At 34.2% G+C, this 288,358-nt stretch overlaps 8 protein-coding genes and 3 pseudogenes across 8 annotated transcripts; 2 read left to right on the top strand and 9 right to left on the bottom strand.

Annotated features, from left to right (window-relative positions):
• The first annotated feature begins 21,035 nt into the window (after positions 1 to 21,035).
• LOC139899170 (wound-induced basic protein-like) lies at positions 21,036 to 22,496 on the top strand. The gene is made up of 2 exons (XM_071881992.1): positions 21,036 to 21,179; positions 22,184 to 22,496. The coding sequence occupies exons 1-2, from the start codon at positions 21,109 to 21,111 to the stop codon at positions 22,254 to 22,256; spliced, it is 144 nt and encodes a 47-aa protein (XP_071738093.1). The 5' UTR covers positions 21,036 to 21,108; the 3' UTR covers positions 22,257 to 22,496.
• Positions 22,497 to 23,262: 766 nt separating this feature from the next.
• LOC139902459 (probable disease resistance protein At4g27220) lies at positions 23,263 to 31,410 on the bottom strand. The gene is made up of 3 exons (XM_071885082.1): positions 29,348 to 31,410; positions 28,622 to 29,258; positions 23,263 to 23,794 (listed from the first exon to the last, which is right to left on the bottom strand). Exons 1-3 carry the CDS (start codon positions 31,408 to 31,410, stop codon positions 23,768 to 23,770), a joined length of 2,727 nt encoding a protein of 908 aa, XP_071741183.1. The 3' UTR covers positions 23,263 to 23,767.
• A 654-nt stretch (positions 31,411 to 32,064) lies between these two features.
• Positions 32,065 to 32,742, bottom strand: LOC139902458 (uncharacterized). Its single transcript, XM_071885081.1, has one exon. It carries the CDS (start codon positions 32,740 to 32,742, stop codon positions 32,065 to 32,067), a length of 678 nt encoding a protein of 225 aa, XP_071741182.1.
• A 29,511-nt stretch (positions 32,743 to 62,253) lies between these two features.
• LOC139902457 (uncharacterized) lies at positions 62,254 to 248,869 on the bottom strand (annotated as a pseudogene).
• LOC139896404 (U4/U6 small nuclear ribonucleoprotein Prp31 homolog) lies at positions 81,323 to 84,006 on the bottom strand (annotated as a pseudogene).
• On the bottom strand, positions 231,988 to 233,284 carry LOC139896402 (probable disease resistance protein At4g27220). The gene is made up of 2 exons (XM_071879036.1): positions 232,144 to 233,284; positions 231,988 to 232,034 (listed from the first exon to the last, which is right to left on the bottom strand). The coding sequence occupies exons 1-2, from the start codon at positions 233,282 to 233,284 to the stop codon at positions 231,988 to 231,990; spliced, it is 1,188 nt and encodes a 395-aa protein (XP_071735137.1).
• A 2,547-nt stretch (positions 248,870 to 251,416) lies between the features above and the next one.
• LOC139903674 (small nucleolar RNA U3) lies at positions 251,417 to 251,611 on the top strand (annotated as a pseudogene).
• Positions 251,612 to 257,760: 6,149 nt separating this feature from the next.
• On the bottom strand, positions 257,761 to 262,113 carry LOC139902456 (uncharacterized). Its single transcript, XM_071885080.1, has 3 exons — positions 260,764 to 262,113; positions 257,985 to 258,569; positions 257,761 to 257,862 (listed from the first exon to the last, which is right to left on the bottom strand). The coding sequence occupies exons 1-3, from the start codon at positions 262,111 to 262,113 to the stop codon at positions 257,761 to 257,763; spliced, it is 2,037 nt and encodes a 678-aa protein (XP_071741181.1).
• A 45-nt stretch (positions 262,114 to 262,158) lies between these two features.
• Positions 262,159 to 262,914, bottom strand: LOC139902455 (disease resistance protein UNI-like). Its single transcript, XM_071885079.1, has one exon. It carries the CDS (start codon positions 262,912 to 262,914, stop codon positions 262,159 to 262,161), a length of 756 nt encoding a protein of 251 aa, XP_071741180.1.
• Positions 262,691 to 264,645, bottom strand: LOC139899169 (disease resistance protein SUMM2-like). The gene is made up of 2 exons (XM_071881991.1): positions 264,513 to 264,645; positions 262,691 to 263,622 (listed from the first exon to the last, which is right to left on the bottom strand). Exon 2 carries the CDS (start codon positions 263,611 to 263,613, stop codon positions 262,945 to 262,947), a length of 669 nt encoding a protein of 222 aa, XP_071738092.1. The 5' UTR covers positions 263,614 to 263,622; positions 264,513 to 264,645; the 3' UTR covers positions 262,691 to 262,944.
• A 262-nt stretch (positions 264,646 to 264,907) lies between these two features.
• On the bottom strand, positions 264,908 to 265,786 carry LOC139902454 (uncharacterized). Its single transcript, XM_071885078.1, has 3 exons — positions 265,406 to 265,786; positions 265,045 to 265,344; positions 264,908 to 264,937 (listed from the first exon to the last, which is right to left on the bottom strand). The coding sequence occupies exons 1-3, from the start codon at positions 265,784 to 265,786 to the stop codon at positions 264,908 to 264,910; spliced, it is 711 nt and encodes a 236-aa protein (XP_071741179.1).
• Between the last annotated feature and the right edge of the window lie 22,572 nt (positions 265,787 to 288,358).

Genomic DNA, 288,358 nt, shown 5'->3' with positions numbered 1-288,358 from the left:
TGAACCACTTGGATTGTATCTTGTACATTTGAGCTTTTTGGTCATTTGCGTCTTCAAATCGTCGTTTTCGCCTTTTGTCTTCGCACTTATTTAATATAAACGATTACAACTTAAAATAGGACAATTACAACTAAATAATTTACATGTTGGGAGGATATTGCTACTAAATATATGTTCATTTGGAGCACTATCAAATATCCCCACACTTGAACGTTACTTGTCCTCAAGCAATACAGAACTTGAAATATAATACATCACACGAATCACTTCTTTATTCTTCACACTTTATACATTAGTGATTTTGAGATGGCGGTATGAACAATGGTAGTAACGATGTGGTTTACAGTCCCACATGACTATAAAAATTTAGATCCTTTAGGAAATTAGATCTTTATGAAAACATTTGATCTTTTGAAAATTCATTCTAGCTTTTATCCTAGATAAGTTTTTCGGAATAACCCTTCACCGGTGTTGCAAAATATTTTTGTGGGTTTTGTGGGTTTCAGATTTGAAAATTTTAGCTCAAAACTTATGGTTTTGTGTCACCCACTTGCTAACCTTGTATTAGGAAAGCAACACGTCCAGTATACTTGCTCCGTATATTACCTTTCGGTAAACTACCGTCCGGTTGTAAAGGAAAGCGTTGAACAAGCAACTGTTAAGGCAATGTCCCCTGACATGCTTTTAATTATGGTCTATAACGTGTCGGACGCAATTACTATCCTTTGTAGGAGCAATAGTAAAGCTCACCCTTATAATTTTTTGGTCTGGCACAAGGTCCTGTCTTCGACCATGCTATGCAACCACCGTTCTTACGGTTGACACCCGATTTGGTTGAGGTGACCTAATGAATTCCAGGTGAATTCCTAGGATTTTACGTTCAATGGTAATGAACGCATTGAAAATGGGTTTTTAGAAAACAAATCGGTTTATAATTTTGATCAAAATATGTTCTCGTTCAAGCTCGAGTTTAGATATCATTGAATTCCATGAGTTTGAATTCTCAATCTTTAAGGTCAATCTCAAGGATTGAGTAATATCAGTCTTAAAAGCTGATTTTTAATCTTTAAGGAGATTATCCTTTATGGGGATCTGATTCATTAGTCTTATTAAGCTAATTTGCATGGTGTCCCCCCCATTGTACGAGATAAATCCTTCTCATGGTTAGGATAAATCTGACCACTTGGCGACCCTGTTTGATGCTGAGGTCCGTGGATTTCCTGCTGATTTTAGTGATGACTTTTCTAGATTTTTTGTCAACCTACAGCTGGTCTGGACGACAACTTCCTGACCTAAATCAAGAAGCGCGTGTCTTTTTCGGAAGACTTTACTTCCTTTTAATGATGGAATTGATTCATCGTGTAGATCCATCTTTTCTTTCAAATATATTACAGTAAATCGGGTAAAACTGATTAAAATCATCCAAAACAAAAGTACCTGCAATAACTTTACAGAAACATGTGATAGATAGTTTTTAATTGAATAACTTGGTACATTCTTCCCACACTTAGTTTCTTTCTTTGCCTTTTTATTCTCATTTATTCCATTTTAAATGAATTCAATCGTTTTAGGGTGTTTCTCACTTTATGTCCTTTCCGAGGTAACGATAATTTCGGTATTAACACCTAGTTTTCATCGTTCATAAATATGTATAAACATGATTTTGACTTCATTTAGTTGAAAATTTTTCAAATTTTCACAAAATTTGGCAAATAAACTAAGTGCAAACCCGTGAGAATTTATAACCCTTCCCCACACTTGAGATCATGCAATGCCCTCATTTGCATGAAATCAAACTATAATTATAAATTCATGAGGGTGATTAGTGTAGAAAAGTAATTAAAAATACCCAGTTTGTAATTACAAAGCTCGTCGAATGATAGATGGCGCGCCTCATCGTTCATTCCTTCTTGTTTTATCACACATATTTTTCTTCAAAAACGGTTGCTTTTCTGAACTGTTTGCTAATCTTTGAATATACGTATTTTACCCTAAATTATCATGCATTTTTATTAACGAGTTATGCACTAACCCGAACCTCGAATTTAACGTTAAGTGGGGTTAGACTTCCCCACACTTAGCTGACGACATGTGAAGTCGGTAGAATGAGTTCCACGAATTAGAGTAGTGAGCCAGTTATTTACATCTCGGGTAGTGTATAATATATCAATGGGTTTAAAGTTTAGACTCACCCGATTGTCACTACTTAATTCTTTTTTAAGTGTAGCTTTTAGTAAATGGATATGTCTCTTTTCTGGTTTTTGGTCAAATGGATCGATATACACCGACATACTTATTTCTATAGGGTGGACAATTCCTAATATTTCCTTCCTTTTATTCTCAGGATCAAAGTTTTCACCTCTATTACCCAATTGGGTGAAATTCGAGGTGCCATTATCTATTACAGCTCGTAGTTCATTTCCGGTGGATGACTCGTCTATTGAGAATATTGGGTTGGAAGGTTGTGGAATGGTGAAGTTCGGTTTGGCCTCGGGGGTAAAATTTTCAACGTTATCGTATTCCCAAGAGTACCAATTTGTCACCCTTACTTCTTCTTCATCCATAGATGGATCGATGATTTCGTTGGTTGAGGCTAATGTGTCGTTATGTTGTGAAATTGGTAAGACTGAATAAAAAGTATCATCGGGATAGTTGGTGATTCTCGAATTCATCAAAATTCGATGATCTGAGATTTTCTTGCACACGACTCCTCAGATCAACAGGTGTGTAATCTGATAGAGTTTCAGCTTGCCGATTTACAAACTCTCTCATTTGTTCATTTTGAGCATCAAGTTCTTCGAGTTTGATTTTCATATAATCTAAAGAATTTTCAGGCACATAATTTTCCTCATCTTCTGGTTGTTGAGTTTGGATATATTCTTGGAAATAATCCCAATTAGAATTTTATTCCTCATAATCGTTCCATTCAGGTTCCATGGGTGCATAATTTTCCATAGGAACGTAATAATAACATTCCCATGTTGAGTGATAATCTCCACATATTTCACAACCAGTTATTGTTTCGTCATTCGTGATCCAAGATTGACCGAACGAATTGTCATCAACACCCGTTTGAGAGTATTGATTAAATTGATTTCGGATGTCATAAAGAGTTTCCAAGGCCTTGTTTTCAAAATTTTCTATTTTATTGCGATGGCCAAATTTTAGCTACAATGTGGTGCATTTACTAATTATCCTATTAGTTATAAAAATAGAAAAACTTATATAAGTTGTCCAATTAATAGACTTTTCTGCTTTTGCCCACGTTTCGAATAGCCAAAAGATGCAGCAGGGAGCCAGAACCCTTTAAATCGGAAGCTCACAACTCAGCCACTAACAAATCCAACTATTACTACGAAGCAGAAAATTGTCAACGTCCATTAATTTAACCACTTAAATAATTTTTCTTTCCGTTTGAGATATTAGATAAGAAATAGAGAAAATTTCTAAGTCCTAAAAACTAAAGCGTCGAGAAATAAGAAAGAAAAGAATGCGCGTCGAAAAAACGTCGAAAAATAAAAATAAGAAAATAGCGAGTCGAAACTTAAAAGTCTAAAAATTAAATCTAAAAAGTTGCGCCTAAAGGTATTAAAGCTTAAAGGAATTCTATATCCAAAACGGCAATAACTTAATTAGGCACTAAAATCTAAAAACTGCGTCGCAAAATTCTAAAGCACATAAATCTTAGTCTAAAGAAAAAACACTTAAGGGATTTTACGGCAAAGCCTAAAAATCTAAAAATAAAAATAAGCTACGGCAAAATACTAGAACTTAAAACTAGCTACGAACAATAAAGATACAAATATTACACTAAAAAATATTATTTTTTATACAAATAAAAATAAACTTAAAGTTGTAAAAAGTACAATTTTTATAAAAATATTATTTTTATATTTTTATATTTGATAAAAGTATTAATTTTTTATATATTAAAACTAAATATAATTAATTATAACTAATTAATTAAAACTTAAAACTAAATTATATTAATAATAAACTAATTAGGTTTAAATAATAATAAATAATAATCCGTAATTAATGCGATTTTAGGGTTTCTGTCAGCGCGTCAGGGCGGCTCCGCGAGTCGTGGAGTTTTAAGCCTGCAAACTCCGCGAGTCGTGGAGTTTGAAAGACGTTTTTTTTTTTAATTTTATATTGTTTTTCTAAAATGATATATAAATATATTTATACAAAAATAAATTAAAAATCTAGCGTTTTGCCAAGTTCCCCGGCAGCGGCGCCAAAAACTTGATGTGGTAGCGTGGGGGTACGTGATAGTACTATATTTTACTACGAAATACGTTACAAATTACACAAGTTTTAATTATTTATTTACAAATGGAATATACCTAAACCTTGCTACAACACTATAGGCAGTGTACCTAATCGTAGAGTAGTATAATTTTTAGTAAGTCCGATTCATTCCACAGGAAGCTGGCTTATTTCACACTATATTTTAAACAACTATATTCGTACAAAATATATTATATTAATAATATATAAAAGGGGGTTTTACCGTTTAATGACCGGTTTGTCGATTTTATATTTTAAGCGAAGCGTAAAGTAAATGATGATATTTAACTAACAATATAAAATAAATAACAATAATTAAAATGACAATAAATAAAAGTACGAGGAAAAATGAAATAAAATATATTATGCTTATTTAAATTTCCGTAATCATGATGTTTGACGTGTTGATTTTAGTTTTATGCCCATGGGTTAATTGTCCTTTGTCCTGAATTATTTAATATGTCCGTCTGGTTTTTGTCCATAACAGTCCATCAGTCATAAATATAAAGTGCGAGTGTCCTCGTCAAATTATCCTTATACCCGAAGTCAAATATTCCAACTAATTGGGGACTTAAACTGTAACAAGGTTTTAATACTTTGTTTAATAATTACACCAGGTTATCGACTGCGTGTAACCCAAGGTTTTAATACTTTGTTTTCAATTATGCCAAGTGTCCTTGTACACAATTTCACCCCTGTTTTAATAATTCCATAGACTATTAATCCATTCCCGTATCCGGTTAAATGAACGATTATTCGTACATATAAATATCCCGCCCATCGTGTCCGATCGAGTGTATGTGGTTATTTATAGGTACGTCCAATTGTAAATCTTTATATTAAAATTAACAAACTATCATTTAGTTAAACAAATATAAAGCCCATTAATAGCCCATAGTCTAATTTCCACAAGTGTCGTTCTTTTGTCCAAACCCCAATTATGGTACAAAGCCCAATTACTCCATCTTTAATATTTAGTCGAACATCATGATTACTTTGGCTCAAATAAGCATAATAATAACTTAAGTACGAGACATTAATTTAAAAAGGAGAACATAACTTACATTGAGTATTTATCGCGTAGTGTTACACGGACATAATTTCGACTTCAAAAACCCGTAAAAATAACTTTTACATAACCCGAACTAATCTAATATAAAACTACCCTATACTATATATATATATATTATATATATATATATATATATATATATATATATATATATATATATATATATATATATATATATTACAGAGTATTATTATTATTATTTATTATTGTTTTTACTCGGCAGAATGCATGGCCTTTTATAGGGATTTCTGATTTTTCAAACTCCGCGAGTCGTGGAGTTTTTGGCCTTCAAACTCCGCGAGTCATGGAGTTTGATTTTTCAGCTCACAATTTTTTGGATCTTAGCTTGTCGACATAATTTATATATAAATATAAAATATAAATAATTAATATAATTATTTATATATTATATTATATTCTTGTGCATAGTAGACTTGTAATTTTTAGTCCGTTGCGTCGGGCGTTGATAGTTGACGCATGTCCCGGTTCCGGATTTTCGAACGTCCTTTCGTATAATTTAATATCTTGTACTTTGCGTTCCGCAACTTGTACTTTTGTCATTTTTAGACGTTTCTTATCAATAAATTGAACCACTTGGATTGTATCTTGTACATTTGAGCTTTTTGGTCATTTGCGTCTTCAAATCGTCGTTTTCGCCTTTTGTCTTCGCACTTATTTAATATAAACGATTACAACTTAAAATAGGACAATTACAACTAAATAATTTACATGTTGGGAGGATATTGCTACTAAATATATGTTCATTTGGAGCACTATCAGCCACTTTGATGCCTAATGGCGTTATGAGCGGATTTATGTGTTAAGCAAGTTATTAATGTGATTAGCATTGTGATTAGGAGCTAATCAAGGGAAGGAAAGCGGCCAAGTGTGCAAAAGAGGCCAAGGTGAGGACATAGGTAAATTTATATTCAATTAACGATTTAATTATGTATTCGATATTATGATGTGTTTTTCGTTGTATCATGAATATTATGATCGGGTAGAACAAGTATTTTGTTTACGGTAAGTTATCAAGTTAAAGATTTTGATGAAGTCAAATTTATTAGTTTATGTTACGGTTGTTAATGGGTACTTAATGATGAATGCGGTAGATGATATTATGATGTGTTAAATTTGCTAATACAATTTTAAGATGTTAAAGAAGTCTTTCAAGAATTTTTAATAGCAAAGGAATTCGAGTAGAGTGACGAGATATGAGTCTATGATAAACCAATGAAGAAGGAATTACACCTGGACAAGCCGATCATGAGGGCCACGACAGATAAGTGGGGATACACTTGTACATACACGGGTGCGCAAGGTAAGTATTATGTGATTGATGATTTATGATTATTGTTGAGTTCTTTTATGAATGTAATATGTTGTAGATATGTATTGTTATGATGTATTAGTGATGAAGTGTATGATGTGTTCGTGAAGTAAGGACATACAAACTCTCCTAAAAGAGAATAGTTACCAAGAAGACGGGTTACGAAGGATAATTATTGTTATTTATAGTGTGCCAAGTTTATGAACACTTATTCTTAATTCTGTATGTTACTCACTAAGCATTGAGCTTACCCATATTCATTGTTGTCATGTATGTAGGTTCTTGAAAAACGGTGAGAGATCATAAAGTAGACTTTCACGAATGTATTGGGACAAGTGAAGGAAACGGATCTTGCAAGTTCCTAAAGGGTATATAGCAAGCGTCGAAGAAGTAGCGGTTTTGCAAGAAATTTAAGTAAGAAGTTAGCTCAAGTAAGTAAAAGTAACTTTCTAAATCTTGCTTCTATTATTATGATGATCTATGTTATTGAATGCAGATGATCATGTGTTCAAACGTTCGCAATTAAAGGTTGTTTTGCTTTAGAGTTTTTAAGTATGATCAAATTGGTTTTGCAAGTGCAATTGTGAGTCTCGAAATTGGATCATGCTTTAGGTAATTACATGTGTTGATGTTTTTAGTTATGTCCGTTAAACGTTTTGGAATAAACAAGTAGTCAAAGATTTTGTAATAAGGTTAATGAAAGGCTTAAGTATGTTCAAATGAAGCGTGATAGATAATGGAATGAGTCGAAATGGATCAAGTTTGACATATAAGACGATATGGGTCAAAACGATATTTTGATTGGTGTAATGGGCCGTGCGCGACCGAGTGACTTTAGTGTCTCGTTATGATGTTAGAAAAGTTAAATTCATGTAGATAAAAGATAGATGATGTATCATGTTTGGAAAGTGTGATTTTAAAGCAAGTTAAGTTTAGTACCAGCGACAGCATAGGGCCGCGCCGCGACCCCATTCGCCGCGCCGCGCCCTTAGGCGTATTTTGAAAACAGGAAAAATGTATAACTGGTCTGAGATTCTTTGTCTGGCCACGCCGCGGCATTTCCCTGGGATGGGTGGTCACTCTGATTTAAAAAAAAAAAAATATCGTTCTAGGGCGTTAAACTGTTGCGATGGCTTTATTAACTTTTTTTCATCACGTTGGTGGTTAGGTTTTGTTTAGTTATTTTTGTTTTTATTTTAACGTATGTTACGGCTGTTAATAATGCTAGACGTTGTTTCTTTTTGTATCGATATGTACTATGTTTATCTTCAAATTTGTTTGTATACTGCATAAATATAACTAGAGGGTGGGTCGGAGCGCGCTTCGCTGCGCGATTTTTTTTGTTTAATATGTTTACACAACATCCCTTTAAGTTTCAACTTTAGTATCTTCTCTGTCTCCGTCAGGATTAATAACCATCACTCTCGCAAGCAAAGAAACAATCAGATTCAAATCATATAAAAATACACAAACCAATGACGTAAAAGCAATAATAAGTACTACCTCCGTCTCATTCCAATAGTCCACAGACAAAAAACACGCAGTTTTAGGAAATCCCACTATCTTCATTTCTCCACCAATGAAATATCTTCTCTCTCCAAATCCACCAATGAAATATCATCTTTCCTTTCTATTTATGGAAATTGACTATCAGAATGAGACAACCCAAAATGGAATACTAGCCTATTGGAATGAGACGGAGGTAGTATATAAATATATGTTTAAAGTGTCGTTAATGTATTTCCTAAATGAAGACCATGATGAATTTTGTTTGGAAAAAATATGGGATTGATAAGATCATGATGAATTCTAAGGGATTCTTTTTCTTTAAATTTGCGACGGAAAGTGGTATGTTGGAAGTGTTGGAGTCGGGGCCATGGATGATTCGTACAATTCCTATCATATTGAATAAATGGTCCCCAAATGTATCTTTGACAAAGGAAGATCATACTAAGGTTCCGGTTTGGATCAAGATGCATGATATCCCGTTGGTGGGTTACACTGAAGTAGGGTTGAGTGTGATAGCTTCTAAATTGGGAAAACCCATGATGCTTGACTCTTTTACGAGTACGATGTGTGTCGAATCATGGGGACGTCCTAGTTTTGCCCGGGCTCTTATAGAGGTGTCGGCCGAGAATGAGTTGAAAGAAACTTTAAAAGTTGCGACTCCTAGTGTCGAGGAGGGTAAGGGTAGTAAAACAGTGGACGAGGTTCGAATCGAATATGAATGGAATCCTTCAAGATGTTCGGGTTGCAAAGTGTTTGGTCACAACGACTCTCAATGTCCTAAGAATGTAAGTGTTACTGAAACTGAAGACATTGTGTTGGAAGATGATTTTAAGCTTGTACAACGTAAAAAAGTGAAGGGCTTTGTTATTGGGAAACAACGACAAGCTCTGAATAATGTTACTCATGCTAGTAAAGCTAAATCGCAGTGGGTGTATAGACCAAAACAGAAGAATAAGAATGTTGAACATCCAAGGAATGAAGTGGCTGATCATGTTGGAACGAGTAAGGGTAAACAAGTAAAGGTCAAAAATTCTTTTGGAGCGCTTAATAATGATTACAATCTTGTTGATGAGCTTAGTGATGTTGAACCTGATGAAGAAGAAACTGCCAAGTTTATGACCGCGAAAAATATGTCTAAAACGACCGCTCCATTTGGTATGAAATCGGGCTGGTTGTAAGTTTTTATAGTTTCTTATAAGGTTCTAGGTCTGTCTTTGATTTGTTGGTTTGTGCTAGTCCTTTGTTTGGTATGCAGGATCTAGCTTGTTTTTGTGGTTGTTTTTGAGAGGCTGTAAGGTGCGCTTGCGGTCGTTGGTCATATTTGTATTTTTTATTATTTTTTGAAATAATATTCACCGGGTGAAACCCTTTACCCAAAAAAAAAAAAAAAAAAAAAAAGACCCAAAGCCAACAGTGGATTTCAGATAATCAGGTTAAACAATCTTGATAAAAAGAATTGTAAAGTCAATAACAACCATTTGAACAAAAAGAACGATAGAAACACCAAAATTTACAATGTAAAACAATGAATAATTTACAATGCATAACAGCAAAATTTTATGACTGCCAGCAATAGATAAGGTTGTTCACAATTTATAGCAAACATAACATGACCAAGTTTAGAAGCAATATATACACAAATATATGTTTAAAGTGTCAGTGGCAATTGTCGGTAACAAAAAACAAAATGCCAATAACAGATTTCAAGTGCTCCATTTTAACAAACTAAAGAAAAAAGAAATACAAAAACAGTAACAATCACCTCAACAAAAAGAAGACTACAAAATGTAACATCAAATTTCAGAGTATGACTCGTTTTTACTAACGTAGACAATATCCATTATCATCTAATTATGAGTATTATCAATAGTTGACACGACAATTTACAGTAAACATACTATAATCAAATTGAGAACCTTATATCTTCATAACTTACAATTCCCATATAAAGTAAATAAATGTGTCTATATAAAAGTGTCAATAATAGAATTAACTAATCATTATCATACTGGAGAACTTCGGGTATCACCTCAACCTAAATCAATAAACAACAACTAAAAGCAATACACAATTCATATAAGAGATATAAAGATAATATAGGGACCAATAATAAAGGTTTGAAATATATAGCTTGTATCTTTTCAGTGAGTACTTACACCAAATATCGAAGTTGTAGCACCCATCAAACTTGGGATATATCGAGTAGGCAGCTGATACAACACACAAAAATGTCAAAATCTACATTAATAACATCATCTAAATTTATCCTATAATGATAAAACGATGAATGAATTGTACCAGAGGTGGCATATGCAACATTAAACATCAGTATATTGGCAACATGGAGCGTATCCACCAATACTGAGTGTTACAAAACTGAAGTGCACATAAAATCATATACCCTCAGTTTGTTCTTTAAAAAAAAAATTACAATATTATTCAAAAAAGGATGGCAAACGCTGAAAAAAAAATTAAAAATAATCTAGAGAAAAACATCATTAGATGCAAGTCATTAAATAATTCGTCATGGCTGCAAAACATTGATTGCCCTACCAACATACGAATCCATTTTTCTTAACCTCAAATAAGTCACAAATTATTCAACATCATTGCCACTATTTTTAATAGTTGAGAATTGCAAACTCAGGTGAATATCATAATGTTTACAATATACTAAAAAAGCCAACGCAAATCATGTACATTTAACCAACTAATTTTCTCAAGATTCGGCTTATTATTGCTAACATCAGCAAGATTAGTACTTCATATTTACTACATAATTGCCAATTCATGTATGGCTAGCATAGGTACAGTAGTACATAAATTGTCTAAGACATTAAATAGGCTCAGGCCTTACATTTGAGGTTTAAGTATAAAAGAATATCCAAAATCCATGATGGCTGCAAACATATGCAGTTGCACAAATTATGTACCATCCGGTTGTTGCCTTGCCAAGGTGCAGAACGGATTTTTAAAAATTCTCCAATCATTTACTCAAATATTATTACCGATCATCACACCCTTTGTTGGTTAGAACCCATTAACCGTCAGATAAAACAAAATGAAAAAACAAAAACGACATACCATCGTTTGACTGTTATTTATTTATATCAGTAGTTATTAGCACTTGACAATGACATTCATAGTAGTGTTATAGAAATATTAGCATTTCATGTTCACTACATAAGTGTGAAATCATGTATGGACAGCATATATACAACATCATATTAACTGTAAAAGCAAATTAAATAGGCTCAGATTGAAATTTTGAAGATATTTCGTATGCCCGAGAGACATATTAAATTAATGTGGCTAATGTGTTATGATCCAAGTCGGGTCATACCCAATAACAAGCTTACCGACACCTTAATCGTATTTTGATCTTAGCGAATGGATCGTTGATTAAATACGCAACACTTGAACTTTAAGAAAAATGGTTTTCTTAAATATTACTTGATGTGTGTATATATATATAAATTATGGAATAATTTATATAATATGAATTTAATTATTTATAGGTTAAATAATTAATAAAGTTATGTCACATTTTATAAAATTGGTTTTATAAAATAAACATAATATGGAATTCATAAAATGAGTTTTATGAGTAGGTATGCATAATTTATAAAATACAAGTTTATAAATATGTTTTATAAAATCCTATTTTATAAAAAACATGTTTATAAAATGAGAATGTTTATAAAATATGCCTAGCTTTATAAAACCATTTATTATTATGTGAGTGGCATGGGGAGTGAAGTGGGCATGCTTTGACTAGCCTTTTGAATGGTTGATTCCATATTCAAGGTGGTTAAGTACCAATGCACTCTTGGAGACCATGGCACACATGCATAACACATCAAAACAATACAAAAAAACTGCATTTTGCTCTCCCTTTTTCTGCATTCAGGCCGTGGGGTTTAGGCAAGCAAAAGGGGTTCAAATTTTCTTTGCAAGTTGATTCAAGTGTTACAATAAAATCCTAACCAAAGTACAAGGTGTTGGTTACAAGTTTGGGGTATAATCTCTTGAGGTTTCATCCATTTGAAGCTCCATTCAACATCATCATCTTCATCACTTTCAACTAGCTTGGAATAGGTATAACATCTTATTCTTGCTTGTAGTTTGTAAGCTTATTTCACAACTTGATCCTAATTGGGATTTAACTTTAATTGGTTAAAGATTAACATGTTCTAAAATGGTAATTACATGCTTCCGCTTTTAATTGATTCTTAAATGGTTTTAAGTATAATGGAACTTGTTAAATACCAACAATGATATCTAGAGCCGAAGTTGTTGAAATACGCTTCGAGATGGTTATTAAACTCACTATATATTTTGCATTTTATGTACATGCATGAAAGTAAAATGCAAAAATTATAAATTTTGGGTGGGTTTATGGTTAGGCCGAATTCTTGGACACCCAAAATGGGTTTTGGGTTGTTCCATTTTGGTCATATTTGTTGTATGTTAAAGTTCACAATCAAGCCTTGACCTTGTGTTTGAATGGTTGCATGTTTGGTTGAATTAATCTATTCATTTGGTATGTAATATTAATTCATTCATGTGGTTGTAATATTCACGTAATTTGGTATGTAATAATTGTTCTTTTGGTTATGTAATTTATCTTATATTTGGTATGTAAAATAGATTAGGTTGTATTTTCATTTTCTAGACAAAATGTATTAGGATATATTTTGTAAAATGATGAAGATTATGAAGACTTGAAGAACACAAGAAGAAGCATTTGGATGCAAGATTAAGTGGGAGGTTAAAACCTCCTACTTTGTGTTATTACCCTTAACCGGTGGCATTTGTTTTTGGCTAAACAAATGTCTACCAAAAATGGCTTGATTGTGAACATATGATTTTGCATGCATGGTTGTTTTGTATGATTATGTGGATTGTATGTTTGTATGCTACAAGTTAATCACACAAGTTAACAACACACTAAAATGGCAATTTAAATTGGTTAAAATTGACATTATTAACGACATGCAAAACGTCAATTTAAATGGTTAAATTAAAAACGGCTAAAAGGACATTAATAATCGGTTATTAAGAACATGATAAGGATCATACATATAAAATGGTTTATATCAAAGTAATAAAATTGGCTTTATTACATAACATGAAAATGGATTTCAAATAAACCATACACTAAATGCATGTTGGTGTATGGTGCAAGTTTTCTCAAACTAGAATTAACGAAAACTCAAAATCCCTAATTAACAAGGTAAACAAGTTTAACGCCATCCTATTTGTGTGACACTTAGGAATATTAGGGAACTCATGATGGGATAAAGGTCACCTAACCATTATGAGCAAACTAATATGATTAAGGTAAATTTCGCATGCTTGTGGGATAAAGGTCACCTAACCACATGTATGTTAAATTTACAAGTCTATACAAGTAGGACGACTTGATTTGGGAATCATGAACTTAGGGTCACCGAAGCATGAGGAACAAATAGGCGTTGATGGGATAAATATGCCATGCAAAAGGATTGCATGATCCCATACTCTAGAAGTTGCAAATGGATTGCAATTGTCATTTATTGACTACCTAGCTAAATCAAATTGCGGGATGAAGGTCACCTAACCGAAATTTGGTTTACCGTTGGATTCTAGAATTTAATAATTCAATTTGATTTAAAGGGTATTGAATGTTAAATTAAAATCGATACTTAAACGAACTTTGTTAATTTTGTAGATGGCCGCCAATAACAACAACAACATTCCAAACGCACCACTTAACCTAAACCACCTATCATTAAGGTCTCTCTTAGAGAAAGACAAACTCAACCATACCAACTTTATGGATTGGTTCCGCAATCTTCGGATTGTCCTCAAACAAGAGGATAAAGCGTATGTACTTGAGGACCCCATTCCCGATCAACCGGATGAGAATGATGTGGAGGCAATGGCCTCTTACGATAAGTATTGCCACGACTCCCTTCAAGTCTCATGCCTAATGCTTGGGACTATGATTCCAGAACTCCAAAAGGATTTCGAGCATCATAGTGCATACGACATGATAACGCAATTGAAGGAGATGTTCCTTCAACAAGCGCGTGTCGAGCGCTTCGAAACGGTTCGGGCGCTACATGCTTGTCGTATGGACGATACCCAATCGGTTTCATCTTATGTACTTAAGATGAAAAGCCTTATCGATCGTGCTAACCGTCTTAACCTAAACATATCTAATGAGTTAGCCACCGATCTTATCCTTAACTCCCTATCAAAAAGGTTTGATCAATTTGTAATTAATTACAATATGAATGGGATGGATAAGAGCATATGTGAGCTTCACGGTATGCTTAGAACAGCCGAAACTAGCATGGGTAAAAGGGCTTTACCCGTGTTAGCAATCGATCAAGGTGGATCCAAAGGTAACGCCTCTAAGCCAAAGGTGGCTAAGAGGAAAGGACCCGCCCATCAAGGCAAAGGGAAGGGGAATATGGTTACCCCAACCAAGAACAAGGCTAAGAAGCAAAAGGTAGCCGAGAAGGCAAACCCCAAGGAAGACCCATGTTTCGGTTGCGGTGAGATGGGTCATTGGAAACGAAACTGTCCGGTATACCTTAAGGAGTTGAAGGAGAAGAGGGATGCAGGGCAAACCTCAGGTAATATATATATGGTATATATAGAGCTTAGTATTACTTCTTCTAATACATGGGTATTAGACACTGGATGTGGAACTCACATTTGCAATTCATTGCAGGGGTTCAAAAGAAGTAGCAAGCAAACGGGAACATCGAGTCTCTACATGGGTAATGGAGCCAAAGTGCAAGTGAAGGCTCAAGGAGACTTTGTGTTAAAGCTTCCAAGTGGTTTGGAACTTATTTTGAAAGATGTTTTGTATGCACCCGATTTATGTCGAAACATTATTTCCATTTCCCGTTTGAAACAATGTGGGTTTTACCTTAATTTTGTTAATGATGATATCCATATTTATTTAGATAATGTATTCTATTTCAAGGCTTCACCTTCAAATGGAATTTATGAATTGGTTCATGATGACACATCATCTAGTAGCTCAATGTACCATACAAGCACCAAGAAACTCAAAAGGGATTTGAGTGATTCCTACTTATGGCATTGTCGCCTTGGTCACATAAACAAGAACCGAATACATACACTTCAAAAGAATGGACTTTTGAAATCAAATGAAATGGATTCGTTTGAAGTATGTGAGTCTTGTTTACAAGGCAAGATGACTAAAGCACCTTTCAAAGGGACCTATGAAAGGGCTAAAGATTTATTGGGATTAATACATTCGGATGTATGTGGACCCTTTAAACCCATGACTAGGAATGGTGAAAGATACTTTGTTACTTTCATTGATGACTTTAGTCGTTTCGGATATGTCTACTTATTAAGACACAAGGACGAAACGTTTGAAGCATTCAAAGAATATCAAAACGAAGTACAAAATCAACTCAATAGGACAATTAAGGTACTTCGTACCGATAGAGGAGGTGAATACCTAAGCGATGCCTTCCAAGATCATCTTAGGAGTTGTGGGATTATCTCACAACTTACTCCACCCGGAACACCCCAGCTTAATGGAGTTTCCGAAAGGAGGAACCGAACCCTAATGGATATGGTTCGATCTATGATGGCAAGAAGCTCGTTGCCTCTATCATTTTGGGGTTATTGTCTAAGCTCCGCGGCCCGTATTTTAAATATGGCCCCAACCAAGAAAGTGGAACGAACTCCTCACGAGATGTGGTTTGGTAAACCTCCATCTCTATCATACTTAAAGGTATGGGGATGTGAAGCTTATCCTAAGCGTTACGTCCCTAATAAGTTGAATGCTCGATCCACGAAGTGTATCTTCATAGGATATCCCAAGGATGATATGGGATACTATTTCTATGATCCATCCGAGCAGAATGTATTTGTTGCTCGGAAGGCGGAATTCCTTGAAACTAAGTTCCTAATGGAAGGAAATAGTGAAAGGAAGATAGATCTTGAAGAGGTTCAAGATCAAGTAGATGATACACAATTGGTTGACACTAGCACTCAACATGAAAATGTTGATAGTGATCAAATGGATGATCAAAATACACAAGACGTTCGAAGATCTAGTAGGATTAGTAATCCTCCCGAGAGATATGGGTTTCTCGTAGATGGTTGCTATACGGTTGATTTGGATGAACCGACAAACTACGAAGATGCTTTATCAAGGATTGATAAAGATAAATGGCAGGAAGCCATGAACGCCGAGATGCAATCCATGTATGAAAACCAAGTGTGGGAACTTGTTGAGCAACCTCCTAGCTCTAAGCTAGTTGATTGCAAATGGCTTTTCAAGAAGAAAACCGACATACATGGAAACTTGGATACATATAAAGCTAGACTTGTAGCAAAAGGTTTCACTCAAACTCAAGGGGTTGATTATGATGAAACTTTCTCGCCAGTGGCAATGCTAAAGTCTATTAGGATATTATTTGCCATTGCTGCTCACTACGACTATGATATATGGCAAATGGATGTCAAAACCGCTTTCCTAAATGGATATCTTATGGAAGATGTCTATATGGTCCAGCCTGAAGGTTTTGTTGATCCAAAATATCCTAAAAAGGTATGCAAGTTAAAGAAGTCAATCTACGGGTTGAAACAAGCATCTAGAATGTGGAATCATCGTTTTAATGAGGAAGCCGAGAAATTTGGCTTCATTAAAAATGGTGATGAAGCTTGTGTATATAAGAAAGCTAGTGGGAGCACTATCATGTTCCTTGTACTATATGTGGATGATATATTATTATTTGGGAATGATATTACCACAATGCAAGGAGTCAAAACTTGGCTAAAGAGTTGCTTCTCCATTAAGGATCTTGGAGATGCACAATACATATTGGGGATAGGGATCTATAGGAATAGATCCAAGAGATTGATAGGTTTAAGTCAAAGTACATACATTGATAAAATCTTGAAAAGGTTCAAGATGGAAAACTCTAAGAGAGGTTTGGTACCTATTCAAAAAGGAACCGTTCTCAGTTCATCTCAGTGTCCTACCACGGAAAATGAACAAGAGAGAATGAAGAAAGTCCCATACGCATCTGCTATTGGGTCTATCATGTATGCAATGATATGTACTAGACCGGATGTGTCATGCGCTCTAAGCTTGACAAGTAGATACCAGAACAACCCAGGAAACAGTCATTGGATTGCTGTTAAAAGTATATTGAAATACCTTAGGAGAACTAAGGATATGTTTCTAATATATGGGTCTGGTGAGGAGGAACTCGCCGTAAAAGGTTACGTGGACGCGAGTTTCCAAACTGATCGAGATGACTCTCGATCACAATCCGGTTATGTCTTCATGTTAAATGGTGGTGCGGTCTCTTGGAAGAGTTCGAAACAGGAGGTTGTTGCGTTATCCACTACAGAGTCGGAGTACATTGCCGCCTCATTGGCAGCACAGGAAGCTGCATGGATGAAGAAATTCATCGACGACTTAGGAGTGGTCCCTTCCATTCAGGACCCTCTTGAGATCTTTTGTGACAACGAGGGTGCGATTGCTCAAATCAAGGAACCTCGTGCTCATCAAAAGACTCGTCACATTGAGCGGAGATTCAACTACATCAGGGATGAGGTTGAAAAGGGAAAGATATGTATTCACAAAGTTCACACAGATCAAAATGTTGCGGATCCACTCACGAAGCTTTTACATGGGCCAAAGCATGAGGGACATGTTTGTGCATTAGGGCTTCGATATTCTAGTGATTGGAATTGATCTATTTTATGTATTGTACCGGAACGAAATTATTCAAACTCATTAATATAACTATGGTGTTAATTTATTTGAGTTATGTTCCTATTTTGCATATTTCATCCATGAATAAGCAATTATTCTAAATTTCCGTAGTCGATCACATTTGTGGGAACAAGTGTGAGGTTTAGACTATTATGAACTCGGATTGGTATACATTCGTAGGTTGAATGTGGGGCAAGGTTGCAACCAAGGTTCATAGATATTTGTGGGAAACAAATATTGGAAGACCCGCTCTCAAGAATTACTGTATAGAGCCTTTGTGGTTGATCACATGTAATCTTGAGTAAAGGCGAATATCATTGTATCCTCTGACCTGAGATACATATTGGGTTCGGATATTCACCAAGTATTGTGCCTTGATTCTTCCCTTCGCTATTCTGAAACATGGTAGTACATAAGGAAGAACTCAGGTATATTACAAAGTATATATCTAGGGCGTATGTAGTCAAGATGGAATTTGTCCCTCTTATTCGTTGAGAGTCAGATGTCTAAGGCCTGAAAAGTTAAATCTATAAGAGAGTGATCACTCTGTATCTCCTGGATTTGACATGACATCTAGGATGAAAGGATATAATGAAAGATTCACCTACATATATCAGTTCGAGTAGGGAGCTCGAAAGGGATGATGTTATTGAATGGCACAAAGTCATAACATATTAGGGGTGATGGACGGTGTGTTAGGCTGTATCCATCACTTGCATTAATTTCTTATGTTTCTCGTGCAAGTGGGAGATTGAAGGTATTTCGTATGCCCGAGAGACATATTAAATTAATGTGGCTAATGTGTTATGATCCAAGTCGGGTCATACCCAATAACAAGCTTACCGACACCTTAATCGTATTTTGATCTTAGCGAATGGATCGTTGATTAAATACGCAACACTTGAACTTTAAGAAAAATGGTTTTCTTAAATATTACTTGATGTGTGTATATATATATAAATTATGGAATAATTTATATAATATGAATTTAATTATTTATAGGTTAAATAATTAATAAAGTTATGTCACATTTTATAAAATTGGTTTTATAAAATAAACATAATATGGAATTCATAAAATGAGTTTTATGAGTAGGTATGCATAATTTATAAAATACAAGTTTATAAATATGTTTTATAAAATCCTATTTTATAAAAAACATGTTTATAAAATGAGAATGTTTATAAAATATGCCTAGCTTTATAAAACCATTTATTATTATGTGAGTGGCATGGGGAGTAAAGTGGGCATGCTTTGACTAGCCTTTTGAATGGTTGATTCCATATTCAAGGTGGTTAAGTACCAATGCACTCTTGGAGACCATGGCACACATGCATAACACATCAAAACAATACAAAAAAACTGCATTTTGCTCTCCCTTTTTCTGCATTCAGGCCGTGGGGTTTAGGCAAGCAAAAGGGGTTCAAATTTTCTTTGCAAGTTGATTCAAGTGTTACAATAAAATCCTAACCAAAGTACAAGGTGTTGGTTACAAGTTTGGGGTATAATCTCTTGAGGTTTCATCCATTTGAAGCTCCATTCAACATCATCATCTTCATCACTTTCAACTAGCTTGGAATAGGTATAACATCTTATTCTTGCTTGTAGTTTGTAAGCTTATTTCACAACTTGATCCTAATTGGGATTTAACTTTAATTGGTTAAAGATTAACATGTTCTAAAATGGTAATTACATGCTTCCGCTTTTAATTGATTCTTAAATGGTTTTAAGTATAATGGAACTTGTTAAATCCCAACAAATTTGAGATTTCCAGAGAGAAGAAGATCTGGAAACCAAGGGCTGCAAACACACACAGTTGCACAGTTTATGTGCCATCCGGTTGTTGCCATGCCATGTTGCGGATCGGAACTTCAATATTCTATAATCAATTATTCAGATGTTATTGCCGATCATCAAAGCCTGTGTTTACCATATACCAATACTATCGATTTGTAAAGTAGAGCTGTCCAGGGCTAATTTATAAATGGGAGCAACATCTTCACGAATATGCAAATAGCGTTTTACATGCGACTCATTCACCAAACTGCAAATAATGTTTAAAACATGCACCTACTAAAAATATAATTAAAATAGGATATCTCAAATTCCCCATAAACCTAGTTGCTATTAAAGTTCCATCTTTTTAGTCTAATTGTATACGAATCTGTTAAATCCAGGTACATAAACGCATCATAAAACAATGGTCACATATTTCATATCAAAACCACCTACGCTAGCATTAGGGTTAACACAATTAACAACACCCTCAACCAGAAAATAAAATAATTTATCTACTAATTATAAACATACAAGAAGTTACAAAAGAAATACCAGAGAGAAATTGTGACGACAGAAGCGACCGGAATGGCGGTAGTAACATTTCCGCAAAATTTTCAAACGATTATATAACTCCCAGAGGAAGATATACTCGTTTAACACGATTAACATATTGAATGAGGGAAACAATCGTTCAAGCAAAACGGAAATAGCTGAAACCCATGCATATGGAAAAACCCTAATTTTATCTCGCAATCAAATAAACCGTACCAGCAATTGTTCGTGGAAGCTGCGGTAGAGATGAAATCCACCGCCAAAGGGCGTCGCTCGATGAAACCATTAAAAAAAAAGATTTAGACAAATCTTGAAATCGTCTGTGAAAGCGAAAACGTCGCAAAAATTAAGATATAGGGATGAAATACATAAAAAAACCATCAGCTCCATGAAATCAACCACCGCAAAACCCTAAATTTGATCGTCGTGGTAGTTGCGTTTGAATTGAATGGTGATGAAAGATCAGAGGTAGAGAAACACTAATAAATAATGGAGACAAAATGGTGGAAACCAGTATAAATAGATAAGAGGTAAAATGACTAAAATACTCAAATTACTGTTCCTTGAGTTAGGCTGATATACTTATTAGGAATAGGAATAGGAATAAGAATTAGGAATAGGAATGTATTTTCAGAAAAAATAAATAATTAGATGCATTAGATGGGCTAAGGCCCAATTCAAACTAAAAGTCCAACTCATATAACCATCAAACATCAACATACGGAGCAGTATTTCCCAAAACTAGGGTTTTGTGTGTCATCGGGAAAAAATACTACGGAGTAATTTCAATCGTTCGTCACCAACAAAATGATCTACGACGTGAACTCTCCATTGTTCCGATCCTTCCTCGGCCAGAAGGGAGGCTCATCTGATAAAAGGTACCTTTCGCTTCTCTCAATTCGATCCCAGGGTTCGTACTTTGCCTGTATTTGTCGTTTGCTTGTAATTGTTGTTGAATCGTCTAATAATTTAATAGCGTATCGTTATTTAGATGTAGACGTACGCATATGAAATTATGGCATGATGTGCTTGTTTTATTTACTCAAATATAGGGAAGATAATTAGAGAAGCACCGAGTCTAAAAGATTGTGTAATTTCTAGTTAATTAATCAAATTAAAATAGTATTATTGTCTCTGTGAAACTGTAGTAAGCCTATAAGCCTATTAAATAATAGTGTGTGTGGGTAAGCATTCAAACAGTTTAAGTTGCTGTAATACTCCATACGCATAAGCTGGAACTTATTACTGTATTTTGTAAGCTGTTAAGATTAGCTTATTGTTTTTTCTGAGTTGTAATAAGCCAGTGAATCTTAAAAGCAAGCTTAGGCCAACGCCCTAATAGAATGAGCTAACAACATTTTTTTTTTCCACTACTTTTGTTATGTATTCTCAGGGAATGTGTATCGTATACATATAGACCTATAGTGGCACATCATCTTCTTCAATTGGTACATTTACATTAACTCGTGAGAAAATATCACTTCAAACTGTTGCATATGTTTTTTATTTGTGCTAACATCATGCAGAGGACGACTAGGTAGTTTGTTGTTACAGTTTATGGTTATAAACATAAAAACAGCTCTAATATTAGATAAGTAGTTGAAAATTGGGAGTGGTATTTACTTTCTGAAGAAAATAACAGCAGATCGTTTATTTGGTGTGGGCTATAACTTATAAGGGAGTAAAACTTTTTTGGATTTCTAGTGAGTCATATAAATTGTGAATTTGTTGCTCTGGTAGCTAGTGGTGAATTCATTCTATCATTTTATTGTTAGTGGTGAATTTATTTAAATATGTTGGTATGCGTATGTTAACAGTAAACTTATTACATTTATGTTTCTTATTGTATTGCTGATGTCTAATTTTCTGTTGAATTTTATAGGAAAAGTGAGGAGCGGAGGCCAAGGGACAACAAGCCTAAAGCTAATGAAAACAAACCTGTCATGAATGAGTAATCGACTTGTCAACTAAAGACATGTAAGGCGGTCTTATTTTTTTTGTATTTTGTTCATAGAGTATGATAACCATTACTAGCCAATGAAGTCGTTATCTTTCTATTATTAGGTAACTTTTATATAAGTATCCTGTAATTTGATACGAAGATGTATGCAACTTAACTCAGATTTTATTGTGTTTCTACATCACATGTTATGGAGTTGTGCTTTTTATCATGCCTGCATTTTCTATTATATTCAGCATGAATGATTTGGTTATGAATGTTCTTGTATATATAATAAAACCTTTTCGAGTATGGTCATGAACTCTACTGTTAAGCAGAATTAGGTCTGAGAAGCTATGTAAAGTGGCTCCTCTGTATCAAACATGGTTTTATGAAATCGTAAACTTAACATATATCCAGATTGAATCTCAAACACTTCTGAATTCAAAATTCAAATACTGCCCACAAATTACAACGAGAGTTATTCAGCATTCAATATTATAAACACTCAGATGAAAATAACGAATTACAATAAGAATTAAAATGTTACAGAAAACTCTGACTAATTGAACCCATGTATACGACACACAATACACAAATGACAAAAGATATGGTGACCCTGAATACACCCAATATTTCAGTATCTCCATCGTTGACCAAGTCTTGCACACCATGAATGAAATGATTTCTCTATGCGCTTTTAAACGTCACTTGTGTACTTTTCAACAACAACATCATTCAATGGAATAAGGTTCATCATGTAGTAAATCATTCACAAAGTTGAGCTTCCGTGTTTCATAGGTTCTGGGGCCTCGTATCTCCACCAGCTTGAAACAAAAAAGCACTTCTCATGACTGCGGCATGTTGTCTAAGTTTTCCTATCTGAAAAAGAGTTGGAGCATAACATATCATATACGCAGTGTTGCAAATCTCCTTATTTATCCCTGAGATCTCGTTTTTAGAAGGCAACCGAGATGAGATGTCCATCTCCCGAGATTTCCCGGTCAACATGGTCAAACTTGGTCAAAACCACGATTTCTCGAATTTTCTTGCTCATTTCTCGGGTTTTCTTGCTCATTTCCCGAATTTTCTTGTAGAATCTCGTAATTTCTCGGATTTTCCCACTTATTTCTTGGATTTATTTTGTAATATCTTGTAATAATATATATAAATATACATATATTTATTTATATATATAAATTTGTACTAAAAATACTAAAAAGTCAATGTAAGTTAACGTCCGAGATCTCTCCGAGATTTTTCCGAGATGCCGAGATCTCCCAAAAAATGTTCAAACGAGATCTCTCCGAGATCCGAGTTCTCCAACCTTGCATATACGTTGACCAAATAAATTCAAATCAACTGCGCTAAATTTATTACTGCAAATTTATTTCATTTCCAGTATAATATTTCTACATTCCTTTTTCTTTTTGGCAAAAATACATATATATTATATGTATAAAAGGAAAAGATCTGATGATCTACCGTGTTACATGTGGTACAGATTTCTCCATTCCTTGACAGATTTCACAACAGCATCATTAATGGAATAATGTTAGATTTAGTGTAGGTTTAGATTTTTTAGAAGTGGTAGATTAGTATGAAGTATTATAGTGTTTATAATGTTGAGGGGGTGTTTTAGAAATTAGAATGGAAAAGAGTTTTTAGAAAGTTGTTTTATTACTTCAATTTGTTTGTGTTTTGTTGTGTTGAGTACAATTTTGCAAGACCACTAGCCTATTTATAGGCTCCAAAATAGTGGCTAGATGTTTCTAGCATTCTTTGATATCTTTGACTAGTTAACTATCTAGTAATTTCTAGTCAATACCACTTAAATATCTACTACTAAATATCTAGTACCACTAGTTAATTCTAGATTACTAGTAGTTAATTCTAGATTACTCTAGAAAAACATTATTATTTTAACACTCCTCCTTAATGTTTTTCGGCATTACTCCGAGCATATTGCGTAAGAACTCGAACTTTGATCTTGGGAGTGCTTTAGTGAATATGTCTGCAATTTGTTCTTCGGTCTTGCAGTATTTTAATTCAATATCTTTCTTGGCGGAGACTTCTCGTAGAAAATGATACTTGATGTCAATATGTTTTGTTCTGCCATGGAACACAGGATTCTTTGCCATCGCGATCGCGGACTTGTTGTCGCAGAATATTTTTGTAGCTTCATCTTGTTTCTCGCCCATATCTTCTAGAATTCTCCTTAGCCATATAGCTTGATTAGCTGAGTTTGCGGCTGCGATGTACTCGGCTTCGGCTGACGATTGTGCCACCGTTTCTTGTTTCTTTGATGTCCATGAGAATACACCAGATCCAAGTGTGAATGCGTATCCGGAAGTACTTCTCATGTCATCCACAGATCCGGCCCAATCACTATCAGTGTATCCATGAAGCTTCGAGTCTATAGTAGGCTTGTACCATATTCCATAGTCCATGGTACCTTGCAAGTATCTTAAAATTCTTTTAGAAGCTCCGTCGTATTTGAGTAGGGTTTTTCATGTACCTGGATAATAGACTCGTTGCGTACATAATATCTGGTCTTGTTGCTGTCAGATAAAGTAGACTTCCGATGAGACTTCTGAATCTTGAAGCGTCTGCTTTCTCCGATCCATCTTCTTATCTCATCTTCTCATTGGCAACTAGTGGCGTCGCGACGGTTTTACAACCGTATAGCTTAAACTTTTTCAGGAGATTTTATGTATATTTCTTTTGACAAATGAAGATGCCTTCATTTTCTTGACTGATTTCGATGCCAAGAAAATAGCGCATCAATCCAAGGTCGCTCATCTCGAACGTTTTCATCATGTCTTCCTTAAACTCTTGTATCATTCTCTCATTGTTTCCCGTATATATAAGATCATCAACATACAAGGAAATAATGAGAGTGTCAGAGTTACCTTGGGTTTTGATATAGAGTGTGGGCTCACTTTGACTCCTCCTGAATCCTGTACTTGTGAAGTAGCTGTCAATGCGGCTATACCAAGCACGTGGTGCTTGTTTAAGTCCATATAGAGCTTTCTTTAGCTTCAGGACTTGGTCTTCTTTTCCTTTCTGAATGAACCCTTGTGGTTGCTCGACGTATATTTCTTCTTCGAGAAATCCATTTAGAAAGGCTGATTTTACATCTAGTTGGTGAATCTTCCACCTTCGTTGAGCTGCTAATGCCACAAGTGCTCTTATAGTGTCTAGTCAAGCTACTGGTGCAAAAGTTTCGTTGTAGTCGACTCCTTGTTGTTGTGAGTAGCCTTTAGCTACTAGCCTTGCTTTGTGTTTTTGTATAGAACCGTCTGGGTTGAGCTTTGTTTTGTAAACTCACTTTACTCCAATGATTTCTTTATTTTCTGGAGGATCAACTAACTCCCATGTGTTGTTTTTCTCGATCATTCTGATTTCTTCATTCATAGCAGCCACCCACTTTTCATCTTTTGCTGCAACTTCATAGCTTTCAGGTTCTATAGTTGTGAAGTTGCAAGTCTCATATACCTCTGTTAACTTTTTGACTCTTCCAGGTGTTGACTCTGGACTTGAATCGTCTTGCGCTAATGGTATTGTTACCGACGAAGAAGTTGGCGTAGCAGGGCTCGTTTCTCCGGTACTTTCATCTTGTTCAGACTGCTCCATTTGTACTGGTTGTTGAGCTGGAGTTTCTATAGATATCCGCGGCAGATATGTTTGCTTTTCAACTTTGTCTTCCTCCCAGTTCCAAGAAGCGTCTTCGTCAAACTCCACGTATCGGCTAATCACGATGTTATTGGTCTTCAGGTTATAGACTCGGTAGCCTTTTGATTGTGTGCTATAGCCCAAGAATATTCCTTTTTCTGATTTTTCTTGGAGTTTGTGACGTTTCTCCTTTGGAATATGAATGTAGCAGATAGATCCAAATACTCGTAAATGTTTTGCCGACGGTTTCCTTCCACTCCATGCCTCAATTGGAGTCTTGTTTTCAACTGCTTTCGTTGGACAACAGTTTAATATATATACAGCCGTGTATACAGCTTCAGCCCAAAAACTGTTTAGAAGGCCTTTTTCATGTATCATTGTTTTGGCCATTTCCATTACAGTTCTATTTTTGCGTTCAGAGACGCCATTTTGCTCAGGGGCATAACCAACAGTGAGTTGGCGTTTAACACCTTCATCTTCACAAAATTTATTGAACTGTGTAGAGGTGTATTCTTTCCCTCTATCACTCCTTAGTGTTTTTATATAATGGCCACTACTCTTTTCGATGAAGTTCTTGAACTTCTTGAATATTGTAAATACTTCTGATTTTTCACGCATGAAATAAACCCACGTCATTCTAGAATAATCATCGATGAAGAGAATAAAGTACCTGTTTTGATTAAGAGACGGGGTCTTCATTGGTCCACAAACGTCGGTGTGCACTAGCTCTAGTATACCTTTCACTCTCCAGGCTTTGTCACAAGGGAAAGGTTTTCGATGTTGCTTGCCCATCATACAGCTTTCACACGTGTCGGTGATTTCTTCTATGTTAGGCAAGTCTCTCATCATATTCTTCTGTTGAAGGATTTTTAGTGCGTGAAAGTTAAAGTGGCCAAATCTTCGATGCCATAGCCATGATTCTTCGACTTGAACTTTCATGGCCGTGTCTCTGATCCAACGAAGCAGAAAATTGCGATTCTCCATTGGCACCTCGGCTATTAATTTATAGTTGTTTTTCTTGTCACGTATAACACATGTTTTATCTTCGAAGAGTAAAGAGTAGCCATGCTCCATCATTTGGCCAACACTTAGCAAGTTACTTGCTAAGCTTGGTACTAGAAGAACGTCATTAACAGATCGAGTGCAGTTATTAGTTTGGACTATTATAGTACCTTTTCCTTTAGTATCCACGAGTGCTCCATTCCCTAACTTGACGCGGGACTTTACAGACGTGTTGATACTATCAAATAACTTTTCATCTCCTGTCATGTGGTTGCTGCACCCACTGTCGATCAACCAAGTATCGTCCCTCTGTTTATTTGCGACATGACAGGCATAGAATAGCTGATTTTTGTTCTCCGGTATATCTTCACTTTCTTCCGTGAAGTTAGCTCGATGATTTTGTTTTAAACGGCAATCTTTTTCTAGATGCCCAAATCTTTTGCAGTTATAGCATTGTGGTTTCCCTTTGTGGAAACAATCTTTCTCCAAGTGGTTTGTCTTTTTGCAGATACCACATGGAGGATAGTTTTTTCTTCTCTGATCAAACCCGGTTCTAGGTTTTTCTCCTCCTCTCGACTTTTCTTCGAGATTTCTTTTCCCCTCATTATTAGATTTCTGAGACCTTATTTTGAGTTTAGACTGAAAGGCACTTTCTAGTGTGTTTTCACTACGCCGACTCAATCTAGCCTCATATGCTTCAAGAGAGCCAATTAATTCTGGTACCGACAGAGTCTCGATGTCTTTTGACTCTCCGATAGCAGTAATGACATGATCGTATTTTTCGGTCATACTGATAAGTATCTTTTCTACGATCCTTTTGTCAGTTATATTATCTCCATAGGCTCTCATTTGATTTACTATTTCTTTGATTCTAGAATAGTAATCTTTAACGGTCTCAGTCTCTTTCATATTTAAATTTTCAAAATCTCGTCTAAGAGTTAGTAGCTTTACAGATCTCACCTTGGCATTTCCTTGAAATTCTTCTTGAAGGATCTTCCACGCCTCTTTGGCTGTCGTAGCTCCCATGATTCGTGGAAAGATAGACGGTGTCAAGGCTTGTTGAATGTAGCCTAGAGCAGCAGCATTTCTTACAACATTTTTGTTGTATTTTTCTTGTTCTTCTGCGGACAGAGTTTCGACGTCTTTTGGAGTTGTAAACCCGACTTCGACAATATCCCACAAGCTTTGTGCTTGAAAATATGTCTTCATTCGGATACTCCAAAAATCATAGTTATCACCATCAAAGATGGGGACGGGAATATTGTACGCACCGACGGTAGTCATGGTGTATTCGAACAACGCCCAACACGGCTCTTGATACCACTTGTTAGATTTAGTGTAGGTTTAGATTTTTTAGAAGTGGTAGATTAGTATGAAGTATTATAGTGTTTATAATGTTGAGGGGTGTTTTAGAAATTAGAATGGAAAAGAGTTTTTAGAAAGTTGTTTTATTACTTCAATTTGTTTGTGTTTTGTTGTGTTGAGTACAATTTTGCAAGACCACTAGCCTATTTATAGGCTCCAAAATAGTGGCTAGATGTTTCTAGCATTCTTTGATATTTTTGACTAGTTAACTATCTAGTAATTTCTAGTTAATACCACTTAAATATCTACTACTAAATATCTAGTACCACTAGTTAATTCTAGATTACTATAGTTAATTCTAGATTACTCTAGAAAAACATTATTATTTTAACAAATAAGGTCCATCAAGTGGTACATCTTCACAAACTTGAGCTTCGGTGTTTCATGTTTTCCCAAGCCCCACATCTTCATTTTTAAACATCTTTCGACTCTTACTTCCACCAATGATGGATATTTGATGGTACAACTGCCCGAGTAGAAGCTTCCGAGATCATTTAAAGAAAGTAACTTAATAGTGTTAAGGCAAGGGAAGACAATAGTGTTTGCAACCGTTTCAGATTCACCCCAAATCACTTCCTCTAAATCATCACAATCATCAATTTGTATCTCCTTCAACGAGACAAGCCCTTTTGCAACACTTATTGGTAATAGTCTTACTATCGTATCACAACCATAAACCTCAAGGGTGACTAGTTTAGTAAAACTTATAAATAGATCCGGGCAATTCCATAGAACCTCTAGATTATCTAGACTAGACAAAGTCAAGTTTTTTAGTTCCGTAAAAAACTTTTCATTTGTATTCCTTTTCCAATCACAAGTATCCACTAGGCAAGTAATATTGGGACATTTTCTTAGAGTAATATACTCTAATTTATCGAAACCTTCTTGATAAAGGTCGGGTACAATGTTATTCAAGTTTTTTACTCCCTTTAGAGTTGTATTCGGTCGACTTACCTCAAACATCTTTTTCATCCACCTTAAGGATGGAGTCTCAAGATAATCTAAATTTAAAGTTAGACGAGAATTTGAAGTCCAAGATTGTGAGCAGTATAATACAGAGAATACTTTCCAATTTGAAAATCAATTCCTTTGAGTTTATCAAAATTTAAACCTTCAGGAATGTCATGAACACTTGGTGCTTTTAATTTCAAACATGTGAGCTTCGACAAACATGTTACCTCAACAAGACACTCATGAATCCCATTGCTGTTGATCTCGAAGTTAATGCTTAACTCTTCCAACCTAAAGAGTCTTAAAATGACACCCGGTGTTGTATAAGATAGCTCCTTACACTTTCTAACTTCAAGCTTCCTTAAGTTTACCAACTGACCAATACATTCAGGAACTTCTTTGATTCCAGTGTTATTGAGATTTAAAATCTCAAGGCCTTTCAACTCCCCGTGTATGGAAATTTCACATAGAGATTTATTTTCTGAAAGATTTAGCATGCGAAGTTGTGAGAGTCCCCTTAATGATCTTGGGAGGGATGAGATCTTATTATCGGCCAAGTCTAAAACTCTAGCGTTTTTTATTCCTTCAATAAATTCTTCAGAAATCGATAACAATCTATTATGTCGCAAATAGACTGCTTCAAGATGTGGGAAACTAATATGATATTCAGGAAGCTTACTTATTCTATTTTGCATCAGTGAGATCCCCGTGTAATTATGTCGGATGTTGTTTCTTGGCAACCATTCTGTCAAACCTTTCCCAGCCATCACAAGAAAATTGTGTGTACCTCCGGTTGCAATAAACAATGCCACATCACGCACAACATCATGCATTTTGATGTAGTTGTAACCCAACAATAAACTAGAAGACTTGAGGATATGTACTGCATTTTGAACTCTGCTTCTTGCATCCTCCATGCTTTCGAGCTCTTTAAACTTTTCAAGACCTACCATATATTGTACCAAGTCTTCCAACAAGATTCGAGACTCTTCTGGGAACTTACTACATTGTAAGAAGCACCATTGTGCTTCTTCATTTTCAAGATATTTATAGCTTAGCTCCAAACTATTAAATGCCTTCTTTATTGATGGATCAATACCCACAGGTGTATTTTTTTGTAGCTGAGTAAGAGCCGCCTTCCATAAATTGACATCTCTATTTCTTAAAGTATTTCCAATCACGTCAATGACAAGTGGCAATCCACCGCATTCTTCAACAATTTCCGTTGCAACTGAATTATAACTGATGTCGCTCTCCACTTTATCACCAACTATACGTTTAAAAAGGATCCATGCTTCTTCTCGCGGCAAAGAGTTGACACATATTTTTCTTTGTGCATTCATTCTTTCACACACATCTTTGTTTCGAGAGGTCAACAAAATTTTACAATTCATGTGATTAATCCCACACGGAATGCACAATTCTTCCAAATCCAATTGCTCCCACACATCATCTAATATGATTAGAACGTTCTCATCTTTCATAATGCACTTCGTTGCCTTTTTTATATCCGTTTTAATCTTATCGGCATCTACCGTGTGGGAGATAGTAGTAAATGCAACAACAGCAAACAAATTCTTTACTCTTGCAGCAACTTCCTTGGCTAGTGTCGTTTTTCCTACACCATAGATTCCAATTATCTGTATGCTTTCATCTTTAATAGCTTCAATGATATCCCCCAAAGCTGAATTGTGAGAAATAATACCATCAAGATTCTTGTTTTGGTAGCAATCTAGTTGTCCCGGTGCAGGAGTATCTATCGCGATTTCAGTACTATCATAAGCCATGCCACGTTCTTGGAGCTCCGTAAGAGGAGCAGTCTGGGTTGCCTTCTTACCGTAATGATGAAGAGTGTTCCAATTACCACAAAATCCTATTCCAAAGCATGTCTTCTTTGCATTACCTTCTTCCGTAATAAATTGTTCGGCTTTCGATATTTCTAATTCAGCAGTGTTGACCCAGTCTTCCACACCATACACCAAATTATCTCCTATATTTTTAGCTAATTCTATTTTTTGTTGAATCCTCCCTTTCATATCTTTGAGCTTTTGAACTTCACTTTTGTATTTCTCAACATTTTGTTTGCAATTCCACATGTAACCAATCTCCTTCTTGGCGACAACAAATATTGAGTTGACTACTTTGTCAGCAACTGAAGTAACGACCCCCTCTGCCATTTCAATTTTCTTTCTTTCTTTTTTTCTGGCAAAGCAGAGGAAATTTATAAGAAAATTACAACGAACCAATAATAATTGAGCGGATTGTGAGATTAATATTGAATACTACACCTCTTAAAATAGTTGATGGTTTAGAAAGATTAAGAAATTTATGAAATTGAAAAGGTAATTTAGACTTCAACTATATCGTAAAATTTTATAATTACTTCATAAGACAAAGATGGAGTTTTGTTTAAATGTAGTTAAGATATTAAAGCTCATTCTCAATTAATTCCCTTCACGTGCACCTTGTCACCATAAAAAAAAAACATTTGTACAATCATAAAAAGGCAAGAACAATGAACTTCGAAACAGAGTATAAAATTGGACCATAAAACTGAATCATAGCTGTACTTACACAAAGGTAACTAACTAATAATGGAACTATCAAAAAACATATAGGCAAAGAGATAATAATGTGATCCGTGGAAAATATGAACAATTATATAATTAAAAAACATGACATGTTACCATTAAAACCCAAAACACTTAAATTTTTTTATGGCAAACAAGACCAATTATATTAATTTTCAAGCATACAAAAGGGCCGGATATACCCAAGCCCAAACGAAATACAACACCACAAACAAGCCCAAACAAACTAGAATGCAAAACCTACTCAATACAAAATCGACTATTCTGAAGCTTTAACTTCCAAATTTTAGCAGCACATTTAACTGCTTTAGACTGTTTGACTCGAAAAGTCAACATCTTGATCTGCACAAATTTGACAATTTCATCACTTAAAATCCCTTCAGACCTTTGAGCTTTCTTGAAAATCCTATAATTTCTCTCCTGCCATATGTAGTAGACACAGGCTGCAAGAACAATTCGATTGAGGATACACCATATATTACTTGTATAAGGGTACTGAGCAAGGGATTGAATGATCTCTATCAGACAATTTGATAACCCTTTAAACAACAAGTAATGCTTTAAAGAACTCCACACTTTGAGACTGTATTCACAGCTGAAGAAGAGGTGATTGACAGAATCGTTGACCTTATCACATAGAACACACTTAAAAGATTGATTTGGCATCCATTTTTGAATTCTATCTTGAGTGTTAAGCCTATTGAGCTTAGCAAGCCATATGATGAATGCCTGTTTTGGATCAAATTGCTTAAACCATATAACATGCCACCAATTCACCTTAGGATTGTTTCTTCTAAACACCTTCCATACTTGACTAGTGGAAAATTCCATCCTGTTACCATCATTATCAATCCATTTGTAATATATATTACCATTAACATTCTGCATATCAATGTGCTCTTTTACTTTATCCCTCATTTTGAGAAGATTCTTCCAGCCCCAACTATCATAGTATTGAGCTTCAATATCCCAAAAACTCCTTCCTTTGAGTTTTATAAGATTGACCCATTTACCCCACAAAGTGTCAGGTTGGGTAATGATTCTCCAAAACACTTAAATTATATGTATAACACGAGTAAAAAATGGTAGAAATACCTGATTAAATCGACCGTCCAGTGACGTTCAAGAACCTCCAAAGTGATGGCTTGAAAGAGAACAAGATGGAAATTTGGTAAAGTTAAAAATTGAATGATCGGACAGAGAGAAACATGAAACATACATAATGAATTAATGATTAAAGAATACTCCACTAATGGAAATATTATTATTACTAGATTTAAGAGCTCGTGCGTTGCACGGCAGTTCTATAATATGGTATTTAAAAACGTTAATATTAGTACCGATTAGCTATATGATACAATTACAATGATCAAGTAGGTACGTAATAAACCCGTTACTACTGTTAAGAAGCATCTCCGTTCGTAAAATGCTCCATGACACTAAAAGAATGATTATATTATAATTAAAACAACTACATGTGAATGAGAAAGAAAAAAACATTCTGTCATCTATACAATACGGTCTTCAAAGGTCACTGCTACTCCATTATTTTTTATGGAGTTTAGTCCTTTTTCATCTTGGATGTCGTTGCCTTGGTAGGTACCTAATGAACACGTTACTTCTGTTAAAAAGCATTTCCATTCGTAAAGTGCTTTCAATAGACTGATTAAATTATTATGAAGTTTCCTCTGTTTGACACATTTGGGTGTCTTCTTCTGGTTCTACTTATACCATATTACATACCTCATATTTGTATAGCTTATCCACACCTTCAACTCTTCAAATGATTTGTGCAATCCAAAAGTCTCTCATATAACAATTCAGCCTTGACAAACATTCAAACTCCCTTTACGCTATCTCAAAGTCAATGGAAGCTTGCAAAAATAAAAGTAGTTATTATTCATGACAGCGATAAAATTAATTCATATTGTATTACACTTTATACTTTAAATGCAAACGAAAGTTTTAAGGAGAAGTAATTACTTTCCACAACAATGTAGGCATGTCAAGTGTAGTTTGTGCAATTGCAAATTCAAAGATGGCTTTGGCTCGCTCAGCTCTCCAACTCACCATACTTGCTTGAGGTGTAGCAATTTTCACAAGATCAGTAAAGATATTTTTCATATAGCTTCCGACAATGATCTATGTCACCAAGTTGCAACTCAATGTTAATATACCGTTGAAAGATCTGTAAAATCAAGTACAGCGGAATAATAAGCCATAAACATATTAAAAAGGTGAATAAAAAGCTCATACTCATAGCCTTGAACTATTCCTTATCTTCAGGAGCGACTGTAATAGGTTTTCCAAGAGATGCTCGTGAACCCGAGAAATACAAGAAAGTTATGAACAATGACATCTACAACTCAACTTTATGACGATTTTTTTACCTAAAAAATTAATAGACATATAAGAAGTTGACAAAAACAAAATTAAGAATATAGCTAACATACATATACTACAACAGTTACATACATAAACAACATGCTTGTAAAAAGAAAGAATATAAATAGCAACAAAATCATAACAATTTTATCTTGAACCTCTTTCTAAACACGGATCGAGTTTGCAATTTACATACAACCTACAGCATATGTACCACCACTAACAGTAGCCAACAAAAGGCGACAGTATGTAATTATTTATAAGAACAACATTGCATGAACACACTTCAATGAGGAGAACAAATTAATTTGGCTCATTACATGAACACGCTTCAATGATGAGAAAGATTAATTTGGCTCATATTGCATCACTAACATTCAAAACAAATTAATTAAAAGTAGTCAGACATTAATTGGTTCAATGAAATTTAAAGTAACCAATAACCTCCTAACTGAACAACACAAAAAACTTAGATCACTGTTGGAGTAATAACTATGACAATCATCATAAATATATCAGAGTAATATTTATAGCATTCTAACAAACAATAAAAAGGTATTGAAGCCAAACGACCAAAATATTTTGTTACCAATTTGAACGACTTTATGTTAAAGATCTTAGTCCAAACATCTATTTATGCATAAAAATGCAAATTAATAGGTTATATCTGTTAACATACGAACTACAAAGTGCAATGCTTGTAGCTAAGATTTGAAAGAACTATAACAATTTTTCTCATTGTATTGAAGGTTTAATCATATCCTTATTTTGAATTAAGGTTCCAATTGAATCATTTACTTTGATAAATTTACATAGTATACATTTGTAATCATATCTACAACAATAGTTGTTCAAGTTGACCTGTATATAAAACTTCTCATCTTCATGGGACCCAAATTATTAACCAGAACCCGCTCAGGCAGCCCAAATTGCCACTATGAAATAACATATTGAAATGAAGTATAATAAAAATCAACTCATTCATAAGTTAGCCGATCGACAATTTAACCTCTCAACAACCGTCAAGAATGAGCATTAAATAAGGATCTTACGTCCTCTTTGTCAATGTCATCCTGATCTTCAAGCACTTGTGGAGGGTCAAAGAAAGTAAAGAAACATTCAGACTTTTCTGTTTTTGTGTGAGGGTTAACATTAACTGATCCCAAACTTGACTTCTTTTTTCAGTGTCTTTTGCGTTAACCATTCAATGTTATTCCTGCAATGTACCAACGCAAAAATGCAGTTAAGAGGACTGTACAGTATTACAGTAATAATATTGTGATATGAAATATGGTGGGTTACCCTAGAGCCTACCATAGAATGGGCTCATCCACATCAATCATAAGGTATACTTTGGTAAAGATTGAAGAACCTTAAATTGGTAATCTTGTTAAACTTGATACCATTTAGCTAAATCTGAATAGTGAAAATATTAAATTCGGTGTAGTCTCTAAACGAACACCCAAAATATGAACATTATTTCAATAAAAGTGAAAGTTTATTAGCAATCGTATAACTCCACAACCAATATTTCTGTATTTTAGAACATAAGTATTTAGGCATACATGGTAGTGTACAGAACATATTATAACCTATATCTCAAAGCAACAACATTTAAGCTTGACAACAATTTTTAAGTGGCAATCATGATTCATGAGTTTTAAGAATTTGTATTTCATGAATAATAAAGGAATGTGAAGAAGTATAACAATTAGAATACGACACCTGTCATAGCCATACTTCTGAAGCCTCAGGTTGGTTAAGGATTGGTGTCCAAAATTATGCTCAATTTACTAAATGATCATGTTAAAATAAATGATGTCTACACGTATCCAAATTTCATATTGACGAATATCAAACTCAAAAAGAATCAACATGGATTCTGCTCGACATATTACCCACTCTAAAATAACGACATCCGCATTCAACCACGGGCTCGACCCTTTTATCACGAGCATTCTATTCAGATTAATGCAATTTTTAATGGTTGGTTATTCAATAAGCATGTAACTAAGATGGTTAAATGATCAAACAGGTACTGAAATCTATCTATCCAGTGATTTATATAGGCAAACAATGTATTTTAATAAATACCAAAAAGGGAAAGTCGAGCCATTTTTACATGTACAATACTTGTAAAGATGTATTATAAAACCAACCTCTCGGCTGACAATTTACCCAATTCACCAACCCGCCCAAAATTACACCAAAATTTATCTCTCAGTTTGTGAAAGGCCCATCGCCTTTAGATAACACGATGGTTAACTATATCAAAACCTTAACTTACATAATCTCCATCATAAAAGTGTGGACAACTGAAAAATAAGATAAAACTATAAATTTTCCATACATAAATACAAATTTCATTGTGACTAAAAAAACGAAATAAGTGACCAAATAAGTAACAGCAAATGACACGATACAAATGAAAAGTAATGAAAAAGTTGTTTGATAAAACACATGGGAACTATCTGAACCCACTGTCCATTTGAGTTGTCCATCTTAGTCCGAATAACGTCCTGCGCTTTGAAAAAGAATATAACTAATCGTATATCAAAAAGTAATATACAATGATTTAGATACAAAATACGGTCAATGTACAATTAGGACTCTTTTACAATTCCTCAATCCAAATTGTTTGTCATTAACCATTGTCTAGAGCCAACAAACTAACAATTATATAAATGAAAATACAAATAAAGAGTTGGAAAAGTATAATATGTATAACGTATAACAATCAATCCAACGACAAATATAGAGCTAATAAATTGAAGTTGTTCTAAGACAATTGACAGTAGGGAAACCCAAACAATGAATCAAGGGTTTACATGTCAAAGATTGAAAATTTCAATTATGATGCTTACATGGACTTTCAGATCTCTTATTTTGTGTTCTAACAGGTTGAAAATCATCTTATTCCGAATTGGTGCCTTAAACGAACAAAAAACGAAACCCTAACGTACCAATATTAGATAATCGGTGACTTAATCGATGATAAAAAAATTAAAAACCAACATTGTAAACTGATACAAAAACGAAGATGAACATACCTGTTGATGAATTTGAATTTTAAATGTTGCAGATAGTTCATCCGCAAATACTTCTGGTAGCGTCTTTTGCACTTGTTTCAATTAGACGAACTTGTATTAGCTACTGTCTTGCCAACATATCACCCACGTTTATCGATTTCATCCACATCGATCGATCAGACGAAGATTATCGCATACGTTTGAAACCTTAATTGGCATGATAAAACCTAATTTGAAACCCTAATGATAGATGAATTTATTTTCTGCGTGAATTTTCCTTCGGCAAATGGCGTGGCCACGTGGATTTGGAGGTGATTAATTAGAGTTAATTGTGATTAATTAGTTAAATTACACATCAGTAATTTTCATTAGAAGGTAATTAGAGAGTGACACATCAGACTAATGTTCACGATTTATAGTATGTTATAGATAGATTATAGATTCTTTTGTAAAGTAAGAATGTGACCTTGGATCAAATTTTGATGCTTAAGTAACGAGTTTAAGTATGAATGTATTTATAAGTTTTGGGGAATATTCAAGGGACATTTTGTATCATGTTTCATGTGTAAATTTCCTGCAAGGGGGCTGCCCCCTTGCTGGGTCCAAGGGGTAACGCCCCGAAACTTCAACCGAAAAGGCACTATTGTTCAAAACCAAAAAGGTGCTTCCAACCGTTTTTTCCGCCAACTGTTAATTTACAGTTATTCCCTCCAAAATTGAAGGGTTGCACCCTTTCAATTTAACTGTCAATATCAACAGAATATCTTGAACCTCCTTCGGTGAGACAAGCCCTTGTACGACACTCAATGGAAATAGTCTTACTAAGTTATGACAGTATCCAATATAAAGGTTGACTAGGTTAGTAAGACATATAAATTCATCTGGGCATTTCCATAGAACCTCTAACTTATCTAGTCCAAACAAACTCAAGTCTTTTACTTCCCTTAAAAACTTTTCATTTGCATTCCCTTCCGAATCACATGTATCCACTACACATGTAACATTCTTACAGCTCCTTAAATTAATCTATTCTATATTACTAAAACCTTCTTGATCTAGGTCCGGTATGATGTTATTCAAGTTTTCTATTTCACTTAGACTTATTCTAGGATGACTTATCTCAATTAGCTTTTTCATCCATTTAAAAAAATGGAAGCACAAGATACTCCATGTTCAAAGCTAGATGACGTTCTTCGTAGTCAAAACCAAACGAATTATCATCCCTTCCGATTTTAATTGCAAATCCTGTTAAGGCTATACCTGCCTTTGATCAGAGTAGCAATCACAAACAAGCAACCGAATAATAAACACAGAATAAAAGAACACGAGAATTATAGTGGTTCAGTTTCGATGTGAAACCTACATCCACTTTGGAACTAGAGAGTATATTATTAATTTGGAGGTGATACAAAGCATGTACATATGAGAGAGTATTTATAGACAAGGATTAAGACAAACCCTAGTCTAATTAACCTAAGCCCAGCCCATTTAAATTAGGGTTGGCCAAACCCTAACTTAACCACCAAGTAAGCCTCTGCCGAAGCCTACATACATTAACAATCTCCCACTCGGAGGCTTCGAATATCGTCGATATGCACTCTTGTACTTCTACTCTACAAGACTTTGCTCGTCTCTACTCTCTCTAGTTCCTGCCTTCTCTTCAATGTTCCTGAAGGCCAGTTGAAGCTATGCACAGCTTCAACTTATCCAGCGTTACTGGTTTGGTGAACATATATGCTGGATTCTTTGAACCTGGAATGCTTTCCAGATTAAATGTTCCATTGCTTATCCGTTTTCTGATAAAGTGATACTTCATGCCAATGTGCTTCGTCTTAGCATGATAGACTGGATTCTTAACTAATTTGACTGCGCTCTCATTATCACAATATAAGACATATTCTGTCTGTTTGCTACCCAGTTCTTTCATGAATGTCTTCAACCATACTAGTTCTTTACTGGCTTCAGTCAAGGCCATGTATTCTGCTTCAGTAGTAGATAGAGCCACGCTCTTTTGAAGCCTGGACAACCAACTCACTGCCGTTCCTCCTATAGTGAATACATACCCGGTGGTGCTCTTGAAGGTATTATTGCATCTACCCAGATCTGCATCAGAATAACCCATGAGAGTAGTATCCCTGCCCTTGAAACATAACCCAACTTTGGAAGTACCCTTTAAATACCGCAATATCCACTTCACTGCTTCCCAATGTTCTTTCCCCGGAGCTGACATAAAGCGACTAACCATTCCGACTGCATGTGCTATACCAGGTCTTGTACACACCATAGCGTACATTAGACTACCCACAGCGGATGCATAAGGAACTTTAGCCATTTCTGCTTTTTCTACTTCAGTTTTAGGAGACTGATGTTTAGAAAGCTTTAGATGACTTCCAACGATGTGTTTCTTGGCTTTGTAGACTCACCATTCATTCTGAACTTTTCAAGAACCTTGCGAATATACTTCTCTTGAGATAAAGAAACTGACCCATCTTTATTCCTGCATATACTCATACCGAGAATCTGCTTAGCTGGCCCGAGATCCTTCATTTCAAATTCTCTAGATAATTGCTTCTTCAAATTGCGTATTACAACCACATCAGAACCTGCAATTAACATATCATCGACATAAAGAAGCAATATAATATAGGAGCTCTTGAACTTCTTCAAATAACAACAGTAATCTGTAGAACTTCTCACGAATCCCGTCTTCTCCATGAAATTATCAAATTTCAAGTACCACTTTCTGGGAGCTTGTTTCAAACCATACAAGCTTCTCTTTAGATTACACACAATATTCTCCTTTCCTTTGACACAAAACCCCTCTGGTTGAGACATGTAAATGTCTTCTTCAATGTCGCCATGCAGAAAGGCTGTTTTAACATCCAACTGTTCTAAGTGTAACTTCTCGGTTGCCACCATACTTAGAACTAATCTGATAGTCGTCATCTTCACTACTGGAGAAAAGATTTCAGCATAGTCGACTCCTTTCTTTTGTTGAAATCCTTTGATAACTAATCTTGCTTTGTATCATTTAGAACCATCCCCTTCATCTTTGACTCTGAAAACCCATTTATTCTGTAAGACCCTTTTTCCTGGTGGTAACTTGGTCAACTTCCAAATTTGATTTTTCAATAAAGATTCCATCTCGCTTTTCATAGCCTGCTCTCACTGGAACGAATCGTTCACCTTCATTGCCTCATAATAACTTTCTGGTTCCCCATTTTATGTCAAAAGAAGATAGTTAACTATTGGACTAAACCTATTTGGCTGTCTTGTGACTCGTGTAGATCTCCTGGCCTAATTGGACTGGTCAGGTTGTGGTGGGGGCTGTGGGGCCTGCTCATCATCAGAATCTAAGCTCCCACTATCAGAAATCTGCTCGCGATCAGAATCCGAGCTTTCACTGTTAGGAACTCCCACTGGAACTTCAGTTTCATACTTTGGAGTTTTCCTTTCATCCTCTCTTGTTGTCTCTGTGTCAACCTCAAATTCAACTGGTTCTTTTTCTTTTGGTGTTGAGTTGAAGTCCTTGTACAATTCTGCTTCATTGAAGGTGGCATGTTTACTTCTGATAACATGTTTTCCCTTGTTATCCCATAACCTGTAACCCACGTCATCTCCCCCATAACCAATGAACACGTACTTCTTTGATTTTGCATCGAGTTTGTCACCATCTTTATTAATATCATATGCACTGCACTCAAAGATTTTTAGATGCTCATAACTAATTGTTTTACTTCTCCATTCTTCTTCGGGTATTTTGAAATCAAGCGGAGTTGATGGAGAACGGTTGATCAAATAAGCGGCAGTGCTTACTGCATCAGCCCATAGAGTCTTTGGTATCCCACAATTAAGTCTCATGCTACGTGCTCTCTCATTTAAAGTATGATTCATCCTTTGTGCAACTCCGTTTTGTTGTGGAGTACCTGGAACAGTCTTGATCATCCGAATGCCATGATCAGCACAATAGTTAACGAATTTGGTGCTGATGTATTCTCCTCCATTATCCGATTTCAAGCACTTTACCTTCAAATCAGAAGATAATTCAACAGCAGATTTCCATTTCTTAAAAGCTTCAAATACGTCAGATTTATTATTAAGAAAGTAAACCCATACCTTGCGTGTTGAATCATAGATGAAAGTAACATAATAGCGTGCTCCTCCCAACGAAGAAATAGGAGTAGGTCCGAATACATCCGTGTGTACTAGCTCCAACTTCTGAGCTTTTAAAGTTCTGCTTGCTTTTGCAAAGGTGACCTTCTTCTTCTTTCCTAGAATACATGACTCACAAAAGTCTGATTCAACTCTCTTTAGACCAGGAATTTTACCATTAGACACTAGCATTTTCATTCCTTTGTCACTCATGTGACCTAAACGTTGGTGCCACTGACTGGTTAAGCTTCGATAATTGGAAACTGCATTTACTTCATTAGTTGGAACTTCTGCCATAAAAAGAGTGCCTCTCTTCTTACCCTTGGCTATTGCTTAGTTCCCCTTTATTACTTTCCACTGACCTTTATCAAATAGCACACTATATCCTTGATCATCAAGATGTCCAACAGAGATTAGTTTCTTCTTTAGGCCAGGAATAACTCGGACATTTTCCAAGGTCCAATTAGTGCCCAAAGAGGTCTTCAGCTCTAAATCTTCAATCCATGTAATATCAAGACAATGATCATTAGCCAAACGAACTTTACCAAGATTACCTGTTCGTAGATTCTTCATCAAGTGTGGACTTGGAGTATCATGAAACAATGCTCCTGAATCCATAACCTAAGCATCAATTGTATTCTCAATGCAGCAAACAAGGACGTTATCATAATCATCTGTTGCAGCTGCAACATTAACTTCCTTTGGCTTTAATGATGTTACTTGCTTAGTGCACTGGTTTCGGAAATGCCCAGTCTCCTGACAATTCCAACATTTAATATCATTCCTTGTTCTCGACACACTCCTTCTTCTTGACTTTGACCTGCCCCTGGTGGTGTTACTTCTGCCTTTTCTCCTACCCCTCTCTTCTATGCTAAGCAAGTTTCCTGATGGTTCTCCTGAGCTCTTTCTTCTTATATCTTCTCCAAGAATGAAATCATGAATGCCCTCAAACTTGAGCTTTGAGGACTCTGTGGATCCACTGATAGCTGTGACTGAACCTGACTAGCTTTCAGGTAACGAAGATAATAATAGAAGAGCTTTAACTTCATCATCGAACTTGATATCAACTGACAGTAACCGAGAGATAATATTGTTGAAGTTATTAACATGGTTTGTTACTGAAGCACCTTCTTTCAACCTGGTGTTTACCAACTGTCGGATCAAAAACATCTTGTTAGAGGCAGATGGCTTCTCATACATATTTGCTAAGGTCTTCATCAAACCATGTGTTGTGGTTTCATTCACAATATTAAAGGCAACACTTTTTGTCAGTGTGAGCCTGACAACAACTAGGGCTTTCCTGTCAGGCGTCTTCCATTCATCCTCTGTCAATTTTTCGGGTTTATTCTCATTCAAGGCATCTATCAGATCCATTCTGACATAACAAGTCTTCAACCTGCATCTTCCACCACCCAAAATCTTGCCCATCAAACTTGTCGATTTTGATTCTTCCTTCTTCAGCCATTGAAAAAAGGTTATATCAGAACTAAAAAATAGCAGCAAAAAACACACAACACACATGTGATTTTGGGCTGTAATTGATGGCAGCAGAGGTTACTGATGTGGCGGTAGCAACTTGTGACAGCAGCAGTTGTGATGGTCAGAAAAAAAGGCGGCTGCACTTTAATTAACACAAAAGCAGGTCTGCGATCAGCTGCACAGGCTGCTGTGTTTGACGGCTAGGGTTTGAACCTGTGATCTAATGTTTGACGGCTAGGGTTTCTGTAACAGCAGCTGCTGTTAACCCCTATAACCTGTAGCAGCTTGTGAACGGCTAGGATTAAACCTAAGCTCTAGATACCAATTGTTATGCTTGAACCTGCCTGATCAGCCTAATCACAAGCACACAATAATAGTAGCCGAGATAATAAAACATAGAAAATAAAAGAACAATCGACACAAGAATTATAGTGGTTCAGTTTCGATGTGAAACCTACATCCACTTTGGAACTAGAGAGTATATTATTAATTTGGAGGTGATACAAAGTAATGATACGCATAATGATCCGTCTCAAAATAGACTAGCATCTCGGCAAAATCATACCCGGCACTACGCGTCCCGGATTGTCAACTCCTGTTCTCGTCATCCGTCTGGCGTCTTCCTGGATATTCTACCATGATGGGCAAATGGCAAGATTAAGAGCCCGGATGACATACACGCAACCGGCACCTTGCAACCGGTCATGATAATCATAACTGGGCACCATAGAGCCAATCATCATAGTCATGACCGTGAAGAAACACTTGGAACAAGTGTTTGACGAGACCTACCTGGCTAGACTGAGAGCACCGTGATGCCTTAGCCAGAACCAACCCACCGACGCTATCGTCTCGGCATTCTAAACTAACATGAAGACACTCCCGGAATAAGCACGATGTCCCGGGAGAGAATGCATTGCCCCGGAACAGTCACTCCGTCCCGGAATGACCACTTGATAACGGAACAAGCATGCAAGCAAGTTGCATGCCACGTCAGCCCGTAAATCTAGGGAAGTTCGTTAGGATCTGTTATTCTCCATGAAAGGGACAGGTGCCACGTCACCTCTCGGGATTGACAACGTTCGTTACAACCATGAAAGGGACATGTGCCACATCGTCATTCCCCCCATAACATCTATAAATACGTAAGTGAAATCCTTCATTTGGATAACACTGGATGCATAAACGTTACTCTGCCAAAATCAATTACGGCAAACGTCACTCCAGTCGTTAACTTAATTTCGATCGGTGCTCCGATCACCATCTGAGTTAATCCACACTAAGATATTAACTTATTCGATTACGATCGAATAAGGTTAATTCACTTGGTTGTTTTACGCCCTTGGAATCCAGATTCCAAATCGAGGTTTGCACAATTATTGGAGTTAAAACAATCAACCTACTCTTTTTCCCAAATTTAGCACTCAAACCCGAAATCTAATCACACTTAACGATTTTGGTTTGATCAAATGGCGCCACCTAAAGGTACGAACAACACACTGAAACCAAGTAGCGAAACGACAAACAAGATTGGTACGAACGACGACGTTCAGCCACCTTTGAACAAGGGAAGCTCACCACCGGTGGAACCACCTCAACCTCAAAAGCAGTCAATCGCTCACATTCACTCTGGTGATACGTCGAGAGATGAGATGAATGTCCCCGATGACAATGAGGATACACATGAGGGATCACCGCTTCGTGGAGACAGGTTGAAGCTCGGCACCCTTGGTCTCAAAACTGGTAGATCAAGCGGCATCGGATCGTCCCAGAACGACACCGACATGATCACCAAAATGATCTCAGTCGACGTTGGGAAGCAAGTAATTGAAAAGCTGAAGTCCATGCTGAATGATAACGGTCTACCAGAAAGGCAACAATATCAAACTCTAGACGTCCTGAAAAATGGTCTGATGCTAAGCGTCGGTACAAGAAGTGGGGGTGTCAACAAGTGTCATAACCCGACCTTAACCACAAGGACGAATACAATAACATATGATTTCATCGCGAGGTATTGACCTCTATATGCGACGTTTTTCAAAAACTGCATTCGTTTTTACAATACAAACCATAACTTTTATTACAAATACAAGGTTTAAACAACATAATAATGATTATCGTTTAGCGATAATCTTAGCCTTACAAACTTTACATGTGATGATAACAACACGATTTCCAACGTATTTTACATTACAACTTCTCCGATATGCAGTTTTATTTTTGACACAAATATGCATACTCAAGATCTTGCTTAAATTCAACATGTTGCATCGGAAGCTTTTAGTTATCACCTGAGAATAAACATGCTTAAAACGTCAACATAAAGTTGGTGAGATATAGGTTTAATGCTGGCAGCGTTATAAATATAGACCACAAGATTTCATATATAAACGTTTTAATAAAAATATTCTAAGTTGTTGAGCACTTGATATGAAATGTCCCGTTCTTATTGATTAAAAACGTTCCATATTAATTGATTTCGTTGCGAGGTTTTGACCTCTATATGAGACGTTTTTCAAAGACTGCATTCATTTTTAAAACAAACCATAACCTTTATTTCATAAATAAAGGTTTAAAAAGCTTTACGTAGATTATCAAATAATGATAATCTAAAATATCCTGTGTACACACGACCATTACATAATGGTTTACAATACAAATATGTTACATCAAAATCAGTTTCTTGAATGCAGTTTTTACACAATATCATACAAACATGGACTCTAAATCTTATCCTTATTTTAGTATGCAATAGCGGAAGCTCTTAGTATTCACCTGAGAATAAACATGCTTTAAACGTCAACAAAAATGTTGGTGAGTTATAGGTTTAACCTATATATATCAAATCGTAACAATAGACCACAAGATTTCATATTTCAATACACATCCCATACATAGAGATAAAAATCATTCATATGGTGAACACATGGTAACCGACATTAACAAGATGCATATATAAGAATATCCCCATCATTCTGGGACACCCTTCGGATATGATATAAATTTCGAAGTACTAAAGCATCCGGTACTTTGGATGGGGTTTGTTAGGCCCAATAGATCTATCTTTAGGATTCGCGTCAATTAGGGTGTCTGTTCCCTAATTCTTAGATTACCAGACTTAATAAAAAGGGGCATATTCGATTTCGATAATTCAACCAAATAATGTAGTTTCACGTACTTGTGTCTATTTTGTAAATCATTTATAAAACCTGCATGTATTCTCATCCCAAAAATATTAGATTTTAAAAGTGGGACTATAACTCACTTTCACAGATTTTTACTTCGTCGGGAAGTAAGACTTGGCCACTGGTTGATTCACGAACCTATAACAATATATACATATATATCAAAGTATGTTCAAAATATATTTACAACACTTTTAATATATTTTGATGTTTTAAGTTTATTAAGTCAGCTGTCCTCGTTAGTAACCTACAACTAGTTGTCCATAGTTAGATGTACAGAAATAAATCGATAAATATTATCTTGAATCAATCCACGACCCAGTGTATACGTATCTCAGTATTGATCACAAGTCAAACTATATATATTTTGGAATCAACCTCAACCCTGTATAGCTAACTCCAACATTCACATATAGAGTGTCTATGGTTGTTCCGAAATATATATAGATGTGTCGACATGATAGGTCGAAACATTGTATACGTGTCTATGGTATCTCAAGATTACATAATATACAATACAAGTTGATTAAGTTATGGTTGGAATAGATTTGTTACCAATTTTCACGTAGCTAAAATGAGAAAAATTATCCAATCTTGTTTTACCCATAACTTCTTAATTTTAAATCCGTTTTGAGTGAATCAAATTGCTATGGTTTCATATTGAACTCTATTTTATGAATCTAAACAGAAAAAGTATAGGTTTATAGTCGGAAAAATAAGTTACAAGTCATTTTTGTAAAGGTAGTCATTTCAGTCGAAAGAACGACGTCTAGATGACCATTTTAGAAAACATACTTCCACTTTGAGTTTAACCATAATTTTTGGATATAGTTTCATGTTCATAATAAAAATCATTTTCACAGAATAACAACTTTTAAATCAAAGTTTATCATAGTTTTTAATTAACTAACCCAAAACAGCCCGCGGTGTTACTACGACGGCGTAAATCCGGTTTTACGGTGTTTTTCGTGTTTCCAGGTTTTAAATCATTAAGTTAGCATATAATATAGATATAGAACATGTGTTTAGTTGATTTTAAAATTCAAGTTAGAAGGATTAACTTTTATTTGCGAACAATTTTAGAATTAACTAAACTATGTTCTAGTGATTACAAGTTTAAACCTTCGAATACGATAGCTTTATATGTATGAATCGAATGATGTTATGAACATCATTACTACCTCAAGTTCCTTGGATAAACTTACTGGAAATGAGAAAAATAGATCTAGCTTCAAAGGATCCTTGGATGGCTTGAAAGTTCTTGAAGCAGAATCATGACACGAAAACAATTTCAAGTAAGATTTCCACTCGAAATAAGATTGTTATAGTTATAGAAATTGAATTAAAGTTTGAATATAATTATTACCTTGTATTAGAAAGATAACCTACTGTAAGTAACAAAAGTTTCTTGATCTTGGATGATTAATTGGAATGGATTTAGAAAACTTGGAAGTAAACTTGCAATCTTGGAAGTATTCTTGATTTTATGAAACTAGAACTTTTGGAATTTATGAAGAACACTTAGAACTTGAAGATAGAACTTGAGAGAGATCAATTAGATGAAGAAAATTGAAGAATGAAAGTGTTTGTAGGTGTTTTTGGTCGTTGGTGTATGGATTAGATATAAAGGATATGTAATTTTGTTTTCATGTAAATAAGTCATGAATGATTACTCATATTTTTGTAATTTTATGAGATATTTCATGCTAGTTGCCAAATGATGATTCCCACATGTGTTAGGTGACTCACATGGGCTTCTTAGAGCTAATAATTGGATTGTATATACCAATAGTACATACATCTAAAAGCTGTGTATTGTACGAGTACGAATACGGGTGCATACGAGTAGAATTGTTGATGAAACTGAACGAGTATGTAATTGTAATCATTTTTGTTAAGTAGAAGTATTTTGATAAGTGTATGGAAGTCTTTCAAAAGTGTATAAATACATATTAAAACACTACATGTATATACATTTTAACTGAGTCGTTAAGTCATCGTTAGTCGTTACATGTAAGTGTTGTTTTGAAACCTTTAGGTTAACGATCTTGTTAAATGTTGTTAACCCAATATTTATAATATCAAATGAGATTTTAAATTATTATATTATCATGATATTATCATGTATTAATATCTCTTAGTATGATATATATACATTAAATGTCTTTACAACGATAATCGTTACATATAAGTCTCGTTTAAAAATCATTAAGTTAGTAGTCTTGTTTTTACATATGTAGTTCATTGTTAATATACTTAATGATATGTTTACTAACCATAATATCATGTTAACTATATATATATATCCATATATATGTCATCATATAGTTTTTTACAAGTTTTAACGTTCATGAATCACCGGTCAACTTGGGTGGTCAATTGTCTATATGAAACCTATTTCAATTAATCAAGTCTTAACAAGTTTGATTGCTTAACATGTTGGAAACTTTTAATCATGTAAATATCAATCTCAATTAATATATATAACCATGGAAAAGTTCGGGTCACTACATGATAACCATACTTAACATTTAATCAACGTCGCATATTCCCTTTATTATGAAATCTTACTACACCGTACCAAGTGTAGTCACCGAAACGAAGTACTGTGCAACCGTTGATTACTGGTCGTCCAGTCCGGTTGGGGTTGTCAGGCCCGATAGATCTATCAACAGGATTCGCGTTTACAATACATCATGTAAATAGTAGTTACCAAGTTACAGGAAAGTATGCCAGTGGTACAACTCAACGTAGAATATATATTTTTAATCACTTGTGTCCATAACGTAAATCATAAAATGCATGTATTCTCATCCCGAAATATTTAGAGTTTAAAAGTGGGACTATATACTCACTTTTGCCTTGAAGGTATTTAACTCGACTTGGTCTCCGATAGATATCACGAACCTAACCATATATATAATATATCAACATATTTTCTTTTCAAGTAATCGTTACACACACACACACACACACACACACACACATATATATATATATATATATATATATATATATATATATATATATATATATATATATATATACATGTACTTATAATACTTTTAATGTTTTCTTAGTCCGTAGTTAGCAGTCCGATGTTAGTGGTCCACAATTAGTTGCTCAATAAAATAAATAAAGACTCCATCGTATTCGTATTGATCAGAATTAATCTCGACCCATGGTACCATGTTGTCAAATGACGTGTTGCGTACATAAAGTACCGTGTTGTCAAATGACGTGTTGCGTACAATCATGAAGTCTTATGATTAATCTTCTCGTGTTGTTTACGGGTGGTCCTGAAATATATAAAATCAAATCATAAGTAATTATATATAAAATATCATATTAATTAGAAAAGATATGATTAATTTACTTTTTCTCCAAATATTTTCGTAGCTAAACTAGCTTCGGATACTCAATCTTGTTTTAGTCGTAGTTTCTTCATTACAACTCCGTTTTTGTTGGTTCAACTTGCCACTTCCTTGGATCGAGTCAAATTTTAAGAATATGAACTGAAAATTCCTTAGTTTGTATTCGAAATCACAGGTTATAGGTCAAACTTTGGTGAAACTTATGAAAGTGATCATTTTTCATCATAAAAACAACATTTAATGATCATTTTTCTAAAAATACTTACACTTTGAGTTAAACCATGAAATTTTTATGTGTTAACATATTCATAAGAAATATCATTTTTCCAGAACATGAACTTCCAATTCAGAGTTCAAGATGGTTTTTAATTATCCAACCCAAAACAGCCCCCCGGTTGCACTCCGACGACGTAGATTCAGTTTTAAGGTGTTCTTTGTAAAAACAAGTTGTATCTTGTTAAGTTAGCATATCATTATGATATATTATAGGTCTTGAAGTGTTTTAAAAGTTAAGTTAGAAGGATTTATTTAGTTTGCGAACAAGTTTGAAATCATTCAAACTAGGTTCTTGTTGTTAAAATTTTACAACACAAAATAAGATAGCTATACAAATATGAATCGAATAAGGTTATGAATAAGGTTACTACCTCAAGTTACTTGGACAAAGTTACTATAAGAGATAATAGAAATCCTAGAACCAAAAGAGTGATGGAGTTGGATTGAAGATTGGAAGCAACTTAGGACATAAACTTGAAATGAAAGTAGTATCTTGTAGTGTTTTTGTTTGATCTTGATATGGTGGTTATTAAGGTGATTCTTGAGAGGATTTTTGCTGGATTTCTTAGGGATGCATGAGGCTTATAAGTGTGTGTTCCTAGCTAGAGAATTGATGTAGTAAAAATTGAAAATGGAAGAGGTATATAAAGCCATAAAAAACGTGATTATGGGGGAGACATGGACAAATTTCCTAACTTGTAATCTTGTGAAATTGTCATACTATCTTACAAAATTAGTTACCTATCCTTTAGGGCAGTAACATGGTTGATTAAAATGTTGATTTGATGTGTATATACTGATAGTAAATACGTATAGAAGCTGGGTATGATACGGGTACATATACCCTAGATGTACGTATAAAAATCTTGAGAAAACGGAACGAGAATTCAAATATAGCTATCTTTTATGAATATACTTTTATTGTTTTATGTATATAAACCTTTAAAAGTGATTAAATACATATCTATACGATACTTGTATAAGTATTATAAGTTTTAAGTATTTATGTCAAAGAACGTTACGTATAGTTATCGTTTTGAAAACTTAAGTTAGTAGTTTCAAAATATACTTATAACTCATTGTTATTAGTACCCAATGAGATGTTAAACCATCCTTAGATCATGTTAAATATATATAAATATGCATATATACCTAAACGTATAATTATCGTATGTTATATAGTTCGTGATATCATCGGTCAAATTGGACGGTCAAACGTTGTGTAAAATTCTTTTTAAAAACATAAGTCTCAACAATTTAGATTGATTATCATGTTGGTAAGGTTTAATTTACGTAATTATTAATCTCATAAGTATAAAACGATCAGAAAAATCCGGGTCGTTACAGTACCTACCCGTTAAATAAATTTCGTCCCGAAATTTTAAAATTGTACCTATTTTGCGTTCTCGGGAAACAAATGTGGGTACTTTTGTTTCATCTGATCCTCTCGTTCCCAAGTAAACTCGGGACCCCTTCGAGCATTCTAACGAACCTTAACGATTGGTATGTTGCTCTGCTTGAGTTTTTAACTTCACGGTCCATGATTTCGAATGGTTCTTCTATGAATTGTAGTTTCTCGTAGACTTGGATTTCTTCAAGAGGAATGGTGAGGTCTTCTTTTGCAAGACACTTCTTAAGATTTGAGATGTGAAATGTATTATGTACTCCGGCGAGTTGTTGTGGTAATTCGAGTCGATAAGCTACCGGTCCAATGCGTTCGATGATCTTGAACGGGCCTACATACCTTGGGTTCAGTTTACCTCTTTTTCCAAAAAGAATTACACCTTTCCAAGGTGACACCTTTAGTATAACCATGTCACCGATCTGAAACTCTAATGGTTTCCTTCGGACATCGGCGTAGCTCTTTTGGCGACTACGGGCCGTCCTCAATCTCTCCTTGATTTGTACTATCTTCTCAGTCGTTTCGTGTATGATCTCGGGACCAGTTAATTGCCGATCTCCTACTTCATTCCAACAGATAGGGGATCTACACTTCCTTCCATACAGTGCTTCAAATGGTGCAGCTTTAATACTCGCATGATAACTATTATTATACGAGAATTCTGCTAATGGTAGATATTTATCCCATCCGTTTCCAAAATCGATCACACATGCCCTGAGCATGTCTTCAAGAGTCTGAATTGTTCTTTCACTCTGCCCGTCAGTTTTCGGATGATATGCGGTGCTCATATCCGAACGAGTTCCCAGTGCCTCCTGTAGTGATTGCCAGAACTTTGATGTAAATCTACTATCACGATCGGATATAATGAAAATAGGTATTCCATGCCTTGAAACAATTTCCTTTATGTACAGTCGTAATAGTTTCTCCATTCTATCCGTTTCCTTTATAGGCAAGAAATGCTCAGATTTGGTAAGACGATAAACTATTACCCAAATGGTGTCATAACCCCAGGCAGTCTTAGGTAACTTCGTGATGAAATCCATTGTAATACCGCCCCATTTCCATTCTGGGATTTCTGGTTGTTGAAGTAACCCTGATGGCTTCTGGTGTTCTGCTTTGACTTTGGAACAAGTTAAACATTCACCAACATATGTTGCAACATCTGTCTTTAAATTAGGCCACCAATAATGCATCTTAAGATCTTGATACATTTTTCCAACTCCAGGATGTATCGAGTATCTTGTCTTATGTGCCTCATTCAATATCAACTTCCTTAATCCACCCAACTTTGGTACCCAAATACGGTTTGCAAAATATCGAATTCCGTCTTCCCGTATAACGAGTTGCTTCTCATACTTCTTCATTATTTCATTTCCTATGTTTTCTTTAGTAAGAGCTTCTCGTTGAGCCTCTTTGATTTGTGAGTTGAGATTCATGCGAATTTTTATGTTAATTGCTCGTACTTGAATTGGCTCTCATTCCTTTCTGCTTAGAGCGTCGGCCACTACATTCGCTTTCTCGGGATGATAGCGAATTTCACAATCATAGTCATTTATCAGCTCGACCCACCTACGTTGCCTCATGTTCAGCTGTTTCTGATCAAAAATATGTTGAAGGCTTTTATGATCAGTAAACACAGTGCATTTAACCCCATATAAATAGTGTCTCCATATCTTCAATGCAAACACTACTGCTCCCAATTCTAAATCATGCGTCGTATAATTCTGCTCGTGAATCTTCAATTGTCGGGATGCGTATGCTATAACTTTCTTCCGTTGCATAAGGACGCAACCAAAACCTTGTCGCGAAGCGTCACAATATATCTCAAAATCATCGTTCCCTTCAGGTAACGATAAAATAGGTGCTGTAGTCAACTTCTTCTTCAGTAATTGAAATGCACTCTCCTGCTCAGAAGTCCATTCGTACTTCTTCCCTTTTTGCGTTAACGCTGTTAATGGTTTAGCTATTCGAGAAAAATCTTGAATAAACCTTCTATAATAACCGGCTAAACCTAAAAATTGGCGTATCTGCATTGGTGTCTTAGGAGTCTCCCATTTTTCAATGGCCTCAATTTTAGCTGGATCAACCTGAATTCCTTTGCTACTAACAACGTGACCAAGAAATTGCACTTCTTTCAACCAAAATGCACACTTAGAAAATTTGGCGTATAACTATTCTTTTCTTAACAATTCTAATACCAACCTTAAATGCTGCTCATGCTCTTGCTCACTCTTGGAATAGATAAGAATATCGTCAATGAAAACGATAACAAACTTATCTAAATATGGACTACAAACTCGATTCATGAGGTCCATGAATACAGCTGGCGCATTTGTCAACCCAAACGGCATGACCAAAAATTCGTAATGACCATAACGTGTCCGGAAAGTAGTTTTCGGAATGTCTTCTTCTTTGACACGTAGTTGATGATAGCCCGATCTTAAGTCGATTTTCAAGTACACACATGATCCTTGCAGTTGATCAAATAAGTCGTCAATTCTCGATAGTGGATACCGATTCTTGATAGTTAACTTATTTAATTCACGATAATCTATACACATCCTAAAAGATCCATCCTTCTTTTTAACAAATAAAATTGGAGCTCCCCACGGTGAAGTACTTGGTCGTATGAATCCTCGGTCCAGTAATTCTTTTAACTGACTCTGAAGTTCTTTTAACTTGGACGGTGCAAGTCTATATGGAGCACGAGCAACCTGTGCAGCTCCTGGTACAAGATCTATTTGAAATTCTACAGACCTGAAAGGAGGTAGTCCCGGTAATTCTTCCAGAAATACATCGGGAAAGTCTCTTACTACATTTACATCGTTAATATTCTTCTCCTTTTCTTCAACTTTCTTTACATGTGCTAGGATGGTATAACATCCCTTTTCTAAACACTTTCGAGCTTTCAAACAGCTAATGAGATTTAGGTTTAGGTTACCTTTATCTCCGTAAATCATTATCATTGATTTATCCTTTCGAGGAATACGAATTGCCTTTTCAGCACACACCACTTCGACTCCTACTTTGGACATCCAGTCCATGCCGATAATTACATCAAAACTTCCTAATTCTATGGGTATCAAATCAATCTTAAATGTTTCTCCGGCTAAATTTATTTTACAATCACGGTAAATTTTATCGGCTTTAATTAGTTTACCATTAGCTAACTCAATCATGTACTTAGCATCTAGAGGTAATGATGAACAATTCAATTTAGCGTTAAAGTCTCTACATACGTAACTTCTATCGGCACCAATATCAAATATAATAGATGCTGATAAGTTATTAATGATAAACGTACCCGTAACCAGCTCCGGGTCTTCATACGCCTCTATAGCATTAATAATAAATGCTCTTCCACGTGCAGATATGTTATTCTTCTCTGGATTCGGGCACTGGCTCTTATAATGACCCTGTTTCCCACACCCATAACAAGTAACAGTGGCCAAGGCAGTTCTATTTGCATTGGTGGCAGGAGTCTTGGTGCCATTGGTATTTGTAACAGGAATCCTACAATCTTCAGCAAGATGACCCCTTCGATTACAATTATTGCATACCACATTACAATAACCAGAGTGATATTTGTGGCATCTGTTACATAAAGCATTTCGTCCTTTGTAACCAGAGCTTGAACCACTACCCGCACCTTGCGTGGTTTCTTGTTTCTTGTTGGATTGTTGATTACCTTCCCACTTTCTTTTGTTTTCTGATGTCTTGACATCGGTGTTCTTATCCAGAATAATCTGGTCCATCAACTCGTTTGCCATGGTGATGGCTTTGTGAATAGTCTTGGGTTTCGATGCTGTAACATTTGCTTTGACATTTTTAGGCAAACCATCTTTGTACAGGTCTATCTTCCGTTCTTCGGTTGGTACCAATTCGGGACATAGCAAAGCTAATTCCATGAATCACTGATTGTAGTTGGTGAGTTCAGTACCAACAACTTTCAGGCTTCGTAATTCAGCTTCCAACTTCCTAACCTCGTTCCTTGGACAATACTCATTGATTAGCATTGTTTTGAATTCTTCCCAGGGAGTATCATAAGCTACATCTCCTCCTACGGCCTTCACATAGTTTTTCCACCACGTGAGTGCACTATCTTGTAAGGTGCACGATGCATACTTGGTCATGTCCTTCTCAATACAACCACTGATTTTAAACACAGACTCAATCTTTTCGATCCACCGGGTTAAACCGACCGGTCCTTCTGTTCCACTGAATGATGAGGGCTTGCAACCTTGAAAAGTTTTGTAAGTACATCCCACACGAGGATTTGGGTTAACTGCAGCACCTCTCGCAGCCTCGACCCATAACATTCTGTCGTCCACTCGCTGATTGATGAGTTCCTCGATTTCTTGTTCCGTCATTCGGTTCAATCGCGCCATAATCTTCAATAAGAATGAGAAAAATAATTATTCACATGGAATATTATAGATGTAGTTTGTATTTACAGTACATCGTAGCTTATTAATAATATGAACCAATTATTATTATAAAAGCCTTTTCTTCTTATTAGCGTTTTATAATTATATCTAGGGTAGTACCTACCCGTTAAAGTTCATACTTAATAGCTCAGTACAGAAATTAATTACTACCATCCAAATAATACTCAACCATGGAAAATTATTGCATTTCACACTTCACTATTTTACATATACTTATCTTACATCAAACATTAAGCAAACCACACTAGTAATATTATACAAAACGGTATATGATCCCATGGTTTAAAACAACAGCGCATCATTTAACCCAAAACGTTTGTGTTCAAAGAAATCGCTTAAAGGTTATCTTGACTGTCTCCCTGCGTTTTGGCTGAGGGGCTGGAGAACTGGATGCCGGGATAGAACTAATAGGAATAGCGGGAATAGGGGTGGAAGTGTCTGGTGGAGTTGGTGCCACACCATCCTCACTAAACTTGGGATTTGGATTTTCCAATTCAGTAGCCTTTCGTTTCTTTCCTCTTTCAAACTTGTCTTTCGTAATTTCCTGTATTTCTTCCTCCTCAGGATCACTTTCCGGTTCCTCTTCAATTGATTCATCCGAAAATTGTGAGTCTTCCCCAAAGGTGTCGTTTTCATCATCGGATAGGTTAATGACTGGAACACCATCTGAAGATTCTGGTTCGGAGTCGCTGAATGTGATAACAAGTTCTAAGCCAGACATCTATCACATAACAACTAGCAAATTAGTACCACATAATATTTACATATTAATTTTTAACCAACAAGGATAAGCAATAGTTTTCGAAATTAAACACGGTCAAAGTCCAGACTCACTAATGCATCCTAACAAACTCGATAAGACACACTAATGCAAATTTTCTGGTTCTCTAAGACCAACGCTCTGATACCACATGTCATAACCCGGCCTTAACCACAAGGACGAATACAATAACATATGATTTCATCGTGAGTTATTGACCTCTATATGCGACGTTTTTCAAAAACTGCATTCGTTTTTACAATACAAACCATAACTTTTATTACAAATACAAGGTTTAAACAACATAATAATGATTATCGTTTAGCAATAATCTTAGCCTTACAAACTTTACATGTGATGATAAAAACACGATTTCCAACGTATTTTACATTACAACTTCTCCGATATGCAGTTTTATTTTTGACACAAATATGCATACTCAAGATCTTGCTTAAATTCAACATGTTGCAGCGGAAGCTTTTAGTTATCACCTGAGAATAAACATGCTTAAAACGTCAACATAAAGTTGGTGAGATATAGGTTTAATGCCGGCAGCGTTATAAATATAGACCACAAGATTTCATATATAAACGTTTTAATGAAAATATTCTAAGTTGTTGAGCACTTGATAACCATACTTAACATTTAATCAACGTCGCATATTCCCTTTATTATGAAATCTTACTACACCGTAGCAAGTGTAGTCACCGAAACGAAGTACTGCAACCGTTGATTACTGGTCGTCCATTTCGGTTGGGGTTGTCAGGCCCGATAGATCTATCAACAGGATTCGCGTTTACAATACATCATGTAAATAGTAGTTACCAAGTTACAGGGAAGTATGCCAGTGGTACATCTCAACGTAGAATATATATTTTTAATCACTTGTGTCCATAACGTAAATCATAAAATGCATGTATTCTCATCCCGAAATATTTAGAGTTTAAAAGTGGGACTATATACTCACTTTTGCCTTGAAGGTATTTAACTCGACTTGGTCTCCGATAGATATCACGAACCTAACCATATATATAATATATCAACATATTTTCTTTTCAAGTAATCGTTATATATATATATATATATATATATATATATATATATATATATATATATATATATATATATACATATAATACTTTTAATGTTCTTAGTCCGTAGTTAGCAGTCCGATGTTAGTGGTCCACAATTAGTTGCTCAATAAAATAAATAAAGACCCCATCGTATTCGTATTGATCAGAATTAATCTCGACCCATGGTACCATGTTGTCAAATGACGTGTTGCGTACATAAAGTACCGTGTTGTCAAATGACGTGTTGCGTACAATCATGAAGTCTTATGATTAATCTTCTCGTGTTGTTTACGGGTGGTCCTGAAATATATAAAATCAAATCATAAGTAATTATATATAAAATATCATATTAATTAGAAAAGATATGATTAATTTACTTTTTCTCCAAATATTTTCGTAGCTAAACTAGCTTCGGATACCCAATCTTGTTTTAGTCGTAGTTTCTTCATTACAACTCCGTTTTTGTTGGTTCAACTTGCCACTTCCTTGGATCGAGTCAAATTTTAAGAATATGAACTGAAAATTCCTTAGTTTGTATTCGAAATCACAGGTTATAGGTCAAACTTTGGTGAAACTTATGAAAGTGATCATTTTCCATCATAAAAACAACATTTAATGATCATTTTTCTAAAAATACTTACACTTTGAGTTAAACCATGAAATTTTTATGTGTTAACATATTCATAAGAAATATCATTTTTCCAGAACATGAACTTCCAATTCAGAGTTCAAGATGGTTTTTAATTATCCAACCCAAAACAGCCCACGGTTGCACTCCGACGACGTAGATTCAGTTTTAAGGTGTTCTTTGTAAAAACAAGTTGTATCTTATTAAGTTAGTATATCATTATGATATATTACAGGTCTTGAAGTGTTTTAAAAGTTAAGTTAGAAGGATTTATTTAGTTTGCGAACAAGTTTGAAATCATTCAAACTAGGTTCTTGTTGTTAAAATTTTACAACACAAAATAAGATAGCTATATAAATATGAATCGAATAAGGTTATGAATAAGGTTACTACCTCAAGTTACTTGGACAAAGTTACTGTAAGAGATAAGAAAAATCCTAGAACCAAAAGAGTGATGGAGTTGGATTGAAGATTGGAAGCAACTTAGGACATAAACTTGAAATGAAAGTAGTATCTTGTAGTGTTTTTGTTTGATCTTGATATGGTGGTTATTAAGGTGATTCTTGAGAGGATTTTTGCTGGATTTCTTAGGGATGCATGAGGCTTATAAGTGTGTGTTCCTAGCTAGAGAAATGATGTAGTAAAAATTGAAAATGGAAGAGGTATATAAAGCCATAAAAAACGTGATTATGGGGGAGACATGGACAAATTTCCTAACTTGTAATCTTGTGAAATTGTCATACTATCTTACAAAAGTAGTTACCTCTCCTTTAGGGCAGTAACATGGTTAATTAAAATGTTGATTTGATGTGTATATACTAATAGTAAATACGTATAGAAGCTGGGTATGATACGGGTACATATACCCTAGATGTACGTATAAAAATCTTGAGAAAACGGAACGAGAATTCAAATATAGCTATCTTTTGTGAATATACTTTTATTGTTTTATGTATATAAACCTTTAAAAGTGATTAAATACATATCTATACTATACTTGTATAAGTATTATAAGTTTTAAGTATTTATGTCAAAGAACGTTACGTATAGTTATCATTTTGAAAACTTAAGTTAGTAGTTTCAAAATATACTTATAACTCATTGTTATTAGTACACAATGAGATGTTAAACCATCCTTAGATCATGTTAAATATATATAAATATGTATATATACCTAAACGTATAATTATCGTATGTTATATAGTTCGTGATATCATCGGTCAAATTGGACGGTCAAACATTTTGTAAAATTCTTTTCAAAAACATAAGTCTCAACAACTTAGATTTCTTATCATGTTAGTAAGGTTTAATTTACGTAATTATTAATCTCATAAGTATAAAACGATCGGAAAAATCCGGGTCGTTACAACAAGGATACTGCAAATGCATGGTTGACCGAGCTCCTCGTACAAGCTGCGCCGCCGGCATACAAACACTCCCTGTCACAACCCGCCGTCCAGGGGACAACACTCGAAAATCTCTTTGCATTAATCACCGGTAACAAAGCAAAGCGACCGGTCGAAACATCAGCTACTAGCCAGAAGTTGTGCGAACGAATTGCTAGCTGCACTCTCCCCGCTAACATCGTCATACCGGTCACTTTGGGGGTGTATAACGGCGCCACCAACCCAGACGATTTCCTGCAAATCTTTGAGGGTGCCATGAAAACTCATCACTGGAGTGACGAGGTGGCGTGTCATCTCTTCCCGACGGTACTACAGTCGGCCGCCAGGGAGTGGTTTGAAAAGTTACCACCTAACGGTATCACTTGCTTCGCGGACTTGCGAGAAAAGTTTCTCATGCAATATCAGAACCTCCGCCGACACACGTATACGCATCTGTATGCTCATGAAATCCCGATGTACCGGGGAGAGAAAATCAAGAGCTTCATCACGAGGTATATGCTGGAATGTCAGAAAATCCCAGGGCTCCCAGAAACACAACAGATTTCCGGATTTATCACATGCCTGGACAAAGACGCACACCCGTCACTTCTCTCGAAACTCCGTTGGAACATCTCGGGTACATTTGTAGATGCCGTAATGGTAGCCAGGCAATACCAACACTCGGGAAGGGAGAGACATGCCGGGTATCATTGAGAAGAGAGGAAAAGAGAAGAAGAGAGAAGAAGCGATAGCAGACACCGCCATGATAGCAGTAGGTGCAGCGAAAGCCACAGCAAGCATCACAACAGTCACGACAAGAGTCATAACAGCCATAGGCATGACAAAGGTAGCTGGAAGCCGTATGACAAAGGGTCTCTAATTGACAGTCTCTCCAAAACTCCAAGGGAGATACTATTGACAGAACCCGTGAAGGCAAAGTTTACTCCGCCGTCACCACTGGAGAAACGTGACGGTCAAAAGTCAGACAAGTATTGCGAGTTCCATGAAGACAATGGCCATGACACCGATGAGTGTAAGGCGCTAATACATGAAATCATCGCTAAGATTAAAGCAGGTGAACTCAACCACTTGTTGTTCGGAAGGAAATTCAAAAAGGCTGACCCCAACAAAACATTCAGTTGGCAGAAGGAAGACGGGAAGAAGCGAGAGAAAGTGAAGGATAAAGTCGTTATCAACATGATCAATGTTCAGAAGGACGAGTTTGCCCCACAGAATTCCTGGAAAGACGCTGCCAACACTTTCCCGGGAATACCAACATGGTACTCGTGGGATGAACCGGTAGTCATTACCAGGCTGATAGTTGGATTCCCGGTGAACGAAATGTACACCGATACGGGAAGCGAAGTTGAAGTGTTATACGCTCATTGCCTTTCCCGGCTACCCAAGTGTGTCGGGAGGAAAATGAGACAATCTAGTGCCATCATCTCTGGATTCTCTGGTCACGCTGAAGAAACAATTGGAAGGCTCAAGGCAACGGTCACGGTGGGCACTCGACCCTATCTTCGCAGCGAAGTAATTGAGTTCTATGTCGTCAAATCCGTGACCACAACGAACGTAATACTGGGGAGGAAATTCTTCAAAAAGTTCGGTGCCATAGCGTCTACCGCTCATGGCATACTCAAGCTCCCAATCCGGCAAGGCGTGGTAACGGTTCACTCCACCCGACACCCTTTTCCTGGTAACGAAGCCATTCAAGACATGCAAGATAACGAGTCATGGAGTACACCCCATGTCATGGAGGAAGAACGTGTTTCTGTTCTTAAAAGGCTAACCTTTTTCTCCCCGACGGCACATCCCGACAACAGAAGTTCAGACATGCTTCATAAAGCAGAAAAGGCGATTGCCGGCCAATGTCGCCGGTCAGAGTGGGAGAAATCTTTTAATGGCATGTGCGGAAAGACTAAACCCCTTAGTCCGACACTCAAATGTTCAAGGACTGAAAGTCGAGAAAGTTTCAACCGAGACAAGATAGCGGTTAAGGAAAATGAAAGTGGCTGAAATAGTAACTGAGGTTTCGATAGGTACCGTGATTGAACTTGATCACCTCAATGCACGGTTATCTTGATCTTTTATCTTTTTCCTGTAATAAAAGAACTGATGTATGTTTTTCCTTTTCAAGGAATTAACAAAAAGCTTTTTATCATTTGCAATAAATTTGTCATTACGTTATTCACAATATTTACACAACTATAAATGGCTAGCAGCAAAACGGATTTCGACATCCACATAAGTCCCATGCACGTTTCGTACCCCCTTAAGAGGTGATTGCCTAGCCCTCGCCGGTACAAGTTTATACTGATAAACGGCCAATGAGTAGATGGCAAAAACACGCGTGACTGCACGGTGTACAAGCCAAAACTAACACAAATGTATTTCTAGGCATACATATGAAGATATGAACTAGTTCAACTCAAGAAAAACCAACAAAATACTGGAAAGTAACATTTCATTAACAACTGTACGTGATTCATTACAAGCTTAACCCAAAAAAATGCACAACTGTGCAGTACAAATTTTCAGAAATTAAAATCTAAAAGCTGCTGGGCGGTTGTATCATCATTGGCGCAAACGTCTTCAAAACTACCAAAACGAATCTCCTTTAAAGCCTTTGCAGAAGCTTGAACCGACTCCAAGGCAGTTGGTTTCAACTTCTCAGCAATTTCAGGATGAAAGGAGGTAACCCCACTAGCATGATGCTTCTGCATCAACCTAACGGCATGGGTAAAGTTGTCCGACGCGACACTATCCAAGTAGTCCTGAAAGGGCATCTTCACAGTGGGGGAATTGATAGCTTTCTTCAAAATAGCAGGTAGATTGCAAACGTTTACACTCCTATCGGGCAGCAACAACCTCCCTCTCCCTCTGGTTGAGCTCTTCCTTAGCCACCCTCGGTTGAGTTTCCAAACTTTTAACGACTTCCCGGGCAAGGGGAGCCTGGGACAACTCATTACGGGCAGCTAAAAGTTGACGCTCCAGATCTGCCGACCGCCTCTCCCGGTTAAACCCATCCTGAATAAGTGTATTTATCGCCATCAGCGCCCGAGTTCGAATAACCAAAGAGTCCTCACAAGAAAGGGCAGATGCCGATTGGCGAAGGGAGGAAGAAGCGTCCTTTTCCAGAAAACTTGCGCAACTAGGATAGTCAATATCCAACTGAGAAAAAGCACGAACAAGATCATCACCAATAGACACCTGGAAATGCATTTCACCAATGCTCTCTAGGTCGAACTGTTCAGCATCACCTATATTCAAAGGCTCCGTCTTGGTCACAGATGGCTCAGCAACGGCTGCAGAACAAAAAGCAGTCAAAGATAAGCACAAGACAAATCAAAATGTTTACCCTCTAAAAAATAATGAGAGGAGAGATTTTTGTTTCACTAAAATAAGAATCACCTTTAGCTTTCTTCCAAAGATGAGGAAGCTCATGGATTTTCCTCTTCACCACGGAATACTCACCCGGTACGTCAGGACCAGGAAGAACCAAATCAGTCCCGTCACCAACATTGTGCTCCAAGTCCTGCGGCACAACATCCGGCTGCTCTCCAGGATTAACCGGGACACTCTCCACCCAGATGTCTGTAAGATCACCAAAGCCCAATGCGGTAGCAAACTCCATCACTGTTGTATAAACATCAAACAAAAACAAGGTTAGTACACGATAAATTAACCTAGCGATGTAACAGTTGGCTGGGATCAGTCTTCACCTGCTCCATTAAAACGAAGAACAGGCTTGGTATTCGGGTCTGGCCATTGGTGGCTGACTCCGCCCAACACGAGCATAGCCTCTGGGTATGGACGCTGTGGAAACCTAAACCCCCGAATAGCCCCTATACACGCCTTCTCGGCAGCATTTAGAGTCGGGACTTTGTTGGCTCTTTTCTTTACGTCAGTTGCCCATTCGCAAAGCCTAACAAATCATGGTGGCAGTCCTTTCCTATCAACAAAAAAGAAAGACTCCCGCCACTCTTTCAATGACATGTCCATATCCCCAGTAAAATTGATTTCTGCTCTCCGTTTGATGGTGAACCATCCAATTTCAGACCTCGAGACGGTAAAACAGAATCGGAACATACGGACGGTAGGAAGAATGTGATAGTGGTTGAGGTACATCTCCCACATCACCAATTTTTTGTACGCATGGGGATGTACCTGCACAGGTGCTATGCCATAATGATCAAAAAACTGATACATAAATTCAGAATAGTTTCCCACACTAATGGTATGTACATAAAAGGTAACCATGCCTGGAGGAGGCTTATGGGCCCTATGGATGGCATCGGGCACCCTCAACGAGTAACGAGATAAAAACGGGTACTTTTGTACCATCTCGTCAAGATATTCATCGCATACTAGACTCCTAATTTCATTAACATTTACAAAAGATCTACCAGAAGTTCCAGGAACACCTACGCTAGTAGATGAAATGTCCCGTTCTTATTGATTAAAAATGTTCCATATTAATTGATTTCGTTGCGAGGTTTTGACCTCTGTATGAGACGTTTTTCAAAGACTGCATTCATTTTAAAACAAACCATAACCTTTATTTCATCAATAAAGGTTTAAAAAGCTTTACGCAGATTATCAAATAATGATAATCTAAAATATCCTGTTTACACACGACCATTACATAATGGTTTACAATACAAATATGTTACAACAAAATAAGTTTCTTGAATGCAGTTTTTACACAATATCATACAAGCATGGACTCCAAATCTCGTCCTTATTTAAGTATACGACAGCGGAAGCTCTTAATAATCACCTGAGAATAAACATGCTTAAAACGTCAACAAAAATGTTGGTGAGTTATAGGTTTAACATATATATATCAAATCGTAACAATAGACCACAAGATTTCATATTTCAATACACATCCCATACATAGAGATAAAAATCATTCATATGGTGAACACCTGGTAACCGACATTAACAAGATGCATATATAAGAATATCCCCATCATTCCGGGACACCCTTCGGATATGATATAAATTTCGAAGTACTAAAGCATCCGGTACTTTGGATGGGGCTTGTTGGGCCCGATAGATCTATCTTTAGGATTCGCGTCAATTAGGGTGTCTGTTCCCTAATTCTTAGATTACCAGACTTAATAAAAAGGGGCATATTCGATTTCGATAATTCAACCATAGAATGTAGTTTCACGTACTTGTGTCTATTTTGTAAATCATTTATAAAACCTGCATGTATTCTCATCCCAAAATATTAGATTTTAAAAGTGGGACTATAACTCACTTTCACAGATTTTTACTTCGTCGAGAAGTAAGACTTGGCCACTGTTGATTCACGAACCTATAACAATATATACATGTATATTAAAGTATGTTCAAAATATATTTACAACACTTTTAATATATTTTGATGTTTTAAGTTTATTAAGTCAGCTGTCCTCGTTAGTAACCTACAACTAGTTGTCCACAGTTAGATGTACAGAAATAAATCGATAAATATTATCTTGAATCAATCCACGACCCAGTGTATACGTATCTCAGTATTGATCACAACTCAAACTATATATATTTTAGAATCAACCTCAACCCTGTATAGCTAACTCCAACATTCACATATAGAGTGTCTATGGTTGTTCCGAAATATATATAGATGTGTCGACATGATAGGTCGAAACATTGTATACGTGTCTATGGTATCTCAAGATTACATAATATACAATACAAGTTGATTAAGTTATGGTTGGAATAGATTTGTTACCAATTTTCACGTAGCTAAAATGAGAAAAATTATCCAATCTTGTTTTACCCATAACTTCTTCATTTTAAATCCGTTTTGAGTGAATCAAATTGCTATGGTTTCATATTGAACTCTATTTTATGAATCTAAACAGAAAAAGTATAGGTTTATAGTCAGAAAAATAAGTTACAAGTCGTTTTTGTAAAGGTAGTCATTTCAGTCGAAAGAACGACGTCTAGATGACCATTTTAGAAAACATACTTCCACTTTGAGTTTAACCATAATTTTTGGATATAGTTTCATGTTCATAATAAAAATCATTTTCTCAGAATAACAACTTTTAAATCAAAGTTTATCATAGTTTTTAATTAACTAACCCAAAACAGCCCGCGGTGTTACTACGACTGCGTAAATCCGGTTTTACGGTGTTTTTCGTGTTTCCAGGTTTTAAATCATTAAGTTAGCATATCATATAGATATAGAACATGTGTTTAGTTTATTTTAAAAGTCAATTTAGAAGGATTAACTTTTGTTTGCGAACAAGTTTAGAATTAACTAAACTATGTTCTAGTGATTACAAGTTTAAACCTTCGAATAAGATAGCTTTATATGTATGAATAGAATGATGTTATGAACATCATTACTACCTTAAGTTCCTTGGATAAACCTACTGGAAAATAGAAAAATGGATCTAGCTTCAACGGATCCTTGGATGGCTCGAAGTTCTTGAAGCAGAATCATGACACGAAAACAAGTTCAAGTAAGATCATCACTTGAAATAAGATTGTTATAGTTATAGAAATTTAACCAAAGTTTGAATATGATTATTACCTTGTATTAGAATGATAACCTACTGTAAGAAACAAAGATTTCTTGAGGTTGGATGATCACCTTACAAGATTGGAAGTGAGCTAGCAAACTTGAAAGTATTCTTGATTTTATGTAACTAGAACTTGTAGAATATATGAAGAACACTTAGAACTTGAACATAGAACTTCAGAGAGATCAATTAGATGAAGAAAATTGAAGAATTAAAGTGTTTGTAGGTGTTTTTGGTCGTTGGTGTATGGATTAGATATAAAGGATATGTAATTTTGTTTTCATGTAAATAAGTCATGAATGATTACTCATATTTTTGTAATTTTATGAGATATTTCATGCTAGTTGCCAAATGATGGTTCCCACATGTGTTAGGTGACTCACATGGGCTGCTAAGAGCTGATCATTGGAGTGTATATACCAATAGTACATACATCTAAAAGCTGTGTATTGTACGAGTACGAATACGGGTGCATACGTGTAGAATTGTTGATGAAACTGAACGAGGATGTAATTGTAAGCATTTTTGTTAAGTAGAAGTATTTTGATAAGTGTATTTAAGTCTTTAAAAAGTGTATAAATACATATTAAAACACTACATGTATATACATTTTAACTGAGTCGTTAAGTCATCGTTAGTCGTTACATGTAAGTGTTGTTTTGAAACCTTTAGGTTAACGATCTTGTTAAATGTTGTTAACCCAATGTTTATAATATCAAATGAGATTTTAAATTATTATATTATCATGATATTATCATGTATGAATATCTCTTAATATGATATATATATATTAAATGTCTTTACAACGATAATCGTTACATATATGTCTCGTTTAAAAATCATTAAGTTAGTAGCCTTGTTTTTACATATGTAGTTCATTGTTAATATACTTAATGATATGTTTACTTATCATAGTATCATGTTAACTATATATATATATATCCATATATATGTCATCATATAGTTTTCACAAGTTTTAACGTTCGTGAATCACCGGTCAACTTGGGTGGTCAATTGTCTATATGAAACATATTTCAATTAATCAAGTATTAACAAGTTTGATTGCTTAACATGTTGGAAACATTTAATCATGTAAATATCAATCTCAATTAATATATATAAACATGGAAAAGTTCGGGTCACTACAGTACCTACCCGTTAAATAAATTTCGTCCCGAAATTTTAAGCTGTTGAAGGTGTTGACGAATCTTCTGGAAATAGATGCGGGTATTTCTTCTTCATCTGATCTTCACGCTCCCAGGTGAACTCGGGTCCTCTACGAGCATTCCATCGAACCTTAACAATTGGTATCTTGTTTTGCTTAAGTCTTTTAACCTCACGATCCATTATTTCGACGGGTTCTTCGATGAATTGAAGTTTTTCGTTGATTTGGATTTCATCTAACGGAATAGTGAGATCTTCTTTAGCAAAACATTTCTTCAAATTCGAGACGTGGAAAGTGTTATGTACAGCCGCGAGTTGTTGAGGTAACTCAAGTCGGTAAGCTACTGGTCCGACACGATCAATAATCTTGAATGGTCCAATATACCTTGGATTTAATTTCCCTCGTTTACCAAATCGAACAACGCCTTTCCAAGGTGCAACTTTAAGCATGACCATCTCTCCAATTTCAAATTCTATATCTTTTCTTTTAATGTCAGCGTAGCTCTTTTGTCGACTTTGGGCGGTTTTCAACCGTTGTTGAATTTGGATGATCTTCTCGGTAGTTTCTTGTATAATCTCTGGACCCGTAATCTGTCTATCCCCCACTTCACTCCAACAAATCGGAGACCTGCACTTTCTACCATAAAGTGCATTCAAACGGCGCCATCTCAATGCTTGAATGGAAGCTGTTGTTGTAGGAAAATTCTGCTAACGGTAGATGTCGATCCCAGCTGTTTCCGAAATCAATAACACATGCTCGTAGCATGTCTTCAAGCATTTGTATCGTCCTTTCGCTCTGCCCATCAGTTTGTGGATGATAGGCAGTACTCATGTCTAGACGAGTTCCTAATGCTTGCTGTAATGTCTACCAGAATCTTGAAATAAATCTGCCATCCCTATCAGAGATAATAGAGATTGGTATTCCATGTCTGGAGACGACTTCCTTCAAATACAGTCGTGCTAACTTCTCCATCTTGTCATCTTCTCTTATTGGCAGGAAGTGTGCTGATTTGGTGAGACGATCAACTATTACCCAAATAGTATCAAAACCACTTGCAGTCCTTGGCAATTTAGTGATGAAATCCATGGTAATGTTTTCCCATTTCCATTCTGGGATTTTGGGTTGTTGAAGTAGACCTGATGGTTTTTGATGCTCAGCTTTGACCTTAGAACACGTCAAACATTCTCCTACATATTTAGCAACATCGGCTTTCATACCCGGCCACCAAAAATGTTTCTTGAGATCCTTGTACATCTTCCCCGTTCCAGGATGTATTGAGTATCTGGTTTTATGAGCTTCTCTAAGTACCATTTCTCTCATATCTCCAAATTTTGGTACCCAAATCCTTTCAGCCCTATACCGGGTTCCGTCTTCCCGAATATTAAGATGCTTCTCCGATCCCTTGGGTATTTCATCCTTTAAATTTCCCTCTTTTAAAACTCCTTGTTGCGCCTCCTTTATTTGAGTAGTAAGGTTATTATGAATCATTATATTCATAGATTTTACTCGAATGGGTTCTCTGTCCTTCCTGCTCAAGGCATCGGCTACCACATTTGCCTTTCCCGGGTGGTAACGAATCTCAAAGTCGTAATCATTCAACAATTCAATCCACCTACGCTGCCTCATATTCAGTTGTTTCTGATTAAATATGTGTTGAAGACTTTTGTGGTCGGTATATATAATACTTTTGACCCCATATAAGTAGTGCCTCCAAGTCTTTAATGCAAAAACAACCGCGCCTAATTCCAAATCATGCGTCGTATAATTTTGTTCGTGAATCTTCAATTGTCTAGACGCATAAGCAATCACCTTCGTTCGTTGCATTAATACACAACCGAGACCTTGCTTTGATGCGTCACAATAAATCACAAAATCATCATTCCCTTCAGGCAATGACAATATAGGTGCCGTAGTTAGCTTTTTCTTCAATAACTGAAACGCTTTCTCTTGTTCATCATTCCATTCAAATTTCTTCCCTTTATGCGTTAATGCAGTCAAGGGTTTTGCTATTCTGGAAAAGTCTTGGATGAACCTTCTGTAGTAACCAGCTAGTCCTAAAAACTGGCGTATGTGTTTCGGAGTTTTCGGGGTTTCCCACTTTTCAACAGTTTCTATCTTTGCCGGATCCACCTTAATACCTTCTTTGTTCACTATGTGACCGAGGAATTGAACTTCTTCCAACCAAAATGCACACTTTGAAAACTTAGCGTACAATTCTTCCTTCCTCAATACTTCTAACACCTTTCTCAAATGTTCACCGTGTTCTTGGTCATTCTTTGAGTAAATAAGTATGTCATCAATAAAAACAATGACAAACTTGTCAAGGTATGGTCCACACACTCGGTTCATAAGGTCCATGAACACAGCTGGTGCATTAGTTAAACCAAACGGCATGACCATAAACTCGTAATGACCGTAACGTGTTCTGAAAGCAGTCTTTGGAATATCATCTTCTTTCACCCGCATTTGATGATACCCGGAACGTAAGTCAATCTTTAAATAAACAGACGAGCCTTGTAGTTGATCAAATAAGTCGTCGATTCTCGGTAGTGGGTAGCGGTTCTTGATGGTAAGTTTGTTCAACTCTCGGTAGTCGATACACAACCTGAATGTACCATCTTTCTTCTTGACAAACAAAACAGGAGCTCCCCACAGTGATGTGCTTGGTCGAATGAAACCACGTTCTAATAGTTCTTGCAGTTGGCTTTGCAGTTCTTTCATCTCGCTGGGTGCGAATCTATAAGGAGCACGAGCTATTGGTGCAGCTCCTGGTACAAGATCTATTTGAGATTCAACAGATCGATGTGGAGGTAGTCCCGGTAATTCTTTCGGAAATACATCGGGAAATTCTTTTGCGACGGGAACATCATTGATGCTCTTTTCTTCAGTTTGTACTTTCTCGACGTGTGCTAGAACAGCATAGCAATCTTTTCTTATTAGTTTTTGTGCCTTCAAATTACTAATAAGATGTAGCTTCGTGTTGCCCTTTTCTCCGTACACCATTAAGGGTTTTCCTTTTTCTCGTATAATGCGAATTGCATTTTTGTAACAAACGATCTCTGCTTTCACTTCTTTCAACCAGTCCATACCGATTATCACATCAAAACTCCCTAACTCTACTGGTATCAAATCAATCTTAAATGTTTCAGTAACCAGTTTAATTTCTCGATTTCGACATATATTATCTGCTGAAATTAATTTACCATTTGCTAATTCGAGTAAAAATTTACTATCCAAAGGCGTCAATGGACAACTTAATTTAGCACAAAAATCTCTACTCATATAGCTTCTATCCGCACCCGAATCAAATAAAACGTAAGCAGATTTATTGTCAATAAGAAACGTACCCGTAACAAGCTCCGGGTCTTCCTGTGCCTCTTCCGCATTAATATTGAAAACTCTTCCGCGGCCTTGTCCATTCGTGTTCTCCTGGTTCGGGCAATTTCTAATAATGTGGCCCGGTTTTCCACATTTATAACAAACTACATTGGCATAACTTGCTCCGACGCTACTTGCTCCGCCATTACTCGTTCCGACACCATTTGTTCCTTTCGTTCTATTAACCCCTGGTCCGTAGACCTCACACTTCGCCGCGCTATGACCATTTCTTTTACACTTGTTGCAAAATTTGGTGCAGAACCCCGAGTGATACTTTTCACACCTTTGGCATAGCTGCTTCTGATTGTTGTTGTTGTTGCGGTTATTATTGTTGTTGGGATGATTGTTGTAGTTGCTGTTGTTGTTGTTGTTGTTGTTGGGTCGTTTGTTGTAGTTGCGATTGATGTTGCGATTGTTAGGATAATTGTTGCGATTATTGTTGTAATTGCTGTTGTTGTTGTATTGGTGATTCTTATCACCGTTTTCCTCCCACTTTCTTTTGACTTGCTTCACATTGGCCTCTTCAGCAGTCTGTTCTTTAATTCTTTCTTCAATCTGCTTCACTAGTTTGTGAGCCATTCTACATGCCTGTTGTATGGAGGCGGCTCGTGTGAACTTATATCTTCTTGGATTCTTTCCGGTAATCCTTTCACAAACGCGTCGATCTTCTCTTCCTCATCTTCGAATGCTCCCGGACACAATAGGCACAATTCTGTGAATCGTCTTTCGTACGTGATAATATCAAATCCTTGGGTTCATAACCCTCTAAGTTCTGTCTTGAGCTTATTGACCTCGGTTCTGGGACGGTACTTCTCGTTCATCAAGTGCTTGAATGCTGACCACGGTAGTGCGTACGCATCGTCTTGTCCCACTTGCTCTAGATAGGTATTCCACCATGTTAACGCAGAACCTGTGAAGGTATGCGTAGCATACTTCACTTTGTCCTCTTCAGTACACTTACTTATGGCAAACACCGATTCGACCTTCTCGGTCCACCGTTTCAATCCGATCGGTCCTTCGGTTCCATCAAATTCCAAAGGTTTGCAGGCAGTGAATTCTTTGTAGGTGCATCCTACACGATTTCCTGTACTGCTAGATCCAAGGTTATTGTTGGTATGTAGCGCAGCCTGTACTGCGGCTATGTTTGAAGCTAGAAAAGTACGGAATTCCTCTTCATTCATATTCACGGTGTGTCGAGTAGTCGGTGCCATTTCCTTCAAAATAATCAAATGGAACAGGTTAATCATACAGAATATTAAGAGTAGTTAATAGTATTTCGTAGCATAATATGAACTCATTTATAAAAGCTTTTTCTTCATATTAGCGTTTTATAAGTTTAAATTCGGGTAGTACCTACCCGTTAAGTTCATACTTAGTAGCTAATATACAATTCAACTACTACAATTCTATATAAAAAACTGATTATAATAATATTTCGTGTTCAAACTTTTACACAATATTTTACAAACTTACAATACCGCTTATTTTACATATAGCATGAAATATAGCACACAATAAATTTGATACAAGATGGTTGTGAAGATAATTCTAGCTAGTACACAAGTCGTTCAGCAAAGGCAATAAAGACACGTAATTCATACGTCCAGAAACAAGTCATGCATTCTGGTTTTACTAGGATTACTTCCCATCCTTGGTCTTGTGGAACATAACCGTTATGGCCATTGATAAGACAGCGTGTTGTAACGTCGTCAAAGGGACGAGGGTTACGTAATGTCCAACAGTCCCGTAACAATCTAAAAACCTCATTTCTTACCCCAATTACCGACTCCGTCACTTGTGGAAACGTTTTGTTTAATAGTTGTAGGCCGATGTTCTTGTTCTCACTTTGGTGAGAAGCGAACATTACTAATCCGTAAGCATAACATGCTTCTTTATGTTGCATGTTAGCCGCTTTTTCTAAATCACGAAGTCCAATATTCGGATATATTGAGTCAAAATAATTTCTTAACCCATTGCGTAAAATAGCATTTGGGTTCCCCGCAATATATGCGTCAAAGTAAACACATCGTAACTTATGGATTTCCCAATGTGATATCCCCTATCTTTCGAACGAAAGCCTTTTATAAACCAAGGCATTCTTGGAACGTTCTTCGAATGTCTTACAAACTGATCTTTCCTTAAATAGTTGTGCCGAAGAATTCTGACCGACTCTAGACAAGATTTCATCAATCATGTCTCCGGGTAGGTCTCTTAAAATATTGGGTTGTCTATCCATTTTGTGTTTTTATACTGTAAAATAGACAAGAGTTAGATTCATAAAAAAAATACTTATTAATACAAGCAATTTTTACATATATCATAAAGCATAAGCACACTATATTACATATATTACACCACATGAATACAACTATCTTATTCCGACTCGCTTGTTTCTTCTTCTTCAGTTTTGGTTCGTTTTGCCAAGTTTCTAGGGATATATGATGTTCCCCTAATACGAGCCGTCGTTATCCACATTGGTTTAGAAAAACCTGGTGGTTTTGAGGTTCCCGGGTCATTGTTACAACTTAAGGACTTCGGGGGTTGACGATACATATAAAGTTCATCGGGGTTGGAGTTAGATTTCTCTATTTTTATGCCCTTTCCCTTATTATTTTCTTTTGCCTTTTTAAATTCAGTTGGGGTAATTTCTATAACATCATCGGAATTCTCGTCGGAATCTGATTCATCGGAGAATTGGTAATCCTCCGAATATTTTGCTTCCTTGGCGGAAACACCATTGACCATAATTAACCTTGGTCGGTTGGTTGAGGATTTTCTTTTACTTAACCGTTTTATTATTTCCCCCACCAGTTCTATTTCTTCATCCGGTTCCGATTCTTCTTCCGGTTCCGATTCTTCTTCCGGTTCCGACTCTTCTTCCGGTTCTTCTTCGGGAACTTGTGAATCAGTCCACGAATCATTCCAATTTACATTTGACTCTTCATTATTATTAGGTGAGTCAATGGGACTTGTTCTAGAGGTAGACATCTATCACATAATATCAAACGCGTTAAGAGATTAATATATCACATAATATTCACATGTTAAAAATATATAGTTTCCAACAAAATTTGTTAAGCAATCATTTTTCAAGTAAACACGGTCGAAGTCCAGACTCACTAATGCATCCTAACAAACTCGATAAGACACACTAATGCAAAATTCTGGTTCTCTAAGACCAACGCTCGGATACCAACTGAAATGTCCCGTTCTTATTGATTAAAAACGTTCCATATTAATTGATTTCGTTGCGAGGTTTTGACCTCTATATGAGACGTTTTTCAAAGACTGCATTCATTTTAAAACAAACCATAACCTTTATTTAATCAATAAAGGTTTAAAAAGCTTTACGTAGATTATCAAATAATGATAATCTAAAATATCCTGTTTACACACGACCATTACATAATGGTTTACAATACAAATATGTTACAACAAAATAAGTTTCTTGAATGCAGTTTTTACACAATATCATACAAGCATGGACTCCAAATCTCGTCCTTATTTAAGTATGCGACAGCGGAAGCTCTTAATAATCACCTGAGAATAAACATGCTTAAAACGTCAACAAAAATGTTGGTGAGTTATAGGTTTAACCTATATATATCAAATCGTAACAATAGACCATAAGATTTCATATTTCAATACACATCCCATACATAGAGATAAAAATCATTCATATGGTGAACACTTGGTAACCGACATTAACAAGATGCATATATAAGAATATCCCCATCATTCCGGGACACCCTTCGGATATGATATAAATTTCGAAGTACTAAAGCATCCGGTACTTTGGATGGGGCTTGTTGGGCCTGATAGATCTATCTTTAGGATTCGCGTCAATTAGGGTGTCTGTTCCCTAATTCTTAGATTACCAGACTTAATAAAAAGGGGCATATTCGATTTCGATAATTCAACCATAGAATGTAGTTTCACGTACTTGTGTCTATTTTGTAAATCATTTATAAAACCTGCATGTATTCTCATCCCAAAATATTAGATTTTAAAAGTGGAACTATAACTCACTTTCACAGATTTTTACTTCGTCGAGAAGTAAGACTTGGCCACTGTTGATTCACGAACCTATAACAATATATACATGTATATTAAAGTATGTTCAAAATATATTTACAACACTTTTAATATATTTTGATGTTTTAAGTTTATTAAGTCAGCTGTCCTCGTTAGTAACCTACAACTAATTGTCCACAGTTAGATGTACAGAAATAAATCGATAAATATTATCTTGAATCAATCCACGACCCATTGTATACGTATCTCAGTATTGATCAAAACTCAAACTATATATATTTTGGAATCAACCTCAACCCTGTATAGCTAACTACAACATTCACATATAGAGTGTCTATGGTTGTTCCGAAATATATATAGATGTGTCGACATGATAGGTCGAAACATTGTATACGTGTCTATGGTATCTCAAGATTACATAATATACAATACAAGTTGATTAAGTTATGGTTGGAATAGATTTGTTACCAATTTTCACGTAGCTAAAATGAGAAAAATTATCCAATCTTGTTTTACCCATAACTTCTTCATTTTAAATCTGTTTTGAGTGAATCAAATTGCTATGGTTTCATATTGAACTCTATTTTATGAATCTAAACAGAAAAAGTATAGGTTTATAGTCATAAAAATAAGTTACAAGTCGTTTTTGTAAAGGTAGTCATTTCAGTCGAAAGAACGACGTATAGATGACCATTTTAGAAAACATACTTCCACTTTGAGTTTAACCATAATTTTTGGATATAGTTTCATGTTCATAATAAAAATCATTTTCTCAGAATAACAACTTTTAAATCAAAGTTTATCATAGTTTTTAATTAACTAACCCAAAACAGCCCGCGGTGTTACTACGACGGCGTAAATCCGGTTTTACGGTGTTTTTCGTGTTTCCAGGTTTTAAATCATTAAGTTAGCATATCATATAGATATAGAACATGTGTTTAGTTGATTTTAAAAGTCAAGTTAGAAGGATTAACTTTTGTTTGCGAACAAGTTTAGAATTAACTAAACTATGTTCTAGTGATTACAAGTTTAAACCTTCGAATAAGATAGCTTTATATGTATGAATCGAATGATGTTATGAACATCATTACTACCTTAAGTTCCTTGGATAAACCTACTGGAAAAGAGAAAAATGGATCTAGCTTCAACGGATCCTTGGATGGCTCGAAATTCTTGAAGCAGAATCATGACACGAAAACAAGTTCAAGTAAGATCATCACTTGAAATAAGATTGTTATAGTTATAGAAATTGAACCAAAGTTTGAATATGATTATTACCTTGTATTAGAATGATAACCTACTGTAAGAAACAAAGATTTCTTGAGGTTGGATGATCACCTTACAAGATTGGAAGTGAGCTAGCAAACTTGAAAGTATTATTGATTTTATGTAACTAGAACTTGTAGAATATATGAAGAACACTTAGAACTTGAAGATAGAACTTCAGAGAGATCAATTAGATGAAGAAAATTGAAGAATGAAAGTGTCTGTAGGTGTTTTTGGTCGTTGGTGTATGGATTAGATATAAAGGATATGTAATTTTGTTTTCATGTAAATAAGTCATGAATGATTACTCATATTTTTGTAATTTTATGAGATATTTCATGCTAGTTGCCAAATGATGGTTCCCACATGTGTTAGGTGACTCACATGGGCTGCTAAGAGCTGATCATTGGAGTGTATATACCAATAGTACATACATCTAAAAGCTGTGTATTGTACGAGTACGAATACGGGTGCATACGAGTAGAATTGTTTATGAAACTGAACGAGGATGTAATTGTAAGCATTTTTGTTAAGTAGAAGTATTTTGATAAGTGTATTTAAGTCTTTCAAAAGTGTATAAATACATATTAAAACACTACATGTATATACATTTTAACTGAGTCGTTAAGTCATCGTTAGTCGTTACATGTAAGTGTTGTTTTGAAACCTTTAGGTTAACGATCTTGTTAAATGTTGTTAACCCAATGTTTATAATATCAAATGAGATTTTAAATTATTATATTATCATGATATTATCATGTATGAATATCTCTTAATATGATATATATATATATATATATATATATATATATATATATATATATATATATATATTAAATGTCTTTACAACGATAATCGTTACATATATGTCTCGTTTAAAAATCATTAAGTTAGTAGCCTTGTTTTTACATATGTAGTTCATTGTTAATATACTTAATGATATGTTTACTTATCATAGTATCATGTTAACTATATATATATCCATATATATGTCATCATATAGTTTTCACAAGTTTTAACGTTCGTGAATCACCGGTCAACTTGGGTGGTCAATTGTCTATATGAAACATATTTCAATTAATCAAGTCTTAACAAGTTTGATTGCTTAACATGTTGGAAACATTTAATCATGTAAATATCAATCTCAATTAATATATATAAACATAGAAAAGTTCGGGTCACTACAGTAGAAGTGGAAGACTGATCCGCCATATGAACGAAAACACAAAAAGAAAAATAAGTGAAAGAAGAAAGAAGTAGAAAAGGTACCTTTTTTCGTAAGAAAACTGTTGGTTTTTGAAGAAGAAGCGTTTAGGGCACAAAGGCTGTAAAAAGTAGAAATATTGGAAAATGGAAGCTATTTATAGGTTTTAAGAAAACTGATCCAACGGTTCAGATCGAAATATGGATCGACAAAAGTAATGATTAAAAGGGCAAAAGAAAATCTCTTGAACGCCGTTCTAAAAGTTGAAAAACGGAAAGAACACGAAAAGGGAGGCGAATTTGCAGAAATTGTCTTTTCACGCTGACGAGCATTAAATGCACATCCAATAAGAAAGCGTGGCCTTGTCTCGGAAGTTTGACAACGGTACCCGTTCCGGCTACCCTCCTCAAACTGGGGGGACTTAATGATACGCATAATGATCCATCTCAAAATAGACCAGCATCTCGGCAAAATCATACCCGGCACTACGCGTACCGGATTGCCAACTCCTGTTCTCGTCATCTGTCTGGCGTCTTCCCGGATATTCTACCATGACGGGCAAATGGCAAGATTAAGAGCCTGGATGACATACACGCAACCGGCACCTTACAACCGGTCATGATAATCATAACTGGGCACCATAGAGCCAATCATCATAGTCATGACCGTGAAGAAACACTTGGAACAAGTGTTTGACGAGACCTACCCGGCTAGACTGAGAGCATCGTGATGCCTTAGCCAGAACCAACCCACCGACGCTACCGTCCCGGCATACTAAACCGACATGAAGACACTCCCGGAACAAGCACGATGTCCCGGGAGAGAATGCATTGCCCCGGAACAGTCATTCTGTCCCGGAATGACCACTTGATAACGGAACAAGCATGCAAGCAAGTTGCATGCAACGTCAGCTCGCAAATCTAGGGAAGTTCGGTAGGATCTGTTATTCCCCATGAAAGGGACAGGTGCCACGTCACCTCTCGGGATTGACAAAGTTCGTTACAAACATGAAAGGGACATGTGCCACGTCGTCATTCCCCCCATAACATCTATAAATACGCAAGTGAAATCCTTCATTTGTATAACACTGGATGCATAAACGTTACTCTGCCAAAATCAATTACGGCAAACGTCACTCCAGTCGTTAACTTAATTCCGATCGGTGCTCCGATCACCATCTGAGTTAATCCACACTAAGATATTAACTTATTCGATTCCGATCGAATAAGGTTAATTCACTTGGTTGTTTTACGCCCTTGGAATCCAGATTCCAAATCAGGGTTTGCACAATTATTGGAGTTAAAACAATCAACCTACTCTTTTTTCCAAATTTAGCACTCAAACCCGAAATCTAATCACACTTAACGATTTTGGTTTGATCACAAAGCATGTACATATGAGAGAGTATTTATAGACAAGGATTAAGACAAACCCTAGTCTAATTAACCTAAGCCCGGCCCATTTAAATTAGAGTTGGCCAAACCCTAACTTAACCACCAAGTAAGCCTCTACCGAAGCCTACATACATTAACAAATCCTTTAAGTGTATTAAAATTAAAACCTTGGGGAATGGCATGAAGACTTAGAACTAATAATTCCAAACATGTGAGCTTCGACAAACAGTTCCCTGCAGCAAGACACTTGTGAACATCTTTGCAATGGACCGTGAAGTGAATGCGTAATTCTTCCAACTACACTTTAAGAAGCACCATTGGGCTTCACTTTCAAGAAAATCATAGCTTAGCTTCAAACGGTTATATACCGTCTTTATTGTTGCATCGACATCTTTGTTTTTCAAAGCATTTTTCTGTAACTGAGTTAAAGTTGCCTTCCATGAACTGATGCCTTTGTTTTACAAGGTTTTTCCAATCACGTTAATGACCAGTGGCAAGTTGCAACTGAAGTCAAATCGGTGTCGGTCTCCAGTTTGTTACCAACAACGTGTTTGAAAAGAATCCATGCTTCTTCTAATGGCAAAGAGTTCACACAGATTACACTCTGAGCATTCATATTCTCACACACATGTTTGCTTCTAGATGTCAATAGTTCATGTGTTGAATACCACACAGAATGCACAATTCATCTAAATTCAATTCCTCCCACACCTCATCTAATATTATTAGAATCTTATCACCATTTATAATTCTCTTTCTTGCATTTTCAGTATCCTTTTGGATCTTTTCAACGTCAAACTTTTTAGAGATAGTTGTAAATGTAACATTAGCAAACATATTCTTTACTGTTAAAGCAACTTCCTTGGCCAATGTAGTTTTTCCTATACCTCCTACACCATAGATTCCAATAACTTGTTTGCTATTATCATTAATAGCTTTAATGATATTATCCAAAGCTGAATTGTGGGTCAAAATATCAATAAGATTCTTGTTTTGTAGAAGTCAAGTATTCCAGGTGCAAGAGTATCCACAGATACACAACTTTCATAAGGTTTGCCATGTTCTTGGAGCTCCGTAAGAGGTGCAGTATGTGTTGCCTTTTTTACCGTAATGATGAAGAGTGCTCCAGTTACCACACAATCCCTTTAAAAAACAAGCCTATTTTACATTAGCTTCTTCTGTAGTAAATTCTTCAGTTTTTAATATTTCTGCAGCAGCTGCATCGATCCACTCTTCCACACCAGGGGCGGATCTTTGTGTATCCCAAAGGTGGCGCCCGCCCACCCTGGATTTTACGGAACAAAAATTTTTACACTAAAAAAAAAATTACTAAAAAATAAGGTTTTTCTTAGTGTTCGTCCCTGCTGGGCATGAAAGATTTAAAATTTTTTTACCCCCGCCCCACCTGTGTCCGAGTTCAAGTTCCGCCACTGTTCCACACCATGCACCAGATTATCTCCTTTATCTTTAGCTAATTCTATTTTTTGTTGAATCCTTCCTTTCATATCTTTGAGCTTTTGAACTTCACTTTTGAACTTTTCAACATGTTGTTTGCAATTCCACATGTAACCAATCGATCTCCTTCTTGGCGACAACAAACATCGAGTCCACTACTTTTTCAGCAACTGAAGTAACAATGACCCCCTCTGCCATTTCAATAATCTTTTTTTTTTCCTAGCAAGCTGAGGAAATTCATAAGAAAATTACAATGAACCAATAAAAAGTGAGCGGATTGTGAGATTTATTATTGTATACTACACCTCTTAAAATAATTGATGGTTTGGAAAGGTTTGAAAAGGTAATTTAGACTAAAACTATCGTTGGAATTTAGATGTAGTTATTAAGATATTTAAAAGCTCATTCTCAATTAATTCCCTTCACGTGCACCTTGTCACCATAAAAGAAATAAAAAAAAAAAACATTTGTACAATCATGAAAAGGCAAAAAGAATGAACTGTGAAACAACAGATCATAAAATTGTACCATAAAACTGAATCATCGTTGTACTTACACAAAGGTAACTAACTAAAAGCGGAACCATCAAAAAATAGATAGGCAAAGAGATAATAAGTGTAATCCTTAGAAAATATGAACAAATACATGATAAAAAAACATCATATGTTACCATTAAAACACAAATTAATAAAATTATATGTAAAAAAATTCAATATTGATGTCAATACGTTCTGGTAAAATGATAGGATGTCTTCTGAATGGACCACCAGTAGATTTCTACTTCTTCTTATTGGATAGTTCATCATCCATATTCACATTCACTACCGGTGCATTTCCATACTTAGCAGCTTTTATAAATAGATCTTCGGAATCAACATTTTCTTAAGCTCACTTTAATGTAGTGCTGCAACATTTCGATCCATTCAGAGAAACCAAATAATCTTAGGTCTGTCAGATCTACCTTACTTGCTCATGAACTCTATTGTCTTTGTTGATACTGAAAGTTCTCCCAGATCCTCTGTGACACTTAATGATTTTACCAGCATTTCCTCTTCGTGTCATAACATCAGCATATTTGCATCTAAGAGTTCTTTCAGTCAAGGCATGTGTACTGGCAACCGCTTTTGGGTCAACCTTGGGTGCCTTTTCAACAGCTTCAATTTGGTCCAAGACCTTGTCCTGTGCTCTAGCAATGGCTTTTGCTAATTTAAGTGATTTTTCAGCTTGAAGCTTATCAGCAGCCATTCTTTCCTCCTGTTCCCTAAGCCTCAATCTTTCAGCATACTCAGCATCATTCCTAGCTTGTTGTTCGAGCTGAACACTCAAGATGTATTCTTTCATGGTAATGTCTAAGGAACGTGTTGTGTTGATAAGCTGCCTACCATCAACAGTACTCATCAGAATGTAGTACTGCTCAAGATCCATATCCAGTTGTACAACTTCATAAAATAATACTTTCTCCTTATTAGTATGGAATCTTCTAACTGGCTTTCATATACTGATCAACATCTATGCCTAAGTTCAGAGCATCAATATAGAATTGATGATCAAGTGGATGATACAACATTCTGATTTGTCGTCTGCATTTAGCTTTTCTGGCTTCTTCTCTGCTTAGCCATTCATCAACACTAATTTGTAGCCTATGAACAAATCAGACTAAAAAAATTCAACTTTGACCGACTAAATCTGACTTTTGATCGGTTGAACGACTTTAACTGCGATTGACCTGTGTTGATCGGAAAATTTGACCGACTTGGGCCTATTCAGGTCCGACTAGTCCCCAAATCCGACTAATTGGCAACTTTTACTACTATGTTGAATGTAGCCAGCCTTGTTGATTGCCATTGCTAACCCAAAACCTGACAGTTTAGGGCCAGAATTCCATTCAAAATAATGTTTCTAAGTTTCGCGTCACTGTGTACGATAGCATGACTGTGAAGGTAAACTAGTGCACTAGCAACACCTAGTAATATTATGTACCATTTACATTCATTCCAGTCCAAAAGACTACACCTTGTATCTACAAACACATACCGTGAGACAAATTTCACTACATTTGTATGAATTATATATAAACTAAGTTTAAGAACACCATCTACTTGCTCCGATCCACTGTCACAAGCTCATAAGAGTTTCAATATGCTTAATTTCAAAATGATTTTAACTTCGTCCCAAATATTAACAGATTGGCATACAGTTTAAACCTGACTTTTGCATATTGGATGGAAAAACAAATATGGGCAACTTTTTCCAAATATTGTCATGCAACATGTCCTGCATTAGAAACTCCATAAACAAGTTATTTCGGTCTATATTGGAATCTTTATCTTTAATACATGTCAAAGTAAATTCAAAATTCAACAATATTTTATCAAGTTGCAGTAGCTAATTAAGCTAATGAGAACATGATCCTAGCTTGACAAAAACAGAGAAAACATCAATAACAACTTTGGTTAAGTATTCGATTTCAGCACTTGGTTAACTATACTGCTTACGTTTGAACTTTTTATGCGAGCTTGTTCCGAGCAGCTGATACACGCAACTTTCCAAAAAGCATACCGTATCCTTGTCCTAGTCCATCACCCAATGAGCTTTCTTTAGGTACTCCAAACGGCATTCTGTTCACCAGTTTACGCATCTCCGTCATACCATATCTCTCCTTCATCTTCCTAAGCCGACGACCACCTCTTTTCTTCTTAGGTTCGGATTTTGGAACGGGAAGTGGTTTGGGTTGCTTTGCAGGATGTGGCTCTTGCCACTTTTCAAGCTTGTTACAAATTTCTTCACGATATTTTCTTCCTGTGCTTCCCGATGGATCACCTCTTTCTAAATCTACACGTGCTGCAAGACTTGATTTTACCACCAAAACCCGACATGCACGCTTCTTTAGACTAGGAGGCGTAGACTGAATATCCTCCGTTTGCTCAAGATAACCAACACGAAACTGATGTTGGAGCTAATCGATCCATTGTGTCCCACATCAGAAAGTGAAAGAAACAAATGTGCATATATAAGCTTATGGGAATCTCCCTCTACCACCAATTGGTTTTAGAGTAATGTGGAACTCATGAGCTTTTATATGTTTTACATGGTGGTGGACCTTAAACGATTCTACAAATGGTATCCGAGCATAGTTATAGCCCAGATGTGTGGACGGTGCAGAATGGTAGCGGAGGTTCAAACCGAGATGACTATGGACGTGACCGAGGAGGAAGTCGGGTGTCCGGGAAGAGTCGAGATGGTATTGAACGTGTATGTGGAAGTAGCGTGGAATGAATCGATTAAGGGGGTGATTGTTGGAGCTAATCGATCCATTGTGTCCCACATCAGAAAGTGAAAGAAACAAATGTGCATATATAAGCTTATGGGAACCTCCCTCTATCACCAATTGGTTTTAGAGTAATGTGGAACTCATGAGCTTATATGTTGTACATGGTGGTGGACCTTAAACGATCCTACAACAGAGACATGTTTACTAAAGATGATAAACTACCGGCTGTCATCATCAGTTTTGCAGCAACTGCACACCCAACAATGGCGGAAAGATTTGGTGCAATGTACCCCATTCTACTTTCAAAAAAATTAGAAACTTTCTTCTTTGATTCATCGAGCGTAAGATTTCGATCACATCCTTCAATGGTCTTTTCAAGAACATGTTCAGGAAGTGGTTTGCCACTCGTAGTTGATGCAATAACCAATATAACCATAATAGTAGCTGATGGTAACAGCCCTTCAAAATCTACAAGGGTTAAGTCGACTTCATTACCGATCTTCTTCACCACACGTGCATAATCAATTGGGTGGCGCACAAGAGAATCAAGCTCAGGAAACTTGAGGAGGTACTTATCACGAATGAAATTATGGATATTAACAATTAACAATCTCATTTTCAATTAAAACCGAAAATTTATTACATTCGGCAATCAGCTGGTGCTCTGTATCTGATCCATTATTAAGAGCATTCTCAATTTTATTCATGATATCGATATATCTCTGTGTATTTTGTAACTTTGAGACACTATCGAGATCATCGTAATTGATCATAGCTTCTATATCACCCAAATCTCCACTAACATCATCATCTTCCATGGCGTCCAAGTTTTCGTTATCATTGTCGGAAAGATTCTCAAGATCTGCTAGAAGCGAATCTACTAGATTTGCCATATACTATAGCCGAATTCGAAGGGTATAATTATAGTAGGAGTAAACCCAAAATAATATATGTATTCTATTCTTTGTCGAAAGAAAAAACCAAATTCGTTGGTTTACGTTTGTTTCCGTATGCGGCAGGAAAAAAGAAAGTTAGGGTTTTTAATTTTTTTGCGCGTATCACAAAACAAGAATTAGGCAAACATATATACGAGTAAGGAGTATTATGTTAACCGAGTTCAAAGTCGGTGGGTTATAGGCACAAGATATACGGAATACAATTTATTTACAACTCAATTCCTTGTGATGTGCATGAGGCAATTATATTTTGGGTAATTGTTCAAAATACACTTTTTTTTTTACTTCAAACATAATACACTTTTTTTTAAAAAAATTGTCTTTTTACACCATTCGGTAGACGGGATTTCCGTCTACCACCTTTATCTGTCGTCTACTACCATTTTTACAAAGTAGTCGACGGTGAGATAAAGGTGGTAGACAGAATTTACAAAGTAGTCGATCGTCTACTGCCTTGTTGTTGCTGTCTACTGCCTTGTTGTTGCTGTCTACTGCCTTGTAGACACTAACAAAGGAGTAGACAACAACAACAACAAGGCAGTAGACAGCAACAACAAGGCAGTAGACGGTCGACTACTTTGTAAATGTCTGTCTACTGCTTTGTTCTCGCTGTCTACTAACCCTGCCAGTAGACGGGAATTCGTCTACTACCTTTATCTCACCGTCGACTACTTTGTAAAAATGGTAGTAGACGACAGATAAAGGTGGTAGACGGAAATGCCTTGTAGACACTAACAAGGGAGTAGACAGCAACAACAAGGCAGTAGACAGAAACAACAAGGCAGTAGACGGTCGACAACTTTGTAAATGTCTGTCTACTGCTTTGTTCTCGCTGTCTACTAACCCTGCCAGTAGACGGGAATTCGTCTACTACCTTTATCTCACCATCGACTACTTTGTAAAAATGGTAGTAGACGACAGATAAAGGTGGTAGACGGAAATTCCGTCTACCGAATGGTGTAAAAAGACAATTTTTTAAAAAAAGTGTATTTTGTTTGAAGTCAAAAAAAAAAAAAAAGTGTATTTTCAACAATTTCCCTTATATTTTGTAATATACTTATCTAAAACAAACCCATCTAATTTGATTGAATTATAATTCAATTATAATTTGTAAAAATACATACATGAATTAATTAATATACTAATTAATTAAGATGTGTTTCTATGTGTCATTGATAGAGATCAACCAGTTAACCTCTTCATCTAGCCCAAGAAGGATTAACCCAAGCCCATTACATGGAAGCCTACCAAGAAGGAATTAGGCTCAGATCAATTAGTTAGTTATTCGGCTTGTGAGGGAATACTCCGTAATATATAGTCACTATGACAGAGAGATTTAGGTGTGTGTTTTGTAGTCGGTTAGACTTAGGGGCAAGAAGCTTATCTCCTCAAGTGATTTTGTAAGCTTTATTTATATATATTTTTTTTTTTTGGAATGGCAAATTTTATTAAAAAAGGTGAGACCCCCTAGCAACGCACTAGAGTGATCAAACACCAAACAATACAACAAAAGATTACAATAGCTTTTTCAGCCAGTGGTTCCAATTGAGATTACATTTTGCTCTATTATTCATCCAATTAAACGAGTAACTACGGATCGAGTCAAACACCAAGTTCTTCTTAGCCTCCGACGGGTTGAAAATGACATTATTACGCAACCTTCATTTCTTTATAATTCCATTGTTCTTCATTATTATTTAATCATTGTTATATACGAATCTGATGTGCTATTTTGTTTCCTATCAGTCATTTGTTCTTTCGTTTCTATTTTTCTTGTCATATTCATTTGATTATTTATATAATCTATAAAACAAGGATCAGCAACTTTATTTATTGTATTATGAATACTTAGTCAACTTCAAGTACATTACTTTGTAACAAATATGAGTGCGACAAAAATCACAAAAATATAGTGAAAATAACACATTGTTCTACATTCACATTCAGATAGGCTACAAACTTTGTTTTTACTTGTGTCCTGGCAAGTACTCTACTGACACGCTCACACGTATACGACTTGCCTTACGAAATTAATGAAAAAACAAGAGAAAAAGCCATAGGTTAATTCCACAACGAGCCTAAGATATCATATCTAATATAAGTAGTGAAAAAATTAGGTACAAGTAGTTCAAATAGTCTATAAGTCATTGTTTGATTTTAGAATGACCAAAAAAGACAACAGTTATAGTTACCAGCTGGCCTCTATGAGACAAAAAAAACTTCATCAAATGAACTTTAAACCAATATCTATCAAGATACATTTTTATCCAATAATCAATAAATCTAAGAACACAAAAAACTATAAGACTGATATCCTTCAATTTTTGTAAGCTTTACACTTTGAAAGCGATAGAACAATAATGGGAGCTTCAACAATAGAGAAAGGTGTGCTTAAATTGGTGCATCCAGGTAAGCACGTCGAGTATGACCGAAGATCAATAACAGCAGCTGAAATCATGAAGAAGAATCCTAGACATTGTATCACTCGTCCTGAATCTGTTATGGTTCCCGGAAAAGTTTTTTACATCGTCCGAAACAAGACCGTACATTACTTGATGAAAAACAAAAGTCAAAAAGTTGACCAACCCTCTCCAAAACAAACCGAGTCTCCAAACACTGGTGAACACTACAAACATATTTCGAAAGAAATTTCTCCTTGTAAATTATGGGCAGGAACGACACCATTGTACAGTTTCGGGTCGAGCTCTTGTGAATGTACTGACTCGTCACCTCAGGTTGAAGAAAGGCATCAAGGATCTGTTTTAGATAACGTGGCGGATGATAGTTTGACTTCGAATTTTCTAGCTAGAAACTATTATCTAAATAGTAACAGGTCAACAGTATGGTCAATGCCTACAGATTATGTTCAAGAACCAGGGAGTGCTAAACACGTTAAGAATTTTAAATCCTGCATGAAAAAACAGGGTGGTGTTCGGGTTTTACCCAACGTGAGAGTGACTTTTGACGTTACTACATTGATCGAGTATTAAAAATGAACTTGCATTGTTAATATTCATTACTCCATTTCTATAAAATACAGCAGGAAATTATAGATCTCTAAGTTCTGTAAGATTACATTTTTTTTTTTTTTTGGTAAAGGGTGATACCCGGTGAATAGTATTAACTTGCATTGTTAATATTCATTACTCCATTTTTTTTTTTTGTTAAGATTACATATTTGCATTAGTAAAACAAAACAATCAACAGTTCTTTGCATTCTAAGATTTGAAATTTCAAGATTTTAATGTTAAAGGTCAATTAGTCTTTATTAGGTATGGTAGTTGGGTAATAGGTCAAAGTAGAGTCGCAACAATTTGGGTCATGCCGTCATGGCGAGCCACAAACACTAACTTATCTATCATTTCGTTAGTATAATTAGTTGGTGTTTTACAAACTAATCATATGATTACAATTTACATGTACCCTAGTCATATAGAGAACCATTTAACTACGTTTTTAATAAAGTGACTCAAGAGGTTTTATTCATCGGTATATACTTCAGGGTGACTTTTGAGTTTTGATCCGTTTTATATTTTCGACCCGCTTCCTTTTTAGGTAAACCTTCTAACTTAACTTATCTGATCTGCTACGAATGTAACAAAATCAGTCCATTTATGTGTAAATGAGTAAAAACTGCCACCTTTACCAACTACTAACAAAGCCGCTAAAAATCATGTAAATAACTATGTTTAAGTAACAACTTTGGGATGTTACTTTCACTAATGATGGATATTTGATGCTACAACAACTGCCCGAGTAGAAGCTTTTGAGTTTATAACATCCACGTAACCCAATAGTGGTAAGGCAAGGGAAGACAATTACTTCATCCGTTTCAGTTTCACCCCAAATCACCTCCTCTAGATTTCTACAACATTTAATTTGAACCTCCTTCAGTGAGACAAACCCTTTTGCGACACTCATAGGAAATAGTCTTACTAACTTATCACAATCACAAATGTAAAGGTTGACTAGGTTAGTAAGACTTATAAATTCATCTGGACATTTCCATAGACCCTCTAACTTATCTAGTCCTTTCAAACTCAAACGTTTAACTTCCCTTAAAAACTTTTCATTTGCATTCCATTCCCAAACACATTTATCCACTAGGCATGTAACATTCTTACACCTTCCCAACTTAATATATTCCATATTATTGAAACTTTCTTGATGTAGGTCCGGTATGACGTTATTCAAGTTTTCTATTTCTCTTACACTTATTCTATTAGGACGACTTACCTCAATTAGCTTTTGCATCCGTAAGATTGGAAACACAAGATACTCCATGTTCAAAACTAGACGACGTTCTGAAGTCCAAACGTAGTCAAAACCAAACCGACTATCATCCCTTCCGATTTTAATTGCAAATACTTTGAGTTTATCAAAATAAAAACCTTCAGGAATGGCATAAAGACTTGGCACTATTAATTCCAAACATGTGAGCTTCGACAAATAGTTCACCGCAGCAAGACACTTGTGAACTTCTTTGAAATGGACCAGGAAGTGAATGCGTAACTCTTCCAACCTCCTGAGCTTTGAAATGACATATGGTGGTATACGAGATAGCTTGAAACAACCTACAACTTCAAGCCGCCTTAAGTTGACCAACTGACCAATACATTCAGGAACTTCTTCGATTCCAGTAGAATTGAGAATTAGAATCTCAAGGCCTTTCAACTCACCTATTATACTAATTTCACATAGAAAACTTTTTCCCTCAAGATTGAGCATGTGAAGTTGTGAGAGCCTAGCTAATGACAGTGGGAGGGATGAGATGTCATTATAGGCCAAATCTAAAACACTAGCGTTTTTTATTCCTTCAATAAATTCTTCAGAAATCAATGACAATCTATTATGTTGCAAATAGGCTGCTTCAAGATGTGGGAAGCTAATATGATCTTCAGGAAGCTTAAGTATTCTATTGTGCATCAACGAGATCCCCGTGTAACTTTGTTGGATGCTGTTTCTTGGCAACCATTCAGTCAAACCTTCCTTAGCCATCACCAGAAAATAATTTGTACCTCCATTTGCAATTAACAACGCCATATCACACACAACATCATGCATTCTGATGCAGCAGTTTAATAATCATCTCCCATATCTACATCCAACAACAAACCATAAGACTTGACTATATTCACTGCACTTTGAACAGTGCTTCTCACATCCTCTATGCTTTCTGTAATTGAATAGAAACCCGCGAGGTGTATTGTATTATTACATCACTATTTATAGATTACAAAGGAACCCTGATATCTAAACAAGCCCTAATGGACCAACCCACTAATCGGGCTGGACCAAACCTAATATATCTTAACATATTCTAATACTCCCCTGCAGTTTGAGTGGGAGTAAATTACAAACGTTTAAACTGGAACAAATACATAAATATATGATATAAAAATAAACATTATGGACATAATAAAACTAAAAATACAATCGTCTTCATGGAGCTTGTAGTCTTGACTAAGAGGCATTGCTTGATCTTTTTTTTTTTTTTTTTTTTTTTTTAAAAGAGAGCGAATAAACTTTTAGAGGAAAGAAAATAAGATTAAAGAATAGTTTGGAAAAAATAAATAGTAGATACTCCGTATGTTTTTTTTTTTCCCTTAAGAAACAATCAACTAAGAAAGTAAAGAAAGATTTGAAGAGATTTAGAAATAACGAAAGGAAATATAAAATTAAAGATTTGAAGAGTTTAAGAAGTAAATCATTATTATAAGGAAAGACAATATAATAAAAGAAATAAGAATAGGAAACAAATATGAAAGTGAATAAGTGATATTAAGTTTTTTTTTTTTTTTTTTTTTTTTTTTTTTTTAGAAGAAGGAAAAAAAAACAGGGAATAGATTGAAGAAGTAGAAGAGAAAAGATTAGGAAAGGGTTGAAGAAAAAGTGACAGGTAACCAAAGATATGGTAGATCATAAATTGAGATTTCCGTTCTTCTTGATAAAGCAGATGCGCATGGAGATGACTAATCATTTAAAAGAAATAGAAGAAATATGTGTGTAGCGATTATTAGTTAGATAGTTCTCGACGGCATCAATCAAAAATAAGAAAATAAGGAAAATATTAAGAATAATTTTTTTTAATGAGAATAAGGAGAGAAGAAATAGAAAATATAAAAATTTGCTTGATCACCATAAGAAATTGCAGAACCATCCTAGTTGTGAAACGATTATGCGACCGACTTTCTTCTTATTACTATTTCACCAAACGGTACGCCGCCGCCACCGAACTGGTTTGCCGCTGCTTTTCTTACTTTCTTTTCGCGCTCCCGTCCGCGAATCTACAATTCTCACTTTTTCTTCGATCTTTTCTTAATCTTTTCTTTGCCCCCTATAGTATGTTTCTTAATCTACAATTCCTTCTCAATCTACGGCAAATACAATTCTTTAATCTTAATCAACTTTGTTGTTGGTGCATATTTAGTCCCGGAGTTCATTATGATCAAGTTAAAGTGGTTTATTGTTTAACTTTCTCTGCTGATATGCAACCGCACGGTTGCAGGAATGCAACCGCACGGTTGCAGGAATGCAACCGTACGGTTAGACAGGCAACCGCACGTTTGCAAGGTGCAACCGCACGGTTGTAACGTGCTGTGTATATTTAATGGGTATTTCGGGTTCATTGTTAGGGTTACGAATCCTAACCTATTCTACACGTACAATTCGATACCCTGGTGTTCTAACATTAAATATAGTTGATCTTTAACATATCTAAGTCGATTTTATCATTAAGATCAAAGGTTTTCATTGAGTTTTGAATATAAAACCCAATAACGAGATTTTCCGCACTCGTTATTGAATTTAAGATTGTTTAATCCTGTTTACACGATCCTACAAGTGGTATCAGAGCCTGTGTGATTGATTGAACGATTGGTTTTTGTCAAATCTTGTTGAAAAATTGTGTTTTTTGTGTTTTCTTATCAAAAACCCATGTGAATCATGATTTTTCAGTGTTAATTCGTGTTTTTGTTAAGCTAACGTGTTATTCTGGTCAATAAATTTATTTTGGACTTCAAACAATTATTGATTTTATTCCAGGTTGAGTGCTAGATCGACCAAAACCTTGAACCCTAGTTTCTGTGAAGATTTCTGCCCAGATTCGACCAAGCATTCAACCGCACGGTTACACACTGTAACCGCACGGGTATATCATCCGGATACCACAATCGTACGGATACTTCTTGCATCCGTGTAATATCCACCCGTTTAAACCACAACCGTATAACATCACAACCGTACGGATACATACTGCATCCGTCCTGTTAAACCCTGCACTCGTGTTAATCTATCCGGTTACACTTTGTAACCGTGTAATCTACTGCAACCGTATAGTGCAACCGTACGGTTACAATGTCAGACGTGTTTAAATCCTCTGAAATGTAATCAACTCTTGTCGGTGCTTCGTCGTTAGGTCTTCATCACTTGTTGAAGACAGAAAATGAGATTGGTAGTTCTTATAGGGTACCTAGGCTGGAGTCTTTGGATGATTTTGCAGAATGGAATCCTAGGTTCTTGATTTCGTTAAACGGCATAGACTCTAGGTTATATAATTTCTTAAAGGTTGAATATGTTTTTCCGACTAAGGATCGTGGGGAAACCAAGACACCCATGGAATTGACTGCAACTAAGCGTGAGGTTTTTAATCTTGAGTGTAAAGCATATAGCCACCTTACTCAAGCATTGTCTAAAGAGATATTCCATTAGTTTGAAACGCATTTGACAACCTATGCTTTATGGAATGCTCTAGAGAGTGGTAATGAAGGGACAGCTGAGTATAGAAAAACAAAAGGCAAGGTTCTGAAGAAAGAGTGGAAGAATTTTATTGTTCAGCCCAATGAATCTTTAAAAGATGTTGTTGCTAGATATCGTCACTTGTTAACTGAACTCAACCGTGTTGATATTATCTTTCCTACCAAAAAGCTTGTACAATGCTTTGGTGAGGGTCTACCGATTAAGTGGGATCCAATGATTGTTGAGATTTAGAAGTCCTTGGCTATCATGGATAATTCGTTGAGGGCGTTTGTTACTAAGCTTCAGGCAAAGGAGCTAGAATTTCAAGAGAGATTGAAGAGGTTAGAGACTGTTCAGAATCCTGTGAAGTATATGGCTCCAGAAATTGGTTCATCTGAAATGAAACACGCCCAGCCACAAACAGCTTTTACTTCAAATACTGAGAAGATAACGTCAAGTTATGTCACTCCTGCACCTCAAAGTGTTTTGTATCAGAAAACTTTGAACTAGGGGGAAGTACTGAGGTTTTGAGAACAGAGAATATTCGCTTGCGTACAATTAAAGGAATTGAGGAGGATATGGCGTTAGTTTCTATGGTGGTGAATTCGTACAACGACTTGTTACATGGGAGAATAGGTAACAGGCATCTGGAACAGGAAGACTACGATCAGATAGATGAGAACGAGATGGAGAAAATGAATATTCTATGGGCTATGGGAAGTGTGATTCGCAGGGCAAAAAGATACATTGAAAATACTAGGGAGAAAAACTTGGGTGTGAGTAAGAATACCAAGTTTGGCTTTGACATGAACAAAGTGAGGTGTCACAACTGTCAAGAGTTGGGTCATTTCAAGTGAAACTGCACTAAACCAAAGCAGCAAGGATTCCATATCCCATTTCATAATCAGAAGCGTGAATCAAAGAATATTGTAAATGTTCCGATTATGGATGAGTTGTGATGACCCTGAAATTTCCGATAAATTTAAACTTCAATCTTTATATGTTCCCGACACGATAAGCAAAATCTGTAATGTTGAGTCTCGAAAGTTTTGAAATCTATATTCATGTAATCGATTACCCTTTGACCATGCCTGACGATTCACGAACAATTATGTGTAAATAGATATGTATGAATATATACATATGTGTGATTGTTAATCTAAGAAATATTAACAAAACATTAAATGGTTTGATTGACATGTAAACACATTAGGAAATCTATTTTATGACTTGTAAACGTTAGCAGAATATTAAACGTATAACTATATATTTATTCGTTGTAGATAAACATCTACGTAATAAAACGTGTTATGTGATACGTGTATAGGAAAGGTATATTGAACTTATATATAACGATTTCGAATATAATTAATAGATACAGTAACATTCGATGGTTATTAAACGAGTTAATACCAAACTTATAAGGATCTAACATAAATCCTAATAATAGATTATATGATTTGAATATAATTAGTTCTAGAAAACTAAACTATATAATATCTATTTGATTTAATTTCAAATGTATGAAAACGTTTTCAGTTTAAACAGAACTTGTTACTACAACGTTTTTATAATGTAATTTGAATATGTATATAAAACATAATTAAGTTTTATAAATCACAATTGCATATAATTATTGTTTTAAAGATATAAGACGTACTAAGATAAAGAATTGTACATCTTACAACATGTCAAGAAGTAGATTTTTAAAGTTATTATCATTATCTTTTATTGTTATAAATCTTTGGAATTATATATAACTAATAGAGTGTCGCGTCTTCTTTAAAAACGAATATAACTTTATAAATATCTAGAACCACTTTTGACAAATCATTACTAAGCCATTATAATAAAGATAAAGGTTTTAACGTATTCCTGAATTTCAAAATCTTTCTAGAAACCTTTGACAAATTATCCATAACAATGGTCTGTGATTCAATAAGATATAGATAGATATAACGAGAAATAAAAACGTGTTTTAAATCTAGAAAGATATTAAAAAAAAAAATAAACGTTGGCACATAAATGAATTATATGAAATTAAGTTTTAAAGTGTAAACGTTACGTGTTATAAGATTTTCTAAACAGATTTAAAATAAACTTTGAATTATTATTATTAGTTTTGAAAAACTAAATATTATATAAGTACATTAATATTTCCATTATATACGATATATACAAGTTCATATTTTTTAAAGAAAATATATTTATACTTTACAAAGTGATAAATAATAATATCAAATTAGTCATAAAACGTTTTGATTTAAACTAATATTATTAAATATACTTTGATAAATAACGAGACTTTGATTTAAGAAAGTAAATGACCACAATACTCAATTGAATAAGTTGCACTTTGAATGGGTTAGTCTTTCATTAATTTAAGTCTAATTATTAATAAAGGTACACGTCGCGTAACGTAAAAGGCTAGTTTTCTAAATGTACGAAAGTGCGTTCGAAAAACCGAAAGTGATACATGAGTCGAGAGACAACGTACGAGTCATTTTTGTAAAAATTATATTTTTACCATAAACGTAAATATAATATAATATATAAATAATTATATTAATTAAATATATATATATATATTAATATATATTAAAAACTGTAGGCAGCACATCGCATTTTGAATTTAAGCTGGAATGGTGGGCTCCACGATCGCGGCCCTAACCACCCTAATACCTCCGCGATTGCGGAGTGGTCGGGTCCAACTTTGGGGCTATAAAACCTCGAACTCTTTCTGCGATTCAATTCACAAAGAAAAATATATTACTCCGTATGTTATTTATTTATTTAAATTATTATTATTATTATTATTATTATTATTATTATTATTATTATTATTATTATTATTATTATTATTATTATTATTATTATTATTATTATTATTATTATTATTATTATTATTATTATTATTAATAATATTATTATTAGTATTTTTATACATAAAATATTACGACGAGGTTATGAGCGAACTATTTCAAAAACTGGTTTATGAGCGGGATAGAGCTAAGGAAATTATGGGTTATAGCTATGGAGGCTATGGATAATGATCGGGGGTATACTTGTGAGGTTAATCTAGTGTTTATCATCTCCGTTGCGTTTACGTACCTTTCCTGCAATATTGAATCTCAATATTGATACGTGAGTACTCATAATTTAATTTTTACATACTAATAGTGTATCCCTGACTAGTGCTCGAGTATATAGGATTATGCATGCTTGTACTTTTGATATTGCCCTTAGATAGGTTATGTTGAATTCTGATTTAGTTACATATGCGGTTAAAATAAGGTATAAGATATGCATGTCGTTGGAAAGCTGGCGAAAAACTATAAACTTTTCATTTAGATATCGAATGGATTCGATGAACCGATTAGAAGTTATTATCAATTGAATTTTTGTATTATTATTAAAAATGATTATTATTATCGTCGTTCTAATTTTTATCTAATTATTATTATTATTATTATTATTATTATTATTATTATTATTATTATTATTATTATTATTATTATTATTATTATTAGTATTATTATTATTATTACTATTATTATTATCTTTATAAATAAAAAGTGTTATTATTAAAAATTGTTATTATTATTATTACTATCGTTATTATCGTTAAGGTTATAATTAGTAATATTATTATTATTATTATCATTAATCATTAAAATAGTTATTAGATTTATCATTATCATAATATTTATTATTATTAGTATTATAATAATTAAAACTAATATTAGTAACACTTAGTTATTATGATTACTATTATTATCATTAAATTGAACGCAATATAAAAGACGATTTAAAAACTATTAACAAATTGATTAGGAAATAATGAGTAGGAGTATCATGATGAAATTTAAATATTGTAAGATAATGACTTAGATAAAATTATCGTTCTTATTATTTTTATCATTACTATTATTATTAAAAGTATCGTTAGTATGAAAACTATCATTTTAACAAAAATTATCATTTGTCATCGTTATTATAAAATATCATTATGATTATCATTTTAAATAAAATTATTATTTTAAAGTTAATATTAAGAAGTATCGTAAATAATAAAGTATCATTATCATTTTATCATATTATCATTCTTAGTAAATTTAAATATTAATATTTTATTAATAGGATAATAATAATAATTATTATTACAAAATAATACAACTTTTACTTACTATTATTATAGATATTATTTTATCAAATAAATATGTGATACAAACATATTTTACTACGTGTAATAAAATTACATTAATAATACCTATTATATTATCTTTATGATATCAAATAAACTTTAAAAATTTTATTACTTAATATATATAAATGTTAATATAAAATTTTACTTATTAATACATGAATTATATTATTTACTCTAATAAATCTTTTAAAAATATAAAAAAATATACAACGATGATATTTAAACTCTATATAAATTTTGGAAATCATTTTGAGTCAAATTGACTTCTGTTGACTTTTGCATATTAGTCTCGAGCATTAGGATTGTGGTACACTATGATATAACCTAAATTGTTAGACAAATATTGACCAACATGCAAATAAATATAATTAATATAGGTTCGTGAATCCGAGGCCAACCTTACAATTGTTCAATGATGTTATATGTATTTTTACTACGAAATACAGTATGGTGAGTTTCACTTGCCTTTTTACCCTTTATATTTTTGGGCTGAGAATACATGCGCAACTTTTATAACTGCTTTACAAAATAGACACAAGTAATCGAAACTACATTCTATGTTAAATTATCGAACCGAATATGCCCCTTTTTAGCTTGGTAGCCTAAGAATTGGTGTTTTGACACCAATTGACGCGAATCCTAAAGATAGATCTACTTGGCCCAACGAGCTTCACTCGATACTGGGTGCTTTAGTACTTCGAATTATCATTCCGATGAGAGTTCCGGAAATGATGGGGATATTCTTTATGCATGTTGTTAAGGTCGGTTACCAGGTGTTCACCATATGAATGATTTTTATCTCTAAGTAAGATACGAAATGCCTGCTATGAGATGGTTGTTATGAAAAATAAAAATCTTGTGGTCTATTAAAATGATGAAAATAATGATTACTATAAACTAATGAACTTACCAACCTTTTAGTTGACACTTGAAAGCATGTTTATTCTCAGGTTTGAAAGAAATCTTCCACTGTGCATTTGCTCATTTTAAAGATATTACTTGGAGTCATTCATGACATAATTCAAAAGACGTTGCATTTGAGTCATTGAAGTTCATTAGAGATTGTTATTAAGTAAATGACAGATTAGGTCATTTATAGTTGGATATTATGAAATGGTATGCATACCTGTCAACTTTTGATGTAATGAAAGGTTGTCTTTTAAAAACAAATGCAACGTTTGTAAAATGTATCATTTAGAGGTCAAGTACCTCACGATGTAATCAACCATTGTGAATCATTTATAATCGATATGGACTTCATCCGGATCGATTAGGACGGGGCACGTCAGTTGGTATCAGTTCGGTGGTCTTAGCGAACCAGGTCTTGCATTAGTGTGTCTAACTGATAGTTGTTAAGATACATTAGTGAGTCTGGACTTCGATCGTGTCTGCATGTCAAAAGTTTTGCTTATCATTTCTAGTCGGAAATCATCTACTTATCATCCTTAGGAAATTACCTATTTATCATTCTTAAGTCTAGACACGTTTTTCCTGCATTGATTGCATAATAGTGTATAAACGAATTAATATCTTAGCGTATCTGTTACTGTGAACTTTGACCAACATCTCTCAAAGATTCCTCCGTAATTTATGGGATTTTGATATTATATATACATATGTAAATTATGTATTGAATAATATCAAATCTTACTCCTATAATTTATTCCATACCAAAAATTCTTTCCCTGATCATACGAGATGGATCCCTCAACCAGTTCGAATTCCTCAGATTCCGACAGCTATTCCGATATGGATATCTACCTGAGCTCCGAAAGCAGTGTCACCGGAATGGATCAATCAATTTCCCATCATCTATTCTGGATGAATTGGGGATGGGTTCGTAATATATTAAATCACTGGAGACAAGAAGAAGGCGATCCCTTTCATCCACCACAATCACCTCTTGGCGATGAACTTGAAGCACTTACCGGCGAACCTATTCGAAACACCATTTTCTCTCTCATTTCTAGAGTATCTCATCACGATTATATACTATCCCATATTACGAATCTTATCCATACGCTCTCTCCAACCGCCAATCATCCCGGTGTACTAGCAGAAGTTAACGAACTTCGCGCTCGAGTAGTGGCTTTGGAACACATGGTGCAAGGATTACAAACACCATCAGCAGCACCAGCAGCATAATCAGTACCGCTAGTAACAACAATATCGCAAGCTAAGCACCAGTAGCATCACCGGCATCAATGGTATCACCATCATCAATACCAACAGTATCATTACCACCACCAACAATCACATCTGCATCACAAGCCTCAACATCACAATCTGTACCTCGGATATCAACATCACACGCACCATAGATACCAAGGAGTACCAACAACAACAAACGATAAAGTATTGATTCATAACTTCATCGGAGAAACATTTTGCGGTGATTATGTAATCTTTAAAGTCTTAGTGATTATCTATTTCAGCCTTAACCATAAATCAGATAAGTGGACAGAGATGATAGAGAGAAGAATCGAAACCCTGACAAGAATGGTGCGCGATTTACAAGCTAGACTTGTTATACAAGCATCACCAGCAGTTACTGGCAATATCACCAACACCAACAATATCGTCAGCATCACCAGCACCGTCAGTGTTGTCCGTATCATCAGCACTAGCAGCACCTATAGCATCACGAGCTCCGCCAGTTCAAGAATCGCCGTGGACATCATCACTAATCAACAACGAATATATTGTATCAATGAGTTATGAAGTACTAACTCATTCTTTATGAAGAATTTATATATATATTTTATATATATGAATTCTGAAACTATAATAAATCTTTTCGTACTAAGCTATTAAGTATGAATTGAAAAAGAGTAGATACTACTCGTTTAAATTCATATTACTAATATTCTATGATGTACATCCTTCGTTAACAACCTAATCATCGTTAACTACAATCTCAGTTTCAATTAAATGAATTCGGTTTCATAATAAACCAAGTGTATCATTCAATAACATGTTTGATTTTACACTTTCATCTTCGATGTACTCGAAACTTACTGGAAAACAACATTCGTATCTTGCAAAATTAGCAAGAGTTCTATGAGCATCAGCATGATTCACTAAGGAAATATCTATAAGAATAAATATTGAAGTATTTATTACATTAGCGAAATACTCCGCGAAGATTATGTAATCTCTAATGTTTTAGAAGATTATTCTTTACTAATTCAAGCCGAAAATCAAATGAGCTTAATATGATATTAACTCATTAAATCGGTGTTACATCAGAAGAAAATATACATACATATATTTTCATAAAGACTGTAATGAAAAATTCTTGTTCAAAATATTATTTGTGAATTTTTTTTAACGGGTAGGTAATACCCGAGAGATATAAATTCACAATTAATATATTACATTCTTCGATTTTAATTCAGTAAATCATCAACTATACTCCCTATTTTCACAACAGTATACATTCTTTTATAAGAAATCAAAACAACCATACTCATTCAAATTCAAGTACATATTATGATTTTGAAATCACAGAATGCAATTCGAGATATAACTGAAATCATCACTCTTAGATTCCTACATCTTTCAAAGCTATACTTTGACTTCAAAAACTGTGCTAGAACATCATATATATATTAACGAATACAATCTGTGTTCAAACCCTTCGAAAATTCCTGAAGACACTCGAGATGATGATCCAACCACACGTTACCCGCAGTCTTGTACCTGAAAAGCTTTCGAAACTAAAGTCATAGTTTAACACGTACCGTGTTAGATCCTTTAGCATTTATTAGCAAAAACAACCTTACGATTACTTTTCAAAGTAGCTAATTTTGTCACAGCTCCAGCAAGTCAACTTTGACTTTTCAGTCGGAGTAGTCTTATTATAACCTCGATAGATACGTTGCCCTTTCGCCATCGTTACTGAGGAACCTTTCATATCCCGCCACATTAGCAGTAAACTTATCAACAACTTCATTAACCTTCGAATTAAGCCTCTCCGAAAAGTCACTATACTTATTCATTGAAACCCCATCATGTACTCACCTACATTCTGTAACAATAATTGTCATACCAGTTACTGGAAATCAGCAACCAGTATTTTGAAATCTCGCGGCATGACTATGCCGACAATTATATGTGTACATATAACATCTATCTCCAAAACTTATATACTTCGAATGTGAAGTTTCTGAAAAACATCCCAAACTATGAACTAGTTCTCGAAATACTAATGAAGCAGCAAAAACTGTAAACGATTTTAACAGTCAAAAGTTTAATGATAAAGAATAATATGTTGGTAAAGCCCAGAAAAAGAGAAGAGTTGGTACTGAACAACGGATTGAGCAGACCGTGAAGGAGACCAAGGACAAACACAAGGACCAAAGTCTGTATTTAAAGAATCTTGATGATTCTGTTTCTGACGAAGTCATTAACGAATACCTTGCTCCTGACTCTAAACCTTTGCGGACCTTATTCTTCATCATCATCTTATCTTAAATATTATAAGATATCTTCGCATCTCTCATTATACATATTCTCCGTATTTCTGGAGATATTTTCACAACTATTCTTATCTGAGATCATTTACCTCTCCGTAATATCTGCAACATAAAAGAAACTGTGTTAGTTTCTAAATTCTGAAAAATTCAAATATGAATGTTTTGAAGTAGTGTTGGGAACTGAAGCATGAGTTAGTATAATATAATGACACTTGATCAACGTGATTATATTATAGTAATTCATGCTGAGTTTCTAATGGAACGTGATGATTCACAGAACATATCATCATCATGTGCCATTTACACGACTCTTACATTCTACCCAATCTCTAAACATATTAAGAACATATCTTATTGATAGTTCTATCTTTTCGGATATTCTGGTAATTTGCCAAATCAAGATCGTGCCATTACGATTTTCTTCTCAGAACATTAACTATGTTCATTTCAAAATCCATACGAATTCTGGATCATTATTCGCTTGACTGGAAGTAGGGAAGAGGAGACAAAAGTATGGAACCCTTGAATATAAAAGAAAATATAAAGCTCGACAACAACATATAAATTACAAATCGTGTATATCAATGCGTATAGCAATATAAAGACACGGGAGAATGAAAAACACTATAACCCCAAGGTAATGGTAGAAGAAACTAACTTCCTCCGGTGGTAGATGAAAAAGAAGAATGACAGATATGAAAGTTAAGAAGATATTAAGGATCAGAATGGGATAGAGCATATTAATGAATGTTTTAAAGTATGAGTTGAGGAGAAAGAATAAAAGGTGTGAGTTATGGAAAATAAAGAAACGAATATGGTGGATTTATAGTGAAATATCCGATAGAGAAATCGAAACAGATTATTGCATTTAATCAAAGGAGATCCTGATTTCCTAAATCACCGAAAACACCAAATCTTATTACGAAGATTTTTAAATCCCATGAATTCCGAAAACCAATCATAATTACGTCATTGGTTAAAACGAATATACGTTACTCATTTCACTCTATTATGATAGCTTCATTTATACTCTTCGCGTAATCAAATTGTTTATTCTATATTACTCAATGATGATAAAACTCTATTTATCAACTCATATTCGTCATGAAAACATTCTTATAGTTAGCCATGACAACCTCGATCAAATTTCGTGACGAAATTTCTTTTAAGGGGTAGGTACTGTGATGACCCGGAAATTTCCGATCAAATTTAAACTTCAATCTTTATATGTTCCCGACACGATAAGCAAAATCTGTAATGTTGAGTCTCGAAAGTTTTGAAATCTATATTCATGTAATCGATTACCCTTTGACCATGCCTGACGATTCACGAACAATTATGTGTAAATAGATATGTATGAATATATACATATGCGTGATTGTTAATCTAAGAAATATTAACAAAACATTAAATGGTTTGATTGACATGTAAACACATTAGGAAATCTATTTTATGACTTGTAAACGTTAGCAGAATATTAAACGTATAACTATATATTTATTCGTTGTAGATAAACATCTACGTAATAAAACGTGTTATGTGATACGTGTATAGGAAAGGTATATTGAACTTATATATAACGATTTCGAATATAATTAATAGATACAGTAACATTCGATGGTTATTAAACGAGTTAATACCAAACTTATAAGGATCTAACATAGATCCTAATAATAGATTATATGATTTGAATATAATTAGTTCTAGAAAACTAAACTATATGATATCTATTTGATTTAATTTCAAATGTATGAAAACGTTTTCAGTTTAAACAGAACTTGTTACTACAACATTTTTATAATGTAATTTGAATATGTATATAAAACCTAATTAAGTTTTATAAATCACAATTACATATAATTATTGTTTTAAAGATATAAGACGTACTAAGATAAAGAATTGTACATCTTACAACATGTCAAGAAGTAGATTTTTAAAGTTATTATCATTATCTTTTGTTGTTATAAATCTTAGGAATTATATATAACTAATAGAGTGTCGCGTCTTCTTTAAAAACGAATATAACTTTATAAATATCTAGAACCACTTTTGACAAATCATTACTAAGCCATTATAATAAAGATAAAGGTTTTAACGTATTCCTGAATTTCAGAATCTTTCTAGAAACCTTTGACAAATTATCCATAACAATGGTCCGTGATTCAATAAGATATAGATAGATATAACGAGAAATAAAAACGTGTTTTAAATCTAGAAAGATATTAAAAAAAATAAACGTTGGCACATAAATGAATTATATGAAATTAAGTTTTAAAGTGTAAACGTTACGTGTTATAAGATTTTCTAAACAGATTTAAAATAAACTTTGAATTATTATTATTAGTTTTGAAAAACTAAATATTATATAAGTACATTAATATTTCCATTATATACGATATATACAAGTTTATATTTTTTAAATAAAATATATTTATACTTTACAAAGTGATAAATAATAATATCAAATTAGTCATAAAACGTTTTGATTTAAACTAATATTATTAAATATGCTTTGATAAATAACGAGACTTTGATTTAAGAAAGTAAATGACCACAATACTCAATTGAATAAGTTACAATTTGAATGGGTTAGTCTTTCATTAATTTAAGTCTAATTATTAATAAAGGTACATGTCGCGTAACGTAAAAGGCTAGTTTTCTAAATGTACGAAAGTGCGTTCGAAAAACCGAAAGTGATACATGAGTCGAGAGACAACGTACGAGTCATTTTTGTAAAAATTATATCTTTACCATAAACGTAAATATAATATAATATATAAATAATTATATTAATTAAATATATATATATATTAATATATATTAAAAACTGTCGGCAGCACATGCGCATTTCGAATTTGAGCTGGAATGGTGGGCTCCGCGATCGCGGCCCTAACCACCCTAATACCTCCGCGATCACGGAGTGGTCGGGTCCAGCTTTGGGGCTATAAAACCTCAAACTCTTTCTGCGATTCAATTCACACAGAAAAATATATTACTCCGTATGTTATTTATTTATTTAAATTATTATTATTATTATTATTATTATTATTAATAATATTATTATTATTATTAAGATTAATAATATTATTATTAGTATTTTTATACATAAAATATTACGACGAGGTTATGAGCGAACTATTTCAAAAACTGGTTTATGAGCGGGATAGAGCTAAGGAAATTATGGGTTATAGCTATGGAGGTTATGGATAATGATCGGGGGTATGCTTGTGAGGTCAATCTAGTATTTATCATCTCCGTTGCATTTACGTACCTTTCCTGCAATATTGAATCTCAATATTGATACGTGAGTACTCATAATTTAATTTTTACATACTAATAGTGTATCCATGACTAGTGCTCGAGTATATAGGATTATGCATGCTTGTACTTTTGATATTGCCCTTAGATAGGTTATGTTGAATCCTGAATTAGTTACATATGCGGTTTAAATAAGGTATAAGATATGCATGTCGTTGGAAAGCTGGCGAAAAACTATAAACTTTTCATTTAGATATCGAATGGATTTGATGAACGGATTAGAAGTTATTGTCAATTGAATTTTTGTATGATTATTAAAAATGATTATTATTATCATCGTTATTATCATCGTTCTAATTTTTATCTAATTATTATTATTATTATTATTATTATTAGTATTATTATTATTATTACTATTATTATTATCTTTATAAATAAAAAGTGTTATTATTATTATTACTATCGTTATTATAGTTAAGGTTATAATTAGTAATATTATTATTATTATTATCATTAATCATTAAAATAGTTATTATATTTATCATTATCATAATATTTATTATTATTAGTATTATAATAATTAAAACTAATATTAGTAACCCTTAATTATTATGATTACTATTATTATCATTAAATTGAACGCGATATAAAAGATGATTTAAAAACTATTAATAAATTGATTAGGAAATAATGAGTAGGAGTATCATGATGAAATTTAAATATTGTAAGATAATTACTTAGATAAAATTATCGTTCTTATTATTTTTATCATTACTATTATTATTAAAAGTATCGTTAGTATGAAAACTATCATTTTAACAAAAATTATCATTTGTCATCGTTATTAAAAAATATCATTATGATTATCATTTTAAATAAAATTATTATTTTAAAGTTAATATTAAGAAGTATCGTAAATAATAAAGTATCATTATCATTTTATCATATTATCATTCTTAGTAAATTTAAATATTAATATTTTATTAATAGGATAATAATAATAATTATTATTACAAAATAATACAACTTTTACTTACTATTATTATAGATATTATTTTATCAAATAAATATGTGATACAAACATATTTTACTACGTGTAATAAAATTACATTAATAATACCTATTATATTATCTTTATGATATCAAATAAACTTTAAAAATTTTATTACTTAATATATATAAAATTATATTTTATTATATAAATGTTAATATAAAATTTTACTTATTAATACATGAATTATATTATTTACTCTAATAAATCTTTTAAAAATATAAAAAAATATACAACTACGATATTTAAACTATATATAAATTTTGGAAATCATTTTGAGTCAAATTGACTTCTGTTGACTTTTGCATATTAGTCTCGAGCATTAGGATTGTGGTACACTATGATATAACCTAAATTGTTAGACAAATATTGACCAACATGTAAATAAATATAATTAATATAGGTTCGTGAATCCGAGGCCAACCTTACAATTGTTCAATGATGTTATATGTATTTTTACTACGAAATACAGTATGGTGAGTTTCATTTGCCTTTTTACCCTTTATATTTTTGGGCTGAGAATACATGTGCAACTTTTATAACTGCTTTACAAAATAGACACAAGTAATCGAAACTACATTCTATGTTGAATTATCGAACCGAATATGCCCCTTTTTAGCTTGGTAGCCTAAGAATTGGTGTTTTGACACCAATTGACGCGAATCCTAAAGATAGATCTATTTAGCCCAACGAGCCTCACTCGATACTGGGTGCTTTAGTACTTCGAATTATCATTCCGATGAGAGTTCCGGAAATGATGGGGATATTCTTTATGCATGTTGTTAAGGTCGGTTACCAGGTGTTCAACATATGAATGATTTTTATCTCTAAGTAATATGCGAAATGCCTGCTATGAGATGGTTGTTATGAAAAATGAAAATCTTGTGGTCTATTAAAATGATGAAAATGAAATGATTACTATAAACTAATGAACTCACCAACCTTTTAGTTGACACTTCAAAGCATGTTTATTCTCAGGTTTGAAAGAAATCTTCCGCTGTGCATTTGCTCATTTTAAAGATATTACTTGGAGTCATTCATGACATAATTCAAAAGTCGTTGCATTTGAGTCGTTGAAGTTCATTAGAGATTGTTATTAAGTAAAGGACAGATTAGGTCATTTATAGTTAGATATTATGAAATGGTATGCATACCTGTCAACTTTTGATGTAATGAAAGGTTGTCTTTTAAAAACAAATGCAACGTTTATAAAATGTATCATTTAGAGGTCAAGTACCTCGCGATGTAATCAACCATTGTGAATCGTTTATAATCGATATGGACTTCATCCGGGTGGATTAGGACGGGGCACTGAAATGTCCCGTTCTTATTGATTAAAAACGTTCCATATTAATTGATTTCGTTGCGAGGTATTGACCTCTATATGAGACGTTTTTCAAAGACTGCATTCATTTTTAAAATAAACCATAACCTTTATTTCATCAATAAAGGTTTAAAAAGCTTTACGTAGATTATCAATGATAATCTAAAATATCCTGTTTACACATGACCATTACATAATGGTTTACAATACAAATATATTACATCGACATAGGTTTCTTGAATGCAGTTTTTATACAATATCATACAAGCATGGACTCCAAATCTTGTCCTTATTTTAGTATGCGATAGCGGAAGCTCTTAATAATCACCTGAGAATAAACATGCTTTAAACGTCAACAAAAATGTTGGTGAGTTATAGGTTTAATTTCTACATTTATCAAATCATAATAATAATAATAGACCACAAGATTTCATTTTTCATAACAACTATCTCAAATCAGGCATTCACAAACTGCAGAGATAAAAATCATTCATACGTCGAACACCTGGTAACCGACATTAACTAGATGCATAAAAGAATATCCCCATCATTTCCGTAACTCTCATCAGAATGATAAATCGAAGTACTAAAGCACCCCGTATCGAGTGAGGCTCGTTGGGCCAAATAGATCTATCTTTAGGATTCGCGTCAATTGGTGTCAGAACACCAATTCATAGGTTACCAAGCTAAAAATGGGAATATTCGGTTCGATAAATTCAACATAGAATGTAGTTTCGATTACTTGTGTCTATTTAGAAAAACATTTATAAAACTGCATGTATTCTCATCCCAAAATATTAGATTTTTAAAAGTGGGACTATAACTCACTTTCACCAATTATCACTTCGTCGAGAAATTTGACTTGGCCATGGGTTGATTCACGAACCTATAACAATATATACATATATCAAAATATGATCGAAATATATTCACAATATTTTCTTTATTACGTGTTGATGATTTTTAGTTGTCCAGTTAGCGGTCCGATGTTAGAAGTTCCATAATTTTTCGTACATGAATAACTTAATATATATCTTGAATCAATCCACGACCCAGTGTATACATATCTCAGTATTGATCACAACTCAAACTATATATATTTTGGAATCAACCTTAACCCTGTATAGCTAACTCCAACATTCACATATAGAGTGTCTATGGTTGTTCCGAAATATATATAGATGTATCGACATGATAGGTAGTCATTTTCGTCGGAAATACAAGTTACAAGCCATTTTTGAAAGAGGTAGTCATTTTCGTCGAAAGAACGACATCTTGATGACTGTTTTGAAAAACATACTTTCACTTTGAGTTTAACCATGATTTTTGGATATGGTTTCATGTTCATAAGAAAAATCATTTCCCCAAAAGTATAGCTTTTAAATCAAAGTTTTGCATAGTTTTTAATTATCCAAACCAAAACAGCCCCCGGTTGTAACTACGACGGCGTATATCCAGTTTTATGGTGTTTATCGTGTTTCCAAGTTTCAAATCATTAAGTTAGCATATCATATAGATATAGAACATGTGTTTAGTTGATTTTAAAAGTTGAGTTAGAAGGATTAACTTTATTTGCGAACAAGTTTAGAATTAACTAAACTATGTTCTAGTGATTACAAGTTTATAACGTTGAATAAGACAGCTTTTTATGTATGAATCGAATGATGTTATGAACATCATTACTACCTTAAGTTCCTTGGATAAACCTACTGGAAAAGATAAAAATGGATCTAGCTTCAATGGATCCTTGGATGGCTCGAAGTTCTTGAAGCAGAATCATGACACGAAAACAAGTTCAAGTAAGATCATCACTTGAAATAAGATTGTTATAGTTATAGAAATTGAACCAAAGTTTGAATATGATTATTACCTTGAATTAGAAAGATAACCTACTATAAGAAACAAAGGTTTCTTGATCTTGGATGATTACTTAGAATGGATTTACAAGATTGGAAGTAAGCTAGCAAACTTGAAAGTGTTGTTGGTGTGTTCTTGAGTTGTTGTTTTGTATGTTGATCTAGTTTAGGATTTATGAGCTAGATTGAGCTAGATTATGAAGAAAAAGATGAAGAACACTTAGAACAAATGAAGAACACTTGAGAGAGAGTAATTTGATTCATAAAAATTGCAAAGTGAATGTGTTTGTGTTAGGTGTAAAAAACGTGGCCATGCATGAATCATATAGGCTCCATTAGTTTGATTTTTAGTGTAATAATTCTAGCTAGTTGCCAAATGATGGTTCCCACAAGGTTAGGTAGCTCACATGGGCTGCTAAGAGCAGATTTTTATGTGTATATACTAATAGTAAATACATCTAGAAGCTACGTATTCTACGAGTACATGTACGGGTACATACGTGTAGAATTGTTGATGAAAATGAATGAGAATGTAATTGTAAGTATTTTTGTTAACTGGAAGTACTTTGATATGTGTCTTGAAGTCTTTCAAAAGTATTCAAATACATTTAAATACATTACATGTATATACATTTTAACTGAGTCGTTAAGTCATCGTTAGTCGTTACATGTATGATTTGTTTTGAAGCCTTTAAGTTAACGATCTCATTTAATGTTGTTAATCCATTGTTTATTATATCAAATGCGATGTTAAATTATTGTATTATCATGTTAACATGATATATGAATATATCTTAATAATATATATATATATATATATATATATATATATATATATATATATATATATATATATATATATATATATATATATATATATATATATATATATATATATACATACATTAAAATCTCATTACAACGATAATCGTTACGTATGTCTCGTTTCGAAATCCTTAAGTTAATAGTCTTGTTTTTACTTATGTAATTCATTGTTAACACCCTTAATGATATATTTACTTATCATTTTATCATGTTAGATATGGTGTACCATAGTGTAACAATATCTTAATATGATTCACGTATACTTAATAAGGCGTTGTTATAACGATAATCGTTATATATATCAATTCGAGTTTCTTACGTCAATAGTCTCATTTTTATGTATATAACCCATTGTTACTCTATTTAATGAGATACTTGATTATCATTGTATCATGTTAAACATATATCTTTATCCATATATGTATCATCATGTCATATACAACTTATAACGTTCGTGAATCATCGGTCAAACTAGGTGATCAAACATTTACAAAATTTCCGTTTCAATTAACCAAGTCTTAACAAGTTTGATTGCTTAACATGTTGGAAACATTTAATCATGCAAATATAGTTTTCATTTAATATATAATCATAGAAAAGTTCGTAAAAGTTCGGGTCCCTACAGTACCTACCCGTTAAATAAATTTCGTCCCGAAATTTTAAGCGGTTGAAGGTGTTGACTCATCTTCTGGAAATAAGTATGGGTATTTCTTCTTCATTTGATCTTCACGTTCCCATGTGAACTCAGGTCCTCTACGAGCATTCCATCGAACCTTAACGATTTTTATTTTATTTTGCTTGAGTCTTTTAACCTCACTATCCATTATTTCGACGGGTTCTTCAATGAATTGAAGTTTTTCGTTGATTTTGATTTCGTCTAACGGAAGAGTGAGATTTTCTTTAGCAAAACATTTCTTCAAATTCGATACGTGAAAAGTGTTATGTACAGCCGCGAGTTGTTGAGGTAACTCAAGTCGATAAGCTACCGGTCCGACACGATCAATAATCTTGAATGGCCCAATGTACCTTGGATTTAGTTTCCCACATTTACCAAATCGAACAACGCCTTTCCAAGGTGCAACTTTAAGCATGACCATTTCTCCAATTTCAAATTCTATATCTTTTCTTTTAAGATCCGCGTAACTCTTTTGGCAACTTTGGGCAGTTTTCAATCGTTGTTGAATTTGAATGATTTTCTCGGTAGTTTCTTGAATAATTTCTGGACCCGTAATTTGTCTATCCCCCACTTCATTGGAACAAATCGGAGACCTGCACTTCCTACCATAAAGTGCTTCAAACGGTGCCATCTCGATACTCGAATGATAACTGTTGTTGTAGGAAAATTCTGCTAACGGTAGATGTCGATCCCAACCGTTTCCAAAATCAATTACACATGCTCGTAGCATGTCTTCCAAGGTCTGTATTGTCCTTTCGCTTTGCCCATCAGTTTGTGGATGATAGGCAGTACTCATGTCTAGACGAGTCCCTAACGCTTGTTGCAACGTCTTCCAGAACCTTGAAACAAATCTGCCATCTCTATCAGAGATAATAGAGACAGGTATTCCATGTCTTGAAACGACTTCTTTTAAGTATAATCGCGCCAGCTTCTCCATTTTATCACCTTCTCTCATTGGCAGGAAATGTGCTGATTTGGTGAGACGATCGATTATTACCCAAATAGTATCATAACCACTTGCAGTCCTTGGCAATTTAGTAATGAAATCCATGGTAATGTTTTCCCATTTCTATTCTGGGATTTCAGGTTGCTGAAGTAGACCCGATGGTTTCTGATGTTCAGCTTTGACCTTAGAACACGTCAAGCATTCTCCCACGTATCTTGCAATATCGGCTTTCATACCTGGCCACCAGAATTGTTTCTTGAGATCCTTGTACATCTTTCCCGCTCCGGGATGTATTGAATATCTGGTTTTATGTGCCTCTTTAAGTACCATTTCTCTAACATCTCCAAACTTTGGTACCCAAATTCTTTCAGCCCTATACCGAGTTCCATCTTCATGAATATTAAGATGTTTCTCCGATCCTTTGGGTATTTTGCTTTTCAAATTCCCTTCATTTACAACTCCCTGTTGCGCCTCTTTTATTTGAGTAGTAAGGTTAGTACGAATAATTATATTCATAGCTTTTACCCGTATAGGTTCTCTATCCTTTCTACTTAGAGCGTCAGCTACCACATTTGCCTTTTCCTGGTGATATCGAAGTTCAAAATCGTAATCATTCAACAATTCAATCCATCTGCGTTGTCTCATATTCAGTTGCTTTTGATTAAATATATGTTGGAGACTTTTGTGATCGGTATATATAATACTTTTGACCCCATATAAGTAGTGCCTCCAAGTCTTTAATGCAAAAACAACCGCGCCTAATTCCAAGTCATGAGTCGTATAATTTTTCTCGTGAATCTTCAATTGTCTAGACGCATAAGCAATTACCTTCGTTCATTGCATCAATACACAACCAAGACCTTGCTTCGAAGCGTCACAATAAACCACAAAATCATCATTCCCTTCTGGTAATGACAATATAGGTGCCGTAGTTAGCTTTTTCTTCAACAATTGAAATGCTTTCTCTTGTTCATCCTTCCATTCAAATTTCTTCCCTTTATGCGTTAATGCATTGAGAAAGGTGTTAGAAGTATTGAGGAAGGAAGAATTGTACGCTAAGTTTTCAAAGTGTGCATTTTGGTTGGAAGAAGTTCAATTCCTCGGTCACATAGTGAACAAAGAAGGTATAAAAGTGGATCCGGCAAAGATTGAAACCGTTGAAAAGTGGGAAACCCCGAAAACCCCGAAGCATATACGCCAATTTTTAGGATTGGCTGGTTACTACAGAAGATTCATCCAAAATGTTCACCGTGTTCTTGGTCATTCTTTGAGTAAATAATTATGTCATCAATGAAAACAATGACAAACTTGTCAAGGTATGGTCCACACACTCGGTTCATGAGGTCCATGAACACAGCTGGTGCGTTAGTCAACCCAAACGGCATAACCATAAACTCGTAATGACCGTAACGTGTTCTGAAAGCAGTCTTCAGAATATCGTCTTCTTTCACCCGCATTTGATGATACCCGGAACGTAAATCAATCTTTGAATAAACCGACGAGCCTTGTAGTTGATCAAATAAGTCGTCAATCCTTGGTAGTGGATAACGGTTCTTGATGGTGAGTTTGTTCAACTCTCTGTAGTCAATACACAATCTGAACGAACCATCCTTCTTCTTGACAAATAACACCGGTGCTTCCCATGGTGATGTGCTTGGTCGAATGCAATCACACTCCAAAATTTCTTGTAGTTTGTTTTAGAGTTCCTTCATTTCGCTGGGTGCGAGTCTGTATAGAGCACGAGCTATCAGTGCAGCTCCTGGTACAAGATCTATTTGAAATTCAACAGATCGATGTGGAGGTAGTCCCGGTAATTCTTTCGGAAATACGTCGGGAAATTCTTTTGCGATGGGAACATAATTGATGTTCTTTTCTTCGGTTTACACCTTCTCGACATGTGCCAAAATGGCATAGCAACCTTTTCTTATTAGTTTTTGCGCCTTCAGGTTACTAATAAGATTTAACTTCGCGTTGCTCTTTTCTCTGTACACCATTAAGGGTTTTCCTTCTTCTCGTACAATGCGAATCGCATTCTTGTAACATACGACCTCTGCTCTCTCCTTTTTCATCCAATCCATGCCAATTATTACATCAAAACTCCCTAATACTACTGATATCAAATTAATCTTAAACATTTCACCAACTAGTTTAATTTCACGATTCTGACATATTTTATCTGCTGACATTAATTTACCGTTTGCTAATTCGAGTAAATTTTTTTTATCCAAGGGCGTTAATGGACCACCTAATTTGGCACAAAATTCTCTACTCATATAGCTCTTATCCGCACCCGAATCAAATAAAACATAAGAAGGTTTATCGTCAATAAGAAACGTACCCGTAACAAGCTCCGGGTCTTCCTGCGCTTCTGCCGCGTTGATGTTGAAAACTCTACCACGGTTTTGCCCATTATTATTTTACCGATTTGGTCACGTAGTTTTGTAGTGGCCCTTTTTCCCGCATCCGAAACATGTAATGTCGGCGGTATCGATTCCTATATGTGCTGGTCCGTAACTTTTACAGTTCTTCGCGATATGACCCTTCTTATTACACTTGGTGCATACTACGTCGCAGTACTTACTCGGATGATATCTTTCACACCTATGACATAGAACTTTCTGATTTTGATTATGGTTGGGATTGTTGTTGTTGCGGTTGATATTGTTGTTGGGACGATTGTTGTAGTTGTTGTTGTTGAGATGGTTTTTGTTGTGGTTATTGCCACGAAAGAAGTTGCGTTTGTTTTTGTGATTTTGGGGTTGGTTGTTGATACGATAGTTACTGTTGTTGTATTCGTGACCCTTGTCACTGGTTTCTTCCCACTTTCTCTTTAGTTGTTTCATGTTGACCTCTTCGACCGCTTGCTTTTTCATTCTCCCTTCGATCTGGTTTACGAGCTTGTGAGCCATTCGACTTGCCTTTTGTATGGAGGCAGGTTCGTTTGAACTTACATCTTCCTGGATTCTTTCTGGTAACCCTTTCACAAACGCGTCGATCTTTTCTTCTTCATCCTCGAACGCTCTGGGACACAATAAGCACAATTCTGTAAATCTTCGTTTGTATGAGGTAATGTCGAAACCTTGCGTTTGTAACCCTCTAAGCTCCGCCTTGAGTTTATTAACCTCGTTCCTGGGACGGTATTTCTCGTTTACTAAGTGCTTGAATGCTGACCATGGTAGTGCGTTCGCAGCATCTTGTCCCACCTGCTCGAGGTAGGTGTTCCACCATGTTAACGCAGCACCTGTGAAGGTATGCGTAGCGTATTTCACCTTGTCTTCTTCAGCACACTTACTTATATCAAATACTGATTCCACCTTTTCAGTCCATCGCTTTAATCCGATTGGACCCTCGGTTCCATCGAATTCCAGCGGTTTGCAGGCAGTGAATTCTTTGTAGGAACATCCGACACGAGTTCTTGTGGCATTTGTTCCATTGCTAGTTTCAGAGTTATTGTTGTTGTTATGCATCGCAGCCTGTACTGTGGCTATGTTCGCAGCAAGGAAGGTACGAAACTCCTCTTCGTTCATACTCACGGTATGTCGAGTAGTTGGTGCCATTTCCTTCAAAAATAGTCAAAAGAAACGAGTTAATCATATAGAATATCAAGAGTAGTCAATAGTATTTCGTAGCATAATATGAACTTATTTATAAAAGCTCTTTCTTCATATTAGCGTTTTATACTCTTTAATTCGGGTAGTACCTACCCGTTAAGTTCATACTTAGCAGCTAACATACCATTTCAAATACTACAATTCTATATGAAAAACTAATCACAAAAAAAAAAAAAAAAAAAAAAATCATATTCAAACTTTTATACAATAACTTGCAAATTTACAATACCTCTATTTTACATATAGCATGAAATATAGCACATATAAACTTTGATACAAAGTAGTTGTGAAGATAATTCTAGTTAATATGCAAGGCGTTCAGCAAAGGCAATAAAGACACGTAATTCATACGTCCAGAAACACGTCATGCATTCTGGTTTTACCAATACCACTTCCCATCCTTGGTTTTGTGGAACATATCCATTGTGACCAATAGTAAGACAATGTGTTGTAACATCTTCAAAAGGATGAAGGTTACGTAATGACCAACAGTCTCGTAATAACCTAAAAACCTCATTTCTTACCCCAATTACCGACTCCGTCACTTGTGGGAACGTTTTGTTTAATAGTTGTAGCCCGATGTTCTTGTTCTCACTTTGGTGAGAAACGAACATTACTAATCCGTAAGCATAACATGCTTCTTTATGTTGCATGTTAGCCGCTTTTTCTAAATCATGAAGTCCTATATTCGGATATAATGAGTCAAAATAATTTCTTAACCCGTTGCGTAAAATAGCATTTGGGTTCCCCGCAATATATGCGTCAAAGTAAACACATCGTAACTTATGGATTTCCCAATGTGATATCCCCCATCTTTCGAACGAAAGCCTTTTATAAACCAAGGCATTCTTGGAACGTTCATCGAATGTCTTACAAACTGATTTCGCCGTAAATAGTTGTGACGCGGAGTTCTGACCGACTCTAGACAAGATTTCATTAATCATGTCTCTGGGTAGGTCTTCTAAAATATTGGGTTGTCTATCCATTTTGTGTTTTTATACTGTAAAATAGACAAGAGTTAGATTCATAAAAGATACTTATTAATACAAGCAATTTTTACATATATCGTAAAGCATAAGCACACTATATTACATATATTACACCGCATGAATACAATTATCTTATTCCGACTCGCTCGTTTCTTCTTCTTCAGTTTTGGTTCATTTTGCTAAGTTTCTAGGGATATATGATGTTCCCCTAATACGAGCCATCGTTTTCCACATTGGTTTAGAAAAACCTGGTGGTTTAGAGGTTCCCGGGTTATTGTCACAACTTAAGAAATACGGGTGTTGACGATACATATAAAGTTCATCGGGTTTGGAATCAGATTTCTCTATTTTTATGCCCTTTCCCTTATTATTTTCTTTTGCTTTATTAAATTCAATTGGGGTAATTTCTATAACATAATCGGAATCCTCGTCGAGATCCGATTCATCGGAGAATTGGTAATCCTCCCAATACTTTGCTTCCTTGGCGGAAACACCATTGACCATAATTAACTTTGGTCGGTTGGTTGAGGATTTTCTTTTACTTAACCGTTTTATTATTTCCCCCACCGGTTCTATTTCCTCTTCCGGTTCCTCTTCCTCCGGTTCCTCCTCTTCCGGTTCCGATTCTTCTTCCGGTTCCGACTCTTCTTCCGGTTCCTCTTCGGGAACTTGTGCATCAGTCCACGATGTAGTGACCCGAACTTTTCCATGTTTATATATATTAATTGAGATTGATATTTACATGATTAAATGTTTCCAACATGTTAAGCAATCAAACTTGTTAAGACTTGATTAATTGAAATATGTTTCATATAGACAATTGACCACCCAAGTTGACCGGTGATTCACGAACGTTAAAACTTGTAAAAACTTTATGATGACATATATATGGATATATATATAGTTAACATGATACTATGATAAGCAAACATATCATTAAGTATATTAACAATGAACTACATATGTAAAAACAAGACTACTAACTTAATGATTTTTAAACGAGACATATATGTAACGATTATCGTTGTAAAGACATTTAATGTATATATATCATATTAAGAGATATTCATACATGATAATATCATGATAATATAATAATTTAAAATCTCATTTGATATTATAAACATTGGGTTAACAACATTTAACAAGATCGTTAACCTAAAGGTTTCAAAACAACACTTACATGTAACGACTAACGATGACTTAACGACTCAGTTAAAATGTATATACATGTAGTGTTTTAATATGTATTTATACACTTTTGAAAGACTTCAATACACTTATCAAAATACTTCTACTTAACAAAAATGCTTACAATTACATCCTCGTTCAGTTTCATCAACAATTCTACTCGTATGCACCCGTATTCGTACTCGTACAATACACAGCTTTTAGATGTATGTACTATTGGTATATACACTCCAATGATCAGCTCTTAGCAGCCCATGTGAGTCACCTAACACATGTGGGAACCATCATTTGGCAACTAGCATGAAATATCTCATAAAATTACAAAAATATGAGTAATCATTCATGACTTATTTACATGAAAACAAAATTACATATCCTTTATATCTAATCCATACACCAACGACCAAAAACACCTATAAACACTTTCATTCTTCAATTTTCTTCATCTAATTGATCTCTCTCAAGTTCTATCTTCAAGTTCTAAGTGTTCTTCATAAATTCCAAAAGTTCTAGTTTCATAAAATCAAAATACTTTCAAGTTTGCTAGCTCACTTCCAATCTTGTAAGGTGATCATCCAACCTCAAGAAATCTTTGTTTCTTACAGTAGGTTATCATTCTAATACAAGGTAATAATCATATTCAAACTTTGGTTCAATTTCTATAACTATAACAATCTTATTTCAAGTGATGATCTTACTTGAACTTGTTTTCGTGTCATGATTCTGCTTCAAGAACTTCGAGCCATCCAAGGATCCATTGAAGCTAGATCCATTTTTCTCTTTTCCAGTAGGTTTATCCAAGGAACTTAAGGTAGTAATGATGTTCATAACATCATTCGATTCATACATATAAAGCTATCTTATTCGAAGGTTTAAACTTGTAATCACTAGAACATAGTTTAGTTAATTCTAAACTTGTTCGCAAACAAAAGTTAATCCTTCTAACTTGACTTTTAAAATCAACTAAACACATGTTCTATATCTATATGATATGCTAACTTAATGATTTAAAACCTGGAAACACGAAAAACACCGTAAAATCGGATTTACGCCGTCGTAGTAACACCGCGGGCTGTTTTGGGTTAGTTAATTAAAAACTATGATAAACTTTGATTTTAAAGTTGTTATTCTGAGAAAATGATTTTTATTATGAACATGAAACTATATCCAAAAATTATGATTAAACTCAAAGTGGAAGTATGTTTTCTAGAATGGTCATCTAGACGTCGTTCTTTCGACTGAAATGACTACCTTTACAAAAATGACTTGTAACTTATTTTTCCGACTATAAACCTATACTTTTCTGTTTAGATTCATAAAATAGAGTTCAATATGAAACCATAGCAATTTGATTCACTCAAAACGGATTTAAAATGAAGAAGTTATGGGTAAAACAAGATTGGATAATTTTTCTCATTTTAGCTACGTGAAAATTGGTAACAAATCTATTCCAACCATAACTTAATCAACTTGTATTGTATATTATGTAATCTTGAGATACCATAGACACGTATACAATGTTTCGACCTATCATGTCGACACATCTATATATATTTCGGAACAACCATAGACACTCTATATGTGAATGTTGGAGTTAGCTATACAGGGTTGAGGTTGATTCCAAAATATATATAGTTTGAGTTGTGATCAATACTGAGATACGTATACACTGGGTCGTGGATTGATTCAAGATAATATTTATCGATTTATTTCTGTACATCTAACTGTGGACAACTAGTTGTAGGTTACTAACGAGGACAGCTGACTTAATAAACTTAAAACATCAAAATATATTAAAAGTGTTATAAATATATTTTGAACATACTTTGATATATATGTATATATTGTTATAGGTTCGTGAATCAACCAGTGGCCAAGTCTTACTTCCCGACTAAGTAAAAATCTGTGAAAGTGAGTTATAGTCCCACTTTTAAAATCTAATATTTTTGGGATGAGAATACATGCAGGTTTTATAAATGATTTACAAAATAGACACAAGTACGTGAAACTACATTCTATGGTTGAATTATCGAAATCGAATATGCCCCTTTTTATTAAGTCTGGTAATCTAAGAATTAGGGAACAGACACCCTAATTGACGCGAATCCTAAAGATAGATCTATTGGGCCTAACAAACCCCATCCAAAGTATCGGATGCTTTAGTACTTCGAAATCTATATCATATCCGAAGGGTGTCCCGGAATGATGGGGATATTCTTATATATGCATCTTGTTAATGTCGGTTACCAGGTGTTCACCATATGAATGATTTTTATCTCTATGTATGGGATGTGTATTGAAATATGAAATCTTGTGGTCTATTATTGTGATTTGATATATATAGGTTAAACCTATAACTCACCAACATTTTTGTTGACGTTTAAAGCATGTTTATTCTCAGGTGAATATTAAGAGCTTCCGCTATTGCATACTAAAATAAGGACAAGATTTGGAGTCCATGCTTGTATGATATTGTGTAAAAACTGCATTCAAGAAACTTATTTTGTTGTAACATATTTGTATTGTAAACCATTATGTAATGGTCGTGTGTAAACAGGATATTTTAGATTATCATTATTTGATAATCTACGTAAAGCTTTTTAAACCTTTATTGATGAAATAAAGGTTATGGTTTGTTTTAAAAATGAATGCAGTCTTTGAAAAACGTCTCATATAGATGTCAAAACCTCGCAACGAAATCAATTAATATGGAACGTTTTTAATCAATAAGAACGGGACATTTCATTTGGTATCCGAGCGTTGGTCTTAGAGAACCAGAATTTTTCATTAGTGTGTCTTATCGAGTTTGTTAGGATGCATTAGTGAGTCTGGACTTCGACCGTGTTTACTTGAAAAATGATTTCTTAACAAATTTTGTTGGAAACTATATATTTTTAACATGTGAATATTATGTGATATATTAATCTCTTAACGCGTTTGATATTATGTGATAGATGTCTACCTCTAGAACAAGTCCCATTGACTCACCTAATAATAATGAAGAGTCAAATGTAAATTGAAATGATTCGTGGACTGATTCACAAGTTCCCGAAGAGGAACCGGAAGAAGAATCGGAACCGGAAGAAGAATCGGAACCGGATGAAGAAATAGAACCGGTGGGGGAAATAATAAAACGGTTAAGTAAAAGAAAATCCTCAACCAACCAACCAAGGTTAATTATGGTCAATGGTGTTTCCGCCAAGGAAGCAAAATATTGGGAGGATTACCAATTCTCCGATGAATCGGATTCCGACGAGAATTCCGATGATGTTATAGAAATTACCCCAACTGAATTTAAAAAGGCAAAAGAAAATAATAAGGGAAAGGGCATAAAAATAGAGAAATCTAATTCCAACCCCGATGAACTTTATATGTATCGTCAACGCCCGAAGTCCTTAAGTTGTAACAATGACCCGAGAACCTCTAAACCACCAGGTTTTTCTAAACCAATGTGGACAACGACGGCTCGTATTAGGGGAACATCATATATCCCTAGAAACTTGGCAAAACGAACCAAAACCGAAGAAGAAGAAACGAGCGAGTCGGAATAAGATAGTTGTATTCGTGTGGTGTAATATATGTAATATAGTGTTCTTATGCTTTATGATATATGTAAAAATTGCTTGTATTAATAGGTATTTTTTTATGAATCTAACTCTTGTCTATTTTACAGTTTAAAAACATAAAATGGATAGACAACCCAATATTTTAAGAGACCTACCCGGAGACATGATTGATGAAATCTTGTCTAGAGTCGGCCAGAATTCCTCGGCACAACTATTTAAGGCGAGATCAGTTTGTAAGACATTCGAAGAACGTTCCAAGAATGTCTTGGTTTATAAGAGACTTTCGTTTGAAAGATGGGGGATATCACATTGGGAAACCCATAAGTTACGATGTGTTTACTTTGACGCATATATTGCGGGGAACCCAAATGCTATTTTACGCAATGGGTTAAGAAATTATTTTGACTCAATATATCCGAATATTGGACTTCGTGATTTAGAAAAAGCGGCTAACATGTAACATAAAGAAGCATGTTATGCTTACGGATTAGTAATGTTCGCTTCTCACCAAAGTGAGAACAAGAACATCGGGCTACAACTATTAAACAAAACGTTTCCACAAGTGACGGAGTCGGTAATTGGGGTAAGAAATGAGGTTTTTAGATTATTACGGGATTGTTGGACATTACGTAACCCTCGTCCCTTTGACGACGTTACAACACGCTGTCTTATCAACGGCCATAACGGTTATGTTGCACAAGACCAAGGATGGGAAGTAGTCCTAGTAAAACCAGAATGCATGACTTGTTTCTGGACGTATGAATTACGTGTCTTTATTGCCTTTGCTGAACGACTTGTGTACTAGCTAGAATTATCTTCACAATTATCTTGTATCAAATTTATTGTGTGCTATATTTCATGCTATATGTAAAATAAGCGGTATTGTAAGTTTGTAAAATATTGTGTAAAAGTTTGAACGCGAAATATTATTATAATCAGTTTTTCATATAGAATTGTAGTAGTTGAATTGTATATTAGCTACTAAAGTATGAACTTAACGGGTAGGTACTACCCGAATTTAAACTTATAAAACGCTAATATGAAGAAAAAGCTTTTATAAATGAGTTCATATTATGCTACGAAATACTATTAACTACTCTTAATATTCTGTATGATTAACTTGTTCCAATTGACTATTTTGAAGGAAATGGCACCGACTACTCGACACACCGTGAATATGAATGAAGAGGAATTCCGTACTTTTCTAGCTTCAAACATAGCCGCAGTACAGGCTGCGCTACATACCAACAATAACCTTGGATCTAGCAGTACAGGAAATAGTGTAGGATGCACCTACAAAGAATTCACTGCCTGCAAACCTTTGGAATTTGATGGAACCGAAGGACCGATCGGATTGAAACGGTGGACCGAGAAGGTCGAATCGGTGTTTGCCATAAGTAAGTGTACTGAAGAGGACAAAGTAAAGTACGCTACGCATACCTTCACAGGTTCTGCGTTAACATGGTGGAATACCTATCTAGAGCAAGTGGGACAAGACGATGCGTACGCACTACCGTGGTCAGCATTCAAGCACTTGATGAACGAGAAGTACCGTCCCAGAACCGAGGTCAATAAGCTCAAGACAGAACTTAGAGGATTACGAACCCAAGGATTTGATATTACCACGTACAAAAGACGATTCACAGAATTGTGCCTATTGTGTCCGGGAGCATTCGAAGATGAGGAAGAGAAGATCGACGCGTTTGTGAAAGGATTACCGGAAAGAATCCAAGAAGATATAAGTTCACAGGAGCCCGCCTCCATACAACAGGCATGTAGAATGGCTCACAAACTCGTGAACCAAATTGAAGAAAGAATTAAAGAACAGACTGCTGAAGAGGCCAATGTGAAGCAAGTCAAAAGAAAGTGGGAGGAAAACGGTGATAAGAATCACCAATACAACAACAACAGCAATTACAACAATAATCGCAACAATTATCCCAACAATCGCAACATCAATCGCAACTACAACAAACGGCCCAACAACAACAACAACAACAACAACAGCAACTACAACAATCATCCCAACAACAATAATAACCGCAACAACAACAACAATCAGAAGCAGCTATGCCAAAGGTGTGAAAAGAATCACTCGGGGTTCTGCACCAAATTTTGCAACAAGTGTAAAAGAAATGGTCATAGCGCGGCGAAGTGTGAGGTCTACGGACAAGGGGTTAATAGAACGAAAGGAACAAATGGTGTCGGAACGAGTAATGGCGGAGCAAGTAGTGTCGGAGCAAGTTATGCCAATGTAGTTTGTTATAAATGTGGAAAACCGGGCCACATTATTAGAAATTGCCCGAACCAGGAGAATAAGAATGGACAAGGCCGTGGAAGAGTTTTCAATATTAATGCGGCAGAGGCACAGGAAGACCCGGAGCTTGTTACGGGTACGTTTCTTATTGACAATAAATCTGCTTACGTTTTATTTGATTCGGGTGCGGATAGAAGCTATATGAGTAGAGATTTTTGTGCTAAATTAAGTTATCCATTGACGCCTTTGGATAGTAAATTTTTACTCGAATTAGCAAATGGTAAATTAATTTTAGCAGATAATATATGTCGGAATCGAGAAATTAAACTGGTTAGCGAAACATTTAAGATTGATTTGATACCAGTACAGTTAGGGAGTTTTGATGTGATAATCGGTATGGACTGGTTGAAAGAAGTGAAAGCGGAGATCGTTTGTTACAAAAATGCAATTCGCATTATACGAGAAAAAGGAAAACCCTTAATGGTGTACGGAGAAAAGGGCAACACGAAGCTACATCTTATTAGTAATTTGAAGGCACAAAAACTAATAAGAAAAGGTTGCTATGCTGTTCTAGCACACGTCGAGAAAGTACAAACTGAAGAAAAGAGCATCAATGATGTTCCCGTCGCAAAAGAATTTCCTGATGTATTTCCGAAAGAATTACCGGGATTACCCCCACATCGATCCGTTGAATTTCAAATAGATCTTGTACCAGGAGCTGCACCAATAGCTCGTGCTCCTTACAGACTCGCACCCATCGAGATGAAAGAACTACAAAGCCAATTACAAGAACTTTTAGAGCGTGGTTTCATTCGACCAAGCACATCACCGTGGGGAGCTCCTGTTTTGTTTGTCAAGAAGAAAGATGGTACATTCAGGTTGTGTATCGACTACCGAGAGTTGAACAAACTTACCATCAAGAACCGCTACCCACTACCGAGAATCGATGACTTATTTGATCAACTACAAGGCTCGTCTGTTTATTCAAAGATTGACTTACGTTCCGGGTATCATCAAATGCGAGTGAAAGAAGATGATATTCCAAAGACTGCTTTTAGAACACGTTACGGTCATTACGAGTTTATGGTCATGCCGTTTGGTTTAACTAATGCACCAGCTGTGTTCATGGACCTTATGAACCGAGTGTGTGGACCATACCTTGACAAGTTTGTCATTGTTTTCATTGATGACATACTTATTTACTCAAAGAATGACCAAGAACACGGTGAACATTTGAGAAAGGTGTTAGAAGTATTGAGGAAGGAAGAATTGTACGCTAAGTTTTCAAAGTGTGCATTTTGGTTGGAAGAAGTTCAATTCCTCGGTCACATAGTGAACAAAGAAGGTATTAAGGTGGATCCGGCAAAGATAGAAACTGTTGAAAAGTGGGAAACCCCGAAAACTCCGAAACACATACGCCAGTTTTTAGGACTAGCTGGTTACTACAGAAGGTTCATCCAAGACTTTTCTAGAATAGCAAAACCCTTGACTGCATTAACGCATAAAGGGAAGAAATTTGAATGGAATGATGAACAAGAGAAAGCGTTTCAGTTATTGAAGAAAAAGCTAACTACGGCACCTATATTGTCATTGCCTGAAGGGAATGATGATTTTGTGATTTATTGTGACGCATCAAAGCAAGGTCTCGGTTGTGTATTAATGCAATGAACGAAGATGATTGCTTATGCGTCTAGACAATTGAAGATTCACGAACAAAATTATACGACGCATGATTTGGAATTAGGCGCGGTTGTTTTTGCATTAAAGACTTGGAGGCACTACTTATATGGGGTCAAAAGTATTATATATACCGACCACAAAAGTCTTCAACACATATTTAATCAGAAACAACTGAATATGAGGCAGCGTAGGTGGATTGAATTATTGAATGATTACGACTTTGAGATTCGTTACCACCCGGGGAAGGCAAATGTGGTAGCCGATGCCTTGAGCAGGAAGGACAGAGAACCCATTCGAGTAAAATCTATGAATATAATGATTCATAATAACATTACTACTCAAATAAAGGAGGCGCAACAAGGAGTTTTAAAAGAGGGAAATTTAAAGGATGAAATACCCAAAGGATCGGAGAAGCATCTTAATATTCGGGAAGACGGAATCCGGTATAGGGCTGAAAGGATTTGGGTACCAAAATTTGGAGATATGAGAGAAATGGTACTTAGAGAAGCTCATAAAACCAGATACTCAATACATCCTGGAACGGGGAAGATGTACAAGGATCTCAAGAAACATTTTTGGTGGCCGGGTATGAAAGCCGATGTTGCTAAATACATATGAGAATGTTTGACGTGTTCTAAGGTCAAAGCTGAGCATCAGAAACCATCAGGTCTACTTCAACAACCCGAAATCCCGGAATGGAAATGGGAAAATATTACCATGGATTTCATCACTAAATTGCCAAGGACTGCAAGTGGTTTTGATACTATTTGGGTAATAGTTGACCGTCTCACCAAATCAGCACACTTCTTGCCAATAAGAGAAGATGACAAGATGGAGAAGTTAGCACGACTGTATTTGAAGGAAGTCATCTCCAGACATGGAATACCAATCTCTATTATCTCTGATAGGGATGGCAGATTTATTTCAAGATTCTGGCAGACATTACAGCAAGCATTAGGAACTCGTCTAGACATGAGTACTGCCTATCATCCACAAACTGATGGGCAGAGCGAAAGGACGATACAAACGCTTGAAGACATGCTACGAGCATGTGTTATTGATTTCGGAAACAGTTGGGATCTACATCTACCGTTAGCAGAATTTTCCTACAACAACAGGTACCATTCAAGCATTGAGATGGCGCCGTTTGAAGCACTTTATGGTAGAAAGTGCAGGTCTCCGATTTGTTGGAGTGAAGTGGGGGATAGACAGATTACAGGTCCGGAGATTATACAAGAAACTACCGAGAAGATCATCCAAATTCAACAACGGTTGAAAACCGCCCAAAGTCGACAAAAGAGCTACGCTGACATTAAAAGAAAAGATATAGAATTTGAAATTGGAGAGATGGTCATGCTTAAAGTTGCACCTTGGAAAGGCGTTGTTCGATTTGGTAAACGAGGGAAATTAAATCCAAGGTATATTGGACCATTCAAGATTATTGATCGTATCGGACCAGTAGCTTACCGACTAGAGTTACCTCAACAACTCGCGGCTGTACATAACACTTTCCACGTCTCGAATTTAAAGAAATGTTTTGCTAAAGAAGATCTCACTATTCCGTTAGATGAAATCCAAATCAACGAAAAACTTCAATTCATCGAAGAACCCGTCGAAATAATGGATCGTGAGGTTAAAAGACTTAAGCAAAACAAGATACCAATTGTTAAGGTTCGATGGAATGCTCGTAGAGGACCCGAGTTCACCTGGGAGCGTGAAGATCAGATGAAGAAGAAATACCCGCATCTATTTCCAGAAGATTCGTCAACACCTTCAACAGCTTAAAATTTCGGGACGAAATTTATTTAACGGGTAGGTACTGTAGTGACCCGAACTTTTCCATGTTTATATATATTAATTGAGATTGCTATTTACATGATTAAATGTTTCCAACATGTTAAGCAATCAAACTTGTTAAGACTTGATTAATTGAAATATGTTTCATATAGACAATTGACCACCCAAGTTGACCGGTGATTCACGAACGTTAAAACTTGTAAAAACTATATGATGACATTTATATGGATATATATATAGTTAACATGATACTATGATAAGCAAACATATCATTAAGTATATTAACAATGAACTACATATGTAAAAACAAGACTACTAACTTAATGATTTTTAAACGAGACATATATGTAACGATTATCGTTGTAAAGACATTTAATGTATATATATCATATTAAGAGATATTCATACATGATAATATCATGATAATATAATAATTTAAAATCTCATTTGATATTATAAACATTGGGTTAACAACATTTAACAAGATCGTTAACCTAAAGGTTTCAAAACAACACTTACATGTAACGACTAACGATGACTTAACGACTCAGTTAAAATGTATATACATGTAGTGTTTTAATATGTATTTATACACTTTTGAAAGACTTCAATACACTTATCAAAATACTTCTACTTAACAAAAATGCTTACAATTACATCCTCGTTCAGTTTCATCAACAATTCTACTCGTATGCACCCGTATTCGTACTCGTACAATACACAGCATTTAGATGTATGTACTATTGGTATATACACTCCAATGATCAGCTCTTAGCAGCCCATGTGAGTCACCTAACACATGTGGGAACCATCATTTGGCAACTAGCATGAAATATCTCATAAAATTACAAAAATATGAGTAATCATTCATGACTTATTTACATGAAAACAAAATTACATATCCTTTATATCTAATCCATACACCAACGACCAAAAACACCTACAAACACTTTCATTCTTCAATTTTCTTCATCTAATTGATCTCTCTCAAGTTCTATCTTCAAGTTCTAAGTGTTCTTCATAAATTCCAAAAGTTCTAGTTTCATAAAATCAAGAATACTTTCAAGTTTGCTAGCTCACTTCCAATCTTGTAAGGTGATCATCCAACCTCAAGAAATCTTTGTTTCTTACAGTAGGTTATCATTCTAATACAAGGTAATAATCATATTCAAACTTTGGTTCAATTTCTATAACTATAACAATCTTATTTCAAGTGATGATCATACTTGAACTTGTTTTCGTGTCATGATTCTGCTTCAAGAACTTCGAGCCATCCAAGGATCCATTGAAGCTAGATCCATTTTTCTCTTTTCCAGTAGGTTTATCCAAGGAACTTAAGGTAGTAATGATGTTCATAACATCATTCGATTCATACATATAAAGCTATCTTATTCGAAGGTTTAAACTTGTAATCACTAGAACATAGTTTAGTTAATTCTAAACTTGTTCGCAAACAAAAGTTAATCCTTCTAACTTGACTTTTAAAATCAACTAAACACATGTTCTATATCTATATGATATGCTAACTTAATGATTTAAAACCTGGAAACACGAAAAACACCGTAAAACCGGATTTACGCCGTCGTAGTAACACCGCGGGCTGTTTTGGGTTAGTTAATTAAAAACTATGATAAACTTTGATTTTAAAGTTGTTATTCTGAGAAAATGATTTTTATTATGAACATGAAACTATATCCAAAAATTATGATTAAACTCAAAGTGGAAGTATGTTTTCTAAAATGGTCATCTAGACGTCGTTCTTTCGACTGAAATGACTACCTTTACAAAAATGACTTGTAACTTATTTTTCTGACTATAAACCTATAATTTTCTGTTTAGATTCATAAAATAGAGTTCAATATGAAACCATAGCAATTTGATTCACTCAAAACGGATTTAAAATGAAGAAGTTATGGGTAAAACAAGATTGGATAATTTTTCTCATTTTAGCTACGTGAAAATTGGTAACAAATCTATTCCAACCATAACTTAATCAACTTGTATTGTATATTATGTAATCTTGAGATACCATAGACACGTATACAATGTTTCGACCTATCATGTCGACACATCTATATATATTTCGGAACAACCATAGACACTCTATATGTGAATGTTGGAGTTAGCTATACAGGGTTGAGGTTGATTCCAAAATATATATAGTTTGAGTTGTGATCAATACTGAGATACGTATACACTGGGTCGTGGATTGATTCAAGATAATATTTATCGATTTATTTCTGTACATCTAACTGTGGACAACTAGTTGTAGGTTACTAACGAGGACAGCTGACTTAATAAACTTAAAACATCAAAATATATTAAAAGTGTTGTAAATATATTTTGAACATACTTTGATATATATGTATATATTGTTATAGGTTCGTGAATCAACCAGTGGCCAAGTCTTACTTCCCGACGAAGTAAAAATCTGTGAAAGTGAGTTATAGTCCCACTTTTAAAATCTAATATTTTTGGGATGAGAATACATGCAGGTTTTATAAATGATTTACAAAATAGACACAAGTACGTGAAACTACATTCTATGGTTGAATTATCGAAATCGAATATGCCCCTTTTTATTAAGTCTGGTAATCTAAGAATTAGGGAACAGACACCCTAATTGACGCGAATCCTAAAGATAGATCTATTGGGCCTAACAAACCCCATCCAAAGTATCGGATGCTTTAGTACTTCGAAATCTATATCATATCCGAAGGGTGTCCCGGAATGATGGGGATATTCTTATATATGCATCTTGTTAATGTCGGTTACCAGGTGTTCACCATATGAATGATTTTTATCTCTATGTATGGGATGTGTATTGAAATATGAAATCTTGTGGTCTATTATTGTGATTTGATATATATAGGTTAAACCTATAACTCACCAATATTTTTGTTGACGTTTAAAGCATGTTTATTCTCAGGTGAATATTAAGAGCTTCCGCTGTTGCATACTAAAATAAGGACAAGATTTGGAGTCCATGCTTGTATGATATTGTGTAAAAACTGCATTCAAGAAACTTATTTTGTTGTAACATATTTGTATTGTAAACCATTATGTAATGGTCGTGTGTAAACAGGATATTTTAGATTATCATTATTTGATAATCTACGTAAAGCTTTTTAAACCTTTATTGATGAAATAAAGGTTATGGTTTGTTTTAAAAATGAATGCAGTCTTTGAAAAACGTCTCATATAGAGGTCAAAACCTCGCAACGAAATCAATTAATATGGAACGTTTTTAATCAATAAGAACGGGACATTTCACACGAATCATTCCAAATTACATTTGACTCTTCATTATTATTAGGTGAGTCAATGGGACTTGTACTAGAGGTAGACATCTATCATATAATATCAAACATGTTAAGAGATTAATATATCACATAATATTCACATGTTAAAAATATATAGTTTCCAACAAAATTTGTTAAGCAATCATTTTTCAAGTAAACACGGTCGAAGTCCAGACTCACTAATGCATCCTAACAAACTCGGTTAGACACACACTAATGCAAATTTCTGGTTCTCTAAGACCAACGCTCGGATACCAACTGAAATGTCCCGTTCTTATTGATTAAAAACGTTCCATATTAATTGATTTAGTTACGAGGTATTGACCTCTATATGAGACGTTTTTCAAAGACTGCATTCATTTTTAAAACAAACCATAACCTTTATTTCATCAATAAAGGTTTAAAAAGCTTTACGTAGATTATCAAATAATGATAATCTAAAATATCCTGTTTACACATGACCATTACATAATGGTTTACAATACAAATATATTACATCAACATAGGTTTCTTGAATGCAGTTTTTGTACAATATCATACAAGCATGGACTCCAAATCTTGTCCTTATTTTAGTATGCGACAGCGGAAGCTCTTAATAATCACCTGAGAATAAACATGCTTTAAACGTCAACAAAAATGTTGGTGAGTTATAGGTTTAATTTCTACATTTATCAAATCATTATAATAATAATAGACCACAAGATTTCATTTTTCATAACAACTATCTCAAATCAGGCATTCGCAAACTGCAGAGATAAAAATCATTCATATGTCGAACTCCTGGTAACCGACATTAACAAGATGCATAAAAGAATATTCCCATCATTTCCGGAACTCTCATCAGAATGATAAATCGAAGTACTAAAGCACCCCGTATCGAGTGAGGCTCATTGGGCCAAATAGATCTATCTTTAGGATTCGCGTCAATTGGTGTCAGAACACCAATTCATAGGTTACCAAGCTAAAAAGGGGAATATTCGGTTCGATAAATTCAACATAGAATGTAGTTTCGATTACTTGTGTCTATTTCGAAAAATATTTATAAAACTGCATGTATTATCATCCCAAAATATTAGATTTTTAAAAGTGGGACTATAACTCACTTTCACCAATTATCACTTCGTCGAGAAATTTGACTTGGCCACGGGTTGATTCACGAACCTATAATAATATATACATATATCAAAATATGATCGAAATATATTAACAATATTTTCTTTATTACGTGTTGATGATTTTTAGTTGTCCAGTTAGCGGTCCGACGTTAGAAGTTCCATAATTTGTTGTACATGAATAACTTAATATATATCTTGAATCAATCTACGACCCATTGTATACATATCTCATTATTGATCACAACTCAAACTATATATATTATTTAATCAACCTCAACCGTGTATAGCTAACTCCAACATTCACATATAGAGTGTCTATGGTTGTTCCGAAGTATATATAGATGTGTCGACATGATAGGTCGAAACATTGTATACGTGTCTATGGTATCTCAAGATTACATAATATGCAATATAAGTTGATTAAGTTATGGTTGGAATAGATTTGTTACCAATTTTCACGTAGCTAAAATGAGTAGTTTTTACCAATTTTGTTTTACACGCCATTTCTTCGTTTCTAATCCGTTTTGAGTGATTTAAGCGGCCACGGTTTCGTATTGAACTTGAATTTATGAAACTAGACAGAAAAAATATAAGTTTATAGGCAGAAATACAAGTTACAAGCCATTTTTGAAAGAGGTAGTCATTTCCGTCGAAAGAACGACATATTGATGACTGTTTTGAAAAACATGCTTTCACTTTGAGTTTAACCATGATTTTTGGATATGGTTTCATGTCCATAAGAAAAATCATTTTCCCAGAAGTATAGCTTTTAAATCAAAGTTTTGCATAGTTTTTAATTATCCAAACCAAAACAGCCCCCGGTTGTAACTACGACGGCGTATATCCAGTTTTATAGTGTTTATCGTGTTTCCAAGTTTCAAATCATTAAGTTAGCATATCATATAGATATAGAACATGTGTTTAGTTGATTTTAAAAGTTGAATTAGAAGGATTAACTTTATTTGCGAACAAGTTTAGAATTAACTAAACTATGTTCTAGTGATTACAAGTTTATAACGTTGAATAAGACAGCTTTTTATGTATGAATCGAATGATGTTATGAAAATCATTACTACCTTAAGTTCCTTGGATAAACCTACTGGAAAAGAGGAAAATGGATCTAGCTTCAACGGATCCTTGGATGGCTCGAAGTTCTTGAAGCAGAATCATGACACGAAAACAAGTTCAAGTAAGATCATCACTTGAAATAAGATTGTTATAGTTATAGAAATTGAACCAAAGTTTGAATATGATTATTACCTTGAATTAGAAAGATAACCTACTGTAAGAAACAAAGGTTTCTTGATCTTGGATGATTACTTAGAATGGATTTGCAAGATTGGAAGTAAGCTAGCAAACTTGAAAGTGTTGTTGGTGTGTTCTTGAGTTGTTGTTTTGTATGTTGATCTAGTTTAGGATTTATGAGCTAGATTGAGCTAGATTATGAAGAAAAAGATGAAGAACACTTAGAAAAAATGAATAACACTTGAGAGAGAGTAATTTGATTCATAAAAATTGCAAAGTGAATGTGTTTGTGTTAGGTGTAAAAAACGTAGCCATGCATGAATCATATAGGCTCCATTAGTTTGATTTTTAGTGTAATAATTCTAGCTAGTTGCCAAATGATGGTTCCCCCAAGGTTAGGTAGCTCACATGGGCTTCTAAGAGAAGATTTTTATGTGTATATACCAATAGTAAATACATCTAGAAGCTACGTATTCTACGAGTACATGTACGGGTACATACGTGTAGAATTGTTGATGAAAATGAATGAGAATGTAATTGTAAGTATTTTTGTTAACTGGAAGTACTTTAATATGTGTCTTGAAGTCTTTCAAAAGTATTCAAATACATTTAAATACATTACATGTATATACATTTTAACTGAGTCGTTAAGTCATCGTTAGTCGTTACATGTATGATTTGTTTTGAAGCCTTTAAGTTAACGATCTCATTTAATGTTGTTAATCCATTGTTTATTATATCAAATGAGATGTTAAATTATTGTATTATCATGTTAACATGATATATGAATATATCTTAATATGATATATATATACATTAAAATCTCGTTACAACGATAATCGTTACGTATATGTCTCGTTTCGAAATCCTTAAGTTAATAGTCTTGTTTTTACTTATGTAATTCATTGTTAACACCCTTAATGATATATTTACTTATCATTTTATCATGTTAGATATGGTGTACCATAGTGTAACAATATCTTAATATGATTCACGTATACTTAATAAGGCGTTGTTATAACGATAATCGTTATATATATCAATTCGAGTTTCTTACGTCAATAGTTTCATTTTTATGTATATAACCCATTGTTACTCTATTTAATGAGATACTTGATTATCATTGTATCATGTTAACCATATATCTTTATCCATATATGTATCATCATGTCATATACAACTTATAACGTTCGTGAATCATCGGTCAAACTTGGTGATCAAACATTTACAAAATTTCTGTTTCAATTAACCAAGTCTTAACAAGTTTGATTGCTTAACATGTTGGAAACATTTAATCATGTAAATATAGTTTTCATTTAATATATAATCATAGAAAATTTCGGAAAAGTTCGGGTCACTACAGGCACGTCATGAGTCATCGAAGGCTTTAGCAGTTACTTATGATGATGAGTCCTATGATTGATCTATCGATGTGACTGATGCTTTCGATCGTCATGCTAATGTAGTTAGGATTCATATGACTGAGGAAGAGGAAGCAAGAGAAAAGGCTGAAAGAGAAAAGATGGGTTGTGTTGGAAGAGATAAACAATGCAAATGCCTATGATGTAGGATGGAAGAACGACTGGATAAGGCATGGTACTGGGCTAATTGTTTGCGAAGAGGGTATGTGAATAAGAGAGTTCAGGAAAAGTTATAACGACCCTCATTTTTCCATTCTATATTTTTCCAATATTAAATGCCCAAACAATATAATTAAAACTTAACGATTAAACTTTAATCAACAATTGTTAAGTGTTAAGAATTATAAAACATACTAATTAACTTTGTACAATATTTAACAAGTTAATAAAAGATAAAAATGACAAGCTAATAAACTTTCGTGAACAAAATGAATATCCTTAAAACTTGTACACTTAAATGATTAAACTTGGGTACTTAAAGAACCATTTAAACTATTCACAAGATCAAGGACTAAAGTGAAAAGTTCCAACCCTCACCCTAAACCCTTTGGCCGATTTTTTTAATGGGCAAAAAGACCCTTTTGCCCTCCCATTTTCGGCCACCAAAAGCAAACCCTAATCACCTCCCTAAACCTAACTTGTTCACTAAGCATCTAACCGTAAACCTAGATCTAGAATCATCCTAATACAACTATAAATATAGGAGCCATCTTTAGGTTTTCTTCATCCCATTCTCATACGATAATCATCTCACTAATACATACTAATCCCTCTCTCCCTCTCCTTTGTGGATTTCGACCACCACCACCATTCGGTTACCCTAAAAACCGAACACCACCACACCACTTTGAAGTTTTGCTTCTACTTTCCGGGTGATCTTCAAGCGTGTTCATCGTGTTCTTCGTGATCTTCAAACGTGTTCTTGGTTTTCAAGTGCTTTTGATCTTCATCTTCAAGTGTTCTTCTTTTCTTTTTGTTAATCTTCATCATACATCATCAAGGTATAACCCTAGATCTAAATCTTTTAAATTCTATATTTTGATTGATGTTTATATTCATAATCATATTCATATTGTTCATGTAAACAAAAAAAATATAAATATATATATACATACATACCTACGGTTTTTTAAAAAAAAAGGGGGGGGGGGTTTAGATCTTCAAAACCCTAAAACTAATCATGTTTATGTTAACACTCATGTTAATACTTATATACATATTATATATATATATATATATATATATATATATATATATATATATATATATATATATATATATATATATATATATACATAAACGGTTAAAAATATATATATATAAATATGTAGCATATACATATACACGATCATATATAAAAAAAAAAGATTTTTGTTGAATCTTAAAAACCATAATGATTCACCAAGATTATGTTAGTGTTTAAAATGGTAACAAGATATATACATACTATATATAGGTACACCATACATATATGTATATATATATATATATATATATATATATATATATATATATATATATATATATATATATATATATATATATATATATATATATATATATATATATATATATATATATATATATATATATATATATATATAAAATATATGTACAATATACATATACACGATACATATACATATACATATATACATATTAAATACTTAAAACCCTAATACTACTTAAACATGTATTATATAATCCTAATTACATAATAATCATTACCTAATCATTTTTAATCATTAATCATTACTTTACTAAACCTTAATCATTTATTTATTATTAAAACCTAACTACTCTAATTAATTAAAACCCTAATATTACTACTTATACTACATACTACTACCTAACACTTGTACACTTATACTACTACTAACACTTATAATGTACTACTTATATTATAATACTTATATTATAAGATTATGACATACGATTACAATAGTCATTCACGATAGCGTGAAATTACTCGAACGTCGACGCTGCTTAAGGCCTAGGGTGATCCTTGGTACCACTATGGGACGCTTGTGGATCTCGAACGCCAAACTTAGATTTTGGTCAAGAAATCCTAGGCCAACCGGTAACAATTGATCATTCAAGTGACTCGGCGGTGGCATAGATGATTGGGTATGGTGCATAATATCAAATCCGACTATAGTAATCATACACTCACTTAGTTACTTTCACACTTAATAAGTGGTAGACTTATTAAGGACAACTCACTAGTGTTCGACACTAACTTACTAAAAATGGAAACTTACTAAAAGAGTAAACTTACTAAAAATGGAAACTTTCTAAACATGGCAACTTTCTAAATATGGAAACTTTCTAAAAATGGAAACCTACTAAAAGTGGAAACTTACTAAGAATAGAAACTTAGTAAAACGAACTACACTTAAATACTTGCATACTTAAACTTAAACTTGGGCAAACATTTAACTACTCTTAAATGTCATTAGGTTGACTTTCTGCTCACATTCATCCAACTCTTTTATTTCGAGGAATAACAACTCTTCTCCTACTTACTAAGGTGAACTCATAGCCCCACTCTTTATTGCTAGCTAACTATTTTAACTTACTGGGGTGAGACACATGCTACTTTTACTATTTACAATTTAGACACAAGTACCAACTGTTAAACTATGCTATACCTGGCTATGTCTGCAAAGTCCCTACAGTTATATTTTTAATTGCTCATTAAATGCATTCTTAATTATTGGGGGTAGGCCTATCGGGAGTAACGTCCCCAATACATTTGACCAAGTCTTTGTATTACTTGATAATGAAATTAAACCGACAAGGACAGAACAACTTGTCATGGGGCAAACTTTAAACGTTTAGTCTAAATATCACGAACTGGCATAACTTTTTGATCCCTGCGAGATCAACTTTTAAGATCTTTGTGATCTTCTTTGACAACTAAAGATCTGTGTGATCTACTTTTGAAAACAAAAATCTTGTGGTCTAAAAACAACGATAACTACTTTTGTTAAACCTATGATTTCACTCAACCTTTTTTGGTTGACACTTTAGCATGTTTGTCTCAGGTGTTGATTGATTAAGCTTACTACTTATGTGATGCTACTTGGACATAGGATCTCAGGAACTATCGCATTTATTATTCTTGCATTTGAAACATTTACATCATTGTAATTTAAATTCGTGTAACGAAATTCTATTATTTTCTGATGCGTACTCAATAAAGTTTGTTTTTATCATATAGTATCGTTCTCGTATTATAATATGTTGGTTTATTTGATATTAGTGACATTTTCTTCCAGACCCTATCTGGAGGACGTCACAGAGTGGTATCAGAGCATAACTAGGCTGTTATAGAGAACCAGGATTGCATCTTTATATGTGCCTTACTTGTTAGCTAGGGTGCCTTAGCAATCTAGGAAACTATAACCTTTTTTGCCTTAGACTTTAAAGCACTTAGGATTTTCTTTAATCCTAAAACTTATGCTTTAACATTCTTATCCTAAAACTAATCATATCTCTTTCCTAATGACTAGGATGTCAAGCTTTAATCGAATAAATGAAACTACTTTTTTCAAACCAAGTGAAATAATGAATCATTTCAAGCCTACTGAAGAAGATACTGAAAAATCTTCAACCGAGAGATCAGTTCGAAGCCCTCTCTATGGTCCTGCCTCACCACTATTGAATTATAGCCCAAATACTATTTTAAATTCACATGGGTCTCCTGAATACTATCCAACCCCGAGAAATAAAGACAAGAGGAAACGTCTTGAAGAAACTAGCCTGTCAAAGAAAAGATCCCGATCTCCTTCCTACGATGAAGTTGATCCCAAGTACGAGATCATGAATCTGCGAAATACTACCGATGGACTAATTCGCCATATTGCAAGGATCGATGTTCAAATGAAGGAAAAAGACCAAGCGATCAAGAAGCTCATGGAGGAAAATGCTGAGCTAAAGAAAGAGATAAAGTTGGTGAAGTATGAAAGTGATGCCCGATGGGGGAAGCAATCTCTCTCCTACCTAAGAGAAGATGTTGACTTTAGATTGAAGATGGAGGAAAACCGCGTGAATAATCAACTTTCTATGAGTGACTACAAGTACCATGTAATCAATAATGGTGTTTCTAATCTTTATGATAATCTCGAGTTCCTGCATGAGAAACAAAAGGCGAAGAAGGAGAAAGTTGAGAAGTTTATGAAGAAGGTTGAGGACGAGAAGAAGAAATATGAAGACTACTTCAATCTTAATATTTCCTAGTTTATTTTTCCAATTTCTTATCTATGTAAAGGCTTTGCCTAAACTATTCCTATTTCCAACTCATGTAATAAAGGCTGGTTTAATGCCTCGTTCTTAATAATATAAAGTGTTTCGTTTATATCATATTCATCTTTATCTCGCTTAAAATTTTTCAAACTTATGACCTATCAGATTTATTAAACTTCTATACACCCTTATGTAGTGAAGAGTCATGGTTCGTCCAACTGCACCACCTCTTACCACGATGTTTCATAACTTTCTCGTCTAACTACGTCCATTTCCTAACTTTCACAACTTCCATAACTTTCAAAGTTATGAAAGTTGACCAAGTCTATAAACATTGCAATTTAAAACTAGCCAACCGTAACTCGACAACTTCGTAATTGTTTTCATTGATGTCATTTTAATCTACTCCAAGAGTGAGAAAGAACATGAGCAGCGTTGCGATTGACTCTTTAACTCTTAAGAAAAGAACAACTCTACGCAAAATCTTCTAAGTACGAGTTTTTGCTTAAAACCGTACCATTCCTTGGACATATTGTTGATAGTAACAGAATACATGTAAAGATTACTTCTTAACACACTACGTTAGAAACCATCATTGATCACATATACTGGCCTTATGGAGTAACCTTAGAATGGAAGTATGAATTAGTAAAATATAATGACGGCGGCCGACGTGATTATATTACGGTAATTCATAAAAATATTCAAATATCATTACATATGGAATAGAAAGTGAATCAAGGAAAACTCTCAAGCTATCTGTTCAAAAACCCAAATGCAAGGGCATGAAAGGAGAAAAATGATCATCTTGATATTAGTAGATACGAAGAACTCATTCTAATCAAACTATCTATCTATCTCGTACTCATTTAACAATCTTTCATATACCATAAAGGATGTGAACAATCGAACCTTGAAATTTTACGTTCAATTATCCTAAATGAATATCTCCTGATCATTGATACTTAATCATCACTTGTTATATCCAGATCCTCTCTGTTATTAGACTTTTGGTGTAAATTTTCATATGACTTTCATAAACCCATGTCATTTGAACCCTCAAACGTCGATATCACAAACACCATGTTCGCTATTACATTTTCTATGTCGAGATGGTAAATTTGAAGAATAGAATCTCCATACGTGTATCGTTTTGACTATCATAGTTAAGAAACTTCTGCACTCGTGCATTTACTTATAGTAGACAACTTGGCACCATGCAAGTAATGGTGTCATACTCAAATAATAATCGATCATTGTCAATTCAAAAATCAAAGGTGAAACACACCATCTCAAGTTGTGACTTGAGCTACACTCACTACCTCTGAAAAACTGATGTAACAACTGAAATGATTCCATCATACTTTAACGTATCCTCCTCTCGGGCCAATTAAGGCTGAATTCAAACGATCAGTATATAGTTGAAATTCACTGCTTTAGCATTTATTTATACCTGACTACGCAACTGTCAGATTATTCATACCGAGTTCTCGAACTCTCACTATCACTCGAACGATTCAAAGTTGCAAATTTTTTTTGAAACAATTTCATACGCAACTCTAAATCATAACTTATTCTGAGAAATTTACTCATTTGATAATAATCACATTATCATCCTTCTTACTTCAATGTTAACATTTTAAGTCCAAGAACTCATGCTCTGATAAAAGTCAATTCATTACCTCGAAACAATTTTCATTACCTCGAAACAATTATTACACAATTATTTCTCCGAAAAAATAAAATCTTCAATCAATTTTTTCTCAAACAAATAAACTCTTAAATACAAATATCTTGTTTCGTTGTTTTCAAATTATCCCGGAATTTAAAAAAAAAAGAGAATGATTTTTCACTTTTGCGATTCATAAAATCTTGTACATAAATTTACCTTTGTGTATTTTGACTAGTACACGTCAAATTATACTTTCGCTTTTACAAATTTCCACTTTGACTAAATCGAAATTATTTTACCAATTATACATAACCCTAGTTTTACTATGAACTTCAGTTCGTCACATCCTCCAAAACTACTTCCACTTATTATATAAACACTTTCGTATTGTATCAATTTACCTTTGTTTTATCAAATTATACTTTCTTTTTAATCAACTCTTTTTGTGTAACGACCCGGCTTTTTCGACTTGCGTTTGTGCTTTGTACTTTTACGAAACTGCGTATTTGTGCGTACTGAGCTAGCTTATGCTCTGGGATCTTTAATCATGATAAATTAATATCGTTAATATCTTACAACGTGTTATTAAGTGTGTAATCACTTAACATGATCCCCGAATGCTTTTACGACCCTTGGTGTCACTTATCGTTTTAAACGAGATACGTACCTAGTACACGTTAAACTTTTGTCGTAATTGGAATATTATGACTGCGTAAACTTGATTGTTATTTATTATAACAATTACTTGGCTTAAGGGCTTATTTAATTAAGCTTAGTGTTTACTAATGCTTACTAGTTACCTTAATGGACTTAACATCGTAATTGACTTTCCATGGCCCAACTTGTCTTTGTGACACACGCCTTTCACGAATAATATTTCGAATATTATTTACGTTCATGATTAATTTTTATTAATCATTTTTAATTAACTAATGTAAGTAGTTAATTACTTGGGCTTTTATTTAATTTGTTGCTTACTTGGACTTGGGCTTGTATTAATGGACTTGAAAGCCCACCCTACTTATCTTAATGGACTAGTTGTGAGCCCACCATATTACTAGTAACTTATTAAGGTTAAGCTAGATTAATTAAGTGAATGAGGAGACTTGTCACAAGCATGCTTACACCTCTTTCCCATGCAACTTAACTTTAATCCATTTCTAGCTTTCACCATTCTCCCACACCTGAAAGTAGCATTTGACCTTTCCTCTTTGATCCCCAAAAACCATCCACCATGTGCTACAAGGGAGGGAGTTCAAATTTTTTTTACTTTGTTACTTATTTGCAAGTATCATTTCATTTACATACACTTCATTACTTGCACTTTCTTTCTCTCATCTTTTTCTCTCAAAACTTGTAAGTAACAAAACTTTATTTCCTTTCTTTTTATTCCATTAAAACCGCCAACCTCATCATCACTTTCCTTGTTTAGTTACTTGTTGTTGTTTGTTGTTGTTAAAGATCAAGTTATCTAGCTTGTATCTTCATGTAATCTTGCTTTCTTCCATCTTTTGTTTGATGAAGAACCAAGAACAAGAATCTAAACTTGTTAGTTTATGGTTCTACACTTAAATGTTTTAAAGATCTAAACGTTCATAAGCTTTATAATCATACTTGTGTTCATTTTTTGTAGACTTGAAGTTTATTTCCTTAAGATCCAAACTTTGATTTGAATCTTCTCAACTATGAAACAAACATGAACATAATACTTTTAACTTTAGTTTATTTCTTCATTTTATTTATTTAAAGTTGTGATGTTGTTAATTTGGTCAAGTATTACTAGTTAAACTTGATCTCATATTTCTTGAAGCTAAAGTTGAACTTTGTAAGTTCAAGAACATGGAAGTATAACTTTCTAGTTATAACCTCAAACACTTATGTTAGATCTAAGTTTCTATAACTTATGGTCTTCCAATTTTGTTGTAAACAAGAGCTTATAAGCTTATATACATTTTACAAGATTAAAATCTAAGTTTCATAACTTATGGTTTCATTAAAGTAAAGATCCAAGTTCTATAACTTAGGATCTAACTTATAAACGCTAGATCTAGACTTTCTAGTCTAGGATCTTTAAAATCTAACTAACATCTAAGTTCTACAACTTAAGATCTTGTTTATTTATTTTACTTTCAAGATTATAGCTTAATATTATATTATTATTAGAACTCATGTATGTGTTGGATCTAAGACCTTGATGTAACTTTGGTTCATCAAACTACTTACAACACTTAAATGAGTTAGGCTACATATCTTAGACATACACTAGTGTTATGATGGTCAAAACTTAGTAAAGATTATGCAAACCCATCAACGAGTTGTACACTTGATGCTACAAGCATCAAGGATGAGAACCGTGATGAGCATCAAGCACCAAGAACCCATCGGAGCACCTTACCTACTGTTTTCTGGAACTGATCAATAACTTGGGCTACTATAAAAGTTAATTTCCAGATTTTTCGGTTCGAGTAGATGACTTTTCATTTAAGACTCGTCTTATTCCGATTTACGGTTTAGGATTTATAGCCTTCCGAAAGTCACTACACCCTTTTAACGTTGTGCTGAAATTTCTGACCTACTCGCACTTAAACCATCGCCACGGTCAAACGAAGACGAGTTTGGATCTGAATTTTGGTCAGAAACTAGTGGACTCACATACGGAGCCATAGCCACTGATTACGCATCTTTTCGATTTACGTAGAGGTCGTAGCAGCTGATCAAATCAGCCTTTGTTTTGATCTCTATTCTTGATTGAAACTTACTTTACCTTTTTGGCTTATGATGAATGATGATGATACTTAAGACCTAATTTACATACTTTTAAACCTTTGGGAAAGATTTACTGACTAAGTAACTTTTGACTTAGGTTGAGGACCTTTCGGACCAACCACTTGCTTACTATTTCCGCGTATCGACTTTTACTACTTTCCACTGTGAGTTATAGCATCCCTTTTTACTTTAACTATTTTGGGAACTTAGAATACATGCGCATTTTACGTTTTACATACTAGGCACGAGTACTTAAACTTTATATATGTGTGGGTGATACAACAGCATAAACTTTCCCCTTAGCTCGGTAATGTTTAGTCATTGGTTTTTGAACCGGTGAATGCGAATCTTAGATATGGATCCATAGGGTTTGACATCCCCACTCGGGCTAGTCGCGCTAGCATTTAATGGGTGTTTAATACTTCGTGAACATACACACTCGCCAAGTGTACTTTAGGGGGTATTATTACATTAAGTTAGTTACCGGGTGCTCACGGATAAGCATATACTTTATCATACTGACTTGAATTACTAATTTAAACTGCTGGTTGAAGCACTGAAATCTCGTGACCTACATTACATTACTGATTACAAACAAACTATAGCTCACCAACATTCGTGTTGACTTTTTAAGCATGTATTTCTCAGGTGTTTAGATGTTGTTGCTTCCGCTGTTAGACTTGCTGTCTTGGTGTTACAGACTTGCTGTGTTAGACTTCCGATGCTTTACTTAGAGATGTCTCAATCATGGAACTTTTACTTTGTATTCGTAACTTACGTTATTTTCAAACAATGACTTTGTAACGACCTTTGGGTCATGTACTTATGTTATGCTTCTATTCATAGGAAGCACGTTACCTTTTGTAAAATAATATATTTTCATGATTGCTAAACTGGTTTTTAAACAACATATAGTGTTTGACCTTGTAATGATCCTGTTGTTGATGATCCGTACACGATGGTTTTGTACGTGGTGTCACATTTGGTATCAGAGATTGGTTGTAGGGAATTAGGTTGCATTAGTGAGTCTAGACCGGACCGAGTAGGATTCACTAATAGGGCTAATCTACAACTTGCTAGTTTACTTGTTTCTGCGGAACCTGTTGCATGCCACTGTGTTATATTACTACATGTTACTGCTTACTACTACTGCATGCCACTACCTACTTCTACTGCTGTATGAACTTGTTGCATGCTACCATTTCCTTTTACTTCTATGTAAACTTGCTGTATGCCTCTGCTTATTTCCGTTACTGTATGCTACTATCTGCTTTTAGCATGTTACCTCGGTATGATACTGTCACTGTTGCCATGCTACGTACTGCTGTAGACGATCTAGGCTGCTGTAGTTGATACGCCTGATTATGCTCTTGCTACATGGCTGCTATTCGCTGTACCGACTTGGAGAACTTATTCTTCCCAGTTCAGATGTTTTTCTGAACTACTTTCCCACTCGTCTAACCCTAAGAACTAGTAATGTAATCCACCTGTTACAACTATTCCACCGTTCCAGAGATCGAAACATTACCTCACACAACCAGGGAGGAGTACCCCTCGGATTACCCGCTCACTAAAGTTGATCCTCGGAGTAGGACATATGCAAGGATTTTTTGGAGTAACCGCACCTCGCCTCACCCCCCGAGCTCACCATAATTAGCCAAGTACAACTCGACGCGAGACCCAGATTGAATTTTTAGAAAGGAATCTAACGACGTTACCTGAATCCGAACATTATTTTAAAGAAATTTTGGGATATTTAAGCATTGACGCATGACAAACGGAACCTACGCGCCCGCACCAAGAAACCGTGAGATTAATTATGTAGATTCTGTTTTGAGATAGCATAGATAAAGCACCGTTAGATGAAATTGAGTAGAACTGGAAGTGATCACGTTACATTGACCATATGGAATGATATTGAAATGAACGCACGATTTAGTACAATATAATGAAGCCAGGCCAGCGTGATTATATTGAGGTAAATCATGCAGAAGTTCCAATGTTACTACATGAGGAATATGAGGTGATCCAGGGAAAATTTTGGCAGGGATCACTTGAGCATACGCATTATAGTCTGTTAAAGGTAGGGATGGAATAACCACGTAGCCCAACTACTGTACAAGAAAGGCCTTGATTGCAGAATTGATAACCCGAAAATTTTTTATAGACATCGACACACTGGACATCTAAGGAAAAGTTCTCATATAGGAAAAGCTTTAAGCTTACCTGCGGTAAAGCAATCGTTATGGAGACATGCATGAACCCTGATTTCAGTTAGGGTACATTTCGTCACAACGATTTATTGTCTGGAAGTTGTTTAATACTAGAACGATAGAAATCCTATATCTAAGAACCTTAGTGTTATGACTAATAAGCCATTAACAACCATGAGAATTGAGTACTCTATAGGACAAGCTAATGGTAAGCTGGCAGAGATAGAAGAATAATTTAAGGTAGTACCTTAAAATTAACAGGTGGGTCATTTGGAGATGACTTCATGTCGACAAAATGTGGAAATTTTAAAGTAGTAGTTAGAAAGGATTAGTTACCTATGCACAAGCAGATGTTATTTGATAAGATTGATAGAATTTTTCATGGCAGTATAATAAGATTTGGTTAGAATGAACCTTAAGAATTACCTAACACCCATCAAGTTAGGAAGCTTTGATGACATAGTTGGAACGAACTGGCTTTCAAGGATGAAAGCGAAAGTCATTTATATGAGAAGGTTATTCGTATACCTCGCGAGAATGGTGAGCCATTAATAGTTTACGAGGAAAGGGTAGCCCGAAATCCCACAATGGAAAGGGGAAGGACTAATAATGGATTTTATCACGAAACTACCGAAAACGGTAGGCGGTTATGACGCTATCTGGGTTATTATTGACCATCTCAATAAATCTGCTCACCTTCTAGCCATGAGAGCAACCGATACAATGGAAATTGTATCCCGTCACTTCAGCGATTCAGATTCTATATTAAAGACTACTCAAGAATCTTATTTGATACTCATTCTTACGCGCCTCTAAATCCTAACTTATTCAGAGAAATTTCTTATTCGATGATAATCACAATACCATCCTTCGTACTTCGATATTAGTCATATCAGTTCGAAATTTTCCTAAGATCAATGAGTGGTTAATTCTCATCCTCATACTCTCCCATTCATATCTCACTTATAAGCAACAACTTCACACTTAAGCATTTTTTTGGTCAAAGGACTTGTGCCCTACTAATAGTCATCAACCATATTTAAATCCAACATTTTTCATTACCTCGTAATATTTTTTGCTCAAATGTCACCCGAGATCTTCAAAAGTCTTTTACTCGATTCTCATCAATCTTTTTCCAACTTGTGACCTTCGAAATATGAAATTTTGTTTGCCAAAATTTTACACACACTATTTTACCGTGCGATCCTCTCAAGGTTTAAAATAAATAAATAAATAAATTAATTAATTAATTTTATTGCCATTCGTACAAATTTTAGAAGCCGTATATGTTATATATAATAAAGTAAATGATTACTTACTTTTGACTAGTACATATGAAATTTTACTCTCACTTTTACAAATCAATTCTTTTAATCAAAAGACATTTTACTTGGAGTAGCCTATATTTGCTAAGAACTTCGTTTCTTTTCTTACATTGTCACTTTAAACGATTTCTATAAATAAATAAAAATTCCGTTGCTTGTCCGTATCCAAGTCATCATGAAGACTTTACAACCGTCGAAATCGAGGGATTCATGTGTACGTGATGAAGGCACTTACTACCACGTCATGCAAGGCCTTCGGGCATCGACTAACACTTAAACCATTCAAAATTATTGCATTACCCCAGGGATCTTAATTAGCCACACCTGTGGGAACGATGCTCTCTCTTACGTAACTCTAAGGCCTGACCTATTTCAAGAGATTCTCATTTAGTGATATTAGCACCATCAGTATTCCGACTTTGATATTAGTCATAACCTGTTTGGCATTTTGCAAAGTCAAGAAACGATTAACTTCTCGTCCTCATGCTCTATCCTACATACCTCACTTTTTAGCAACGGCTTCGCACGTGAACATTTTTGGCCCGAGGACTTATGTCCTGATAATTATCAAAACTACATTTAATTCATTAGTTTTCATTACCTAGTAACTTGTCACCCGATGATTCAAAGATTTTCCACTCAATCTTTTTCAAATCGCAACCTCTGAAATACGAAAAGCTATGTTTATCAAAATTTTTACACGTTGATTTTTACACGTTGATTTTACGTGCGGTCCTCACGAGATTTATGGACAAATGAAAGTAATAGAAAATTTTTTCTGTCACTTATGCGATTTATAAAATCATGTATGTATGTATATAATTAAGGTAATAAATTTATCTTTACTTATTTTGGTTAGTACATACTAAGCTATATCTTCAAATTATTTAAAAATCGCTCCTTCATCGAGTTATTTAACTTAAGTCAAATAGTTTGTGCAAAATGGTACACGTTGTACCTACTTCTAAGTTACTAGGAACTTCTTTCCGTTCATGTTGTCGCATCAAACGTTTAAAGGTTTTTTAAAACTTCCTTGGTTGATTTTATTAAGGATTTTCATGTTAGTCTACACCATGTATGGGTCACATTTCTTCACATCCTCCGTTTAGGGATGAAGCTTACCATTAAGATCTTTGTTAAAAACACTTGAGCCACTTTGGATGGCAGTTTTATAAAATTTGTTAGGAGGTCTTTGCGCTCATAAAATGCTCCTTTTAATGTTAGACATGGCAAAAATGAGGGCCGATAAATCAGTCTTCCGGAGTACACTCAGTGGTCACCCTATTGTAGGAAGGGCACTAGGTGGGTTTCTGCTCTCAATACTTCATGGCAAATCACAACACCCTCGTAAACCTCATCTCTATGAATCTGTATGTAGAGGTACAAGAAGTCGTTTTTGAGATTCTTTTCACTTAGAGTAAACCATTCTTTATGACCAAGGGTTCACGTATCTTCTCATTCGCACATCCCCTTAAGTACATGGATAAATTCAGAACGAACCGCACGGAGAGTTCACTCTCGTTCAAAGATCACACCTTTCGTGCGACTTTCTTTCGAAAATATAAATATAAGATACTTTGAGAACCCATGAATCTTGTTATCCCTTTTGGGAGGGGACTGCTTAAAACATCTACGACACTGATGTGGATACTCTTTATATTTCTTCCTTCGTTGGTTGTAACTATATGTTGTTCTAGTCGATGTTAACCCTAACTTCAGCACGTAACCAAATGCTAATAGTTACATTATAGAACTGTGCTTTCATTCCACCCAAGGATAAGTTCACCTGCAGTATGGTAAATTGGGTGATATACTTCATTGTTCGTTCAGACCGTCCTGAAGACACTACAAATAATTATGGCTTGCATTACATATAAGTCCAATTAGTCACTTCCAACTAAAAATTTCAATTCGTTTATTCAAATGAAACGTTCTTAAATATCGAGTTCTTTATGCCTATGGCCTCCTTCCGAAATCAAGGGGTTAGTAAAATCCGTGGCTAACACTATCCAGTCATCAAATCGCATGGTTGTGATCACCATGTTTTCCATTCTACCTGTCAGCTTTGTATTGCGACATAAGCGCTCAATGTTTTAGATGAGTTTAGAAACATTCATGATGCATTTCACGCATCCAGCTTACTGAAGATGCCTGCAAGGCTAAAAAACACCATCTTTCCTTTTGTGGATATATATTCAGAGGACATACTCATGTTAAACATAAACGAAATAAATCTGTTGATCTCTTAGAACAAGAGACTTAATTAACGGCATATACCTATTCGTAGTTTCATACGCCGAAGTACCTTTCAAGGTAAATAACTCACTTCTGAGCCCACGAGTCCCGTAGAACTTTGATACGCTCCTTCTTATTCAAATACGGTACCATTTTTGGTCACTTCTAAAAATTTCGGGATGAAATTTTCTTTAATAGGTTGGCAATGTAACGACCCGGCTTTTTCAACTTGCGTTTGTGCTTTGTGCTTTCACGAAACTGCGTATTTGTGCGTACTGAGCTAGCTTATGCTCTGGGATCTTTAATCATGATAAATTACTATCGCTAATATCTTACAACGTGCTATTAAGTGTGTAATCACTTAACTTGATCCCCGAATGCTTTTACGACCGTTGGTGTCACTTATCATTTTAAACGAGATACGTACTTGGTACACGTTAAACTTTTATCGTAATTGGAATATTATGACTGCGTAAACTTGATTGTTATTTATTATAACAATTACTTGGCTTAAAGGCTTATTTAATTAAGCTTAGTGTTTACTAATGCTTACTAGTTACCTTAATGGACTTAACACCGTAATTGACTTTCCATGGCCCAACTTGACTTTGTGACACACGCCTTTCACGAATAATATTTCGAATATTATTTACGTTCATGATTAATTTTTATTAATTATTTTTAATTAACTAATGTAAGTAGTTAATTGCTTAGGCTTTTATTTAATTTGTTGCTTACTTGGACTTGGGCTTGTATTAATGGACTTGGAAGCCCACCCTACTTATCTTAATGGACTAGTTGTGAGCCCACCATATTACTAGTAACTTATTAAGGTTAAGCTAGATTAATTAAGTGAATGAGGAGACTTGTCACAAGCATGCTTACACCTCTTTCCCATGCAACTTAACTTTAATCCATTTCTAGCTTTCACCATTCTCCCACACTTGAAAGTAGCATTTGACCTTTCCTCTTCGATCCCCAAAAACTGTCCACCACGTGCTACAAGGGAGGGAGTTCAATTTTTTTTTACTTTGTTACTTATTTGCAAGTATCATTTCATTTACACACACTTCATTACTTGCACTTTCTTTCTCTCATCTTTTTCTCTCAAAACTTGTAAGTAACAAAACTTTATTTTCTTTCTTTTTCTTCCATTAAAACCGCCAACATCATCATCACTTTACTTGTTTAGTTACTTGTTGTTGTTTGTTGTTGTTAAAGATCAAGTTATCTAGCTTGTATCTTCATGTAATCTTGCTTTCTTCCATCTTTTGTTTGATAAAGAACCAAGAACAAGAATCTAAACTTGTTAGTTTATGGTTCTACACTTAAATGTTTTAAAGATCTAAAAGTTCATAAGCTTTATACTCATACTTGTGTTCATGTTTTGTAGACTTGAAGTTTATTTCCTTAAGATCCAAACTTTGATTTGAATCTTCTCAAGTATGAAACAAACATGAACATAATACTTGTAACTTTAGTTTATTTCTTCATTTTATTTATTTAAAGTTGTGATGTTGTTAATTTGGTCAAGTATTACTAGTTAAACTTGATCTCATATTTCTTGAAGCTAAAGTTAAACTTTGTAAGTTCAAGAACATGGAAGTATAAATTTCTAGTTATAACCTCAAACACTTATGTTATATCTAAGTTTCTATAACTTATGGTCTTCCAATTTTGTTGTAAACAAGAGTTTATAAGCTTATATACATTTTACAAGATTAAAATCTAAGTTTCATAACTTATGGTTTCATTAAAGTAAAGATCCAAGTTCTATAACTTTGGATCTAACTTAAGAACACTAGATCTAGACTTTCTAGTCTAGGATCTTTAAGATCTAACTAAGATCTAAGTTCTACAACTTAAAATCTTGTTTATTTATTTTACTTTCAAGATTATAGCTTAATATTATTATTAGAACTCATGTATGTGTCGGATCTAAGACCTTGATGTAACTTTGGTTCATCAAACAACTTACAACACTTAAATGAGTTGTGCTACATATCTTAGACATACACTAGTGTTATGATGGTCAAAACTTGGTAAAGATGATGCAAACCCATCAACGAGTTGTACACTTGATGCTACAAGCATCAAGGATGAGAACCGTGATGAGCATCAAGCACCAAGAACCCACCGGAGCACCTTACCTACTGTTTTCTGGAACTGATCAGTAACCTGGGCTACTGGAAAAGTTAATTTCCAGATTTTTTGGTTCGAGTAGATGACTTTTCTTTTAAGACTCGTCTTATTCCGATTTATGGTTTAGGATTTATAGCCTTCCGAAATTCACTACACCCTTTTAACGTTGTGCTGAAATTTCTGACCTACTCGCACTTAAATCGTCGCCACGGTCAAATGAAGACGAGTTTGGATCTTAATTTTGGTCAGCAACTAGTGGACTCACATGGATAACTCTCTCTTACTCAACCTACTATCAGGCTAGCTAAACTCCTCTTTCTCTGCCAACAAGATCGGAGCCATAGCCACTGATTACGCATCTTTTCGATTTACATAGAGGTCGTAGCAGCTGATCAAAATCAGCCTTTGTTTCGATCTCTATTCTTGATTGAAACTTACTTTACCTTTTTGGCTCATAATGAATGATGATGATACTTAAGACCTAATTTACATACTTTTAAACCTTTGGGAACGATTTACTGACTTAGTAACTTTTGACTTAGGTTGAGGACCTTTCGGACCAACCACTTGCTTACTATTTCCGCGTATCGACTTTTACTACTTTCCACTGTGAGTTATAGCATCCCTTTTTACTTTAACTATTTTGGAAACTGAGAATACATGAGCATTTTATGTTTTACATACTAGGAACGAGTACTTAAACTTTATATATGTGTGGGTGATACAACGGCATAAACTTTCCCCTTAGCTCGGTAAGGTTTAGTCATTGGTTTTTGAACTCGTGAATGCGAATCTTAGATATGGATCCATAGGGTTTAACATCCCCACTCGGGCTAGTCGCGCTAGTATTTAAAGGGTGTTTAATACTTCGTGAACATACGAACTCGCCAATTGTACTTTTAGGGGGTATTATTACGTTAAGTTAGTTACCGGGTGCTCATGGATAAGCATATACTTTATCATACTGACTTGAATTACTGATTTAAACTGCTGGTTGAAGCACTGAAATCTCGTGACCTATATTACATTACCAATTACAAACAAACTATAGCTCACCAACATTCGTGTTGACTTTTTAAGCATGTATTTCTCAGGTGCTAAGACGTTGTTGCTTCCGCTGTTAGACTTGTTGTCTTGGTGTTACAGACTTGCTGTGTTAGACTTCCGATGCTTTACTTAGAGATGTCTCAATCTTGGAACTTTTACTTTGCATTCGTAACTTACGTTATTTTCAAACAATGACTTTGTAACGACCTTTGGGTCATGTACTTATGTTATGCTTCTATTCATAGGAAGCACCTTACCTTTTGTAAAATACTATATTTTCATGATTGCTAAACTAGTTTTCAAACAGCATATAGTGTTTGACCTTGTAATGATCCTGTTGTTGATGATCCGTACACGATGGTTTTGTATGGGGTGTCACATTTTGTATTGTTCGAATTATTTCACATAAAATAGTACGTGTTGTACATAACTCAAGTTTTACTAATAGCTCCGCTTCGTTTATATTGTTATATCAAATGTCGCAACTTTTCAAAAATTACTTTGGCTTATTATTAAAACTTTCGTATTGCTCTCCAATGTGTTTAGATCACCTTTATTCTCATTCTCCGTGCAAGAACAAGACTTACCTCTTTACGTACATCATCTCTTCCTTACTATGCTAATCATTAAGAAGTTTCTACTTCTGGTATTTCACGGCTAAACCACAACACCCTCGTAAACATCAATACTACGATCTTTCGAACAAGGAAGCAGAGGTTCCTTCATGATAGAAACAATACCGTATAAACAATGATTCACATTTATTCGAATCCGCGTTTAAACTCGTAAGTAAATAATAGACCGACTCGCCATTGGTGCGAAAACACTTTTCCTACTGTAAAGAAGTTACCTTAAACATTTATGAAGTTACTCAACACATTTCTTCCTTCTTGGATTGCAACTAGATGTTATTCTAGTCAAGTCTAGATTGATGGTTCGACATAAAACTAAAACCATAAATCTTAAAGCTACATCCTGAAACTATTTCTAAAGACAAGTTCTCATGTTTACTGAACGATGTCTTTCATTTAATCGCTCGTATTATCCTGAGGTCAATGAATCCTCAACTAACATCTCATTTGTCTATTAGACATCTCTTGAAAACTAAAGGTATTATGGTTACCTTTCGAAACTTGAAGTTGGTACTATCTCTAACAAACACCAGCCATACATCAAACTACGTAACTGAAATCTTTACGTACTCTACTCTATTTTATCTGTCCTACTATTGTGGCATAAACACTCAAGATCTTAATGAGTTCAATAATACATTTCATGCTGATATAGCATCATCTTTCCTTTTAAAGGAAAACTAGTCAAACGACACTCTTGCTATTCCTTGGAAGATCTCCGCATTAATGTACTTGTAAACGACCTATTAAGGTTAAGGATCATGAGATCAAATGTGTAAACAAAACAATATCCATATTGTTAACACTCACTGGAATTCACATAAGGGCCCCAATTATACCAGGGAACGTGAAAAACAAACTCTATCGTTAAAGTCCATTGGGATTCACGCAGAGCCCCTAACATACATGGGAACTCGAAGACTAAATGATACAGAAATATCCCCATCTCTTCTCAACTGGTGATGCAAATGAGAAATCTACCTAAAATTTCGGGACGAAGTTTCTAATAACGGGGAGGTACTATAACGACCCTCATTTTTCCATTCTATATTTTTCCAATATTAAATGCCCAAACAATATAATTAAAACTTAACGATTAAACTTTAATCAACAAATGCTAAGTGTTAAGAATTATAAAACATACTAATTAACTTTGTACAATATTTGACAAGTTAATAAAAGATAAAAATGACAAGCTAATAAACTTTCGTGAACAAAATGAATAACTTTAAAACTTGTACACTTAAATGATTAAACTTAGGTACTTAAAGAACCATTTAAACTAATCACAAGATCAAGGACTAAAGTGAAAAGTTCCAACCCTAACCCTAAACCCTTTGGCCAATTTTTTAATGGGAAAAAAGACCCTTTTGCCCTCCCATTTTCGGCCACCAAAAGCAAACCCTAATCACCTCCCTAAACCTAACTTGTTCACTAAGCATCTAACCCTAAACCTAGATCTAGAATCATCCTAATACAACTATAAATAGAGGATCCATCTTTAGGTTTTCTTCATCCCATTCTCATACGATAATCATCTCACTAATACACACTAATCCCTCTCTCCCTCTCCTTTGTGAATTTCGACCACCACCACCATTCGGTTAACCTAAAAACCGAACACCACCACACCACTTTGAAGTTTTGCTCCTACTTTCCAGGTGATCTTCAAGCGTGTTCATCGTGTTCTTCGTGATCTTCAAACGTGTTCTTGGTTTTCAAGTGCTTTTGATCTTCATCTTCAAGTGTTCTTCTTTTCTTTTTGTTAATCTTCATCATACATCATCAAGGTATAACCCTAGATCCAAATCTTTTAAATTATATCTTTCGATTTATGTTTATATTCATAATCATATTCATATTGTTCATGTAAACAAAAAAAATATAAATATGTATATACATACATACTACGGTTTAAAAAAAAGGGGGGGTTTAGATCTTCAAAACCCTAAAACTAATCATGTTTATGTTAACACTCATGTTATTAATTATATACATATTATATATATACATAAACTGTTAAAAAATATATAAATATATAGCATATACATATACACGATCATATATATAAAAAAAAAAGATTTTTGTTGAATCTTAAAAACCCTAATGATTCACCAAGATTATGTTAGTGTTTAAATTGGTAACAAGATATATACATACTATATATAGGTACACCATACATATATGTAAATATATATATATATATATATATATATATATATATATATATATATATATATATATATATATATATATATATATATATATATATATATATATATATATATATATATATATATATATATATATATATATATATATATATGTATAATATATACATATATCGATACACATATATATATAAAAATAAAAATAAAATATATATACAATATACATATACACGATACATATACATATATACATATTAAATACTTAAAACCCCAATACTACTTAAATATTTATTATATAACCTTAATTACATAATAATCATTACCTCATCATTTTTAATCATTAATCATTACTTTACTAAACCCTAATCATTTATTTATTATTAAAACCTAACTACTCTAATTAATTAAAACCCTAATATTACTACTTATACTACATACTACTACCTAACACTTGTACACTTATACTACTACTAACACTTATAATGTACTACTTATATTATAATACTTATATTATAAGATTATGATATACGATTACAATAGTCATTCACGATAGCGTGAAATTACTCGAACGTCGACGCTGCTTAAGGCCTAGGGTGATCCTTGGTATCACTATGGGACGCTTGTGGATCTCGAATGCCAAAATTAGATTTTGGTCAAGAATCCTGGGCCAATCGGTAACAATTGATCATTCAAGTGACTCGGCGGTGGCATAGATGATTGGGTATGGTGCACAATATCAAACCCGACTATAGTAATCATACACTCACTTGGTTACTTTCACACTTAATAAGTGGTAGACTTATTAAGGACAACTCACTAGTGTTCGACACTAACTTACTAAAAATGGAAACTTACCAAAAGAGGAAACTTACTAAAAATGGAAACTTTCTAAACATGGCAACTTTCTAAATATGAAAACTTTCTAAAAATGGAAACCTACTAAAAGTGGAAACTTACTAAGAATAGAAACTTAGTAAAACGAACTACACTTAAACACTTGCATACTTAAACTTAAACTTGGGCAAAACATTTAACTAATCTTAAATGTCATTAGGTTGACTTTCTGCTCACATTCATCTAACTCTTTTATTCCGAGGAATAACAACTCTTCTCCTACTTACTAAGGTGAACACATAGCCCCACTCTTTATTGCTAGCAATTTATTTTAACTTACTGGGGTGAGACACATGCTACTTTTACTATTTACAATTTAGACACAAGTATCAACTGTTAAACTATGCTATACCTGGCTATGTCCTGCAAAGTCCCTACAGTGATATTTTTAATTGCTCGTTAAATGAATTCTTAATTATTGGGGGTAGGCCTATCGGGAGTAACGTCCTCGATACATTTGACTAAGTCTTTGTATTACTTGATAATGAAATTAAACTGACAAGGACAGAACAACTTGTCATGGGGCAAACTTTAAACGTTTAGTCTAAATAACACGAACTGGCATAACTTTTTGATCCCTGCGAGATCAACTTTTAAGATCTTTGTGATCTTCTTTGACAACTAAAGATCTGTGTGATCTACTTTTGAAAACAAAAATCTTGTGGTCTAATAACAACGATAACTACTTTTGTTAAACCTATGATTTCACTCAACCTTTTTTGGTTGACACTTTAGCATGTTTGTCTCAGGTGCTGATTGATCAATCTTACTACTTATGTGATGCTACTTGGACATAGGATCTCAGGAACTATCGCATTTATTATTCTTGTATTTGAATCATTTACATCATTGTAATTTAAATTCTTGTAACGACATTCTATTATTTTCCATTGCGTACTCAATAAAGTTTGTTTTTATCATATAGTATCGTTCTCGTATTATAATATGTTGGTTTATTTGATATTAGTGACGTTCTCTTCCAGACCCTATCTGGAGGACGTCACTAAAGTTTAAATGGGCAAAACATAATGACGGTGATGTTTGGAACGACAGTGAGTCTTCTAGCTCGGACGATGAATCAGGGAAGTGGTAATCAATCTGGTCAGTTCTCTGGTAGCATTGCAAAGGGAAGTGTTGCAGACAGGTTGGAGGTTGAGATAAAGGGTTCGTCGGATTTTGGTTCGGATAGCTCAAGTTCAGAATCGGAGTCAGAATCTGATTCAGAGTCTGGTCAAGCTAATGAGAAAGCTCCACGCCTAAAGCCAAGGTAACACTTGAAACTGAATTTTTTTGTACTAAATGTGTTAACCTTGAAAAGCATCTTAGTGAACTTAGAGAGTCGGTTAAAACATGCAATAGATGTGTCACTCTAGAGGATCAGGTTAGAAGATTGTCTGATATTTGCCTAAACTGTAATAATTGTGTTACTTTGAAATAAGAAATAGATGTCCTTAAAAAGCCTAATCAGGTTCTTAAGAAGCAATATGAGGATAATCTCTACTTTAAGAATAGAGAAAAAGAGTTTAGGGACATAATTAAGACATTAGACGATCAGGTGACCGATTTGAAGTCAAATGTGTTGTTAAATACTCAAACCATAATGAGGCAGATTAAGGAAATAGATGAGCTTAAGAGAGAAAAAGAATCCTTTAAGATTAGTTTTGAAACTGAAAAGGAAAAGGCCTATATTTACAAGAGATCTGCTTTCGCACTAGAGTATTGTCAGAATGTAGGAGGAAAAGAAACTAGTGGTGATTATAAACAGTGTCCTCCTCCATTTGAACATGACTATAGTTACTCACCTCCCGAGAAACAGTTCGGTGAAGATTATGTTCCCATTCAGCCGACCGAACAAGATAAGGTTAACGGGATAGGTACATCTGAGACTCCTAGTGTAGGAGTAGAAAAGACTGAAAACATAGAAAAACCTAACCCTAAAACTGTTAAAATTCTGAAAACCCGGCAAATCGGAGACCAATAAAGATTAGGAACATATCGCCAATTAAATTTATTAAAGGTCCTAATTTTGAGTAGGAGGACTTCTTGAAACCAGCTTGTAATTCGCAGTTAAAGTATGTTTCTCCACCAAAACGGTCTCCTGATAGAACTCTTGAGCGATCCCCTGTAAACAGGAGGTCTCCACCCAGATATTTTCGAAATAGATCTCCACCTGCTCGTAGACCTAGATTCAATTCCTATTTTAGGAATGATAATATTGAAACTGTGCGTACATGTTTGCATTACGGGTTGGGAGGTCATAGGGCGGTTCATTGTTCTAAACGATTTATAGCACCCAGAAGGAGGATTGAGCTGAGTCCCAATAAAAGTTTTCAAAAATTTCGACCAGCTTCTCCTCCTAAGGATCAGATGTCGTCTAGACCTAACTCTCAAGGGTCAAGTCAAAATGTGATTTATAAGTATCCATCCAAGACTGAAAAGGGTAAGAGGGTTAAGCAAGATAATGTTTATTTTAAGAAACCCTTACATAAAAGCCAAATGTGGGTGACTAAGGAGGGTTCTAATGGGACTTGTGGTTCGGGCACCACTTTCAGGGAAAATGAAATGGTTGTTAATGTAAATGGGAAACCCATTACCGAAAAGGCATGGGTATCCCCCTCAAACTAATCATTTTTCTTATTGCTTGTGCATGTCTCTTACAGTTCAAACAAAAACACTTGGATTGTTGATAGTGGGACGTTCAGGCACATGACAGGAAACATGTCTCTGTTAAATGATGTTAAATCTATTAAGGGTGGACCTGTTTCTTTTGCTGGTGATCAAGGAGGGTTTATAACCGCTCAAGGGATGATTTCAAATTCTTCGGTCAGTTTTGACAAAGTGAGCTATGTAAAGGAAATGTCCAATAACCTGCTGTCTGTCTCTCAAGTGTGTGACAAGAGGCACAAAGTTTTGTTTGACGAACAGCAGTGTTACATCATGAGAAAAGTTTATTAAAGTTCCAGATGATATGGTTCTTATGACGGCACCTAGATGTCAAGACTTGTACATTCTGGATATGTCAAAGGCTTATGTGAACGCAGCTACAGGTCATCAGGCTTTTGTATCCAGAGCTTCTGAACAAGAGTCAATGTTATGGCATAAAAGGATGGGACACTTGAGTTTCAGGAAAATGAACCATTTAGTTCACAATTATTTAGTGGAAGGGGTAAATGTTAAAGGGTTTCAGGCTCCTGATGGTTGTGTGCCGTGTAAGAAGGGGAAGTAAGCTAAGAAACCACACAAGGCTAAGAAACATCATTCCATTAATACTCCTCTTGAGATGCTTCATATGGACCTATTCGGTCCAGTTAACAAGAAGAGTATCACTGGACACTCCTATTGCTTAGTGGTTACTGATGAATACTCACAGTTTACGTGGATTGTGATGCTGAAAAGTAAAGGTGATACTTTTGAACAAATCAAGTTGCTGATCACGAGGCTTGAAACATTGTATAAATTGAGGGTTCGTAGGATCCGAACAGATAATGGGACAGAGTTTAAAAATAAGAAAACGAAAGAGTATTGTAATGAAAGAGGAATTCAACAACAATTTAGTTCACCTTATACTCCGCAGATGAATGGTGTGGCTGAAAGAAAGAATCGTACTCTAATTGAGACTGCTAGAACCATGTTGGCTGACTCAAAATTACCAGTTACCTTTTGGAGTGAGGCAGTTTTGAACGCATAATATACGATGAATAGAGTGCTTGTTGTGAAACGTCATGGCAAGACATGTTATGAGCTTCTATTGAAAAGAAAAGCTCACATCAAACATCTCGAACCGTTTGGTTCTCTTTGTACTATAATGGTTAGAGATACAGTTGGGAAATTCAATCCGAAAGCTGTTACAAGTAGGTTCTTAGGTTATGGGAATGCGTGCAAACGAGTTTATAATTTGGAATCATGGTATGTTGAAGAATGTACTGAAATTGAGGTTCAAAGACATGTAGCAATCCCATTCGGTAAAGGGTACACGTGGCAGTTTGATTATGATAAGTTTTTTGATTCATTCAATCTTCCAGAGGATGACTCTGATGATGAGGAGATAGCTGCACAAATGATGTATAACATGCGTCTCTCGACTGAACGTATGTCTGATGTGCGTGTGCAATCTCAAGTGCCTAAAGCAACTGATAATGTAGCACCAGTGACAGGGACTAATGATGATGAATCAGACTCTAGTGAATCAGTTCCGGCGTTAGAGGAATCCACTTTACAGTCTGAGGGGGAGGAATTGTATCTGTATCAAGTATATGATGACTTGGTAGTGGAGGAACCAATTAGAACTGGGTTGGAGGAACCGATTCAACATGAGGAACCTATACAAACAGTTACTATGGATCCTTTACAAACTAATACAGAAGACACCACTGAAACATGCAGACTACGATGGTCTGGCCGATCGGTATCACTTCCTAAATGTTTTGATGATTATGTTATTAACCCTGCAGGTGTTTCAGGTGCTAATACAGGTGAGTCTTCTGCTTCGGATGAGCGTGTAACACCCTCTGCAAATGTTGTTACTGCTTTTTATACTGAATTGAATCAGACTGGAAGAATCTTCAGGAATGCATATTGTGCCTTTGTATCGCAGATCGAACCTGAAGATGTCAAAGATGCTTTGCAGTATGATGAGTGGATTTCAGCTATGCAGGAAGAACTTCAACAGTTTAATCATTTGGGTGTTTGGAGGTTGGTAATACCACCGATAGGCTGTAAGCCTTATGGTCTTAAATGGGTATTAAAGAATAAAAAGGATGATCAAGGTATCGTGATCCGTAACAAAGCAAGATTGGTTGTTTGAGGGTATCAACAAATTCCAGAAGTTGATTATGATGAAGTATATGCTCATTTTGCAAGACTGGAGGCAATACGAATGTTTTTGGCATTTGCTTTGTGGAAAGGTTTTAAAGTTTTTCAGATGGATGTTAAGAGTGCATTTTTATATGGTACTCTTCAAGAGACGGTGTTTGTGACTCAGCCACCAGGTTTTGTTGATCCACATCATCCAGAGAAGGTGTATCTCTTAGAAAAGGCGCTTTATGGTCTTCACCAAGCCCCGAGAGCTTGGTATGCTACTCTGTCAAACTATATGATAGAGAAAGGTTTTAGACGAGGGGTCATCGATCAGACCCTATTTATTAAGGAAAGGGGGGACAACATTATGTTGGTATAAGTATATGTGGACGATATAATCTTTGGGTCAACCGATCAAAAAATGGTTGATGAGTTTCAGGATGTAATGCAAAAACGATTCAAGATGAGCTCACTAGGGGCCATTAATTTCTTCTTAGGGTTGCAGGTTGATCAAACAGAAAAAGGCATTTTCCTACATCAATCGAAGTGTGTAGCTGACATCTTAAGCTGGTTCAAGATGGAAGATGAACGAATTGTCAAGAATGCCATGTCGGTGAATCACGAGATTACACCTGAAAATACAGGGCCGAAGCTCAATCCGACTCTATACAGGGCTATTATTGGTTCTTTAATGTATCTTACAGCGTCTCGCCCAGATATCATATTCGCCACTTGTTTGTGCGCTCGTTATCAGGCACAACCAAATGTGAATCATATGTTAGCAGCAAAGAAGATCATGCGTTATCTGAAGGGGACTCCAAGTTTGGGCTTATGGTTCCAAGAAAGGATGGGTTCGATCTAACAGCATTTAGTGATTCTGATTATGGGGGTTGTAAGAGAGACTTCAAATCAACCTCGGGTGGTTGTCAGTTTCTAGGTAGCAGGTTGGTAAGTTGGTAGTGTAAGAAACAAACGGCAGTCAAACAATCAACGTGTGAGGCTGAATATATTGCAGCAGCAAGTTGTACTTCTTAAGTTGTCTGTATTCAACAACAACTTCGGGACTACGGTTTGCAAATTTCTTACACTCTTATATATGTAGATAATACTGCTGCTATTGCTGTTACTAAAAGCCCTGTTAATCATTCTAAGACCAAACACATAGGGATCAAGTACCATTTCATCAGGGACTGTTATGAAAAGAAACTAATAGATGTCCTACAAATAGGTACAACAATCCAAAGGGCTGACTTGTTTATAAAAGCTTTTGACAGACCTCGTTTCCTAATTCTGTTAAATGTGTTAGGAGTGAAAGACATGGCGGAGGTTGTGTCCAACAGAGAGTTATTAAAGTAACCATCCATATATGTATCTTTTGTATATTTGCATTTGCATTTTGCATCATTTTTGCATGATACTTAGTTTATTTTTTTGCATGATCATTTTATTTTCTGTTATGCATTTTTAAATTGAAAAACCAAAAAGATTGTATGTATTTGTTTTCTGTTGAGTAGTATAGCTGAGAACATTGCTTCATCAGAAAATACAAAAACATTGAAAAATGGAAAAGCCATAAAAATTAGAAAAATCAGAAAATGAGAAGTTGCTATGTGAAAATGGGAAATGATTGTATTACTGGACTTGCATGTTAAACGTTCTGCGTAAAAAGATAGTAGTACATGATTAGTTAATGAATGTTGATAAATTTTGAGGATTGAATTTTGGAATGAGAGGATCACTTGTGCATAAAGTAAATAATCTTGGCAAGAAAATCGCGAAAAGGTTTACAGCGGTTGACGGTAGTCACCTACCTATCACTGAGAATGTATTGAGAAACGATTGTTTAGGAACTCAACAGATTGTTGAGGTTTCCCCTACTACGATTTATACTCTAGTGAAGGATTGCCAAGTAAGTCTACAAGGTGAGTTTACTCTGTTCGAACCTATACCAGTTTCTATTTACCTGTATTGCTTGGGCCGAAACAGCGTAGGTTAGTTAGGTATCCGAAGGGGGTGTTCTCACTATGAATGGGTCGAAAAGTGCAATTCTGTGTCACAGACATTTTATCGGTTTGAGAAAGTAATTGAAGGAGACTTCTTCAACGCCAAAGATTAAAGTTGCAGTGTGGTTCATCTCTAAGTGTGGTACATCATCATCAAAGTTGTATTTATTAAGTTATTTCAAGTTTGTTTTCAATTATGTTTCAGTTTGTAAAAAAAAATTGTGGATTATGTTATTGGAAGAAATAAAGATGATGCACCACATCAAATACAAAGATTTCGTGCTATACAAGTTTAGAATTCGTGTCTCTCAAAATTTGAAGCCTACATGTGAAAGATGATCCAACACTATGCTGATCAGAACAATTTAAGTTATCTATATCTGAGGGCGAGAAGTGTCAGAGTTTCAGATCTAGAAAACTCAAATCATTCTATCCGTCCTGGAAATCATAATTATAGCAAGTTTTTGCTTATCATTTAAAGGGACGTTACATCTATTGTCTGTGATATGGGTTGTGCCGATTGATCTAGATAGCTGGGGATATCTTCTGGAGGGTATTCTGACTTAGAATTCCATCACCCCCAAAATCATCATATCATTCCATCATTATTAGTTTCCGCTCAAGCGTGGGGTTTATAGCAACTGGTAACTGTGTTCTTACGGAGTATGCAATAAAATTGAGATAAACAATGCCTTCTGAATCGAAAGGTATAAGTTTAAGGTAGAAGCTCATGGCTGACAGGGTTGCTGGAAACATCGTGAGATGTTCCTGTTCCATCTAGTCGAAAGTACATCGAGGGGATAGCGGACAACGTCAATATATTGTGCTCAATTGACTACCTAATAAATTTGTGCGATCTCAAGTGAGGACTAAGTTTAAGATATTTACCCATGTGCGCAAGTGATTTTCAAAAAGTCTGGGAGGAAAGTCTGATAAGTTTATTGATTTTCAAAGACTGAAAGTGTGAGTACTTGAAAATCAAAATGGAACGAAAAGTTCTGAATGAATGAATTTAAAGATGTTAAAATTGCAAAATATAGTTCAGTTCTGATCCCAAGAAAAATGTTGAGTAATTCATCTTCTCGCAAAAATATGTGTTTAGGCTATATTAGATGCGTAGTTTGCTCTTGATAGTCTATTCTGTTTTCATGCTTGTGATTTTCACTATGCAGTTTGTTTATTGATTTAATTCATCATAATGTATGTGCTTGTGATGTGCAAAATCAGGTATATAAATTATTGTATGGAAAAATACCGGTTAAAAAGACTGTTACACACTAACGGGCAGTGTACCCGATCGTGTAGTAGTATAAATAATGGTTTAGTTCCATGTATCGTTCCAAGGACAGTTATATTAGCCAAACTAGAATTAGAAACTATATTATGATTAACTAAGTAAATGAAACTTAAAAGTACAAGATATTATGTTTTTGTGGCTATTTAACGATTTAGCCAAATCAGAGAAGGTTAAAAAGTAAAAACAATATTTTTGGTCTTTTAAGTTTATAATGAAAACAAATGCAAAGAAAGCAAGTAAGATAGTTTGATTTGGATCAAAGAAATGAAATGTTCGTCTAGATATTTTACCCTCGGTATTGGATGTAAGTTTTGCTATTAAGGCCTGACTGAATGATTATGTGTGTAAGTTATCTAATAGGTTCACTAAGAGTTCTCTTAAATAAACACGCAAACACAATTACAAGATCAAGGGTTCCCTTTTCTCTATAGTTCTTGTGTTTGTAATCAAATAACTATGAAATATGCTAATCACCTAAATCGACCCGCCAAGAGTTCTCTTTAGTGAGTACTCAAACTAGAAGTACTAAGTGAGGGTTCCCTATTACCTAGACCTTTTCGTTTGTGACTAGTTGATTAGCAAAATCAAAGACTTAAATAACAATTGTCTTTGCGTTCGCTCTACACAATTCATTCCTATATCATTTAATCGTATTGATATAATTTATCCCCTTGGTCCGGTTTAGTAAACAATCAATCTAAGACAAGTTGATTGTAAATCAATATGATACATCAACAAGAGTTTTCTTTATCAACAACATAACATATCAATTAACTAGATACAAATGATTAAACATCCATAAGCGTGGTTCTTTAATTCAAGTTGCAATCTTTCACACATAATATATACAATCAATAAGATCACATCCAATACCTCGGTTATTAATCTAGACAAACATTATAGAAACTAGCCAACAATCATTGTGATAGACAACATAACAATCAGATTATCAATGGAAATCATTGCTTTAGAACAAGAAATAACCTACAAGAACAATGAGTTCTTGGATGAATAAGGTTTTGATCTTTTATGCCTTGATGTTGAGCCACTTCCAAGAGCTTGGAGTTCTCCAATATTGCTCCCAAAATTCGTCTCTGTATTCTCTGGTTCGTACTTCTAAAACTAGTCTTCAATCATGACATTATAAAGTGGAGAAAGTAGGTCAAAAAGTCAAAAGTAGCTGAAACCTACTTCTGGACGGCGTCCTAGATTCTGGACGGCGTCCCATATTTAAGGCTTGGACGGCGTCCCACAATCTTGGATGGCGTCCAAATGTGAAAAGCTGGACAGCGTCCAGTAATCTTGGACGGCGTCCAGATGTACTGTTGGTTACTGTCTTATTTTCTTTGTAATCTCCTTTCATTTGGATGAAACCCCAATCATTTTGGACGAAGTCCAACATATCTGAAGCGTTGTTTTATCATTTTAGAGTGCTAACTTGACCTTATCTTGCATCGGGATCAACCATTATGATATTGCAACTCATAAAACGGTCATAAATCATCAAAACTCTTTACAAATTAATCTCCGATACAAATTTGCATATCTTGGCCTATCACTTGTAGAAACGCTTTCAGTATCCTTGATTCGAGAGTATTTTATACGATATTGCGATAGATATATATAATGTTATTGAGCAATATCAAAACACCCCACACTTAAACCTTGCTTGTCCTCAAGCAATTCTTTCTTTACAAAGTAGAACAATATCAAACATACTTACACAATATAGATTACAAACATTACACAAATCACTCGAAGCACACGAAACACATACATTTATATGAAATGCAAACTCACACTATATTAACACACACTTTAAGTATAACACACACATATATTGTAATCACACTCACGCTATATACACAATGAAAACACACACACACATTTTTGGGAGATTAGAGTCAAGTATCCGAAAAATTTGATCCTAGGGAAATCAGGACCTTGATGAAAACATTTTATGGTTTTGAAAATATCATGCTAGTTTTAATACTAGGCACGTTTTCCGATTTTGTCGAATTTTCTGAATTTTTTAAAAAATGAGTGCGGGTTTCCCGCTACTGGTCAAGCCAATCTCTCCCACGGTACCTAACATCATGAGATGTCGATAAGAAAATAATGTGCTTAGGAGGATATACATTACGTCCGGATATCATTGACAATTATGAGGTAATCATCTAATCCATTTAATCAACCATAAAGATTGAGGTTCATCAGGCTTAAAAGCTGATATCTTACCTTTCCGGAGGTTATCCACTGGGAATCTGATCAATTCACTGACATTTTGTGTATCATGGTGCGCTTCCCATTTGACCAGCAATTCTCCCTCACTGAGAAAAGCTTTGACTACCAGTTTCCCTGTTTGATGTTGAGGCCTGGTAGATTTCCAGTCGATTTTAGCAATGACTTTACAAGATTTTGCATCACCTTACAACTGGTCTGGACTACATCTTCCGAATTGAATCAGTAAATGTGTCATTCGGAAGACTTTACTTCCTTGAGGATGGAATAGATACATCCTATTGGTCATAAGAAGTGGTCGGACGCAACATTGTCCTTGTTAGGAGAAACAATGAGGATCGTCCTTAGGGTTTTCGATCTGGCGCGAGATCCGGTTTCCGACCACGCTATACAATCACCGCTCTCTCACAGTTTACACTCGTTTTGGTACATGTGACCTACAAGTTAGCTCTACTAAACTAGTAGGATTTTCATTTAAATAATTGAATGATAGTACAACTTCAAAGACTATTAATAATTTAAAACACAAATCAACATTTATTTTCTAGTTTTTATAACACAATGTATGTAAAATGGTTTTGGACAATTTTCGTTTCTAAGGCGACCTGAAAAATTTAAAATTTTTTATCATAAACGCCTAAATTTTTTTTTTAAACGAATTCTCGATAAATTTCTATCTCCCATCCCTCACTTAAGATCATGCAAGGCCCTCATTGCATGTAATAAAAAAAAATGATTAAATTTAGAGGGCAAAGTGATAGGGTGTTTTAGAAATTTTCAAATTTTTGACCTGTAAATCGTGGAACATGTAGACGAATGCCGCTGAACTTACTGCCAGCATAAGAGCATCGTCCAAGCCTTAACAACAACTTGACCTTAACTTGACCTTAAATGATGTGCGAAATCAGGTATATAAATTATTGTATGGAAAAATACCGGTTAAAAGACTGTTACACACTAACGGGCAGTGTACCCGATCGTGTATTAGTATAAATAATGGTTTAGTTCCGTGTATCGTTCCAAGGACAGTTATATTAGCCAAACTAGAATTAGAAACTATATTATGATTAACTAAGTAAATGAAACTTAAAAGTACAAGATATTATGTTTTTGTGGCTGTTTAACGATTTAGCCAAATCAGAGAAGGTTAAAAAGTAAAAACAATATTTTTGGTCTTTTAAGTTTATAATGAAAACAAATGCAAAGAAAGCAAGTAAGATAGTTTGATTTGGATCAAAGAAATGAAATGTTCGTCTAGATATTTTACCCTCGGTATTGGATGTAAGTTTTGCTATTAAGGCCTGATTGAATGATTATGTGTGTAAGTTATCTAATAGGTTCACTAAGAGTTCTCTTAAATAAACACGCAAACACAATTACAAGATCAAGGGTTCCCTTTTCTCTATAGTTCTTGTGTTTGTTGTAGTGACCCGAACTTTTCCATGTTTATATATATATATTAAATGAAATTGTTATTTACATGATTAAGTGTTTCCAACATGTTAAGCAATCAAACTTGTTAAGACTTGATTAATTGAAATAGGTTTCATATAGACAATTGACCACCCAAGTTGACCGGTGATTCACGAACGTTAAAACTTGTAAAAAGTATACGATGACATATATATGGTTATATATATAGTTAACATGATTTTATTATAAGTATGTATCTCATTAGGTATTTTAACAATGAGTTATATACATAAAAATGAGACTATTAATTTAAGAAACTCGAAAACGATATATATAACGATTATCGTTATAACAACGTCTTACTAGGTACATATGAATCATATTAAGATATTGATACACTTGTTTAATTATGTTAAATGATAAGTAAATATATTATTAAGTGTATTAACAATGAAATACATATGTAAAAATAAGACTACTAACTTAATGATTTCGAAACGAGACATATATGTAACGATTATCGTTGTAACGAAATTTAACTGTATATATATCATACTAAGATATATTATATATCATAATATCATGATAATATAACAATTTAACATCTAATTTGTTATAATAAACAATGGGTTAACAACATTCAACAAGATCGTTAACCTAAAGGTTTCAAAACAACATTTACATGTAATGACTAACGATGACTTAACGACTCAGTTAAAATGTATATACATGTAGTGTTTTAATATGTATTCATAAACTTTTGAAAGACTTCAAGACACTTATCAAAATACTTCTACTTAACAAAAATGCTTACAATTACATCCTCGTTCAGTTTCATCAACAATTCTACTCGTATGCACCCGTATTCGTACTCGTACAATACACATCAAGAAACCTTTGTTACTTACAGTAGGTTATCTTTCTAATACAAGGTAATAATCATATTCAAACTTTAATTCAATTTCTATAACTATAACAATCTTATTTCGAGTGGAAATCTTACTTGAAATTGTTTTCGTGTCATGATTCTGCTTCAAGAACTTTCAAGCCATCCAAAGATCCTTTGAAGCTAGATCTATTTTTCTCATTTCTAGTAGGTTTATCCAAGGAACTTGAGGTAGTAATGATGTTCATAACATCATTCGATTCATACATATAAAGCTATCTTATTCGAAGGTTTAAACTTGTAATCACTAGAACATAGTTTAGTTAATTCTAAACTTGTTCGCAAATAAAAGTTAATCTTTCTAACTTGACTTTTAAAATCAACTAAACACATTTTCTATATCAATATGATATGCTAACTTAATGATTTAAAACCTGGAAACACGAAAAACACCGTAAAACCGGATTTACGCCGTCGTAGTAACACCGCGGGCTGTTTTGGGTTAGTTAATTAAAAACTATGATAAAATTTGATTTAAAAGTTGTTATTCTGGGAAAATGATTTTTATTATGAACATGAAACTATATCCAAAAATTATGGTTAAACTCAAAGTGGAAGTATGTTTTCTAAAATGGTCATCTAGACGTCGTTCTTTTGACTAAAATGACTACCTTTACAAAAACAACTTGTAACTTATTTTTCCAACTATAAACCTATACTTTTTCTGTTTAGATTCATAAAATAGAGTTCAATATGAAACCATAGCAATTTGATTCACTCAAAACGGATTTAAAATGAAGAAGTTATGGGTAAAACAAGATTGGATAATTTTTCTCATTTTAGCTACGTGAAAATTGGTAACAAATCTATTCCAACCATAACTTAATCAACTTGTATTGTATATTATGTAATCTTGAGATACCATAGACACGTATACAATGTTTCGACCTATCATGTCGACACATCTATATATATTTCGGAACAACCATAGACACTCTATATGTGAATGTTGGAGTTAGCTATACAGGGTTGAGGTTGATTCCAAAATATATATAGTTTGAGTTGTGATCAATACTGAGATACGTATACACTGGGTCATGGATTGATTCAAGATAATATTTATCGATTTATTTCTGTACATCTAACTGTGGACAACTAGTTGTAGGTTACTAACGAGGACAGCTGACTTAATAAACTTAAAATATCAAAATATATTAAAAGTGTTGTAAATATATTTTGAACATACTTTGATATATATGCATATATTGTTATAGGTTCGTGAATCAACCAGTGGCCAAGTCTTACTTCCCGACGAAGTAAAAATCTGTGAAAGTGAGTTATAGTCCCACTTTTAAAATCTAATATTTTTGGGATGAGAATACATGCAGGTTTTATAAATGATTTACAAAATAGACACAAGTACGTGAAACTACATTCTATGCTTGAATTATCGAAATCGAATATACCCCTTTTTATTAAGTCTGGTAATCTAAGAATTAGGGAACAGACACCCTAATTGACGCGAATCCTAAATATAGATCTATTGGGCCTAACAAACCCCATCCAAAGTATCAGATGCTTTAGTACTTCGAAATTTATATCATATTCGAAGGGTGTCCCGGAATGATGGGGATATTCTTATATATGCATCTTGTTAATGTCGGTTACCAGGTGTTCACCATATGAATGATTTTTATCTCTATGTGTGGGCCATATCTTGACAAGTTTGTCATTGTTTTCATCGATGACATACTTATTTACTCAAAGAATGATCAAGAGCACGAAGAACATTTGAGAAAAGTGCTAGAAGTATTGAGGAAAGAAAAACTGTACGCTAAGTTTTCAAAGTTTGCATTTTGGCTGGAAGAAGTTCAATTCCTCGATCACATAGTGAACAAAGAAGGTTTCCAGGTGGACCCGACAAAGATCGAAACCGTTGAAAAGTGGGAAACCCCAAAAACTCCGAAGCATATACGTCAATTATTAGGATTGGCTGGTTACTACAGAAGATTCATCCAAGATTTCTCCAAAATAGCAAAACCCTTGACTGCATTAATGTATAAAGGAAAGAAATTTGAATGGAAGGATGAACAAGAGAAGGCGTTTCAATTATTGAAGAAAAAGCTAACTACGGCACCTATATTGTCATTGTCTGAAGGGAATGATGATTTTGTGATTTATTGTGACGCATCAAAGCAAGGTCTCGATTGTGTATTAATGCAACGGACGAAGGTGATTGCTTATGCGTCTAGACAATTGAAGATTTACGAGCAAAATTATACGACGCATGATTTGGAATTAGGCGCGGTTGTTTTTGCATTAAAGACTTGGAGGCACTACTTATATGGGGTCAAAAGTATTATATATACCGACCACAAAAGTCTTCAACACATATTTAATCAGAAACAACTGAATATGAGGCAGCGTAGGTGGATTGAATTGTTGAATGATTACGACTTTGAGATTCGTTACCACCCGGGGAAGGCAAATGTGGTAGCCGACGCCTTGAGCAGAAAGGACAGAGAACCCATTCGAGTAAAATCTATGAATATAATGATTCACACTAACCTTACTACTCAAATAAAGGAGGCGCAACAAGGAGTTTTAAAAGAGGGAAATTTAAAGGATGAAATACCCAAAGGATCGGAGAAGCATCTTAATATTCGGGAAGACGGAACCTGGTATAGGGCTGAAAGAATTTGGGTACCAAAATTTGGAGATATGAGAGAAATGGTACTTAGAGAAGCTCATAAAACCAGATACTCAATACATCCTGGAACGGGGAAGATGTACAAGGATCTTAAGAAACATTTTTGGTGGCCAGGTATGAAAGCCGATATTGCTAAATATGTAGGAGAATGATTGATGTGTTCTAAGGTCAAAGCTGAACATCAGAAACCATCAGGTCTACTACAACAACCTGAAATCCCGGAATGGAAATGGGAAAACATTACCATGGATTTCATTACTAAATTGCCAAGGACTGCAAGTGGTTATGATACTATTTGGGTAATAGTTGATCATCTCACCAAGTCAGCACACTTCCTGCCAATAAGAGAAGATGACAAGATGGAGAAGTTAGCACGGCTGTATTTGAAGGAAGTCGTCTCCAGACATGGAATACCAATCTCTATTATCTCTGATAGGGATGGCAGATTTATTTCAAGATTCTGGCAGACATTACAGCAAGCATTGGGAACTCGTCTAGACATGAGTACTGCCTATCATCCACAAACTGATGGGCAGAGCGAAAGGATGATACAAACACTTGAAGACATGCTACGAGCTTGTGTTATTGATTTCGGAAACAGTTGGGATCGACATCTACCGTTAGCAGAATTTTCCTACAACAACAGCTACCATTCAAGCATTGAGATGGTGCCGTTTGAAGCACTTTATGGTAGAAAGTGCAGGTCTCCGATGTAGTGACCCGAACTTTTCCATGTTTATATATATCAATTGAGATTTATATTTACATGATTAAATGTTTCCAACATGTTAAGCAATCAAACTTGTTAGGACTTGATTAATTGAAATAGGTTTCATATAGACAATTGACCACCCAAGTTGATCGGTGATTCACGAATATTAAAACTTGTAAAAACTATACGATGACATATATATGGTTATATATATAGTTAACATGATTTTATTATAAGTATGTATCTCATTAGGTATTTTAACAATGAGTTATATACATAAAAATGAGACTATTAATTTAAGAAACTCGAAAACGATATATATAACGATTATCGTTATAACAACGTCTTACTAGGTACATATGAATCATATTAAGATATTGATACACTTGGTTAATTATGTTAAATGATAAGTAAATATATTATTAAGTGTATTAACAATGAAATACATATGTAAAAATAAGACTACTAACTTAATGATTTCGAAACGAGACATATATGTAACGATTATCGTTGTAACGACATTTAACTGTATATATATATATCATACTAAGATATATTATATATCATAATATCATGATAATATAACAATTTAACATCTCATTTGTTATAATAAACAATGGGTTAACAACATTCAACAAGATCGTTAACCTAAAGGTTTCAAAACAACGTTTACATGTAACGACTAACGATGACTTAACGACTCAGTTAAAATGTATATACATGTAGTGTTTTAATATGTATTCATACACTTTTGAAAGACTTCAAGACACTTATCAAAATACTTCTACTTAACAAAAATGCTTACAATTACATCCTCGTTCAGTTTCATCAACAATTCTACTCGTATGCACCCGTATTCGTACTCGTACAATACACAGCTTTTAGATGTATGTACTATTGGTATATACACTCCAATGATCAGTTCTTAGCAGCCCATGTGAGTCACCTAACACATGTGGGAGCCATCATTTGGCAACTATCATGAAATATCTCATAAAATTACAAAAATATGAGTAATCATTCATGACTTATTTACATGAAAACAAAATTACATATCCTTTATATCTAATCCATACACCAACGACCAAAAACACCTACAAACACTTTCATTACTTCATCTAATTGATCTCTCTCAAGTTCTATCTTCAAGTTCCAAGTGTTCTTCATGAATTCCAAAAGTTCTAGTTTCATAAAATCAAGAATACTTCCAAGATTGCAAGTTTACTTCCAAGTTTTCTAAATCCATTCCAAATAATCATCCAAGATCAAGAAACCTTTGTTACTTATAGTAGGTTATATTTCTAATACAAGGTAATAATCATATTCAAACTTTAATTCAATTTCTATAACTATAACAATCTTATTTCGAGTGGAAATCTTACTTGAAATTGTTTTCGTGTCATGATTCTGCTTCAAGAACTTTCAAGCCATCCAAGGATCCTTTGAAGCTAGATCTATTTTTCTCATTTCCAGTAGGTTTATCCAAGTTACTTGAGGTAGTAATGATGTTCATAACATCATTCGATTCATACATATAAAGCTATCTTATTCGAAGGTTTAAACTTGTAATCACTAGAACATAGTTTAGTTAATTCTAAACTTGTTCGCAAATAAAAGTTAATCCTTCTAACTTGACTTTTAAAATCAACTAAACACATGTTCTATATCTATATGATATGCTAACTTAATGATTTAAATCCTGGAAACACGAAAAACATCGTAAAACTGGATTTACGCCGTCGTAGTAACACCGCGAGCTGTTTTGGGTTAGTTAATTAAAAACTATGATAAACTTTGATATAAAAGTTGTTATTCTGGGAAAATAATTTTTATTATGAACATGAAACTATATCTAAAAATTATGGTTAAACTCAAAGTGGAAGTATGTTTTCTAAAATGGTCATCTAGAATTTATGGTTAAACTCAAACTATATCAATATGAAACCATAGCAATTTGATTCACTCAAAACGGATTTAAAATGAAGAAGTTATGGGTAAAACAAGATTGGATAATTTTTCTCATTTTAGCTACGTGAAAATTGGTAACAAATCTAATCCAACCATAACTTAATTAACTTGTATTGTATATTATGTAATCTTGAGATACCATAGACACGTATACAATGTTTCGACCTATCATGTCGACACATCTATATATATTTTGGAACAACCATAGACACTCTATATGTGAATGTTGGAGTTATCTATACAGGGTTGAGGTTTATTCCAAAATATATATAGTTTGAGTTGTGATCAATACTGAGATACGTATACACTGGGTCGTGGATTAATTCAAGATAATATTTATCGATTTATTTCTGTACATCTAACTGTGGACAACTAGTTGTAGGTTACTAACAAGGACAGCTGACTTAATAAACTTAAAACATCAAAATATATTAAAAGTGTTGTAAATATATTTTGAACATACTTTGATATATATGTATATATTGTTATAGGTTCGTGAATCAACCAGTGGCCAAGTCTTACTTCCCGACGAAGTAAAAATCTGTGAAAGTGAGTTATAGTCCAACTTTTAAAATCTAATATTTTTGGGATGAGAATACATGCAGGTTTTATAAATGATTTACAAAATAGACACAAGTACGTGAAACTACATTCTATGGTTGAATTATCGAAATCGAATATGCCCCTTTTTATTAAGTCTGGTAATCTAAGAATTAGGGAACAGACACCCTAATTGACGCGAATCCTAAATATAGATCTATTGGGCCTAACAAACCCCATCCAAAGTATCGGATGCTTTAGTACTTCGAAATTTATCTCATATCCGAAGGGTGTCCCGGAATGATGGGGATATTCTTATATATGCATCTTGTTAATGTCGGTTACCAGGTGTTCACCATATGAATGATTTTTATCTCTATGTATGGGATGTGTATTGTCTATTGTTACGATTTAATATATATAGGTTAAACCTATAACTCACCAACATTTTTGTTGACGTTTAAAGCATGTTTATTCTCAGGTGAATACTAAGAGCTTCCGCTGTTGCATACTAAAATAAGGACAAGATTTGGAGTCCATGTTTGTATGATATTGTGTAAAAACTGCATTCAAGAAACTGATTTCGATGTAACATATTTGTATTGTAAACCATTATGTAATGGTCGTGTGTAAACAGGATATTTTAGATTATCATTATTTGATAATCTACGTAAAGCTTTTTAAACCTTTATTTATAAAATAAAGGTTATGGTTTGTTTTAAAAATGAATGCAGTCTTTGAAAAACGTCTCATATAGAGGTCAAAACCTCGCAACGAAATCAATTAATATGGAACGTTTTTAATCAATAAGAACGGGACATTTCAGTTGGTATCCGAGCGTTGGTCTTAGAGAACCAGAATTTTGCATTAGTGTGTCTTATCGAGTTTGTTAGGATGCATTAGTGAGTCTGGACTTCGACCGTGTTTACTTGAAAAATGATTGCTTAACAAATTTTGTTGAAAACTATATATTTTTAACATGTGAATATTATGTGATATATTAATCTCTTAACGCGTTTGATATTATGTGATAGATGTCTACCTCTAGAACAAGTCCCATTGACTCACCTAATAATAATGAAGAGTCAAATGTAAATTGGAATGATTCGTGGACTGATTCACAAGTTCTCGAAGAGGAACCGGAAGAAGAGTCGGAACCGGAAGAAGAATCGGAACCGGAAGAAGAATCGGAACCAGATGAAGAAATAGAACCGGTGGGGGAAATAATAAAATGGTTAAGTAAAAGAAAATCCTCAACCAACCGACCAAGGTTAATTATGGTCAATGGTGTTTCCGCCAAGGAAGCAAAATATTGGGAGGATTACCAATTCTCTGATGAATCGGATTCCGACGAGAATTCCGATGATGTTATAGAAATTACCCCAACTGAATTTAAAAAGGCAAAAGAAAATAATAAGGGAAAGGGCATAAAAATAGAGAAATCTAATTCCAACCCCGATGAACTTTATATGTATCGTCAACCCCCGAAGTCCTTAAGTTGTAACAATGACCCGAGAACCTCTAAACCACCAGGTTTTTCTAAACCAATGTGGAAAATGACGGCTCGTATTAGGGGAACATCATATATCCCTAGAAACTTGGCAAAACGAACAAAAACCGAAGAAGAAGAAACAAGCGAGTCGGAATAAGATAGTTGTATTCGTGTGGTGTAATATATGTAATATAGTGTGCTTATGCTTTATGATATATGTAAAAATTGCTTGTATTAATAAGTATTTTTTTATGAATCTAACTCTTGTCTATTTTACAGTATAAAAACACAAAATGGATAGACAACCCAATATTTTAAGAGACCTACCCGGAGACATGATTGATGAAATCTTGTCTAGAGTCGGTCAGAATTCTTCGGCACAACTATTTAAGGCGAGATCAGTTTGTAAGACATTCGAAGAACGTTCCAAGAATGCCTTGGTTTATAAAAGGCTTTCGTTCGAAAGATGGGGGATATCACATTGGGAAATCCATAAGTTACAATGTGTTTACTTTGACGCATATATTGCGGGGAACCCAAATGCTATTTTACGCAATGGGTTAAGAAATTATTTTGACTCAATATATCCGAATATTGGACTTCGTGATTTAGAAAAAGTGGCTAATATGCAACATAAAGAAGCATGTTATGCTTACGGATTAGTAATGTTCGCTTCTCACCAAAGTGAGAACAAGAACATCGGGCTACAACTATTAAACAAAACGTTCCCACAAGTGACGGAGTCGGTAATTGGGGTAAGAAATGAGGTTTTTAGATTGTTACGTGACTGTTGGACATTACGTAACCCTCGTCCCTTTGACGACGTTACAACACGATGTCTTATCAATGACCATAACGGTTATGTTCCACAAGACCTAGGATGGGAAGTAATCCTAGTAAAACCAGAATGCATGACTTGTTTCTGGACGTATGAATTACGTGTCTTTATTGCCTTTGCTGAACGACTTGTGTACTAGCTAGAATTATCTTCACAACCATCTTGTATCAAATTTATTGTGTGCTATATTTCATGCTATACGTAAAATAAGCGGTATTGTAAGTTTGTAAAATATTGTGTAAAAGTTTGAACGCGAAATATTATTATAATCAGTTTTTCATATAGAATTGTAGTAGTTGAATGGTATATTAGCTACTAAGTATGAACTTAACGGGTAGGTACTACCCGAATTTAAACTTATAAAACGCTAATATGAAGAAAAAGCTTTTATAAATGAGTTCATATTATGCTACGAAATACTATTAACTACTCTTAATATTCTGTATGATTAACTTGTTCCATTTGACTATTTTGAAGGAAATGGCACCGACTACTCGACACACCGTGAATATGAATGAAGAGGAATTCCGTACTTTTCTAGCTTCAAACATAGCCGCAGTACAGGCTGCGCTACATACCAACAATAACCTTGGATCTAGCAGTACAGGAAATCGTGTAGGATGCACCTACAAAGAATTTACTACCTGCAAACCTTTGGAATTTGATGGAACCGAAGGACCGATCGGATTGAAACGGTGGACCGAGAAGGTTGAATCGGTGTTTGCCATAAGTAAGTGTACTGAAGAGGACAAAGTGAAGTACGCTACGCATACCTTCACAGGTTCTGCGTTAACATGGTGGAATACCTATCTAGAGCAAGTGGGACAAGACGATGCGTATGCACTACCGTGGTCAGCATTCAAGCACTTGATGAACGAGAAGTACCGTCCCAGAACCGAGGTCAATAAGCTCAAGACAGAACTTAGAGGGTTACGAACCCAAGGATTTTATATTACCACGTACGAAAGACGATTCACAGAATTGTGCCTATTGTGTCCGGGAGCATTCGAAGATGAGGAGGAGAAGATCGACGCGTTTGTGAAAGGATTACCGGAAAGAATCCAAGAAGATATAAGTTCACACGAGCCCGCCTCCATACAACAGGCATGTAGAATGGCTCACAAACTAGTGAACCAGATTGAAGAAAGAATTAAAGAACAGACTGCTGAAGAGGCCAATGTGAAGCAAGTCAAAAGAAAGTGGGAGGAAAACGGTGATAAGAATCACCAATACAACAACAGCAATTACAACAATAATCGCAACAATTATCCCAACAATCGCAACATCAATCGCAACTACAACAAACGGCCCAACAACAACAACAACAACAACAGCAACTACAACAATCATCCCAACAACAATAATAAACGCAACAACAACAACAATCAGAAGCAGCTATGCCAAAGGTGTGAAAAGTATCACTCGGGGTTCTGTACCAAATTTTGCAACAAGTGTAAAAGAAATGGTCATAGCACGGCGAAGTGTGAGGTCTACGAACCAGGGGTTAATAGAACGAAAGGAACAAATGGTGTCGGAACGAGTAATGGCGGAGCAAGTAGTGTCGGAGCAAGTTATGCCAATGTAGTTTGTTATAAATGTGGAAAACCGGGCCACATTATTAGAAATTGCCCGAACCAAGAGAACACGAATGGACAAGGCCGCGGAAGAGTTTTCAATATTAATGCGGCAGAGGCACAGGAAGACCCGGAGCTTGTTACGGGTACGTTTCTTATTGACAATAAATCTGGTTACGTTTTATTTGATTCGGGTGCGGATAGAAGCTATATGAGTAGAGATTTTTGTGCTAAATTAAGTTGTCCATTGACGCCTTTGGATAGTAAATTTTTACTCGAATTAGCAAATGGTAAATTAATTTCAGCAGATAATATATGTCGGAATCGAGAAATTAAACTGGTTAGCGAAACATTTAAGATTGATTTGATACCAGTAGAGTTAGGGAGTTTTGATGTGATAATCGGTATGGACTGGTTGAAAGAAGTGAAAACAGAGATCGTTTGTTACAAAAATGCAATTCGCATTATACGAGAAAAAGGAAAACCCTTAATGGTGTACGGAGAAAAGGGCAACACGAAGCTACATCTTATTAGTAATTTGAAGGCACAAAAACTAATAAGAAAAGGTTGCTATGCTGTTCTAGCACACGTCGAGAAAGTACAAACTGAAGAAAAAAGAGCATCAATGATGTTCCCATTGCAAAAGAATTTCTCGATGTATTTCCGAAAGAATTACCGGGATTACCCCCACATCGATCCGTTGAATTTCAAATAGATCTTGTACCAGGAGCTGCACCAATAGCTCGTGCTCCTTACAGACTCGCACCCAGCGAGATGAAAGAACTGCAAAGCCAATTACAAGAACTTTTAGAGCGTGCTTTCATTCGACCAAGCACATCACCGTGGGGAGCTCCTGTTTTGTTTGTCAAGAAGAAGGATGGTACATTTAGGTTGTGTACTGACTATAAAGAGTTGAACAAACTTACCATCAAAAACCGTTATCCACTGCTGAGAATTGACAACTTATTTGATCAACTACAAGGCTCGTCGGTTTATTCGAACATCGATTTACGTTCTGGATATCATCAAATGCGAGTAAAGGAGGATGATATTCCAAAAACTGCTTTTAGGACGCGTTATGGTCATTGCGAGTTTATGGTTATGCCGTTTGGATTGACTAACGCACCAGCTGTGTTCATGGACCTTATGAACCGAGTGTGTGGGCCATATCTTGACAAGTTTGTCATTGTTTTCATCGATGACATACTTATTTACTCAAAGAATGATCAAGAGCACGAAGAACATTTGAGAAAAGTGCTAGAAGTATTGAGGAAAGAAAAATTGTACGCTAAGTTTTCAAAGTGTGCATTTTGGTTGGAAGAAGTTCAATTCCTCGGTCACATAGTGAACAAAGAAGGTATCCAGGTGGACCCGGCAAAGATCGAAACCGTTGAAAAGTGGGAAACCCCAAAAACTCTGAAGCATATACGTCAATTTTTAGGATTGGCTGGTTACTACAGAAGATTCATCCAAGATTTCTCCAAAATAGCAAAACCCTTGACTGCATTAACGCATAAAGGGAAGAAATTTGAATGGAAGGATGAACAAGAGAAGGCGTTTCAATTATTGAAGAAAAAGCTAACTACGGCACCTATATTGTCATTGCCTGAAGGGAATGATGATTTTGTGATTTATTGTGATGCATCAAAGCAAGGTCTCGGTTGTGTATTAATGCAACGGACGAAGGTGATTGCTTATGCATCTAGACAATTGAAGATTCACGAGCAATATTATACGACGCATGATTTGGAATTAGGCGCGGTTGTTTTTGCATTAAAGACTTGGAGGCACTACTTATATGGGGTCAAAAGTATTATATATACCGACCACAAAAGTCTTCAACACATATTTAATCAGAAACAACTGAATATGAGGCATCGTAGGTGGATTGAATTGTTGAATGATTACGACTTTGAGATTCGTTACCACCCGGGGAAGGCAAATGTGGTAGCCGACGCCTTGAGCAGAAAGGACAGAGAACCCATTCGAGTAAAATCTATGAATATAATGATTTACACTAACCTTACTACTCAAATAAAGGAGGCGCAACAAAGAGTTTTAAAAGAGGGAAATTTAAAGGATGAAATACCCAAAGGATCGGAGAAACATCTTAATATTCGGGAAGACGGAACCCGGTATAGGGCTGAAAGAATTTGGGTACCAAAATTTAGAGATATGAGAGAAATGGTACTTAGAGAAGCTCATAAAACCAGATACTTAATACATCCTGGAACGGGAAAGATGTACAAGGATCGTAAGAAACATTTTTGGTGGCCGGGTATGAAAGCTGATGTTGCTAAATATGTAGGAGAATGTTTGACGTGTTCTAAGGTCAAAGCTGAGCATCGGAAACCATCAGGTCTACTTCAACAACCCGAAATCCCGGAATGGAAATGGGAAAACATTACCATGGATTTCATCACTAAATTGCCAAGGACTGCAAGTGGTTTTGATACTATTTGGGTAATAGTTGATCGTCTCACCAAATCAGCACACTTCCTGCCAATAAGAGAAGATGACAAGATGGAGAAGTTAGCACGACTGTATTTGAAGGAAGTCGTCTCCAGACATGGAATACCAATCTCTATTATCTCTGATAGGGATGGCAGATTTATTTCAAGATTCGGGCAGACATTACAGCAAGCATTAGGAACTCGTCTAGACATGAGTACTGGCTATCATCCACAAACTGATGGGCAGAGTGAAAGGACGATACAAACGCTTGAAGACATGCTACGAGCATGTGTTATTGATTTCGGAAACAGTTGGGATCGACATCTACCGTTAGCAGAATTTTCCTACAACAACAGCTACCATTCAAGCATTGAGATGGCGCCGTTTGAAGCACTTTATGGTAGAAAGTGCAGGTCTCCGATTTGTTGGAATGAAGTGGGGGATAGACAGATTACGGGTCCGGAGATTATACAAAAAACTACCTAGAAGATCATCCAAATTCAACAACGGTTGAAAACCGCCCAAAGTCGACAAAAGAGCTACGCTGACATTAAAAGAAAAGATATAGAATTTGAAATTGGAGAGATGGTCATGCTTAAAGTTTCACCTTGGAAAGGCGTTGTTCGATTTGGTAAACGAAGGAAATTAAATCCAAGGTATATTGGACCATTCAAGATTATTGATCGTGTCGGACCAGTAGCTTACCGACTTGAGTTACCTCAACAACTCGCGGCTGTACATAACACTTTCCACGTCTCGAATTTGAAGAAATGTTTTGCTAAAGAAGATCTCACTATTCCGTTAGATGAAATCCTAATCAACGAAAAACTCCAATTCATCGAAGAACCCGTCGAAATAATGGATCGTGAGGTTAAAAGACCTAAGCAAAACAAGATACCAATTGTTAAGGTTCGATGGAATGCTCGTAGAGGACCCGAGTTCACCTGGGAGCGTGAAGATCAGATGAAGAATAAATACCCGCATCTATTTCCAGAATATTCGTCAACACCTTCAACAGCTTAAAATTTCGGGACGAAATTTATTTAACGGGTAGGTACTGTAGTGACCCGAACTTTTCCATGTTTATATATATTAATTGAGATTGATATTTACATGATTAAATGTTTCCAACATGTTAAGCAATCAAACTTGTTAAGACTTGATTAATTGAAATAGGTTTCATATAGACAATTGACCACCCAAGTTGATCGGTGATTCACGAACGTTAAAACTTGTAAAAACTATACGATGACATATATATGGTTATATATATAGTTAACATGATTTTATTATAAGTATGTATCTCATTAGGTATTTTAACAATGAGTTATATACATAAAAATGAGACTATTAATTTAAGAAACTCGAAAACGATATATATAACGATTATCGTTATAATAACGTCTTACTAGGTACATATGAATCATATTAAGATATTGATACACTTGGTTAATTATGTTAAATGATAAGTAAATATATTATTAAGTGTATTAACAATGAAATACATATGTAAAAATAAGGCTACTAACTTAATGATTTCGAAACGAGACATATATGTAACGATTATCGTTGTAACGACATTTAACTGTATATATATCATACTAAGATATATTATATATCATAATATCATGATAATATAACAATTTAACATCTCATTTGTTATAATAAATAATGGGTTAACAACATTCAACAAGATCGTTAACCTAAAGGTTTCAAAACAACGTTTACAAGTAACGACTAACGATGACTTAACGACTCAGTTAAAATGTATATACATGTAGTGTTTTAATATGTATTCATACACTTTTGAAAGACTTCAAGACACTTATCAAAATACTTCTACTTAACAAAAATGCTTACAATTACATCCTCGTTCAGTTTCATCAACAATTCTACTCGTATGCACCCGTATTCGTACTCGTACAATACACAGCTTTTAGATGTATGTACTATTGGTATATACACTCCAATGATCAGTTCTTAGCAGCCCATGTGAGTTACATAACACATGTGGGAGCCATCATTTGGCAACTAGCATGAAATATCTCATAAAATTACAAAAATATGAGTAATCATTCATGACTTATTTACATGAAAACAAAATTACATATCCTTTATATCTAATCCATACACCAACGACCAAAAACACCTACAAACACTTTCATTACTTCATCTAATTGATCTCTCTCAAGTTCTATCTTCAAGTTCCAAGTGTTCTTCATGAATTCCAAAAGTTCTAGTTTCATAAAATCAAGAATACTTCCAAGATTGCAAGTTTACTTCCAAGTTTTCTAAATCCATTCCAAATAATCATCCAAGATCAAGAAACCTTTGTTACTTATAGTAGGTTATCTTTCTAATACAAGGTAATAATCATATTCAAACTTTAATTCAATTTCTATAACTATAACAATCTTATTTCGAGTGGAAATCTTACTTGAAATTGTTTTCGTGTCATGATTCTGCTTCAAGAACTTTCAAGCCATCCAAGGATCCTTTGAAGCTAGATCTATTTTTCTCATTTCCAGTAGGTTTATCCAAGGAACTTGAGGTAGTAATGATGTTCATAACATCATTCGATTCATACATATAAAGCTATCTTATTCGAAGGTTTAAACTTGTAATCACTAGAACATAGTTTAGTTAATTCTAAACTTGTTCGCAAATAAAAGTTAATCCTTCTAACTTGACTTTTAAAATCAACTAAACACATGTTCTATATCTATATGATATGCTAACTTAATGATTTAAATCCTGGAAACACGAAAAACACCGTAAAACCGGATTTACGCCGTCGTAGTAACACCGCGAGCTGTTTTGGGTTAGTTAATTAAAAACTATGATAAACTTTGATTTAAAAGTTGTTATTCTGGGAAAATGATTTTTATTATGAACATGAAACTATATCCAAAAATTATGGTTAAACTCAAAGTGGAAGTATGTTCTCTAAAATGGTCATCTAGACGTCGTTCTTTCGACTGAAATGACTACCGTTACAAAAACGACTTGTAACTTATTTTTCCGACTATAAACCTATACTTTTTATGTTTAGATTCATAAAATATAGTTCAATATGAAACCATAGCAATTTGATTCACTCAAAACGGATTTAAAATGAAGAAGTTATGGGTAAAACAAGATTAGATAATTTTTCTCATTTTAGCTACGTGAAAATTGGTAACAAATCTATTCCAACCATAACTTAATCAACTTGTATTGTATATTATGTAATCTTGAGATACCATAGACACGTATACAATGTTTCGACCTATCATGTCGACACATCTATATATATTTCAGAACAACCATAGACACTCTATATGTGAATGTTGGAGTTAGCTATACAGGGTTGAGGTTGATTCCAAAATATATATAGTTTGAGTTGTGATCAATACTGAGATACGTATACACTGGGTCATGGATTGATTCAAGATAATATTTATCGATTTATTTTTGTACATCTAACTGTGGACAACTAGTTGTAGGTTACTAACGAGGACAACTGACTTAATAAACTTAAAACATCAAAATATATTAAAAGTGTTGTAAATATATTTTGAACATACTTTGATATATATGTATATATTGTTATAGGCTCGTGAATCAACCAGTGGCCAAGTCTTACTTCCCGACGAAGTAAAAATCTGTGAAAGTGAGTTATAGTCCCACTTTTAAATCTAATATTTTTAGGATGAGAATACATGCAGGTTTTATAAATGATTTACAAAATAGACACAAGTACGTGAAACTACATTCTATGGTTGAATTATCGAAATCGAATATGCCCCTTTTTATTAAGTCTGGTAATCTAAGAATTAGGGAACAGACACCCTAATTGACGCGAATCCTAAAGATAGATCTATTGGGCCTAACAAACCCCATCCAAAGTACCGGATGCTTTAGTACTTCGAAATTTATATCATATCCGAAGGGTGTCCCGGAATGATGGGGATATTCTTATATATGCATCTTGTTAATGTCGGTTACCAGGTGTTCACCATATGAATGATTTTTATCTCTATGTATGGGATGGGTATTGAAATATGAAATCTTGTGGTCTATTGTTACGATTTGATATATATAGGTTAAACCTATAACTCACCAACATTTTTGTTGACGTTTAAAGCATGTTTATTCTCAGGTGAATACTAAGAGCTTCCGCTGTTGCATACTAAAATAAGGACAAGATTTGGAGTCCATGTTTGTATGATATTGTGTAAAAACTGCATTCAAGAAACTGATTTCGATGTAACATATTTGTATTGTAAACCATTATGTAATGGTAGTGTGTGATAATGCTAAAAACGAACATATATTTCATAGCATTATTCCTCAAGAAAGACAAGCTTTTAGTTGCAATTGTTCTATTTACAAGTGATATTCGTTTAAATAATAAAAGGTGAAGACAAAAGACAGATTCGACGAATTGAAGACGCAAACGACCAAAAAGCTCAAAAGAACAAAAGACAATCAAAAAGGTTCCAATTATTGATAAGAAACGTCTCGAAATTACAGAAGTACAAGATTCAAAACGCAAAGTACAAGATATTAAATTGTACGCGAGGACGTTCGAAAATCCGGAACCGGGACCAGAGTCAACTCTTAACGCTCGACGCAACGGACTAAAAATTACAAGTTAACTATGTATATAAATATAATATAATATATAATTAATTATATTAATTATATATATATTATATTTATATATATAAAACCGTCGGCAGAGAAACTCCAAGGGTGTGAGCTGTAAATACATCCTCCGCGACTCGCGGAGTTTGAAGGGGTTTTTGCCGCGAGTCGCGGAGCCCCAATTTTCAACTCTGGCTATAAAGCCAACCGAATTCTGATCAAATTTCATATCTTATTTCATCTCTCTCTCAATATATACGTAATATATATATATAATTTATATTTTAATTTTAATTTTAATTTTAAAATCCTAATAATAAGGGTATGTTAGCGAATGTTGTAAGGGTGTAAGTCGAAATTCTGTCCGTGTAACGCTACGCTATTTTTAATCATTGTAAGTTATGTTCAACCTTTTTACATTAATGTCTCGTAGCTAAGTTATTATTATGCTTATTTAAAACGAAGTAATCATGATGTTGGGCTAATTACTAAAATTGGGTAATTGGGCTTTGTACCATAATTGGGGTTTGGACAAAAGAACGACACTTGTGGAAATTAGACTATGGGCTATTAATGGGCTTTATATTTGTTTAACTAAATGAAAGTTTGTTAATGTTAATATAAAGATTTACAATTGGGCGTCCCTATAAATTACCATATACACTCGATCGGACACGATGGGCGGGGTATTTATATGTACGAATAATCGTTCATTTAACCGGAAACGGGAATGGATTAATAGCCACTAGAATAATTAAAACAGGGGTGAAATTACATTCAAGGGTAATTGGTGTAATTGTTAACAAAGTAGTAAAACCTTGGTTTACACGCAGTCGATAACCTGGTGTATTCATTAAACAAAGTATTAAAACCTTGTTACAATTCGAATCCCCAATTAGTTGGAATATTTATCTTCGGGTATAATAATAATTTGACAAGGACACTTGCAATTTATATTTATGACTGATGGACTGTTATGGACAAAAACCAGACGGACATATTAAATAATCCAGGACAAAGGACAATTAACCCATGGGCATAAAACTAAAATCAACACGTCAAACATCATGATTACGGAAGTTTAAATAAGCATAATTCTTTTATTTCATATTTAATTTCCTTTATTTTATATTTAATTGCACTTCTAATTATCGCACTTTTATTTATTGTTATTTAATCGCACTTTTAATTATCGTACTTTTTAATTATCGCAATTTTATTTTATCGCACTTTTATTATTCGCAATTTCATTATCGTTATTTACTTTACGCTTTAATTTAAGTCTTGTATTTATTTTATATTTTACATTAGGTTTTAACTGCGACTAAAATCTTAAAATCGACAAACCGGTCATTAAACGGTAAAAACCCCCCTTTATAATAATAATATTACTTATATATATATATTTGTATTTTTATAAAAGTAAACTAATATAGCGTTGAGCTTTGTTTAAAGATTTCCCTGTGGAACGAACCGGACTTACTAAAAACTACACTACTGTACGATTAGGTACACTGCCTATAAGTGTTGTAGCAAGGTTTAAGTATCTCCATTCTATAAATAAATAAATATCTTGTGTAAAATTGTATCGTATTTAATAGTATTTCCTAGTAAAATAATAACTATTTTATATACACCTCGCTTCACATCAAAGTATTTTTGGCGCCGCTGCCGGGGAAAAACTCTTAAAAGCCGGAAGCGCAACGCTAAGATAAAAAAAAAAGATTTTTAGTTACTTTTATTAAAAATTCGCTTTTGTAGAAATACGTTTTAATTATTCAAAAATATAAAAAGAAAAACAAAAATATATGTATTTTTAAGATTTTGTAAATATTTAAGTTTTATAAGTTTCTTTATTTCTATTTTAGTTTATAAAAATATAAGTTTTATTTTAAAATCGTTTATTTAAATTAAAAACAGAAAACATAAAATAAAAAAAAAATAAAGGAAACGCGTAAAAATTTCAAACCTGTCAACAGAATTTCTCAACCCCGCGACTCGCGGGGTTTTCTTCTTTAATTGCCGCGACTCGCGGAGGGTTTCTGACAGGCGACAGGAAGCCCTAAACCTGCATTAATTACGGTTAATATTAATTATTATTAATTATTAAACCTAATTATTACTATTATTATTATTAGTATTAGTTTTAGTTTTATTTTTTTTACTTTTTATTTTATTTATATATTTTAGTTTAATTAGTTTTATTAAATTGTAAAATTAGTAGTTTTATTAAATAAATAATATAAAAATAATATTTTTATAAAAATTGTACTTTTTACAACTTTTTGTATATTTTTATATTTTGTCCCTTTTTAATCGTTGTAGCGTAATATTTGTATTTTTTAGCTCATATTTAATTTTAAACTTAGTTTTTGCTATAGTTATTTTTACTCCTAGATTTTTAGGCTTTGCCGTAGAATTCCTTAAGTGCTTTTTCTTTAGACTAAGATTTAGGTGCTTTAGAATTTTGCGACGCCTTTTTAAGTTTTAGTTTCTTTTTAAGTTATTTCCATTTGGGATTTAGTTTTTCTTGTAAGCTTTAATATTTTTAGACACCTTTTACTATGTACCAATTATCATTCCAATTAGTAATTTCAATTTGCGATTATAATTTTAAGTTAGTTGTAGTAATAAGGTTAGGTTAGTTAAGTATTTTTAAGTTTTGATAAGTTTCTTTTATTTTTCCGTCACCTTTTATTTTTCAACCATTTTTTCTTTTTCGACCTTTTTCGACGAACTCTTTTTCTTTCTTATTTCTCGCCATTCTAGTTTTTAGGACATAGATTTTTTTTTCTACTTCTTATCTAAATTTCTTAAAATTACGAAAATTTATTTTAAGTGGTTAAATTAATAGACATCAAAATTTTCTGGTTCGTAGTAATAGTTGGATTTGTACGTGGACCGGGTTATTGGAGCCAAACAGTCCTCAATTATATTGAGACCAAACGAATCCTGCCCCTCTGCTGCATCTTTTGGCTATTCGAAACGTGGGCAAAATCAGAAAAGTCTATTGATTGGATAACTTATTATAATTTTTCTTTCCTTTTTAAAAACTAATAGGATATTCAGTGAATGCACCGAGCAAGACGTTCACCACCTTTTGTACGTTCACCACCTGTAACTAGATCAAGACATCGTTTAACAAATATAACCGCCGTTGATTTTTCTTTAGAATCGACATCCAGTCGACCAAGTACTTCAGTTCAAATTTCCGATAATCCAGTTTTTGAAACAAACCTCACAATTGAGAATCCGGAAAATATTCAGGAACGGTTCATAGATCCTGAACCATTAAACTTTCCTCCGGAACCACCAATCATTCAAACAGAGATTGTTGAGGAACGAACTATTAAATCAGAATCATCTATTGATACCGATTCAACAAATTCAATTATGGAGAATCTGGAACCTTTAAGTATGGAAGACCGAATGAGAGCTAAACGCACTGGCCAAGGTCACGCAATTACCCATCCAGACATTAATGCGCCAGATTATGAAATCAAAGGACAAATTTTACACATGGTGACTAATCAATGCCAATTTAGTGGTGCGCCGAAGGAAGATCCAAATGAACATCTACGTACCTTTAATAGGATCTGCACACTATTTAAAATACGAGAAGTGGAGGATGAACAGATATATCTCATGTTATTTCCCTGGACTTTAAAGGGAGAAGCCAAAGATTGGTTGGAATCGTTACCTGAAGGGGCGATTGATACATGGGATGTTTTAATTGACAAATTTCTTAAACAATTTTTTCCTGCATCTAAAGCCGTAAGACTTCAAGCAGAAATTGTTACGTTCACACAGAAACCAAATGAAACTCTATATGAGGCGTGGACAAGATATGGAAAGTTGTTAAGAGGATGTCCGCAACATGGTTTAGACACCTGTCAAATAGTACAAATATTCTACCGAGGATGCGACATCACTACAAGGAAAGACATAGATATAGCAGCTGGTGGTTCTATTATGAAGAAAACCGAAACTGATGCTTACAAAATTATTGATAACACTGCTTCCCACTCACATGAGTGGCATCAAGAAAAAGACATCATTAGATCATCTAAAGCAGCTAGAGCCGATTCTAGCCATGACTTAGATTCCATTTCGGCAAAGATAGATGCTTTCGAGAGACGAATGGAAAAGATGACTAAAGATATTCATGCTATACGAATTAGTTGTGAGCAGTGTGGAGGACCACATTTGACAAAAGATTGTCTCAGTATTGAATTAACAATGGAACAAAGAGAGAATATTTCATACATAAACCAAAGGCCTGGAAATAATTATCAGAATAATTATCAACCGCCAAGACCAATTTACAATCAAAACCAGAATTATAACCGAAATATTCCATACAATAACCAACAAGGTCCTAGCAATCAACAAGTATCCAATAATACTTACAATCAGCAAAGACCGAATTTTCAAAACAAACCACCACAACAAACCGATGATAAAAAGCCGAATTTAGAAGATATGATGACGAAGCTAGTTGAAACTCAAACGCAGTTTTTCACATCTCAAAAACAAACTAATGAACAAAATGCTCAAGCATTTAGAAATCAACAAGCTTCTATTCAAAATCTGGAACAAGAAGTAAGTAACCTAGCAAGGTTAATAGGTGAAAGAAAACCGGGAAGTTTACCAAGCGATACAAACGCTAACCCCCGGAATGAAACAGCTAAAGCCATTACCACAAGAAGTGGTACAACACTTAAATCACCTGAAATACCAGTAACTTCTGATGAAACTATTCCTACTCCACAAGAACCACAACCTGATCAAGATAAGGAAAAAGAACCGGTAGTTGAAAAGGTTAATGAAGATAACACAGTTAAGGATAAACCTTATGTTAAACCATACCAACCACCACTTCCTTACCCAAGTAAAATGAAGAAAGAAAAACTTGAAGCCGAGCAATCCAAATTCCTGGATATGTTTAAACAGATAAATGTAAATCTTCCTTTCATTGATGTGATTTCAGGAATGCCAAGATATGCTAAATTCTTGAAAGATCTAATCACGAATAGAAAGAAAATGGAAGAACTCTCGGCTGTTACTATGAATGCTAATTGTTCAGCAGTACTGTTGAATAAGATACCAGAAAAACTATCTGATCCAGGAAGTTTCACAATTCCATGTTTTCTGGGTAGTCTTAGTTCAATAGAAGCATTGGCAGACTTAGGTGCTAGTATAAATCTAATGCCGTATTCACTATACGCTAAACTAGACCTTGGAGAATTAAAACCAACCAGAATAAGCATACAACTAGCCGATAGATCAATAAAATATCCTAGAGGGATAATGGAAAACATGCTAGTTAAAGTTGGTACTTTAGTATTTCCAGTAGATTTTGTTGTTTTGGACATGGAAGAAGATTCTCAAGTTCCTCTCATATTAGGAAGACCATTCTTAAACACGGCTAAAGCAATGATAGACGTGTTCGGTAAGAAATTGACCCTAAGTATAGAGGATGAGAGTGTTACCTTTTCAGTTGATAGAGCAATGCAACAACCACAATCTGCAGATGATACATGTTATTATATTAAAACTATAGATGCACATGCAAAATTATTAGAAGAATTTCCAGAATTACAAGGAACAGGAGAATGTTCTTTAGGAGAAGGTAATGAACCAATTGATGAAGCTGAAATGTTAGCTACACTTATAGCTAATGGATATGAACCAACAACAGAAGAAATTCAAATGCTAAAAGAAGAAGACAGATATCGATATAAATCATCGATAGAAGAACCTCCGAAATTAGAATTAAAGCCACTTCCAAACCATTTGGAATACGCTTATTTACATGGTGAATCTGAATTACCTGTAATAATATCGTCTTCTCTTACTGAAAATGAGAAATCACAACTCATTTCTGTGTTGAAAGCTCATAAACCAGCCATTGCATGGAAGATTCATGATATTAAAGGAATAAGTCCTTCGTATTGCACACATAAAATCCTTATGGAAGAAGGTCATAAAACGTATGTGCAACGCCAACGAAGACTAAATCCTAATATGCAAGATGTAGTTAAGAAAGAGATTATTAAACTACTAGATGCAGGTTTGATATATCCAATCTCTGATAGTCCATGGGTAAGCCCAGTTCAATGCGTGCCTAAGAAGGGTGGCATGACTGTCATTATAAATGAGAAAAATGAGCTTATTCCTACTAGGACTGTAACAGGATGGCGTGTATGTATTGATTATAGAAAATTAAATGACGCCACCAGAAAAGATCACTTTCCCTTACCTTTCATAGATCAAATGTTGGAAAGATTAGCCGGAAATAGTTACTATTGTTTTCTAGATGGATTTTCCGGATATTTTCAAATTCCAATAGCACCCGAAGATCAAGAGAAAACCACATTCACGTGCCCTTATGGTACTTTTGCTTACAAACGCATGCCATTTGGACTTTGTAACGTCCCTGCAACCTTTCAAAGGTGTATGATGGCGATTTTTCATGACATGATAGAAGAATGCATGGAAGTATTCATGGATGACTTTTCAGTCTTCGGTGATACATTTAAATCATGTCTAGTTAATCTGGAACGAATGCTAATTAGATGCGAAAAATCAAATCTAGTACTTAATTGGGAGAAATGCCATTTCATGGTTAAAGAAGGCATCGTTCTTGGACATAAAATTTCAAAAGAAGGAATTGAAGTGGATAGAGCTAAAGTAGATGTAATTGCTAAACTTCCACATCCCACCAATGTTAGAGGAGTTAGGAGTTTTCTAGGGCATGCCGGTTTTTACCGACATTTCATAAAAGATTTTTCTAAAATTGCCACTCCTATGAATAAACTCCTAGAAAAGGATGCGCCATTTATCTTTTCAGATGAGTGTATCAAATCTTTTAATATTCTTAAAGAGAAACTCACTAATGCACCGATCATGATAACACCAAATTGGAATCTACCATTTGAACTAATGTGCGATGCAAGTGATTTTGCAATGGGAGCCGTTTTAGGACAAAGGATTGAAAAACGATTTCAACCTATATATTATGCTAGTAAGACATTACAAGGAGCACAAACGAACTATACAACTACTGAAAAAGAACTCCTTGCTATTGTCTTTGCTTTTGACAAATTTCGATCATATCTCGTTCTAGCAAAAACGGTGGTCTATACCGACCATTCTGCTCTTAGATACCTATTTTCAAAACAAGATGCTAAACCAAGATTAATCCGTTGGATCTTACTCTTACAAGAGTTTGATATTGAAATCCGAGATAAAAGAGGAGCAGAAAATCTCGCCGCTGATCATCTTTCTCGTCTTGAAAATCCCGAATTAGAAGTTCTAAATGAATCGGCCATACAAGACAACTTTCCTGATGAATATCTATTGAAGATAGATTATAAAGAAATCCCATGGTTTGCAGACTATGCAAACTACTTAGTTTGTGGATTCCTTGAAAAAGGATTATCGTACCAAAGATGAAAGAAATTCTTCAGTGATATAAAACACTATTTCTGGGAAGATCCACATCTGTTTAAAAGTTGTCCCGATGGAATAATACGCCGATGTGTATTTGGAGATGAAGCTAGTAAAATTTTAAACCATTGTCACACAGGACCAACAGGAGGGCATTATGGGCCTCAACTAACAGCAAGAAAAGTTTATGAAGCTGGATTCTATTGGCCTACAATTTACAAAGACGCACACCTTCTTTGCAAATCCTGTGATGCATGTCAAAGGACCGGAAAAATAAGTCAACGTGATGAAATGCCACAAAATGTCATCCAAGTATGTGAAGTATTTGACATTTGGGGTATTGACTTTATGGGTCCATTTCCAAAATCTCATAATAATCTATATATACTCGTAGCCATTGATTATGTATCTAAATGGGCGGAAGCACAAGCTCTACCAACTAACGATGCACGAGTTGTAGTCAATTTTTTAAAACGTCTTTTTGCAAGGTTTGGAACACCGAAAGCTTTAATAAGTGATCGGGGAACTCATTTCTGTAATAATCAACTTGAGAAAGTTCTTAAAAGATATGGAGTAACTCATAAAATCTCCACCGCATATCATCCACAAACAAGTGGACAAGTTGAAAATACCAACCGAGCTTTAAAACGTATTCTAGAGAAAACCGTAGGATCAAATCCGAAGGAATGGTCCATTAAATTGGAGGATGCACTCTGGGCTTTTAGAACAGCCTACAAAACTCCAATTGGAACCACACCTTTTAGACTTGTTTATGGAAAAGCATGTCATCTTCCAGTAGAAATTGAACACAAAGCATTTTGGGCTTTGAAGACATGTAATCTTGATTTACATGAAGCCGGACGTCTACGATTAAGTCAACTAAACGAATTAGAAGAATTAAGACATGAAGCATACGATAATTCGTTAATCTATAAAGAAAGAACGAAGAAATGGCATGATAAAAGAATCAGAAGTTCAAAAGAATTTAAAGAAGGAGACAGAGTTCTTCTTTTCAATTCACGATTCAAGCTATTTCCTGGAAAATTGAAATCAAGATGGTCTGGACCATTCATAGTCAAAAGAGTTTTCCCATACAGAACGATAGAATTGATAAATTCAAATGGGATTGAATTTAAAGTTAATGGTCACAGAGTTAAACATTACATACATGGTCCGATGGAAGTCGACAACGAAGTTAATCACAATTTCGACACCACAGCTAACTAAGTGTGGGGAGAATCAAATCTTTAAAGGATAATATGTATTTCTGTTAGAGTTAGATTGTCTGTTTTCGTGTAGTTCTCGAAAATGGAACACGTATGGTCTTTCCCTAGCAGACCCTAAAGAACTAGTCTTCTCCCCCCATTCTGAATTTTTATTTTTTTTAGGTTTTTACGAAATGAAGACTGCCTGTGAACTAAACCATGGTCTAATGCTACACGCTTTGATCACTAAAAGAAATAATGACATACTACCGAGCGAATTAGTATCAGTAATCAGAGAAAGAATGGACGGAGTTAGAAAAGGATCCAGATGCGAAGATAATAAGTTACAATTTGGTAAAGGAAAATCAAAATCCGCAGCGAAAAGAAGAGCACGACACCTAGAACGATGTCACAAATGCGGAAAATGGTCACATGGAGGTAAATGTTCAAATAATCAAACCTATTCAAATACCGAATTTGTTACTTTATGCAGAGACGGACCGTTCATATGTTTAGAAGAAAAGACACTGAATGCTTGAGGTTACGCCTTTGGAGCCATGGAAAACCAATTAAACCGACTATCTTATGAATGGAATAGATCATATAACTAAGAAATCTATTTCACAGGTATGTCTGTACAGTTTTTATTTTTATTTTTATTTTTAACCTTTTGATAATAAACGCTAATTTGTTCGCTAAAAAGTATTAAATTGGTATTGAATAAAATTAGGTTTGGCGACCGAAATTATTGGTATCATTCAAAAATTTATTACATCACTGCGAAATTTAACGTTTATTCTTAAGGTATAAATATCTTTAATCAATCAACCCAAAATATTTCAAAAATTCGTCATGAGTTAAATTAGGTCTTGGAACCGAAATTACTTTACCGAAAAGAGGGGCGCATATTTTTGATAATATTTGATTGATTAAAGTGGGATAAAAAGACAAAAAGATTTTTAATTTTATTTTTACCATATTTTTAAAATTAATATTTAAATCTTAAATTAATATTGTAAATTTTGTAAAAACAATATATTTAAAATTGTAAATATTTGAAAAATTAATATAAGTTTGGTGTGAATTTATAATATGAATTTTTAAATTAAGTTTGGTGTGAATTTTTAATTTTTAAAATATAAATTTTTAATTTTATGCATTTCAAATTTTAAGTTTGGTGTGAATTTTTAATATTAATTTTGAATTTTATATTTATGTTGTGTGAATTTAAAAACAAAAATTTACTTTATCTCATTAAGTTAAAAATATGATTTTTAAAAATTCGTCGTAAGTTGAAGACTAGGTCTTTGAACCGAAATTGCTTTACCCGAGGGAGGGACGAGAACTTTTATTATCATTATTTTTAATCTTATTGATTTAAAGTATGCCAAAAACATTGAAAAAAAAAACCCAAAAATCTTAGCTTTTAAAACAATCGCTACAAAAAGACAAATTTTAAAATTTTGTCGAGGGACGGACTAGGACATCGATCCGAAACGACCTCATCCTAAATAACAAGGGAAACAAAATTTTAAAATTAATTACTAAATTGTTTTAAGAAGTTAATGATTATAAAAAAAAAAAAAAAAAAAATACCAAACTCCGCGACTCGCGGAGTTTGGAGCCAAAACCTCCGCGAGTCGCGGAGGGACCAAATTACAGAAAAAAAATATAAAGAGCTGAACGATCAGTTCACTCTCCCACACAAAACACAGCAAAAATACTGCGAAACTGCACCCGAAAAAACCCGAAAATCACCCCCAAAAATCCCAATTTTTAACCGTTAATCACCAAATTTTTTGCTAAAATCATGTTGAGAAGGATGATATCTAAGAACTACTCAAGAAAAACGGTAAATTTCTACACCTAAACACCATTTAATTCGAATTTTGGTGTTCTTGAGCTATTTTTTCCCCAATTTGATTTTGATGCTTTTTAGTGTAATTAAGCTTAAATTGTTTATGTATTATGCTTGTATAACCTAGATTGATGCTGTTTAACATGATTAGAAGCCTTAAACTTCAAATTTTGAGTAATCTAGGGTTTGTGTTCTTGAGCAATTTGGGGCTTTTTGATATAAACAGGTTATGGCCGATTTTTGTCATGAATTGTTGCTAAATTGAGTAGTGTAACATGTCTAGGTAGTTAAATGATCCAAACTTTGAGCCTAAACATGATTTTGAGAATTAAAGTGGACTTTTTCAAGTCCAAAATTCATGAACTTGATTTTTGAAAGATAATGCCATTTGAGACTTGTTTAATTGCTAGTAATGATTATTTTGACATGTTATTTGAGTTGAATGCTTATGAACTTGGCGAAAATTTTCGTATATGCTTATTTGAAAAAGTGTAGATTTGATAAAAATGTGAAAATAAGCTTAAGTTTGATATAAATTGATAATGTCATTGTAATTATTTTGATTGATGATTTTGCTGACACTAATGCATATTTGGATGCACAAAATTTGTGTTTGATGTGTTTTGCAGAATGAAAGGGGTGAATCTTCATCCCAAGCCCGCCATGCTCCTGCTGAGAATTTGGAACAACAGGAGGTAGATAACTACTACAAGCAGGATGTACCTCATCCAGTCATGACCTTTTCCGATATGCATTTGGAAGAGTTGCACCCGAACCTGCGATTTGACAGACTTTGGATAGATTATCCAAAATATCAACGGGGTTTGCATACTCTTCACTCTAAGGTTGTTGAGGTACCGAGGGTCATAGAATGGGGACCCTTAGAAGCTGTAGAATTGGCCGGGCCAATTAGGGAATTACTTGTACAGAGGTATGGTAATTCTTCTTTTAATGACTGGATATGTTTATTCACCATACGCAGACCTGTATATAAAGTATGGTGTGAAGAGTTGTTATGTAGTATAGAGTTGAATGATCGGGTAGCTAGTTTAACCGATCGTTCTTTTATTAGATTTTTGTTAGGCGGTTCGATGCGCCACATGTCTTTACTGGACATGGCTCAGGCTTTACGTATATATACGCCTGAGGAGTTAGCGTCTGCCGATTGTAGAGGATTGATACTAAACGGTAGAAAGATAGATGAGAATTTTAATACACACGGTGTGTGGAGTCAAATGACAAGCCATCACCGTTTCAAAGGGGGAAACTACTCTTATTTGGATATAGATAGAGCCGAATTAAGAGTAATACATAGGTTTTTAGCTAATTCGATTACACAAAGGGGTAAGAACAAAGAAAAAGTAAATGAACAAGATTTGTTTTACCATATGTGTATTCGAGACCCACAGAGCGCTGTAAGTATACCATATTGTGTGGGTTATTATTTATCAGCTATGGTTCGGGGGATGCGTCCACATAGCATAATAGGAGGTGGTATTTTTATTACTTTGATTGGTGAATATCTCGGTGTGGATATAAGTCGGGGGGGATTATTACTAGAAGAGCCGGAACCCCGCGACACTATAGGTTTAAATGTATACCATGGTGCGAAAGTTTTGAAGCGGCGAAATAACGCCGCAGTACGATACCATGGTAGACATCCACAGGTGGAGAGAAACCAGGAACAAGGTAATGTAGGAGGGGGGAATGAGATGCAAGAAATGCATAGGTTTATAGCTTCTCAGGAATACGAAAATGCTAGACAGAGAGCATTTGAAGATTGGCAAGTTCATCAGAACCAGATCATAGCGCATTGCCAACATATAGGTAGAAACTATATTCCTACACCGAAACCCGTCTTCCCTCCTTGGTCGATAGAGATGCAGCCACCATATCCTACGTATGATCCTGCCGAAGCATTCTATAGCACGTATGGTTATGCCTGGAACCCCTATTGGTACCAATATCATCCTTAGTTTACTTATTATTATTTTTTTTTTTTATTATTTTGTAATTTGTATTTATTGATACATTTAATATTTTTGTTAATATTGTAATCATTTTTATAATTATCTAACTTTTATTCTTAGATTTTAATAATTTTTGAATGTGGGGTAATATACCAAACTTCAAAAATATGTATATATGTTTGCAGTTTATCTTATGTACACAACAGGGTAAAACAACGCATTTTCAAAGACTGGCATTAAGTTCAGCAAAAGCAACTAATTTTGACGACAAGATGCAAAATATATGTGAAATAACAACAAGACGGAATGAACAAATGATGTGCACCATTTATCATTCAGCAAACAAACGCCAATATATTTGGAAACTTTGGTAAAAATTTAATCATTTTCACACAAATCACCCTCAATAAATTAAATTGTTACTGATTTCTTGCAAATGAGGGCATTGCAAGATCTTAAGTGTGGGAAGGGGTTAAATTCTTTCGGATTTTAAAATTTTTATATTAAACAACTTGGTTACCATTAAAAATACTAGTAAAGCAGTAGTTGTATTAGAATCTAGTGCTCTCTGATAAAAAAGAACAGCCCTAGTCTTATATACTGACTACCCAATTCTAGTAAAAAATTTTCAATTAAATGAATTCAAATCATGTTTATACATATTTATGAACGATAAAACTAGGTTTTAACACCGAAATTATTGTTACCTCGGAAAGGACATAAATTGAGAAACAAATTAAAATGTTAAAATTCATTTAAAATGGAATAGAGGACGATAAAAAGAAAAATAAAAAGCCAAGTGTGGGAAAATTTACCAAGTTATTTTAAACATATGTCACATATATCTATTACAAATAACTGAAAATACTTTTGCTTTGGACTAAACTAAACTGTTTTACCCGATGAAAGAAAAGAAAAGGTGGATCTACACGATGAATCAATTCCATCATTAAAAGGAAGTAAAGTCTTCCGAAAAAGACACGCGCTTCTTGATTTAGGTCATGAAGTTGTCGTCCAGACCAGCTGTAGGTTGACGAAAAATCTAGAAAAGTCATCACTAAAATCAGCAGGAAATCCACGGACCTCAGCATTAAACAGGGTCGCCAAGTGGTCAGATTTATCCTAACCATGAGAAGGATTTATCTCGTACAATGGGGGGGCACCATGCAAATTAGCTGGATAAGACTAATGAATCAGATCCCCAGAAAGGATAATCTCCTTAAAGATTAAAAATCAGCTTTTAAGACTGATATTACTCAATCCTAGAGATTGACCTTAAAGATTGAGAATTCAAACTCATGGAATTCAATGATATCTAAACTCGAGCTTGAACGAGAAAATATTTTGATCAAAAATTACAAACCGATTTGTTTTCTGAAAACCCTATTTTCAATACGTTCATTACCATTGAACGTAAAATCCTAGGAATTCACCTGGAATTCATTAGGTCACCTGAACTAAATCGGGTGTCAACCGTAAGAACGGTGGTTGCATAGCATGGTCAAAGACAGAACCTTGTGTCAAACCGACAAATTATAAGGGTGAGCTTTACTATTGCTCCTACCAAGGATAGTAATTGCGTCCGACACGTTATAGACCATAATTAAAAGCATGTCACGGGACATTGCCTTAACAGTTGCTTGTTCAACGCTTTCCTTTACAAACGGACGGTAGTTTGCCGAAAGGTAATATACGGAACAAGTAAACTGGACGTGTTGCTTTCCTAATACAAGGTTAGCAAGTGGGTGACACAAAACCGCAAGTTTTGAGCTAAAATTTTCAAATCTGAAACCCACCAAACCCACAAAAATATTTTGCAAACACCGGTAAAGGGTTATTCCGGAAAACTTATCTAGGGTAAAAACTAGATTTAATTTTCAAAAGATCAAATGTTTTCATAAAGATCCAATTTCCTTAATGGATCTAAATTTTTATAGTCATGTGGGACTGTAAACCATATCGTTACTACCATTGTTTATACCGCCGTATAGAAATCACTGATGTACAAAGTGTGAAGAATAAAGAAGTGATTCTAGTATTTCAAGACAATATTGCTTGAGGACAAGCAACGCTCAAGTGTGGGAATATTTGATAATGCTAAAAACGAACATATATTTCATAGCATTATTCCTCAAGAAAGACAAGCTTTTAGTTGCAATTGTTCTATTTACAAGTGATATTCGTTTAAATAATAAAAGGTGAAGACAAAAGACAGATTCGACGAATTGAAGACGCAAACGACCAAAAAGCTCAAAAGAACAAAAGACAATCAAAAAGGTTCCAATTATTGATAAGAAACGTCTCGAAATTACAGAAGTACAAGATTCAAAACGCAAAGTACAAGATATTAAATTGTACGCGAGGACGTTCGAAAATCCGGAACCGGGACCAGAGTCAACTCTTAACGCTCGACGCAACGGACTAAAAATTACAAGTTAACTATGTATATAAATATAATATAATATATAATTAATTATATTAATTATATATATATTATATTTATATATATAAAACCGTCGGCAGAGAAACTCCAAGGGTGTGAGCTGTAAATACATCCTCCGCGACTCGCGGAGTTTGAAGGGGTTTTTGCCGCGAGTCGCGGAGCCCCAATTTTCAACTCTGGCTATAAAGCCAACCGAATTCTGATCAAATTTCATATCTTATTTCATCTCTCTCTCAATATATACGTAATATATATATATAATTTATATTTTAATTTTAATTTTAATTTTAAAATCCTAATAATAAGGGTATGTTAGCGAATGTTGTAAGGGTGTAAGTCGAAATTCTGTCCGTGTAACGCTACGCTATTTTTAATCATTGTAAGTTATGTTCAACCTTTTTACATTAATGTCTCGTAGCTAAGTTATTATTATGCTTATTTAAAACGAAGTAATCATGATGTTGGGCTAATTACTAAAATTGGGTAATTGGGCTTTGTACCATAATTGGGGTTTGGACAAAAGAACGACACTTGTGGAAATTAGACTATGGGCTATTAATGGGCTTTATATTTGTTTAACTAAATGAAAGTTTGTTAATGTTAATATAAAGATTTACAATTGGGCGTCCCTATAAATTACCATATACACTCGATCGGACACGATGGGCGGGGTATTTATATGTACGAATAATCGTTCATTTAACCGGAAACGGGAATGGATTAATAGCCACTAGAATAATTAAAACAGGGGTGAAATTACATTCAAGGGTAATTGGTGTAATTGTTAACAAAGTAGTAAAACCTTGGTTTACACGCAGTCGATAACCTGGTGTATTCATTAAACAAAGTATTAAAACCTTGTTACAATTCGAATCCCCAATTAGTTGGAATATTTATCTTCGGGTATAATAATAATTTGACAAGGACACTTGCAATTTATATTTATGACTGATGGACTGTTATGGACAAAAACCAGACGGACATATTAAATAATCCAGGACAAAGGACAATTAACCCATGGGCATAAAACTAAAATCAACACGTCAAACATCATGATTACGGAAGTTTAAATAAGCATAATTCTTTTATTTCATATTTAATTTCCTTTATTTTATATTTAATTGCACTTCTAATTATCGCACTTTTATTTATTGTTATTTAATCGCACTTTTAATTATCGTACTTTTTAATTATCGCAATTTTATTTTATCGCACTTTTATTATTCGCAATTTCATTATCGTTATTTACTTTACGCTTTAATTTAAGTCTTGTATTTATTTTATATTTTACATTAGGTTTTAACTGCGACTAAAATCTTAAAATCGACAAACCGGTCATTAAACGGTAAAAACCCCCCTTTATAATAATAATATTACTTATATATATATATTTGTATTTTTATAAAAGTAAACTAATATAGCGTTGAGCTTTGTTTAAAGATTTCCCTGTGGAACGAACCGGACTTACTAAAAACTACACTACTGTACGATTAGGTACACTGCCTATAAGTGTTGTAGCAAGGTTTAAGTATCTCCATTCTATAAATAAATAAATATCTTGTGTAAAATTGTATCGTATTTAATAGTATTTCCTAGTAAAATAATAACTATTTTATATACACCTCGCTTCACATCAGTGTGTAAACAGGATATTTTAGATTATCATTATTTGATAATCTACGTAAAGCTTTTTAAACCTTTATTTATAAAATAAAGGTTATGGTTTGTTTTAAAAATGAATGCAGTCTTTGAAAAACGTCTCATATAGAGGTCTAAACCTCGCAACGAAATCAATTAATATGGAACGTTTTTAATCAATAAGAACGGGACATTTCATCCGATTTGTTGGAGTGAAGTGGGGGATAGACAGATTACGGGTCCGGAGATAATACAAGAAACTACCGAGAAAATCATCCAAATTCAACAAAGATTGAAAACCGCCCAGAGTCGACAAAAGAGCTACGCGGACAGTAAAAGAAAAGATATAGAGTTTGAAATTGGAGAAATGGTCATGCTTAAGGTTTCACCTTGGAAAGGCGTTGTTCGATTTGGTAAACGGGGGAAACTAAATCCAAGGTACATTGGACCATTCAAGATTATAGATCGTGTCGGACCAGTAGCTTACCAACTGGAGCTACCTCAACAACTCGCGACTGTACATAACACTTTCCACGTCTCAAATTTGAAGAAATGTTTTGCTAAAGAAGATCTCACTTTTCCGTTGGACGAAATCCAAATCAATGAAAAACTTCAATTCATTGAAGAACCCGTCGAAATAATGGATCGTGAGGTTAAGAGACTTAAACAAAACAAGATACCGATTGATAAGGTTCGATGGAATGCTCGTAGAGGACCCGAGTTTACCTGGGAGCGTGAAGATTAGATGAAGAAGAAATACCCGCATTTATTTCCAGAAGATACGTCAACACCTCCAACTGCTTAAAATATCAGGACGAAATTTATTTAACGGGTAGTTACTGTAGTGACCCGAACTTTTCCATGTTTATATATATATTAAATGAAATTTTTATTTACATGATTAAGTGTTTCCAACATGTTAAGCAATCAAACTTGTTAAGACTTGATTAATTGAAATAGGTTTCATATAGACAATTGACCACCCAAGTTGACCGGTGATTCACGAACGTTAAAACTTGTAAAAACTATACGATGACATATATATGGTTATATCTATAGTTAACATGATTTTATTATAAGTATGTATCGCATTAGGTATTTTAACAATGAGTTATATACATAAAAATGAGACTATTAATTTAAGAAACTCGAAAACGATATATATAACGATTATCGTTATAACAACGTCTTACTAGGTACATATGAATCATATTAAGATATTGATACACTTGATTAATTATGTTAAATGATATGTAAATATATTATTAAGTGTATTAACAATGAAATACATATGTAAAAATAAGACTACTAACTTAATGATTTCGAAACGAGACATATATGTAACAATTATCGTTGTAACGACATTTAACTGTATATATATCATACTAAGATATATTATATATCATAATATCATGATAATATAACAATTTAACATCTCATTGGTTATAATAAACAATGGGTTAACAACATTCAACAAGATCGTTAACCTAAAGGTTTCAAAACAACATTTACATGTAACGACTAACGATGACTTAACGACTCAGTTAAAATGTATATACATGTAGTGTTTTAATATGTATTCATACACTTTTGAAAGACTTCAAGACACTTATCAAAATACTTCTACTTAACAAAAATGCTTACAATTACATCCTCGTTCAGTTTCATCAACAATTCTACTCGTATGCACCCGTATTCGTACTCGTACAATACACAGCTTTTAGATGTATGTACTATTGGTATATACACTCCAATGATCAGCTCTTAGTAGCCCATGTGAGTCATCTAACACATGTGGGAACCATCATTTGGCAACTAGCATGAAATATCTCATAAAATTACAAAAATATGAGTAATCATTCATGACTTATTTACATGAAAACAAAATTACATATCCTTTATATCTAATCCATACACCAACGACCAAAAACACCTACAAACACTTTCATTCTTCAATTTTCTTCATCTAATTAATCTCTCTCAAGTTCTATCTTCAAGTTCTAAGTGTTCTTCATAAATTCCAAAAGTTCTAGTTTCATAAAATCAAGAATACTTCCAAGATTGCAAGTTTACTTCCAAGTTTTCTAAATCCATTCCAAGTAATCATCCAAGATCAAGAAACCTTTGTTACTTACAGTAGGTTATCTTTATAATACAAGGTAATAATCATATTCAAACTTTAATTCAATTTCTATAACTATAACAATCTTATTTCGAGTGGAAATCTTACTTGAAATTGTTTTCGTGTCATGATTCTGCTTCAAGAACTTTCAAGCCATCCAAGGATCCTTTGAAGCTAGATCTATTTTTCTCATTTCCAGTAGGTTTATCCAAGGAACTTGAGGTAGTAATGATGTTCATAACATCAATCGATTCATACATATAAAGCTATCTTATTCGAAGGTTTAAACTTGTAATCACTAGAACATAGTTTAGTTAATTCTAAACTTGTTCGCAAATAAAAGTTAATCCTTCTAACTTGACTTTTAAAATCAACTAAAAACATGTTCTATATCTATATGATATACTAACTTAATGATTTAAAACCTGGAAACACGAAAAACACCGTAAAACCGGATTTACGCCGTCGTAGTAACACCGCGGGCTGTTTTGGGTTAGTTAATTAAAAACTATGATAAAATTTGATTTAAAAGTTTTTATTCTGGGAAAATGATTTTTATTATGAACATGAAACTATATCTAAAAATTTTGGTTAAACTCAAAGTGGAAGTATGTTTTCTAAAATGGTCATCTAGACGTCGTTCTTTCGACTGAAATGACTACCTTTACAAAAACGACTTGTAACTTATTTTTCTGACTATAAACCTATACTTTTTCTTTTTAGATTCATAAAATAGAGTTCAATATGAAACCATAGCAATTTGATTCACTCAAAACGGATTTAAAATGAAGAAGTTATGGGTAAAACAAGATTGGATAATTTTTCTCATTTTAGCTACGTGAAAATTGGTAACAAATCTATTCCAACCATAACTTAATCAACTTGTATTGTATATTATGTAATCTTGAGATACCATAGACACGTATACAATGTTTCAACCTATCATGTCGACACATCTATATATATTTCGGAACAACCATAGACACTCTATATGTGAATGTTGGAGTTAGCTATACAGGGTTGAGGTTGATTCCAAAATATATATAGTTTGAGTTGTGATCAATACTGAGATACGTATACACTGGGTTGTGGATTGATTCAAGATAATATTTATCGATTTATTTCTGTACATCTAACTATGGACAACTAGTTGTAGGTTACTAACGAGGACAGTTTACTTAATAAACTTAAAACATCAAAATATATTAAAAGTGTTGTAAATATATTTTGAACATACTTTGATATATATGTATATATTGTTATAGGTTCGTGAATCAACCAGTGGCCAAGTCTTACTTCCCGACGAAGTAAAAATCTGTGAAAGTGAGTTATAGTCCCACTTTTAAAATCTAATATTTTTGGGATGAGAATACATGCAGGTTTTATAAATGATTTACAAAATAGACACAAGTACGTGAAACTACATTCTATGGTTGAATTATCGAAATCGAATATGCCCCTTTTTATTAAGTCTGGTAATCTAAGAATTAGGGAACAGACACCCTAATTGACGCGAATCATAAAGATAGATCTATTGGGCCTAACAAACCCCATCCAAAGTATTGGATGCTTTAATACTTCGAAATTTATATTATATCCGAAGGATGTCCCGGAATGATGGGGATATTCTTATATATGCATCTTGTTAATGTCGGTTACCAGGTGTTCACCATATGAATGATTTTTATCTCTATGTATGGGATGTGTATTGAAATATGAAATCTTGTGGTCTATTGTTATGATTTGATATATATAGGTTAAACCTATAACTCACCAACATTTTTGTTGACGTTTAAAGCATGTTTATTCTCAGGTGAATACTAAGAGCTTCCGCTGTTACATACTAAAATAAGGACAAGATTTGGAGTCCATGTTTGTATGATATTGTGTAAAAACTGCATTCAAGAAACTGATTTCGATGTAACATATTTGTATTGTAAACCATTATGTAATGGTCGTGTGTAAACAGGATATTTTAGATTATCATTATTTGATAATCTACGTAAAGCTTTTTAAACCTTTATTTATGAAATAAAGTTTATGGTTTGTTTTAAAAATGAATGCAGTCTTTGAAAAACGTCTCATATAGAGGTCAAAACCTCACAACGAAATCAATTAATATGGAACGTTTTTAATCAATAAGAACGGGACATTTCATTTGTAATCAAATAACTATGAAATATGCTAATCACCTAAATTGACCCGCCAAGAGTTCTCTTTAGTGAGTACTCAAACTAGAAGTACTACGTGAGGGTTCCCTATTACCTAGACCTTTTCGTTTGTGACTAGTTGATTAGCAAAATCAAAGACTTAAATAACAATTGTCTTTGCGTTCGCTCTACACAATTCATTCCTATATCGTTTAATCGTATTGATCTAATTTACCCCCTTGGTTCGGTTTAGTAAACAATCAATCTAAGACAAGTTGATTGTAAATCAATATGATACATCAACAAGAGTTTTCTTTATCAACAACATATCAATTAACTAGATACGAATGATTAAACATCCATAAGCATGGTTCTTTAATTCAAGCTTCAATCTTTCACACATAATACATACAATCAATAAGATTACATCCAATACCTCGGTTATTAATCTAGACAAACATTATAGAAACTAGCCAACAATCATTGTGACAGACAACATAACAATCAGATTATTAATGGAAATCATTGCTTTAGAACAAGAAACAACCTACAAGAACAATGAGTTCTTGGATGAATAAGGTTTTGATCTTTGATGCCTTGATATTGAGCCTCTTCCAAGAGCTTGGAGTTCCCCAATATTGCTCCCAAAATTCGTCTCTGTATTCTCTGGTTCGTACTTCTAAAACTGGTCTTCAATCATGAGATTATAAAGTGGAGAAAGTAGGTCAGAAAGTCAAAAGTAGCTGAAACCTACTTCTGGACGGCGTCCTAGATTCTGGACGGCGTCCCGTATACGGCGTCCAGTAATCTTGGACGGCGTCCAGATGTACTGTTGGTTACTGTCTTGTTTTCTTTGTAATCTCCTTTCATTTGGATGAAACCCCAATCATTTTGGACGAAGTCCAACATATCTGAAGCGTTGTTTTATCATTTTAGAGTGCTAACTTGACCTTATCTTGCATCGGGATCAACCATTATGATATTGCAACTCATAAAACGGTCATAAATCATCAAAACTCTTTACAAATTACTCTCCGATACAAATTTGCATATCTTGGCCTATCACTTGTAGAAACACTTTCAGTATCCTTGATTCGAGAGTATTTTATATGATATTGCGATAGATATATATAATGTTATTGAGCAATATCAAAACACCCCACACTTAAACCTTGCTTGTCCTCAAGCAATTCTTTCTTTACAAAGTAGAACAATATCAAACATACTTACACAATATAGATTACAAACATTACACAAATCACTCGAAGCACACGAAACACACACATTTATATGAAATGCAAACTCACGCTATATTAACACACGCTTTAAGTATAACACACAAATATATTGTAATCACACTCACGCTATATACACAATGAAAACACACACACACATATTTTTGGGAGATTAGAGTCAAGTATCCAAAAAATTTGATCCTAGGGAAATCAGGACCTTGATGAAAACGTTTTATGGTTTTGAAAATATCATGCTAGTTTTAATACTAGGCACGTTTTCCGATTTTGTCGGATTTTCTGAATTTTTTAAAAAATGAGTGCGGGTTTCCCGCTACTGGTCAAGCCAATCTCTCCCACGGTACCTAACATCATGAGATGTCGGTAAGAAAATAATGTGCTTAGAAGGATACACATTACATCCGGATATCATTGACAATTATGAGGTAATCATCTAATCCGTTAAATCAACAATAAAGATTGAGGTTCATCAGGCTTAAAAGCTGATATCTTACCTTTCTGGAGGTTATCCACTGGGAATCCGATCAATTCACTGACATTTTGTGTATCATGGTGCGCTTCCCATTTGGCCAGCAATTCTCCCTCACTGAGAAAAGCTTTGACTACCAGTTTCCCTGTTTGATGTTGAGGCCTGGTAGATTTCCAGTCGATTTTAGCAATGACTTTACAAGATTTTTCGTCACCCTACAACTGGTCTGGACTACATCTTCTGAATTGAATCAGTAAGTGTGTCATTCGGAAGACTTTACTTCCTTGAGGATGGAATAGATACATCCTATTGGTCATAAGAAGTGGTCGGACGCAACATTGTCCTTGTTAGGAGAAACAATGAGGATCGTCCTTAGGGTTTTCGATCTGGCGCGAGATTCGGTTTCCGACCACGCTATACAATCACCGCTCTCACACGGTTTACGCTCGTTTTAGTACAAGTGACCTACAAGTTAGCTCTACTAAACTAGTAGGATTTTCATTTAAATAATTGAATGATAGTACAACTTCAAAGACTATTAATAATTTAAAACACAAATCAACATTTATTTTCTAGTTTTTATAACACAATGTATGTAAAATGGTTTTGGACAATTTTCGTTTCTAAGGCTACCTAAAAAATTTAAAATTTTTTATCATAAACGCCTTAATTTTTTTTAAAACGAATTCCCGATAAATTTCTATCTCCCACCCCACACTTAAGATCATGCAAGGCCCTCATTGCATGTAATCAAAAAAAAATGATTAAATTTAGAGGGCAAAGTGATAGGGTGTTTTAGAAATTTTCAAATTTTTGACCTGTAAATCGTGGAACATGTAGACGAATGCCGATGAACTTACTGCCAGCATAAGAGCATCGTCCATTCCTCGATTATCAACATACATACATCATAATATCAAATGTTGCTGAACTTAATGCCAGTCTTTGAAGTTCAACCACGCTGCACAAAATAACAAACTACACACATAATAATAAAAATAACGGTGTTTTTACAGCCACAACCGTTGATCAAACCACACGATTAGTTAATATTACAAACCAAACATTGTTTAAAAACACACCATAATAAATTAATTGTTCGAAAATGTTTCAACAAAATGATCGTGGGCTCGCAGGCCTTCAGTTGTTGTAAGGCCAAAAGTAGTTTTCTGAGCCATCTCTGCTTCGACATCCTCGGGGGTATTCCTGCTCAAATCGGCTCCTGGCATCCTGCATTGAAGCGTTAGTATCATAAATTGGGTAAGGTGGAGGTGGGTTTTCCGGATCAGTGTAGTATTGGGGCGTCAGACGTGTTGTGCCATAGTACTGATCGGGGTTGGAATAATATAACTCGGTGTTATGGTTATTCCAGTCAATACCATAACTGTTTCATCCCTGGTTATGCACTTGAGCAATATGGCGTTGCTCCATATCTTGCTGACCCAACCTAATACTGTTCATACTGTTGACCAAATCATCCCAACCAGATTGAGATGGATACCAAGGACCTTGACCTTGAACATTTGTCTGGGCTTCCATTTCTGCTTCTTCCTCTACCTACTGTTCCTGCTGCACGTTTGCTCCACTACTACTCGTGCCACCTGCGCCACCTGCCACAAAAGGCACCAAATGTCCATTTCCATCCTTCATAAGAATTTCATCGTTGATATAAGAAATTTTCTTTAATGGTTTCATGACGTTAGTACACTCCATCAATCGGCTGAAATCTATGTCGAAGCGACGAGCAATCCTCGTGATATAGTGGCCTCCAAGAAGCACCTTTTCTCTCCGTGTCTCAGTAGCGATGGCCAGAAAATAGTTTCCTATCAATCCAGGAATATCAGTATAGCAACCTCGTTTTATTTGATCCATTATCCATAGATCTAACGTTTTAACCTTTTCGTTGCCTTCGACTCTTGCATTGAAAGTGCATGCAATAAGTCGATGAAGAAGTCTATCATCCCGGGATGCAATCTCATTATACCTGTGTCTGCTCGATTTGAATGGTGTAGATGCATTCGGCCCACAAATTCTTTGCCAATAAGCAATCTCATTAAAGGGCTCTCGACCAACGTAATCGGAACCCCGCAAGTAATCACCCAATTGGTTGTCAGTAAGTTCCTCAAAAATCCCCAACACTCTGCACAACTCAAATCTGCTCATCCCTCTATTTTCGCCCCCTAACCGAAACCGAAGAAAATCATTCGACAAATAATCCCGAACATTATTAAACCGTACAGTTGAGTAAAATTCTTTTAACAACACCGGAAAAATTGGTTCGCGGATGCTAAAAATGTGCTCCCATGCGTAGGTAACGATCCTATCGTAGGGGATAGCTAGCAAACGGGAAACATGTTGGTGCATATTTGCCTCATCCAATGGGCCCCAAATAAAGTACCATGTTGCATTTATAGGCCTACTGTTTATCCTATCAAATGTTTCTGCGTAATAGTTGTCGTTTTGAACCTGTGTCAACCAAACTCGAGGATCATTTAGATCCTCCTCTTCATCTTCTCCAGATGATGATGATGAATGTTGTTGCGGTGGTGGTGGTGGTGGAACCAAACCTGAGGTCCTTGTGAAGACCCGTCCTAATCCATCCGGACGAAGTCCATATCGATTATAAACGATTCACAACAGTTGATTACATCGCGAGGTACTTGACCTCTATATGATACATTTTACAAACATTGCATTCGTTTTTGAAAAGAGAAACTTTCATTACATCGAAAGTTGACAGGCATGCATACCATTTCATAATATATCCAACTATAATTGACTTGATAATAATCTTGATGAACTCGACGACTCGAATGCAACGTCTTTTGAAATATGCCATGAATGACTCCAAGTAATATCTATAAAATGAGCAAATACACAGCGGAAGATTTCTTTCGTACCTGAGAATAAACATGCTTTAAAGTGTCAACCAAAAGGTTGGTGAGTTCATTAGTTTAACTTAAACAATCGTTTCCATCATTTTAATAGACCACAAGATTTCAGATTTCCATTTCTCATAAACATACGTCCCATGCATAGAGACAAAAATATCATTCATATGGATTGAACACCTGGTAACCGACATTAACAATATGCATATATAAGAATATCCCCATCATTCCGGGATCCTCCTTCGGACATGATATAAATTTCGAAGTATTAAAACATCCGGTACTTTGGATGGGGCTTGTTGGGCCCGATAGATCTATCTTTAGGATTCGCGTCAATTAGGGTGTTTGTTCCCTAATTCTTAGATTACCAGACTTAATAAAAAGGGGCATATTTGACTTCGATAATCCAACCATAGAATGTAGTTTCACGTACTTGTGTCAATTTCGTAAAACAGTTATAAAAGTTGCGCATGTATTCTCAGCCCAAAAATATAAAGGGTAAAAAGGCAAATGAAACTCACCTAATGTATTTTGTAGTAAAAATACATATGACCAAATTGAACAATGCAGGGTTGGCCTTGGATTCATGAACCTATATCAGTAATATATATTAAAACATATAAACACATAATTCCATTTATTAATCATATGATATTTATTTAAGTGTTTTAATTATATAATAATTATACTAAATTCTATTTATATATATATATATATATATATATATATATATATATATATATATATATATATATACATTTTCTTTACTTATATACTATATCTTCAATTATGTGTTACATATTTTTATTAATATTTATACATATATTTATATCATTATATGTATATAATTAGTTAGTATTATATTGAAAATCAGTAATTTGTTATAGATAATATTTTTATAATTAATGTCAATATGTTCATTCTAATATCTTATGTAATATTAATATAATTATATTATGTATCAAATATATTTTTATGTATCTAATATGTATTTGGTAAAATAATGTTATTAATGATAATAATAATAATAATAATAATAATAATAATAATAATAATAATAATAATAATAATAATAATAATAATAATAATAATAATAATAATAATAATAATAATAATAATAATAATAATAATAATAATAATAATAATAATAATAATAATAATAATAATAATAATAATAATAATAATAATAATAATAATAATAATAAGAATCTTGTTAATGATAAAAATAGTAATAAAAATGATAATTTTAATAATAATAATCTTAATGATTTTAATAAAGATACTTATAATGAAGTTAGTAGTAATAATAATAATTATAATTTTTTTTTTAGTACTAATAACAATAATTAATATTAACAATATCAATAATAACTTTAATAATAATAATGATAAATAGAAAACTACCTCAAAAACTTTTCCAATAAAAAAACTGTCATGAACCGGACTCGAACCCCCGACCTCTCGCAACTCACTAACACCCTTAACCATCTGCGCTAACTTGTTTTTCCTGATTTTACTCGTTCTTAATTTTATAACCGTTTGTTTTTCTTTTTCAAGCCTAACATTCAGTCCACGGCCCAATTGAAATAATTCGGCCCAACTAAGATATTTGCTGCCCAACAGGAGATTAGTGGGCCTTGTGACTTGGTAATCAGAATTCTTGAATGGCAGAAGAAAAATAAAATAAAACGCAAGCTGTAGATGTAGAACAGAAATAATACGCAGATGGTCTTCTTCATCGTTTTAAACATCAATAAATCGTATAAATATCATCATCATCTATAATATGATCATCATCATAATTATTATCATTATCGCGTTATCATAGGTATCATAATCACGATCTCATCAATTAGTTTATCTCATCATCTTCGTCGTCCCAACAGAAACATAAATGAAAAAAAAAATATACACAGAAACTGGAACAGGTCCTAACGGTAGCAGCAACAAGTATCATTATTTCTGTGGTTTTTGTAATTTGAAGTCGTCTTCATAGAAATAAAAAAAAATAGGTTTTTGCATGGTGTTCGAAGATAAAACCTTAGGGTGTTTTAATGGTGGTGGTTCACAGCTTTATCACCGTATACTATCATCTTTCTCGTTCAACCTTTTCTTCATTTACACAGCAACAGAAAACGATGATATAGCAGGAGGTTGGTCTTTGATACAAAACAGAAAACAAGTGGGTTTTCTACGGTTCAAAAGTAGCCCAATCAAGTTTTAAGGAGTCCATATTGAAACATGATAGTCCAAATGTAATTATGGCTCAAGGAAGTTTTCGGTATTAAATAAAAAGAATTACGAACAGGAGCTGGTATCAATGATTAAAAGCAACCGCAATATTAAATTGCAAGTTGTCCAAGTGGGTTTGAAAGGGTTTTGTTGGTAACAGTAAACAATTAGACTGTTGATGATAGTGGGGTTTTGTTTGATTAAAGAACAACTAACACATTTTTATAATCACACCCTCCATCATCTTTAATCATCGTTAAATTGGGACATGGAAACAGATGTAGGAACGACAGAGAACAGCAGCTAGGCTGTTATACCGAGCAGACAAAAAAAAAAAAAAATATATATAGCGAGCAGCTTTAATCTAAATAAGATGTAGCATACGGTAGTTTGAGCAGAATTCTCACTAGTAGCAGTAGCAAACAGTTACGTGGTTTTGGCTTATGGGTTTGATGGTTCGCGGTTGTTTATCAATAACAAATAATAGCGATGATTGTAAGTGGTGAAGGTTGCAGGAGATCGATGAGTGTATATGTATATATTTTTGTGTTTCTTATATGCATATGATATATGTGTATACATATCTAACAGAAAGGTAGATAGAAGAGGTAAAGCAACAAACACACAATATTATTGTTATTACATCATGGTATTCAAGTGAGTGGATGTTAGGTGTAACAGAAAGTTAAAGGTGTTGTCATTCCATTTGTTTAATGCACGCAACATCTATATATAAATTCTATGTATTTGATTATGAGTAGGAGAAGTCAAAAAGAAAAACAGTATTCATAATAATTATTAATAATAATAATATAATAAAAATCTTATAATTCACATGTGAAAGAGTTTGAAACAATCATCAGAATTCTCGAACAGTATAACAACCATTAATTTGGTTGCTTCTACCGATAGTTTTAATTACAGAAATTATATTTTGTTCCATTGTTTACAAAAGAAATTCAAAATCACATATACATTTTTAATACACATTAATTAGATATATAGATATATTTAAATAATAATTATTATAATATCCTATTTTTATTTTATATTACATTATTAATTTTAACAACATCAACGTACAATACTTCAAATTATATTTCACATTATTATTTATATATATATTTACAATTAATTGTTCGTGATTCGTCGAGAACAGTCGAAGGTCAATTGAATATATGAAACAGTTCAAAAATTTTTGAGACTCAACCTTACAGACTTTGCTTATCATGTCGAAACCATATAAGTTTTAAGTTTAAATTTGATCGAAAATTCTCGGGTCGTCACAGTACCTACCCGTTAAAGAAATTTCATCCCGAAATTTGAGTGAGGTCGTCATGGCTAATTATAAAAATGTTTTCATGACGAATATGAGTTGATAAATAGAGTTTTATCATCATCGAGTAATATGGATAAAACAATTTGATTATTCGAAGAGCACGAGTGAAGCTATTCACAAAAGAATGAAATGAGAAACAAAGATTTATTTTTAACTTTTGACGTAGTCAGGTTTGAATTTAGAAAATAAGGCGCGTCTTAACTTTTGACATTGCCTTGGTTGAATTCCGGAATTCAAGGGATTTAAAGAAAATCTTGAAGATCTATAAGATCTGATTCTTCGAGATTTATGGAAATTAAGATCTCTTTAATTAAATACGGTGGTCTGCCCCGATTACTACGTCTGATATTTCCTTTATAAATTTACCTTTTCCATTCCATTTATTTTCACCACTTCTATACTCAATTTCCAAATTCAAAAGATTTATAAAAATGCTTAACCCTGTCCTGATCCTTGTTCTTATTCTAACTATCGCAATGATCGTTCTTCTTTTCCAACTCCCACCTGAAGAATCTGTTTATTTCTATTATGCTCTAGGGATTATTGTATTTATAATCCTCCCGTGTCTTTATATTGCTATACGTACTGATATCTACGGTTTGTAATTTCGGTGTTGTCATTGGACTTTATATTTTCTCTTATATTTTGGATCTCTTTGCCTTTTTATTATCCTCCCGACCTCTAGTAAAGCGAGTAATGGTCCAGAATTCGTAAGTATGGAATTTCGGATAAACATCATGTTCTAAATAAGAAAGAAGGTATTAGCACGATTTGATTTATCAAATTATCAGAATCACTGAGTATAGAACTATCAAGAATATATATTTTTGATATGTTCAGAAGTTACGCAGAATGAAAAAGTTATGTAATATGGCACGTGATGACGTTATGATCTGTAAATCATCACGTCTCATTAGAAACTCAGCATGGCTTACTGTGATATAATCACATTGATCAAGTGTCATTATATTATACTAACTCATGCATCAGTTCCCAACATTACTTCAATAACATTCATTTTTTAAGCTTGAAAGTTTACAGAATATAGAAACTAACAGTTTCTATATGATGTAATACTGATAGCACGAAAAGATTAATGATTTCAGATAAGAATAGTTATAAAAATATCTCCAGAAATATGGAGGATATTTATAATGAAAGGTACGATAATATCTCAGAATATCTAAGATCAGAGGATGATAGAAACTATTGTCTGCAAGGGTTTAGAGTAAGGAGCAAATTATTCACTATAGACTTTAGCAGACATTGAATTATTTGGATTCTTTGAAGTCAAACTTATTCTTTGTGATTTATCCACGGCTTTCTTCATAGTTTCGCATAATCTGCTTTTCGGTACTATATTTTCTATTGAATGTTTCCAATATATTGATACACAGGAAGCACGAAGAGGTATATAATTTCGGACGAGAATATTTATGAAAATATCCTCAGAAATATTAAAGATATTGATGATGATATTTTGAAATTTCTAAGTTCGACGGTTGATGGAGAAAGATTTTCCGCAAGATTTTAACATGACTTCGGAGCAAGATATTCTCTAAAGATTTCAACGGATCCAGAATTACCTGAATCCTTTGAATATAGGATTTGGTCCTTGTATTTGTCCTTGGTCTCCTTCATGGGTAACTCAATCTGTTTTTCAATACCCAATTTTCTATCGAGCGTTCCTAACACTCCTTTCTTTATCATCAAACTTTTGTCCGTTTAGACCATCTACCATTTTTCTGTTTCCTCTGCATTTAATGCTATGATATCTGAATCATCGGTTATTAATCCGAGGTGGTTTCAGGAGAATTGTGTTTTTAGATGATTAAACGCTGATGGTAATATGATGGAATATGAAAGGTTACCTGGTAACAATAAAAGAGCACGCGTATATATAAACGCTATAATAAGGTTGTTTCGTACGAAAAGTCGAAGTTGACTTGTTGGAGCTGTGACAAAATTGGCTAATTTTGAAAAGGGATCGCAAAGTTGTTTTTGTTAATAAATGCCAAACGATCTGACGCGGCTACGTGTTGAACTTTTACTCAATTGCCGAGAGTTTCTTAGGTGCATAACTATATGCATAAATCTTTCCTTCCGTAGATGAAGTGCGGTTGATTCATCCTATCGATTGAGGTGTTTTCAAGAATCATGAAAGGTTTGAACGCAGAATGTAATCGTGAAAATACAAATGAGGTTTAAGACGAAATCAAGTGGCAATCTTGAAGAATTGTTTAGTTTCATATGTTATAATCAATATTTTTATTCATTTTAATTGTCCAATGTTGATAGTCCTCAGTTGATAGTTCACAGTTGGCAGTCTAATAATTTATATATAGTTTAATATATAATATTTGAATTACTTAATACGTGTCGTGACCCGTATACGTCTCAGACTCGATCACAACTCAAAGTATATATATTATTATAGAATCAACCTCAACCCTGTATAGAGAACTCGATCATTACTGCATATAGAGTGTCTATGGTGATTCCAAATAATATATATAGATGTGTCGATATGATATGTCAAAACTTTGTATACGTGTCCCGATATTTAAAGTGCGTAAAATAAATAACAGAAATTAAATGACGATAAATAAAGTGCGTAAAGTAAATAACAGAAATTAAATGACAATAAATAAAATTTGCGAGAATATAAATTGCGATAAAATAAATTGCGATAAATAAAACGTAATACGGAATAAACAGTTAGCTAGGAACAGTTAGCTAGGATTTTGTTAGCGTGGTTTCTTAATAAAATTTAATATTGTTAATTAGTCTGTTTCTAATCAAATTTTTTTTTTATTGTGTCCATTATTTCTTCATTATGCCACTTGTTGGATTCTGATAGGTCAAAATCCAAATATGTATTTGGATGAATATGGTTATTCGGTGGTGAACGGATTTGTATATCGGTGGATGTAAGTAGGATAGTATATGACTGTTGAAACAGATTCGAAGAACGTACAATGTAACTTATTAATGTGAAATTTAAATAGTTCTCGGGTATTACCTACCCGTTAAAATATTTTCACCATTAACAGTTTGTACAAGAGAATTTTTAATTACAATCTTTATGAAAATATATTTATATATATATATATTTTCTTCAGATGTAATTATGGATTTAATGAGTCAATGTGATATTAAACTCATCGGATTTACGATTAGAACTATGATACATAATCTCTAAAACATTAGAGTTTACATAATCGTCATGTCGAACGAAGATAAATGATGTAGAATGATTCGTGGAACGATAATTATACTCGAGGTACAGAATGAGATGTTGAGGCATGGATTGTTGAAACATGGGTTGTTGGTGGTACTGGTGCCATTGGTGCTGAGGTTGGTGATGTGACTAGTGTTGGTGATACTGCTGGTGCTTGCAAACTGTGTACCTTGCTCTCTAAAGTTAACACTCGAGCTCGAAGTTCTTTAACTTCTTCTACTAACCCTGGTTGGTTATCAGTGTGGGGTAGAGATTGGATATCTTCTCTAGTTCCGTTAATGGTAGTCTCAAGATGAAAAATTCTGGCAAAAAGGGTATAAACGGTGTTGCGAACAGGTTCGCCGGTGAGCGGGTCGAGTACTCCAAGGTTAGGTGGTAGATTCGATTCATGATATGGAGTACCTTCTTCCCTTCTCCATAGGGTGAGTATGTCGCGAACCCACCCCCATTTTCTCCAGTAATCACGATAATTGATCGATTGGTGTGCTCCTGTCACGCTGTCTTCGGAGTCAGAGGAACTTGGTCGATTCGTAGAGGCCATCTTACGCGATCTCAGGAAAGATTTTTGATATGAAGGGTTTAGTGACAGTAATTGATAGTTGGATGGTATTCTCAATGCATAATTTACATAGATATATATAGTACCAGGATCCCTTAAATTAAGGAGAAATTTACAAGAGATATCAGGCAAGGTCTACAGTAACAGATACGCTAAGATATGAATTGTCAGATACGCTAAGATATGAATTGTCAGATACGCTAAGATATGAATTTTGTCTATACACTATTCATGCAGTCAATGCAGTAAAACGTGTCTAGACTAAGAATAATGAGCATGTAATTTCCTAAGGATGATAAGTAAATGATTTCCGACAAAAATGATAAGCAAAACTTTTGACATGCAAATACGGTCGAAGTCCAGACTCACTAATGCATCCTAACGACCATCAGTTAGACATACTAATGCAAGACCTGGTTCGCTAAGACCACCGCTCTGATACCAACTGTGAAGACCCGTCCTAATCCATCCGGACGAAGTCCATATCGATTATAAACGATTCACAACAGTTGATTACATCGCGAGGTACTTGACCTCTATATGATACATTTTACAAACATTGCATTCGTTTTTGAAAAGAGAAACTTTCATTACATCGAAAGTTGACAGGCATGCATACCATTTCATAATATATCCAACTATAATTGACTTGATAATAATCTTGATGAACTCGACGACTCGAATGCAACGTCTTTTGAAATATGCCATGAATGACTCCAAGTAATATCTATAAAATGAGCAAATACACAGCGGAAGATTTCTTTCGTACCTGAGAATAAACATGCTTTAAAGTGTCAACCAAAAGGTTGGTGAGTTCATTAGTTTAACTTAAACAATCGTTTCCATCATTTTAATAGACCACAAGATTTCAGATTTCCATTTCTCATAAACATACGTCCCATGCATAGAGACAAAAATATCATTCATATGGATTGAACACCTGGTAACCGACATTAACAATATGCATATATAAGAATATCCCCATCATTCCGGGATCCTCCTTCGGACATGATATAAATTTCGAAGTATTAAAACATCCGGTACTTTGGATGGGGCTTGTTGGGCCCGATAGATCTATCTTTAGGATTCGCGTCAATTAGGGTGTCTGTTCCCTAATTCTTAGATTACCAGACTTAATAAAAAGGGGCATATTCGACTTCGATAATCCAACCATAGAATGTAGTTTCACGTACTTGTGTCAATTTCGTAAAACAGTTATAAAAGTTGCGCATGTATTCTCAGCCCAAAAATATAAAGGGTAAAAAGGCAAATGAAACTCACCTAATGTATTTTGTAGTAAAAATACATATGACCAAATTGAACAATGCAGGGTTGGCCTTGGATTCATGAACCTATATCAGTAATATATATTAAAACATATAAACACATAATTCCATTTATTAATCATATGATATTTATTTAAGTGTTTTAATTATATAATAATTATACTAAATTCTATTTATATATATATATATATATATATATATATATATATATATATATATATATATATATATATATATATATATATATATATATATATACATTTTCTTTACTTATATACTATATCTTCAATTATGTGTTACATATTTTTATTAATATTTATACATATATTTATATCATTATATGTATATAATTAGTTAGTATTATATTGAAAATCAGTAATTTGTTATAGATAATATTTTTATAATTAATGTCAATATGTTCATTCTAATATCTTATGTAATATTAATATAATTATATTATGTATCAAATATATTTTTATGTATCTAATATGTATTTGGTAAAATAATGTTATTAATGATAATAATAATAATAATAATAATAATAATAATAATAATAATAATAATAATAATAATAATAATAATAATAATAATAATAATAATAAGAATCTTGTTAATGATAAAAATAGTAATAAAAATGATAATTTTAATAATAATAATCTTAATGATTTTAATAAAGATACTTATAATGAAGTTAGTAGTAATAATAATAATTATAATTTTTTTTTAGTACTAATAACAATAATTAATATTAACAATATCAATAATAACTTTAATAATAATAATGATAAATAGAAAACTACCTCAAAAACTTTTCCAATAAAAAAACTGTCATGAACCGGACTCGAACCCCCGACCTCTCGCAACTCACTAACACCCTTAACCATCTGCGCTAACTTGTTTTTCCTGATTTTACTCGTTCTTAATTTTATAACCGTTTGTTTTTCTTTTTCAAGCCTAACATTCAGTCCACGGCCCAATTGAAATAATTCGGCCCAACTAAGATATTTGCTGCCCAACAGGAGATTAGTGGGCCTTGTGACTTGGTAATCAGAATTCTTGAATGGCAGAAGAAAAATAAAATAAAACGCAAGCTGTAGATGTAGAACAGAAATAATACGCAGATGGTCTTCTTCATCGTTTTCAACATCAATAAATCGTATAAATATCATCATCATCTATAATATGATCATCATCATAATTATTATCATTATCGCGTTATCATAGGTATCATAATCACGATCTCATCAATTAGTTTATCTCATCATCTTCGTCGTCCCAACAGAAACATAAATGAAAAAAAAAATATACACAGAAACTGGAACAGGTCCTAACGGTAGCAGCAACAAGTATCATTATTTCTGTGGTTTTTGTAATTCGAATTCGTCTTCATAGAAATAAAAAAAAAATAGGTTTTTGCATGGTGTTCGAAGATAAAACCTTAGGGTGTTTTAATGGTGGTGGTTCACAGCTTTATCACCGTATACTATCATCTTTCTCGTTCAACCTTTTCTTCATTTACACAGCAACAGAAAACGATGATATAGCAGGAGGTTGGTCTTTGATACAAAACAGAAAACAAGTGGGTTTTCTACGGTTCAAAAGTAGCCCAATCAAGTTTTAAGGAGTCCATATTGAAACATGATAGTCCAAATGTAATTATGGCTCAAGGAAGTTTTCGGTATTAAATAAAAAGAATTACGAACAGGAGCTGGTATCAATGATTAAAAGCAACCGCAATATTAAATTGCAAGTTGTCCAAGTGGGTTTGAAAGGGTTTTGTTGGTAACAGTAAACAATTAGACTGTTGATGATAGTGGGGTTTTGTTTGATTAAAGAACAACTAACACATTTTTATAATCACACCCTCCATCATCTTTAATCATCGTTAAATTGGGACATGGAAACAGATGTAGGAACGACAGAGAACAGCAGCTAGGCTGTTATACCGGGCAGACAAAAAAAAAAAAATATATAGCGAGCAGCTTTAATCTAAATAAGATGTAGCATACGGTAGTTTGAGCAGAATTCTCACTAGTAGCAGTAGCAAACAGTTACGTGGTTTTGGCTTATGGGTTTGATGGTTCGCGGTTGTTTATCAATAACAAATAATAGCGATGATTGTAAGTGGTGAAGGTTGCAGGAGATCGATGAGTGTATATGTATATATTTTTGTGTTTCTTATATGCATATGATATATGTGTATACATATCTAACAGAAAGGTAGATAGAAGAGGTAAAGCAACAAACACACAATATTATTGTTATTACATCATGGTATTCAAGTGAGTGGATGTTAGGTGTAACAGAAAGTTAAAGGTGTTGTCATTCCATTTGTTTAATGCACGCAACATCTATATATAAATTCTATGTATTTGATTATGAGTAGGAGAAGTCAAAAAGAAAAACAGTATTCATAATAATTATTAATAATAATAATAATATAATAAAAATCTTATAATTCACATGTGAAAGAGTTTGAAACAATCATCAGAATTCTCGAACAGTATAACAACCATTAATTTGGTTGCTTCTACCGATAGTTTTAATTACAGAAATTATATTTTGTTCCATTGTTTACAAAAGAAATTCAAAATCACATATACATTTTTAATACACATTAATTAGATATATAGATATATTTAAATAATAATTATTATAATATCCTATTTTTATTTTATATTACATTATTAATTTTAACAACAGCAACGTACAATACTTCAAATTATATTTCACATTATTATTTATATATATTTACAATTAATTGTTCGTGATTCGTCGAGAACAGTCGAAGGTCAATCGAATATATGAAACAGTTCAAAAATTTTTGAGACTCAACTTTACAGACTTTGCTTATCATGTCGAAACCATATAAGTTTTAAGTTTAAATTTGATCGAAAATTCTCGGGTCGTCACAGTCCTCCCTCTCTTTGGTTGTCCTCTCCTGCTGATGATGAATGTTGTTGCGGTGGTGGTGGTGGTGGAACCAAACCTGAGGTCCTCCCTCTCTTTGGTTGTCCTCTCCTGCTAGATTGTCCCTGCAAAACATAATAACACCAAACCAAAAGAACATAGAAACCGTTGTGTTAATGTTAGCTAAAAACATAACCGGATAGCAAGAGCACTTAGTCATTCCATTCATAGTTCATAAGCATTATGATTCATTTAAGTAAAAGCGTATGGTCAAAATTTTTAACGAAAGTCAACCAAAGTCAACACAAACTCGCTAATACACTTTCAAAAATGAAAATCACAAATTCACAATTTAGCATCAACTTAGGACTCAAGCATGTTGCGTTCATAGGTCATAGCATTTAAACTTGCATTCTAATGATATTCATCACAAATCATAACACAAATTCTCATAATTTTAGCTCAAAAGGACCATTATAACGCCACTACATTATAGCATTCCATACCATCAATCCACTTTAAATGGCTTAAACATGTGAGAAACTATCATACATCTTTCATAAGAACATAGCAATTCAAAGCATGCTAGAAATTCACCACAATTCAATTTATGACCCGGCCAAATTAACATCTTCATCATCAACAACAATTACACCTTTCACAAGCTTCATAAACATCACAAACAAACTCAATAATCTTGACTTAATTACCCTAAATTCGGATTCAATTACTACAAACCCTAGAATCATGAGCATACCCCTAAAAACATGTAATTTTTGCAAAATCAAGACAATATGGGTAATTAAACAGCTAAGGTATGTTAATCTAAACATGAATCATGAAAATCAAACACCACACACTTATCTTTCACCAATTTATACATATAAACATACAATTCAAGTAAATGAGAAAGAAAAATGTGAAAATGAAGTAACCATACCCTAGAAAACATGATTGGAGCTTGGAATTGATAGAAGAAATCACGAATTTGAAGTGAGAAATTAGGGTTTTTGGGAGTGGGTTCGTGTTTGGCAGAGAAAATTTGATAGAAGTGTGTTTTGTGGTTGAAAAATGGGGTGGATAGGGTTTAAAACGCGTAATTTTTTTTCTGAGTCAGACCGTTTGTATGGCGTCCAAGACTTGGGACGGCGTCCAAGTTTAAAGAATGGGACGGCGTCTGGGATTTTTGGACGGCGTCCAGGTTTTAAAAGTGGGACGGCGTCCAGATGGTCTGGACGGCGTCCAAATGAACTAAAAAGTTCTGACCAAATTTTTCGACACTCGCCAGTTTATAATCCAAACGTAAATCATTTTGCACAAAACTAAAAACAATCGTACACACAATTCAAAATATTTACACCTGTGAACCATTTTTTAACGAGTCGTTCACCCAACTCGTCCCCATTTCGATTTAAGCTTTGTTCTCGAAGTTGAGGCTAACCTTATCTTCGATTTCCAGGGGACCATCAACATAGTGCTTGACCCGATGGCCATTCACTTTAAAAGTATCGCCCTTCCAGTTCACTATTTCAATTCTACCATAAGGGTACACCCTTCTAACAACAAATGGTCCCGACCATCGGGACTTAAGCTTTCCTGGTGATAACTTGAAACGAGAATTGTAAACAAGGACACGATCCCCTTCCATGCCATTGTTTGGTTTTTTCTTTGTAAATTAGAGAGTTGTCATAGGCTTCAAGCCTCAACTCGTCTAATTCATTTAACTGGGTCAAACGTAACCGAACCGCCTCTTGGTAATCCAAATTACATGCCTTTAGCGCCCAATGCGCTTTGTGTTCAATCTCCAAAGGGAGATGGCATGCTTTTTCGTATACCATTCGGAAAGAAGTGGTTCCAATGGGTGTTTTGTAAGCCGTGTGAAAGGCCCACAATGCATCGTTTAACTTAACAGACCACTCTTTTGAATTTGCACCAACGGTCTTTTCAAGTATGCGTTTTAAAGATCGATTGGTATTCTCCACCTGCCCACTTGTTTGGGGATGATAAGATGTTGAAATTTTATGGGTCACCCCATATCTTTTCAACACTTTCTCTAACTGCTTATTACAAAAGTGGGTGCCGCGGTCACTGATAAGGGATTTGGCGTGCCGAATCTTGAGAAAAGTTCCATAAAAAATGTAACTACAACTCTGCCATCATTTGTTGGTAGAGGTTTTGCCTCCGCCCATTTGGACACATAGTCTATGGCAATGAGTATATAGAGGTAAGAATGAGACTTTGGAAAGGGCCCCATAAAGTCAATTCCCCACACGTCGAACACCTCGCATACTTGGATGCTTTGTTGAGGCATTTCATCCCGTTTAGTGAATTGACCGGCCCGTTGGCACGCGTCACAAGCCTTACAAACGGCGTAGGCATCTTTGAATATTGTAGGCCAATAAAAACCGGCCTCGTAGACTTTTCTCCCCGTAATTTGGGGACCAAAGTGCCCACCCGTTGGACCACGGTGACAATCAAGAAGAATTTGAGTGCATTGCTTTCCCGAAACGCACCTCTGAATCATACCATCTGTGCAACGCCTAAAAAGATACGGGTCTTCCCAGAAGTAGTATTTCAGGTCACTAAAGAATTTTTTTTCTTTTCTGATGTGACCAACCGGTTTCTAAGTACCCTCCTACAAGATAGTTGGCTATGTCAACAAACCAAGGATCATCGATTTTCTCAATTTTCATGAGATTTTCGTCCGGAAAGTTATCTTGGATAACAGTCTCATGGAGAACCTCAAGATTCGGGTTCTCAAGGAGAGAAAGGTGATCGGCAGCTAAGTTTTCAGCCCCCTTTTTATCTTTAATATCAATGTCGAATTCTTGCACAAGCAAGACCCAACTTATTAACCGGGGTTTAGCATCTTGCTTAGCAAGCAAGTACTTTAATGCTGAATGGTCTGTATAGACAACCGTCTTTGCTAGTAACAAATAAGATCGGAATTTATCATACGAAAAGACAATTGCCAGGAGTTCCTTCTCGGTGGTAGTGTAATTAAGTTGGGCTCCTTGCAATGTCTTACTAGCATAATAAATGGGCTGAAAATGTTTTTCAATTCTTTGCCCAAGACGGCACCAATAGCAAAGTCACTAGCGTCACACATAAGTTCGAATGGAATTGACCAATTCGGCGATATGAGAATGGGTGATTGTGTGAGTTTTGCTTTAAGGAGGTTAAAGGCGTTAAGACATTCGTCCGTAAAGACAAATGGAGCGTCTTTTTCAAGAAGTTTGTTCATTGGGGTTGCAATTTTAGAAAAATCTTTAATGAACCGACGGTAGAAATCGGCATGCCCCAGAAAACTTCTTACACCTTTCACGTTCGATGGTGGTGGTAATTTAGCTATGACTTCCACTTTAGCTCTGTCCACCTCCAGTCCCGCAGAGAAAATTTTATGACCTAAAACAATGCCCTCTTTTACCATAAAATGGCATTTTTCCCAGTTAAGTACAAGATTAGATTCTTCACACCTAATCAACATACGCTCAAGATTATCAAGACATGAATCAAAAGAATCACCGAAGACTGAAAAGTCATCCATGAATACTTCCATAAAGTCTTCAATCATATCATGAAAAATAGCTACCATACACCTTTGGAAGGTGGCAGGAGCATTGCATAAGCCAAAGGGCATACGTCGATAGGAGAAAGTACCTTAAGGGCATGTAAAGGTGGTTTTCTCTTGGTCCTCGGGTGCTATAGGGATTTGGAAATATCCTGAGAAACCGTCAAGAAAACAATAAAAATTCTTTCCTGCCAACCTTTCCAACATTTGATCAATGTAAGGAAGGGTAAAATGTTCTTTTCGGGTAGCATCATTTAATTTTATGTAATCAATACATACCCTCCAACCCGTGATAGTCCTGGTGGAAATTAATTGATCGTTTTCATTGGTGATAACGGTCATGCCACCCTTTTTGGGTACACATTGGACCGGACTCACCCAAGGACTATCCGAAATTGGATAAATAAGACCTGCGTCAAGGAGTTTGACAATCTCCTTTTTAACGACTTCTTGCATATTAGGGTTCAGTCGCCTTTGTCTTTGTACACATGGCTTATAGTTATCTTCCATTAAAATCTTATGCGTACAATAAGAAGGACTTATACCCTTGATGTCATGAATTTTCCACGCTAGAGCCGTTTTATGGGCTTTTAACACGGAAACAAGTTTAGACTTCTCACTTACAGAGAGTTCGGATGAAATGATAACCGGGAGAGTAGAATCCTCTTGAAGGTAAGCATATTCCAAGTGACTTGGAAGTGGCTTCAGTTCCAAAACGGGAGGTTCTTCAACCGATGTTTTACATCGGTACTCATTTTTTAAATCCAACTTTCTGTATTCTTCATCATTTAGCTCATAACCGTTAGCCATCAAAGCGGTCAACATCTCCACTTCTTCCACCATGTTCTATTCATCACCTTCCGCAAAAATGCATTCTCCCAAACCTTGCAATTCTGGAAATTCCTGAAACAACTCTGAATATGTGTCTACGTTTGCAAATAATAACATTGATTATCAGTAGACTCAGGGTATTGCAGGGCATGGTCAACGGAAAAGGTGACCTTAATATCCTCAATGCTAAGGGTCAATTTCTACCCATGAACATCTATCATAGCTCTAGCGGTATTGATGAAAGGTCGACCCAATATAAGAGGCACACGTGTGTCCTCCTCCATGTCCAAAATTACAAAATCGGCCAGAAATACTAGGGTACCCACTTTTACTAACATATTCTCTAAAATTCCACGAGGGAATTTAACAGAGCGGTTCGCTAGTTGAATTGCCATTCGGGTTGGTTTTAGTACCCCGGGGTCTAGCTTAACATATAATGAATAAGGCATCAAATTAATGCTAGCCCCTAAATTCGCTAATGCTTTAATGCATTCCAAATCTCCTAGAAGACATGGTATGGTAAAACTTCCAGGATCTGCTAACTTTTTTGGTATTTTGTTCATCAAAATTGCGGAACAATTAGCATTCATGGTGACTGATGAAAGTTCCTCCATTTTCTTCCGATTAGTAAGTAAGTCTTTTAAGAACTTAGCATACTTGGGCATACCTGAGATTACATCAATGAAAGGCATATTTATGTTAATTTGTTTAAACATATCTAGGAATTTTGACCTTTTGGCCTCTAGCCTTTCTTGTTGTTGCTTTCTTGGGTATGGGAGCGGTGGTTGATATGGTTTCACTACGGGTTTCTCCCGTTCTTCCTTTTCAACCACTTGTTCCGGATCCTTAACCGGTTCATCATTTTGGTTCAACGAAACATTGAAATCAGAATTTTCGGGCATTCTTGGAGCATCGTATGCTAAACCACTCCGTGTGGTAATAACATTGGCGTGCTCATTTCGGGGGGTTTTATTGGTATCGCCCGGTAAACTTCTTGGTTTTCTCTCACTAATTAACTAGCTAATCCACTCATTTGCTTCTCCAAGTTCTGAATTGAGGCTTGTTGGTTCCTAAATTGGTGTTCGTTTTTCTCGTTCATTTGATTTATGTTTGTAACAAGCTGGGTTTGTGATGCAATCAACTTTTCCAACATACTCTCCAAATTTGACTTTTTTTCTTCCTGTTGGGGTTTTTGATAAAAACCCGGAGTTTGTTGTTGGTACCCACTACTTGACCCTTGTTGGTAATTGGAATTTTGACCTTGAGGGTTGTAGGGGTTGTTGAAGTTTCGGTTAAACTGGGCTCTTCCTTGAAATTGATTATTATTTCTTTGCCTTATGAAAGCCACTTCTTCTTTTGAGCCATTGTTAGACCGGCATCACAATCTTTCCCTAAATGGAGTCCACCACAGTATTCACAACCTACTTCATACTATGAATTTCCTTGGTGATTTTGTCCATGTTTCGAGCAACACCGTCTATTTTCACACTTAGGGAACTAAGGTCATCATAAGCACCGGCGCTTTGGACTTGAGCATTACAAGTAATTGGTCGTTCTTGATGCCACTCATGAGAATAATCGGCTAGCTTCTCGATTATCTCATAAGCCTCTTGCTCGGTTTTGTCCATGAGTGAACCTCCGGACGCTTGATCAATGGAAATTCGGGTTGCAACATCACAACCCTTGTAAAAGATTTGGACTTTTTGGAAAGTATCCAAACCATGGTTTGGACAACCTCTCAGCATTTTGAAAAATCAATTCCATTCTTCGTACAAGGTTTCCATCGGCTTTTGATAGAATTGGGTAATTTCGTGTTGGAGTCTCGCGGACTTAGAAGCTGGAAAATAATTCTTAAGAAATTTTTCCAACATACCATCCCAAGTTTCTATCGTAGCCTCGGCCAATGAATCCAACCAACTTCGTGCTTCTCCGTGGAGTATCCATGGGAAAAGTCTTAAAAATATGGCCTGGTCAGTTTCTGGTTTAAGTTTGAAAAGAAGACATATCTCTTGAAAAAGACGAATATGTTCGTTTGCATCTTCATTCGGACCACCACCAAATTGACACCTGTTATTAATCATTTGAAGAATAGGTCCTTTTATTTCAAAATTTACCTCACCAGTGGGTGGAGTAATGGCACTACCTTGTCCGGTTCGGGTTGCCTTCATCTTGGCCGCCATTGATTGTCTTGGTACCACCGGTCTTGCTTCTCCTTCCATTTCAAATTTTGGAGGAGGAACGGGCTCACCAAATTCAGAATATCTCGGCTTGGTTGTACTTGATTCTGTATCAAAAGTTTCCTGTTTTGATGAAGATTCAAAAAGTTCAAGTACTTCTTTCGGGATCCTACCAAGCTTTCTATCAGGTTCCGTAAGCGGTGTAAGTAATGGAGAATCTGAACTTCGGGTATGTGGCATATGCAACCTAAAATCTGTCAATCACACAACTAACAAAACTATTAAATGCATCGATTCTATAAGTCTAAAATTCAAAGACTATTAATAAATTAAAAATAATTAAGAAACTACTTAATCACAAATTAGTCAATAATTCTATTTTGACACAAAACTGTCCCCGGCAGCGGCGCCAAAAACTTGATGTGCGAAATCAGGTATATAAATTATTGTATGGAAAAATACCGGTTAAAAAGACTGTTACACACTAACGGGCAGTGTACCCGATCGTGTAGTAGTATAAATAATGGTTTAGTTCCGTGTATCTTTCCAAGGACAGTTATATTAGCCAAACTAGAATTAGAAACTATATTATGATTAACTAAGTAAATGAAACTTAAAAGTACAAGATATTATGTTTTTGTGGCTATTTAACGATTTAGCCAAATCAGAGAAGGTTAAAAAGTAAAAACAATATTTTTGGTCTTTTAAGTTTATAATGAAAACAAATGCAAAGAAAGCAAGTAAGATAGTTTGATTTGGATCAAAGAAATGAAATGTTCGTCTAGATATTTTACCCTCGGTATTGGATGTAAGTTTTGCTATTAAGGCCTGATTGAATGATTATGTGTGTAAGTTATCTAATAGGTTCACTAAGAGTTCTCTTAAATAAACACGCAAACACAATTACAAGATCAAGGGTTCCATTTTCTCTATAGTTCTTGTGTTTGTAATCAAATAACTATGAAATATGCTAATCACTTAAATCGACCCGCCAAGAGTTCTCTTTAGTGAGTACTCAAACTAGAAGTACTAAGTGAGGGTTCCCTATTACCTAGACCTTTTCGTTTGTGACTAGTTGATTAGCAAAATCAAAGACTTAAATAACAATTGTCTTTGCGTTCGCTCTACACAATTCATTCCTATATCGTTTAATCGTATTGATCTAATTTACCCCCTTGGTCCGGTTTAGTAAACAATCAATCTAAGACAAGTTGATTGTAAATCAATATGATACATCAACAAGAGTTTTCTTTATCAACAACATATCAATTAACTAGATACAAATGATTAAACATCCATAAGCATGGTTCTTTAATTCAAGCTTCAATCTTTCACACATAATACATACAATCAATAAGATTACATCCAATACCTCGGTTATTAATCTAGACAAACATTATAGAAACTAGCCAACAATCATTGTGACAGACAACATAACAATCAGATTATCAATGGAAATCATTGCTTTAGAACAAGAAATAACCTACAAGAACAATGAGTTCTTGGATGAATAAGGTTTTGATCTTTGATGCCTTGATGTTGAGCCTCTTCCAAGAGCTTGGAGTTCTCCAATATTGCTCCCAAAATTTGTCTCTGTATTCTCTGGTTCGTACTTCTAAAACTGGTCTTCAATCATTAGATTATAAAGTGGAGAAAGTAGGTCAGAAAGTCAAAAGTAGCTGAAACCTACTTCTGGACGGCGTCCTAGATTCTGGACGGCATCCCGTATTTAAGGCTTGGACGGCGTCCCACAATCTTGGACGGCGTCTAAGTGTGAAAAGCTGGACGGCGTCCAGTAATCTTGGACGACGTCCAGATGTACTGTTGGTTACTGTCTTATTTTCTTTGTAATCTCCTTTCATTTGGACGAAACCCCAATCATTTTGGACGAAGTCCAACATATCTGAAGCGTTGTTTTATCATTTTAGAGTGCTAACTTGACCTTATCTTGCATCGGGATCAACCATTATGATATTGCAACTCATAAAACGGTCATAAATCATCAAAACTCTTTACAAATTACTCTCCGATACAAATTTGCATATCTTGGCCTATCACTTGTAGAAACGCTTTCAGTATCCTTGATTCGAGAGTATTTTATACGATATTGCGATAGATATATATAATGTTATTGAGCAATATCAGCTTGCATTATTTTATTTTTCTTTTTCTGTAGTTTGCATTTATAAAATAAAAAGAAATTTAGTTAGAATGTTTTTAATACCTTTGCATGTTTCATTTGCATATCAGTTGATGGTTACTTCATAAACTCAGTATGTGTGGACCAGGGGGAGTAAGCAAGTGTGAAAGTGTTAGTGGTAGAGATCCGTAAAACGAAAAGTGCATTAAGTTGGGTATTAATTTATTTGACTTAGGTTAAAATACTTTTGGATCGAGTATTGATGAGAAAAAGGTTGAGATTTTATGGACTAATTTAAGGATGTGTGATGAATTGGTTGAGAATTAAAGTCAGAAAAGACAAGAATTGAAAACTAAAATTTTAAGGATTTAATTGCAACCGGACGGTTACACAATGCAACCGCACGGTTACACCATGTAACCGCCTGGATAAGTGTAAGTTAAGAGTTTTTGAACTTCATGTACAACCGCACGGTTACACATTGCATCCGTACAGTTGCATAATTTTTGGGCCGGATACAACCCTGCAACCGTACGGTTGCAGGATGGGTATAAATACCCAAACTCAGAACCATGGGTTGTTTGTACTCTTATTTGGTTAAGTGTTAAATTCTTCAAAAATTGCAAAGTGCTAAGGGGAGCTTTTGATCTTGTTTTTCTGATTCAACTTGAGTTTCTCATCAATTTCATCTACAACAGGTTCTATTTCATCCTTTAAATCTCTTGTTTTAATTAGTTTTTATTTTGTATGAACTTAAGATCAATACAGAGAGTGTTGATGTGTTTTAACTGAAATTGTTGTTTTAAACATGCTAATCGGAGGTATTAGATGCTATTACAATGATTTATTTGATGATCAATACTCGTTTTGGTGAATTTGGGTTTTGAAAACCCTAACAGTTCGAATGAATGCAACCGCACGGTTGCACCCTGCAACCGTACGGTTGTTCGTGCAACCAAGTACTATTATGTGCATCCGCACGGTTGCACAGCAGATTCAAAGTTCAAATTGATCATTTTTTTTGTTTTTTTTTATTGTCAGTTCAATGGGTTGTTTTAACCATCTTCGAGTTTTGTGTGTTATAGTTCCTTTCTATGGCGAACAGAGCATCGCGTAGGGTGTCTCAGAGTGAAACTGAGAGTGCTATCATACAATGAAGAAATTTGATTGCTGATCGTGCTATCCTTACAGGGTGTCATGTGAGAGCTCAACCAGTTTTTTCTGCTTACTGGAGGGGGATAAGTGCTGGAGCATTTCTTCATCGAGATATGACTTATTACCCTAAGCTCATTAGGGAGTTCTATACAAACTTTGAGTTTAATGAGAGAAAAGTGAAAAGTATTCATCTGATTATGTTTGGGTATCCCTATAACTGGACTTTAGAAGAGTTTGCTGAGAACTAGATATACCAGATGGTGATTTTAAGTTCTTCAGCATGAGCAAGGATATAAACATTGCTCCTAGAAATTTAGCAACTGGAAACTTGTTTTCTTCATTTGGTTTTGTCTCTGGCTTGTGTAAATATGGGTTCAAGTGGCCAAGAAGGGGACCCGTAATCATCAGAGAGGAAAACATTCTGGATGAATACAGACAGATGATGAGAATTATCAAGAGAAATGTTATGTTTAGAGATGAGGATGATTTAGAGCTGACTATGACTGAAGTTCTAATGTTAATGTGTTTGGTTAGTCAAATTCGTTTCAACTTTGCTTATGTTGTAGCGAAAAGAATGGTAGGGCTGCCTGCGTCTACGGATCGAGGTTTGCCTTATGGGTTCCTGCTGAACAATTTCTTTGATGATGATGATGAGTTGGTGCATCCAACAGATGTGGAAGAGGTGGAAGCTGAGGTCTTGTATGCAGCTTAAGTGGTTATTTGGTATTGATGATTGTCTTTTGGTGATCTCTTGATGAAATTTGTCTATGTAATATTGGTGACTTTGTTTTTTGATTATGGCTTGATAGTATGTAAGTTATGAACTTGATGGACTGGGATGTTTAAATTTGTGTAATATATGACTAGGTTAACTGAATATGCTTAATGTATATCTTATATTTTTGATTTCATGAACTGTGAACTTGAACTTGAACGTTTTCTTTTAGATTAAGTTCGATTTGGTTGTAATAACTTGATTTTAACGTCTTAATAGTCATATTATTGAATGTGTTTGACTGTGTGTTTAGTTGTTTTGCAGGGAAAGTACAGCTTATGATTTTAGATAATGAACTGGTTCCTAGGGGGAGTTTTTTGGTGCATATTTAGTCCCCGAGTTCATTATGATCAAGTTAAAGTGGTTTATTGTTTAACTTTCTCTGCTGATATGCAACCGCACGGTTGCAGGAATGCAACCGTACGGTTAGACAGGCAACCGCATGGTTGCAAGGTGCAACCGCACGGTTGTAATGTGCTGTGTATATTTAATGGGTATTTTGGGTTCATTGTTAGGGTTACGAATCCTAACCTATTCTACACGTACAATTCGATACCCTGGTGTTCTAGCATTCAATATAGTTGATCTTTAACATATCTAAGTCAATTTTTTCATTAAGATCAAAGGTTTTCATTGAGTTTTGAATATAAAACCCAATAACGAGATTTTCAGCACTCGTTATTGAATTTAAGATCATTTAATCCTGTTTACACGATCCTACATTTGTGTCCTTTTCTTCCTAGCCGCTAGTCGCTAGTCGTCGTTGTGATTAATCAATAAACATCTCAAATCTCAATCTTTCTCTTTCTCAACCTTCTATCTATTTCATAATTTTTTCCTTGAACTTTAAAAGTTCTTGCCTATCTTCTAAATAAAATAAAATAAAAAAAAAAAAAAACACCTGAAGAGATTTCAATCTCCTTAGACTTTTCCAAACCTACCCTGTAAAGTACCAAGTATTCCAACAAGATATTACCGTCTTCTGGAAACAAACTACACTGTAAGAAGCACCATTGGGCTTCACTTTCAAGAAAATCATAGCTTAGCTTCAAACGGTTATATACCGTCTTTATTGTTGCATCGACATCTTTGTTTTTCAAAGTTTTTCCAATCACGTCAATAACGAGTGGCAATCCCCCGCATTCTTTAGCAACATCCCTTGCAACTGAAGTCAAATCGGTGTCGGTCTCCAGTTTGTCACCAACAACATGTTTGAAAAGAATCCATGCTTCTTCTAATGGCAAAGAGTTCACACAGATTACACTCTGAGCATTCATATTCTCACACACATGTTTGCTTCTAGATGTCAATAAAATTTTGCAGTTCATGTGTTGAATACCACACGGAATGCACAATTCATCTAAATTCAATTCCTCCCACACATCATCTAATATGATTAGAATCTTGTCACCATTTATAATTCTCTTTCTTGCATTTTCAGTATCCTTTTTGATCTTTTCAACATCAAACTTTTTAGATATAGTTGTAAATGTAACATCAGCAAACATATTCTTTACCGTTAAAGCAATTTCCTTGGTCAATGTAGTTTTTCCTACACCTCCTACACCATAGATTCCAATAACTTGTTTGCTATTATCATTAATAGCTTTAATGATATTATCCAAAGCTGAATTGTAGGTCAAAATATCAATAAGATTCTTGTTTTGGTAGCAGTCAAGTATTCCAGGTGCAGGAGTATCCACAGATACACAACTTTCATAAGGTTTGCCATGTTCTTGGAGCTCCGTAAGAGGTGCAGTATGTGTTGCCTTTTTACCGTAACGATGAAGAGTGCTCCAATTACCACACAATTCAATTCCAAAGCATGTCTTCTTTGCATTACCTTCTTCTGTAACAAATTCTTCGGCCTTCAATATTTCAGCATCAACTGCGCTGACCCAGTCTTCCACACCATGAACGAGATTATCTCCTTTATCTTTAGCTAATTCTATTTTTTGTTGAATCCTTCCTTTCATATCTTTGAGCTTTTGAACTTCACTTTTGAAGTTTTGAACATGTTGTTTGCAGTTCCACATGTAATCAATCTCCTTATTTGCGACAACAAACATTGAGTCGATTACTTTGTCAGCAATTGATGTAACGACCCCATCAGCCATTTCAATATTTGCTTGTGGAATGAACATGATTCATTGATTCCCATGAGAGATAGGAGATCTGCATAATGTTAAGGAAGAATAAACCAACCAAACTACATACATTAGAACACACATGTAAGTTTTCTACCCTATCTTTTATTGTAATTTGTAATCAACTTAATTATATCAAAAAAATCAATGTAAACATTTTCAAATCAAATAATAAGATTCAAATACAATAAACACAAATTACAATACCAAACAATCACTACAACACTCAAAATAATAGACATTCAGAAGAGCTTAACAAATTACTATAACAATCACAACATTATTTCATTCTTCCATTTCTAGCAACGAATCAGGTTGGAACTATATTTTTCATTTAAACATTTTATGATCAAATACCTTTATCTACAAGTTTGGCTCTGCAAATCCGAATACACAAACATAAAAATACTAATGGTATGATTAAAATAGAAAATTCATGGTATTTAAATGGCAACTTACTCTTCTGTTAACTTAGTTTGTAATCTTCTTATTTGACATTGATGTGTTTTGTTCTTCCGTGTTGCACCGGATTCTCTGCTATAGCAATAGAAGATTTGTTATCACAATAGATGACTGTTGGACTGTCTTGTGTAAGATCCAAGTCGGACAACAGCTTTCTTATCCAAACAGTATGATTCACAGTAGCCGCGATTGCAATATATTCCGCCTCTGCAGTAGATTGTGCAACAACGCTTTGCTTTTTTGAGTTCCAGCAAAATGCACCTGAACCAAGATTGAAAACATAACCAGAAGTACTCTTCATATCATCAACACTTCCAGCCCAATCACTATCAGAATATCCTTCAAGTTTCACATCTTTTTTTCTCTCGAACATAATCCCCAGATCAAGAGAACCTTTTAAGTATCTTAAGACTCTCCTGGCAGCTCCCAAGTGAGAACTAGTTGGTGAAGTCATAAACCTTGATAAGAAACTAGCTGCATAAGCTAAATCGGGTTTTGAGATTGCCAAATATAATAGACTTCCGATAATACTTCTGTATAGAGTTGGATCAGTTATCTTATCTCCATCTTCTTTAGACAACTTGCAATTTAAAACAAGTGGTGATGTGACTGGTTTGCATGAAAACATGTTGAATCTCTTGAGCATGTCACTTGCATACTTTTTCTGAGAAATATAAACACCACTAGTTTGTTGATTAATTTTCATGCCAAGAAATAATGCACGAGTCCTAAATCTGACATTTCAAATTCAGATTTCATTTGTTTCTTGAACTCCTCAACTAGATTATCGTTGCTCCCGATCACAAGTAAATCATCAACATAAAGAGAGATAATCAGTACCTCTTGAGAATTTAATTGTTTCACATAAAGAGTTCACTCATTTGGACTCCTCCTGAAATTATGATTTATCAAATGAGCATCAATCTTAGAATACCAAGCCCTTGGTGCTTGCTTTAGACCATAAAGTGCCTTATATAGTCTGTATACTTTATCTTCTTGACCGACTACTTCAAAGCCTTGAGTTTGCTTTAAATAAATCTCCTCCTCAAGTTCAGCATTCAAAAATGCAGATTTCACATCAAGATGATGAATTTTCAAATTGCGTTGAGCAGCTACAGCTAACAATAACTTGATCACGTCATGACGAGCAACTGGAGCGAAAGTCTCCCTAAAATCCACACCGGCAATTTGAGAATATCCTTTCGCTACTAACCTTGCTTTGTGTTTATGAACTGAACCATCAGGTTGAAACTTAGTTCTAAACACCCATTTGACACCTATTGCATTCTTACCCTTTGGCAAATCAACAAGCTTCCATGTTTTATTTTTCTTAATCATTTCAAGTTCTGCTTTCATGGCTTCATTCCATTCATCGTGTTTGGAAGCTTCAATATAGCTTTCGGGCTCCATAATAACATGATTACAAGACTCGTATACAGCAGCAATTGTTCTGGTTCTCAGAACTTCGGTGTCAGTTGTGTCTTCGACATCAAATTCTGGATCATCATAATGAGATTCATTTTGGAGACTTGAAATAGAAGCTTCATGCCTTTTAACTTCTTTTATATTCCAATCCCAATAGGCTCCTTCATTAACAGTCACATCTCTACTAATTGCAATTTTACAATCAGTCAAATCGTATATTCTATATCCCTTTGACTCAGTCGCATAGCCAACAAAAATTCCTTTTCTAGCTTTAGCATCAAGTTTTGTCCTCTTGACATCTGGAATATGATAGTAACAAATTGAACCAAATACCTTCAAATGTTTGACTGAAGGTTTGATTCCTGACCAAGCTTCAACTGGAGTCTTATTACTCACAGCTTTTGTTGCTAATCTATTGAGCAAATACACAGAAGTTGCAACGGCTTCTGCCCAAAATGTCTTGGTTAGATTTTTTTCGAAAATCATTGATCTTGCCATCTCCATAACGGTTCTGTTTTGTTGTGGCGAGTATGGAACCGTGACCTGATGAATTACTCCTTGTTGTTGAAGGAAGTCTTCAAATTCATTTGAAGTATACTCTCCACCATTGTCGGTTCTCAAAATACGCAAAGTATTGCCACTTTGAACTTCAACAAGTTTCTTGAAATTCTTGAAGATAGAAAAAACTGAAGCTTTATTATTGAGAAAATAGACCCAACACATCCGTGTGTAATCATCAATAAAAAGTATAAAATACTTGTTGCCATTCCAGGATGGTATAGACATAGGACCACAAATGTCAGAATGTATGATTTCTAACTTGTGTGTGGCTCTTGTCACACCAAATTTTGAGAAAGGCAACCTGTGATTTTTTCCCAATTCACACCCCTCACATTTAAGATCAACTTCGGTAACTATAGGCAAATCTTTGACTAGTTGGGTGTAATGACCCGCACTTTTTCGATCATTCTATACTTATAAGATTAATATTTACATAAATTAAACCTTACCAACATGAAAAGCAATCCAAATTGTTGAGACTTATGTTTTTGAAATGAGTTTTACACAACGTTTGACCGTCTAGTTTGACCGATGATATCACGAACTATATAATATATGATAATTATACGTTTGTGTATATATATGTATATATACATATTTAACATGATCTAAGGATGTTTTAATATCTTATTTTGTATTAATAACAATAAGTTATAAGTATATTTTGAAACTACTAACTTAAGTTTTCAAAACGATAACCATACGTAACGTTATTTGACATAAATACTTATAACCTATAATGTTTATACATATATCGTATATGTAATGTATTTAATCAATTTTTAAGGACTTAAATACATAAAACAATATAAGTATATTCACAAAAGATAGCTATATTTGAATTCTCATTCCATTTTTCACAAAATTTCTATACGTATATCTAGAGTACATGTACTCGTATCATACCTAGCTTCTATACGTATTTACTATTGGTATATACACATCAAATCACCACCAACCAGCCCTTGTTCAATGCCTTATGTATAAGGTAACTACTTTTGTTATCTAGTATGACAATTTCACATGATTAAAAGATTTTTTCACAAAATTACAAACTTATACACCTTTTACACCACCATTTATACTCCATTCCATTTTCATTTTACTACACATTTCCTTTAACTAAAACACACACACTTTTAAGAGCCTTAACCTCCATAACCATTCAGCTAAAATCCATGAAGATCTAGCCATAAAAACATCACTTAAACACCATAAGAAAAACCTTACAAAAACACTTCAAGAATCCTTTCAAGAACACAAGTTTACTTCCAATCTTTCATCCAATTCCATCACCCTTTTGGTTCTAGGTTCTTACTCCTCTTTTACAGAAATCTTGTCCAAGTAACTTGAGGTAGTAACTTTGTTCATAACCTTATTCGATTCATATATATATAGCTATCTTATTTTGTGGTATAAAATTTTAACAACAAGAACATAGTTTGAATGTTTTCAAACTTGTTTGCAAACTAAATAGATCCTTCTAACTTAACTTTTAAAATACTTCAAGACCTGTAATATAACTTAAATATATGCTAATTTAACAAGGTATAACTTGGTTTTTCAAAGAACACCTTAAAAACTGAATTTACGACGTCGGAGTGCAACCGGGGGCTGTTTTGGGTTGGATAATTAAAAACCATATTAAACTTTGAATTGGAGGTTTATTTTCTGGAAAAATGATTTTTACTATGAATATGATAACACATAAAAATTTCATGATTTAACTCAAAGTATAAGTATTTTTAGAAAAATAATCATTTAAGGTTGTTTACATGATGGAAAATGATTAACTTCATAAGTTTCACTAAAGTTTGACCTATGACCTGTGATTTCGAATACAAACTAAGGTATTTACAGTTCATAGTCTTAAAGAGGGACTCGATCCAAGGAAGTGGCAAGTTGAATCAACGAAAACGGAGTTGTAACGAAGAAACTATGACCAAAACGAGATCGGATATCTAAGACTAGTTTAGCTACGAAAATAATTGGAGAAAATTAAATAAATCACATCTTTTTAAAATAACATGATATTTTATATATATGTACTCATAATTTAATTTTATATGGTTCAGGATCACCCGTAAACAATACGAGAAGATTAATCATAAGATCCCATGATTGTACGCAACACGTCATTTGACAACACCGGTACTTTATGTACGCAACACGTCATTTGACAACACCGGTACCGTGGGTCAAGATTAATCTCGACCAATACATATACGATGGGGGTTTTTATTTATTTCATTGGGGGTTTATTAAACACCTAAAAATGAACCATTAAAATTGAATTACTAACATCGGACTGCTAACTACGGACTAAGGAATTATTAAAAGTATTAAAAGTATTATAAGTATATATATGTGACGTTTGTTTAAAAAGAAAAGGTATTGATATATTATATATGGATAGGTTCGTGATATCAATCGGAGACCAAGTCAAAATTACATATCTTCAAGACGAAAGTGAGTATATAGTCCCACTTTTAAACTCTAAGTATTTCGGGATGAGAATACATGTATTTTATGTTTTACGTTATGGACACAAGTAACTGAAAAATATATTCTACGTTGAGTTGTACCACTGGCATACTTCCCTGTAGCTTGGTAACTATTATTTACAGCGGTATTGTAAACGCGAATCCTGTTGATAGATCTATCGGGCCTGACAACCCCAACCGGACTGGACGACCAGTATTCAACGGTTGCACGGTACTTCGTTTCGTGACTACATTTGGTACGGTGTAGTAAGATTTCATAATAAAGGGAATATGCGACGTGATTAAATGTTAAGTATGGTTACCAAGTGCTCAACCACTTAGAATATTTTTATTAAAATGTTTATATATGAAATCTTGTGGTCTATATATATATATATATATTGCTGCCGGCATTAAACCTATATCTCACCAACTTTATGTTGACGTTTTAAGCATGTTTATTCTCAGGTGATAACTAAAAGCTTCCGCTGCAACATGTTGAATTTAAACAAGATCTTGAGTATGCATATTTGTGTCAAAAATAAAACTGCATATCGGAGGATTTGTAATGTAAAATATGCTAGAAATCGTATTGTTATCATCACATGTAAAGTTTGTAAGTCTAAGATTATCGCTAAACGATAATCATCTTTTTATTGTCTAAAGCTTGTATTAAAATAAGAATTATGGTTTGTAATGTAAAATAAATGCAGTTGTTCTTTTAAAAATGTCGCATATAGAGGTCAATACCTCGCAATGAAATCATACGTTATCTAACTCGTTCTTATGGTTAAGGACGGGTTATGACATGTGGTATCAGAGCGGTGGTCTTAGCGAACCAGGTTTGCATTAGTGTGTCTAACTGATAAGTCGATAGGATACATTAGTAAGTCTGGACTTTGACCGGGTCTGATTTAAAAACCATTGCTTATCATTGTTGGTTAAAATTTATATGTAAATATTATGTAGTACTAATGGGTTAGTTGTTATGTGATAGATGTCGGGCTCGAAACTTATTATCACATTCAGCGACTCCGAATCAGAATCTTCAGATGGCGTTTCAGTCATTAACCTATCCGATGACGAAAATAATATCTTTGGGGAAGACTCACAAATTCCGGATGAACCGACTATAGAGAACCCGGAAAGTGAACCCGAGGAGGAAAGTGAACCCGAGGAGGAAAGTGAACCCGAGAAGGAAAGTGAACCCGAGGAAGAAATACAGGAAATTACAAAAGACAAGTTCGAACTAGGAAAGAAACGAAAGGCTAATGAATTAGAAAATTCAAATCCTGAGTTTAGTAAGGATGATGTGGCACCAACTCCACTAGACACTACCACCCCTATTCCCGCTATTCCTATTCGTTCTATCCCGGCATCTAGTTCTTCAGTCCCACAGCCAAAATACAGGCAGACCGCTAGGATAAGCGTTAGGCGATTCATTGAACCTAAACGTCTTAGAAAATAGACCAAACGATGCGCTGCCGTATTAAACCATGGGATCATATAATGTTTTGTATAATATTATTAGTGTGGTTTGCTTAATGTTCGATGTAAGATAAGCATATGTAAAATAGTGAAGTGTGAAATGCAATAATTTTCCATGGTTAAGTATTATTTAGATGGTAGTAATTGATTCTGTACTAAGCTATTAAGTATGGACATTAACGGGTAGGTACTACCCTAGATATAATTATAAAACGCTAATAAGAAGAAAAGGCTTTTATAATAATACCTGGTTCATATTATTAATAAGCTACGATGTACTGTAAATACATACTACATCTATAATATTCCATGTGAATAATTATTTTTTTTTTCATTCTTATAGAAGAATATGGCGCGATTGAACCGAATGACGGAACAAGAAATCCAGGAACTCATCAATCAGCGAGTGAATGACAGAATGTTATGGGTCGAGGCTGCAAGAGGTGCTGCAGTTAACCCAAATCCTCGTGTGGGGTGCACTTACAAAACGTTTCAAGCTTGTAAGCCCTCATCATTCAGTGGAACGGAAGGACCGATCGGTTTAACCCGGTGGATAGAAAAGATGGAGACTGTGTTTAAAATAAGTGGTTGTGTTGAAAAGGACATGACCAAGTATGCATCGTGCACTTTACAAGATAGTGCACTCACGTGGTGGAAAAATTATGTGAAGGCTGTAGGAGGAGATGTAGCTTATGATACTCCATGGGAAGAATTCAAAACAATGTTAATCAACGAATATTGTCCAAGGAACGAGGTTAGGAAGTTGGAAGATGAATTACGAAGTCTGAAGGTTGTTGGTACTGAAATCACCAACTACAATCAGCGATTCATGGAATTAGTTTTGCTATGTCCAGAATTGGTTCCAACCGAAGAACGGAAGATTGAAATGTACAAAGATGGTTTGCCCAAAAAGGTCAAGGCAAATGTTACAGCATCGAAACCTAAGACAATTCATGAAGCTATAACCATGGCAAACGAGCTAATGGATCAGGTCATCATGGATAAGAAAGTATCCAATACTGATGTGAGGGTATCAGGTAACAAAAGAAAGTGGAATGGAAATTATGATCGAGGTAACCAACAACAATCTTTTAAGAAACAAGAAATCACGCAAGGTGCGGGTAGTGGTTTAAGCTTTGGTTATAAAGGACAAAATCCTTTATGCAACCGATGCCACAAACATCACTCTGGTTACTGTAATGTGGTATGCAACAAATGTAATCGAAAGGGTCATCTTGCTGAAGATTGTAGGGCTCTCGTTACAAATACAAATGGTACCAAGACTCCTGCCACTAATGCAAATAGAACTGCTTTGGCTACTGTTACTTGTTATGGATGTGGGAAACAGGGTCATTATAAGAGCCAGTGCCCGAATCCAGAGAAGAATATCGGACCTGCACGAGGGAGAGCATTTGTTATTAATGCTAGAGAGGCGTGTGAAGACCCGGAGCTTGTTACGGGTACGTTTACCATTAATAACTTATCCGCATCTATTATATTTGATACTGGTGCTGATAGAAGTTACGTGTGTAGAGACTTTCACGCTAAATTGAATTGTTCATCATTACCTCTAGATGCTAAGTACATGATTGAGTTAGCTAATGGTAAACTAATTAAAGCCGATAAAATTTGCCGTGATTGTAAAATAAATTTAGCCGGAGAAACATTTAAGATTGATTTGATACCCGTAGAATTAGGAAGTTTTGATGTAATAATCGGCATGGACTGGATGTCCAAAATAGGAGCTGAAGTTGTGTGCGCCAAGAAGGCAATTCGCATTCCTCGTAAGGATAAAACGCCAGTAATGATTTATGGAGAGAAGGGTTACTCAAAGCTAAAACTCATTAGTTATTTGAAAGCTCAAAAGTGTTTGAAGAAAGGGTGCTATGCTATCTTAGCACATGTTAATAAAGTCGAAAAGAAAGAAAAAGAGAAGTGCATCAATGACGTGCCTGTGGCAAGAGATTTTCCTGAAGTATTTCCGGAAGAGTTGCCGGGATTACCTCCATTTAGATCTGTAGAATTTCAAATAGATCTTGTACCAGGAGCTGCACCGGTTGCCCGTGCTCCATATAGACTTGCACCGTCCGAGTTAAAAGAACTTCAGAGTCAGTTAAAAGAATTACTGGATCGTGGATTCATACGACCAAGTACTTCACCGTGGGGAGCTCCAATTTTATTCGTCAAGAAGAAAGACGGATCTTTCCGAATGTGTATAGATTATCGTGAATTAAATAAGTTAACTATCAAAAATCGGTATCCACTACCGAGAATTGATGACTTATTTGATCAACTCCAAGGATCATGTGTGTACTCAAAAATTGACCTAAGATCGGGCTATCATCAATTACGCGTCAAAGAAGAAGATATACCGAAAACTGATTTTCGGACACGTTACGGTCATTACGAATTTTTGGTCATGCCGTTTGGATTGACGAATGCGCCAACTGTATTCATGGACCTCATGAATCGAGTTTGTAGTCCATATCTAGATAAGTTTGTTATCGTTTTCATTGATGATATTCTTATCTATTCCAAGAGTGAGCAAGAGCATGAGCAGCATTTAAGTTTAATATTAGAGTTGTTGAGAAAAGAACAGCTATATGCTAAATTTTCTAAATGTGCTTTCTGGTTGAAAGAAGTGCAATTTCTTGGCCACGTTGTTAGTAGCAAAGGAATTCAGGTTGATCCAGCAAAAATTGAAGCCATTGAAAAATGGGAGACTCCTAAGACACCAACGCAGATACGCCAATTTTTGGGTTTAGCCGGTTATTATAGAAGGTTTATTCAAGATTTTTCCCGAATAGCTAAGCCGTTGACAGCGTTAACGCAAAAAGGGAAGAAATATGAATGGACTTCTGAGTAGGAGAGTGCATTTCAATTACTAAAGAAGAAGTTAACTACGGCGCCTATTTTATCGTTACCAGAAGGGAACGATGATTTTGAAATATATTGTGACGCTTCGCGACAAGGTTTTGGTTGCGTTCTTATGCAATGGAAGAAAGTTATTGCATACGCATCCCGACAATTGAAGATTCACGAGCGAAATTATACGACGCATGATCTAGAATTGGGAGCAGTCGTGTTTGCATTGAAGATGTGGAGACACTACTTGTATGGGGTTAAATGCACTGTGTTTACTGATCATAAAAGCCTTCAACATATTTTTGATCAGAAACAGCTGAACATGAGGCAACGTAGGTGGGTCGAGTTAATAAATGACTATGATTGTGAAATTCGTTATCATCCCGGGAAAGCGAATGTGGTGGCTGACGCACTAAGCAGAAAGGAACGAGAACCAATTCGAGTACGAGCGATGAACATAAAAATTCGCATGAATCTCAACTCACAAATCAAAGAAGTTCAACGAGAAGCACTTACTAAAGAAAATATAGGAAATGAAATAATGAAGAAGTATGAGAAGCAACTCGTTATGCGGGAAGATGGAATTCGATATTTTGCAAACCGTATTTGGGTACCAAAGTTGGGTGGATTAAGGAAGTTAATATTGAATGAGGCACATAAGACAAGATACTCGATACATCCTGGAGTTGGAAAGATGTATCAAGATCTTAAGACGCATTATTGGTGGCCTAATTTGAAGACAGACATTGCAACATATGTTGGGGAATGTTTAACTTGTTCCAAAGTCAAAGCAGAACACCAGAAGCCGTCAGGATTACTTCAACAACCAGAAATCCCAGAATGGAAATGGGACGGTATTACCATGGATTTCATCACGAAGTTACCAAAGACTGCCTGGGGATACGACACTATTTGGGTAATTGTTGATCGTCTTACCAAATCTGCACATTTCTTGCCTATAAAGGAAACGGATAGAATGGAGAAATTATTACGATTATATATAATGGAAATAGTTTCAAGGCATGGAATACCTATTTCCATTATATCTGATCGTGATAGTAGATTTACCTCAAAGTTATGGCAATCACTACAGGAGGCACTAGGAACTCGTTTGGATATGAGTACCGCATATCATCCGAAAACCGACGGGCAGAGTGAAAGAACAATTCATACTCTTGAAGACATGCTCAAGTCATGTGTGATCGATTTTGGAAACGGATGGGATAAGTATCTACCATTAGCAGAATTCTCGTATAATAATAGTTATCATGCGAGCATTAAAGCTGCACCATTCGAAGCATTGTACGAAAGGAAGTGTAGATCTCCCATCTATTGGAATGAAGTAGGAGATCGACAATTAACTGGTCCCGAGATCATACACGAAACGACTGAGAAGATAGTACAAATCAAGGAGAGATTGAAAACAGCCCGTAGTCGCCAAAAGAGCTACGCCGATGTCCGAAGGAAACCATTAGAGTTTCAGATCGGTGACATGGTTATGCTAAAGGTGTCACCTTGGAAAGGTGTAATACGTTTCGGTAAAAGAGGTAAACTGAACCCAAGATATGTAGGCCCGTTCAAGATCATCGAACGCATTGGACCGGTAGCTTATCGACTCGAGTTACCGCAACAACTCGCCGGAGTACATAATACATTTCACGTCTCAAACCTTAAGAAGTGTCTTGCGAAGGAAGACCTCACCATTCCTCTTGAAGAAATCCATGTCGACGAGAAACTACAATTCATCGAAGAACCAATCGAAATCATGGATCGTGAAGTTAAACGGCTCAAGCAGAGCAACATACCGATCGTTAAGGTTCGTTGGAATGCTCGAAGGAGTCCCGAGTTTACTTGGGAACGAGAGGATCAAATGAAACAAAAGTATCCACACTTGTTTCCCGATGACGCAAAATAGGTACAATTTTAAAATTTCGGGACGAAATTTATTTAACGGGTAGGTACTGTAATGACCCGCACTTTTTCGATCATTCTATACTTATAAGATTAATATTTACATAAATTAAACCTTACCAACATGACAAGCAATCCAAATTGTTGAGACTTATGTTTTTGAAATGAGTTTTACACAACGTTTGACCGTCTAGTTTGACCGATGATATCACGAACTATATAATATATGATAATTATACGTTTGTGTATATATATGTATATATACATATTTAACATGATCTAAGGATGTTTTAATATCTTATTTTGTATTAATAACAATAAGTTATAAGTATATTTTGAAACTACTAACTTAAGTTTTCAAAACGATAACCATACGTAACGTTATTTGACATAAATACTTATAACCTATAATGTTTATACATATATCGTATATGTAATGTATTTAATCAATTTTTAAGGACTTAAATACATAAAACAATATAAGTATATTCACAAAAGATAGCTATATTTGAATTCTCATTCCATTTTTCACAAAATTTCTATACGTATATCTAGAGTACATGTACTCGTATCATACCTAGCTTCTATACGTATTTACTATTGGTATATACACATCAAATCACCACCAACCAGCCCTTGTTCAATGCCTTATGTATAAGGTAACTACTTTTGTTATCTAGTATGACAATTTCACATGATTAAAAGATTTTTTCACAAAATTACAAACTTATACACCTTTTACACCACCATTTATACTCCATTCCATTTTCATTTTACTACACATTTCCTTTAACTAAAACACACACACTTTTAAGAGCCTTAACCTCCATAACCATTCAGCTAAAATCCATGAAGATCTAGCCATAAAAACATCACTTAAACACCATAAGAAAAACCTTACAAAAACACTTCAAGAATCCTTTCAAGAACACAAGTTTACTTCCAATCTTTCATCCAATTCCATCACCCTTTTGGTTCTAGGTTCTTACTCCTCTTTTACAGCAATCTTGTCCAAGTAACTTGAGGTAGTAACTTTGTTCATAACCTTATTCGATTCATATATATATAGCTATCTTATTTTGTGGTATAAAATTTTAACAACAAGAACATAGTTTGAATGTTTTCAAACTTGTTTGCAAACTAAATAGATCCTTCTAACTTAACTTTTAAAATACTTCAAGACCTGTAATATAACTTAAATATATGCTAATTTAACAAGGTATAACTTGGTTTTTCAAAGAACACCTTAAAAACTGAATTTACGACGTCGGAGTGCAACCGGGGGCTGTTTTGGGTTGGATAATTAAAAACCATCTTAAACTTTGAATTGGAGGTTTATTTTCTGGAAAAATGATTTTTACTATTAATATGATAACACATAAAAATTTCATGATTTAACTCAAAGTATAAGTATTTTTAGAAAAATAATCATTTAAGGTTGTTTACATGATGGAAAATGATTAACTTCATAAGTTTCACTAAAGTTTGACCTATGACCTGTGATTTCGAATACAAACTAAGGTATTTACAGTTCATAGTCTTAAAGAGGGACTCGATCCAAGGAAGTGGCAAGTTGAATCAACGAAAACGGAGTTGTAACGAAGAAACTATGACCAAAACGAGATCGGATATCTAAGACTAGTTTAGCTACGAAAATAATTGGAGAAAATTAAATAAATCACATCTTTTTAAAATAACATGATATTTTATATATATGTACTCATAATTTAATTTTATATGGTTCAGGATCACCCGTAAACAATACGAGAAGATTAATCATAAGATCCCATGATTGTACGCAACACGTCATTTGACAACACCGGTACTTTATGTACGCAACACGTCATTTGACAACACCGGTACCGTGGGTCAAGATTAATCTCGACCAATACATATACGATGGGGGTTTTTATTTATTTCATTGGGGGTTTATTAAACACCTAAAAATGAACCATTAAAATTGAATTACTAACATCGGACTGCTAACTACGGACTAAGGAATTATTAAAAGTATTATAAGTATATATATGTGACGTTTGTTTAAAAAGAAAAGGTATTGATATATTATATATGGATAGGTTCGTGATATCAATCGGAGACCAAGTCAAAATTACATATCTTCAAGACGAAAGTGAGTATATAGTCCCACTTTTAAACTCTAAGTATTTCGGGATGAGAATACATGTATTTTATGTTTTACGTTATGGACACAAGTAACTGAAAAATATATTCTACGTTGAGTTGTACCACTGGCATACTTCCCTGTAGCTTGGTAACTATTATTTACAGCGGTATTGTAAACGCGAATCCTGTTGATAGATCTATCGGGCCTGACAACCCCAACCGGACTGGACGACCAGTATTCAACGGTTGCACAGTACTTCGTTTCGTGACTACATTTGGTACGGTGTAGTAAGATTTCATAATAAAGGGAATATGCGACGTGATTAAATGTTAAGTATGGTTACCAAGTGCTCAACCACTTAGAATATTTTTATTAAAATGTTTATATATGAAATCTTGTGGTCTATATATATATATATTGCTGCCGGCATTAAACCTATATCTCACCAACTTTATGTTGACGTTTTAAGCATGTTTATTCTCAGGTGATAACTAAAAGCTTCCGCTGCAACATGTTGAATTTAAACAAGATCTTGAGTATGCATATTTGTGTCAAAAATAAAACTGCATATCGGAGGATTTGTAATGTAAAATATGTTCAAAATCGTATTGTTATCATCACATGTAAAGTTTGTAAGTCTAAGATTATCGCTAAACGATAATCATCTTTTTATTGTCTAAAGCTTGTATTAAAATAAGAGTTATGGTTTGTAATGTAAAATAAATGCAGTTGTTCTTTTAAAAATGTCGCATATAGAGGTCAATACCTCGCAATGAAATCATACGTTATCTAACTCGTTCTTATGGTTAAGGACGGGTTATGACATTGGGTGGTATGCATGTGCTTCAGTGTTCGGTTGTTGAAATGACCGAATCTTTTATGCCATTTCATACTATTATCTTCCACAACATAATAAGCACTTTCATCCACAAATTCGAGCTTTAAGTAGAAACTATCATCTACCATATCAAGATTTGCTAATATTGAACCGGTAGTGTCAGAGATGCAACAATGAGAATTCTTAAAATTCACACCGTAGCCATTTTTGATCATTTTTGTAACACTTAACAAGTTTTGATCAAGATCGGGAATATATAAGACATCATAAATATATTTGGTACCTTGCTTTGTTTTAAACACAATGGTGCCTCTCCCTTTAGCTTGAACAATTCTTCCATCTCCGAGCTTCACTTTAGTATTGATTTTAATATCAAGATTACAAAAGTATGACAGCTCTGGAGTCATATGGCTAGTGCACCCACTATCAAGAAGCCATGTAAGTCTTCTTAAACTTTTATCGACATGTGAGACCATGAACAAGTGTTCATTTGCTTCCTGATTTTCTTCAGAGACATTTGCCAACTGAAGTTCTTTTGTTTGGCCTTGATTTTTCTTTATTCTACAATATTTCTCATTGTGTCCAAACTTTTTGCAAAAATTGCACTTAAAGTTTGGTTTATCTTTGAACCAACAATCAACTTCTTGATGATTTGTATTTTGACAAACTTTGGATGGAGAAAAAGTACCTTTGTAATTTCCTTTCTTGTACGTATTTTGTCTTGAATTTCCCGCCTTGTTATTTTCGAAAGAAGCTTGAAAATCACCTTCAACATTTTTTTCGGATCTCATAGAGACCCTTTGTTCTTGTGCTTGAAGCTTGCTGGTTAGTTCAGAAACCGTAAGCATGCTAACATCACAAGATTCTTCTATTGCGGAAATTTTGACTTCAAACTTTTGAGGAACACTTTTCATTATTTTCTCCACCACTTTCTGGTCTGAAATCTTATCACCATGAAGTCTAATTTGATTAACAACATCCATTATTCGGGATGAATAATCTTTCACTAGTTCATCATCGTTCATTTTCAACAATTCAAACTCTCGTCTGAGAGTCAATAATCTGACAGCTTTTACTCTATCAGAACCTTCATAGGTATCTTGGATTTTATCCCACACAGCTTTTGGTGTGTCCAAGTCCATTATTGAGGTAAAAATTTGATCAACAAGTCCTGAATGTAAACAGGTAAGTGCCTTATCTTTCTTCAGCAACTCTTCTTCATAAATTTTTAATTGAGCAACAGTTGGGTTTGCTCTGAGTGCTGGAGGATCTTCATCAGTCTCTACAACCTTCCATAAACCTTGAGACTTCAAATATGTCTTCATCTTTACTGCCCAAATATGATAGTGCAATCCATTAAATGTTGGAATTGCTGGAGCAGTTGAACTAGATGCCATGTCTAGTCTAAAATTTCTTTACCGTGAATAAAACAGCCCCTTAAGAAGAAAGCTCTGATACCACTATAAATGTTTAAGAATAGAATAGAAATCTATACTTGAAAGATTAAGGTAGCAAGACTTTGTTGCTAAAGATTAAAATAGCAAGACTTTGTTGCTAAGTAGATTAGAATAAATAATAGAAGTGTAGAATAGAAATCATTAGAAGATTGAGTGTATTATTTGAAGATTTGTTATCTTATACAACTCTTGATTACAACTCCTATTTATAGGCTACAAAAAAAAAACTAACTTTCTTAACCTCTAAGAAAACTTAAGAGGTAATTATCACGAATATCGATAATTACTTAACAACTAAGGATACTAAAATATCTATGTATCCTTAATGGATAAGAATACTTTATGGATAAGAATCCTTAATGGATAAGAATCCTTAATGGATAAGAATACTTAATGGCTAAGTATTCTTAATGGATAAGAATCCTTAATGAATAAGAATACTTAATGGTTAAGTATCCTTAATGGATAAGAATACTTAAAGACTAAGAATACTTAATAGCTAAGAAAACTTAATAGCTAAGTTTTCTTAGTAACTAAGTTTACATAACATAAGACAAATGTCTAATAACAATCTTAGATACACTAACACTGACAAACAACACTATTTTTTTTTGGTCGTCTGGTTAACGCAACATTGTGGTTCTGACCATCGCTCTGGAGAGGATCATTGCTAGAGCGTGATTAACACAGCTTTATGGTTCCGACCTTGGCTCAGTAGAGGATCGTTGCCAGTCCATCTTCTTGGCATGGCTACATGGTTGTCTGTAATGTTGAGGTTTGGTTGATGTATGCAGAAAGCAGCTACAAAGGAGGCTGAACCAATGAGCATAGACAGCAAGGCTTAATAAAACAATAAAGATATCAAGAATGACTTCTGGTGTTATTATGGTCTAGTGCTCTTATCAAGTTATGTTTGATTGATGGCGGTGCCGTTTTATTCTTTGTTTTGTCTTTGTTTCTTGTCATTGAGAAGTGAAAACATGAACTAATTGTAATGGGAAATCATATTCATAGTTGAACTCATTTGAACTTTGTGTAATCTTTCTTGCATGTCTTTGATTGTATCTGGATACTGGTAGTGTTTTGAGTGCAAATATGCTTGCATTTCCTGGATTGTAGTGTGGAACAAACCCACCCATAACGTAATTAAACTTGATATGAACTGACTTAGCAGAATACATACATACTCTTAGGCGGTTTCTTAACAAATTATTTTGTTTGGTATTTCGAAAATGCCATCATTGATTTGTCCATAAATAGAAATCAAGTGAAATAAAGCAATGAGCCAATGCTGACATTATTTATGAATGAAGGATGATTCAAGCAGTCTTTTATTTCTAAACGTAAAAGCTGCACACAAAAAACTAAACTTAAAAGGTCTAATTCCGGTTGTCTTGATTTCTTGATCACAGAAAAGCTTTTTCTATTAATCCTGATTCTTGCTGTCTAATAGGCAAGATTGAAGACATTGATTGTAAGAGTTGCCCAAAAATAATACAACTATCATTTAGACTTTTTTAGCCCTTTTTAGCAGTTGAACTATTGCACATGCTATTCTTTTCCTTTTCGGATAATAAATAACACAAACATGATTCTTTGTATCTGATATTGCATTACATCTGATGAAAGACAAGCCAAAGTACATGTTACAAAGTTACTGATTTAGAGTTCAAACCAATTCAATGGATTTGGACAAGCCAAAGTACATTTGATGAAAGACAAGCCAAAATACATATCGCAATTCAATGGGTCATTTCGTTTTGAGTTTGACGACATCACGTTGATTGACAGTGATTTAGATTTAAAACCAAATAAAGCTAGCAATGATGGCACATTTTGTGAATCGAAGGTTCGAACTTTTTTATGGTAAGATGCAACTAAAGAAGGACAGTCTGTTTTAATTGTAAAGGTAAGATGTAACTAACTAACGGATACTGAAAAATACATACTCGATGCATAAAACCTTGCATTGTAATTTGGTCACTATATTCTGCTTTCAATATAAAAAACTAAGTATTGTTTGTTTTCAAGTCAATTCGACTCTACTCATACCAAAGGTAATTATATGACCCGCAATGTGTACTACCAAAAGCTGTGAAGGCCATTGATACATGTCCTAAATAAAAATATTTGGTGCATCTTCAAAAATATACAACTATCATTTAGACCCTTTTAATCATTTTTATCAGCTGAACTATTGCACATGCTATTCCTTTCCTTTTCAGATAATAAATAACACAAACATGATTCTTTTGTATAATATTGCACCACATTTGATTAAAGACAAACCAAATCACATGTTACAATATTACAACTATGACTATTTATAATCGCAAAATACATGTTTTGCAAATACGTATATCTCATAGTTTAGTAACTTCAGAAGTTGCAAAAGAATCCAATAAGCCCATGACTCTGTGTGCTCCCACATCGCCTTTATATTAATATAAACCTTGATATTTAATAAGGGTGAAGTCACCAACAAGCACGACCTTACTTGAACAGGATTTGTTCTATAGGTTCGACCTTTGTATTCTTGATTCCTAAGAAGACAGAAACCCATGTTTGGTTGATGATGAACTATGATTATGTAGCCAGAGCTGTGATTAACACAGCTTTATAGTTCTGACCTTGTCTCAGTAGAGGATCGTTGCAAGCCCATACATGGTTGTCTGACAAACAATCGTATCATTTTTTTATGTTTTTCTGCTTAACACAGCCTTTATTGTTTTGACCCCAACACAGCCTTATGGTTCTGACCCCATGGCTCAGAAGAGGATCGTTGCCAGCCCGTCTAATGCATCATCTTGGCATGGCTACATGGTTGTCTAAACAAACCTTTCTTTTTATGGTTGTCTGGTGAGTACTATGAATATAGATTCATTTGGCTCTGTAGAGGATCTTGCTGCTGTTCGATGAAATGCACAAGCAAATATTGGTACCAGCTCGGGGGTATGCACAAAGGTGTAACGTGCCTATCATCAAGGTAATACAAGTTCTGTATATTTATGCAACAACACCTTCTGTAATCATTGTGATTTGCTGTTAGAATTGTTGTTAATTATAATTGATGTTTAGTTTTGAATGTATCAAATTAGTGGTGATATTGGTTGAACTATTATAAATGAGGGGATGTTTTGTAGGATATGTAGACTTAGTGTTTTTAAAGGAATGATTTTATTGCTTCAAATTTTTTGGTACATCTACTTTGCAATACATGGTGGCTATTTATAGCCATCTTAAGTTGGCTAATGATCAAGCTAGAATCTTCTAGCTAATCTAGTGATTTCTACATATTATCACTTACTAAATATCTATACTTAAATATCTACTATCTATAATTAATCTAGACAATTCTATAAAAACATTACATTTTAACACTCCTCCTTAATGTTTTTCGATGTTACTCCGAGCATGTTGCGTAGGAACTCGAACTTTGATCTTGGGAGTGCTTTGGTGAATATGTCTGCAATTTGCTCTTCAGTCTTGCAGTATTTTAATTCAATCTCTTTCTTAGCGGTGACTTCTCGTAAGAAGTGATATTTGATATCAATGTGTTTTGTTCTTCCATGAAACACAGGATTCTTTGCCATTGCAATTGCAGACTTGTTGTCGCATAATATTTGAGTAGCTTCATCTTGTTTTTCGCACATGTCTTCAAGTATTCTTCTTAGCCATTTAGCTTGATTAGCTGAGTTAGCGGCTGCGATGTACTCGGCTTCGGCTGACGATTGTGCCACCGTTTCTTGTTTCTTTGATGTCCATGAGAATACACCAGATCCAAGTGTGAATGCGTATCCGGAAGTACTTCTCATGTCATCCACAGATCCGGCCCAATCACTATCAGTGTATCCATGAAGCTTCGAGTCTATAGTGGGCTTGTACCATATTCCATAGTCCATGGTACCTTGCAAGTATCTTAAAATTCTTTTAGAAGCTCCGTAATGTATTTGAGTAGGGTTTTTCATGTACCTGGATAATAGACTCGTTGCGTACATAATATCTGGTCTTGTTGCTGTCAGATAAAGTAGACTTCCGATGAGACTTCTGAATCTTGAAGCGTCTGCTTTCTCCGATCCATCTTCTTGTCTCATCTTCTCATTGGCAACTAGTGGCGTGCGGAAGGTTTTACAACCGTATAGCTTAAACTTTTTCAGGAGATTTTCTGTATATTTCTTTTGACAAATGAAGATGCCTTCATTTTCTTGACTGATTTCGATGCCAAGAAAATAGCGCATCAATCCAAGGTCGCTCATCTCGAACGTTTTCATCATGTCTTCCTTAAACTCTTGTAACATTCTCTCATTGTTTTCCGTATATATAAGATCATCAACATACAAGGAAATAATGAGAGTGTCAGAGTTACCTTGGGTTTTGATATAGAGTGTGGGCTCACTTTGACTCCTCCTAAATCCTGTACTTGTGAAGTAGCTGTCAATGCGGCTATACCAAGCACGTGGTGCTTGTTTAAGTCCATATAGAGCTTTCTTTAGCTTCAGAACTTGGTCTTCTTTTCCTTTCTGAATGAACCCTTGTGGTTGCTCGACGTATATTTCTTCTTCGAGAAATCCATTTAGAAAGGCTGATTTTACATCTAGTTGGTAAATCTTCCACCTTCGTTGAGCTGCTAATGCCACAAGTGCTCTTATAGTGTCTAGTCGAGCTACTGGTGCAAAAGTTTCGTTGTAGTCGACTCCTTGTTGTTGTGAGTAGCCTTTAGCTACTAGCCTTGCTTTGTGTTTTTGTATAGAACCGTCAGGGTTGAGCTTTGTTTTGTAAACCCATTTAACTCCAATGATTTCTTTATTTTCTGGAGGATCAACTAACTCCCATGTGTTGTTTTTCTCAATCATTCTTATTTCTTCATTCATAGCAGCCACCCACTTTTCATCTTTCGATGCAACTTCATAGCTTTCAGGTTCTATAGTTGTGAAGTTGCAAGTCTCGTACACCTCTGCTAACTTTTTAACTCTTCCAGGTGTTGACTCTGGACTTGAATCGTCTTGCGCTAATGGTATTGTTACCGACGGAGAAGTTGGCGTAGCAGGGCTCGTTTCTCCGGTACTTTCATCTTGTTCAGACTGCTCCATTTGTACTGGTTGTTGAGCTGGAGTTTCTATAGATATCCGCGGCAGATATGTTTGCTTTTCAACTTTGTCTTCCTCCCAGTTCCAGGAAGCGTCTTCGTCAAACTCCACGTCTCGGCTAATCACGATGTTATTGGTCTTCAGGTTATAGACTCGGTAGCCTTTTGATTGTGTGCTATAGCCCAAGAATATTCCTTTTTCTGATTTTTCTTGGAGTTTGTGACGTTTCTCCTTTGGAATATGAATGTAGCAGATAGATCCAAATACTCGTAAATGTTTTGCCGACGGTTTCCTTCCACTCCATGCCTCAATTGGAGTCTTGTTTTCAACTGCTTTCGTTGGACAACGGTTTAATATATATACAGCCGTGTATACAGCTTCAGCCCAAAAACTGTTTGGAAGGCCTTTTTCATGTATCATTGTTTTGGCCATTTCCATTACAGTTCTATTTTTGCGTTCAGAGACGCCATTTTGCTCAGGGGCATAACCAACAGTGAGTTGGCGTTTAACACCTTCATCTTCACAGAATTTATTAAATTGTGTAGAGGTGTATTCTTTTCCTCTATCACTTCTTAGTGTTTTTATATAATGGCCACTAGTCTTTTCTACGTAATTCTTGAATTTCTTGAATATCGTGAAGACTTCTGATTTTTCACGCATGAAATAAACCCACGTCATTCTAGAATAATCATCGATGAAGAGGATAAATTACCTGTTTTGGTTAAGAGACGGGGTCCTCATTGGTCCACAAACGTCAGTGTGCACCAGCTCTAGTATACCTTTCGCTCTCCAGGCTTTGTCACGAGGGAAAGGTTTTCGATGTTGCTTGCCCATCATACAGCTTTCACACGTGTCAGTGATTTCTTCTATGTTAGGCAAGTCTCTCATCATATTCTTCTGTTGAAGAATTTTTAGTGCGTGAAAGTTAAAGTGGCCAAATCTTCGATGCCATAGCCATGATTCGTCAACTTGAACTTTCATGGCTGTGTCTCTGATATACTGCCAACGAAGCGGAAAGTTGCGGTTCTCCATTGGCACTTCAGCTATTAATTTGTAGTTGTTTTTCTTGTCACGGATAACGCATGATTTATCTTCGAAGAGTAAAGAGTATCCGTGCTCCATCATTTGGCCAACACTTAGCAAGTTACTTGCTAAGCTTGGTACTAGAAGAACGTCATTAACAGATCGAGTGCAGTTATTAGTTTGGACTGTTATAGTACCTTTTCCTTTAGTATCCACAAGTGCTCCATTCCCTAACTTAACGCGGGACTTTACGGAGGTGTTGATACTTTCAAATAACTTTTCATCTCCAGTCATGTGGTTGCTGCACCCACTGTCGATTAACCAAGTATCGTCCCTCTGTTTATTTGCGACATGACAGGCATAGAATAGCTGATTTTTGTTCTCCAGTATATCTTCACTTTCTTCCGTGAAGTTAGCTCGATGATTTTGTTTTAAACGGCAATCTTTTTCTAGATGCCCAAATCTTTTGCAGTTATAGCATTGTGGCTTCCCTTTGTGAAAGCAATCTTTCTCCAAGTGGTTTGTCTTTTTGCAAATACCACATAGAGGGTAACTTCTTCTTCTATGATCGAACCCAGTTTTGGGTTTTTCTCCTCCTCTCGAGTTTTCTTGAAAATTTCTTTTCCCCTCAGTATTAGATTTTTGAGACCTTAATTTGAGTTTAGACTGAAAGGCACTTTCAAGTGAGTTTTCACTACGCCGACTCAGTCTAGCCTCATATGCTTCAAGAGAGCCAATTAATTCTGGTACAGACAGAGTCTCGATGTCTTTCGACTCTTCGATAGCAGTAATGACATGATCATATTTTTCTGTCATACTGATAAGTATTTTTTCTATGATCCTCTTATCAGTTATATTATCTCCATAGGCTCTCATTTGATTTACTATTTCTTTAATTCTAGAATAGTAATCTTTTACGGTCTCGGTGTCTTTCATATTTAAATTTTCAAAATCTCGTCTTAGAGTTAGTAGTTTAACAGATCTCACCTTGACATTTCCTTGAAATTCTTCTTGAAGGATCTTCCACGCCTCTTTGGCTGTCGTAGCTCCCATGATTCGTGGAAAAATAGACGGTGTCAAGGCTTGTTGAATATAGCCTAGAGCAGCAGCATTTCTTACAACATTTTTGTTGTATTTTTCTTGTTCTTCCGCAGGCAGAGTTTCGACTTCTTTTGGAGTTGTAAACCCGACTTCGACAATATCCCACAAGCTTTGTGCTTGAAAATATGTCTTCATTCGGATACTCCAAAAATCATAGTTGTCGCCATCAAAGATGGGGACGGGAATATTGTATGCACCAACGGTAGTCATGGTGTACTTGAATGAACGCCCAAATCTGGCTCTTGATACCACTTGTTAGAATTGTTGTTAATTATAATTGATGTTTAGTTTTGAATGTATCAAATTAGTGGTGATATTGGTTGAACTATTATAAATGAGGGGATGTTTTGTAGGATATGTAGACTTAGTGTTTTTAAAGGAATGATTTTATTGCTTCAAATTTTTTGGTACATCTACTTTGCAATACATGGTGGCTATTTATAGCCATCTTAAGTTGGCTAATGATCAAGCTAGAATCTTCTAGCTAATCTAGTGATTTCTACATATTATCACTTACTAAATATCTATACTTAAATATCTACTATCTATAATTAATCTAGACAATTCTAGAAAAACATTACATTTTAACATTTGCGTATATAAATTGACCATATAGGCATATATGCTCCCCATCATAAGTTTTAATTGAAGTCATTGCGCAAACCATTATTTCATCAGCAGCATTACCCTCCCCATTAACAATGAAAATAAATAAATAATCTTTTTTCGCTCTTATTGAAGAACTTCGATTCACCTACTCAAAGGTCGGTAGCATATATTTGCTTGTGGAATGAACATGATTCATTGATTCCCATAGGAGATAGGAGATCTTCATAATGTTAAGGAAGAATAAACCAAACTACATACATTAGAACACACATGTGAGTTTTCTACCCTATCTTTTATTGTAATTTGTAATCAACTTAATTATATCAAAAAAATCAATGTAAACTTTTTCAAATCAAATAATAAGATTCAAATACAATAAACACAAATTACAATACCAAACAATCACTACAACACTCAAAATAATAAACATTCAGAAGAGCTTAACAAATTACTATAACACCAACGAAGCATTGCTTCAATGGTACCGCGGTTACACTTGTGTACTCGCAGGGCTAGAGGTCTCGGGTTCGAGCCTCGTCACCCGCTCTAGGAATTGAAATATATTCCTTGAAGGTGGCCCAAAGGGAAGGTTTTACCGACCCGCTCCGGGACTAAGATCCGGCCCGCCTGCCCCTCGGGATGGTTAAAGGGTCGGGTCCTCAGAGTGTGGTTCGGGTTTCCTGCCCGAAAGCGCGTGTGTGTGCAAATGATGACTAGGCTTCGGTCCGGACTAATGCAAGTTTGCCTTTCAAAAAAAAAAAAAAAAAAAAAAAAAAAAAAAAAAAAACTATAACAGTCACAACATTATTTCATTCTTCCATTTCTAGCAACGAATCAGGTTGGAACTATATTTTTCATTTAAACATTTTATGATCAAATACCTTTATGTACAAGTTTGGCTCTGCAAATCCGAATACACAAACATAAAAATTCTAATGGTATGATTAAAACAGAAAATTCATGGTATTTAAATGGCAACTTACTCTTCTGTTAACTTAGTTTGTAATCTTCTTATCTGGTGTTTGTAATCTTCTTCTCGATATGCTCTTGTTTACATTTCTTTTCATTTTCCTTGTTCGCTATCATCCATTGTTCCCGTTTGTATTTCTCTTCCTGTTGAAAACATGTTAGAGCATATCGTTAGAGGACTTAGAGCATATCATATAATGGATATTGACCAATTAAATCAAATTTACTGCATTTAATTGATTACTAGTATAATTTTATTTCATTACCTTATATTTCTCAACGGATTTGATAACAGCATCATTAATGGAATAAGGTCCATCAAGTGGTTCACCATCCACAAACTTGAGCTTCGGTGTTTCATGGGTTCCGGGCCCCCACATTTCCATGTTCAAACAACCTCTGACTGTTACTTCCACCAATGATGGATATTTGATGGTACAATTGCCCCCCGAGTAGAAGCTTTTGAATTTATATAAATAACGTAATTCAATACTAGTAAGGCAAGGGAAGACAACAATATTTGCAGCCATTTCAGTTTCACCCCAGATCATTTCCTCTAAACCATCACAACCTTTAATTTTTAACTCCTTCATTGAGACAAGCCCTTGTGCTATACTTAATGGAAATAGTCTTACTAACTTATGACAATATTCAATATGAAGGTGGATTAGGTTAGTAAGACTTATAAATTGATTTGGGCATTTCCATAGAACCTTCAAATTATATAGACCACTCAAAACTAGATGTTTAAATTCCATTAAAAACTTCTCATTTGTATTCCCTTCCAAATCACATGTATCCACTAGACAGGGGCGGATCTTTATGTATCCCAAAGGTGGCGCCCGCCCACCCTGAATTTTACGGAACACAAATTTTTACACTAAAAAAAAAATTACTAAAAAATAAGGTTTTTCTTAGTGTTCGTCCCTGCTGGGTATGAAAGATTTAAAAAATTTTTACCCCGCCCCACCTGTGTCCGAGTTCAATTTCCGCCACTGCCACTAGACATGTAATATTTGGACATTCCATCAAAGCGATACCCTCTAATTTATTAAAACCTTCTTGATAGAGGTGCGGTACAATGTTATTCAAGTTCTGTATATTGAATAGACTTGTATTAGGACGTTTTACCTCTATCAGCCTTTTCATCCACTTCAAGAATGGAAATACAAGATAATCCGTGCATAATGTTAGATGACGCTCTGGATTCCAGGTGTAATCAATTTTATATTCCTTTCCGATTCGAATATTAAATCCTTTAAGTTTATCAAACTTAATCCAACTAATAGTTTTCATATTTTAGGCCAGTAAAAGAAGGGGAAATTGTAGGACTATCTTTTTTATTAGTATTTTGGGTGTTTTTCTTTGCTAAAAGGTAAAAAGTCAAAAGTTAAAAAGGTTAATTTAAAATGATGTCTTTTGTTTTCCGTCATGGATGGATGATTGATCAAAGGCTGTCTTAAAAGCTCATAATGACAATTAAGAATTTAAGAATATTACCACATAAAAAGAACAAGAAACTATTACTTTTTAAAGTTAATTTTGAAAAAGCGTACGATTCGGTGAATTGGAATTATTTATTCTTTATGTTGTCTTCTCTTGGTTTCTTTAAAGTGGTCCACGGTTGATCCGCCACGACTGTTGGTGCACCAGCAATTTCGGGTTGTCACCAAACTCAGAACAGTATAAGGCGTTTTTAAGCCGTAATTGCTCGATGTATAAAATGTGAACTATTGATTGAAGCGGAAGTCGATCGTAATTATAAGCAAATGGGTCGTAATTACCACCTAGAATTTCGAAGTACTTGGTTTGTATCTACAAACGGGTCATAATTACCACCTAGTGTTTGGAAGTACTTTGGTCATAGTGAGCTGGGGTTGATGGTGCAGGTGCATGATGCAAGTGAAAGGAACCACGTAGTAGTTGATACATACAGTGTTGCATATATAGTATCACCTGTATATAGATACTGTACTATTTCCAATTTGGCTTATGTAAGTGAAATACAGTGACAAATGACACAAATATATCATAATAGAGTACAATACGGAGTAACAGATTTGTGCTTTTGAAAAATAATATTGTAAAACAAAAATTAAAATGAAGTTCAAACTCAAGTAAATGTAGTATCGATTTAGGTCCACCACCATGTCCTGCATATGTCCCTCTTTTCTCTAAAACCAATTGGTGATAGAGGGAGGTTCTCATGGACTTATATATGCACATTTAGTTCTTTCCATATCCGATGTGGGACAACACAAACCGATTAGCTCCAACAATCACCCCCTTAATCGGTTTGTTCATGCACTCGTATCATATAACGTAGCTTTCTACCGCGGGCCCGTTCATTTACATCTCGACTTTTCTCGACTTTTCCCGGACACCCGACCTCTTCCCCTGGTCACGTCCACAGTCACCCCGATATGAACCGCCGCTGCCACAATGATTACACTCGTGCCACCCGCTCTGATACCATTTGTAGGATCGATTTAGGTCCACTACCATGTCCTGCATATAAGCTCAAGAGTCCCTCTTTTCTCTAAAACCAATTGGTGATAGAGGGAGATTCTCATTGACTTATATATGCACATTTAGTTCTTTCCATATCCGATGTGGGACAACACAAACCGATTAGCTCCAACAGTAAATACATCTAACATTGTATTATAAGTACTAGCAAACCAAAGATATGCACCAAGAGGATATAAACAGATTCACATAATGTGTGCCAACTCCCAAATCAGTGTCAACATAGAGAGAGTTCCATTTGAAAATTTGATGGGAACGTTACCCTGACATCATCTATTAGTTTTGTTACGCAATCTCTGATACCCAAATATAAAAATACTACTGTAGTAGTATGATTTGAAACAGAAAATTCATGATATTTAAATGGCAACTTACCTTTTTTGTTAACTCTGGAAACTGTAATTATCTTCTAGCCATGAGATGTTCTTAAATACCTGTTCAAAACAGAACATACTATGGATATCGGCCAATTAAATCAAAATAACTATGTTTAAGTGATTAGAGCATTTTTATTACCGGATAAGTTTTTTGTACACGGACTTTGACAATGGCATCATTAATGGAATAAGGTCCATCAAGTGGTACATTATTCACAAACTTGAGCTTGGGTGTTTCATGGCTTCCATGTCCCCACATCTCCATATTAGGACAATGAACGGGTGATACTTTCACTAATGATGGATATTTGATGCTACAACTGCCCGAGTAGAAGCTTTTGAGTTTATAACATCCACGTAACCCAATAGTGGTAAGGCAAGGGAAGACAATTACTTCATCCATTTCAGTTTCACCCCAAATCACCTCCTCTAGATTTTCACACAATCTAATCCGAACCTCCTTCAGTGAGACAAGCCCTTTTGCGACACTCATAGGAAATAGTCTTACTAACTTATCACAACCAATAATGTAAAGGTTGACTAGGTTAGTAAGACTTATAAATTCATCTGGGCATTTCCATAGAACCTTCAAATTATATAGACCACTCAAAACTAGATGTTTGAATTCCATTAAAAACTTCTCATTTGTATTCCCTTCCAAATCACATGTATCCACTAGACATGTAATATTCGGACATTCCATCAAAGCGATACCCTCCAAATTATTAAAACCTTCTTGATAGAGGTCCGGTACAATGTTATTCAAGTTCTTTATATTGAATAGACTTGTATTAGGACGTTTTACCTCTATCAGCCTTTTCATCCACTTCAAGAATGGAAATACAAGATAATCCGTGCATAATGTTAGATGACGCTCTGGATTCCACATGTAATACATTTTATATTCCTTTTGGATTCGAATATTAAATCCTTTAAGTTTATCAAACTTAAAATCTTGAGGAATGTCATAAACACTTGGTGCTTTTAATCTCAAACATGTGAGCTTTGACAAACACATTACCTCATCAAGACACTTATGAATTCCTATGCTAGGGACCACAAACTCAATACATAACTCTTCCAACCTAGAGAGTTTTAAAATGACACCCGGTGTTGTATAACATAGCTCCTTACAATCTTTAAGTTCAAGGCGCCTTAAGTTTACCAACTGACCAATACTTTCAGGAACTTCTTTAATTCCAGTTTTATTGAGAATTAGAATCTCAAGGTATTTCAACTCCCCGAGTATAGAAACTTCACATAGAGATCTATTTTTAGAAAGATTGAGCATGCAAAGTTGTGTGAGCCCCATTAATGATTGTGGGAGGAATGAGATCATATTAGAGGCCAAATTTAAAACTCTAGTGTTTTTTATTCCTTCAATAAATTCATCAGGAATCGATCGCAAATCATTATCATTCAAATATGTTGCTTCAAGCTGTGGAAAGCTAATTTGATAGTCAGGAAGCTTACATATTCTATTGTGCATGAGTGAGATCCCTGTGTAACTATGTGAGATGTTATTTCTTGGTAATCATTCTTTCACACCTTTCCCAGCCATCACAAGAAAATTATTCATACCTCCGTTTGCAATTAACAACGCCACATCATGCACAACATCATGCATTTTGACGTAGTGTTCTGGAACATTTGCGTCCAGCAATAAACTAGAAGACTTGAGGATATTGATTGCATTTTGAACTCTGCTTCTTGCATCTTCCATGCTTTCAACCTCTTTAATCTTTTCCAGACCTACTCTATAATGTACCAAGTCTTCCAATAAGATTTTAGAGTCTTCTGGAAACATACTACATTGTAGGAAGCACGATTGGGCTTCTTCATTTTCAAGATAATCATAGCTTAGCTTCAAATTAATAAATGCCTTCCTTATTGATGGATCGATATCCGCAGGCGCATTTTTCTGTAGCTGAGTAAGAGCCGCCTTCCATGAATTGACATCTCTGTTTTTCAAAGTGTTTCCTATCACGTCAATAACCAATGGTAATCCACCACATTCTTCAACAACCTTAAGTGCAACTGACTTCAAACTGATGTCAGTCTCCACTTTGTTACCAACCACGTGTTTAAAAAGAATCCATGCTTCTTTAAATGGCAAAGAATTAACACAAATTTTACTCTGAGCATTCATTCTGTCACACACATCTTTGCTTCTAGAAGTCAATAAAATTTTACAATACATGTGATTAATCCCACTTGGAATGCACAATTCTTCCAAATCCAATTTCTCCCACACATCATCTAAAATTATTAGAATCTTCTCACCTTTCATTATTTGCGTTGTTGCACTTTCAGTATCCTTTCAAATCTTATCAGCATCTACTGTTTGCGAGATAGTAGTGAATGCAACATCAGCAAACAGATTCTTTACTCTTGCAGCTACTTCCTTGGCTAATGTAGTTTTTCCTACACCTCCTACACCATAGATTCCAATAATTTGTATGCTTTCATCTTCAATAGCTGCAATGATATCTCCCAAAGCTGACGTTTGGGTAATAATACCATCAAGATTCTTGTTTTGGTAGACGTCTAGTAGTCCAGGTGCAGGAGTAGCCAAAGAAACACAACTTTCATAAGGTTTGCCATGTTCTTGGAGCTCAACTAAAGAAGCAATCTTGGTTGACTTCTTACCATAATGATGAAGATTGCTCCAATTACCACACAATCCTATTCCAAAGCATGTCTTCTTTGCATTACCTTCTTCTGTAATAAATTCTTCGGCTTTTAATATTTCAGCATCAGCAGAGTTGACCCAGCCTTGCACACCATGCACCAGATTATCTCCTTTATTTTTAGCTAATTCTATTTTTTGTTGAATCCTTCCTTTCATATCTTTGAGCTTTTGAACTTCACTTTTGAAGTTTTGAACATGTTGTTTGCAGTTCCACATGTAACCAATCTCCTTCTTGGCGACAACGAAAATAGAGTCCACTACTTTGTCAGCAACTGAAGTAACAACCCCCTCTGCCATTTCAATTTTCTAGCAAAGCAGAGGAAATTTATAAGAAAATTACAATTTTGAGATTTATTATTGAATACTACACTTAGCATTGTAAATCTCGTTATTTCTCCCCTGAGATCTCCCCGAGATCTCGTTTTTGAAAGGCAGCCGAGACGAGATGTCCATCTCTCGAGATTTCTCGGTCACGGGGTCAACCTTGGTCAAAACCACGATTTTTCGGATATTCTTGCTCATTTCTCGGATTTTCTCGCTCATTTTCTCGAATTTTCTTGTAAAATCTCGTAAAAATGTTTATAAATATAAATATATTTATTTATTTTTATATATTTATATTAAAAAAACTAAAAAGTCAACCTAAGTCAATGTCCGAGTACTCCCCGAGATTTTCCCGAAAAAATGTCCAAACGGAGATCTCCCCCGAGATCCGAGTTCTCCAACCTTGACTACACCTCTTAAAATAGTTAATTGATGGTTTGGAAAGATTAAGATTAAGATAATTGATGAAATTGAAAAGGTAATTTACACTTCAACTATCAATGATTTTAATTAATTACTCCATAAGACAAAGATGGAGTTTGGTTCAGATGTATAGTTAAGATATTTAAAAGCTCATTCTCAATTAATTCCTTCACGTGCACCTTGTCACTAAGATCATGAGTACAATCATAAAAAGGCAATAAAAGAATGAATTACGAAACAGAGCATAAAAATTGGACCATAAAACTGAATCATAGCTTAGTTACACAAAGCTAACTACTAACTATAAACGGAACTATCAAAAAGAGATAGGCAAAAGATAATAAGTGTAGTCCTTAGAAAATAGGAACAAATTTAATAAAAAACATCACGTGAGACCATTAAAACCCAAAAAAATAATATATAACACAAGTAAAAAATGGTAGAAATACCTGGAAAAATCGATCGTCCAGTGACGTTTAATTAAGGACCTCCAAAGTGATGACTTGAAAGAGCTAGAACAAGATGGGAAATTGGTAAAGTTGAAAATTGAACGATTGGAGAGACAGACACATGAAACATAGATATTGAATTAATGATTGAATAATACTCCACTAATGAAAATATTATTATTATTATTATTATTGTTTTATAAAGTAAGAAAGTGACCTTGGATACAGTTGATAGCTTATATAAGTTTTTTTATTTTTTATTTTTGGCAAAAGATGGGATATATATTGATATATTTTTCACAAAAAGTGAAAAACTATTACAAGGAAAGCAGCAAGCTGCTAAGAAACCAAGCCACAATATACATGGACCATTACATGAACAATAAGAATCTACACTACAAGCCACCAAGCCCACATGAGTCCATCTACCATAAAGCCTTACAAATTCAATAAAATAAAAAAGAAGAAGCAGCAGCACTAGTCTGATGACCAAGAATCTGAACAGCCTGTTTCGAAGAGGACTTCAACAAACCTCCCAAGGTTGAGATTGCCACACGTAAAATTGGTGACTTTCGGCCTTGTGCGCATTCACCAACCATGGGAAAACTTTAAGCTTGATGCTTTCAACAACCACCATCCAACCTTTAGACACGTCATTGAAGATTAAATCATTTCTAGCAAGCCAAATAAACCAATACGTGGCCAGACCTATCAATCTCCAAGCTTTTTTAGCCTTAATTCCTAAGCCATTATAGCATTGAATCGAAAAAGAGGGAATATCATAAGGCATTACCCAAGACACATTCCACCATTTCAAAAGAGCCGAACATGCCTTGAAAACCCATGTGCAATGTAACAAAAGATGTTGTATGGATTCAACTTTCATCATACACCTTGAGTCCTTGACATTTATCATCAATTCCTTCCCTAAGACAATGTCTATATTTTAAAACTTCTTTAACCGAAACGCCTCCACGAATCGAAAGCCACTGGAAAATAGCCATCTTTGAAGGCACGAGCTTGTTCCACACCACCTTAACCCAATCGAAATCTAAAGCTAAATTTGACCCCAACATGATTCTTACACCCTCCGCCACCGAATACACATTATCACCAGAATGAACGCATAAGATTGCGTCTTCTTTGTCAAGTACAAGAACAATGTTTCTCAACAAGTGTTTAAGAATCAAAACTTGATTTACCTCATAATCATCCAACCCATTAACAAATCCAAAATCCCATATCATAACCCCTTGATTGTTAAAGCAACCCATATCCGAAATACACCCTTATTTTTATAGGATTTAAGGTATAAAGCCGGGAATTGGTCTTTCAATTTAGACACCCCCACCCATATATCATTCCAAAAATAAATAAGCGTACCTTTTTCATGAAGCGACCCGTCTAATCCATCCGGACGAAGTCCATATCGATTATAAATGATTCACAACAGTTGATTACATCGCGAGGTATTTGACCTCTATATGATATATTTTACAAACATTGCATTCGTTTTTGAAAAGACAATCTTTCATTACATCGAAAGTTGACAACATGCATACCATTTCGTAATATATCATACTATAATAGACTTAATAATAATCTTGATGAACTCAACGACTCGAATGCAACGTCTTTTGAAATATGTCATGAATGACTCCAAGTAATATCTCTAAGATGAGCAAATGCACAGCGGAAGATTTCTTTCGTACCTGAGAATAAACATGCTTTAAAGTGTCAACCAAAAGGTTGGTGAGTTCATTAGTTTAACATAAATAATCATTTCATAATTTTAATAGACCACAAGATTTCATACTTCCATTTCTCATAATCATACGTCCCATGCATAGAGACAAAAATATCATTCATATGGATTGAACACCTGGTAACCGACATTCACAATATGTATATAAGAATATCCCCATCATTCCGGGATCCTCCTTCAGACATGATATAAATTTCGAAGTACTAAAGCATTCGGTACTTTGGATGGGGCTTGTTGAGCCCGATAGATCTATCTTTTGAGTTCGCGACAATTAGGGTGTCTGTTCCCTAATTCTTAGATTACCAGACTTAATAAAAAGGGGCATATTCGATTTCGATAATTCAACCATATAATGTAGTTTCGATTACTTGTGTCTATTTCGTAAAACATTTATAAAAATTGTGCATGTATTCTCAGCCCAAAAATATAAAGAGTAAAAGGGAGCAAATGAAACTCACAATAATGTATTTTGTAGTAAAAATACATATGACGACATTGAACAATGTAGGGTTGGCATCGGATTCACGAACCTATATCATTCATATATCTATTAAGACATATACTTGTAATCGAACAAATATATTTATTTATATTATTATTAGTGATGTAATTTATATATATAGTAGACTAATAGGTTCATTATATATATTTTCATTATATATATAGATATATTAGTATAGTTAAGTTATGTGTATTAAATATATATTTATATATAAAATCTTTATTTTTATGTTTATAATTTTAATAACGTCTTTAAAACTTTTATTTTTCATAATCGTAATTATTTTAATAATAATGACATAGATAATACTGATATCAATAATAATGATAGTTTTAGTAAAAAATAATACTAATAATAATAATGGTAATTTTTAATAGTTTTAATAGAAATTTTCAGTAATTATACAATATCACTAATATTAATGTTTAAATGATAAGTCTATTAATGATACTTTGTAATATTAATAATAATGATGATAATACTAATAATAATACCTATGTGGATGATAATAATAACACTAACAATTATAAAATGTTACAAGTACTAATATTAATGAAAATAATAATAATTTGTATCATTCTCATAATAATAATAATAATAATAATCATAATCATAATTATAATAATAAATTATAGTCTTTATAATAATACTTGTATTAGTAATAATAAGTGTTCTAAAAATAACCATAATAATAATAATCACAATACTAATAATAATAATAATTTTGGTAATGAAATCTACCTTCCAAAGCCTTTCTAAAAAAATATTCCCTGAACCGGGTTTGAACTAGAGACCTCCTGCTCACCCGCAAACACACTTAACCATTTCCTCTATCTTGTTTATCTGATTTATAAGGCAACCTAAACTATATATCTAGTATTTCATTTAGCCATGTTCATCATCTTCTTCACCAAGTTTAAAATTAAACGGGGGCAAAAACTCAACAACAATCGAACGGGTTTTCATGTATGACTTGTAAACAACATGAAACAAAAAAAAATGTGTTCATGATATAAAAAAAATGAGAAAAAAAAACAAAAAGAATCCTACTGCTTGCTGGTAGCCAAGAAAAAAAAATTTTGTTTTTAATTTTGAGTTCGTTTTGGACAATCTTTACAACATGAAACATGTTTCAAATCATTCCTAAAATCTATCTAAATCATCAATTGAACTTAAAACATCAAAACAAGCTCTAATTTCTCTAAGAACAAAACAGTTGACTTTTGACAATTTAACTTTGACTCGCAAATTTGAATTCGTTATTAAGAATTGGAACTTGAGATTTTGCAGGAAGTTTAAGTAAATGATTCCTAACAACTCTGCTTTTTTAGTTTTTAAAATTTGTTTCGAATTTACATTAGTGTATATTACTGTGAAGAACTCAAGAACTCAAAAAATGATTTTTAGATTAAGAGTGTTATAGGCTATGATTACAACATGAATTGTGTTGCAAATCATTCCTATAATCTTTATGGATCATCAAATTAACTGAAGATATCAAAACAAACTCGAATTTGATTCAAGAACACTTAGTTGACTTTTAAAACCCAAAACTTTGACTCTCAAATTAGAAATTAATAGAAAGAATTGAGGATTGAAAACTTACAGATAGTTTGATTAGATCATTCCTAACGACACTGCATTATTAGATTTTGAGAATTCACTTAAAATCGAGCTTTTGTTAAATTGAACCAAGAACAGAGCACGACTTGTTTTTCTAAATTTATTTGTTTTAGTTCTCTCTCAATTGTGGATGTATAGATATACTGAATGATTATTGTGATTGAAATAGACTTGTAACAACATCCGACAGGAAACAAAATCAGATACAGTCTCGATGGCTATGTGTAACAAACTGGTATCTTTTTTTTTCTATTTTTTTTATAAATTATATAATAATTACAAGATATATTAGTAATAATAAATAATAATACTGATTAATAATAATAGAAGTACTAGAAATACCAATATAGTTAATAATATTACTAATAATAATAATATTATTGTTAATAGACAAGTATAATAAATGATAAATAATAATATAAAAATTTTAATGATAAAAATAATTAATAATTCTAATAATAATAATAATAATAATAATAATAATAATAATAATAATAATAATAATAATAATAATAATAATAATAATAATAATAATAATAATAATAATAATAGTTCTTAATGATAATATTAATAATAAAATCTAATAACAATACTAATAAATATAATAATGATAATAAAAATAATAATAATAATAATGATAATAATATCAATAATAATAATAATAATAATAATTGTATTGATAATAATTATTAGTAGTAATATTAAGAATCATAAAATTTATAAATTTAATAAGTTTACTAATAATAATCAAAATAAAACGATAATAATAATAGGTTTATTTATACTAATAATAATACTACTTATCATAATATTGTTGATAATAATAATATTAATAATTTTGATAATATAATAACTTATGTCAAATTTCATATATACTTTATATAATAATATTATTGATACCAATATTGATACTAATAGTGAAATTAATGGTAATGATATTAATATTACAAATATAGTACTATCAATTATATAACTTATTGAATCTTTAATATTTATAAATTACAATATATATCATATTAATTATGTATATATCTAACAACCAATATCCCACTTACGTTATATAAACAAAGACATTTTAATAAACAAGTTTTATTATATCGAAAAATATTTTCGCACGTTTGAAAATAGATCAATCAAGTATTATGAAATTCAATTCTCCATTAACTTCTGTCTGACACTAGATAAGTGATTCTTTGTTCTCATTTGAAAATCACTTTACCATTTATTCCGAATACCGTTAAAAAGAAACGATTTCTCAAATTAACGTGGGCCTCGTAACAGAGACTCGTAATCATAATTCAATGTATCTTAATAATTCAATCATATGATATTATCTTTTAATTCCGTCAATAACTATATTGAACAAATATTGAAACAAACACGTTTATGTAAAGTATTATACATCTAATATCTTAACGTTTTCAATTAATAAGTATATATTATATATACATATCTATATACACATAAATGTTCGTGAATCGTCGGGCATGGTCAAAGGGTAATTGATTACATGAATATAGATTTCAAAACTTTCGAGACTCAACATTACAGATTTTGCTTATCGTGTCGGAAACATATAAAGATTAAAGTTTAAATTTGATCGGAAATTTCCGGGTCATCACATTTCAAGCTTCCATTTCCATCTTTGAGGGCTTAAAATATTAAATAATTCGTTCGATTTTTGGAAGTTAACAATATCTCGCCATACACCCGAAAACATCCTACGGTTAATGGAAGAGACATCCGAAAGCTTATTTCCTTGAGGGCATTTATCAAAGAATTTAATTATGCAAGATTTCCACAATTCATCATTAGGAGAGTTAAATAAGTAACACTTTCATGTATGAATGTATTTATTGTTCGATTGTTCTTAGGTCCATCAACATTTATTGTATCTCTGGACCCCGTCCAATACCATCTCGATTTCTTTTGGATTTCGACCTCTCCGAACACGTCCACAGTCATCTCGGTTTGAACATCTGCTGCCACAAAGATTACACCCGTGTCACCCTGCTCTGAACAAACATAGATACAAAGTATTATGTTTTCCCCAATCAACAAACATCCAAAATCGTTAGTACATCAAAATTAAGGAAAAAATCATAACACATTCCAAATATTAATAAACAAATAAATTTTTATACAAATGCCATACAATAATATTTATACATGATTCAAACAAAGATTTGAGAGGAAAGAATTTACCGAAATAATCCTAGTACCACCTAGAATATCCGTACCTTATGTCGAATAACGAAATTCCAAAGACGAAAGAATCACCAAAATAAATACGATCACCGAACCTAACAAATACAAAAGTATGAGCACAAAACATATTCAAGTAGAAAGTATGTAATATACTATAATATTATCAAATGATTTTCATGTGATTATTCATATAATTCTTACAATTGTAATTCTGTTTATAACCCCATCTTTTTAGTTGTATTTTGAACACCAATTTATAATCGTTAAACAAAGTTTTGACATGATTTGTATACGATTTTAATCCAAAATTTTATAGCTTATAAAATGATAATATACTATTAAAAATGTAGAACAAACGAAATAGAAATATTACCTTAACACTTAAACAACAAAACAATCTTGTTTTCTTTCACTAAAATGAATCTAGCTCTTATCATATTTAAAAGAGAAGTATGGATGAATTTTTGGAGTTAGAAAGATGTAGGAGAAATAAGAAAACTTCGAGAATTTCTTTGAAATAATAACCTCTAAATGTAGTGGAATGTCTCTTTTTAAAAGTTCATTAGTATAAAGATAAATGGTTATTAAGGTTGTAAGTAATGAGTTATTAAACTATACTTATTAGTAGGTTATAAGGATGTGGTATTCAAATGTCTTATGTATCTATACATATATAGATAAAGGTCAAGTCTCACATTAAAATGTAGTTTGCTTAGAAATTTAGCTTATTATAGAAAGTATCATATGTTGAAAGTTATACATCATAAAGTGATTTGATCAATAGTACATAGTCTAAGAATTCATTAACATGTGACAACATAATTAATATTCAACTTAGGTACACTTAATAGTTAAACAATCTTAGGTTAATATATATCTATAATATTAAAATTAGGATAAAATGTAATTATTTTTTCACAAATAATCACCCTTATAAAACATATTTCAAATTTATGGTGTTAATTTTATGAGGTATTACATTTAATAGCCCACCGGGACAAAACCAACTAGTAACACCAGCTTAATATTTAGCCAAGTAAAGGGGCGTTTGAGGTTGCGATGCCTATATATTATTTATGAATGATCACCTATTGTCTCTTCTCTAGCCTATATAGTAGTATAGTACTTGTGATGACCCGTCCAAATCCATTTGGACGAATACATCATTCATTGATTTCATAGTGAGGTTTTGACCTCTATATGATACATTTTGTAAACATTGCATTCTTTTGAAAAGGTGCACCATAAATGAATATATAAATTCAAGGTTTTCGATGTCCGATGATTTCTACGTATAGACAATTATCGTATATAATAGTTTCTAACAATATATCCGTTGACAATATAGTCAAATAAGATACATGGTGATAATTTTATGAATGCAAAGTTTTCTCGAATAAAGCATGTATGACTCCATGCACATAGCTTGTATAACGTATAAGCAAATAGCAGAAGACTTCTAGGAACCTGAGAATAAACATGCTTAAAAGTGTCAACACAAAGGTTGGTGAGTTCATAGTTTTAATGTTGCGCATAATCTGTATATAAAGGTGGATCACAAGATTTCAGTTGTTTCATCCGAAACGTTTATCAAATTATTCTACCAGATTGAGCACCCTGGTAACTAAACTATAACGTCTATATAATAAGTACCCCTGTTTTAACATACATGCAACCAACATGTACAATACACACAAACCAACGTGTACTAAACTCAAATAGCATACGTCTGTTTTATAGTTCAGGCTAGGGTTTCTATACCTGGAACAGACGGGGATGTCAAGCCCTATGGATCCATATACAACTATTCGCGCCCACCAGTTCTTATAACCGGCAGCTACTAGTTACCAAAGCTAAGGGATTTTCGGTTCAAACTCGGTGTAGAATTTAGTATGTACTTGTATCCATTGCGTTTAAAATAAAGTGCATGTATTCTCAGCCTAAAAATATAGATTGCAAAAGCAATTAAAAAGGGAGCATATGAAACTCACCTTAGCAGCACATAAGGTCATTCACCGAAATGCGACCGAAACTCGGAATGCAAAATAACCGTAGATCTCAACCTATAGAACATATGTTGGTCAATACATGTCTAACAAGCTAGGTCAGGTCATAGCGTATCACAATCCTAATGCTCGAGACCGACATGCAAAAGTTAACAAAAATCATCTCAAAAGTCATCCTGACCCAATATGATCTTTAAATCTATAAATGTTTATCATATTAACATAGTATCAGTCTTGAAAGAATTTATAGTTTATCAAACTCAAAATATTATTTATTTCAGGAGCTATATTATATTTGAATTATCATGACTTTCACAAAGCGTTCCAATACTTATAAAATCAGATTATACTGTTTATAAAGCTTTAAAACATGATAAGACAGTCAACTTTGACAATTGTTCAACAAAACGAGACGTGCCTTATATAGAAATTCATTTACTCGATTAGTAATATCTAAAAATCTAATTTATCAATCTCATAGACAAGTTGTTTAAATATTAATTTACAGTTTCAAACACAATTTCAATTAACGTCAAACATAATTCAGTTGGCCATATCTTTTAATCCGTTCATCGAAATCACGCGATTTCTAAATAAAAAGTTATTAATTTTTCGATAGCTTTCCAATGACATGCATATCATATAATTTATATCAGTAGCATATGTATCAAATTCGTGATTCATCATAAACTGTTTAACGACAAAATTAAAGCATACAAGCATGCACAAACATATACTCGGGCACTAGACATGGATACACTATTAATATATAAAAGATAAGATATGAATGCTCACGTATCAATATTGTGATTCAATATTATAGGAAAGTACGTAGACGCAACGGAGATGATAAACACTAGGTTTGACTTGCGAACAATACCCATGAACATTACCTATAACCTCCATAGCTATAACCCATAGTTTCCTTAGCTTTGACTCATTTGAAAACTCGGTTTGAAATCATTTGAGCAGTACTTCGTCGTAGTATTTTATGTATAATACTAATAATAATAATATTAATACTACTGATAATAATAATAAGATTAATAATAATATTAATCTTAATAATAATAATAATAATAAAAATAATAATAATAAAAATAATAATAATAATAATAATATAAATATAAATATAATAAAGAGTAAATAATTTATGTGTGTGTGTCGAAGCAGAAATGTTCGAGCTTTATAGATGTTTGCTGAGATTGATCCCCATGCGATCGCATGGGTTTCATGCCCATTTGCCATGCGATCGCATGGCCAGCTGGTACGCACCCAATATGTTTTGTTTTCTAGTTTGTCGACATATTTTTCACTGTAGAAAATAGTGTTTCATTGTAGCAAATAGTGTTTCACTGTAGCAAATAGTGTTTTACTGTAGCAAATAGTGTTTTCGAAAACACTGTAGCTTTTCGGGTACTGTAGCAATTCGAAAATACTGTAGTAAATTAGTGTTTTACTTGTTCATCTTAAACGTTTTAGGTAACTTATCTAAATATCAATCGAATCAATAAACGAATGTTACTGTCGTTTACTAAATAACTTGAAATTATATATATGTATATATCTTTATTTAATATACATAAATCAGTTTTTAAATACACATTGCAAGTTATTTATGAATAATTAATATTCCAACTTATTGTATATATATATATATATATATATATATATATATATATATATATATATATATATATATATGTATGTATTTATATATATATATCTATTTACAAATAGATGTTCGTGAATCTTCGGTCAATAGTCAAAGGTTAACTGAATATATAACATTAGTTCAAAAAGTTTGAGAATCAATATTACAGACTTTGCTTATCGTGTCGAAAACATATAAAGATTAAGTTTAAATTTGGTCGGAAATTTCCGGGTTGTCACAGTACTATACCACTGGTGCTTCAACGGCATCCCCTTCACCTTGTGTGGTGGGGCTGGGGGTTAGGTCATGGGTTCGAGCCTCGTTCTGCTCATCCTATTAATTAATCTGCCTGAAATATAGATATCCAGATTAACCTCAAGGGGTTTTCTCCCGGATCCATTCAGGATTCAAACCCGGTCCGCCTGCCCCTCGGGATGGTTAAAGGATCGAGTTCCTGTAATGCAATTCAGGTTTCCTCCCAAACGCGCGTGTGTGTGTGTGTGTGCAAATGATGAGTTCCGTTGAAATAAATGATACACTGATGGAAGCTTGCCGTTCAAAAAAAATAAATAAATAGAAATTAACTATTTCCTTTTTTTGGTTGAATTATAAATTCACCTCAATGCAATCAATTTTCAGATAACTGAGAAACCTGATAATCATAATCATAATCATACAAGTTCTATCATAAACAAAAGCCCAAACAGATTTATAGATCTTCCGAGAATTTATTATGAACCTATCTGATACTAGGTCAGGGGATTAGAAACTCATTCTCAAAAACTAGCTAGCTTAAAGGAAAAGAGAAGAATAGACTTAAAACGCTTGGTTACTGTGACGACCCGGAAATTTTCGACCAAATTTAAACTTAATCATTATATGATTTCGACACGATAAGCAAAGTCTGTAATATTGAGTCTCAAAATTTTTGAACTGTGTTCATAAATTCAATTAACCTGTGACTACTCCCGACGATTCACGAACAGTTATTTGTAAATAAATATGTAAATATATATATATATATATATATATATATATATATATATATATATATATATATATATATATATATATATATATATATATATATAATGTATATATAATATTTTGAATTAATAAAATACACTTTAATCAATTTGAAACTAAAAATGTAAAATAATGAACAGAATAATTAGGTTATTATTAAAATGAATATATAAAAATATATATATAATATTATTATGAACCTATATAAGATAAATATATATAAATGATTCTATTAATAATTATTATGTTGAAACATATATAAAATATATAAATATTAAAATATGCAATAGATGTATTCATATAATATATGATATAATTATTAGATATTACAAAATTAATCAATTGTAATATTAAATGTAATTACAAGTTAAATCTAGTTGTTATATTATTTTATTATATACATTATTATTTAGTATTAGTACTATTAATATTATTAATAATTATAATATAAAAATTGATACATTTGATTTGTTATGTTATTATTATTATTATTAACCTTATAATTATCAATGTTAATATCATTATTATTATTATTATTATTATAACTAGTAATAAAAGTGTAATTTAAGTTATTATGATTAAAATTAGTATTATTATCAGATATTATTATTACCATTATTATTAAGAATTATTATTAATATTAATATAAGTAGTGTTATTAATAGCATTATTAATAATATTATTGTTATCATTCTTATTACGAAATTATTATTATACTTATACTTATTAAAGTTATTTTTTTTCATTATTATTATTATTATACTTATGAAATTCATTATTGTTACTATTATTCATTATTATTATTTTTATGATTATTATTAGTATTTTAATTATTATTAATATAATTATAATTATAAATTCATTACTTATTAATATCATTTATAAAAAAAACGTATATATAGATTTGGAAGATCAGATTCTGTTTCACATAGCAATCACACTATATCTAATTTTGTTTATATCCCTAAAGTCTTTAATCTAACTGCATTAATCGTACCAATTAGTTGAAATCATGTATCGGTTTAATAACTTTATTTGGTTTCTGATTAAGTTTATGTCCAAAAATCGTTACCAGTCAAAATCATGATACATTACAGACAAATCGATCCCATCATCTTTATTAAGCTTAAAGTGAACGATATCTATCATTATGTAAAGCTACACACTCCTGCAATTCGAAAATTAAAACCAAAACACAAGAAAACAGTCGTTATCCGCTGTTCTTGCTCAATTTTTTTCAAACAAATCGATTCCTTAACGAATTTCAAAAATTGGAAATGCAGTGTTGTTATGAATCTCTTATCTTAACTATCTGCAAAATTTCAAAAGTCAATTCATAGTATCGAGTACGAATTTGTGAGTTAAACTTCATATTTCAAAAGTCAACGAATCTGTTTTGGTAAAATTCAAAATATATGTGATGTTTTAAGATCAAATGATAGTTCAGAAAGTTTCCAAGAATGATTTTAAGAATAATCCAAGAAGGAATCATGGTCTATAACGACCTCTAGGTTCGAGTTTGATTTTAAGTTCAAAACATGTCTTCAGCGAGTTTTATTTTTATTTTCTTCCATTTTAATTAAGGTAAAAACCTTGTAATCGATTCTGTATAAGTTTAAAACCTTAAAAACTAAATAATAAACCCATTAATTGTTAGAATCAATCCTAGTCGAACCAATTTAGGGTGAAGCAGATGAAGAAAAGGAAACATGATAGTAAACGGGTTAAGTAAATTCGCTTGGATGATAAATCAGATAAATAAGAATGGTTCTATGGTTCAGAGTGTATGGGAGTGAGCGGGAGGTCATGGGTTCGATTTTCGTACGGAGCATTTTTTTTAGGAAAGGCTTTTAAAAAGGGTATACACTCTTAAATTCATTTCCATTATTATTATTATAAATTTAATTATTATTGTTATTATTATGATTATTATTATTATTGTTATTGTTAAGTATTAGTATTATTAAGTATTACTAATTATCCTAATTATCATTACTATTATTATTAGAAAGTGGTATTATTATTATTATGATTAAGATTATTTCTATATAATTATTGATACAACTAACATTGATATTATGAATATTAGTATCATTAATAAGTAATATTATTATTATCATTATCGTTACTAGTATTATCATTCGTAAATCACTAGTATTATCATTATTAATATTATTAATAGTATTATTAGTATTGCATTATTTAATTAGTATTATCAATGTTATTATTATGAAAACTAAGATATCGATGAAAATGAAAATTTTAAAGATGTTGTTAAGATTATAACTATCAAATTCTAAATATGAATATAAATATTAAAACAGAATATCATTATTATTACTAATATTAACACTATTATTATTATGGTTATTATTACAAATAAAAACTTTATATAAAAACACATTACAATACTTATTACTAAATTTTTCATTAAAAACTACTAATATTATCATTATCATAAGATTTATTATTAAAACTATCATTAACAGTAAAAGTAATATTTTTATAGTTAGTATTATTAATATCATTATATTTATCATTAAGATTATTAACAGTATTATTTTTAGTAATAATAAGTATTATCAATATTATCATTTTTACCACAAATATTTTTATTATTACGATTACTAGCTTCAACAAACAAATAAAATATATAAATATATTCAACATACATAACTTAGATATATTAATACTTTTATATACAAAATGAATACATTTTATTAATTAATAAAAAATATATATAAGTTAATAATATAAAAATTATATCACTAATAATATATATATATATATATATATATATATATATATATATATATATATATATATATATATACTCGATTACGAATATGTGTTAATATATATATATATATATATGAATGATATAGGTTCGTGAATCCAAGGCCAACCCTACATTGTTCAGTTTCGTCGTATGAATATTTTTACTACAAAATATTGGATTGTGAGTTTCATTTGCTCCCTTTTTAAATGCTTTTGCAATATATATTTTTGGGACTGAGAATACATGCACCTTTATAAATGTTTGACGAAATAGACACAAGTAATCGAAACTACATTCTATGGTTGAATTGTTATACCGGATATCGCCCTTGTTGAACTTGGTAGCCTAAGAATTGGTGTTTATTATAATTGCCACCAATTGACGTGAATCCTAAAAATAGATCTATGGGCTTTGACACGCCCCAGTCAGAGAATTTGAACTGCTTTAGTACTTCGATGTTTATATGTTTGGGGATATTCTATATGCATTTTGTTAATGTCGGTTACCAGGTGTTCAATCCATATGGATGAATTTTAAACACTTGCGAGTGTATGATTATTGAATAAATGAAATCTTGTGGTCTATTAAAATTATGGAAATGATTGATTACGATAAACTAATGAACTCACCAACCTTTTGGTCGACACTTGAAAGCATGTTTATTCTTAGGTTTGAAAGAAATCTTCCGCTGTGCATTTGCTCATTTTAAAGATATTACTTGGTGTCTTTCATGGCATATTTCAAAAGAGGTTGCATTCAAGTTGTTGAGTTCGATAAAGATTATTGTTAAGTAAATGACAGATTAGGTCATTTATAGATTGGATATTATGAAATGGTATGCATGTCTGTCATCTTTCGATGTAATAAAAGTTGTCTTTTAAAAACGAATGCAATGTTTGTAAAATGTATCATATAGAGGTCAAATACATCGCAATGTATCCAAATGTAATGTATTCGTCCAGATGGATTAGGACGGGTCGCTAGAGTTACCGTTGACACCCTTCTTTTAGCGTGGTCAAAGCCACCACTTATTAAAGAACTATAACAAATAATATTGGTGTGTTTCAATTGTCGTACATCGAATGTATGACGTTGTATCACTGTTCAATAAGTAAATAAACGAGTTGGTGTGTTTTAATTGTCGTACATCCAGGAGCTGAGGATAGTGTAAACTGGGCGGAGCACCCGCGCCCAGCTGGATTTATAAAAAAAAAATTACACTAAAAAAAGTAAAAAAAATATAAAGTTTTTTTTTAGTGTTTACCTCAGCTATAAATAAAAAATTTACTAAATTTTGCATCCGCCCAATCTGTGGTCGGGTTCAAGTTCTGCCACTGCGTACATCGAATTTATAACACTGTATTAGGTCATATTGGTTTGTTTTAGTTTTGTTTCAAGGTTGTATTGTTGCGTTTAATAATTGTACTAGAGCTAGGTCAACTGAATTCGTATTGTTGAGCAGGCCTGATACAATCGTAACATAATTAAATTTCTTGATCTATATAAATTTACATTCACATTTTTCACTAAAAAATATAAATATGTAGTTTTCTGGTGACAAATAAAACGAGAAGATAGAATAGATGTACTAAGATTAGATGGGCTAAGGCCCAGTTCACCTTCAAACAAACAAAAGTCCAATTCATATAACCTAACCATTAACATCAACATATTTTTCAAAACTAGAGTTTTACGTCTCATCGGAAAAATACTAATTTCAAACGTTCGTCACCAAAAATATGATATACGACGTCAACTCTCCATTGTTCAGACCCTTCCTCAGCCAGAAGGGAGGCTCATCTGATAAAAGGTACTTTTTGGTTCTCTCGATTCGATCCTAGGGTTCGTAGTTTGCCGATATTTGTTGTTTGCCTGTAATAGTCTAATAATCTGTCAATATATAGTTATTTAGATGTAGACGTACGAATATGAAATTGTAGCATGATGCGATTGTTTTATGTAATGAAATATAGGGAAAATAATTAGAGAAGCACGAAGTGATATAAGATTGTGTAATACATTTTTCATCACATACAAGCTCTCCGTTACTACAAATTACGAATTCTCAACATAATCTCAATATGTGATTTAACAATTATAATATATCAAAGGGTCATTGGCCTAACGGTATCAAGGGGCCTCCCAACCAAGTGGTTGTGGTTTCGAATCAGGGTAGAAGTTTGTAAATTTTTGTGAAAAAGGCATAATCTTATGGTATAAGGTATCATCAATCTCATTGTTAAAAAAACATGTTAAGAAACACGTGTTTTCTTTAAAAATAGCACTACTCATATAAAATAATTAAAGACTTGCTAGAAATAGAAGTTTACTAAACAAAGTATAATATATGAAACAAGCAACTAAAAATAAAATGTGTATTCGATTTATTAGAAATGATACACCAACACATGCTTAAATACAAGAGAAATCATAATTCATAATGCATATTAAATGCATACCTAATAATAGAAACTAACAAAAACTAGATGACAAACATCTTTATGGAAAGTGAACAAATAAAGCAATAAGATACGGAGATAATTTATGCATATGTATGCTTTTGAAAATATCCCATAAATCAAGGGATTATAATATCCCATAAATCAAGAGATTATGTTGCACTAATTTTAACACTCCCCCTTAGTGCAAACTCTCGATCAAAAATCCCCAACGCTTCTCGAAATTCCATGAACTTGATTTTCATTAGGGCTTTAGTAAAGACGTCGGCTACTTGAGCATTTGTCCTTACGTTTGCTAGCTCGATCTCCCCGCTAAGAACCTTTTCACGAATAAAATGATATCTCATTTCTATATGCTTAGTACGGGCATGAAACACGGGATTCGAAGCAAGCTTGATTGCACTTTCGTTGTCACATTTCAATTTGACAACATAATCTACTTTTTCAAGTATGTCACCAATCAATCTTCTTAACCAAGTACATTCTTGAGCCGCCATTATTGCAGCTATGTATTCCGCTTCCGTGCTAGACAAAGCAACAACATCTTGCTTCTTGCTACACCATGAAATAACAGCGGAACCCATGTTAAAACAGTAACCCGAAGTTGAATGGCGATCATTTGCATCTCCCATCCAATCTGCATCCACGAAACCTTTTAACAAAACATTATCACACTTCTTATACCACAAGCCGTGGCCTATTGATCCTTTCACATAACGAAGGATCCTTTTTGCTGCATCAAGATGAACATTAGTTAGACATTGCATAAATTGTGAAACAATGCCAACCGAGTAAGCAATTTCCGGCCTTGTGATGGTTAGATAGTTCAAACTTCCAACCATTTGTCGGAACAACTTCACATCTTTGAGCTCTTTTCCTTGATCTTTATTCATTTTGAGGTTTGGTTCCATTGGAGTAGTCATAGGCTTTGATTCCCCCATGTTGAAACGTTCCAAGAGACTTCTTGCATAACCCCTTTGAGAGATAAAGTACCCGTTTTCTAATTTATCAACTTCCAAGCCAAGAAAACATCCAATCTCCCCCAAATTCTTCATTTTAAAACGAACCGAAAGATCATCACTTAAACGAGAGATTTCTGACTCGTTTCCTCCGGTGATAATCATGTCATCAACATATAATAACACCAAAACATGGAAACCAGATTCTTTCTTAACAAACAAACTAGAATCCGCATTAGAAATCTTAAAACCACAAAAGACAAAGTATTGTGCAACCTTACCATACCAAGCTCTCGGAGCTTGTTTCAAGCCATAAAGAGCTTTCTTTAATCGGCACACATATTCTGAAAATTGATTTGAAATGAACCCAATAGGTTGTTCCATGAACACCTCACGATCAAGCTCTCCATATAGAAAAGCATTCTTCACATCAAGTTGCCACAATTTCCACCTTTTATAAGCCGCTAGTGAGATTATTGTTCTCACCGTTACCATTTTAGCCACGGGGCTAAAAGTTTCCTCATAATCAAGCCCATAACTTTGACAAAAGCCGCGAGCCACCAACCGAGCCTTGAACCTATTAATGGTTCCATCCGAGTTCTTCTTCAAACGGTAGACCCATTTGCAAGTAACCCGTTTACATGCTTCCGGTTTCTTGACAAGCTCCCAAGTTTCATTCTTTTCCAATGCATCAATCTCCTCTTGCATTGCTTTTCTCCAATTTGGAGAATCTTTAGCTTCTTCATAACATGTTGGTTCTTCGGTTAAGCCACCTGAAAAGAAATAAGTTGTGCCTGTGTTCACCTCATAGTCACTTAGATGTCTTGGTTGTCTCTTTTCTCTTGTTGACCTTCTAACTTGAGTTGGTACTTCTTCACTAGGTGTCTCTTCTTGAGTTTGAGAAACACCATCATTCTCACTTTCTTCTTGAGTGTCGAAGCTAGGAAACATAAATTTGTAATCTCTATTTTCTTCACCATTTTTGCTTGATTCAGAAAATTGAGAAGACACTTCATCAAATACCACATCTCTTGAAGTGGTAAACTTCTTTGTTTCTTGATCCATACACCTCCAACCATTCCTGTGAGAATCATAACCAACAAAAATACACTTTTGAGCTTTTGGGTCAAGTTTGGTTCGGTTAGCTTTTGGAATATGAACATAACAAATAGAACCAAACACCCTAAAATAGCTTACATTTGGCTTTTGACAATAAGCTAGCTCAAAAGATGATTTTTGTGTACCTGGCCAAGATGGTAACCGATTAGACACATGAAAAGCACATTGAAGTGCTTCCGCCCATAGCTCCCTAGGCAACCCTTTGTCATGTAACCAAGATAAGCATATTGAAACAAGGCAAGCAATCTTTCTTTCTGAAACCCCATTTTGTTGTGGAGTATCCGGACAAGTCATTTGGCGAGAAATACCATTTGTTTTACAATAAGTAAAGAAATCATTTGACATGAATTCTCCACCATTATCACTCCTAAGAGCTTTTACCTTTCTCCCAAATTCTGATTCTGCCGCTTCTTTGAACTCTATGAACTTTGATAAGGCTTCACTTTTCTCCTTTAGGAATTTCACCCAAGTAAACCGAGAATAGTCATCAATTAACACCATTACATAGCAATGACTGCTATAACTTGGTGTTTTTGTTGGTCCCATCAAGTCCCTATGAATCAAGTCAAGCAAATCTTGTTTTCGATTTGTTGACTTCTTATATGGAAGTCGGTGTGACTTTCCATATTGACATCCTTGGCATATTACTTCCTCACGAACATTCTTTAATTGAGGAATTTCATCAACTAGCTTATGTGAGAATATCTTTTGCAACATTTGATATCCCACATGATCTAGTCTAGCATGCCAAATAGCTCCGTTGTTGGTTTGACTTGTTTTCTTCACATAAGCCTCACATGCGGACAACACAAACAAAGAACCTTTCTTTTCTCCCGTGAAAAGAACATCACCCACAATCTCCTTGTCATTCTCAAAGACTTTCACATCCGTTGGACCAAAAAGAACATATTTTCCAAATTCGGTAATTTGAGGTACCAAAAATAGATTCTTGGTCAATTTAGGAACAAGATAAACATCTTCCAAAGTAAAAGTATTATTATTAACATCAATAATAGCATTACCTTCCTTTTTAACCTGATGAGTTGAGTTGTCGGTCGTGATTACAACTCGATTTTGATTGTGATCTCTAACGTCATGAAGAAGAGTTCCATTACCTGTCACATAATGAGAGCAACCCGAATTAATAATCCATTGATTCTTCTTAACAAGCGTATCAACGGCAAAACATTGCTCCCATTTGACTTCATCATCATCGTTGCTTGAACAAGCCACGTTTGCTTTTGTGACTTTAGAACGACAATATCTCTTGATGTGACCAACCTTCCCGCACTTGTAACATGTGGGAGGTTTCTTCTCATAGTTACTTTTGTAACTAGTTTGCTCTTCTTCTTTTTCTTTGCTAGAAGAACCTTTCTTGAAGTTCTTCCCTTTTGAAAACAATACCGCATCATTTTCAAATCCTTTGACCATTTGCTTGGCCAAAGCTTCTTGATTAGAGAGTAAATTTTCCAATTCTTCAACCGAAGGTTGAATAGCCCACCCCTGAATAGAGGTTATGAACGGAACGTACTCTTTCTTCAAACCACGAATTAAATATCTTCGCAACCGAGATTCACCGATTTTCTTGTTTGTATCAATCTCTGAAATTTCAGAACAAAGAGTTTTGACCCGTAAGAAATATTCAGAAACTGGCATACCTTCTTGTCTTGAGATTGCTAACTCATTTTCCAAGAATTGCAACCGTGCGATATTCTTCTTGGTAAAGAGTTTCTCAAGAGTATCCCAAACCTCCTTTGGTGAGTTAAGATCACGAACGCGTTATATGAACTCTTTGCTAATTGATCTCCTCAACGCAAAGAGAGCCTTCCCACACTTGATCTTCCATTTTCGTCGTGACTCGCCTTGCTCAAGAGTTTCTACGGGAATTATGGCATCACTTCCGGCCACAAGTTCCCATAGGTCTTGACCTTGGAGATAAGCTTCCATACACATCTTCCAATACTTGTAGTTGTTGCCTACAAGTCTTTCCATACCGTTGATCATACCACCGTTGTTTACATTTGAGACTTCCATTTTTGATAGTAAGAATTTAGCTTTGTAACTTTGAGTATTTGCACACAAAGATTAATTTTAAAACCAAGCTCTAGATACCATAAAATAATTAAAGACTTGCTAGAAATAGAAGTTTAGTAAACAAAGTATAATATATGAAACAAGCAACTGAAAATAAAATGTGTATTCGATTTATTAGAAATGATACACCAACACATGCTTAAATACAAGAGAAATCATAATGCATATTAAATGCATACCTAACAATAGAACTAACAAAAACTAGATGACAAACATCTTTATGGAAAGTGAGCAAATAAAGCAATAAGATACGGAGATAATTTATGCATATGTATGCTTTTAAAAATATCTCATAAATTAAGGGATTATAATATCCCATAAATCAAGGGATTATGTTGCACTAATTTTAACACTCCCCCTTAGTGCAAACTCTCGATCAAAAATCCCCAACGCTTCTCGAAATTCCATGAACTTGATTTTCATTAGGGCTTTAGTAAAGATGTCGGCTACTATTTTATATAAATATTAGTTTGAAAATGTGTTTGATTAGGAGGTTTACCGGTTATGTAGTGGCAAATGTTTTGATTAGGAGGTTTTGTATGTAAATATCATTTTATAATTTTTTAGATTTGTTTATTTTTCTTATTAATACGGTTTGAGGATTTGCAAGATTGGTTATACTTGTCTTTATTTTCGGTGTTTTTGAATTGATATGTGTAATTGTACTTCAAGTTGATGTATATAAATGTAAAACTGAGAATTTTTTTATAGATGTGGAATAAGAAGAAAATGTGGAGAGTGGAGGTGCTTTGATATACTCGGTACCTTTTTCTCCGACCATTATTAATGTACATATGAACAGGTTTGTACACCATGGTATGATCTATATATATTTAACTGACATTATGGTTTACGGTTTTTACATTTTAAATCGTTCTATTGCAAATTTTGAATATGTTAGTTTAGATGCTAACTTTGAGATCCAAAATGATGTATACCCTGTTGAGATTTGAATTATTTAATATTTTTGAAGTTACATTAAGATGCGGGAATTGTAAAGAATGTAATTAAACGTTGAACTTGCACTGGAATCATAATAATTATGAGTTAGAGATTTTTGAAAAAACCTAGAACCCGTGCAAGTGGCGAATGAAGTGCAGCAGATCCAGACGGTTGCAGCTTTAACCTAACAAAGCATAATTGCAAGTAAGAATTTTAACCCATACGAGAAACTATTGTATGGTATATTAACAGGTAACCATTGGAAACACGGGATCAACTTAAAAAACTTTCTTTAAATGGGTTTTAAGTAGCTCAAAATGGTATGCCTTGGAGGTAAATATTGTGGTATCTGCAGGTGTTATAAAGAAGGATTCTGAATTTTTTTAAAATAAATGTCATATTACATTTTGCAGGGCTTTGGCTATTCAAAAAAGGAATTGATATCAGGTCAAGTGAAATGTATAGTTTCGAAACCCGTTTGTGAGTACACCCAATGACCCGAAAGCCAAAAGTGTACTTATTTTTACTTTGAATTAGATGCACATGTTAAAGAGACCCATCCCCCTCATTATTAATTTTTTTTTTTTTTTTTTAACGGCAAAGAAATATATATATATATATATATATTATATATCAACACAAAAAAATTATAAGATAGTTTGTATTACAAAAGCGAATCTATATGTAGGAAGACAAAACGATAGTCTATAGAAAACACGAGAAGGCAAGACCCCACAAGTGGCAGGAAAACGCCTTAGTCCGTTCATTATCATTAAGGGCGAGATTGGACTTGAAAAGAATTAACTAGACAAGCTGGAGTGGGGACAGAGCACAGTGTTGGCAATTCAACGACAAAGCACCCCGATCCACCCCAAATTCTCTCGACCAAAACGACTACTCCAGGAGTGGGGCAAAAAACCTGCGTGGAGGACAACAAATTAGCCAATCCCGGATCTCCTAGATGAACACGCAAGTGAATCATATACTCGTGGATTCGCTAGCCAGACATCCCATTCGATATTAATACCTTTGGTCCTGTTAGAGAACCATTCGAAACATTTAAGTTGAATGTCTTTAAAAACCATTGCACTCGTCGGTTTTACCTTAGTGAAGGTGAAAACGTTTCTATTTTTCCAAATCATGTAACCCGTTACCCATTCAGTGGCCTGCCATAACTGCTTTCCCAGGTCGGAGGTAAAATTATACCCATTCCCGATGAAAGATTCATTTATGCTCAAATTCGAAAAGTGGCCAAGATTCCACCAGGCAAACACCCGATTCCATATGTCCAGAGCAAAACTACATAGGATGATGGAGTGCTCTACCGATTCCAAACCATTACCACAGACCGGGCAACGGACAGTACCCAAGTCCACCTCACGCTTGTCGAGTTCAACTCTAGTAGGCAACCTTTTGTGTCGAGTACGCCAAATAAACAGTTCAACTTTGAGGGGAACAAGATGGTTACGGAGCGACCTAATGCACGTGGAGGTGGTGACGAGGTTGCTTCGAACTAGGGTATCCGTAAGTTTGTGTACCGAAAACGATCCGTCATTGCACCAAGACCACGACCATTCTTCACGACCCGAGCTGCAAGGGACAAAACTAGATAAAAGATTAGTAAGGTTGGTGAGGTCCCCGACCAATCTCCCCGAGATATTGCGGGACCAACACCAAGTCGTGTGAAAATTACCACCCTCCCATTGAACCCGGTCTAGAATTATAGCAGATTTATTTGTGTCAAGTCGGTAAAGTCTATTAAATTTATCTTTAAGAGTCGATTCCCCAATCCAAAAATCCTCCCAAAACCGAGTATGAGACCCATCAACAATCCTTTTTTTAAAAGAGTGAGCGAAAGTGGAATTAGCGTTAGAGATATTTTTACCCACTTTAAGGATACCCGCCCATGTAGAAGAAGCCCGAGAGGAAGGGAGGGAGGTGCTAAAACCCCCGTCCTCACCGTAAATGTTTTTAATAATTGACACCCAAAGCGAATCATTTTCATGTTTAAAACGCCACCACCATTTTGCAAGTAAAGCACGATTTTTAAAAGCAAGAGGGGCAATATCTAACCCACCATATTCACGTGGCTTAAGGCAATTTTTCCATTTGATCCATGCCATTTTAGAGACCTCGGAGGACCCGCCCCAAAAAAACCGACGTCTCAAACCCTCAAGTTTTTCAATTACACATGACGGGGAAGGGTAAAGCGAGAAAAAATAAAGAGGCAGACTAGATAATACCGATTTAATTAGTGTTAGCCTACTACCATATGAGAGAGATCGAGCTTTCCAATCCACAAGCCTCTTACCAAACTTTTCAAACACCGGTTCCCATGACTTCGAGAGTTTCATCGACGACCCAAGTGGAAGGCCGAGGTAGGTAATAGGGAGTGTACCTGCTACGCACCCGAGCCGAGCCGCCATATTTTCCGTTTCCACATTCGAAACCCCAAGCCCATAAACGCAGCTTTTATGAAAGTTGATTTTTAAACCCGATGTCGATTCAAAGCACTTTAGAATTTTAGTAAGATTTTGCACGTTACGTCTATTCCATTCACCAAAGAATAAGGTGTCATCCGCATATTGTAAGTGCGTTACACGTAAATCCCCCCACCCTATTGGGATCCCTGAAAATAGATTATGAAGTGCCGCTGTTTTAGTAAGATGATTCAATCCTTCGGCAACCATGATAAATAGATAAGGGGAAA

The sequence above is a fragment of the Rutidosis leptorrhynchoides genome, chromosome 3, assembly GCF_046630445.1.
Source record: "Rutidosis leptorrhynchoides isolate AG116_Rl617_1_P2 chromosome 3, CSIRO_AGI_Rlap_v1, whole genome shotgun sequence".
In the NCBI taxonomy this organism is placed as follows: domain Eukaryota; kingdom Viridiplantae; phylum Streptophyta; class Magnoliopsida; order Asterales; family Asteraceae; genus Rutidosis; species Rutidosis leptorrhynchoides.
This window is presented reverse-complemented; position numbering and strand designations above follow the sequence as displayed.

Coding starts and splice junctions, on each gene's coding strand:
- LOC139899170 (XM_071881992.1), top strand. CDS start 21,109: ATGATCTACGACGTGAACTCTCCATTGTTCCGATCCTTCCTCGGCCAG. Junction 21,180..22,183: donor GGAGGCTCATCTGATAAAAG/GTACCTTTCGCT, acceptor TGAATTTTATAG/GAAAAGTGAGGAGCGGAGGC.
- LOC139902459 (XM_071885082.1), bottom strand. CDS start 31,410: ATGGCAGAGGGGGTCGTTACTTCAGTTGCTGACAAAGTAGTCAACTCA. Junction 29,259..29,347: donor ATTGATTTTCAAATTGGAAA/GTATTCTCTGTA, acceptor TCCATCCTTAAG/GTGGATGAAAAAGATGTTTG. Junction 23,795..28,621: donor AGATGTACCACTTGATGGAC/CTTATTTGTTAA, acceptor ACTAAATCTAAC/ATTATTCCATTAATGATGCT.
- LOC139902458 (XM_071885081.1), bottom strand. CDS start 32,742: ATGAGGGATAAAGTAAAAGAGCACATTGATATGCAGAATGTTAATGGT.
- LOC139896402 (XM_071879036.1), bottom strand. CDS start 233,284: ATGGCTGATGGGGTCGTTACATCAATTGCTGACAAAGTAATCGACTCA. Junction 232,035..232,143: donor TAGTTTGTTTCCAGAAGACG/GTAATATCTTGT, acceptor TATTTTATTTAG/AAGATAGGCAAGAACTTTTA.
- LOC139902456 (XM_071885080.1), bottom strand. CDS start 262,113: ATGCACAATAGAATATGTAAGCTTCCTGACTATCAAATTAGCTTTCCA. Junction 258,570..260,763: donor GTGTACAAAAAACTTATCCG/GTAATAAAAATG, acceptor CGTAAAATTCAG/GGTGGGCGGGCGCCACCTTT. Junction 257,863..257,984: donor AATCCGTTGAGAAATATAAG/GTAATGAAATAA, acceptor TGTTTTCAACAG/GAAGAGAAATACAAACGGGA.
- LOC139902455 (XM_071885079.1), bottom strand. CDS start 262,914: ATGAAAGGTGAGAAGATTCTAATAATTTTAGATGATGTGTGGGAGAAA.
- LOC139899169 (XM_071881991.1), bottom strand. CDS start 263,613: ATGGCAGAGGGGGTTGTTACTTCAGTTGCTGACAAAGTAGTGGACTCT.
- LOC139902454 (XM_071885078.1), bottom strand. CDS start 265,786: ATGGGTTGCTTTAACAATCAAGGGGTTATGATATGGGATTTTGGATTT. Junction 265,345..265,405: donor ATAAATGTCAAGGACTCAAG/GTGTATGATGAA, acceptor TGGGTTTTCAAG/GCATGTTCGGCTCTTTTGAA. Junction 264,938..265,044: donor GGCAATCTCAACCTTGGGAG/GTTTGTTGAAGT, acceptor GCTTTATGGTAG/ATGGACTCATGTGGGCTTGG.